General features: G+C 45.9%; 4 protein-coding genes across 6 annotated transcripts in view; 1 reads left to right on the top strand and 3 right to left on the bottom strand.

The window, feature by feature from the left end:
- LOC114893793 (putative protein ZNF815) overlaps positions 1-4993 on the bottom strand; it is a 6639-nt gene extending 1646 nt beyond the window's left edge. The window contains 4 exon segments of the mRNA XM_029219570.1: positions 1-997; positions 999-1279; positions 3371-3466; positions 3753-4993. The exon segment at positions 1-997 is cut by the window's left edge and continues 1646 nt beyond it. Coding sequence (XP_029075403.1) covers positions 923-997; positions 999-1279; positions 3371-3466; positions 3753-4032 — 732 coding nt within the window. The 5' untranslated portion in view covers positions 4033-4993 and the 3' untranslated portion in view covers positions 1-922.
- On the bottom strand, positions 183-919 carry LOC114894342 (gastrula zinc finger protein XlCGF49.1). The gene is made up of 2 exons (XM_029220870.1): positions 884-919; positions 183-809 (listed from the first exon to the last, which is right to left on the bottom strand). The coding sequence occupies exons 1-2, from the start codon at positions 917-919 to the stop codon at positions 183-185; spliced, it is 663 nt and encodes a 220-aa protein (XP_029076703.1).
- Positions 4994-54272: 49279 nt separating the features above from the next.
- Positions 54273-226370, top strand: RNF216 (ring finger protein 216). Of its 2 annotated transcripts, none has more exons than XM_029219533.1 (17): positions 54273-54402; positions 73911-74046; positions 85787-85920; positions 94695-95552; positions 96514-96590; positions 105608-105710; positions 107551-107715; positions 115367-115481; positions 118716-118855; positions 124354-124404; positions 125886-126023; positions 127933-128081; positions 128593-128671; positions 194670-194767; positions 206414-206636; positions 222527-222596; positions 223348-226370. In XM_029219533.1, the coding sequence occupies exons 2-17, from the start codon at positions 73980-73982 to the stop codon at positions 223665-223667; spliced, it is 2787 nt and encodes a 928-aa protein (XP_029075366.1). In that variant the 5' UTR covers positions 54273-54402; positions 73911-73979; the 3' UTR covers positions 223668-226370. The 2 variants fall into 2 exon arrangements, with proteins under 2 accessions (XP_029075366.1, XP_029075367.1); XM_029219534.1 differs by having other exon boundaries at positions 94866-95552; positions 223348-223854.
- A 16580-nt stretch (positions 226371-242950) lies between these two features.
- Positions 242951-252690, bottom strand: FSCN1 (fascin actin-bundling protein 1). 2 transcript variants are annotated; one of them, XM_029219553.1, is made up of 5 exons: positions 251736-252690; positions 245411-245567; positions 245194-245315; positions 244779-244946; positions 242951-244356 (listed from the first exon to the last, which is right to left on the bottom strand). In XM_029219553.1, exons 1-5 carry the CDS (start codon positions 252565-252567, stop codon positions 244154-244156), a joined length of 1482 nt encoding a protein of 493 aa, XP_029075386.1. In that variant the 5' UTR covers positions 252568-252690; the 3' UTR covers positions 242951-244153. The 2 variants fall into 2 exon arrangements, with proteins under 2 accessions (XP_029075386.1, XP_029075385.1); XM_029219552.1 differs by having other exon boundaries at positions 245411-245570; positions 251736-252663.
- Positions 252691-288358: the final 35668 nt, after the last annotated feature.

Raw genomic sequence — 288358 nt, forward strand, 5'->3', positions numbered from 1 at the left:
ACCCTTCTATCCCTATCCTTAGTTTTAAGAGAATAAGCATTTCCTAGTTCTCCAAGTTGGTAGGAAGGTCTGCCCACAGTGGCATTGGACTTCTTGCCGAAGGATTTTCCATGTTCACAAAATCCACAGGGTTTTCATTCCTAGATGTGTTGGGAATTCCTGATGAAAACTTCTCTCTCACTTTATCCGTACAGTTTCTCCCTGGTGTGAATTCTGTGGTGTCTGATGAGGTTCGCCTTCTGGGAGAACGTTTTCCCACAGTCAGAGCATTCATAGGGCTTCTTGCCCATATGGGTTCTCTTGTGTATGATGAGGCAGGAGTTTTGGGAGAAAGCCTTCCCGCATTCGCTGCACTCGTAGGGTTTCTCTCCGGTGTGAGTCCTCTGGTGAAGGATGAGGTGTGACTTCTGGAAGAAGGCTTTCCCACACTGGCTGCAGCCATAGGGCTTCTCTCCTGTGTGGACTCTGTAGTGGATAATGAGGCATGACTTCCGGGAGAAAGATTTCCCACATTCTTCGCAGCCATAGGGTTTCTCTCCCGTGTGGGATCTGTGGTGTTCGATGAGACGTGACTTGTGGGAGAAGATTTTCTCACAGTCTGAACACTTATAAGGCTTCTCTCCAGCCAGAACGGCCTCGGGTATGGAGAGGCTTGTTTCTGGGGAGAGCTTTTTACCGCATTTGCCGTTTCTGCCGGGTTTCTCGTCTGTGTGGTTTCCCGGACGTTTTTTGCTGAGGCAAACCTTCTCCTCTCTCAGGCCATCCCCCTGGTCATTGCATCCAGAGGACTTCTCATCCCTGTGGACTCTCTGATGGGTGATGATTTCTGATTTATGGGAGAAGCCTTTCCCACATTTGGTACATTTGTGGGGTTCCTCGTTACTGTCGGTTCTCTGATCAGCATTAAGGGCTTGGTCATGGCTTAAAGCATTTCTACATTGGTTACATTCACGTGGGTGTGCCCCAGAATGTGGAGTTTCCAGCTTAGAATAGAGAAATAAGTTCCCCTGTGCATCATATTCAAATCTCCTTCTTGCAAGGTACGCGTTAGGAGTAACGCCTGCATTACCCGGCAAGGCTGCTCCACACGACTCGCACTTAGGGACCTGTTGTCCTGAAGAAACGACGTTTGTGTTCTGACAGGTGTGTTTTTCGACTGTGTTACATGCGTTGTGCCCTTCTGTGGTCAATTTTTTCTTGTCTAGGAGTGCAACTTGCTTCAAAAGTTTGTTTTGGTGTTCCCGTTGTCTCTCTACTTGGGTATCAACTTGCAAAACTTCTAGGGAAAAAAATAAATAAGGACACAAACGTGTTATCTTTCCAGGAGCACATCACAGAACTAAACTATTTCAGAAATGTTTGGAAGGAGGATTAACTTCGTGGTTTCAAACCTGATTGCCCAGATTAAATAATCATAATAATCCTGCTACAAACACTTCCTACTCCCTTGGCTTCTGAAAAGAAAAAAAAAATGAGAACTGATAACAGATAAAACCCTGACGGTGAATATATGTAAGCTCTGCTATTATCAAGTCCGCACATTAAATTGGGAAGAAGGTGAAAACACACACAAGAGAAAAACTAGAGGATAGTGGACTCAAGGCATTGATGTGCTGATGAACCAGGTCACCAAGAGAAAAAGAAAACCCGATCTGTGTCAATTACCAATCTCCATGGTGAAAGCATTCCCCAATGTGACCAATTTGAGGATGACATCACAGAATTCAGAGCCAGAGGATTCTGCCACCATTGGCCATCACAGGCCGGTACTAGCTCTAGCATCCCTAGGTAAGGGGAAGACCTAATAAGGAGGCCCCATCAGGAGATAAGGGTATTTAGGAATTATGAACGAAGACTAAAGACAGACCAGAGTTTTCAGGGGACTCTAGGGAGAAGGGTGTTTAGGAAATAGGAGCAAAGGACTTGGGCTGAATGAAGTGTGAGTTCCCCTCACTTTATTCCTAGGTTGCAAATAGGCTTTTCTCTCACCTGCACTTCCTGTGCCCTTCCCACCTTAACTTCCCCTCCATTCTGTATATCAAGTTAATTTTCTCAAAGCATCAAGTTCTTTAACTGTTAGTTACAGGAATTCTCCTAGAATCAGAGGTCCATTCTGCAGCGATTTATTCTCACATGGATCCACGTGGTCTTTACGATGTCCAGTACATCGACACAAGAACCGTAGAACCGAATGCAAGCCATCCTTGCCCTGGGAAGATTCCCTGTTGTGTTCTGATTGCTCAGATGACCGTTTTCTTCATTTGGTTCCCTTAAAACCAAATCTGGCCGACAACCCAACCCTACGTGTTCCCTTCCCATATGCCTGCAGATCAGCCCCTCCACTAAACCCATACTGACATTCCTTGGGCAAGTTGGTTTCCACAGCACTGTGGAATCTACTTGGAGAATCTTAACTGTCGAATTCTTCATCCTATGCTTAGATATTTATCTGCTTTTCCTTTACTTACATTTTAAACCACAAATACCCCGCTATTTCACCTTGGGCACTAATACCCAGTGGAACCATGAAAATTCCTGTGTTTAGAAATATTTATGTTCCCTGAGCCCCACTGCTGAATTCCTAAGAGACAAAATCAATGCCTAGTGATCTTCCCCAGCAGGATTTTCTGGGTTGGGACCCAGCCAGGGGGCATTTTTAAAGCTCCCCCAGTGAGTCTGGGGTACCCCCCTGATTAATAACAACTGCCCTGAACAAATGCTTGATAAAGGATCCTTGTCCTAGACAGTAGAGGGGGTTAGTCAATATATACTATGTGTGTCGTGCAGAAATAAAGATGAATAAAACAAAGGCTCAGCTCCCTGTGGGATCACACTGAGATGGGGGAAAAGCTTCAGTTATAACGTATCAGACAAAATGGGGACATGTTACATGGTCTTGTTACATGGTCATGTTACATGGCATTGAAAGAAAAGACAACTAAAATAAAAATGAGTGACACAAAATAACACAGTTATTTTAAAATAGGACAAATCTATGAACCCCTGAAAGCATGAGAAAGCCTGTTTTATAACCATGGAGACAAGCGTAAGCCTGAAGATTCTAGAGAAAGACTGAGAAAGCAAGGTCTTAGAAGGGGGCAGTGGAATAGAATGAATGGATAAACTTTAAAAGAATATGTCTTTCTCTAAAATCCAGGGAAAGGAGAGTAATCATGCAGTGATGTGTGATATATGCAGGTAGCAGGAATCATTTGGGCATTTCAAGGTCTTGAGTCAGATGTCCATAGCTGCTTGCAAAGATCCAAGGCTTTTAACACAGATGTGTGAAACAAAAATAATCTGAGGTTCTGCTTTGTGACCTCCTGGAATCTCATGTCCATTGTCCCCCTCCAGGCTGGTTCTCTCTCACCTGGAAAGCTCCATCTGAGGATCTCTTCCTCCTTCATCCACGGTTCTTGCCCCTGCTCCAACCTGGAGATCACAGCTGGTTTGGTGACTTGACACCCTATTCATAAGAAATAGTTACAAGATTTATGCTGAGCCACCTGGGCCATCCAAGGAAGCAGAAAGCTCAGACTGCCTAATGAACATTTACATCTCAGCCAAAGAATAGCTATTTCACTTGGGAGGAAAATTCACAAATAATCCAGGTGAGATGAGAAAAAGACTTACTGATGGTTGAAACCCAAGGCCAAACATTTTTAGTACTTAACAGGGTCTTACGTAACAGAGAAAAGAAAGGAGCTCAGACATAAGCAGCGGGCAGGGGCGACACAGGAAGCCTTCCTCACCCACGGAGACCAGGTGGCTGTAGTTCTCCAGCATCACATCCCGGTACAGGGTCCTCTGCGTAGGATCCAGCTGCTGCCACTCCTTACGGGTGAAGCCCACAGCCACGTCTCTGAATGATAACGACCCCTGGAACAGCACACTCCTGATTAAACTGGAGTGCTCAGCACAGAGTATTATGGCAAAGGTGTAGAGGAGATGGATCTTACCACCTTCGGAGGTCAGGTTTCCCCATGTTAAGTTATATAGGAAGCTTAGCATGCCCCTAACTTTGTACGACATTTCGTGGGAGAGAAAAAAAAGATCATTAGAAAATATCTCACTTCTGGATCTCTATTCATCCATTCATCCATCCATCCATTTAGTGAGCAAGCATCTACGGAAGACCAGGTACATCACTGGTGTTCGCATGGTGCTTGAGGTTGAAAGCTCAATGCCACATTGCTTCTGTTCTAGGGCATTTGTAGTCTGGTGGAGTGAGATGAATGTAAGAGACTGCTGTATGGTAACAATACGCTGAAGGCTATGACGGAAGTACATTTAAGTACGGAACAGACACAAAGAAGACAGCAGTCAAATTCAACATCCTGATGTCAAGTTAAGCCTCATTGGAGGTTACATGTCAGCAGAATCATGAAAAATAAATTGTTCTGATGTTTGAAGGATATTCCTATCAAGAGGCATGGCCTGAGCAAAGGCAAGGAAAATCTGGTAGGAACTGCAAATATATGACAGTAGGGAATGATAGTATAGAGTATAAGGGGAATGTGTGTGTGTGTGTGAGAGAGAGAGAGAGAGAGAGAGAGAGAGGTCAGATCATAGGACAAACAAAGGGTTTTTCATACATGCAATGGGGACTCCATCACAATATTTAAGAAGGGGAGTTACCAAAGACAAACTGATGTGGAAGACCACTGCATCACTGAGGTGGGAATCACTGGGAGGGAGAGAATGAATAAAATTCGGGTATAATTATAGGGAATTTTCTGGCAGCCCAGTGGTTAGGACTCCGTGTTTCCACTGCAGGGGGCACGGGTTGGGGAACTAAGATCCTGCAAGTCACATGGTGCAGCCAAAAAAATAATAATAAAAATAAAGTTCGGGTACAATTATAATCATCAACATGTGATATGGTCAAAATTAAGGTGGCAACAAGAGGAAAGCAGAGAAAGGATTCCATGTACACAGAACAGGGCTTGGCTCCCCTTCCCTTTCACCCTCCTTTTCTCTCTCTCTCAATGAATTAAGGACCAAAGTTACAATTTTAATTTATACTATTTTATATATATATATATATATATATAATGTGTGTAAATCATTTTAAATATTGGTTTAGAAGTTAAAAGGCTAAAGTGTAAGAATAATTATCTCAGATTTGTTAATGGAAACAATGTAAAAGGAAGTAAAATCTGTCATAACAAAGTGGAGGGGGGAGTAAAGTGCAGAGTTTCTGTATGCGATTGAAGTTAAGTTGTTATCAGGTTAAAACAGACTGTTAACACTATTAAATATTCAATGCAAGCCTCATGGTAACCACAACAAAATCTACAGTAGGTACACAAAAATAAAGAGAAAAAAAAGTATATCACTACCAAAACTATCCTCAAACCACAACAAAGAGAGGAGGAGATGAACAAGAGAACTACAAAACAGAAAACAATTAGCAAAATGGCAATAGTAAGTCCTTACCTATCAATAATTACTTTAAATATAAGTGAACTAAACTCCTCAAATTAAAACACATACTGTGGCCAAATGGATAAAAAAGCAAGACCCAACAATTTTCTGTCCACAGGAGACTCACTTTAGATATAAGGGCACATATTGGGTGAAGGGATGGAGAAAGATATTCCATGCAGATGGTAATCAAAAGAGAGCAGGTCTGGCTATACTTATATCAGACAAAATAGACTTTAAGTCAAAAACTATCACAAGAGACAAAGTCATATAATTATAAAAGGGTCCATTCAACAGGAAGATGTAACAATTATGTATGCACAGACCATCAAAGCACCTAAATATGTGAAGCAACATGGACAAATCAGAAGAGAGAAATAGACAGCAACACAATAATAGTAGCAGACTTAAATACTCCATTCTCATCCAGACAGAAAACCAACAAGGAAAGAGCAGAACTGAACAACACTATAGACCAAATAGCCCTAAAAGATATATACAGAACATTCTACCTAACAGCAGCATAATACTCATTCTTCTCAAGAGCACACAGAACGTTCTCCAGGATGGATCATATGTTAGGACATAAAAGCAAATCTTAACAAATTTAAGAAGACTGAAATTATTCACAAAGCTAGAAATCAATAATAGTAATGAAAATGGGAAAAAAATTTAATACATGGAAATTAAATAACCACACTCTTAAACACCATTGGGTCAAAGAAGAAATCAAAAAGGAAATTAGAAAATATCTCAAGACAAATGAAAATGAAAACATAACAAACCAAAACTTAGGAGACGTAGCAAAAGCAGCACTAAGAGGCAAGTTTATAGCAATAAACACCTACTTTTAAAAATAAGATACCAAATAAACAACCTAACTTTGCACCTTTAGAAAAAGAACAAACTAAGCCCAAATTAGCAGGGTTTTTTGAAAAGATAAAATTGAGAAACCCTTAGCTAGACTAAGGGGAAAAAAAGAGAAGACTGGAATATATAAAATCAGAAATGAAAGAGGAGACATTACAACTCATGCCACAGAAATAAAAAGGATCATAAGGACTATGATGAACAATTATACACCAACAAATTGGACAACCTAGGAGAAATGGATACATTTCTAAAAAAAAATACAACCTACTAATACTGAATCAAGAAGAAATAGAAAGCCTGAGCAGACCAGTAACAAATAAAGAGAATGAAGAAGTAACCAAAAAACTGTCAAACTGTCAACAAAGAAAAGCCCAGGAACTTTGTGAGTGAATTCTACCAAAAATTCAAAGAAGAATTTGTACCAGTCTTTCTTAAACTCTTCCAAAAAACAGAAGAGGGAATCCTTCCAAACTCATTCTATGAGGCCAGCATCATCCTGATATCAAAACCAAAGATACCACAAGAAAACTCAGACCAATATCCCTGATAAACACAGATGCAGAAATCCTCAACAAAAGACTAACACAGCAAATTCAACAGCACGTTCAAAGAATCATAAACCATGACCAAGTAGGATTTATCCCTGGGATGCAAGGATGGTTCAACATATGAAAACCAATCATTGTGATTCACTACATTAACAGAATGAAGGATAAAAGTCACATAATCATCTCAACAGATGCATAAAAAGCATTTGACAAAATTCAACACCCTTTTATGATAAAAAACTCTCAACAAATTAGGTATAGAAGGAACTTACCTCAACACAATAAAGGCCATTTATGAAAAGCCCACAGCTAACACCATACTCAATGGTGAAAAGCTGAAAGCTTTCCCTCTAAGTTCTGGAACAGGGCAAGGATGCCCACTCTTGCCTCTCCTATTCAACAGAGTACTGGAAGTCCAGCCAGAGCAAGTAGGCAAGAAAAAGAAATAAAAGGCATCCACATCAGAAATGAGGAAATAAAGGTATCTGTTTGCACATGATGTTATCTTAGTGCAGGGTATCAAAGAGATGTCTATATTCCCATTTCATTGCAGCATTATTCACAATAACCCAAGAGATGAAAACAGCCCAAGTGTCCATCAGTGGGTGAATGGATAAAGAAAATGTGGTGTGTGTGTATATATATATATATATACAATGAAATATTATTCAGCCATGAGAAAGAAAATCCCACCATTTGTGACAACATAAATGGACCTGAAGGACATTATGCTAAGTGAAATAAGCCGGACAAATACCACAATGATCTCACTCTTATGAGGAATCCCAAATAGTGAAATTCATAGAATTTGAGAGTAGCATGGTGGTTACCAGGGGCTGGGAGGAGGGGGAAATTGGAAGGTTGGTCAAAGGATTCAAAGTTTCAGACGTGGAAGATGAGAAACTTCTGGAGATCTACTGTGCAGCATCATGCCTGTGTTTAACAATACTCTATTGTATACCTAAAAATTTGCTAAGAGGACAGATCTTATGTTAAATGCTCCTACCTCAAAAGAAAAAAAGTTATAAAGGTGGGGGGAGGGGAATTTTTGGAGGCAATGGGTAAGTTTATGGCCTTAACCGTGATGATGGTTTCATGGGTGTACACTTATCTGTAAACTCATCAAATTGTGTACATTAAAGATGTACAGATTGAATGTCAATCATACCTCAAAGTGGTTTAAAAAAATAAAAATTTCTAATAGTCACTTTTAAACAGTAAAAAAAGAATTTTAATCTCTCTTTAACCTAATCTATCCAAAATATAATTTCAACATATCATAATTATTTTAAAATCACTGATATAGTTTTCATTCTTTTTTAATCATATCACATCTTCAAAACCTGGTGTGTATTTTCCACTTAAGGTACATCTCAATTCAGACACTATTTTCAGTTTCACTTTGCTGAAATGTAGTCCTATCAAAACAAAGTTGTGTTTCCTGAAAAAATATTTACTGTGATTCAGTTTTTAAATTGAAATGTAATTTAAAATTTCAGAACCACAGTCACATTAACCACACTTTGGATGCTCAGTATCTACCTGTGGCTACTGGCTACCGTGATGGACAATGCATGTCTAGAACACATCAATACTACTGGATTCCTTTGCTGGGAATTTGCTATTGGTAGATAAAACTACAGTTTAATCATTAAGGGCCCAGTTCTATGTCTGTCTGTCTGCCTGCATTCAGATCCCAGCTCCATCGCCTAATGGATTTTAACATCTCTAGCCTCAGTTTGTTCATCTGTAAAATGAGGGAAGGAGTTAATGGTAATATCTATCTCACAGGTTTATTCATGCAACAATATACGAAAAACACAGAGACCGGCACATAAGTGCTCAACAGATAGTTTTATAAGTTTTATTGTCATTATCTTTATCACACATAGCCATAACAGGGAGAAGCTCCCAGTGAGACTTGGTTTCCTACAAAACAAAAGTTTCCCCCAGAAGACACCAAATGAAACCTCCAGCTTCACATACAGGTCTGACAGCCTCATGTTGTGGTCAGCTCTCTCCTCTGAGGAGGCTGTGGTGTCACCACCTGGTTTTCAACCTCTCAGATTGGTCCTGTCCCAGATGTTCCTGGTATCAGATATCCAGATAGTCCTAGCTTTATTAAGCACAGACACTCCCATCAAGACAGGTCCCTACACCTGAAACTAACACAACACTGTAAGTCAACTATACTTCAATTAAAAAAAAAAAAAAGCGCCTGTAGATAGAGCATTCTGCAGCAAAAAAGACAGGTCCCTGAGCTCAAAACCAACACCCTGTGAATGCTTACCTTCCTGGAGTGGACAGCTGCAACGTTTATCCACCAGGTCTCATCTTCCTCTGGGACTAACATCCTCCTTCCTCCCCACCCCAAGCACATGGTGCTCCTGGGAGCGCCCCTCTGCAGACCCAGCCCCTCAGCCCTCGAACTAAGCAGGACCAATCCCAATCTTTCCCAAAGATCTTTCAAACTGGCCCTATGAAAGGAGACTTCGTCCCATTCTGCGACAGAGCTTGTCGATGTGAGAGCTGATGGCCACCCTATTTCCGGCCATACGGATGAAGTCGGCATGAGAAAAGGAGTCACAGAAACAGGGACAAGAGAACAAGAGAGACACCTGGTGATATCTGGGTCCCTGGGCGGAACCCTCCCAGTCCCAGCTGCACGCCTGCTCTTCCCAGTTTGGGGTGCTGCCTAGATTTTTGTCTTTGTCCTCAACTAGCTCCAGCTGGGTTTCGCGCTCTTGTAACTTCCAGGATTCTGACCAGTGCACTTCAAGTTCGTGCAACCCTAGAGCCCGGGGTAAAGAGGGAGGCCCTTTAGGAACAGAGGCATGTGAGAATGACCGGCTGACAGAACACAACGATATCGTGATGTCTGAAGAAAGATAATGACGACCAGTGAGAAAGGACGCAAGGGAGGTCAAGGGCAATGGGTGAGGTCTAAGTCACGGAGAGAGAAGGAGGCAGGCGAGCTCGCACAATCTTCCCTCCTGCCCCTGCCGAAGACGGAAGCTTTGAGCTGTTTAAGCTCCATCTGTGTCAAAAATGATTATGAACAGCAGTTTGAAGCACATGCCACTCACTCGTTCCTCTAGATCATGCAGTGTTTTATCTAGGTCAGTGTGAACCGTAACACAGCTCTTTATGCAGACCTGAGTGTCTGGATTCCTCCAACAACTGTAACCACAGATTTCTGCACTGGCACAACATCCATTCTTTATACTGGAAAAAAAAAGTCACAGGAGATCTGCTGTTGTGTTTATTAGAATGTTGCTATCATTGAGGAACCTGCCTGCTACATCTCACGTATGAAGACCCATCACATAAATGTCTAAATATCCTAAAAAGCTTTATTCCCCCTGAGGTGATATGCTTGTCCCAGACAACACAAGTCATATATGGGATGGAATCTGTCTTTTTAAAGTGCCGGGCATGTCAGGCATAAATTTAGAGCGCAGCTAATAAACCGCAGCAGCCTCTGTACTGCCCCCACCCTGCCTTTCCCATGGCCTTGATCGTCCGCTCTCTTCCTATTTTCACGGATCCTGATTTCTGTTTGCATTGTTTGATTGGATTAATTCTTACAAGCATCCTGAAATCCATGGTAAAACAAGAAGCGCAGTTGAAAGAAATGCCACACTCACCTGGCACATGGTCCTTCCTTGCTGGTCTGGGAAAAGCAGACACCTGTGGAGGCAGAGATTGGGGTGGGGGGACATGAGAGGCCAAGCTTGCCTCCAGCCTCAGAATCAACTGCTCTAACACCCCAGGCACGGGGTGGCATGGGGGCTCCTCCCAAGAACCCCGTTTATCAGAGCAAAGCCCTCACCTTGGAATGTGATGGGGACCCAACTTTGAGGCTTGAACCTGAATTATTTTTCTACTTAATGAATACACATCCCTGAGTCGCAGTAATTAATGTGCAATTTACTACCCTCCCCTGCCACTACCCAGAAATTTAATTAATAGAAATTTATTCTGAAGAAACAGTCATGAGTTCGGGCAAAGATTTAGCAGCCAAGATATTTATTACAATCTGGTAAAACTCTGAGAAAACAGACATAACTAAATATCCAACTATAGAGGACGAGTTAAATGAATATACCACAACCAAAGAGAAATAAACGTCATGTAGTAATAAAAATAAAACCATAGAAGACAATTTATTGATCGTATACTGGCAACTGAAAAAGGTGGTTGAAAACTATTTGATCTCACACACACACACACACACTCACACAGAATAGTCTCTGAAATGATGTAAGACAAAATGCAAGTAGTAGTTAGCTTTGCAAACTTGGATGATGCCCAATTTTACATTTTTTTCTTTGTACTTAGATGAATCTTCTAAGCTCTTCTATGACAAATGGGCATTTCATATATGAACATGCCTTTAAAATTATCATTTTAAAAATATCTGTAGCCTACTAATCTAACCCAAAGCTTCTATCACCATTCCTGCCCCTGGTGTTGAGGAAATTCACAGGAAAATATAAAAATGGGTTCTAGAAGGTGGAGTCCATTCAATGGCACTTAGCTAAGGCAACTGGAGGTCTATTAACCTGGGGCGCTCAGTGCTATCCGTGGATCCTGCTAAGTTTTGTTTGCTTCTCCTCTCGTAGTTGTAGTTTCTCGACAGTAAATTTTATTATTAAGACCTGTTCTGGGCTGAACTGTGCTCATCTCTGCTCAGGAAGTGGTCCCGGTCTGGCTCTGCCACCTACCAAATATGGGACAAGATCTGATGACTTCTCCTGAGCCCTCCTCCTTTCCTCATTTTCCCAGGGAACCGGAACACAAAGGTTCAGGAGCAAATTTACTGTGGCTGGAAGCATCAACTGGACCCCACACCTATCTCTCCTGAATAGACACGAGGTTGGTCCTAGGTAAGTTCCTACTCAGGATAGAGACACACTGGAGTTTGATCCAAGAAGTCTGCAGAGACACTAAAACTCTAGAATTATAGAAACTCCATAAAGAATTCTGAGGGTGTCTTTTTTAAAAAAATTGGAGGCTACCTAAGTGCTTAAAAATAAGAGATTGGTTAATAAATTATGATACAATTAAAGCATGCCAAGCTATGAATCAACTTAAAGTGTTATAAATATTTGACATGGAATGATCTTCCAACAACACCAGCAAGTGAAAAAAGCAGGATACATAGCATATGATTCACAGATGTGTAACAGGAGAATGGATGGGATTTTTTCCCACGTGCCTGGAAATTTCAGCTAAATCCCAAACACCCCAAGTTCTAAGGAGGAGCTTCCAGACACACCCTAACAGATTCCTTCCTTTGGGGGAGGGAAATTATCGAAGGAGAGCTGTCTATTGAGCAAGTGTACCGCGGGGCTTGCCTCCCATCCTAGTTAGGGATTGCTCCCCTTGCAAGCCAAGAGGGGGTGTGCTCCAAGAAAACTGTTCATGGGTGCTGGAGGGAGCCTGGAAAAAGGGAGAACTACACCCCCAGGCTGGCGTATGTCCAGCTGCAGAAACTCCCCACGGGGGGGGGGGCTCCTTTGAATGTTTAGGGCATGCAGGAACCCAGAAACAGGAGCCAGCTTTCCAGCTGAAGAATTCAGAAGTCAGAGGCTCCCCACGGCAGCCAGGGGAGGGGAGGGCACAGGAGCGGAAGCCAGCTGCACGTTTGCTGGATCAAGGATGGGAGGGTTCCCGGGGGAGCCAAGTGGATGGTGGGGAAGCTAAGTGGGCTTAAAGCCCTACTGCAGGGGTGCTGATGAAGCCGGCTGCCGGCAGGGTGAAGAGAGCCGGTCCTGAGGGGCAGGACCACTGAGCCAAGAGCATGGAGGTCTGCAGAGAGCCACTGCTGGTGTCCCACGCTGGGCACCCCGACAAAGGGCCATCACGTGGCCTCCTGCAGAGTTGAGGGCAGCCAGCACTAGGCAGGTGAGAGCTACAAATAACACCAAGCAGGGGAAAATTTGAGCTATTTTTTCCTCTACTCTCCCCTCCTCATACCCTGACCCTGGAGGAGAAAGGAGGGAATCCAGTGAGAAGGAAGAATCAAGGAGCAGAGACAGAACAGATCACATTCCCTTCCCATGGTGAGGCCCCAGACCTCTGGCTCCACACGGGGGACGGAGAAGCTGGAGACTAGACATGAGAGTAAGATGTTCACAGACAGTTGGCAACGGAGGGGGGGCCTATTCTATTATAACCTGAAGTGACCCAACAGCTATGGGGTTCCCTGAGATAGCATCCTGGAGGGGAAGTACAATGGGTTGAATTGTGTTCCCCCAAAAGCTCTGTCGAAGTTTTAGCCCCCAGGACCTCAGAACATGACCTTACTTACTAAGAGGGTCTTTGCAGACGATCGAGTGAAAATGAGGTCACTGGGGTGGATCTTAACGCAATATGGCTGCGTCCTTATGAAACGGGGAAATTTAGACACAGAGACACAGCGAGAAGTCCATGCGAAGAGAAAGACAGAGGTCAGGGTGATGTAGCAGAAACCACGGATTGCCATCAGAGCTCCAGAAGCTCGGGGAGAGGCCTGGAGCAGGTCCTCCCTCATGGCCTCAGAGGAACCAACCCTGCCCACACCCTGATCTCAGACTTCCAGCCTCCTGAACTGTGTGAGACTCAATTTCTGTTGTGTAAGCCACTCAGTCTGTGGTACTTGTGATGGCGGCCCCAGGAAGCTAATGCAGGAAGGCGGGCCCAACAGCGTGGATCAAAAACAGTGGTCTGTGACCCTCTACTCCATTTCCTGCTTCATCGTCATGGAATGGGTTTTCATAAACATGTAAAGAAGAAAATTCTATAGAAAACACGCAAAATGTTAGCAATGGTTACCTTCACAAGGTAGGATTTGTTTTTCACATTTTCTAATTTTTTCAACAGTAAACGTGCTCATTGTTTAATACTTAAGTATGGCATAAAAATATACATATATCATCTTACTGGGTTCTCTCTCCATGACCTCCTATCAGAGTCCTGCCCCTGGAGGAGAGGAAATCCGTGAGAAGGTCTGAAGGGGTGGAGGGTGGGGAGGGGCGGGGCTTAGCGATGAGGGCCCCGCCCAGCCTCCTCCGGACAGGAGCCCTGGGGGCTAGTGCTGGCTCGGCCTCTAGTAAGCTGGGTGGCTCTGAACACCTCTCTCACGCCCATTTTCTTTCGTCTTTAACAGGAGAAGGAAAAACGAAATACTCTTAGGTTAAGAAAGCAACGTCTGGGCCTTGACTCAACTAGAAGGGGGGGTGGGGTTAGAGGTCACTAGAAGTCAGGTGCGGAGGTGACAGTGGGATGGGAGGAGCTACACATCTAGCTGGATGGACAGCAGAAAATGAGAGTAAACGTGAATGAGTGGAGAGAAATTGGTGGTTGAGGGGTTCACCCTCAGAGCCATGGGGGTCCCTTCCCTGCTAGTTCATGCTTCTCACGCCCTAAAGCAAGAGACCCCCCCTCCTCCTACCAAACCTTCCCCTAAATCAAGTCCTAGATGATCCCCGAAGGCAATGACATCACCCCAATTCTGCCTGCAAAGCGCGTCCCAGGCTGTTGTAGGGGCACTTTTCGGGGGGCTGCCCCAGATTGTGAGCCTCCAACTTCAGCCCTAAGCTACGGAGCGGGATGAGAGAGGGATCCCCCTTGCCAAGGAGATGGCTGCTCCCCAGGTCACCTTCCTTACGAGAATTTTTCTACACTGGGACGCCTGGGATTTGAGGACCGGAACCTATTCTGATCGACACAGCTCTGCTCTCCTGCTGAGGACTTACCGTCAGCTGGAGGCTCAGCTCCAGCCTCCGAGGCTCTGCAGGTAGAAGCGGGTAGAAAGACGCTTGAATATGCAGACAGGACAGAGCCGCCCTGGCTACAGTCCGATTCTAAGCCTTCGCAAAGACACTAAGAAAACCTGCAAATAAATAGACGACATGGTGAGACTCGGGTCAAAATATCAGCAGGACACTTTACCTCTGAGTTGGAAACGGATGGGGGTCAGAGGGGGAGTCTGGAAGAGCAAAAGCCCAAGAAGGAGCCGGTGCATCGTCTCTGGCTTTGAAGACAGATGTGAGTGTGAGAAGATGCTGAGACAGGCCCTCAGCCGACAGCGGGCAGGGACACAGGGGCCTCCGACCTAAACCGCCAGAAACTCACTTCCCCTGACCCCGAACTCCTGGAGTGTACTCTCCCCCGGAGCCCCGGAGAAGAGGCCGCCCCGTCCAGTGCCTTGATTTTGGCCTTGGAGACCCGAGCAGAGAGCGTGGCCATCCCACTGGGACGTCTGGCCTCCGAGCTGTGAGCTGCTTTAAACCACTAAATGTGTGGTGATTTGTTATACAGATAAGAGGAAGAACACAGACAGGGCGGAGCTGGAGACCACGTGGAGACTCCCTGGGTAGTGAAGGCCTACAGGAGGGGAGTGGCTGCCATTGCTGGAAACGCGGGAAGCCCCATTCTTCCCGAAATTTCTCTCCTGAGGAACAAAAGCCCTGTGTTGCTGGGGGAAGGTTAGCAAAACCCTGTTGCTCCCAGAGCACTGGTAAGACCCACCGCATGTGGCAGGAAAAAGAAACAAACACACACTATCCCCATGGGAGAGGGGCAGACATAGGTCCTGGGCTCAGACTTTTAGAGCCTCCAACCTCGCGGGGAGGGGCAGCATCCCCAAGACCCCAGGGCCCTCCTGAGACTGAGACACAAAGTGCACCCTGCCCCTCCTCCAGCAGGCCAGCCAACACCGAGGAGCAGGCGGGGGAGTGCCAGCAGGAGGAGAGTCAAGGGGCACGGGGGGGGGGGGGGGGGGGGGGGGGGGGGGCGGGGAGGGAATCCGGCCTCGAAGCGGGGACCAGCAACCAGCCGGCTCCAAGCACAGAGCCACGCCAGCCGAGGCTGACAGTAACCATAGCGACAACAAATGCCAGCCTTGCGCAACTGGTAACTGCTGACCAGTCTTGTCGCAACCAAACTCCTGCACTCCCAGCTCCGCACGCTGAAACGGCCCAGCAGAAGTCTCCCACACACAATGCGCGGCATTCATTTTAAAAATTCGGAGACAGACAAAAAACAAGAAAGAACGACCCACTGGAAGGAGACAAAGCAATGACCAGAAATCAACTCGATCTTAGGTCCGTGTCCCCAGCAAATGTACACGATACATATGCAGCTCAAATGCACTTGAACACTGACGCGACGCAGCAAGGAGAAACTGACAAATCGTCAATCACAGCAAAAAGAGTTTAGTATATACTTTTAGAAACGAAGATCTAAGATACAAAAAAACCCCAGTAAGAATATATAAGATGTGAATAACAATTTAAAAGCTTGACCTATTGGATCAGACAGAAGAATGAACTCAATAGTTAGAGAATATACATTTTTTAAAGTGCATCTGATACAGTTATAAAATTGACAAGCTAAAAAATAAACCTCAACCAATCTTTTAAAAATCAATACTGCATAGATGCCACTCTCTAAACCAAAAAGTAATAAAATCAGAAAATAAAAAGAATGCAAAAATATTTACAACGACTACAAAAATAGTACATACCAAAATTCGTAGATATTTACAAACACATACTTAAAGGAAAATTATAGCCCTAAGATAGGCATTAAATTAAAACTGGAAATTAATGACATTCAATGCAGGAGGCTAGCACAGAAAAAAAGAATAAACTCAAAAGACGTAAAAAAAAAAAAAAGACAAGTATGAGAAGAAATTTTAAAAGAATAAAAGAAATAATTAAGCAGATTTAAAAAAAAATTCTGCCACAAATGTATTACCTGAATCTAATCATGATGTAACACCAGACAAACCTAAATTGAGGAATGTTCTATAATAACTGGCCTGTATTCTTCAATAACGTCAATGTTATTAAAGACAATGAAAGATTGGGAAACTGTTCCAGAGTAAAGGAAACTAAAGAGATGTGGGGGGGAATGCAATGCATGATCCTGGATTTTCTTTAGCTAGAAAAATTATTATTGAGACAGCTAGTAAAATCTGACTAAGATCTGTGGGTTAGACAATGGTATTGCATCGATGTTAATCTCCTGATTTTGATCATTATACTGTGGTTGTGTGACAGAATGCCATTGTTTTTGGGAAATGCACATTGAAGTATTTACACACACACACACACACACACACATATGTATAGCGGGGGGAGGAAAAGCAGGATAAAGCTAACTGTATTAGCAATGAAACAAAGATGGCCCCTGGGTGGTTTACTTCTTCACGGCAGACTGAGACCAATAGCTCAAAAGACCAGCAGCCCCAAACTCAAATGTCAACACATGTGAATGTTTTAAACATAGTCCAACTATTGGCACATTTTTAGTCATTTAGAAGCTGCGTGCTTTACCCACCCTGTGAAACCACACCCAGTTTCTGATAGCTATAAACCATGTGGCTATAAAGACCCCAAGTGGCTTTGACCCAGAGATACCCCCCGGGGTTCCCTCATCCTCCTCTCTTCTGGGAAGTGGCCCCTGGGCCCCAGCCTCTGGGTGGACTCATGCTGCAAGAGGCCCCTTTCTCCCTCATGCACGCGTAAATAATCTTTGCATGTGTTCCTGCCACTTCATGTTTACATCTTTTTCCTTAACCGGCCCTGAAATCCGTCCAGTTCCTGAAACCCCCTATACAAATGTGGTAAAATGTTAGCATTTGGGGAATGTAGATGAAAGGTATTTAGGAATTCTTTGCATCATTCTACTATTATGAGTTTTCTGTAATTCTGAAATTGTGCCCAAAATGAAAAATTAAAAAAACTAAATTCAATTCTTGGAAAGGATTTATTGCAACTAATAAAATAGTTGTTTTGTATTTTAAACTAATGAAATAGACTAACTTCAGGCAGGACTGATCAAGAAAACAAGAAAAGGCAAAAAAGAAACAATTTTTGGACATGAAAAAGGAGACAATTACAGATATACTGGAGTTTTCTTTTAATTATGAGACTATTATAAATAATGCCATTACGTTGAAATTAAATTGGACAACTTTCCAGAAAAATATAAATTAATCAAATTAACAAAGCAACAGAAAACCAAATAAACTACAGAACATTAAGTGAAATGGATCCATACTCAAAAATATACCCATCAAAGAAACATTAGGTCCAATCAAATTCCATTCAAAATTTTTGCAATGTGCACAAGGCAAAATGAATTTGTATCTAGACAACACACTAAAAATAAATAAGAAAAAAATCCAAAAGAAATATAGGCAAAGGTGATGAATATACAACACAAGCGTATAGATTGTTTATGGCTACATTCATATTTGTAAGTAAAACAAAACATGAAAGGATACATAGCAATTTCAGAAGTTACCTCTGAGTGAGAAGAAGGAAAATCCAATAGGGAGGGTGCAAAAAGCCTTCAAGTATTTATGAGGTTTTAGTTCTTCAGAAAATCTGAAGCAAATAAACCTTTAACATTTGCTCAGTCTAGATGATAAGCACAAAGCTTTCTTTCTTTTTCTACTTTGCATGCTGCATTTGAGATACTTCCTAATATAACTTATTATAAATAGAAAAAAATAGAGAGAGAGAACTATGGATTGCAGTAGGGGAAACTCCTTCAATAAAACCCAAGTTCAAGGCATAATGGAAAAACCTGATACATTTGACCTTATCAAGATTTAAAACTACAGTACCAGTTTGTTTTTTCCCACAGCTCAAATCTGTCCCAACTTGAACAAAAAAGAATCAAAGACAGACAAATCCTCCATCATTTCTGCATCACTTCCCACCCTCACGTTGCTCTCTTTCTTCACCAACTGCCTTAAAAGAAAAGACTACACTGAACTTTCTCTGTCTGCAAACAGATGCGCTCACACTACCCCACCTTCACTCCCGAGACCCGGCGCCGCTATGGCTTCACAAATCTGAGATACGACGCCTCTACTCTTCTCTCACTACCTTATTCAGCTGCTCATACATTCCGACCAAAAAACAAGTATAACCGCGCCAATGCCTTGCTTAAAACACTTCAGGCACCAACAGGACCCAGTCCACACCCCCTAAGCTAGCTTGATCTGCTCCCTCACCACCTCAGGGCTACTCCAGAGCGCGGAATCCAGCCGTACCCCCTCGGTTTAAGCCTCTTACCTTTGCATATGCGGTTCCCTCCGCTTGGAATACCCTTTTGCCCCCTTCCACCTACGCAGACCCTATTTAAGTCTGATCTTTAGCCCCGCCTCCCCCAGTGGGAACCGACCTCCCTCCCAGGATGTCCATTCATCCAGTAGAGATAACTACCAGGGCACCCATACCCTGAGGGCCCTCATCTGTTCACAGGACTGACATCTCCATAGGACCCCAGCCACGGATGCGACCCGGTGCTTCCCTAGGGGCTGACCCAGACACTCTAAAGGCTTGTCAGATGAATACTGACACTGTAGACCCCTGAAATAACAATCGTTTCACAAACTTCCTTAATTGCCCTCATAGCTCAGAGCCTACCCTTGGCTGGATGTAGGGTCCGCAGGAGGGAGGGAGGGTTGGAGAGAAGGGGGGCCTTTCCTCAGCAGTTCCCTCTTCACCCACAGGAGGTCTGGACGCCTGAGTGGAGTTCAGGGACCTGCGTGAGCAGAGAAGCTCCAGGTCAAAGGTCAGAAACAAATCCACCGTCGGGAAAAAGGGGTGACCATTCGTGGGAGAGCTAGTCCCCCGCTCCTTGAGGCCAAGGCTATCACTGGGTACCCTGCGGTAGCCCCCTGTGGATGGTGGGCTCAGAAGAGGCTGAGCTGTGGGAGGTCAGAGAAGCAGTGAGACCCAGTCAGCCTGCGGCCCCCAACCCACACCAGACAGAAACCCTGACCCTCTGCAGAAGACGTCAGACGGAGCCGCCCACCCAGACCCCCCCCCCGGACCCCCCGCACAGAGCACACCCCCATCCTAGCGCCCGCCTGGCTATGCAGCCGTGGATTCCGCCACACGTGCCCTCCCTACAGCCGGGAGCCGAGGGAACCACCAGTCTGAGGTGCCGCGGAGACCTCAGAATCGGCCAGGTCCGAGGTGCTGGACGCCGTAATACCAGACTGGGGTCCGGAAGTGCGCAGATCACACTCGGACACCCCTGCACTGCGTAGGCGCCCCTGGATTGGGGTGGAACTACAACTTCCGGCAGCCTCTGCGGCAAGGCACTTCCGGTCAGCCAGAGGCGCTTCCGGCCACGGAGGGGCTGGCGTGGGCGGGCACGCGTGGCGACGTGGATTGGCAAGGAGGTGTCTCCTTTGGCAGCCCCGGTGGACCTGCAGGCTGGCCATGAACACACCATCTTCATGGTGTTGCCGGGCCGGCAGTGGCCCTGGTGGTTTCCCGCCGCATCTGATCCGATCTGTTCCCATCCCGGCGCCATTTTGAGTGGCAGGTTATGGGCTCCCCAGTCTTGAAAGTCCAACCTGGTCCTAGCTGTAGGCCTTGTCCCAGAAAGTCTGCTCTCTGAGGGGCTCCATGTCGGACGCGTTATTTTGTAAAAAATGCCTGGCCTTCAGCCCTCATGACAATCCCAGAAATAGGTATTGTTAGCCCCGTTTTGGGGTAGAGGAATCAGAAGCAGCCTTTCTCAATATTTTTACTCTGGAGGCACCCTTGAAATAATTATCAGGTGTCAGGGAACACTTGCCTAAGTATTATGTCTGCAGCCCATGATAGAATATGGCAATATATATATGCATACACACATATGAGATGCCGAATGTATGAACTGGACGGTGGCCAGACCACATATAAAAGCAGAACTGTGGGGACTTCACTGGCGGTCCAGTGGTTAAGACTCCAAGCTTCCGATGCAGGAGGCGGGGGTTCCATCCCTGGTGGGAGAACTAAGATCCCACATACCGTGAGGCAAAATAATAATAATAATAATTAACACCAGAACTCTGACCTACCACCTCTGTGAGCTACCCAAGAAACCAACCCCCTTACCTACACTAAAAAGCCCAGGAAGCCAGACTGCTATCTCTAGTCACATTCCAGGAAGCTAAACAGTAACTTTTATAGCAGTTGGTTCCAAATGACGAGGACTGGATCAATAACTGACAGCTTCCCTGGTTTTTGTGCCTGCTTCTAATTAGGACCAACCAATGAAAGTCAAACATGCTCCCCTCCAAAGAGGGCATACCAGATATCTTCCTTTTTCCACTGTAAAACTCTCGCATTCCTCTGCCTGTCTTTTGAGTCTCTACTGAAACAAGTGACAGTGACTGTCTCATTTGCTCTAACAAGCTCTGAATAAATAGCCTTGCCTGTTTTCATTTGGTTGGTCTTCATTTAGTTTCAAAGATACAGTTAATGGTAAATATTTTTCTGTAGATTCTGCTTATTTTGACTAGCTACTGTATTGTGTGGCTTTCCTCTCATTATTTGCTATTAAAATGTATTATTCAAACTTCACTAAGTGAAGGTAACAGGAATTTAAACTTAAAATGATGCTTTTCAGATTATCAGTGCCACACGAAGAAGAACTTTCTGATTCCTAGAGCTGCTGAAAAGTGTACTGGGTTTCAGGTGGAGGGTCAGAGGGTACTGGAAGAAAATTCTCCTTTGTGATTGTATAGATCTGTGCTGTTCAATACCGTAGCCACTAGCTACATGTGACTACTGAGTACTTGAAAGGTGGCTAGTCCAAATTAATATGTGCATTACAGGGAGATCAGCTCAGTGCTTTGTGATGACCTAGAGGGATGGGATAGGGAGGCTCAAGAGGAAGGGGATATGGGGATATATGTATACATATAGCTGATTCACTTTGTTGAACAGCAGAAACTAACACAACATTGTAAAGCATTTATACTCCAGTAAAGATGTGGAAAAAAAACCAACCCCGAATGAACTTTTTGGCCAACCCAATACATGTAACAGCAAAAATAAATAAATAAATAAGATGTGCTTTAATTGTAAAATACCCTGAATTTTGAAGATTTGGTATGAAAAAAGTGAATGTAAAATATGTCATTAATAACTTCATAATGATTATATGCTGAAGGAACAATGTTTTAGACACACTGAGTTAAATAAAACACTATTAAAATTAAAAAATAAAATGATGCTTTTCATATGCTTCTAACATTTATATTGCTAAAGTTACTAAAGCTTAAAACTTTAGGATATCCTATATTACATAATAGTGTTAATAAATTTGACTTCTTATTTTACAATGTTGCTAGAACTGCCTGCAGAGTTTAAACAACCAAATATGATATTAGTCTGAAATAGATATTCTCTGTGACATGTGTCTTGTGTGTGTGTGTGTGTGTGTGTGTGTGTGTGTGTGTGTGTGTGTGTGTTGGACGGGGATGTTAGGGGTAAGGAACGTCATTATGTGATTTTGAAAAACCTATAAAATGATCATTTAAGCTACTTACTAGTATGTTCAAATAGTAAGTTTCATATCAATTAAGGTTTTGCATTATTGGAAACAACCTATAAGAACTTTTAAAATACGCTGTTAGGTTCAGCTCATGCTCTTTTTGAAAAAAAGGAAAAAATAATCTTATTGTTTTGTAACATGGGATTGCTTTTCCTTTTGTTTCTAATTCCTGTATTAGGTTTGGACATCAGGGATTTGAGTCCTTTGCAGATTCAGCTACATAGTTTTCTACCTTTTGGTTTGTTCTAGAGAGAATTATAAATAGAAATCATCTCCTTAAGAAAGTTTGGAAAGATTCATTTGTGAACCTTTTGAGTACAGAACCTTTCACAGGATAATTGTTTGAGGGTTTTATGTCTTTTTATTGTTGCTGTTCTTTTCCTGTTTAATCAACTTTGGTAATATAATTTTTTTCTTCCAAATTGTCTTTTAATTCAGTACTTTCAAGTTTTTTACTATGTTATTTATCATGTCTGTTACTTTGAATTATTTAAAATTTCCAGATGTATTTTTAGAGAGTTTTCCAATAACTGGTATCTCTTTTGTACTGATTAGCACAACCAGAGATTTATCGCTTATTTTTTTCCCAAAGAGAAAGCTTTAGATTTATTCTTTCTCTTCTTCTCTGATGAGAGAGAAAATAAAACTCTTACAGGTATCATCTTCTAACATCAAGATTACATGGAAACTGGGCTTCTCTGGTGGCGCAGTGGTTAAGAACCTGCCTGCCAACGCAGGGGACACGGGTTCGAGCCCTGGTCTGGGAAGATCCCACATGCCGTGGAGCAACTAAGCCCATGCGCCACAACTACTGAGCCTGCGCTCTAGAGCCTGTGAGCCACGCAACTACTGAGCGCACGTGCCATAACTACTGAAGCCCATGCGCCTAGAGCCCATGCTCCGCAACAAGAGAAGCCACCGCAATGAGAAGCCCACACGCTGCAACCAAGAGTAGACCCCACTCGCCGCAACTAGAGAAAGCCCGTGCAGCAACAAAGACCCAATGCAGCCAAAAATAAATAAATAAAATAAATAAATTTATTTTAAAAAAAAAAGAACCAATGCTCAAAAAAAAAAAAAGATTACATGGAAACTACTTTAAAATAAATGGGGAAGGGGATCATTCCAATCCTAATTATAAAATGAGAACTAAAAATGGATGGAGCTATATTGCTTAGGAGATGGATGAAACTGCTGTAATAGAGACACTAAAACAATAGTGCCTTAAAAAAATCATAGACAATTATTTCTCATAAGCCCTTCTAAGAAACTTAGAAAACTAGGCTTCTTCTAAATGACTACCATCTCTAGGGCATTTTCCTCCTCTCCATGATTCAAGATGGCCATCAACCACATCTGTATGTCAAACAGCAGTAAGAAGGGAAAAGTGTATAAAATGTCCTTTCTTTTAAGGGCACAATCCAGAAGAGGCATGAGTCACTTCTGCTCATATCCCACTGGACAGGTCTTAGTCATATGACCACTGCTATCTACAGGAAGACTGGGAAAAAAACGTCTTTATGCTGGGAGGGCAATATTCCCAGCCCAAAATCAGGGATTCTGTTACTACAGAAGCAAAGAATAGATATAGGGAGGTAACTCCCAGTCTCTGCCATAGGAGATAAGAGAGGATTCGCAATGTCACGGAGAATGCCACCCAAACAGGTGAAGCAGATTGTGACATGAACAATGAACCTCCCCCCACCTCCTTGAGTTGGACTATAGACAGCAATGAATTTTATCCATTTACCCCATTTCACTACAGGACAAAATTTAATCTTGGGGGTGGAAATGATAAGCAGTAATAGCTTACCTGGATATGCTGGATAAAGCTGGAGACAAGGGAATCTAACTGCTCTGATTATAGGTTTTTATGTTTTCAATTTCTTTGAAGAACATAATAAACATACGGTATAACAAATCAAACAATACAAATATATAGAGAAAGCTAATTCCTCAGCCCCTACGTTCCAAAGTAACAAATATAAATAGGCTAGTATCTATTCTTCCATATAATTCCCCTGCCTCCGTGTAATCATATATAAAATCATACAAGGACCATTCACATTTAATATGATTATTAATATAGCTGGGTTTAAATCTCTCATCTTGCTATTTGTTTTCTGTTCATCCCATTTGTTCTTTCTTCTTTTCATCTTTTCCTGCCTTCTTGTGGATTAATTGAATATATACATATTTTTAATAATTTTATTTATTTATTTATGGCTGTGTTGGGTCTTTGTTGCTGCACGCGGGCTTTCTCTAGCTGCAGCCAGTGGGGGCTACTCTTCCTTGCGGTGCGTGGGCTTCTCATTGCAGTGGCTTCTCTAGTTGAGGAGCACAGGCTCTAGGCATGCAGGCTTCAGTAGTTGTGGCCCACAGGCTCAGTAGTTGTGGCTCAAGGGCTCTAGAGCACAGGCTCAGTAGTTGTGGCACCTGGGCTTAGTTGCTCTGCAGCATGTGGGATCTTCCCAGACCAGGCTCGAACCCGTGTCCCCTGCATTGGCAGGTGGATTCTTAACCACTGCGCCACCAGGGAAGCCCTATTTATTTTCTATCAATTTTATCTATTTTATCAATTTATCCTCCAAAGTTATCATTTTCTTTCTGTCCTTTTTCTTTCTATTAATTTCTTTGGGTTTAGTTTGATGTTCTTTTTCTAAAATTCCTAATATGGATGCATAAAAATAAACACAGTAAAATAGTAAAGGCAACTTCTATGTTGAAGAAGAAGAAATTCTGCAAGTCAGAAGAAAATGAAATGCTTCTTTTTAAGTGCTGAAAGAAATTAACAAAACAAAATAAAATCCTGTTGATGTAGAATTCTCCAGTGGACTCCCTGAGTTGAAGGACTGAACCTGAGAGTCCAGGGAGACCAAAGTAGTTAGAGTTCTCAGGACAGAGTGCCAGAGAGGGCTATAATAATAATGATGTCATATAATATCATTTGAAGATAGATTATGATAAATTAAAATGGATACTGTGAATCTAAAAGAACCACTAAAATAAGAAAACAATGAGTTATCGTTAATAAGCTGACGAAAGAGATAAAATGGAATTGCTATAGACTGAATATTTGTTTCCCCAAAATTCAAGTGTTGAAACCTAACCCCCAAAGTGATGGTATTAGGAGGTGGGGGCTTTGGGAGGTGACTAGCTCATGAGGGTAGAGTCCTCGTGAATGGGATTAGTGCCTTATAAAAGAGACCGGAGAGTCTGAGCCTGCATGCCACAACTACTGAAGCCTGTGTGCCACAACTACTGAAGCCCGTGCGCCTAGAGCCCACACTCTGCAACAAGTGAAGCCACTGCAATGAGAAGCCTGCGCACCGCAATGAAGAGTAGCCCCTGCTCACCACAACTAGAGAAAGCCCATGCGCAGCAATGAAGCCCCAACACAGCCAAAAGTAAATAAATAAATAATATGTTTATAAAAAAGAAAAAGAAAATAAAAGTAGAGAAGGTCAAAAATCCAAAAGACCTAGTTGAGAATGACAAAATTATATTACTTTTTGAAGATATAGGAGAATATCTTCATGATTTTAGAATGTGGAAGAGAATTTCCTAAGAAGAACAGAAAAACCATTAACTATAATGATTGATAAGACTGTATCAAAAGTAAGGACACGGTCAGAGGATGAATGAACTAGCCATAGAGTGGGAGAAGATATCAATAATATACATAGCTTCAAAGCACATCTGCAGAATTAAGAATGCCTACAAATCAGTAAGAAAGAAGATGACGCAACAGAAAAAAGAAGAGGCCAAAAACACTCGAGAAGGCACTTTCAGGAAGAGAAAACCCAGATGGACAATTAAGGACACAAAAAGGTGCTCGACTTCAGTAATGATCAAGGAAATGCAAATTATAAACACCAGACTGGCACTGGCAATTCCAAGGATGAGCAGGGCTGTAAAATCACTGGAACCCTAATTACCGGAGGAAATTAATACAACCGCATGGGGCAACATTTTGGTATTCTCTAGTGAAGTTGGACGTGCATATACCCCGTGCCCCAGCAATTCCACCTTCAGATGTATACCACTGAGCAGGAGTTTACAACCTCAGCACTACTGACTTTTGGGGCCAGATGATTTTTTGTTGGGGGCTGGGGGCTGTCCTGTGCATTGCAGAATGCTTAGGAGCATCCAGATGCACGTGCACCCTTCACAATTTTACTACCAAAAATTTCTCCAGACATTGTCAAATATCCTCAGGGGAGGGAGAAGAAGCAAAATTGCCTCCAGTTAAGAACCTCTGGTTTGGGCTTCCCTGGTAGCGCAGTGGTTAAGAGTCCGCCTGCTGATGCAGGGGACGCGGGTTCGTGCCCCGGTCTGGGAAGATCCCACATGCTGCGGAGCGGCTAGGGCCTGTGAGCCATGGCCGCTGAACCTGCGCGTCCGGAGCCTGTGCTCCGCAACGGGAGAGGCCACGACAGTGAGAAGCCCGCGTACCGCAAAAAAAAAAAAACAAAAAAAGAATCTCTGGTTTAATCCAGTCCGGTAGCTTATGTAAATTGGGCAAGGAATTACAGCCTCATCAGACTAGAGATTTAGATAATAGGCAACTTGAATCCTGAATACATGGCTTGCAAGGTAGCATTTGCTTTCCTTCACCCATAGCCAAAAACTGGGCCATCTTCCACGGGAACTGATGGGGTTCCTTCAGCATCTCCATTTGGAGAGCTGAACTTGGAATCCCTAAAACAACTATTAAACAGGGTTTCTCCAAACTAGTGGTTACCAGTGGGAAGAGAGAAGGGGGAGGGGCAAGATAGGGGTAGGGAGTTCAGAGGTATAAATTATTCAGTAAAAAATAAGCCACAAGGATATAACGTACAACATGAGGAAGATAGCAAATATTTAATAATAATGATAAATGAAGTGTAACCTTTAAAATTTTTGAATCACTGTATTGGACACCTGTAACTTGTATAATATTATACATCAACTATACTTCTATCAAATATAGTCATAATTATAATACAAAACAAGCAAATAAACCAACAGGGTTTCTCACTCATTTCTTTGAGAAATATTGCCCAGGAGAGCAGCTCCAAATCTCACATTCTGTCTCAAATCTCTTTGCAAACATGGAAACTCACCCACATGATAAGGTAGCCCCATACTTTCTTGAGACAATAACAATTTAACGATTAACCAATGCCAGCACAGTTAAAATAACGCAATGCCAATACTACTAAGCTCCAGATTTCAGGGCTCATGCCCCTGTTATCATTAAGCTTCAACTGAGAAATCAGTGTCCCATAATGAAATCTCCTCTTAGAAAAATTTAAATAACTAAATCTCTTATCCTTACCTTGAAAAAACTCTGCATAACCCCACTCATGTGGGTCTCAGGCACCTAGATAAAAATCTGCCTTCCTTCTTTCAAAACCTGCACTGTCTTCCATTAAAACTAATGTTTCCTTCAACATCTCCAGAGGTGGATTAATCCTCCCCCAAGGCTATTGTGTTCCCACTTTTCCAAAACCCCAACAAGTCAACTGTTTATCTGAAAAACACATGGCAGCTGTGAGGAGCTTAGAAGTCACCACTCTATCCACACAACAAGTAAAAAGCTGAACTGAAAAATCAACAATCTTCCCAGATTCATCAGAAAAGTGAGGTCACAGGGCAAACAGCTGCCCCCCAAAATTGGAAAGAGAGGTGAATACAGAGAGTCACAACTTACCAAAGCAGAAACCTCCACATGGCCCAATCCAGGGTAAGAAAACCTGAACTGTAATTGATGAATTGCTGGAGGCTCCATGTGGATGGGTCTGAGAGTCAAAAACTCCAGGGACACCCCACCATGGGGGGGGAGGGTCCCCACGCTTTTGTGAGTTTACCTCCAGGAGCCTGACCAGGTTCTCACAGTGAATACAGGAGAAAAATCGCCTCATACTTCCTGCAGGGGAAGGGGAGAGGTAACCATTTTTAAATACACCAGAGCATTCTGGTTTCCTTAACAAGGTCTTCCCTCAGGAGAAACTAGTTAACCACAGCTTAAGCTGCTTGGGTCTTATCAGAACCTAACTGACCCAAGGGAGGGAAATACCCAACTCCAGCCCCTCCAACTGTATTAACCCACTGAAGGAGGTGCAGCGGGTTAAAAACCACTTGTGAGGCTCACAGTCCAGAGGCACAGACTCATCAAAAGACTGACTCCTCATCATTGTACTATAAGCATTTCTCCTTCCTCCACACGTTACCACTACATTACTAAAGGCCAATTGACAGCAGGTCTTTGTTTGTTTGTTTGTTTTTTCATTTGGTTGGGGTTTTTTTTTTGGCCATGCTGTAGGGCTTGTGGGAATCTTAGCTCCCCAGGATCAAACGCAGGCCCTTCAAAGTGAAAGTGCAGAGTCCTAATGGCTGGACCACCAGGGAATTCCCTACAGCAGGTTTTTTAACCCAGTACATCATATCCACCTTTCAACAAAAAATTACAAGGCATACTAAAAGGCAAAAAAAAAAAAAAAAACCCAAAACAAAAAAAAACCCAAACCAAAAACTAACCAAACAAACAAAAAAGACAACAAACCACTTTGAGAAGACTGAGCAGGCATCAGAAGGAGAGTCAGATACGGCAGGAATGTTGGAATTATCAGACAAGGAATTTTTCTTTTAATATGGGGTGGTTAGTTGTGTTTTTTTAATTAATTAATTTTATTTATTATTTATTTTTGGCTGCGTTGGGTCTTCGTTGCTGCGGGCAGGCTTTCTCTAGTTGTGGCGAGCGGGGGCTACTCTTCATTGTGGTGCACGGGACTCTCACTGTGGTGGCTTCCCTTGTTGCCAAGCACGGGCTCTAGGACTGCGGGCTTCAGTAGTTGTGGCTCACGGGCTCCAGAGTACAGGCTCAGTAGTTGTGGCGCACACGGGCTTAGTTGCTCCGTGGCATGTGGGATCCTCCTGGACCAGGGTTCAAACCTGTGTCCCCTGCATTGGTGGGCAGATTCTTAACCACTGTGCCACCAGGGAAGTCCCGACAAGGAATTTTTTTAACCTACGACTGGACATGTATACACTACCAAACGTAAAATAGGTAGCTAGTGGGAAGCAGCTACATAGCACAGAGAGATAAGCTCTGTGCTTTGTGACCACCTAGAGGGATGGGATAGGGAGGGTGGGAGGAAGGGAGATGCAAGAGGGAAGAGATATGGGGATATATGTATATGTATAGCTGATTCACTTTGTTATAAAGCAGAAACTAACATACCATTGTAAAGCAATTATACTCCAATATAGATGTTAAAAAAAATTAAAAAAAATGACTAGATACTATATATATATATTCTAAAGGTTTTAATGGGAAAAGTAGTCAACATGTAAGAACAGATGAATAATGTAAGCAGAGGGATGGAAATTCTAAGAAAGAATCAAAAAAGGAATACTAGAGATCAAAACACTGTAACAGAAATAAAGAACGCCTTTGATGTACTCATTAATAGACTGGACATGGCTGAGGAAAGAATCTCTGAGCTTGAGGATATCTCAACAGAAACCTTAAAAACTGAAAAGCAAAGAGAAAAAAAAGAATTAAAAAGCAGAATAGAATAGCCAAGAACTGAGACAATTTCAAAGGGCATAACATATGAATAATGGAAATACCAGAAGGAGAAGAAAGAGAGAAAGAAGGAGAAATATTTGAAGGAATAATTACTGAGAGTTTCTCCCAAATTTATGTCAGACTCCAAACCACAGATCCAGGAAGCTGAGAGAACATCAATCAGGATAAATGACAAAAAACAAAGAAAATCCTGCACCTAGGCATATTATATTCAAACATCAGAAAATCAAAGATAAAAGAACAAAATCCTGAAAGAAACCAGAGGAAAAAAATCAGCTTACCTGTAGAGAAACAAAGCCAAGAATTACATTTGACTTCTCAGAAACCATGCAAGCAAGAGTAAGTATTTGAAGTGTCAAGAGAAAAAAACCCACCAACTTCGAATCCTGTACCCGGAAAAATTATATTTCAAAGGTGAAGGAGAAATAAAGACCTTCTCAGACAAAAATTGAGGGAATTTGTTGTGATTAGACCTGCCCTGCAACCATATGCCATTAGCAAATTGCAAATTGGGACTTCCCTGGTGGTGCAGTGGTTAAGAATCTGCCTGCCAACACAGGGGACACAGGTTCGATCCCTGGTCCGGGAAGAACCCACATGCCACAGAGCAACTAAGCCCATGTGCCACAACTACTGAGCCTGCACTCTAGAGCCCGCGAGCCACAGCTACTGAGCCCATGTGCCACAACTACTGAAAGCCTGCACGCCTAGAGCCCGTGCTCCACAACAAGAGGAGCCACCGCAATGAGAAGCACACGCACTGCAACGGAGAGTAGCCCCTGCTCGCAGCAACTAGAAAAAGCCCGCGCGCAGCAATGAAAACCCAACGGAGCCAAAAAAAAACAAAACAAAATTGCAAGTTAAAACAACAATGAGACACCACTACACATCTCAGGATGGTCAAAATCTTGACTACTGACAACCCCAAATGCTGGCAAAGATGTGGAGCAACAAGAACTCTCACTTATTGCTGGTGGGAATGCAAAGTGGTGCAGCCACTTTGGAAGACAGTCTGGCAGTTTCTTATAAAACTAAACATATTCTTACCATGTGATCCAGCAGTCACACTCCTTGGTATTTACCCAATGGAGTTGAAAACTTACGTCTGCACAAAAATGTGCACACAGATGTTTGTAGCAGCTTTATTCATAACTGCGAAAACCTGGAAGCAACCAAGATGTCCTTCAGTAGGTGAATGGATAACTAAACTGTGGTCGATCCAGACAACGGAATATTACTCAGCACTAAAAACAAATGAGCTATTAAGCCATGAAAAGACGTGGAGGAAACTTAAATGCATATTACTAAGAGAAAGAAGCCAATCTGGAAAGGCTATGGTATGATGTGATTGCAACTATATGACATTCTGGAAAAGGCAGAGACGGTAAAAGGATCACTGGTTTCCAGGGGTTAGGAAAGAGGGAGGGATGATTAGACTGAACACAACAGAATTTTAGGGCAGTGAAGTCATTCCATATGATGCTACAATGGTGGATACATGTCCTTACAGATACATAAAACCCAGCAGGATATACGATTGTCCACTAGTACAAAAGTTTCCCTCAGCCCGGTTTTACTCAATCTTCACCCGCCTTCGCACCACAAGTCTGACATCTTCTGGAGCACTCAAGCCTTCTGGGTCCCTACTTGCCGGTGGCTCTGAGCAAGGCATTTAACCACCATACCACCAGGCACCTGGGAAACGGCAGTCACTGTCTCCTACCCTGGAACTAGCTTTCTGAAGGCAGTAGTAACCATGCAATCCATGTTGCTGGTTGTCACCAAGAGGCCAGCCAAGTCAACCAGCGAATGGAATTTTCCACTTCCTCTAAAACCTTCCACAGAGCTGATTTTCACTTCTCGCTCGTGGCACCCGAGGCCGCAAGCTCATTTTATCCCATAGCTAATATCAGTGACAAAGCAGGCCCTGATAAAGAGGGTGAAGATGCCCATAATTACCTTAGCAACGGAACATGCTGTGCATTTGAGTCATATAATCCCATCCCCATAGCAACACAGAATCACAGAATCATGATCCTTTGGAGCCCGGTGGCAATAGCGCTCACTAATCTAACCCCTTAGATTAAAACAGAAATGAAAACAAAACCTTAAAAAATGTCATTTACTGCTCAGATAGCCTTCATATCCTTGTACCCATCATTTGTTTATATCGTTTAGAATTGAGTGTTGATACAAGTAGGATAAGCCTGGGAGTGTCCATTGTGGCTGCTGATTCTGAACCTGATTTCAAATATGAAGCTTTGTTCTACAGGATTAGGAACAAAGGGGGGTTGTTTGATTGATGGAAGCAGAGTCGGCCAGAGACGAGTGTAGACATGTTGATACAAGCACCCTTCATTCATTCATCACTTAGGTGTCTCCATAAGTGAGATTATATCATCCGCCTACCTCTGGGGTTGGCACACAAGGAATGAACTTCTCTTTTGTCCCCTGGAGCTGCAGAGTCTAACAGGAAAGTATTTTCTCTTCAGTCCAAACACCTTCAGCTCCTGGCCTCACAGTAGCTCTCCTGGTCAGAGGGTAATTTAATACGACATGCAAAGATGGGAGTGACACCTCTTTTTGGTATTTGCTCTACCTTTTTAAAAAAATTAATTTATTTACTTATTTATTATTTTTGGCTGCATTGGGTTTTGTCGCTGCGTGCGGGCTCTTCTCTAGTTGTGGCGAGCAGGGGCTACTCTTTGTTGCGGTGCTCGGGCTTCTCATCGCGGTGGCTTCCTTTGTTGTGGAACACCGGCTCTAGAGCGCAGGCTCAGTAGTTGTGGCTCGCGGGCTCTAGAGCGCTGGCTCAGTAGTTGTGGTGCACAGGCTTAGTTGCTCCACGGCATGTGGAATCTTCCTGGACCAGGGCTTGAACCCGTGTCTCCTGCATTGGCAGGCGGATTCTTAACCACTGCGCCACCAGGGAAGTCCTGCTCTACCTTCTGGATGCACCTTGGTATAATTCAGAACCAAGAACTCTGCAGCAGGGTGGTGTCTCCCCATCAAAGGATATGATCAGCTGGGATTTACAGAGCAAGCAAGGAACATTTGAGGTTGGCACTTAAAGAATGAATGGATTTCCTCCAGGTGGGCAGGCAAGTGCCAGGAGGGAGGGATAGGGTCTTTCTTATCTGCTGTTGCATCACCTGTGGCTAGCCCAATTCCTGGCATACATTAGACACTGAAATATATATATATTTTTAATGTGGTGGGAGCAGGGTGACAGGTTGGTTTTCAATCTTCCCACTTCTAAAGAACCAAACAAAGCCAACAAGGATAATGAGGAAACAATCCACCAACTATACTCCCCACAAACTTCCAGATTCACATAAAGGTGGACAAACTGCCTAAAACAACAGATGGACAGGACTTCTGGTTTCAGTCCAACATGTGAGGAGCCTGGGAGTTGCCACTCTGTCCTAACAAGCAAAAAACTGAACAAACTGAAAATTCAGCAACTCTTCTTAGATCTGTCAAAGAAGTGAGGTCACAGGGCAAGCCACTGCCCCCCATATTAGAAAGACAGTCGGGTGAATACAAAGAAACACAACTTACCAGAGCAGAAACCCACAAGCAGAAACCTCCAAGGGAGCCAGTTCCGGGGGCAGGAAAACCTGGACTGTAATTGATGAATTGCTGGAGGCTCCAGTGTGGATGAGTCTGAGAATCAAAAACTCCAGGGACACCCCATTGTGGGGGGGGGAGGGGTCCCCACGCTTTTGTGAGTTTCCCTCCAGGAGCCTGACCAGGTTCTCACAGTGAATATAGAAGAGACCCCCACCCCACCCCCATGCTTCCCGCCGGGGGAGAGGAAAAGTATCCCTTTTAAAGGACACCAGACAGTTCTGTTCTTAACAAGACCTGCTCTCAGGAGAAACTGCTTAACCAGAGCCTAAGCGGCTGGGGTTTTATCAGGGTCTCAGTGACCTGGGGAAGGAGAAATACCAGCTCCAGCTGGCTCTAGCCTTCTACATGGAGGAAGGGAGATACCCAATTCCCTCTGTGTTTTAATCTCCTCTTTAGTCATATTGGACTGTGGCCCACCTTGAATGACCTCATTTTAATTTAATTACTTCTTTAAAGACCCTATCTCCAAATACAGTCACATTCTGAGGTACTGAGGATTAAGATTTCAACATATGGATATTTGGGGAACACAACTCTGCCTATAACATCACCCTACGAAGAATCTGGCACTAAGTTTATTATTAGAGATGATGTACATTGTTCTGTGCCTCCTTTTTAAAGGCTAATCAAGAACATTAGACACCTGTGTTAAATTTTTTTTTTTTGCGGTACGTGGGCCTCTCACAGCTGCGGCCTCTCCCGTTGCGGAGCACAGGCTCCAGACACGCAGGCTCAGCGGCCATGGCTCACGGGCCCAGCCGCTCCGCGGCATGTAGGGATCCTCCCGGACCGGGGCACGAACCCGTGTCCCCTGCATCGGCAGGCGGACTCTCAACCACTGTGCCACCAGGGAAGCCCACCTGTGTTAAATTTAAGCAAAAGCATGAAGGAAACCATTTCAGCACCTCTGAGGTGACTTGTTGGCTCTAAAGGTGAATAAGGTGATGGCAACGGTTCTTCAGAGTTTCTCATGGGCAGGTAGATCATTGGGAATCACAGGAGTACAACTGTTCTCTTGAAAAGGCAGTTTGCTGTCCTGGTGGGCAAGCCCATCATGTGGGCTTCTTCCTGTCAAGGTACTTTGAGTGCCAGCAAGAAGGCTTTTGTCCTTCAAGGTTCTTTATCCACTACATCTTCTACAATACCAACAGCAAGATGAGGAGAAAAGTTCCCAGGACTGCTATCAGGATGCCAATCCCTGTGGCCTTTCTTTGATGAGACTGTCCCTCCAACTGCTGGTTAGCAGCAGTATGTGTAAAGATTGCTTCTTTTGTTCTTAATCTTTTTTCCCCCTCATCTTGAGTTCATGATACTCACAAGTTTAGATTTCTGATGGATCATCTGTGATGGTTGGATCTCAGGTATGTGTATGTATGTATATACATATATATATATATATATATATATATTTGGCCTTGCCATGCAGCAGCATGTGGGATCTTAGTTCCCCGACCAGGGATCAAACCCGCGCCCACAGCTTTGGAAGCACAGAGTCTTAACCACTGGACCGCCAGGGGAGTCCTCAGGTCAATATTGAAGCTCAGGTACCCTGGTGATGTTGGCTAATTACGTGTCCTTGAGGATGCCCTGGCATTCTTCCAAGGTGGAGACTGAAAGGCAGCTGGCAACAACTCCACCGGAGGGGCCTGCAGGACAAAACCCCACATAGTGGGGCCACTTCAACCAATCTGGGGACATGCTCTCCAGCTCTTTTGCTTTCTGGAGCCCAACCAGGAAGTCTGGATGAGATCTTATACAGGCACTTCTTTTAGTCTTTGAGTGGTTTACAGCTTCTTTATTGATGTTCTTTTTCACTCTATTTGTTCAACAAATATTTATGGAGTGCCTTCTACATTCTAGGCATTGAGTGCTAGAGGAAGAGTGGTGAGTGAAAAAAAAAAGAAAGAAAAGAAAGGACTTCCCTGGTGGTCCAGTGGTTAAGAATCCGCCTTCCAATGCAGGGGATGTGGGTTCGATCTCTGGTGGAGGAACTAAGATCCCACATGCCACGGGGCAGCTAAGCCCATGCCGCAACTACTGATCCCGCAACTACTGAACTCGTGCGCCTCAGCTAGAGAGCCTGCATGCCGCAACTAAGACCCAAGCAGCCAAAAATGAATAAATAAATAAAATATTTTTAAAATAATAATAAAATAAAAGTTTAAAAAAAGAAAAAGAGAAAACAAATAACAGACCTGGCCCCCCTGTCCTTATACAATGACCACAGTAGAGAAGAAAACATTAATCAAATAATCATACTAATACATACATAACTACAAATTGTAAATGAGCTATGAAGGAATGTTTCAAAGGGGAAACTGATCTAGCCTTAATTGTCAGAAAAAGTTTCCATGAGAAAAATAACATTTGATGTGATGACTAGGCAAAGAGTAGGTACTCAGTACATGTTTGTAGAATCTGATTCTTCTCCTAGAAGCTTTCTTTTCAAATCTGGATGTGGAAAGAGCTAGGGAAAGCAGAATAAAACACAATGGGGGTGGGATGTACAGTAGAAATTATCTAGAAACTGAAAAACCTCCTGAGTTTTTTGGTTTTAAAAAAAATATTATTATTTTTTTTTTTGGCTGCTTTGAGTCTTCGTTGCTGCACGCGGGCATTCTCTAGTTGCGGCGAGCGGGGGCTACTCTTCGTTGCAGTGCACGGGCTTCTCATTGTGGTGGCTTCTCTTGTTGCAGAGCATGGGCTCTAGGCGCGCGGGCTCAGTAGTTGTGGTTCACAAGCTCTAGAGCGCAGGCTCAGTAGTCGTGGTACATGGGCTTAGTTACTCCGTGGCATGTGGGATCTTCCAGGACCAGGGCTCGAACCCGTGTGCCCTGCATTGGCAGGCAGATTCTTAACCACTGTGCCACCAGGGAAGTCCCCCTCCTGAGTTTTAGACCAGAATCTGAAATTAACAGTCTGTGTGACATTGGGCATGACACTCATCCTCTGTTTTCCACCTATTATAACACTTTGAGATTAGACTGGCTCAGGGTTTTCCAAAGCAGGTACATATACCACTGGTGCTAAGCAAAATTATTTTAATTGACACATGTTTGCATGTTGATAGTTACTTATTTTTAAATGAATATAAATAATATAAGGACCATAAAAAATCCATGATTTCAAAAACAGTATCACTCAGGAGAAGATGCAAGTAAGTAGTGCTGAGCCTTCCACCTCCTATGTTGGTGAGTAACAAGAACCAGAGTCATCCTCCCACAGTAAAAAACTAGAAAACTGAACACACACACACACATATATATATATATATATATATATGTAACAGCAGTTTCCAGACATTGGACAGCATGAAGCACAGGACTGGATGCCTGAGAGACGGATAACAAAGGAAATGAGCCCTATAACTACCCCAGCTTCTGCCCAGAAGCAATTTCCGGACCATAGGCACAAGGAGGGGAGACCTAATCAGAGCCCAGGACCCTTATTGAGTGCAGGGGATAAAGATCAGAACTCAAGGAAACTCAGGCAGCCAGAAATTGTAGGGCATGATTTTGGAAAGCGTAGAATTGAGGTTCAAATTATATGTGGAAGTAAAAGCGTAAAAGACGGGGATGGGGGATGGAAGTATATGATTGTAAGGGTACAACATTATTAGAAGATGGGCTGTGATAAGGTAAGTATACATGTTATAAACTTTAATGAGATAATTAAAATATTAATACAGAGAGGAATAGCTGATAAGCCAACAGTAAAGATAAAATGGAAATCTCAAAATTACTCAGTTACATCCAAAAGAAGGCAGAAAAAGAGGGAGAGGGAACAAAGAATAAGAGGGTCAATTATTCTTGCAAGAATACAAGACAGTAGATTTAGACCCAATCATATAAATAATTATATTAAATCAAAATGGTTTAAACACTTGAATTAAAAGACAGAGATTGTGAGGTTGGATAAAAAGGCAAGACCCAGCGTATGCTGTCAACAAACCCAAAGTTTTAGTTGGAGATGTCAAGACTTCCCCTCTCCCTAACTGCAAGAACAAAGAGACAGAAACTCAGTAAGGATGCAGATTTTAATGCTGACCCTGTTGACATGACCAGAACACTCCACTGAAGAAGAAAAGAATACACATTCTTTCCAAATGTACATAAATTCACTGAAATAGACCCTATCATTGGCCATATAACAAGTCTTGATAAACTTTTTCAAGTTGACAGCATACAGTATATGTTCTCTAGCCACAAAATATTAAATTAGAAATCAGTTAGAGAAAGATATCTAGAAAAATCCCCCAAATAGTAAATTTAAAACACAATTCTAAATAATCCATGAGTCAACAAACAGATCACAAGAGAAGTAACAAAATATTTAAGTTGAATGGAAATTGTAAGAAATATATCAAAACTAAAAATTTCTGCTATTCAAAAGAGCACCAAGAGAACAAAAAGTTAAGAGAGAACAAAGAGATAAGAGATTTGAAAGAAAATATGCACATCAAGAGAACAAAAAGGTAAGAGATTTGAAAGAAAATATGCACAGTACTAAGTACTTACATCAAAAATGTAAAAAGAGGGTCTTCCCTGGTGGCGCAGTGGTTGAGAGTCCGCCTGCCGATGCAGGGGATGTGGGTTTGTGCCCCAGTCCAGGAGGATCTCACATGCCGTGGAACGGCCAGGCCCGTGAGCCGTGGCCACTGAGCCGGTGCGTCCGGTGCCTGTGCTCCGCAACGGGAGAGGCCACAAGAGTGAGAGGCCCGTGTACCCCAAAAAGAAAAGTAAAAAGAGGGCTTCGCTGGTGGCACAGTGGTTAAGAATCCACCTGCCAATGCAGGGGACATGGGTTCGAGTCCTGGTCCAGGATGATCCCACATGCCACAGAGCAACTAAGCCCATGTGCCACAACTCCTGAGCCCACGTGCTGCAACTACTGAAGCCCACATGCGTAGAGCTCGTGCTCCACAATAGAAACCACCACAATGAGAAGCCCACACACCGCAACAAAGAGTAGCCCTTGCTCACCGCAACTAGAGAAAGCCCGCACACAGCAAAGAAGACCCAATGCAGGCAAAAATAAATAAATAAATAATAAATAAATAAATTTTTTTTAAAAATGTAAAAAGAACTCTTACAATTCAATCGTAAGAAGATGAACCACTCAACTTAAATAATGGGCAAAAAAAATGAACAAAAATTGAACAAAAGAAGATATAAAAAGGCCACCAGGCACGAGAGTAGATGCTGAACATAATTCGCCATCAGGGAATCCATTACAATGGCTAAAATTCAAAAGGTTGTTGATGAGAAGGGGGAGCACCTGGTGAGACTCCCATTCATTGCCAGTGGGAAAGTAAAATGGTACAACTCCTTTGAAAAATAGTTTGACATTTAATACATGACATAGCAATTCCACCCCTAGAGAAATGAAGACACATATGCACCCAAAAACGTGTACTTTAATGTTCATAGCAGCTTTATTCATCATAGCCCCAAACTGGAAACAACTCAGTGTCCATCAACTGGTGAGTGAATAAACAAATTATGATATATCCATGAAATGGAATACTATGCAGCAATAAGAAGGAATAAACCGTTAACACACGTAAACAACATAGAGGAAACTGAAAAGCATATGCTGAGAAAGACTTGTACAATGAAAACTACAAAACGCTGCTGAAAGAAGATATAAATCAGTGGAAACACATTCCATGTTCATGGATTGGAAAAGGGTATTGTTAACCTGTCAATACTATCCAAAGCAATCTACAAATTCAATGCAATCCCTATCAAAACCCCAATGATTTTATACATTTATTTATTATTTATTTTGGCTGTGCTGGGTCTTAGTTGTGGCACATGGGATCTTCGTTGTGGCATGTGGGCTCTTAGTTGCAGCGTGCAAACTCTTAGTTGTGGCATGCATGTGGGATGTAGTTCCCTGACCAAGGATTGAACCCGGGTCCCCTGCATTGGGAGCGCAGGGTCTTACCCACTGGGCCACCAAGGAAGTCCCCCAATGATGTTTTTTACAGACAGAAAAAAGCCATCCTAAAATTCATATGGAATCTCAAAGGACCCTGAATAGCCAAAATAATCTTGAGAAACAAAAACAAAGCTAGAAGGGTCATACTTCCTAATTTCAAAACTTACTACAAAGTTACAGGACTCAAAATAGTATGGTACTGGCATAAAGACAGACATGGAATAGAAAAAGAGTCCAGAAATAAACCCTCAAATACTTGGTCCAGTGAATTTTGACAAGGATGCCAAAACCATTTAATGAGGGAAAGGACAGTCTTTTTGACAAATGGTGCTGGGAAAAGTGGATATCCACATGCCAAAAAATGAAGTTGGACCCTTATCTAACTCCATATACAAAAATGAACCAAAGACCTAAATGTAAGATATAAAACTCTTAGAAGAAAACACAGCAAAATCTTTATGACACTGGGGCTTCCCTGGTTGCCCAGTGGTTAAGAATCTGCCTGCCAATTCAGGGGACATGGGTTCGAGCCCTGGTCCGGGAAGCTTCCATATGCTGAGGAGCATGGAGAGCCCGCTCTAGGAGCTGTGCTCTAGAGCCCGCGAGCCACAACTACTGAGCCTGTGTGCCACAACTACTGAAGCCCACACGCCTAGAGCCTGTGCTCCACAACAAGAGAAGCCACCGAAATGAGAAGCCTGCACACTGCAGCAAAGAGTAGCCCCCCCTCGCCACAACCAGAGAAAAGCCTGCACACGGCAATGAAGACCCAACACAGCCAAAAATAAAGTAAATAAATTAATTTAAAAAAAGAAAACCTACAATGAGATACCACCTCACTCCCATTAGGATGGATAATGTTAAAAAAAACAAGTAAATAACAAGTATTGGCAAAGATGTAGAAAAACTGGAACACTTGTGCACAGTTGATGGGAATGTCAGACGGTGGAAAACAGTATGATGGTTCCTCAAAAATGAAAAATAGAATTGCCATATGATCCAGCAATTCCACTTCTGAGTAGTATGTACCCAAAAGAATTGAAAGCAGCATCCTGAAGAGATATTATATTTGTACACCCATGTTCATAGCAGCATTATTCACAATAGCTAAAACATGGAAGTAGCCCAAGTGTCCATCGACAGATGAATGGATAAAAGAAACGTGATAATACACACAATGGAATATTATTCAGCCTTTAAAAGGAAGACGATTCTGACACATGCTACAACATGGATAAAACTTGAGGACACCATGCTAAGTGAAATAAGTCAGTCCCAAACAGACAAATACTGCATGATCACACATACATGAGGTACTTCGAGTAGTGAAAATCCTAGAGACAGAAAGTAGAATGGTGGTTGCCGAGGGCTGGGGGGAATGGGGAATTGGGAGTTATTGTTTAATGGGTATAGAATTTTGGTTTTACAAAATGAAGAGCTGTAGAGATGGATGGTGATGGTGGTTGTACAACATTATGAATGTATTTAATACCACTGCACTGTATACTTAAAAATGGTTAAGATGGTAAATTTTATCTTATATGTATTTTACCATAATAAAAATAACCAAAAAAATGAACATATGTTGAACTAAAGGAACCAGACACAAGAGTACATGCTTTATGATCTCATTTATCTGAAACTACAGAAAAAGAAATTCTAATCTAAAGTGACAGAAAGCAGATGAGTGGCTGCCTGGCTCCAGGGATGGGGGTGGTGGATTGATGGGGAAGGAGCACGGGGAGTATTTTGGAGTGATGGAAATAATCTCTATCTTGATTATGGTGGTGGTTACATTGGGCATATAAATCTGTCAAAACTCATAGAAATATACCCCTATACTGGGTGCATTGTGTTGAATACAAATTATACTGCAATAACATTGATTTTTTTTTAAGCAATGGGCCAGAATGGCAGGAAATTACTACTTCTGAAAGCAGACAGAGTTCAAGAATAATTTCCTCCATGGCCAGACTAGTACAGCCTCATCTCGATAAAGCTGATGGCAATACTTACAGCTCTCGGGAACAAAGTGATGACGCACAAATTATGAAAACACAGTCCTCTGCTATCATAAATGATTTTATAGGTCGCAGGCACATTAAACTAATTGTAAACAGAAAATGAAATCAAGGGAACAGTGCTGTGATGACTCACAGAGGTGTATGTATTATACCACAGCTCTCTGGAAGGTTCAGAGTAAGCTGGTGTGTGTTTCACACCTTCTGCCCTATTGCATGGAAGTACAGCCAGTACAGTTGATAGGAATTTCCATAGAAGAAATTTCCATGCTTCTTCCCAGGAAAATAGCAAACCGTCACTTGACAATAATTTTGTCTGTAGTAGGTATCTTTTTCCCTTTCTGATTCTTGGTGCTGGTTAACATTGAAAGCAAAAAAAAAAAAAAAAAAGTGACTCCTCTTATTGATGTAGAACTTCATTTTTCCCTCAAACTAAAAATGTGGAGCAAATATCCCTTTTTTTCTGACTGGTCATTAACTATTCCATTCTTCTCCCTCTCCTTTTTAAGCAGGCAAGTTTTATTATCAAATGTAACCTTTCTACAAAAACTCAGTAGTACTGTAATAAGTATTACTGCCTATCAAAGTCTTTCAGAGCTTTGGGCAGACAGCATCTTAAGGCAGCAAGTATAAAGAACTGTTTTTCTGAACTTCAGTGCCAGTTATCACCAACTTTCACACAAAATGGATTTTGTTTCTTATTTTTATTTTTCCTACTGCAGTTAAAGGTCCGTTGCTGGTCAGTGAAGAGGGAATGTTTGACTCTCAATTCAAGGTGTTAATCCAAGTAATGCAAAGTCAACAAAAACAGCAGCCATGTAAATCTGCAGGGCATTGCGGCCAAGCTAAGGACATTATGAGTAACTCAGAGAAACACATGCATTCATACAGATGGCCAGTGGGCACATGAAAAGATGCTCAACATCGCTAATTATTACAGAAATGCAAATCAAAACTACAGTGAGATATCATCTCACACTGGTTAGAATGGCCAACATCACAAAATCTACAAACAATAAATGCTGGAGAGGGTGTGGAGAAAAGGGAATCCTCTTGAACTGTTGGTGGGAATGTAAATGGATACAGCCACTATGGAGAACAGTAAAAAACTAAAAATAGGACTACCATATGACCCAGCAATCCCACTCATGGGCATATACCCTGAGAAAACAATAATTCAAAAAGAGACACGTACCACAATGTTCATTGCAGCACTATTTACAATAGCCAGGACATGGAAGCAACCTAAATGTCTATCGACAGATGAATGGATAAAGAAGATGTGGTAGGGGACTTCCCTGGTGGTCCAGCAGTTAAGACTCTGTGCTTCCACTGCAGGGGGTTCAGGTTTGATCCCTGTTGGGGAACTAAGATCCTGCATGCCACACAGTGCAGCCAAAAAAAAAAGTTTAAAAAAAGAAGATGTGGTATATATATATACAATGGAATATTAGCCATAAAAAAAGAATAATGCCATTTGCAGCAACATGGATGGACCCAGAGATTATCATACTAAGTGAAGTAATTCAGACAAAGACAAATACCATATGATATCACTTATATGTGGAATCTAAAATATGACACAAATGAACTTATCTTTGGTACAGAAACAGACTCACAGGTATGGCAAACAGACTTGTGGTTGACAAGAGGGTGGGGTAGGGGTGAGAGGGAAGGATTGAGAATTTGGGATTAGCAGATGCAAACTATTATATATGGAATGGATAAATAACAAGGTCCTACTATATAACACAGGGAACGATATTCAATATCCTGTGATAAACCATAATGGAAAAGAGTATGAAAAAGAATAGATATATATGTATAATGGATCACTTTGCTGTACAGCAGAAATTAACACAACATTGTAAATCGACTACTTCAATAAAATTTTAAAATAATAAATAAATGCCCACTTGCAATCAGCAAGGAGTCAAGCCTGCTGCTTGCTGTAAGGATTTGGCTTCATTGGCTCAAATTTTTCACTCCACCAAAATATAGGGCACAGGCCCACTGTCCAATCATGTTTGCTGAAAATACTGTAGCCTGAGTATAGACAAAGGTTCCCTGAAGTTGCTAGAAACTGTCTTATTTCTGACGGTTTCAGGATCACCAGACATCTTTCAAACACTGGGCTAGTACGCTGTGTAGTTCACAAAGACCTGAATGCCCACTGGGTAGTATGCCGGGGATGGCTGCGGTGCTCGTGGGTTCAAAAGCACAGAGGGCTGATAAATGGCAGCTTCAGTAGGAGTAACTGCTGCAGGAACTGGAAATGTGTAGGAAGGGGGAGACAGGCGTGGGAACTTACATGGCGATGGGGATAAGTCACTTCGATTTAAAATGCCCCCCATTAACACAAAGCTCATCTCCTCAGCTGAACACTGAAAGGACTTCATATCTGTTCTTTACGTTTTTGTTTTTGTTTTGTTTTTTTTGCGGTACGTGGGCCTCTCACTGCTGCGGCCTCTCCCGTTGCGGAGCACAGGCTCCAGACGCGCAGGCTCAGCGGCCATGGCTCACGGGCCCAGCCGCTCCGCGGCATGTGGGATCCTCCCGGACTGGGGCACGAACCCGTGTCCCCTGCATCGGCAGGCGGACTCTCAACCACTGCGCTACCAGGGAAGCTCTTTATGGGTTTTTATGACACTTCTTTTTTTTAAATTTTACTGAAGTATAGTTGATTTACAATGTTGTGTTAGTTTCTGTTGTAGAACAAAGTGATTCAGTTACACATATACATATGATAATTCTTTTTAGATTCTTTTCTCATATAGGTTATCACAGAATATTGGGTAGAGTTCCCTGTGCTTTACAGGAGGTCCTTGTTGGTTATCTATCTTATATATAGTGGTGTGGGTATGTTCAGCTCAAGCTCCTGATTTATCTCTTCCCCCCACATTTCCCCTTTGGTAACCATAAGTTTGTTTTTGATATCAATAAGTCTGCTTTTGGGCTTCCCTGGTGGCGCAGGGCTTTTCAGCTGTGCTGCTTTGTGGTTCAATGAGAGGGCTGGTATGGGCTCATCTGTGGCATCTCAATAAGATGGAGCAGCATCATTAAATAAAAAATAACAACAATGACAATTAACTGAATCTTTGGAAGCATGTGCCATCAAATGATACCACCCTCTTTCCTGCTATCTGCTGGCCAGCTGGTCATACCTTCTTATTCATTGATGATTTTAGGACCTGTCTTATTCTATGCTCTTCCCCTGCCATTTCTGACATCCTTTTAAATAATCTATCCACACCCAGGCCTCTTAGTTTCCTGATTCTTCCCCTTCAATGATCGAGACTTTCTCTCTACCTCAGTCACCCACTCTCATAGTCACACCCTAGGCTTCATCATTATCAACAACTGCACCATTTCCAAGACCTCACCTTCAAGCATCCCTCTCTTTGATACCCTCCTATGTCTCTAGCTTCTTTCCTTCCCCTGCATCTAAGCAAGTGGCTGGAGAAAGACCCACATCCTTGCTACATGGCCTCATTTTTTTTAATGAATTTTGTTTATTCTTTTTTAAAAAAATAATAAAGTTATTTATTTATTTTTATTTTTGGCTGCGTTGGGTCTTTGTTGCTGCACGTGGGCTTTTCTCTAGTTGCGGTGAGCAGGGGCTACTCTTCGCTGCGGTGCACGGGCTTCTCATTGGGTGGCTTCTCCTGTTGCGGAGCACGGGCTCTAGGCACATGGGCTTCAGTAGTTTTGGCACTCGGGCTCAGTCGTTGTGGCTCGTGGGCTCTAGAGCGCAGGCTCAGTAGTTGTGGCGCACAGGCTTAGTTGCTCCGCGGCATGTGGGATCTTCCCGGACCAGGGCTTGAACCTGTGTCCCCTGCATTGGCAGGTGGATTCTTAACCACTGCGCCACCAGGGAAGCCCTACATGGCCTCATTTTAAATTTATGATCCCAGAACTGCAGACCAGCAAGCCTCTGCATTCTGCTCGTCATTTCACCCCCCACTCTTTTTCCTTCACCAACCTCCAAGATCCTCTCCCTGACCTGACTCTCGGCTAACGGTCTTCCTTCTGATTTCACTGAGACTCAGTTCCACTGTATTGAGTCTCTGAGCAGCACTTGGCACTACTGATAACTCCCTTCTCCTCAGGACATTTTATTTCCTTGACCTTGGGATACCACCCTCTTCTGGGTTTCCTCCTCTTTCACTGCCCTTTCCTTCTCAGCATCCTCCTCTAGATCCTAAATGCTCAAGTGACCCTGGCCTCCCTCAGCTGTCCTCTCTTCTCTATCTACAATCATTCCCTAGGTATAAGTATAGTCAGTCCTGAGGCTTTATATATTATATATCTTAGTGAATGCCAGTTTAAAGTCCCAGCCTCAGGGCTTCTCTGGTGGCCCAGGGTTAAGAATCGGCCTGCCAATGCAGGGGACATGGGGTTGAGCCCTGGTCCGGGAAGATCCCACATGCTACAGAGCATCTAAGCCCGTGTGCCACAACTACTGAGCCTGCGCTCTAGAGTCTGTGAGCCACAACTACTGAGCTTGCATGCCGCATCTACTGAAGTCAGCACACATAGAGCCCATGCTCCACAATAAGAGAAGCCACCCCAATGAGAAGCCCGCACACTACAACGAAGAGTAGCCCCCACTCGCTGCAACTAGAGAAAGCCTGCGTGCAGCAACAAAGACCCAACAGAGCCATAAATAAATAAATAAATAGATAGATAGATAAATAAATTTATTTTTTAAAAAATCCCCAGCCTCTGAGTTCTGTCTTTCTGAAGCTACACTCTAAATCTAAATTGCCTATTTTTTCATATATTAATTTTTATTGAATTTGTTAATGTTACAGTTTTTGCATTGCCAAACCATGCCTGAGAATTCAAAAAAAGAAATGGTACAACAGACAGCCTCGACTACAATCCTGCAGCCTGTAGAACAAAAACCACATTCACAGAAAGATAGACAAGATGAAAAGGCAAAGGGCTATGTACCAGATGAAGGAACAATATAAAACCCCAGAAAAACAACTAAAGTGGAGATAGGCAACTTTCCAGAAGAAGAATTCAGAATAATCATAGTGAAGATGATCCAGGACCTTGGAAAAAGAATGGAGGCAAAGATTGAGAAGATACAAGAAATGTTTAACAAAGACCTAGAAGAATTAAAGAACAAACCAACAGAGATGAACAATACAATAATTGAAATGAAAACTACACTAGAGGGAATCAATAGCAGAATAACTGAGGCAGAAGAATGATAAGTGACCTGGAAGACAGAATGGTGAAATTCACTGCTGTGGAAGAGAATAAGGAAAAAAGAATGAAAAGAAATGAAGACAGCCTAAGAGACCTCTGGGACAACATTAAATGCAACAACATTAGCATAATAGGGGTCCCAGAAGGAGAAGAGAGAGAGAAAGGACCAGAGAAAATATTTGAAGGATTATAGTCGAAAACTTCCCTAACATGGGAAAGGAAATAGCCACCCAAGTCCAGGAAGCACAGCGAGTCCCATACAGGATAAACCTAAGGAGAAACACGCTGAGACACATAGTAATCAAATTGGCAAAAGTTAAAGACAAAGAAAAATTATTGAAAGCAGCAAGGGAAAACCGAAAAATAACATACAAGGGAACTCCCATAAGGTTAACAGCTGATTTCTCAGCAGAAACTCTACAAGCCAGAAGGGAGTGGCATGATATACCTAAAGTGACGAAAGGGAAGAACCTACAACCAAGATTACTCTACCCAGCAAGGATCTCATTCAGATTCAGTGGAGAAATCAAAAGCTTTACACACAAGCAAAAGCTAAGAGAATTCAGCACCACTAAACCAGCTCTACAACAAATGCTAAAGGAACTTCTCTAAGTGGGAAACACAAGAGAAGAAAAGGACCTACAAAAACAAACCCAAAACAATTAAGAAAACGGTCATAGGAACATACATTTCAATAATTACCTTAAACATGAATGGATTAAGTGCTCCAACCAAAAGACACAGGTTTGCTGAATGGATACAAAAACAAGACCCATATATATGCTGTCTACAAGAGACCCACTTCAGACCTAGGGACACATATAAACTGAAAGTGAGGGGTTGGAAAAAGATATTCCATGCAAATGGAAATCAAAAGAAAGCTGGAGTAGCAATACTCATATCAGATAAAATGGACTTTAAAATAATGTTATAAGAGACAAGGAAGGACACTACATAATGATGAAAGGATCAATCCAAGAAGAAGATATAACAATTATAAATATATATGCACCCAACATAGGAGCACCTCAATACATAAGGCAACTGCTAACAGCTATAAAAGAGGAAATTGACAGTAACACAATAATAGTGGGGTACTTTAACACTTCACTTACACCAATGGACAGATCATCCAAAATGAAAATAAATAAGGAAACAGAAGCTTTAAATGACACAAGACCAGGTAGATCTAACTGATATTTATAGGACATTCCATCCAAAAACAGCAGATTACACTTTCTTCACAAGTGTGCATGGAACATTCTCCAGGATAGATCACATCTTGGGTCACAAATCAAGTCTTAGTAAATTTAAGAAAATTGAAATCATATCAAGCATCTTTTCTGACCACAACGCTATGAGATTAGAAATGAATTACAGGGAAAAAAGCGTAAAAAGCAAACACATGGAGGCTAAACAATACGTTACTAAATAACCAAGAGATCACTGAAGAAAACAAAGAGGAAATCAAAAAATACCTACAGACAAATGACAATGAAAACACGATGATCCAAAACCTATGGGATGCAGCAAAAGCAGTTCTAAGAGGGAAGTTTATAGCTATACAAGCCTACCTCAAGAAACAAGAAAAATCTCAAATAAACAATCTAACCTTACACCTGAAGAACTAGAGAAAGAACAAACAAAACCCAAAGTTAGCAGAAGGAAAGAAATCATAAAGATCAGAGCAGAAATAAATGAAATAGAAACAAAGAAAACATTAGCAAAGATCAATAAAACTAAAAGCTGGTTCTTTGAGAAGATAAACAAAATTGATAAACTATTAGCCAGACTCATCAAGAAAAAGAGGGAGAGGAATCAAATCAATAAAATGAAAAATGAAAAAGCAGAAGTTACAACAGACACCGCAGAAATACGAAGCATCCTAAGAGACTACTACAAGCAACTCTATGCCAAAAAAATGGACAACCTGGAAGAAATGGACAACTTCTTAGAAAGGTGTAACCTTCCAAGACTGAACCAGGAAGGAATAGAAAATATGAACAGACCAATCACAAGTAATGAAATTGAAACTGTGATTAAAAATCTTCCAACAAACAAAAGTCCAGGACCAGATGGCTTCACAGGTGAATTCTATCCAACATTTAGAGAAGAGCTAACACCCATCCTTCTCAGACTCTTCCAAAAAATTGCAGAGGAAGGAATACTCCCAAACTCATTCTATGAGGCCACCATCACTCCGATACCAAAACCAGACAAAGATACTACAAAAAAAGAAAATTACAGACCAATATCACTGATGAATATAGATGCAAAAATCCTCAACAAAATACTAGCAAACAGAATCCAACAGCACATTAAAAAGATCATACACCATTATCAAGTGGGATTTATCCCAGAGATGCAAGGATTCTTCAATATACGCAAATCAATCAATGTGATACACTGCATTAACAAATTGAAGAATAAAAACCATATGATCATCTCAATAGATGCAGAAAAAGCTTTTGACAAAACTCAACACCAATTTATGATAAAAACTCTCCAGAAAGTGGGCATAGAGGGAACCTACCTCAACATAAAAAAGGCCATATACGACAAACCCACAGCAAACATCATTCTCAATGGTGAAAAACTGAAAGCATTTCCTCTAAGATCAGGAACAAGACAAGGATGCCCACTCACCACTATTATGCAACATAGTTTTGGAAGTCCTAGCCATGGCAATCAGAGAAGAAAAAGAAATAAAAGGATTACAAACTGGAAAAGAAGAAGTAAAACTGTCACTGTTTGCAGATGACATGATACTATACATAAAGAATCCTAAAAATGTCACCAGAAAACTACTAGATCTAATCAATGAATTTAGTAAAGTTGCAGGATACAAAATTAATGAACAGAAATCTCTTGCATTCCTATACGCTAATGATGAAAAATCTGAAAGAGAAATTAAGGAAACACTCCCATTTACCATTGCAACAAAAAGGATAAAATACCTAGGAATAAACCTACCTAGGGACACAAAAGACCTGTATGCAGAAAACTATAAGACACTGATGAAAGAAATTAAAGATAATACCAACAGATGGAGGGATATACCATGTTCTTGGATTGGAAGAATCAATGTTGTGAAAATGACTATACTACTGAAAGCAATCTACAGGTTCAATCTACAGGTTCAATCTACAGGTTCAATGCAATCCCTATCAAATTACCAATGGCATTTTTTATGGAACTAGAACAAAAAATCTTAAAATTTGTGTGCAGACACAAAAGACCCTGAATAGCCAAAGCAGTCTTGAGAGGAAAAAATGGAGCAGGAGGAATCAGACTCCCTGACTTCAGACTATACTACAGTAATCAAGACAATATGGTACAAAAACAGAAACATAGATCAATGGAACAAGATAGAAAGCCCAGAGATAAACCCACGCACCTATGGTCAACTAATCTATGACAAAGGAGGCAAGGATATACAATGGAGAAAAGACAGTCTCTTCAATAAGTGGTGCTGGGAAAATTGGACAGCTACATGTAAAAGAATGAAATTAGAACACTCCCTAACACCATACACAAAAACAAACTCAAAATGGATTCAAGGGCTTCCCTGGTGATGCAGTGGTTGAGAGTCCGCCTGCCAATGCAGGGCACACGGGTTCGTGCCCCGGTCCGGGAGGATCCCACATACCGTGGAGCAGCTGGGCCACAGAGCCATGGCCGCTGAGCCTGCATGTCCGGAGCCTGTGCTCCGCAACGGGAGAGGCCACAACTGTGAGAGGCCCGCATACCGCAAAAAAAAAAAAAAAAAAAAAATGGATTCGAGACCTAAATGTAAGATCAGACACTATAAAACTCTTAGAGGAAAACATAGGAAGAACACTCTTTGACATAAATCACAGCAAGATCTTTTTTGATCCACCTCCTAGAGTAATGGAAATTAAAACAAAAATAAACAAATGGGACCTAATGAAACTTAAAAGCTTTTGCACAGCAAAGGAAACCATAAACAAGACGAAAAGACAACCCTCAGAATGGGAGAAAATATTTGCAAACAAATCAACAGACAAAGGATTAATCTCCAAAATATATAAACAGCTCATGCAGCTCAATATTAAGGAAACAAACAACCCAATCCAAAAATAGGCAGAAGACCTAAATAGACATTTCTCCAAAGAAGACATACAGATGGCCAAGAAGCACATGAAAAGCTGCTCAATATCACTAATTATTAGAGAAATGCAAATCAAAACTACCATGAGGTATCACCTCACACCAGTCAGAATGGGCATCATCAGAAAATCTACAAACAACAAATGCTGGAGAGGGTGTGGAGAAAAGGGAACCCTCTTGGACTCTTGGTGGGAATGTAAATTGATACAGCCACTATGGAGAACAGTATGGAGGTTTCTTAAAAAACTAAAAATAGAATTACCATATGATCCAGCAATCCCACTACTGGGCATATCCCAGAGAAAACCATAATTCAAAAAGACACATGCACCCCAATGTTCATTACAGCACTATTTACAATAGCCAGGTCATGGAAGCAACCTAAATGCCCACCAACAGACGAATGGATAAAGAAGAGGTGGTACATATATACAATGGAATATTACTCAGCCATAAAAAGGAACAAAATTGAGTCATTTGTTGAGACGTGGATGGATCTAGAGGCTGTCATACAGAGGGAAGTAAGTCAGAAAGAGAAAAACAAATATCATATATTAACGCATGTATGTGGAACCTAGAAAAATTGTGCAGATGAGCCAGTTTGCAGGGCAGAAGTTGAGACACAGATGTAGAGAACAAACGTATGGACACTAAGGGGGGAAAGCCGCGGGGGGGTGGGGATGGTGGTGTGCTGAATTGGGAGATTGAGATTGACATGTATACACTGATGTGTATACAACTGATGACTAATAAGAACCTGCTGTATAAAATAAATAAATAAAATAAAATTAAAAAAAAAAGAAAAACTAATACTAAACTTTCTTTGGGTTATTTGTATGGAAATATGTTAATATAAATGTTTCAGATATTACATGAAATTCCTAAAAATCTTATATGTTCTGGTATAATGTTATAAGTCATAATTCTAGTTATTACTTTAAAATGTATATCTCAGAAATAACTAAATTTCCTGTCAGTTGCATTATTATGAACTTTCATCAAATCTTTAACTGTGGTCATTTTTAAGTCTTTTGTCATTTACAGACAGTTCTGGGTATACTCTGATGCTTTTGCAAAAATGTTCCTATAAAAGGGTTTCATCTTCAAGGAATTCATGGAAAAGACTGACAAGTACAGGTTTCTGGTAACTGACTATACTGCTGAGCTGAATGAATAAGCATTTTCAGAACTCTAATGGAAAACTGATGAATTCATAAAAGTGCTAACAAAAGATCAAGAAGAAAAAATTAATTACATGGGACTGAGTGAACTGATAAGAATGATTATAATTTTTGTGACTTTCTGTTTGAATTTTAAAAAACTGATGTAAATTTATATAAAAAGAACTTAATGTAAAACAATGTCACTCTTCTCACATATTTTCTCTTGTTTTGGAAAATATAGATATTTTCTGTTAAAGACGTGATTTATGCTGACACGTGATAGGTTGAGTATTGTTATTATAAATGAATTAATAAATATTTTTAAGTTTCCAAAAAAAAATTTGCCTCATCCACCCATCATATAGCACATTAGAACTTGATTCACAGGGCTTCCCTGGTGGTGCAGTGGTTGAGAATCTGCCTGCCGATGCAGGGGACACGGGTTCGAGTCCTGGTCTGGGAAGATCCCACATGCCGCGGAGCAACTAAGCCTGTGAGCCACAACTACTGAGCCTGTGCGTCTAGAGCCTGTGCTCTGCAACAAGAGAGGCCGCCATAGTGAGAGGCCCACGCACCGCGATTAAGAGTGGCCCCCGCTTGCCACAACTAGAGAGAGCCCTCGCACAGAAACGAAGACCCAACACAGCCAAAAATAATAAATAAATTTAAAAAAAACACAAAACCTTGATTCAGAGACTTCCCTGGTGTTGCGGTGGTTGAGACTCCGTGCTCCCAATGCAGGGGGCCTGGATTCATTCCCTGGTCAGGGAACTAGATCCCACATGCATGCAGCAAATGAGAGTTCACATGTCACAACTAAGACCCAGCGCAGACAAATTAATTAATTAATTAAAAAAAAAACTTGATTCGTGTGTTTTGATAATTGCATAGAGCGGGTTGGAAGTTTTAAATCTCCTGCAGGTCTTCAGAGTTCTATGCCATTAAATTACAGTTCCACACATTCATCTCAGTTCATTCCTCAATAACATAACTCCCAACAAAATTATGCTGGGAAAAATGCATACTTTTCGGAGAAATGTGTGGCTCAAGGTCTGAGAGATTATTTGTTAAAAGATTTTTGGTTCCCAAATGAAGTCTTCAGATTAACCAAGAATCCTTTGTTTCTCAGTCATGAAGAAACAAAGGATCTAATTGCATATTGATATGTCTACTTGAAGGTCTAGTTCGCAATGTAACATGTGCAAAACATGTTCACTTCTCACTCCAACCAAAATCTATTCCTCTTGATTTTCCCCATATTTGTGAATGGCACCACCATTCACCCAGCTGCACAAGCCAAAAATCTTGTAGTTATCCTCAACTCCTTTCATTCTCTCTCACCCCACATCCAATCCATCTGCAAATCTCTGTTTTACCTTTAAAAGAAATCCCTACTCCGACCATTTCTCATCACCTCCTCCCTGACGGTACTGGTCCAATCCATGCTCTCTTGTCATTTAGAATCCTGCAATAACTTCCTAACTGGCTTTCCTGATTCTGGTCTCGGAAAACACAAGCAAATCAACTCACGTCCCTGTTCCCAATTCTCCAGTAGCTTCCCATCGCACTTAGAATAAAATGCAAATTCAATTTAAGACCTACGATTTGGCTCCCGACCAGTTTGCCAAGCCCATTCCCTACCACTGTCCGTCTCACTCACCTCACTGCCATGCAGCCACACAGCATAACGCTGTTTTTCTAACACGCCAGGCGTATTCCCATCTCAGGGCTTTCGGCCTTTGTATACCGTCTGCTTGAAGTGTTCTTCCTCCGGGTGGTAACCACAGCTCACTCCCTCACTTCATTTAGACCACACTATTATCCCCATCACTCTATCCCTTCCTCTGTTTTATTTTTCGTGTGTGTGTGTGTGTGTGTGTGTGTGTGTGTGTTTCCAGAACACTTCCTGTCTAGGCCAGTATTTTAGTTGGTTAGTTAATTAGTTCACCAGTTATTGACTTCCCAATAAAACATAAGCTTCATGAGAACAGGGACAGTCTATACCGTTTTGGCTCCAATTCCTAGACCAGTGCCTAGCATACAGGAAGCCCTCCGAAATGTGTTGCATGAATGACTTGCCAAAGGCAACGGATGCAAATAAATGCATATCCAGGAGATTTCCACGGCTGCCTGCTTCACGCTTCACGCCCTGGAGTTGAAAACTCCAGGGAGACAGCGACACCTCCTCACGGGGTTGAGGGGCTCTCAGTTCCTTTCGTCCTCCCGCCTAGTGGGGGAGTCAAGACTCAGCGGGCCGTGAGCCGGGATGGAGGAGCGGACAGGCGTCCCTCTCTATGGTGTTACTCCCCAGACCCCTCCTCCCTATCACCCGGCGTGCCTCTATGGTTCTTCCTGTCATTAGTCGGGAGGGGGCGCTGTGCGCAGGCGCGAGGTGACGCCGCGGCAGGGCCGGAAGGAGCGCAGCGGCGGCCTCGGCTGCGGCCACGAAGCTGTCGTGGTGCTCCTGCGGACTAGAAGCTGCGGCGACAGAAGCCGCCGAGCCTGCTTCGAGAGCTGGCGAGGTGAGTGGTGAGTAAGTGTCGGCCGCGGGGCGCGCCAGCTATTCGGGAGGCTCTGTGAGGCTAGTGGCGTCTCAGCCCGGCGCCTCCATTGAACCCGTGGGTGAGGGTGGGGGCGGGGGCTCGTTTGTGAGGGGCGGCGGGGGGCGCTGGCCGGGCTCAGCCGCAGCCCCGACTCGAGCGAACCCGGGGCCGCGCGGGGCGCCGCCTAGCGCCGAGCGTCCGGAGCAGCGGGGCTAGCGGCCGAGAGGGAGCGATAGAGGCGCGGGCGGCCGGCGGACCCTCCGCCGCTCCCGCCACTTCGGGAAGTTTCGCGGGCCGGTAAATCCGAAAGACCGAGTTTCCTCGGCGGCGCCTCACGGGAGGCGGTGGCCGTGGAGCCGAACGCGGCCGGGGGCGCGCGGGGGGGCAACATGCCGTGACTTTGATCTCCGACGCCCTGGTCCGGGCGAGGGGTGGCGGGGGGCTGACGGGCCGCGGTCCCAAACCCTCCCGACTCGGCTCTGGAGGGGCGTCTTCCCGAAAAGGCGGCCACTGCTGCCCAGCCCTCGTGAGGCCTCCCCGAGTGTGTCAGAACCCTGAGCAGCGCGGGGAACGCGAACCCGACAAATGTGCCCGGAGCGCCGAGCGGCGAATGAGGCCGATCTTCCCGCGTGAGATGTGGCCCGAATACCGTGTGGGACGATTGTCGAAAACTTCGGGCCGCTTCAGTCCCGTGACCAAGCTCACCGAGTGCCTGCAAGGTCCCGGTGATGTCCGCTGGGCAGGGTTCCGACATGAGCGAGCCGAGGGCTCTGTAAAGAACTCGGATGCGTCGTGATAAGCGTCTGGGTAGGGTTGTCCCAGGCTTTTTTATTTTTATTTATTTAGTTAGTTTTGACTGCGCAGGGGCTTTCTCTGGTCGCGGCGGGGGGGGGGGGCTACTCTTTGTTGCGGTGCGCGGGCTTCTCATTGCGGTGGCTTCTCTTGTTGCGGAGCACGGGCTCCAGGTGCGCGGGCTCAGTAGTTGTGGCTCGCAGGCTCCAGGGCACAGGCTCAGTAGCTGTGGCGCACGGGCTTAGTTGCTCCGCAGCACGTGGGATCTTCCCGGACCAGGGCTCGAACCCTTGTCCCCTGCATTGGCAGGTGGATTCTTAACCACTGCGCCACCAGGGAAGTCCCTGTCCTAGGCTTTTTGATGCAAAGAGAAGATGACTTACCCTGCTGAGAGAGGGCTGGGCAGACTTTAGTATGCTGGCCTACTGGAAGACCTTTAAGAAATGGCCTTGCTTCGTTGGTGTTTTGTAGAAGTAATTTATTGCGGCTGGGGGTAGGGAGTGGTTGAATTTAAGGAAATATTTGGAGAGCCTGGGGCCAGATTTTGGACCTCCCCGTAAACTTAAATAGAGGCTTTAGATTTTTCTCCTGAAGACAGGCAGCAGCTAATAAAAGAGAAGTCTTGCAGCCCCTTTGGAGAAGTCTAATAAAGGAAGTTGAGATGTGAGTCTGGGAGACTGAAAGTTTATGAAACAGGATAGATGAGAGAGCCTGTGTTTACTAATTCTGATAGTTCCTGTTTAATGAGGGTTCACTAAATTCTAGGCTGTAGTTAGATCTTTACAGACATCTGTCTTTAACCAGATGCTGTTCTAAGGATTTTCCATATATTAACTCTTTGACGCCTCAGTGCTGTGGGTTTTGTCATTATTCTTATTTTAAAGAGAAAGAAAGGGAGGTGCTGAAAAATAGCTTACCTGGTTGCAAAGCTTGTAAGGGTCAGTCAGAGCTGGTACTTGAACCCAGTTTGGCTCCAGAGTTCATGCTCCTAATTATCCTGCTATACCTGTGAACTTCTTGTTTGTTCAAAAAGTTATTCTGGAATATTTACTTTTGCCAGGCTGTGTCCTATGTCCTGAGGCTGTGGCCTCTCCCATTGCGGAGCACAGGCCCACGGGCCCAGCCGCTCCGCAGCATGTGGGATCCTCCTGGACCGGGGCACGAACCCACGTCCCCTGCGTCGGCAGGCAGACTCCCAACCGCTGCACCACCAGGGAAGCCCAGGAATGAATGTTTTTTAGCAGAGGAGATAGATATTAATCATAGCTTCCTAAATTGTAGATTATCATTGTGGTGAGTACTTTGAAGGAGTGAGAGGTGTGTGAACAAACAGTGGGGTTAGTCCAGAAAGGTTTTTCTCTGAGGAGGTGACATTTAAGATGAGGAACTGAAGGATGAATACAGTTAATTTGGTCAAAGAGAGGCAGTGAAGAGGAGTAACTCAGCCAGAGAGAAGAGCCTGAAGTGGAAGGCAGAAGCATGGAATGTTCTAGGACCTGAGCCTTGGTGCCTGCAGATTGGTGAATAGGGGGAAGAAGTATGAGGTGGGGCTAGCTAGTCAGCAAGGGCCATATGAGGCAGTGTTTCACAGGCCATGGTAAGGATTTTGGTTCTACCATGATGAGATCTGTGTTTTTTTTAAAAAAACAAAAACAAAAACTCAATGCTATGTGAAAATTTATCCTAGGGTGTAACCTGTAGACAGTATTGGGATAGAAGGGACAGGATATCACGAGTTCACAGAGGATTCAACTGTAAAAATATCATTGAAAACATTGATTTCTCCCCTTTGTGGATGAGTGTATGCTTGCCTATCCATCCCAGTTTCTTTTTCTTTTCTTTCTTTTTTTTTTTAACATCTTTATTGAAGTGTAATTGCTTTATAATGTTGTATTAGTTTCTGCTGTATAACAAAGTGAATCAGCTATATGTATACATATATCCCCATATCTCCTCCCTCTTGCGTCTCCCTCCCACCCTCCCTGTCCCACCCCCACCCCCCACCCCACCCCCGTCCCACCCCCTAGGTGGTCACAAAATGCTGAGCTGGATCTCCCCATGCGATGCAGCTGCTTCCCACTAGCTAGCTATTTTATGTTTGGTAGTGTATATATGTCCATGCCACTCTCTCACTTTGTCCCAGCTTACCCTTCCCCCTCCCCATGTCCTCAAGTCCATTGTCTATGTTTGTGTCTTTATTCCTGTCCTGTCACTAGGTTCATCAGAACCTTTTTTTTTTTTTTTTTTAGATTCCATATATATGTGTTAGCATATGGTATTTGTTCTATTTTCTGACTACTTCACTCTGTATGACAGACTCTAGATCCATCCACCTCACTACAAATAACTCAGTTTCGTTTCTTTTTATGGCTAAGTAATATTCCATTGTATATATGTGCCACATCTCCTTTATCCATTTATCTGTCGATGGACACTTAGGTTGTTTCCACATCCCAGTTTCTTTTTTTTTTTTTTTTTTTTTTTTTTTTTGCGGTACGCAGGCCTCTCACTGTTGTGGACTGTCCCATTGCGGAGCACAGGCTCCAGACGTGCAGGCTCAGCGGCCATGGCTCACGGGCCCAGCCGCTCCGCGGCATGTGGGATCTTCCCGGACTGGGGCACGAACCCGTGTGCCCTGCATCGGCAGGTGGACTCTCAACCACTGCGCCACCAGGGAAGCCCTCCACATCCCAGTTTCTGAACCAATTTTCAATTGACAGTTGATGAAAAATCTCAGTGTTATATATTAAACTCTGTAGCTTCCCCACCGAAAATTTTGAATAATTTTTGGTTTAAAACCTTTTGTATTGTAGAAAGATACTGATAACAGGATTTTTAGAGCTCTTTTAAACTGCTTAAACTCCAGACTAATTGTTTGCATATTATCTGTAATTATGGATGCTATTTTACTGTAGTTTTTTCATTTTATGTATTGAAATTAATATGCATTGCATTTTCTTATTCTGAACTCATCAGCTTCCTTGTTCTTTCTTAATAGTATCACCATCCTCCAGTCACCTGATCTCAACATCGAGGTCAACTTTGACTCCTTGTTTCCTCATGCCCTTCATGGCCAATTACATACAAAAATCCCATTGAATCTAACCTCTGTGGTCAGTATCTTGTATCTTTTCCTCCCTCTGCTTACTGTTACCTTTAGTTCAGACTTCACTGGCTCTTGCTTCCTGGGTTTCCTGCCACTAGATTACACACTGCAGCTAGGTTGATTTTTCCTAAAGCACAGCTCTCTGCATTGCTTCCCATTGATTAGAAAGTAAACTTAGAGCTCTGCTTCACTTACCTGTTAGCAAACCACCTCCAAGCCTGGTGACTTAGTATAATGGTTTTATTTGTTGGCAGTTTTTTGAGTCAAGAAATTGGGAAGGACTCACCTGAGCCTTTTTCCCCCCACACACATGCTGTCAGCCAAGGTGGCTGGGACTGGAGGATATACTTCCAAAATGGCTTCTTTATTCATACGCCTTGTCTGAGACTGCTGGAAGACTGGGTTCAGCTGCCCTTTCCCTCTTCATGTAGTGTCAGGGCTTTCCATGTGGTCTCTCCATCAGGGTAGTCAGACTTCTTACATGGTGACTATGGGTTTCAAGAGCCCTAGATGGAAGTGCTGTTCTCTTAAAACTAAGCCTGGAACTGGCAGAGCATTAAGTTTAGCTTAAATATTGCTGTCTCCACTAAGCCTACTCTGACTGCCTGCCCTCTTTCAACTGGAATAGTCTCTGTATTGCACTAATGGGTTTATACTTTGTAGTATACTTAATTGTGTGCATATTTTCTCTCACTGATGGAAGTTCTTTGAAGCAAGATCCATGTTGGATTTTCTTTGTGTTCCCCATGATGCATAACACAAATTCTTTATACCATGGGGTGAGCCTGCAATAAACATTTGCCAAACTCTTGTAATGTATTTTAATTTTAAATGTTAACGTAAATAATACCAATTTAGTATATAAAAATATAAGGAAGCAAAAAATGTAAACCTATTACTTAGAAATAACCGTTATTAACTTTTCTGTGTTAATTTAATATTGATTACATATTAGTACAGGATTACAAAGAATGGCTACCTAAATGTTAAGATGAGAAACTAGTATTGGAGTTAAAAGCGATAATCATTTATAGACACTTAAAAAAATATGCTAGGAAGAGGTTTTGTGGGTGCTGATATGACATGAGCATGTCAGCTTCTCTCAGCCTGTGCCTGGCTCTTCTTTGCCCACCTTTCTCTAGAACATTCAAAGAGTTATTAACCCACTAAATTTGAAACATCCTTTATTACCCCAAAATCAGTGTTGCAGAAGTGATGGGCATATTTTTGGAGATTACTCTGGAAAACAGGAACACCACAAAACCCCAGGACCATACAGTATTATATTAGGAGCATCTGGAAGGAAAAGTGGAGAAGTGACATGAATAGAAGAATTGAGAAGAAAATGATTTGTTAGAGACAGACCCAAAGACCCTGGTCACAAGGAAGCAAAGATGCAGTTTCGGAAATCATAAAATTGTGTGAGAGAACCATGGGTGATTCCCATCTTTTCCCGACTTCCTTTGTTCTCCAAATTTTCTATAATGGTGTAATACTTTATAACTGAAGAAAATCATGGTAAACTGATTGTTGTCGTGTAAGCCATGTTACTTGACTCTGATTGTATATGGCTATGATGAAGAGCTCCAGTCTCTGGCAGAAGAGTATGTTTTTGGAGCCACTCATTCATTCAACAACTGTGAGACTCTGGAAGTACAGCTATGAGTAAGACATAGTCAAGGGCATATGGAGAAAACAAAATGCGAACTCCTTCTCATCATGTGTTGATTCATTCATGCAACGAAGTGAAGGGGATTAAAAAAAAAGATCATTAGGACAGTTGTGGGAGGTGGAAGAGAAGATAGAAGAATTGTCATCCAATTTTCTTAAATTCTTATAATATTACTACATAAGATTCTCCACTGAGTAATGAAGTGATGAAATATATCCTAATTTTAAGTTCTAATTTGGAAGCATTAATTGGTATATTTGACTATAGAGTATAATCATAAATGTGTAAATGATTATTTGTATAATTAAAAGCAAGAGGTGACAACCGAATTATTCTTTTTTGGGTGGCATTTCCTATTTCTGAACTCCACTTTGGTGTCTGATCAATAAGCAAAAAGACATACATAGCTTCTTGCTACTTCCAAAGGGAAAATGAAGTTTCTTATAGAAGGAAGTAAAAGTTTTACTGTGAATAGTTGTAATACTAGTGAAAAGTAGCTTGGAAGAGGAGAATAAAGTTCTCTCTCCACCCCTCTCCCCCCGTTTGGTTGTATTATCAACATATTAGTAGTAGTAGTAAACACTGTGCATCTGCTGTTTCCATTTCACAGGTAATAATGTCATAATGTGACACTTGCTATTTGCCAGTCATTATGCTAAACACTTTATATATGTTTAACTCAATTAATTTTAAAACAACTGTATTGTCATTTTACAAATAAAGGAATTAGGCCCAAGAGATTAAGCAGTTTATGCATAGTCACTGATTCACTAATTGGTGAAACCATGGTTCATACTTAGGCCATCTGCTCTGAGCCCAGATGAGAGGACTGAATGTCAGGGAGTTAAATGACCTTTACAGAGAAGCTAGTCAGGAGTAGAAATTTCATCATCAGACTTCTTTTCTCACTGCAGCTTGGGGCCACTGTACTTGCCATTCATGAGGAATCTTGCTTTTAAAGCATCACTAGTAATCTGCTTAACTACAAGCTTGACAGTCTAACTAAATTAGATATAAAATAAATCACATTTTCCTTTGATTTCCAGTGTAAAATTGAAGGAACCTAGTTATGGTAAAAGAAGAAATAAGCTTGGTTATTGGAATTAAGTGTTAAAAATGCTTTTTTAAATTTAATTAAATTTTGGCTGCATTCGTTGGGTCTTTATTGCTGCGCGTGGGCTTTCTCTAGTTGCAGCGAGAAGGGGCTTCTCTTGTTGCAGAGCACAGGCTCTAGGCGCCCAGGCTTCAGTAGTTGGGGCACGTGGACTCAGTAGTTGTGGCTTGCGGCCTCTAGAGCACAGGCTCAGTAGTTGTGGTGCACGGGCTTGGTTGCTCCACGGCATGTGGAATCTTCCCGGACCAGGGCTTGAACCCGTGTCCCCTGCATTGGCAGGCGGGTTCTTAACCACTGTGCCACCAGGGAAGTCCCAAAATGCTTTTTAAAAATTGTATTTGATGGGACTTCCCTGGTGGTCCAGTGGCTAAGTCTCCGTGCTCCCATGGCAGGGGGCCCAGGTTCGATCCCCGGTCGGGGAACTAGATCCTGCGTGCCGCGACTAAGACCCGGCACAGCCAATTAAATAAATAAATATTTTTTAAAAAAATTGTATATGAAAGAAAAGTACTTGAATAGGTGCAGTTGAAATTTGATACCAGAGCTCTTTCCATTATACCATGCTATTTATAAAATCAATAACATCATTATTGTTATTTCAAGTGAGATACTTAAACTTATGCTTGGGTTTATAATTTTTAAACATTGAGATACCTATGTTCAGTTATAGATACCAGAAAGTTCTGTTGTAATACTTAAACATAGTCTTGATATAAAATTTTATAGTATCTTAAGTTGGGAAAATGATGACATTATTTGACTATCTATAGACATCGTATAATAAACCAGGGTCTGGGGCCCACCTCCTCTGAAGTACATGATTTCTCACAGGAAGGCAAAGAAAATTGAGATTTTCTTAGGAAGAAAAGCCTTGAGTGGATAGGTTACAGGTAGGATCTTGGAACTAAAAAGCCACTGTAGCAGTTATAATTGTCCCCCATTGGTTCTTACTTATTGATTTTCATTCTTGTGATGTCCGTCAGAGTAAAGCAAGAAAATGGTTCAAAAATCAAACTACAGAAAGAAATAAAAGCAATAATTCTCTTCTCTTGACCCCCAAATACTGTTTCACAGAGGCAACCACTCTCTTTTTCCCTTAGGGTGACCTTTTTCCCTCTAAGTTTTCCATTGTTAAATACAACACACACACAGAGAAATTTCACCCCAAACAGCTAAGTTTAGGCCTATGCCTAAACTTTATCTAAATGGAGGCATTCAGTATATTTTCTTTTATGTCTGAATTCCTTCACTCAACCATTATGTTTTAAGATCCATTCATATTGTGTGTGACTACAATGGCTTGATTCTTGATGCTGTGTATGTTTCAATTGTATGAGCATACCTCAGTGTATTTGTCCATTCCATCATTGATATGAGTCCTTTTCAGTGTTTGGCTGTTAGGAATAGTGCTGCTGTGAACATTCTTGTGCATAGACCTGGTGCATATAAGTGTACATTTCTGTAGTACAGATTTTACAGTGGATTGTTGAGTCTTCCAGGATTTATATTTTCCACTATAATTGATAAACTATCAAGGATTCTTTTTTTTTTTTTTTGCGGTATGTGGGCCTCCCACTGCCGCGGCCTCCCCCGTCGCGGAGCACAGGCTCCGGACGCACAGGCCCAGCGGCCACGGCTCACGGGCCCAGCCGCTCCGCGGCACGCGGGACCCTCCCGGACCGGGGCACAAACCCGCACCCCCCACATTGGCAGGCGGACTCCCAACCACTGTGCCACCAGGGAAGCCCTCAAGGATTCTTTTTTGCACAGTTGTGGTACCAGTTTCCTCTCCTACCAATAGTACATGAAAGTCCCCATTGCTCCAAATCCTCAGCAACACTTGGTCATCAATTTTCAGGCTTCTAGCAATCCCTATGGGTATGCAATATCTCATGGGAGTTTTTTGCCCTTTACAAATAAAACAATATATAAAACATGTATGGCTTAATGAATTATTATAAGGTGTTTGTATGTACTACTTAGGTCAAGAAGTAGATCATCCCGAAGCCTCCTCTATGCATGCTGTCTTGAGCATAATTCATTCCTTCCCCCTGAAATTAACCATTAGTCTGATCATTTTCTTGTATTTCTTTATGGGTTTCTCACCTGAGTGCATCCCTATATCTTTTAAATCTAGGGTTTCTCTTCCATTCCTTTAATTTTTCCTTATAATTTATCTGTTGTTGAACCTGAATCATTTGACCTGTTAGTTTCCCAGCACCTAGATAGGTGTTTGTCAGGCTTAAAAAAAAAAAAACCATTCCTCCCTGTAGAGCCATTTTAGACATTTTTTCCTGATTCTCCCCCATTAAATACTAAGGAATAAGATTTTGTTGGGTGGGATTGAATTTGGGAGGATGACAAACCATTGTAATAAGATATTTTTACCCCCTTGCAAAATTGCCCCCATTGAGAATACCTGATCTAGATGGCATACTTAACGGTGTAATTCAAAAATTTCGTTTTTCAGATAGCTTCTATTCTAAAAATTAGGCTGTGTCCAGATCTGATTGTTTCTGTCAAGATAGTAGATAGTGTTCTTTCCTCAGAAGGCAGTTATGTCTTATTGTCTCTATGATGTTAGAGTCAATGATATTCAATGTCTAGGTCCAGTAATTTTTTATTTTTTTATTTTTTTTTCCCGCTTGTGGGATCTTAGTTCCCTGACCAGGGATTGAACCTGGGCCACCAGAATGAAAGTGCTGACTCCTAACCACTGGAATGGCAGGGAATTCCAAGGCCCAGTAAATTACTGAGGATTGCAAAATGGTGATATTTTAATTGAATTTTTAAATTAATACTACAGTAATTTTATAAAGAAATGATTTCCTCATCTGCTGTTTGGTTATCCAGTGATATAGTTTATATAGAAAAGGCAAGAAAATGCCTGATTCTTTGCCTTTGTTTTACCAGGTTTAAAGATAATGTATTGGTTGACCGTCATCTTCTGAAAATGACTTTTAAAAAATTATGAACACTTTCATTTAACATTTTCCTAAGATGTTTGTACCATATCAATTATTATCTTTACTGAAGTTCAAAATGTTCCATCTTTGGCCAGTGGAAGCCTCTTCAGGAATTTATTCTGACAGGATTCAGTCTTTGATAAGTAGTCTTTGATAGCTTCCTTGATATGTGATATGACAAGATGTTCCATGTTCATTTTGTATGATTCCTGCCCCAGACTTGGAATTAGTAATTTGTCCCAAAAGCCTTCATCTCTTTCGATGAGAAATAGTATTTCAAATAATCTGGGCACTATGGATGTTCATTGCTACAAGCAGGTCTTGTTTGAAAACTTTTTTTTTTTTGGATGGAAGTAAAATATTTTACCAGTTTATACTAATATTTATAATTCAAATTTAGGACTATAGTGGTTTTACTTAACTTACTTTATTGCTTCTATATTATAATTCCTTTTTACCACACTAAGAATCGTGATTCTCAAGGACAGAGGGATTGATAGAATTAGAATATGCTATAACTTTGTTTTAACACAGCCAAAAGTGTCAAAATGAAAGTCTCAGAATGTCACCACTAGCATGATTACTGTAAACAACTTTAAAAATCTTTCATATGCTTCCCTTCCCCATAATTTTTTAAATTGTACTGTATCATTCAATCTCAGTTATAATTTAATCTTAGTACTGTAAGTAATTATGTATTTCATGTTTACCACTAGTCTTTGTGTCAGTGTCTCTCTGGTCATTTTGGTTGCCTGAAGCTTGCTTTTCTGTTGATTCCTCAGGAAAATCTTGTAGGAAGTTCTTGTACATTGTTAAGTTTGTGCACTTTTTTCTTAAAATTAGTTTTGCTGGATATAAAATCTATGGCTCACGTTTTTTTCTAAAGTATCTTAATCTGTTTACGAGTGTCTTAAAGCATCACTGTAAAAATCTGTTAATAATCTTAATTTTTTCTGTTATAATTCTCCAGCCCAGATGCTAAAGGATTTTTTTCTTTCTTTCTTTAAAGTCCAGTAATTTTACTAGAATGTGTCTTGATGGTTGTCATTCTGGGTTGCTTTCCTTAGGTATGTACTGTGCTCTTTTGAAATGTAGCTTTAATATTTTTACTTTAGGAAAGTTTTTTTTTTCAGTTACAGTTTTTTGTGTTTTCTTCCCTTTCAGTTTATTCAAGAGCTCCTTTATCTCCTTTTTTCTATTTAAAATTTTCCTTTCACCTTTCAGTTCTCCTAAAGCAGTATGTGTTGTGTTTATTAACACTTGTATTTCTTCTAATTTACTCTGCATTCCTAAAACACTTTATTTAATTTCTGTTTCTTTCCTGAGATATGTCACTTCATTTCTGAGTTTTTCTAGTTCTGATTTATGTTGTTATTTTATGTCTTATATTATTTTCTTAGTGACCCTTAGGTTGTTATATCTTTCTGGCATGTTATTGTTTATAGGGATGTTTTGCTTCTTGTTTTTCTTACACCTTTATATGAGATTTGACATCAGTTCTTTTCTTTGTTAATTTTTAGTGAAATTAGCTTTTTTGGATTTTTAAAAAAAATTTTATTGGAGTATAGTTGATTTACAATGTTGTGTTAGTTTCAGGTGTACAGCATAGTGATTCAGTTATACATATACATATATCCACTCTTTTAAATTCTTTTCCCGTATAGGCCATTACAGAGTATTGAGTAGAGTGCCCTGTGCTATACAGTAGGTCTTCATTAGTTACCTATTTTATATGTAGTAGTGTGTATATGTCAATCCCTGTCTTCCAATTTATCCCTCCTCACCCCCCTTACACCCTGGTAACCATAGGTCTGTTTTCTACCTCTGCAGCTCTGTTTCTGCTTTATAGATAAGTTCATTTGTACCCTTTTTTAGATTCCGCATATAAGCAATATCATATGGTATTTGTCTTTCTCTGTCTGACCTCCCTCAGTAAGACAGTCTCTGGGTCCATCCATGTTGCTGCAAATGGCATTATTTTGTTCTTTTTTATGGCTGAGTAATAGTCCGTTGTATGTATGTACCACGTCTTCTTTATCCATTCCTCTGTTAATGGATGCTTTCTTGGACTTTTAGAAGGAGATGTAGTTTAGGATAACTTTTTCTAACTTCAGAGCTCCTCTTCATACAGTGTTCAAAATATGGCAGCTTGCTTTTTGAGACTTTTTGATTCTGTTCTCTATTTTTATCTGGACCTAACTTCTCTTTCCTTTGTCTCTATCTTACTCAGTTTAACTGTTCCCAGCATTTTCTTCTCATAGGGCTGTGTCCTGTCAGGGAGCCCTGGTTGATGAGTTTCAAAACTTCATGGATCCTAGACTGCTATATCTTTTTCAGACCTTACAGGGTCAGGGCCTCCTTGCACTTACCCACTATTGAATTGAGCAAAACCACTTCATAGTATTAGCTCCTTTTTCACATTGGCCTGTGTGCTTTCCAGTGAATTCCTGTCGGTTATTTGGGGTTATATATTGATACTATTCTCAGGTCTGAATGGTACCCTGTGCTTTCTGAGGCACCAGTGATGCTTCAGAAATTGTGTGGCTCTTGGTGGTTTGTCCTCATGTGCTTGCAGTTTGGAGTCTGTGGAGACTCCTTTGTTTTGTCTTGTTTTTGTGTAAACTGGAATTTTTGTAACCAGGGAATTTTTTTCTGTTTTTATTTGAAAATTTGGGGAGATTTAAAAGCTATGGTGCCACCATTACTGCCATCTTCCCAGAATTTATTTATTTGTATTTGGCTGCTTTGGGTCTTCACTGCTGCGCACGGGCTTTCTCTAGTTGCAGCGAGTGGGAGCTACTCTTCATTGTGCGCAGGCTTCTCATTGCGGTGGCTTCTCTTGTTGCGGAGCACGGGCTCTAGGCGCACGGGCTTCAATAGTTGTGGCTCACAGGCTCTAGAGTGCAGGCTCAGTAGTTGTGGTGAACGAGACTAGTTGCTCCGCGGCATGTGGCATCCTCCCGGACCAGGGCTTGAACCCGTGTCTTTCGCACTGGCAGGCAGATTCCTAACCACTGCACCACCAGGGAAGCCCCCATTTTTCAAGTTGTCTGATTCTTCTTTTCCTTTTTTTTTTTTTTCTATTTTCAGCTAACATGTAGGAGTTCTTTATATTTTCTGGATAGGAACCTTTGTTATATGTATTGCAAATTTCTTTTCCCAGTGGCTTGCCTTTTCACTCTTAATAATTTCTTTGGTGAACAGAAGTATTTTATCTTAATGTACAATATTTCAGTCTTTTCTTTGGTGGACAGCCCTTTTTATTTCCTGTTTAAGATATATTTTCCAGCTCCGATTTGTGCAGGTATTTTCTTATGTTATCTTCCAGAAACTATTATTTTACCTTACCATTTAAATCAGGAGTTCACCTGAAATTGTTTTCATCTAAGGCATGAAGAAGAGGTCTAGTTCTTTGATCTTTCCTATGCTCCCAAAATATAGTTTTCCAGTACAGTGTCATATAGTTTTAAAAATCATGTTTATGCATTGCTCTGCAGTGCTGCTTTTGTCATAAATCAGTCATCCATATGTGAATGAATCTGTTTGTGGACTCTGTTCCATTGGTCTATTTTTCTCTTCTTTTGCCAATACCACATTGTCTTAATTATTGTAGCTTTATAATAATAAGACTAAATATCCAGTAGTATAAATTCTCCATGTTTTGTTTTTGTTTATGAATGCTTTACTTATTCTTGGTTCTTTACGTTTTCCTGTAAGTTTTAAAATCATCTAGTACATATCCATTTTTTAAATCTAAGGCTGTCTTAACCTTGTAGACCAATTTGGGGAGAATTGACATCTTTACAAACTTGAGTCTTCCAACCCACAAATGTGGTATGTCTCTCCATTTATCTACTCTTTAATTTCTCTCAGTGATGTTTTACAGTTTTCTGTGTAGAGGTCTTACACATTTTTCATGTGTTCATCCCTGTTGATTGTTTTTGATGCTACTCTTTTAAAATGTGTTTTTGTCTAATTGTTTCATACTAGTTCATTTTTTGTATGTTGGCCTTGTATCTAGAGATTTTGTTTTTCATTCATTCACTTATTCCAGTGGTATCTCTGTGTACAGTTACACATACAGATATACATAATTTTGTTCTCTTGTAATCTTCTAGTATCTTTATTGTTTTCTCTTTCATGTAATCTATCTGGAATTGATGTTGATGGGTGGTATAAGGAATGTATCAAGGCTCATTTTCTTCCCATATAGATATCCACTTGGCCCAGCAATGTTTATTGAAAAGGCCATTCTTCCCACTGCATTTCAGTAACACCTTTGTTTTTATGTGGGTGACCAGGTGTATGTGGCTGTGTTTCTGAGCCCTCTGTTCTATTTTTCTATCTTTGCATCAGTACCACAATCTTATCTGCAAATAATGCCATTTTTATTTCTTCCTTTCAACCTGATACTTTATTTTTTATTGCCTGACTCTGCTTGCTACAACCTCCAATACAGTGTTGACAAAAAAATGGTGAAAACTCTTCTGAGTTTCAGAGAGAAAGCTTTTCAGTGTTTCACTCTTCGGTGTGAGGATTGCTCTAGTGTTTTTGAAATGGCTTTAATTAGATGAAGGAAATTCACTCCAATACCAATTTGCTGAGAGATTTTAGTCGTGAATAGGTGTTAATTTTGAACACTTTTTTTTTCAACTGCAGTGACTATGTAGTTTTCTTTTACTCTAGTAATGAACGTTGCATTGCTTTGGTTAGGATTTTTCATTTGTGTTCATGAGAGATTCTAGTCTTTCTAGTCATGTTCTCATCACCGTTCAGTATCAAAATTGTGCTAGCCTCGTAAAATGATTTCAGAAATAATGTTTGCTCTTTTTCTGTTCTCTGAGTTTTTGTAATACTAGTTACATTTCTTCCTCAAATGTTTAGGAAACTTTACTGGGCTTGCTGTATACTTTGTGGGTAGGTTATTAATTATTCAGTTTCTTTATTTGACAGAGATCTGTTGAAATTTAGTTTTTTTGTTCAATTGTGGTAAATTGTGTCTCAAGGAGTTTATTTCAGTTAAAATTTCAAATTAAGTGGTATAAAGTTATTCATGGTATTTTTTTATATTGTAGAATCTGTAGTGATGTCTTCTTTAACATTCCAGGTGGTGGTAATTTGTGTTTTCTCCCTTTTTTTCTTAATCATTCTTAATAAAGTTTTATCAATCTTATTTAATCTTTTTAGATTTTTTTGTATGTTATTAATCTTTTTAGAGAAACCTTTTTGCTTTGATTTTTCTCAGTTTTATGTTTATAATCTGTTTCAGTTTCTGCTCTTACAAGTTTTTTCTGTGTACTTTTTCTGGGTTTAATTTACTGCTCTTTTTCTAACTTCTTGAGATCAAAGCTTAAATCAATGATTTTTGGGTTGTTTTTTCTTCTCTAAAGTATGCATTTGGACCTGTAAATTATCCTTTCAGCACTGCTTTAATTCTATCCCACAAATTTTGATGTGTTTTGTTTTCATTACCTTTCAGTTCAGTCAAAATAGTTTCTAATTTTCAATGTAATTTTTTTAACCCATGGGTTGTTTAGGTTACTTAATTTCTAATACTTAGTAATTTCCAATTTTTCTTTTACTGACTGTTGTCATACAACACATGCTGTATGATTTCAAGCCCAGCACATTTGTTGAGGCTAGCTTTATGGCTCAGCATGTAGTCTGTTCTGTAAATGTTCCTGGTGCATTTGAAAAGAATGTGTATTCTGCAGTAGTTAGGTGGAGTGATCTATAAATGTCAGTAAAGTCAGCTGTTTGATAGTGCTGTTCAAGTCTTCTGTCCAGCTGTAGGTGTGGATTTGTCTTATTTCTTTAAGGTCTGTCAGTTTAAGCCATATATATTTTGAAACTGTGTTATTAAGTTCATACAGGTTTAACGTTGTTATATCTTCTGTGAGTTGACCTTATCTGGATTAAATCTCCCTACTCGTTTGTAATAATACTTGTAATATCCATTTTGTCAGATACTAGTGCACTCATGCAGTTTTTTATGAGTTTTGTAAAGAGCAGGGGGATAAAATAGTTAAAAAGAGAATTTCAACAGAGAACTAGAATTTATTTTTAAAAATCAGATGGACTTTTTATTGACATATAGTTGCTGTACAATATTATATAAGTTATAGGTGTACAATACAGTGATTTACAATTTTAAAAGGTTATATTCTATTTATAGTTATTATAAAATATTGGCTGTATTCCCCGTGTTGTACAATCAGTATATCCTTGTAGCTTATTTTATACCTAATATTTTGTACCTTTATTTCCCCCTACCCCTATATTATTGCCCCTTCCCCCTTTCCTCTCTCCACTGGTAACCACTGCTTTGTTCTCTATATGTGTGAGTCTCCTACTTTTTTGTTACATTCAATAGTTTGATGTATTTTTTAGATTCCACATATAAGTAATACTTTACAGTATTTGTCTTTCTCTGTCTTATTTCACTTAGCATAATGCCCTCCAAGTCCATTCGTGTGGCTGCAAATGGCAAAACTTTGTTCTTTTTTTTATGGCTGAGTAGTATTTCACTGCATAAATATACCACATCTTCTTTATCCATTCATCTTTTGATGGACACTTAAGTTGCTTCAATATCTTGGCAGTTGTAAATAATGCTGCGATGAACATTGGGTTGCAGGTATCTTTTCGAATTAGTGTTTTTGTTTTTTTCAGATAAATAGCCAAGAGTGGAATTCCTAGGTCATATGGTAGTTCTATTTTTAGTTTTTTGAGAAACCTCCATGTTGTTTTCCATAGTGGTTGCTTCAGTTTATATTCCCACCAACAGTGTACGAGGGTTCCCTTTTCTCCCCATCCTCTCCAACATTTGTTGTGTTCTTTTTAATGATGGCCATTCTGACAGATGTGGGTTGATATCTCTTTGTGGTTTTGATTTGTATTTCCCTGATTAGTGATGTTGAACATCTTTTCATGTGCCTGTTGGCCATCTGCATTTCCTCAGATGGACATTTTATAATTAAGAACTACGGTATCTGAAATTAAGGACTTATTAGATGAGTTGTTAACGTTTGATGTTTGCTTTCTATCCTTTTACTTTAAATATTTCAGTTTTCTTGTACTTACACTGTTTATCTTGTAAAACACACTTAGTTGGGTTTCATTTATCCATTCTGATAATCTGTTTTTTAATTGTAATAGTCTGTTTATGTAATATAATTTCTGATACAGTTGAATTTTTTAAAGTTGTACAGCATAATGACTTGACTTACATACATTGAAATGATTACCACGATAAGTTTAGTTAACATCCATCCATATAGATACCAAAAGAAAAAAGTTTTTTCTCCCTATGATGAGAACTTTTAGGGTTTACCTTCTTAGCAACTTTCAGATGCACCAGACAACAGTGTTAACCTTAGTCCCCATGCTGTACATTACATCCCCAGTACTTGTTTATCTTATACCTGGAAGTTTTACCTTTTGACCACCTTCATCCAATTCTCCCACCTCTTGTAAACACAAATCTGATCTCTTTTTCTGTGAGTCTTTTTTTATAGTTTTGTTTTTTTTGTTTGCTTGTTTGTTTTTAGATTCCACATGTAAGTGAGATCATACAGAATTTGTCTTTCTCTATCTGACTTATTTCACCTAGTATAATGCTCTCAGGGTCCATCCATGTTGTCTCAGATGTCAGGATTTCCTTCTTTTTTGTAGTTGAATAGTATTCCATTTTCTTTACCCATTCATCTGTCAGTGGACACTTAGGTTGCTTCCATGTCTTGGCTATTATAAATAGTGCTGTAGTGAACATGGCAGTGCAGATATCTTCAAAGTATCGAGATATTTCGTTTCCTTCAGATATATACCCAGTAGTGGAATTACTGGATCATGTGGTAGTTCTATTTTAAAATTTTTGAGGAACCTCCATACTGTTTTCCTTAGTGGCTGTTCCAATTTATAATCCCACCAACAGTGTACAAAGGTTCCCCTTTTTCCATATCCTGCTAGCATTGTTATCGCTCATAACAATGAGTTTTTGAATGAATGATAACCATTCTGACAGGCACAGGTGATTTTGATTTGCATTTCCCTGGTGTTTAGTGCTGTTGAGCACCTTTTAACATACCTGTTGGCCAATTTGAATATCTTACTTGGGAAAATGTCTATTTAGGTACTTTGCCCATTTTTAAAAATTGGATTATTTTGGGTTTTTTGCCATTGATCTCTGTGAGTTCTTTATGTATTCTGGATTTTAGCACCTTATTAGGGGTTATGATTTGCAGATACTTTCACCCATTCCATAGGTTGCTGTAATTGAGTTTTTAATTTACTTTTTGAAAAATGTTTTTTAGTTCCTTTTTTTGTTTATTTTATTTTAATTTTTCCAGTTTAATTTTACTTTTTTAAAATATACGTTCCATCTGTTCTTTGATCCTTTGCTGATCTTTTGTATGTTCTTTTGCAGTAATGGTTTGTTTGTTTTTTTGCTGTACGCGGGCCTCTTACTGCTGTAGCCTCTCCCGTTGCGGAGCACAGGCTCCGGAGGCGCAGGCTCAGTGGCCATGGTTCATGGGCCGAGCCGCTCTGCGGCATGTGGGATCTTCCCAGACCGGGCCACAAACCCGTGTGCCCTGCATTGGCAGGCGGACTCTCAACCACTGCACCACCAGGGAAGCCCCAGTAATGTTTTTTTTAATTTCTATTTTTCCTCTTCTGTTACCTTTTTTATTATTTATTTATTTTATATAAGTTGCTATAGATACACATTTTTATTTTATTTTTTTGACTGCATGGGGTCTTCATTGCTGTGCGTGGGCTTTCTCTAGTTGCAGCGAGCAGGGGCTACTCTTTGTTGCAGTGCGCGTGCTTCTCACTGTGGTGGCTTCTCTTGTTGAGAAGCACAGGCTCTAGGTGCGTGGGTTTCAGTGGTTGCAGCACGCAGGCTCAGTAGCTGTGACTCGCGGGCTCTAGAGCACAGGCTCAGTAGTTGTGGTGCACGGGCTTAGTTGCTCCACGGCATGTGGGATCCTCCCAGACCAGGGCTCGAACCCATGTCCCCTGCATTGGCAGGCGGATTCTTAATAACCACTGCGCCACCAGGGAAGTCCCGTTCTGTTAGCTTTTTAGTTATTCTTTTTTCTTTTTATTTATTTATTTATTATTATTTTGTTGTTGTTGTGCTGGGTCTTGGTTGCAGCAGGTGGGCTTCTTAGTTGCAGCTCGCCGGCTCCTTAGTTGCCACTTGCCTGCTCTTTAGTTGTGGCACATGGGCTCCTTATTTGTGGCACACAAACTCAGTCACAGCATGCATGTGGGATCTAGTTCCCTGGCCAGGGATCGAACCTGGGCCCCCTGCATTGGGAGTGCGGAGTCTTAACCAGTGTGCCACCAGGGATGTCCCCTTCTTTTTCTTTTTCTTTCTTTTTTTTTTTTTAATTTATTTTATTTACTTATTTATTGGCTGCATTGGGTCTTCATTGCTGCGCATGGGTTTTCTCTAGTTGTGGCAAACGGGGGGCTACTCTTTGTTGTGGGACATGGGCTTCTCATCGCAGTGGCTTCTCTTGTTGCAGAGCACGGCCTCTAGGCACACGGGCTTCAGTAGTTGTGGCACGCGGGCCCTAGAGTGTAGGCTCAGTTGTTGTGGCGCATGGGCTTAGTTGCACCACGGCATGTGGGATCTTCCCAGACCAGGACTTGAAGCTGTGTCCCCTGCATTGGCAGGCGGATTCTTTAACCACTGTGCCACCAGGGAAGCCCCTATTTTTCTTTTTAGTGGTGTTTTCACGATAAGCTTGGAATGCTACCTTGACCAGGTATGTGGGAAGAGTTTTGATATTCCCTCATTCTTAATGTTCTTTTTCTTTTCTTTTTCAGACTCTTTGGAACAGGTAGTCACCATGTTCAGATATTAGCAAGCACATAGCTGTATGTCTGCATTGGAAAATGGCAGAGGGAAACAACAATGAAGAGGTAATTCACTTGAACAACTTCCACTGCCACCGGGGACGAGGTAAGTGTTCGCACTTTCTCTCTTTCATCGTTGCTTTTTCCCTTAATGTTACGGTTATATTGTCTTTGAAGTGAATCTGTTCTGCACCATGTAAAACCCAGAGACGTTTCATTTTTATATCTCAGGACATCAGGTTTCAATGGACTCATCAGACTAGAATTTTGTGTTAAATGGTGATTCCTGCTGGCATGAATGGGGTTTAAGAACCTTCTATCACAAGTAGATTAGATCTTAAGAGGTAGGAGTACGGGAACTGTGGTAGTTCTCAGTTTTTGAAGGAATAGTGACTGCAGAGGAGTGCACCTCCAGGCCTGTGCATTCTGAAAGTACTGAATCTGCTGCTAAAGCACTTCTGGTCCCTCATACAATACTTAATTTAGTTTTTGCCAGAAGATTCTGGTTTAGCCTTACAAGGAATTTTAGGACGTGTATTCTTTGACTTTACAGTTTAAAATTAGGGGAAATTCATTCATTCATAAAGGAAAAGAGAGCCTACATTTCTCTAAGATTCCTAAACGCATATGAAATTTCCTATCAGATCGTCATTCACAGTTACATCTGGACTAAAAGGAAAAACGTTATGCTGATGAGTAGGAAAAGATCAGAAGTATAAATTCCATGGAAAAAGTTATACCATTTTTTGTGTGTTTTCCCATTGATAATATTTTGTGCTTATGAAGACTTTTTTTTTTTCAGCAGAAGGTAAATTATATATATAGGGCTTTCAGATAATTTAAAATTGAGCAAATTTTATTAAGCAAATAAATTGAGAAAAACAAGTTTCTTTAAGCTATGCAAATTATGAAAACAAAAGAAATACTGAATTTTTTAGGATTTTATTAATGTGTATTCTAACTTGGTAGTGATTGTAGCCATAATTTATTGTGATTTAGGAAGTTTTAAATCCTAGTTGTAATTTGTATGTATGATCATTTCCAAATTTTCTGAACATGTATATCAAATAAATGTTGTGATTGTTTTTTTAACTGTGTCTTAAATATACTTCAACAAAGTCTCTTTAAGAACAACTAATTTATTTTGGGAAATTATTGGCTTTAGAGGTATATTTTTCTGTTGGACACGTTTTGTGTATTTTGCACCCGTTGTGAAGAATTTTGTCGTGAGGAACTATACACATTTTAAGTGTATAGTTCAGTGAGTTTTGAAAAATGAATATACCCATATAACCACCACCTCAGTCATGATGTAGAACATATCCAGAAAGATTCCTATATGCCCCTTTGCAGGTAGTCCTCACCCCACTCCTGAACTAAGGAAACCACTGATGTGCTTTTTGTCACTATACAGGTTCATATAAATAGAATCATACAGTGTTTACTCTTTGTCCTGAATTCTTCCGCACAGCATAATTTTTTTGATTCATCCATGTTGTTGCATGTATCAGTAATTCAATCCCTTTTAATTGCTGAATAGTATTCACCTAAAATTCTATATCCAGTGAAGATAGCCTTAAAAATAAAGGTAAAATAAAGAAAAGTTAAAAGTACAAGAATAAAAAAAAAAGGTATATTATGCAAACAGTAGCCCTCAAGACAGAGCTGTTAAGTCTATATATTATTAGATAAAGTAGACAATCCAGCCAGAAGTGTTAATGCAGATAAAGAGTTCTGGGAAAGATAGAGTCTGGGAAGATAGAACAATTCTAATCTCTATAGAGTAGTAATATGGTATCAAAATATACAAAGAAAACATTGACAGAACTAAAAGGAGAGTTGGACAAATCTACAATCAAAATGGGAGATTTTAACATGTTTCTTTCAATAACAGAGAGAGATCAAGCACACAGAAACATTTGTATAAATATGGAACACTGGAAGAACACGATCAACAAACTGGACATAATAAACATATATGGGACTGCCACTGTACTTGGGACAGACCCGGGCGGCTGAAACCCTGTCTGCCCTCCAGGCCACGCACCAGGTGTTGCTGTCTCTAAGCTGAACCTGGTCACCTTCTTTGAGCAAAGGGCCCTGGAATGTGAAGAAAAGGAGACAACAGCCATACACCCAGATTGTGAGTACAGAGAGACCTTCAAGATGGCAGAGGAGTGAGACGTGGAGATCATCTTCCTCCCCACAAATACATCAAAACTACATCTACATGTAGAACAACTCCTACAGAACACCTACTGAATGCTGGCAGAAGACCTCAGACTTCCCAAAAGGCAAGAAACTCCCCACGTACCTGGGTAGGACAAAAGAAAAAAGGAAAAACAGACAAAAGAATAGGGACGGGACCTGCACCACTGGGAAGGAGCTGTGAAGGAGGAGAAGTTTCCATACACTAGGAAGCCCCTTCACTGGCAGAGACGGGTTGTGGGGGGTGCGGTGGAAGCTTCAGAGCCACAGAGGAGAGCACTGCAACAGGGGTGCAGAGGGCAAAGTGGAGAGATTCCCGCACAGAGGATCAGTGCCGACCAGCACTCACCAGCCTGAGAGGCTTGTCTGCTCACCCGCTGCGGCGGGCGGGGGCTGGGAGCTGAGGCTTGGGCTTCGGAGGTCAGATCCCAGGGAGAGGACTGGGGTTGGCTGCATGAACACAGCCTGAGGGGGGCTAGTGTGCCACAGCTAGCCGGGAGGGAGTCCGGGAAAAAGTCTGGACCTGCCTAAGAGGCAAGAGACCATTGTTTCAGGGTGCGCAAGGAGAGGGGATGCAGATCACCGCCTAAACGAGCTCCAGAGACAGGCGCAAGCCGTGGCTATCAGTATGGACCCCAGAGACAGGCATGAGACGCTAAGGCAGTCGCTACAGACACCAAGAAGCCTGTGTACAAGCACAAGTCACTGTCCACATCTCCCCTCCTGGGAGCCTGTGCAGCTCGCCACTGCCAGGGTCCCGTGATCCAGGGACAGCTTCCCCGGGAGAACACATGGCGCACCTCAGGCTGTTGCTACGTCACACCAGCCTCTGCCACCGCAGGCTCGCCCCGCATGCTGTACCCCTCCCTCCCCCTGGCCTGAGTGAGCCAGAGCCCCCAATCAGCTGCTACTTTAACCCCGTCCTGTCTGAGCGAAGGAACAGATGCCCTCAGCTGACCTACACGCAGAGGTGGGCCCACATCCAAAGCTGAACCCCCCCGGGAGCTGTGCAAAGAAAGAAGAGAAAGGGAAATCTCTCCTAGCAGCCTCAGGAGCAGTGGACTATATTGCCACACTCAACTTGATGTACCCTGCATCTGTGGAATGCCTGAATAGACAACCTCATTCCAAAATTGAGGCAGTGGACTTTGGGAGCAACGATATATATATTTTATTCCTTTTTCTCTTTTTGTGAGTTTGTATGTGTATGCTTCTTTGTATGATTTTGTCTGTATAGCTTTGCTTTTACCATTTGTCCTAGGGTTCTGTCTGTCCGTTTTTTTAAATTACTTTTTAATTTTTTTATTTTTAATAATTATTTATTTTAATAACTATTTTATTTTATTTATTTATTTGTTTCTTTCTTTTTTTCTCCCTTTTCTTCTGAGCCATGTGGCCCACAGGGTCTTGGTGCTCTGGCTGGGTGTCAGGCCTGTGTCTCTGAGGTGGGAGAGCCAAGTTCAGGACATTGGTCCACCGGAGACCTCCTGGCTCCATGTAATATTAAACAGCAAAAGCTCTTCCAGAGATCTCCATCTCAATGCCAAGACCCAGCTCCACTCAACGACCAGCAAGCTACAGTGCTGGACACCCTATGCCAAACAACTAGCAAGACAGTAACACAACCCCACCCATTAACAGAGAGGCTATCTAAAATCATAATAAGGTCACAGATGCCCCAAAACACACCATCGGATGCGGTCCTGCCCACCAGAAAGACAAGATCTAGCCTCTTCCTCCAGAACACAGGCACCAGTCCCCTCCACCAGGATGCCTACACAACCCACTGAACCAACCTTAGCCACTGGGGGCAGACACCAAAAACAATGGGAACTACAAACCTGCAGCCTGTGTAAAGGAGACCCCAAACACAGTAAGTTAAGCAAAATGAGATGAGAGAGAAACACACAGCAGATGAAGGAGCAAGGTAAAAACCCACCAGACCAAACAAATGAAGAGGAAATAGTCTACCTGAAAAAGAATTCAGAGTAATGAGAGTAAAGATGATCCAAAATCTTGGAAATAGAATGGAGAAAATACAAGAAACATTTAACAAGAACCTAGAAGAACTAAAGAGCAAACAAACAATGATGAACAACACAATAAGTGAAATTAAAAATTCTCTAGAAGGAATCAGTAGCAAAATAACTGAGGCAGAAGAACAGGTAAGTGACCTGGAGGATAAAATAGTGGAAGTAACTACTGCAGAGCAAAATAAAGAAAAAAGAATGAAAAGAATTGAGGACAGTCTCAGAGACCTCTGGGACAACATTAAACACACCAGCATTTGAATTATAGGGGTACCAGAAGAAGAAGAGAAAAAGAAAGGGACTGAGAAAATATTTGTAGAGATTATAGTTGAAAACTTCCCTAATATGGGAAAGGAAAGAGTTAATCACATCCAGGAAGCACAGAGAGTCCTGTACAGGATAAATCCAAGGAGAAACACGCCAAGACACATATTAATCAAACTATCAAAAATTAAATACAAAGTATTAAAAGCAGCAAGGGAAAAACAACAAATAACATACGAGGGAGTCTCCATAAGGTTAACAGCTGATCTTTCAGCAGAAACTCTGCAAGCCATAAGGGAGTGGCAGGACATATTTAAAGTGATGAAAGGGAAAAACCTACAACCAAGATTACTCAGCAAGGACCTCATTCAGATTTGATGGAGAAATTAAAACCTTTACAGACAAGCAAAAGCTAAGAGAATTCAGCACCACCAAACCAGCTATACAATAAATGCTAAAGGAACTTCTCTAGGAAGGAAACACAAGAGAAAGAAAAGACCTACAGTAACAAACCCAGAACAATCAAGGAAATGGTAATAAGAACATACATATCGATAATTACCTTAAATGTAAATGGATTAAATGCTCCAACCAAAAGACATAGACTGGCTGAATGGATACAAAAACAAGACCCATATATATGCTGTCTACAAGAGACCCACTTCAGACCTAGGGACACATACAGACTGAAAGTGAGGGGATGGAAATGGAAGTCAAAAGAAAGCTGGAGTAGGAGTTCTCATATCAGACAAAATAGACTTTAAACTAAAGACTATTACAAGAGACAAAGAAGGACACTACATAATGTTCAAGGGATCAATCCAAGAAGGAAGATATAACAATTGTAAATATTTATGCACCCAACATAGGAGCACCTCAGTACATAAGGCAAATGCTAACAGCCATAAAAGGGGAAATCGACAGTAACACAATCATAGTAGGGGACTTTAACACCCCACTTTCACCAATGGACAGATCATCCAAAATGAAAGTAAATAAGGAAACACAAGCTTTAAATCACACATTAAACAAGATGGACTTAATTGATATTTATAGGACATTCCATCCAAAAACAACAGAATACAATTTCTTCTCAAGTGCTCATGGAACATTCTCCAGGATAGATCATATCTTGGGTCACAAATCAAGCCTTGGTAAATTTAAGAAAATTGATTTCGTATCAAGTATCTTTTCCGATCACAATGCTATGAGACTAGATATCAATTAAAGGAAAAAATTTGCAAAAAATACAAATACATGGAGGCTAAACAATACACTACTTGATAACCAAGAGATCACTGAAGAAATCAAAGAGGAAATCAAAATATAGCTAGAAACAAATGACAATGAAAACACGGCGACCCAAACCCTATGGGATGCAGCAAAAGCAGTTCTAAGAGGGAAGCTTAAAGCAATACAGTCCTACCTCAAGAAACTAGAAACATCTCAAATAAACAACCTAACCTTACACCTAAAGCAATTAGAGAAAGAAGAACAAAAAAACCCCAAAGTTAGCAGAAGGAAAGAAATCATAAAGACCAGATCAGAAATAAATGAAAAAGAAATGAAGGAAACAGTAGCAAAGATCAATAAAACTAAAAGCTGGTTCTTTGAGAAGATAAACAAATTTGATAAACCATTAGCCAGACTCATCAAGAAAAAAAGGGAGAAGACTCAAATCAATAGCATTAGAAATGAAAAAGGAGAAGTAACAACTGACGCTGCAGAAATACAAAGGATCATGAGAGATTACTACAAGCAGCTATATGCCAATAAAATGGACAACCTGGAAGAACTGGACAAATTCTTAGAAAAGCACAACCTTCTGAGATTGAACCAGGAAGAAATAGAAAATATAAACAGACTAATCACAAGCACTGAAATTGAGACTGTGATTAAAAATCTTCCAAAAAACAAAAGCCCAGGACCAGATGGCTTCACAGGCGAATTCTATCAAACATTTAGAGGAGAGCTAACACCTATCCTTCTCAAACTCTTCCAAAATATAGCAGAGGGAGGAACACTCCCAAACTCATTCTATGAGGCCACCATCACCCTGATACCAAAACCAGACAAGGATGTCACAAAGAAAGAAAACTACAGGCCAAGATCACTGATGAACATAGATGAAAAAATCCTCAACAAAATACTAGGAAACAGAATCCAACAGTACATTAAAAGGATCATACACCATGGTCAAGTGGGGTTTATCCCAGGAATGCAAGGATTGTTCAATATTTACAAATCAATCAATGTGATACACCATATTAGCAAATTGAAGGAGAAAAACCATATGATCATCTCAATAGATGCAGAGAAAGCTTTCGACAAAATTCAACGCCCTTTTATGATAAAAACCCTCCTGAAAGTAAGCATAGAGGGAACTTACCTCAACATAATAAAGGCCATATATGTCAATCCCACAGCCAACATTGTTCTCAACGGTGAAAAACTGAAACCGTTTCCACTAAGATCAGGAACAAAACAAGGTTGCCCACTCTCACCACTGTTATTCAACATAGTTTTGGAAGTTGTAGCCACAGCAATCAGAAAAGAAAAAGAAATAAAAGGAATACAAATTGGAAATGAAGAAGTAAAGCTGTCACTGTTTGCAGATGACATGATACTATACATAGAGAATCCAAAAGACGCTACCAGAAAACTACTAGAGCTAATCAATGAATTTGGTAAAGTAGCAGGATACAAAATTAATGCACAGAAATCTCTTGCATTCCTATACACTAATGATGAAAAATCTGAAAGAGAAATTAAGGAAACACGCCCATTTACCATTGCAACCAAAAGAATAAAATACTTAGGAATAAACCTACCTAAGGAGACAAAAGACCTGTATGCAGAAAACTATAAGACACTGATGAAAGAAATTAAAGATGCTACAAACAGATGGAGAGAAATAGCATGTCCTTGGATTGGAAGAATCAACATTGTGAAAATGACTATACTACCCAAAGCAATGTACAGATTCAATGCAATTTCTGTCAAACTACCAGTGGCATTTTTCAGAGAACTAGAACAAAAAATCTTAAAATTTGTATGGATACACAAAAGACCCCGAATAGCCAAAGCAATCTTGAGAAAGAAAAACGGAGCTGGAGGAATCAGGCTCCCTAACTTCAGACTATACTACAAAACTGCAGTAATCAAGACAGTATGGTACTGGCACAAAAACAGACATACAGATCAATGGAACAGGATAGAAAGCCCAGAGATAAACCCGCACACATATGGTCACCTTATTTTTGATTAAGGAGGCAAGAATATACAGTGGAACAAAGATAGCCTCTTCAATAAGTGGTGCTGGGAAAACTGGACAGCTACATGTAAAAGAATGAAATGAGAACACTCCCTAACACCATACACAAAAATAAACTCAAAATGGATTAAAGACCTAAATGTAAGGCCAGATACTATAAAGCTCTTAGAGGAAAACATAAGCAGAACACTCCATGACATAAATCACAGCAAGATTCTTTTTGATCCACCTCTTAGAGAAATGGAAATAAAAACAAAAATAAACAAATGGGACCTAATGAAACTTAACAGCTTTTGCACAGCAAAGGAAACCATAAACAATATGAAAAGACAACCCTCAGAATGGGAGAAAATATTTGCAAATGAGGCAACTGACAAAGGATTAATCTCCAGAATTTACAAGCAGCTTGTGCAGCTCAATATCAAAAAAACAAACAACCCAATCCAAAAATAGGCAGAAGACCTAAATAGACATTTCTCCAAAGAAGATATACAGATTGCCAACAAACACGTGAAAGAATGTTCAACATCACTAATCATTAGAGAAAAGCAAATCAAAACTACAATGAGGTGTCACTTCACACCAGTCAGAATGGCCATCCTCAAAAAATCTACAAACAATAAATGCTGGAGAGGGTGTGGAGAAAAGGGAACCCTCTTGGACTGTTGGTGGGAATGTAAATTGATACAGCCACTATGGAGAACAGTATGGAGGTTCCTTAAAAAACTAAAAATAGAACTACTATACGACCCAGCAATCCCACTACTGGGCATATACCCTGAGAAAACCATAATTCAAAAAGTCATGTACCACAGTATTCATTGCAGCTCTATTTACAATAGCCAGGACATGGAAGCAACTTAAGTGTCCATCGACAGATGAATAGATAAAGAAGATGTGGCACATATATACAATGTAATATTACTCAGCCATAAAAAGAAATGAAATTGAGTTATTTGTAGTGAGGTGGATGGACCTAAAATCTGTCATACAGAGTGAAGCAAGTCAGAAAGAGAAAAACAAATACCGTATGCTAACACATATATATGCAATCTAAAAAAAAAAATGGTTATGAAGAACCTAGGGGCAGGACAGGAATAAAGACGAAGATGTAGAGAATGGATTTGAGGACATGGGCAGCGGGAAGGGTAAGCTGGGACGAAGTGAGAGAGTGGCATGGACTAATATATACTACCAAATAGATAGCTAGTGGGAAGCAGCCGCATAGCACAGGGAGATCAGCTTGGTGCTTTGTGGGATGGGGAGGATGGGAGGGAGGAGGAGGAGAGATGGGGACATATGTATATGTATAGCTGATTCATTTTGTTATAAAGCAGTAACTAACACACCATTGTAAAGCAGTTATACTCCAGTAAAGATGTTTTAAATAAATAAATAAGCAAACAAACATATATTGAATGTTGCACCCAATGTGTTTACCAAAATTGACATTTTGAGCCACAAAACAAGTTTCCAGTTCCTGCACTGCTGGTGGGAGTGTAAATTGGCACAGACAATTTGGAAAATTGGTTGGCATTGTCCACTAAAATTGAACATATGCTTTCCCTGTGGCTCAGCACTTCTAGAATGTACCCAACTGAAATGAGTCTATCAAGTTACATATACAAGAATGTTCATAACAGCATTATCCAAAACAGGCAAGACTGGAACAAACCCAAATGTCTGTCAACAGAAGAATAAGTAACTTATGATATATTCATATAGTAAATTACATACAGCAAAGAAAACTACATACTGTAACATGCAACAACATGGATATATCTCAGACATGTTGTTTGCAAGGAAGCCAGAATCAAAAGAATGTATTTTCAGGAACTAATGTGAGTAGTTTAGGCTACTAATGTGCAAGAAATGTATTTACGAACCTTTGTGATGGTCACTCGGGTATGGACCTTTTGTGTTAATTCATAGCCTTTGCTGTGTTATACTTTAAAATTTTAAAGTATATTTTTAAAAGCTAATATGTTTATATGTGGTACGTTGGGGAGTATCTTGTAAACCATTGGGCTTCACTGTAAGATGATAGGTTTAAAACCAACTTTTTCGCTGGGTGCCCCACGGTTGTTGTCTGTGTGTTTTTCTTGGGCCAATTCTTCCAGAGAGGAATCTACAGTGTCTTGAATGTGGAATCCAAGACTGTTTGCCAGCATTCAGGGAGCCAAGCAGCAGAAGGCAGCCAGGGTCTTACTCATTATGGCTGTTCCAGTGACACCCCTTTCCTCTCTTGGCGTGGTGTCTAGTGACTCGCTGCCTCAGTGGCTCTTCAGAGTGGACCTCCACAGTGTGGGTCTTCTGGAATGGCTGAGTGGGAAGGTTGGCAAATCTTCTCCCCAAAATCAACGGTAAAATTGGACAGAATTGTCTAAAATAACCTTTGCTTTTTTTTTTTTTTGCGGTACGCGGGCCTCTCACTGTTGTGGCCTCTCCCGTTGCGGAGCACAGGCTCCGGACGCGCAGGCTCAGCGGCCATGGCTCACGGGCCCAGCCGCTCCGTGGCATGTGGGATCTTCCCAGACCGGAGCACGAACCCGCGTCCCCTGCATCGGCAGGCGGACTCTCAATCACTGCGCCACCAGGGAAGCCCTAAAATAACCATTTAAAGACTGGAAATGACCAAAGGCATACAGTAATTGAGAACAGTTATTCAGGAAATCTACGATTCTGCAACATGAATTAGGCCACCTCTGATTGGCCGCCCCCGCTGCAGGCTGTGGATTTGAGCCTTATCCACTCTTCTAGAGCTCTTGTCATGTGTAAATCTGCTGTTTTCCAGAATTTTGTTTAGATCTCTTGCTGGCTGTTATCTCCTTTTCTCTTCTTTGTGTACTTAAGAGGTTATACTTTTTTAAAGTTCCTTTATTATCATTTTAGTAGGGTTTCAGCAGGTGATGGTGATAATCACTTGGATTCATTATGCAGGTTTAAGAGAAATCCTCTATAATGTACTTCCGCAGGCCCTCAGTTCAGTTGGTTGTTTCTGTGTAGGTAGCATTGGACTTAAAATAAGGCAACTTCACTGTGTGTCAAGTACTATAATAAACAAGCATTTTAGGTAATACAGCTATTTGAAGTAGGCAGTGTTGTTAGCCTTTCTTTAATGTTGAGGAAATGGATGCCTAAAGAAGTAAATAATGGCATCATATAGCTAGTATGTGGTAGAGCTGAGGCTGGAATCCAGGCAGTCTGACCTTAGATCCCGTGGACGTACCTGTTTTAAACTACTATCTTGGCATTACCACAGTCCTGTTACAGGAATGAAATGAGATAATTGGTTTTATATTGCTTTTCAAGTTGTTGGGTAACATAAAAATACATGAGGCATTAACCTTGAGAAAAATATTAGAGCTTTAATGGAGGAATTATTAATCTGTGTTATCCAGTAATTCATATCAAACGTGCTTTGTCTTCAAACAAATAAAAGGACTTTGAGACCTTTAACAGAATTATTACATCTATCAATAGATGGTTAGTTTAACTCTAGTTATATTTAAAAGGAAACAGGAAGGTTAAAGTGCTTACTGTCATAGATGATAAATGGGTGTTTGACTAAGACACTGAAATATGTTTGTGTAAGTGATACTTAAGGTTTGTGTCTAAGGTGAGCAAATTTTAATATTTTAAATATTAAGTGAAAATTTTACTGTTTCTGAAAGTTTTTTCAGACCTATCAGTTTGAATAAAGCAGTGTTTTATATTCCTTTGGAAGAATAGAGGTGAGATGGGAGGCCATGATTTCACTTTTAAGAAATGAGCAGTCGAGATTTTATCAACAGATTCCTCCAGTCTAGTATAAGAAAAAGTTGATAATCTTGAGCATAGTAATTGTCAGATTTTCTCTGGTGATTCCCAAAATGAATTATTGGCAAAGATCAGCATGGAAAAATGGCTCATTTTAATGCTTGGTTGCATGTGCTGCTTGAGGAGATAAGTTAACATTCCAATAGCTGTAAACTTGGCTTTAAGCTTGACCCTTTTCATGCCAAAGTAGAATTAAAGGACAATGTGATTATGCCCACCTCCTCCTAACAGTGTTCTCTGCCTACTTTTAGACTGGATCAATCTCAGAGATGGACCCATCACCATATCTGACTCCTCTGATGAGGAAGGGGTTCCAATGCTGGTCACCCCAGCTCCTCAGCAGCATGATGAAGAGGACCTGGATGATGATGTCATCCTGGCGGAAGTGAGTTTTCTAAAACTTAACGTGATGAGGCATATTGCAAGTTAATAATCTGATTCTTCAGCCACTCAGTAGTGGGTAGGGGCCTTAGAGCAGCTGAGAGCACCTCTTGTGCTACACTTGCAGCACTATTTGTTGGCACTTGTTCTACATTTCTGGGAACAGCCTCTTTTATACCCTACCTGATGTCCCCTTAGCTTAGAAGTCAGAAGCTGTATGTTTTGGTCTATTTCTGGAGTTAACTTCTGCACTATTGCTCTGACTCTTCATGTACTAGTCCACAGTGTTGTAATTACTATGTCCTTATAATGTATCTTAATATCAGATAGTGCCCATCTCCCCTTATTACTCTATATTTTTCAGACTCATCCAGGATATTTTGTGGTTATATTTTAATGCAAATTTTAAGATCAGCTTTTCTAATTCCAAAAGATAGGTAGATAGTTTGTTTAATTTAAAAAATACTTTATTGTTACAGAAGGTTTTTATAATATTGACCCTTTCTAACTAAGAACAAGTTCTTTCAGTCTAACCTTTTATATTCCTCAGCCAGAGCATTTTGAATTTTTCTTACAATAGATCTTAAACATTTTTAAGTTTGTTCCTGGTTATTTTATGTTTTCTCTTGCTTTTGTAAATGGCATCTTTTCTTCTGTGTACCTTTTAAACATATTTTTTAATTTAAAAGTCTGTTGGTTTTTATATTAATTTCATAATCAGCTTGTTTTTATTGTCTGTAGTCATTTTTCATTTGACCCAAGGAATGGTATCTGGTCCATCTGTAAATAATGATACAGTTTCTTCCTTTCCAGTTTTTATACTTGTCTAACTATATTAAGTGATAAGTCTTCAAAATTTTTAAGTAATAGCGGTAATAGAAATAAGAAAAATAGCCACTGACATAAATGGGAATACTTTTAATATTTCTTCTTAAGTGTGATGGTGACTTTTTGCTTGAGATACCGTTTTTAAATTATGTTAAGGAAGTAGCTATCTACTTTATTTCAAGTTTTTATTAATGAGTAAATGTAGAATTCTGTCAAATTCAATCTCAGCATCTGTGGAGATTATTATATGATTTTTAAAAAATCTGTTAATGTGGTAAATTACTTTGTCTCTGGGCAGACTTTGCTTGGTAATGGTATTACAGTATGATGGTAATGTGCTATTAGATTCTATTTGCTAAGATTTATTTAGGGTTTTCTCCATAGATCTCAGGAGTGAGATTGGCCCATAGGGGTGTGTGTGTGCCTGGGCTGTCCTTGACAAATTTTTTATAAACATTATTCTGACTTCATGAAGAGTCTAGAAGTTTTCTTTCTTTTTCTGTGCTCTGATAAAATATTTTAAATAATGTTGGAGTTACCTGTTATTTAAAGATTTGGTAGAACTTACCCTAAAGGCATCTGGGCTATTTCTTTTCATGGAGGACGGTTCTCTGAAACTGTTTCAGCTTCTTCTGTGGTGATTGACATGTCTAGATTTTCTGTTGCTTTCAGTATCTGTTTTGGTCCCTGATATTTTTCTAGAAAATCATTTATTTCTTCAGCATTTTTTAATGTATTTAATAGAGTTAAACAAAATAGCCTGTTCTTTCTACTTACTCTGAACCTATGGTTCCTCCATTTTCCTTTTCTATTTTAGTGTAGCTGGGTTTTTTAGCCTTTTTTCTTGATTTGATGAGCTAACCATTATCTTCCCTCCTCCCTTCTTCTCTTCCACCCAGTCCTAAGAACTACTAACCACTTGTGTCTCTATAGATTTGCCTATTCTAGACATTTTATATGAACGGAATCATATACTATTTGGTCCTTTGTGACCAGCTTCTTTCTTTAGCATAACGTTTTCAAGGTCATCTGTGATGTAGGATGAATTGGTACTTCACTCCTTTCTATTGCTGAATAATATTCCATTGTGTGGATATACCACATCTTGTTTAGCCTTTCATCAATTGATGGACATTTGAGTTGCTTCCACTTTTTTGTGATTATGAATAATGAATAATGCTACTATGAACATTCATGTAGAAGGTTTTCTGTGGACATATGTTTTCATTTCTCTTGAGTTATTGTCTTAGTCTATTTGGGCTGCTCTAACAAGATACCACAGACGGGGTAGCTTATAACAGAAATTCATTGCTCACACTTCTGCAGGCTGGGAAGTTCAAGATCAAGACTCCAGCATGATCGTGTAAAGGTCCTCTTCCTGGTTCGTAGCTGGCACTTTCTCACTGTGTCCTCACATGGTGGAAGGAGCTAGGAATCTCCCTGGAGCCTCTTCTATAAAGGCACTAATCCCATTCATGAGGGTTCTACCCTCATGACTTCGCACCTCCCAAAGACTCCCCCTACTGCTGCCATTACCTTTGGTGATTAGGATTTCAACATATGAATTTGGAGGCAGAGGGAGTGGGCACATTCAGACCGTAGCAGGTATATACCTAGGAATAGAATTGCTGGATCACAAGGTAAATCTGTATTTTACTCTCCCAGACTGTTTTCCATAGTAGTAGCACCATTTTACATTCCTACCAGCAGTGTGAGTGTTCCAGCTTCTCCATATTCTCACCAATAATTGCTGTCTATCTTTCTTATTACAGCCATCTTCATGGTTGTGAAGCAGTATCTCATTATGATTTTGATTTGCATTTCCCAATGGCTAATGATGTTGGCCTCTTTTCATGTGCTTATTGGCCATTTGTATATCTTTGGAGAAATGTCTATGCAGATCCTTTGCTCGTTGTTTTTTTTTAATTTTTTTTAATTTTATTTTTGGTTGCATTGGGTCTTCGTTGCTGCACGCGGGCTTTCTCCAGTTGCATCGTGCGGGGGCTACTCTTCGTTGCCATGCGCGGGATTCTCATTGTGGTAGCTTCTCTTGTTGTGGAGCGTGGGCTCTAGGCGTGCAGACTTCAGTAGTTGTGGCACGTGGGCTCAGTAGTTGTGGCTCGCAGGCTCTAGAGCCTAGGCTCAGTAGTTGTGACACATGGGCTTAGTATTCTGCGGCATATGGGATCTTCCTGGACCAGAGCTCAAACCCCTGTCCCCTGCATTGGCAGGTGGATTCTTAAACACTGCGCCACCAGGGAAGTCCCCCTTTGCTCATTTTTAAAGTGTGTTGTCTTCTTCTTATTGAATCTTTAGATATTCTGAATACTATACCTTATCAGATGTCTTAATTTGTGGATATTTTTTCTAGCTTTCTGAATTGTCTTTTTACTTTTTTGATAGTATCCTTTAAGCACAAAAGTTTTAAACTTTGAAGTTCAGTTTATCTCTTTTTTCCTTTGTCACTTGTTTTGGTATCATGTCTAATACTACATATGACCTATTTTAACCTTTTTTTTTTGGCCACACCATGTGGCATGCGGGATCTTAGTTCCCCGACTAGGGATCGAACCCGCGACTCCTACAGTGGAAGTGTGAAGTCCTAACCACTAGACCACCAGGGAAGTCCCCCCATATGGTCTATTTTAAAGGCTAGTTCAGGCTTCCTCACATCATAGAAGCCTCAGCACTAATGCTTATTAGTGTTTTAAACTCTGGGGATTGTAAAGACTTTAAAACACTTTATTTGTTCACCTCCCAACTTAAATACTGGGTTTTTTTTAATATATTTTAATTCTGTATACATTTTTTAAAATTTATTTATTTTATTTATTTATTTTTGGCTGCATTGGGACTTCGTTGCTGTGTGCTGGCTTTCTCTAGTTGTGGAGAGCGGGGGCTCCTCTTCATTGTGGTGCATGGGCTTCTCATTGCGGTGGCTCCTCTTGTTGCGGAGCATGGGCTCTAGAGCGCGGGCTCAGTAGTTGTGGCACACGGGCTCAGTAGTTGTAGCTCACGGGCTCTAGAGTGCAGGCTCAGTAGTTGTGGCGCATGGGCTTAGTTGCTCTGTGGCATGTGGGATCTTCCCGGACCAGAGCTCGAACCCATGTCCCCTGCATTGGCAGGCGGATTCTTAACCACTGTGCCACTAGGGAAGCCCCTGTATACATTGTTTTAAACCCTGTGTTTTATACAATCAGTATTCACTTTACCTTCTCCAGATATTTATCTTTTTATGTTGGTCTTCATTCCTTTCTGCATCTCTGGCCTTAAAACAGAGATTATTTTTACTCTACCTAAAGAACACTCTTTAGGATTTTCTTTATAGTAAATCTGATATTTTCATTGAGTATAGAATTCAGTGTGTCAGTTATTTTCTTTTAACACAAGGAAGATACTATTCCAGTATTTTTTGCTTCCATTTTTCTTTTATTTATTTAATTGAAATATAGTTGATTTATAATGTTGTGTTAATTACTGCTATACAACAAAGTGATTCAGTTATACATACATATATTTTTTATATTCTTTTCCATTATAGTTTATCATAGGATATTGATATAGTTCTCTGTGCTATTTAGTGGGAACTTGGTGTTTATCCATCTGGCTTCCATTTTTCTATTGAAAAGTCAGTCTTATTTTTTCCTTTTGAAAGTAGCGTGTGCTGCTGCTTTAAATTTTTATCTTTGTATATGATTTCTACAGTCTTCCTATTGCTGTATCTAGGTCTGTTTGGATTTTTTTTTAATTATCGGGTTTAGATCTTCAGAAATGAAATCAAGCTGCTGTTCTGCTTGAATATTTGTATTTTATCTTCAGATATTGCTTCTTATCTCTCTCCTCTTTTTCTAGAACTTTAGTTACATAGTTGGGTAAAACCTTTTCACTGTATTATTCTTTATGTCTCCTATTCTCTTATCTAATTTTCAATCATTTTGTGTCTCTATGCATTATTCTGGCTATTTTCTTCTGATCTGTCTTTCCATTCACTAATTTTTCTTTTCAACTGTGTTTATTTAAAATGCTGTGCACTGATCCATTGATTCCTGATCTCAGTTATTGTATTTTTACATTCTGGAATTTCCATTTGATAGTTTATTTTTCTTTCTTTGTAACAGTTTCCAGTTCTCTGGTGAAACTTTCAATCTAGTCTTTTATTTCCTTAAACATGCTAAGCATGTTATTTTAGAATCCATGTCTGATAACTTCACTATTTGAAATCACTGTAGATTTGTTTCTGTTGTCTGTTACTTCTCTTGGTTTTCTATTATGTTGCATCAACTTCTTATATGCCTGGTTATTTTTTGTTGAATAGTAGTATCACTATATATGAAAATTTTGAGGTTCTAGGTGATATTATCTTTCTTCAAAGAGGACCTATATTTGTTTCTCAAAGAAGGTTTGGGAGACCAGGAAACTCAGATCCAGGGATTTAAACTATTGAAACTAGGATTCAGCTTCTGGGAGGTCCAGCATATTTCCAGTTTACCGTTACTTCAGTGGTGTACCCTTCAAGGAATGACCCTAGAGCTTGAGATTTACCAGAACTCCTCCCCATGGTGAGTTCTGAATTCTGATTTTGTGCACTTAGCTCCTCAAAAAAGATACCAAAGGTTTCATTCAATCTTCTCATTCTTCATCCAGGTCTGGGATTGGCAAATGCATCTGTAGAAGAAAAGTAGCTTATTTTGTTGGATTTCTTCTTCCTGGATCCTGAGGCCTTCAAGTAGATGTTTTGGTTTTGCTTTGATATTTTGACCAGGGTTTCTGCTTTTACTCAGTAGAAGGGTTGATCTGAATGGTCTAGCATGCCATTGCTAGAATCAGAAATCCGCTTTGGTGTCTTTGTCCATGTGCTTTCTGAATCCCAGTGGTGTAGTAACTCTTGATTGTATACAGGCATGTCTCATTTTACTGTGCTTTGCAGATATTGCTCTTTTTTTTTTTTTTAAACAAATTGCAGGTGTGTAGCAACCCCGCATTGAGCAAGTCTTTTGGCACCTTTTTTCCAATAGCATTTTAAAAAATTAAAGATTTACATTGTTTTTTTAACCATAATGCCATTGCACACTTAATAGACTACAGTATAGTGTAAACATAACTTTTCTATGCACTGGGAGACCAGAAAGTTCATGAGACTTGCTTTATTGGGATACTTGCTTTATTGCGGTGGTCTGGAACCAAACCTGCAGTATCTCTGGGGTATGCCTGTAGTTGATTATAGAGTTGGGTTTTGCCTAGTGGTTCTATTTAAAGAGACTTTTTTTTTTTTTTTTTTTTCTGTATGCGGGCCTCTCACTGTTGTGGCCTCTCCCATTGCGGAGCACAGGCTCTGTGGCCATGGCTCATGGGCCCAGCTGCTCCACGGCATGTGGGATCTTCCCGGACTGGGGCACGAACCCATGTCCCCTGCATCAGCAGGCGGACTCTCAACCACTGCGCCACCAGGGAAGCCCCTAAAGAGACTCTTAAATTAAATAGGTAAATTGATCTAATTTATATTTATTAATGTGACCATTATACTTTGTTTTTAGTTCTCTCATAGTGTTTAATATGCTTTATATTTTTATTGCTTTTAAAAATGATCTTTCACTATACTCCCTGCATTTTTGAGGTTTTATTTTATTTATATTGTGGGCATGTGTCCTTGCTGATAATTTGAAAGGTTTTTATCCTTAGGTTTTCTTGTTTGTTTTTAGTTCTTCTAGTACTTGCTTTTATACTTTCAATTGCTATCCTTACATATGTCCTTATATGTTGATTTATTAGCTTTAAGTGTATGTTTTGACCCTCAGCTTCTCCATTTCCCCTCCCAACTTTTGATGGTTACCTTATTTCTACAAAACCATGATTTAGAACATTTATATTAAATACCTAATTACTTCATTACTACTTTGTGTTCCTGCTTCTCTCTTCTCATTTCATTCACTGTGTAGTACTGATTTTATCATCTTTGTTGTTCATCTACCACTTCTTTTTTCAATAGTTAGGTATCTTAATATAGTTTCTGTACTGGTTATTTTTTATCACTACTCAATGTTGAATGCATTTGAAGTTTTCCTGGACCAGCTCTTTGCAGGCATTTATGTTGGGGAAAGGCTCAGGCACTATTCTTGGCTAGCAGGAATTCTTCCTATGACAGAGGACATTGGGGTGGCAGCGGGTGGGGGAGGTGTGCTTACATGCACGTATGCTTCTTTCTTTCTTACTGCCTGGCAGATACTGCCAGTTTCAGAGCAGCCCAGTTCAAAGTTCTCTCCCTCCTGCCTCACTGACAGCCTACCTCCAGCAGAGAAGTGTGTCTTCATTCAGTCTAACCTCCTCAGAACATCCTTGCTGCCAAATGGAGTGGAGGTTCCCATTGTTCCAAGCAAGGAGTTGGTTTTGCCCGCCAGGCCACACCACCTACTTTGGAAAACTCAGCCTTTCTGAAGCTTTCTCTGCCTTGCCTAAAATCTGGTTAGACTTCCCTCACTAGATTTATCAGCTCCTTCTCGTATATATTGTGATTTGGGATCGCAGATGTCTGCTGATTTTATCAAGGATTTTCAGTTTTTTGTCTCATTCTCCTCTCTGGATTGGGGTAATTTCAGAGAAGAGAAGGATCAGAGGCATCTTTATTCTGCTACCTTAAAATTGGGCATTCTACTTTTTTTTTTTTTTGCGGTACACGGGCCTCTCACTGTTGTGACCTCTCCCGTTGTGGAGCACAGGCTCCGGACACACAGCCTCCGCGGCCATGGCTCACGGGCCCAGCCGCTCCGTGGCATGTGGGATCTTCCAGGACCGGGGCACAAACCTGTGTCCCCTGCATTGGCAGGCGGACTCTCAACCACTGCACCACCAGGGAAGCCCAGGGCATTCCACTTTTTACATTTATAAATAACATATGATTGTGTTCTCTATAGAAATTGAAACAATACAGATAAAACTGAAGTCTGTCTTCACTAGCCCCTTCTGCCCGAGAGGTTTCCCAGAGGAACTGTTGTCACTAGTCTGGCATGTATCCTTCCATATCTTTTTCTTTGAATTCATATGTATTCGCGTGTGCGTGTGTGTGTGTGTGTGTGTATGCTTTTAGAAATGGTATGTTTATGTCTGTGTTTTGATTTTTTTAAAGAATAGAATCGGTCTGTTTATGTATTGTTTTGTAACTTTTCTTCACGTAGTAACGTTTATTGGTGATGTTTCCATTTCATTACATATAGAGATACCTCTTGGAGGGGTGGAGAGTTGGAGAGTATTTTGTAGAGCAGATAAATAATAGTTTACTTAACTATTCGCTTAGGAACAAACTTCAGAATGTCTCCAGTGTTTTTCTTTTTATGTTGCAAGCAGTGTGGCAGTGAATATGCTTCCTTTGGATACATAAGGGTTTATAGAATAGATATTGAAAAACGATAGTGACAAATCACAAGGATATACATTTTTTAAAAAATAAGTAATACCAAATTGCTTTCCTAAATTCACAAGCAATGAATGATAGTATGAGAGTTTTCCCACATCTGTACCAATGCTAACTAAAAAGTTGTCTAACTAAAAATTGTTTGCCAGTCTTGGGGGGGGGTACCTTGTTTTAATTTGCATTTTGCTGAATTACTAATGAGATTTAGCTGCTTTTCGTGTGTCTGTTGAACGTTTCTCATTCCTCTACTGTGTGGTCATTCTTTCATTATTTTCTGTACTATGCAGTTATTTTTGTTTTACTGGTCTCAGGTGAAATTATAATTTAAACTATAAGTCATGCTTCAATCAATGAATGGCTGCTTTGATTCTTACAGTTACTATAGTGTGACCAAATTTCAATGTTAAGATAAATGTGAAGAATAGGTCTCATGGGGGAGGGTGTTTTTGTTTCTTTCCTGTCCAACCTCAGAAGCTCAATATAAGTACATAGGTATAGACACAGGAAAAAAATTGAATTATTATTAAAATTTCATTTCTTCTTAGACAAATAAACCTCAGACATCACGACCCAATCTCATCAAACCAGCTGCCCAGTGGCAAGATCTCAAAAGATTGGGAGAAGAAAGGCCTAAAAAGTCTAGAGCAGCCTTTGAATCAGATAAGAACCGCTTTTTTTCTGTGTGTAACAGCTCGTTGTTTGGTTCTGGGGCACAGGATGATTCTGAGGATAACTACGGTGAATTTCTAGATCTTGGGCCTCCTGGAGTTTCTGAATTCATTAAGCCAAGTGGACAAACAGAAAGAGAACCCAAGCCTGGACCAAGTCATAACCAAGCAACAAATGACATTGTCAACCATAGAGCAGAGCAGAAAATCATTATCTTGAAAGAAGGTAGCCTTCTTTTTCCAGAAGGTGATCCTTTGGACACTCAGAACCAGTCATCTGAAGACTCAGAGACAGAGCTTTTATCAAACGTCGGAGAATCAACTGATATCCTAGATGACCAGGCCATCGAAGAAGACTGCTGGTTAGACCATCCTTACTTCCAGTCTCTGAACCAACAGCCCCGTGAGATAACAAACCAGGTTGTGCCTCAGGAGCGGCAGCCTGAAGTAGAACTGGGCCCACTGTTGTATCAGCATGAAGCCTCAGGGTCAGCTTTTCCAAGACCAGCTTTTCCAAGATCAGAACCCCAGCAGGATGGGATTCCAGGCCCTTCTTCTCCTCAGCCTGCCCATCCTCTGGAAGAGCTTGAAGAGCAACAATTAGCAATAGATGATGAAGAGCCAGGTCCAGCCTTTCCACTGCAAGGATCTCAGGAGCCCAATTTGGAAAACCTTTGGGGGCAAGAAGCTCCTGACGTAGACCAAGAACTCATTGCACTATTAGTGAAAGAAACAGTAAGTTTTATTTTGATATGTAAATAATTATACACACTAAGTATACTGAGTTTCCTTTTATTGCAAAAGTATTATTTGTGCGTGTGGACTTCATTTTCTGAATTTCCTAGATTTGTAGACTAGAAGGAGAGAAACTGAAGATTTGAAAATTGAATCAGGATTCCTGAATGTATGCTTAAACCCTCAGCAAGCCCTCTGGGATTCTAGCTGCAGATCATGGTTGCCCTCATGCTGTCATATGAGCAGTCCCTGCAGTTTTTAAAAAGGAATTGAGTTAACTCAAAATTCAAACCCTTAAAGCAGGTTTATAAGATTACCTAGAGCTACACTGTCCAATACAGTAGCTTCATTTGGCTGTTTAAATTTAAATGTCTTACAATTAAATAAAATTTAAATTTCATTTCTGGTGGCACCAGTCATATTTTAAGTGCTCAATAGCCACATGGGGCTGAACAGCTACCGTGTTGGAAAGCACAGAATAGAACATTTCCACCTTTGTACCAAGTTCTGTTAGATAGCACTGACCTAGAAAGTCATGCAGGGCTCTGTGGGCTGCTGTTTGCCTTGGAACAGTCTTTTAACCCTTCTTCTCCCAGGTTTTTTCATCTGGTCTACTAGATTGTGTGCTTCTTGAGGGTATACACTGGAAAGTGTTTTATTCATCTTTAGACTTCCTTTGCTTGGGCAGAGATGTTCAATATTTATTGAAAGACTATGGAATAGACATGCAGAATGGGGGCAGAGGACCAGGTGATGTCTGCGTACCTTTCTAAATTCCATATTCTCTGTAGACAGATAAATCTGGGCACCTTGTGTGAAGGTTTAAGCCAGACACAAAATTGCTTTACAGTCCTTTTCTAGTCTTTAGTCATTTTATGTACTTTTTGCCATCTGGTTTTTATTGCAATTTGAAACCATACCAGGGGATGAAATATAAATAATGTTTTTTATTCCCTTCTAGGAAGTAAGATTTCCAGATGTAGCACATGGGTATATTGAGGAAATAATTCATTTGAAAAATTACTATGATTTGAATGTGTAAGTATACCACCACGCTTTTTTTCTTTCTTCTTTTTTATTGTGGTAAATTATACATAACACAAAACATTTTAACCATTTGTAAGTGTACAGTTCAGTGGCATTAAGTATATTTACATTTTTGCACAACCATCACCACCATCCATCTCCAGAACTTTTTCATCTTCTCGAACTGAACCTGTCCCCACTCCCTCTCCCAAGCACGTGCCAACCACTGTTTTACTTTCTGTCTCTATGAATTTGGCTTCTCTAGAGACCTCATGTAAGTGGAGTCACACAATATTTGTCCTTTTGTGGCTGCCTTACTTCAGTTAGCGTTATGTCTTTTTGAATCATCCTATTAGAAGAGTTTTAATTTTAGTCGTATACAGGCTGTTTTCTGGATCTTGTATAGAATCATGCATGGTTATAGAATTAAGATGTTTAGTTAATTCTTAGCATTGATACTACCCATGTTTTGGTCAGGATGTTAAAGATATATTCTTCCCTATATTTGTAACAAAGTATTCTGTAGCCACTCTGCCTATATAGAGAAAGGTATGGAAGTGTCTTCTTTAGTTTTCATTATAAAGATGATAAATATGTTTTTTGGGGTTTTTTTGTTTTGCGTTACGTGGGCCTCTCACTGCTGTGGCCCCTCCCGTAGCGGAGCACAGGCTCCGGACGCGCAGGCCCAGCGGCCATGGCTCACGGGGCCCGGCCGCTCCGTGGCATGTGGGATCCTCCCGGACCGGGGCACGAACCCGTGTCCCCTGCATCGGCAGGCAGACTCCCAACCACCAGGGAAGCCCAATAAATATGTTTTTTAAAAAATAAAAGTGGGGCTTCCCTGGTGGCGCAGTGGTTGAGAGTCCACCTGCAGGAGACACGGGTTTGTGCCCCGGTCCGGGAGGATCCCACATGCCACGGAGCGGCCGGGCCCCGTGAGCCATGGCCGCTGGGCCTGCGCGTCCGGAGCCTGTGCTCCGCTACGGGAGGGGCCACAGCAGTGAGAGGCCCACGTAACGCAAAACAAAAAAAATAATAATAAATAAAAGTGTCCCAAAGAATACAAAATGAAAAATAAGTCTCTTTCCTCTTATACTCTTTCACCTCCTTCTAGTATGCAGAGGTGGAACAGTTGTAAATTTGTAAAGAGCAGTAGGTATTGAACTTGATCAGATTTTCGGTTAATTAATACAGATTATTTTAATTAAAGGTGGATACTAAACCTCTGTCCTCAAAGATTATATTCTGTACCGTAGAACTCAGCAAGGGTGCGAGTGGGAGCTGGCTGCCTTAACCAAGAGGGAAGGGCCCTCTTTCTGAGGTTAGCAGCCCAGAGGAGGTACTTTTTTCTAATTCATACAAAGGCACTGTGGTGCCATTGGCAGCCCTATCTCTCCCCCTCTGTCCAGAGGCAGGCACTGTTACCAGTTTTTTAAACCAAGATGGAATCAAGGTTTCAAATGTATTTGTTTATCTTTTTAGCTTTTTAATTTAGAACAGTCCCCCACTTACTTTTTTTTAATGTTACTGATTTTTTTCCCCCTGTAATTTTTGAACATAAAAAGTTGAAAGAACACCCTGTATCCACCACCTAGGTTATTATCTGGCATTCTGCTGTAAGGAAGATTTTGCCTTTTATTTCTTGCGCGCTTTTTTTTTTTTTTTTTTTTTTTTTTTTAAATTTTTGGCTGAGTTGGGTCTTCGTTGCTGCACGCAGGCTTTTTCTGGTTGATGTGAGCAAAGACTGCTCTTAGTTGCGGTGCGTGGGCTTCTCATTGCGGTGGCTTCTCTTATTGCAGAGCACGGGCTCTAGGTGTGCGGGCTTCAGTAGTTGAGGCTCTCGGGCTCTAGAGAGCAGGCTCAGTAGTTGTGGCGCACGGGTTTAGTTGCTCCACAGCATGTGGGATCTTCCCGGACCAGGGCTTGAACCCGTGTCCCCTGCATTGACAGGCGGATTCTTAACCACTGCGCCACCAGGGAAACCCTGTGCTCTTTTTTAAACCTCTGTAGACATAAAGGTTTGTATAAGTGGTGCTTTATAATTTTTTTCTTTTTGAAACTGAATTATCCTAAATTTGACCAGTAGGAGCTTCTTAAGATGCACTTGTGTCTTTTTAGCATGACTCCATTAGTCTTTGAGCACATCCTGGCTTTCTAATAGGCCAAGTTACCCCAGGCTTACCTTGAACTTCTCTGCCCAAAACCTGGAATCTGTCATTTCCCCCAAGACACCCAGGTTTCTTAGAATGAGGATTGTTATTTATAAACTAACATCTTGGGGCTAAACTTGCTCATCATACCTACTAGCCTGTCATTACTTCTAGGACCTTTTTAAGGGACAAACCAAGAAAATAAGTTTTTTTTTAAATCATGAATTTATATTCAAAATTTCCCATTCAAATTTAACATTAAAATTTTTTTCTCAATCTTTCTGAATTTTACATTTATGTGTTTTTTTCTTCCACTAAAAACGTAATTTCTAATAACATTAATACATTTATTTTCTTTATCCTAAAATATACATAAAATAATTTTAACATTATAGTACCGATGTTACTAGTACTAATACCTCTACTGAGTGAAGTAAACAATGTTTTTTAGTTATTTTTGCACTTACGTATATTTCACTAAGGCAATACAGTTAGAATATAGACTGTGCTGGGCTGTAGATTGATGATGTTGGTCAGGTCTGGAAATTTTGTAGCCATTATCTCATTAAATAATTCTTTTGCCCTGTTCTCTTTTTCCCCTCTTCTGTAACACTTTTCTTGTAACCCTTGTCCATGATGGCTCTTAACATCATCTCTTTGTTTCTGAGATGCATTCCAGATGATTTTTCAGATCTAACCTCCAGCTCACCAATTGTCTTTTCAGTGGGGTATAATCTGCTAGTAAGTCCATCTGTTATGTTTTTAATTTCAGTTTCTATATGTTTTTCATTTCTAGTATTTTTATTCTTTAATTCTTCAGGCCATTCTAACAGTGTTTTATTTTTTGTTTGTATTTTTAATCACTTTAGGTCTTTAAAAACAAACATAACTTCTTTGTGTTCTGGGTGTGATCATTCTGACACATGAAGTTCTTGTGAATCTCATTCTGTTGTTTCTCCTGGCCTCATGGTGTCCTGTTTCCTTGCGTTATTTTGTAGATTTTGACTGTGAGCGCATTACTTGAGGTCTTGATAGAAACGGTTCCTTCAAGGAGGACTTGCTTTAACTTCTGTCATGTGCCTCAGGGCAATGTCAGTCTAATACTATTTTAGGTTTTGTCTGGAAGTTTTATCTTACCTGGGTAGTAAGACTTTAGTCCTGGATGAGGACTGGGTAATCACAAATTCTCAGGGGGAGTTTTGTTTTCCCATCCATCCACTCAGCATCAGTGTTAAGGCATGCTTTTCCATGTGGTCTATGAGCTTTGTCTCTTATCCTGTGTGCCCTGTGAAAACTAAGGGCTCACATTTATTAGGATCAACAAATGCCCTCAGGAAAACTAGCTTCTGTGTTTAGCTTATTTCTCAGGGGTGTCAGTTTCACTTAGATTTGGACTCCTGAAAACGCCTTACTAACTTAAACATTTTGGTGTACTTTAAAAGTTTTATTTTAATATTTCATTCAGCAGTTTTCAATTGGAGACTGCCTGGGTACTTAATTGGTACTTAATCTTCCATACTGCTGGAAGGGGAAGCCATTTTGTTATTTTACACGCCATTCATTCTTCTCAAGCCTTTCCTCCATATTCTGGATTGTGTATAACTTAATTTTTTTTATTTTTGAACTATAATACACATACAGAAAAATGCACAAAATAAAGATGCACAGCTTAATAATTTATTACAAATAAAAACATTCATGTAACCACCACCCAGAAATCTTCAAAAAATAGAGCATTGCTGCCATCTTTGAATGCTGTATGAAGATTTCATGTAGTCTGTATTCTCTCGTGACTGGCTTCTTTCAACATTATGTTTGTGAGATTCTTTCATGCTGTGTATAACTATAGTTCACGCATTTTCGTTGCTAAGTAGTATTCCACTTGTATGAAAATGCTGTAATTAAATTTTTCCCTCTACTTTTTTTTTTTTTTTTTTTTTTGCGGTACGCGGGCCTCTCACTGTTGTGGCCTCTCCCATTGCAGAGCACAGGCTCCGGAGGCGCAGGCTCAGCGGCCATGGCTCACGGGGCCAGCCGCTCCACGGCATGTGAGATCTTCCCGGACCGGGGCACGAACCCGTGTCCCCTGCATCGGCAGGCGGACTCTCAACCACTGCACCACTAGGGAAGCCCCTCCCTCTACTTTTAATGGACATTTGGGTTGTTGTCACTTTTTAGCTATCGCAAATAATGCAGCTATGAGCATACTTGTACATGCCTCCCAAGCCCCTAGTCTTAACCAGACTTGGCCTTTTTTTTTTTTTTCTGGCGGTACACGGACCTCTCACTGTTGTGGCCTCTCCCGTTGCAGAGCACAGGCTTCGGATGCGCAGGCTCAGCGGCCATGGCTCACGGGCCCAGCCGCTCCACTACATGCGGGATCTTCCTGGACCGGGGCACGAACCCGTGTCCCCTGCATCAGCAGGCGGACTCTCAACCACTGCGCCACCAGGGAAGCCCAGACTTGGCCTTCTTTACCACCCTGTTGGCTAGTGATACCTTCAAGTAGAAATTTTTTAATTTTGTTTTTTAATTTTGGTCTTGTTTCTCATCTTTGGGAGTATTGGCCTGCCATTACTAGAAGTGAAGGTGCTGTTTTATTCTAAGGTTTTAAAATATTTTCTTTTTAGTATGTAAACAACATGATGGCAACTGCATTATTTTTAATTAATAAACTTTAATTTTGGAATAGTTTTAAATTCATAGCAAAATTGAGCAGAAATATCTACATTTTTACAATGAGAAATATCTCCTAGACTTCCACTCAACTAAAAAACAACTGATTGATTGATTGATTGATTTTTGGCTGCGTTGGGTCTTCGTTGCCACACGCGGGCTTTCCCTAGTTGTGGTGAGTGGGGCTGCTCTTCCTTGCGGTGTGCGGGCTTCTCATTGTGGTGGCTTCTCTTGTTGTGGAGCATGGGCTCTAGGTGTGCGGGCTTCAGTAGTTGTGGCACACAGTCTCAGTAGTTGTGGCTCGAGGACTCTAGAGCGCAGACTCAGTAGTTGTGGCGCACGGGCTTAGTTGCTCTGCGGCATGTGACATCTTCCCAGACCAGGTCTCAAACTCGTGTCCCCTGCATTGGCAGGTGGATTCTTAACCACTGCGCCACCAGGGAAGTCCAAACTGATTTTTTTTAATGTACCTTTTTAGTTCTTGGAATGAAAACCTAATTTTTTTTGGAGGGTAAATACAATTTTGGATATTTTTTCATGAAATAGTGTTATGTAAAAAAATATTTTCCATTTTTTATGGTGTTATTAGTGATTACCTTTAATAAAAATTATTGTATTGAATTTTCCTTTTTGTTAAATATTTTTCCTGTACATAGTGTCACTAGTGTTCTGATAAACATTCTGCGTTATTCCATGTAGTATTTTTCCTTATTTTTGTTATACACGGTATGCTGAAACCCTAAAAGTTAAGATTTGGGATCAGGGATTATAAACAGATTCATGATCCTTGAAACATATTTCCAAAGAGCTTTCCAGGGAATTCCCTGGTAGTCCAGTGGTTGGGCCTCTGCGCTTTCACTGCGGAGGGCCTGGGTTCAATCCTTGGTTGGGGAACTAAGATCCCACAAGCCAGGTAGTGCAGCAAAAACAAACTAACAAATAGCTTTCCTGTGGAGTTGTGCCAGTTTATGTTGCTGTTAGAGATGTATATGAATTAGTTTAATCATTCCTCAACAGTATTGAGTAGTCTTATTTTAACTAGGCATAAAGTAAATAATATTTTAGTTGTGTTTCTTTGATAATTAGCTATGTACCATTTTTCATATATTTGTTTACTAATTGTATTTCCCTCCTATGTAAATTGTTTACTCCTTCTCTTGTCTCATTGAATTCCTTTTTTTGTTAATATTTTCCTGATTATGAAGCATAATGTTCGTTCATTTTAGAAACTATAAATGTATATACCTAGCACATTTAGTTACAGAATACTGATTTAATAGGAAATACCAAGTAGTATTTTGAATAACTTATAGTAAATATTAAAGTAATCCTTTAGAAATTTAGTATACTGTAATGTTTCCCTCTCATTCTGTGGATGAATATATTATTTTTTAAATGTCTGCAGAATTAGTCTTCAGTGTAATATCAGTAAAGTGTGACCAAATTGACAGATCCTGTGACAGTTCTGTTCTCCTACCTCCTGAGTCTCATACATGTCATTTTTTCTAGGGGCTTACTGACTCTGTGCCTTTTGCATCACTGAAAAGCAAATATTCATCCTTAAACATAAATTCTTGTGAATTCCAAAGGAAAGGGAATGTTCAATAATGGTATTGAATCTTTTGAAACTTACAGTATGATTTTCCTGACACTGCTTTCCTTTCGTCCCTGGGCTGTTGAGACTAAGTTGTTAATTCTCAAAACTAAGTTGAATGTTGTTAATGTAGGGCCGAAAGGAGGCCCAAAGCAGAGTTGAGCAAGCTGGTATTTTGTGGGGCTGACTCTCAGTCACTTTGTGTGCAGTCTTTAAGTCACCTTTAGATGTAACCAGCTGGTCATTTTAGCAGGAGGGGCCTGTTCACCAGAGAACCTGCTGTGATGGTTACCTACTCTTTGACGCTTTAACTGAGACTTTTCACTCACATGTGATGCAACTTAAGTTGGATCGAGGCAGCAAACAACTATTAAAGAATAAAAGCTTGGAATATTAGCTTGGCTTATTTAGTGGGAGTGCTTTCTCGAAACCCTGTAGCTTGTCAGGTCAGATCAAGCATGAAATAATATCAGTAGGTTGGCAGATTTGAGTTCTGACAAGCATTTCGATATGTGAAGTTTTTAATAGTGTTGAAAATATAAAATGAATTGCTAAGAGAAGAACCTCTAAAATGCGGCCAGGGGTGGGGGGGGGTGATTCAGAAATTATACCTACTGTTCTATAGGATGTACTTTAGGAAGTGCATAAAAATAGAACATTTTAAAGGATGAGATTTTAAAAACTAGAAACAAGTTTTACTACTTTCTTCCAACACCCTAGCAGATCATCTTCCATGCATCCCACTTAGGAGACCTCTGGCTTCACTCATGCATGGCTATTCTATTAAAGAAGATTCTTTATATTTGACCTTTTTATCTTTCCCCAAATTCCTGGTTTTGGGGCAGTTTGTTGGCCTGTGGTAGCCACACTTATCAGAACGTTACAAACAGGTAAGATTGGAATGGAGGAGCTATTCCACATCTGGTTTGTAGTATGTCCAGTTGTGCATGTTAAAGGGGTTGTTTGGAACTTCGTGCCTTTCTCCACAAATACTGGGTTCTTAACAGTGAATGATTCTCAGGTTAGCCTTCAGGGATCTGTATAACCTGTGGTGCTCATCAGTTTGTACTGGAACAAAGAGTCACCATCAGTGACAATGCTTTAAATGGGAAATGTGCTCAGAATTCTTGACTAGGGGTGTCTCCCCTTGCTGCTACTGTAATATGGGAAAGGGGTTTTTCCCTCTCCGGGCCTCTGGCATTATGTTCCAGAGACTGGGCGTGGTGATAGGAAGAGGAGAGCTTAACAATAAGAAGCATGGGACTCCTGGTAGTGATGATGAAGAAAAAGGTGTTGAGATGTGCTGACCGGTCCTGGAGTAGGAGGAAGAGGGGGCTTTGCAGTTGGGCTTTGTATTCTGGCCAGTGCTGAGGGCCCTGAGGGGGATTGCAAAAGAAGCATGCCTCCCTAGTTTTTAGTCCCCACACATTGGCCCTTGGTGAGAAGAGGAGCTGGAGGTGAGCACCTTTTCTCTGTCTTCTTCCTGCTAGACCTGTCTTAATTAGAGGCTGCGCTCCTGACACTGGACAGGAGAGACCTGGGGAGAAGGGAGTTGAGTGAGAATCATGGTGGGGCACCTTCGAGGCAGTGGAGTCATCTTCAGAATCTGCAGGAGCAAGGGAAGGAAGGTAGAGGAGACGGGAAGCCCCAGTTGCCCTGTAACTGGGAAGCTTTCTTGCTACTGAAGTGGCTTGTGCTGCATACCGCCAGGCTGTACTTGTCTGTGTGGAATCATCCCAGGAGTACAGTTCGTTGCTTCTTTGGTTGTTAGGGTGAAGGGCCTTGTTAGTTAACATTTGTAAATCTGGGTGGTGATACATCTCTCATGTTATCTTACTCTCTATATCCTTAATTTTGAAGTGTTTCATAGTAGTGATAAAAAGACAAGGTTGTTAGTTTGGTATGAAGAGAGTCTGTTCTTAAGCAAACATGGTCTGTTCCTTCAGCCTTACAGTAAACTGAGCATCCCTCAGATTGTCATGGGGATTTATTACCGTAGGGTTAAAAGAAGTATTAATGAATTAGTAGAAGGTCTTTTATGTTCCATTTATTAACTCTTAGAAAACTTTTTTTCTTTTTTTTGCTGCACGCGGGCCTCTCACTGTTGTGGCCTCTCCCGTTGCGGAGCACAGGCTCTGGACACGCAGGCTCAGCGGCCATGGCTCACGGGCCCAGCTGCTCCGCGGCATGTGGGATCTTCCCGTACCGGGGCACAAACCCGTGTCCCCTGCATCAGCCACTGCGCCACCAGGGGAGCCCAGAAAGCTATTTTTAATTGTGAATGTAAATACAAACTTTTCCCCATACAGTTCAACCAGTAAGAATTTCAATGATTTCATTATATTGATATGCAACTAATAGAAAAACTTCAGAGTTTATATTTCAGTATGTATATTACTTTTTAAATTAGCAAGTAAAAATAGAGATTCAGTGTAACTGTCTTTTGTCTATTTATTTGTTTTGTTTTTCTGATCTGCAAACATTTTAATTCCCTGATAGGTCAATTATAATGTGTGTCTAGAAACTTTATTTTCACACATTACATTTGAATCAATGGGCAGGTGTGGGATTTGGAAGCACTATGAAAGTAACATCATTTATTTTTGCAGACTTTGTAATTTTCTTCTGGAAAATCCAGATTATCCAAAGAGAGAAGATAGAGTCCTTATCAATCCCAATAGCAGCCTGCTTGCCAGCCAAGATGAGATAAAGGCAAGTTGTGCTCTTGTTTTGCAGTGTCTACTTGGAAATGCTCTGCTCTTTTCATCATTTTTAAGGGAATAAACTGCTGTGTCAAGACACATTTTTTAAGACAATCCAGGAAAAGAGGATTTAAGAATATATATTTTAGTGGGATTTCTCCATCTGAGTCACTTTGAATTTTGTATTTGACTTCTTTCATTGTAACTCTATCTTCCCTTCCCCACAAAGAATTAAACAAATCCTCCATATCTTTAATCCTACAAAGGAAGTTCCTAAGATAAACAAGAATTGGACCGGATTATTTGTATCATTTTAGGTTTTTTTTTAACATTTTATTATGAAATTTTCAAACATACAGTAAAGTCAGAAGGCTTTTCCATTGATTACCTATATATCCACCAGCAGGACTATTAAAAGTTAACATTTTACTATGTCCATTTTGTCACATGTCCATCCCTGTGTCCATCAGCACATTCCTCTCATATTTTATTTCATTATAATGCACTTCAAAGTAAATTGCAAAAACATCAATACACTGCCCCGTAAATACTTTAGCATGCAGATTATTGCCTAGAGTTTAATGTCTGTTTACAGTTTTTCTTTTTGTATAAGATTTATATACAGTACATACACCTGTGTAACCAAATCCTTCATCAAGATATAAAGTTTGGTTTTTAGAAATCTTAATCATTGCTTCATTTGTGATCCAGACTAGCATTTAGTGTGTTAAGCTGTTGAAGGAAAGTATAGTTCAGAACTGCTTCACTGGGATCTGTTGTACCATCCTTCTACTTACCACAAATTCTTTTTGACTCTTTCTTTTATGTATGGGTATTACTCATTTTATTGCTCTTTACTTTTGTGCTTTTCAGATGTTACAATTTTTTTTACAAATTGAAGGTTTGTGGCAATCCTGCCTTGAGCACATCTGTTGGTGCCATTTTTCCAACAGCATTTGTTCACCTCGTGTCTCTATGTCATATTTTGGTAATTCTCACAAGATTTCTGACTTTATTACTGCATTTGTCATGGTGATCTGTGATCAGTGACCTTTGGTGTTACTGTTGCAAAAAGATTGACTTGCTGAAAGCTCAGATGATGGTTAACATTTTTTAGCAGTAAATTATTTTTTATTTTTTATTTTTTTTTGCGGTACGCGGGCCTCTCACTGTTGTGGCCTCTCCCGTTGCGGAGCGCAGGCTCAGCGGCCATGGCTCACGGGCCCAGCCGCTCCGCGGCATGTGGGATCTTCCCGGACCGGGGCACAGAACCCACGTCCCCTGCATCGGCAGGCAGACTCTCAGCCACTGCGCCACCAGGGAAGCCCAGCAATAAATTATTAATTGCAGCATGTACTTTTTTTTTTGTACATATGCTGTTGCACGCTTACTAGACTACGGTATGGTATAAACATAACTTTAACTTTTCTTTGCATTGGGAAACCAAAATATTTGTGTGACTCGTTTTATTGTGATACTAACTTTATTGCAGTGGTCTTGAACCAAACCCGCAGTTTCCCTGAAGTATGCCTGTATTTTGTAGCTGGAAAAAAATTCATTTTTCTAAACATTTTGTGAAAAGAAAATGGCTAAAAAATTGGGTTCAAATCCCCAGCTATACTTTTTCATAGTTCCAACTAGTAAAACTAGTCTTCAGACTCCAGACAGACTGTTTAACCTCTCTGAACTGTCATTTCTTCATCTCTATTCAGGGTTGGTATCCTCCTTTAGAGTAATTATGAGTACAAGTCAGATTATTCTCTTCTGTAGTAAATAATTCTTCAAATGATTTCCCCCTCGTAGGAAATGCACTGTCTGGCCTCTAATGTTGTGCCTCTCTCTCATTTCAGTTGCCTAAAATAGACTTTTTTGACTATTCTAAATTGGCTCCTCTTGACCAGCGCTGCTTCATCCAAGCTGCTGACCTCCTGATGGCCGACTTCAAAATGCTCAGCAGTCAGGACATCAAGTGGGCCCTGCATGAGCTCAAAGGACACTATGCAATCACCCGAAAGGTGCTCTACTTGGTCTTCCTGCTGGGGTCACACCTCTTGACTAACTACTCCTTCCCATGATAACAGAATGAAGAGTTCAGCTTGTGGAAATTGGCATGGTTTATGATGGTAAAGAGCTAAGGAGTTTGTCAGGGCGAAGGTAAATAGACAAAGGTATTTGCTGATCAGGAAGAACTGAATGAAAAGAAATACATATTAGAAGCAGGGAGGTTCTGGTTTGACCATAAAGACATGGAAGGTAATGAATTTTCCCATGGAATGCGGATGACTAGAGTGTAAAAGATGCATTTCAGTGCTATTCCTCCCTCATTTGCTTTCTGACTTGGAGCTGGCCACCACAGTCCTCCCCCAGATGGCTCAGTTAGCAGTTACATGTAGAGTCTGTAAAGGGCCCAGGAACCCAGCTCTGCCCAGGGAGTGGTGGTTTGCCTCAGAAGCGAGTAGGCAGCTAACTGAAAGCTCTCGAGGTTTTGTTTTTTTCTTCTGGGCCCTAAATAAGGTTCCATGTAAGGGCCTCTGTTCCAGGGCTTGGAAGGGTGCTGGTCACTAGTGGGTAGCAGACGTGCTTCATTTAGTGAAGTCCATTGTACAGTGCCCGTTTCATGGCAGTCAGCCGGGATGGAAGAGTGAGCACCAGCAGGTCCTTGACTTGCTCCTCTTTCTCCTGCCTTTAAATCCATTTCTCCTGCTGAAGTTCTGGTGATTCTCAGCAGACAGTGTGCTTTTCTTTCCAGAAGACAAGCAAATGTGGAGTTACTTTAACGGTTAAAACACCCACTGGGTCATAACCTGAAAGAAGGTGAACATTGGTGAATTTGCTGCGTGTAGGCCCCTTCCACCTTTAGATTGATAACATCTAGGCAGCTGGCAACAAATTCCTAATTGTAGGTTCATTTTAGGTAAAATTACTCTGAAGGGAACACAGAGATAGTGCCTTCTGTTTCTGAGTCTCATTCCCCATGCTAAAGAGGGAATGTTCGTACTGTCATTGAAAAATGAATGAGCTTCCCCCCCAAAATAACGACCTTGAGAAAGAAGGGGCTCTTTCATCTTTAGGCCCTGCCTGGCGTCTTTACTGACGCTTTGGTGCCTCACACCTTTTCTGAGCTCCCAGGGAGCCTAGATGAGAAGTAAGAGGGCAGCAGCAGGAGACAGCCCCTGTGGTCTGGGTGTGGGCTGGTCCTCATTGGTAACGTCCCTGCCGCCATCCTGAGATCAGTAAGAGTAACTGTGCTCGCACATGCTTCTCCCCACTGAAGGCCTACTAGTTATATGGGTGGGAGGTTGTAGGGCTTTGTGGCTCAGTTCTTGTTCATACCTTCCTTATCCTTTTCCTTGTTTTTCTGGCCCTTTATATTTTTATGGTGTCTGCTTGTTTCAGTGGGTAATTTAAAAATTTGCAGGATTTTGGAAAGAGGTGGGTTGGACTATTTGAATGTAAGGTGTTTAAGGAGAAATAATGTTTGACAGAAGCTAAAATCTGATGTGCTCAATCAGAAAGTCTCCCTGCTCTATGGACATGGTGCACAAGACTTCTGCCTTGTAGGAAGTTACACTCACGTGGACAGGGATGTAGGAAACACACCCGGAGATGCTTCCTAGTTTCAACAATAGCATGTCTTCCCTGCGCCACTCCCCAAATATGATGATTGCTTTGGGAGGGTATGCTGACTGAAGACAAAGTCAATTCTCCGTGGATTTCTCTTTTTTTTACTTTTTACTATAAACATCAAACACATGTAGAAGTAAAGATGGTATTGTAAAAAACCCCTGCTTACTGTCACTCAGCTTCAGCAATTATCAGCTCCTGCCCAGTCTTGTTGTATTGTATTTCCACCCCTACACACTTCTCCCTCCCAGACTGTTGTGAAGTAAATTCCAAGCTTCATTTCATTTTTTTCATCCATAGGTATTTCAGTATTTATCTTTAAAAGATAAATACAAAGACAAAATAATTTTTAAAACACAATCAAAATACCATTATTGCAGCTTAAAAATTAACATCATCAGATATCCAGTCAGCATTCAGATTTCTCTGAATATGTCAAAAATCTTTAGCTTGTTTGGTCATAGAGTTCCAAGTAAAATCTGTTTATTGCAGTTGATTGATAACTTCTTAAATCTCTTTTTAAAAATCTGTAAGCTATCTCTCTTTCTTCCCCCTTTATTTTTCCTTACTGCCTATTTGTTGGGGAAAACTGGGTTGTTTTATCTTACAGGTTTTCACAGTCTAGATTTTGCTAACTGCACCCCTGCATTGTAATTAAATGATTCCTCTGTCCCCTCAATTTTGTGTAAATTGATGGTTACATCTAGAATCTTGATCAAACTTAGGTTTGATTTATTTTTCTCTCTCATGAACTTTAATTCTACTTCTGCCACTTGGTGTGTGACTTTGAGCAAGTGTCTTAAACTTGCAGAGCTTCAGTTTTCTGTTAGTAAATAGTGGATGTCTTAGATGGGTAATGTGAGAATTAGATGAGATAATATATAGCAGGCCTATAACACAGTGCCTCACATATATCAAGTTTCAGTAACAAGTTCCCATCCCTTCACACTTCTCTCTGTGTGCTACAGACTAATTTTCAAACCATTTTACTTAACGGTTACTCAGTGCTATCTTCAGAGTTGGTCCTTAGTGTAGTACAAGAGCACAAGAGCCTTGCGTGGTTCGGCCTCCTTAGGTTTGCAGCGCTGAATTCATGCTAGAGAGGCCTGTGACCAGCAGGGCCCACTCTGGTTTGTTCCAAGCCTGTGGTATGGAGGCCCAGAGTGCGGGAAGACTCTACCCGCATGTGTGTGCACTTGTGGGTATTTTAGCTCCACTCTTTTATGGGTGTATCCTGTGGGTGAGCTTCTTGGAGACCCCAGTGCAGCTGCAGTAATGTTTCTTCTGGTTGTAAAGTTCTGCAGGGACAGAAATGCTATCAGCACTAAGTGTTTTCAATGAATAACTTCTAAACTGGAGAGAACTGGTCATCCTTAAAATTCACAACAGGAACTACTTCTTAAAATGAATGTTTATTTTTATCAAACTAATTAATTTCCATAGTTTAAAAAATCAGGGACTTCCCTGGCTGTCCAGTGATTAAAACTCTCTGCACTTCCACTGTAGTGGGTGCGGGTTCAATCCCTGGTCAGGGAACTAAGATCCTGCATGCTGTGCAGCGCGGCCAAAAATTTTTTTAAAATAAATAAAATACAATAGTGGCAAAACGCTCATTTATAATTTTGTAAATGGCAGGCTGAAGCCCCCTTCTTCATCCTCTTTTATATGTTTTTTTTTTCTGGTATTTACCTCCACATTTATGAACATATTATTATGCTTGATTCATTTGTTATAGTTTACTCTTTATGGTAGATGGAGGTTCTAGATCTAACACGCACTCATCTTTTAAATGCATACAGCTTTTTTTAAATCTGTTTTTAGAATTGTCATTGTTAATGACTATGGAAATGTTCACTGCTAGGGCAAGTAATGTACTATGATAACGTTTCCTTTTTTTGAATTTTGTATTTTTCATAGAGTTAAAAATCAATTGCCTTGGTTTTTTCATTTGCTTTTTTTTGTTGTTTTGTTTTTTGACTCTGGGTAAATCTTTCCACACCCAACAACTTGAAAGTTGTTCGTATTCTAGTTTTGCTTATTGTCAAACCTGTCAATTCCCATTTCTTTTTTTTTCTTTTTTTCAATTAAAGTGTACTTGCTGTACAATATTACATAAGTTACAGGTGTACAGTATAGTGATTCACAATTTCTAAAGGTTATACTCCATTTATAGTTATTATAAAATACTGGCTATATTCCCTGTGTTGTACAATATGTCCTTTTTAGTTTACTTTATACCTAATAGTTTGTACCTCTTAATTCCCCATCCCTATATTTCCCTTCTCCCCTTCTCTCTCCCCACTGGTAACCACTAGTTCTCTGTATATGTGAGTCTGTTTCTTTTTTGTTATATTCACTAGTTTGTTGTATTTTTTAGATTCTACATGTAAGTGATATCATGCAGTATTTGTCTTTCTCTGTCTGACTTATCGCACTTAGCATAATGCCCTCTAAGGCCATCCATGTTGTTGCATATGGCAACATTTCATTCTTTTTTATGGCTGAGTAGTATTCCATTGTATGTATATTCCACACCTTCTTTATCCATTCATCTGCTGGTAGACTCCAGTCTGTTCGGATTGTTCTTCATGCCTGCTGCATAGCTGTTATCTTGGGAATTCCCTTTGCCTTTTGACAAAGATTAATTTTCTGTATTCTAGATCCTGACAACTTTCTGTGTCTTCCTTTACACACTCATGTCATGCTTGACTGATGGTTCCACTGGGTTGAAAATTATTTCCCCTCCTAATTCTTCTCAATAATTCTGCCCCAGATGTGACTACCTCCTTCTTTCAGGCAGTTTGTTGAATGCCTGCCATAGGTCACACATTGGGAATGTCACAGTAAATATAGAGGTTCCCTTCCTTCATGGAGCTTAATGCTAGTGGACAGGGCCATCTTTTTTAACCCACCCCTTGACTTCTCTTCTCTGAGGTGGTCGTTCTCAGGGTATTGACTACCCAGGCTTCCTAGATTTCTCCCTCTGTGTACTTGAATGGTCATCTCTGTCTCCATGCAGGTAACATATCCCTGTCTCTGGACCTGACCTTTCTACCAGGCTCCACAGAGGAGTCTCTGTCTACTTCTCAGCTTTTGCATCATCACATGACCATTGTCGTGTTTTTAGGTCATCCCTTAAAAGAAGTTTGGCTGTTGTCAGAGATGGCCCAAAAATCTTACCAGACTGTATCCTTGATTCTCAAAACGAATACTTTGAGTGGGTATTTGATTTGTGAGTGTGAGCAGGCTGGAGGGAAAAGTGCCAGAAACAACAAAAGGAAAATTTTTAAGATTTTTTCTTCATTATCTGTTCTGTGTTCTTCCTGCTAGGTGTTTGGGGTACTTACTTTGTGGTAGTTACTGACTAGACCCTGAGGACACTGACATGCGTAGAATACAAATTAGCTTCTTTCCAAAGAGTTTTCAGTCTGTTTGAGGAGATTAAAGTTTAAAAAAAAGGCTAAAGCAATGTGATGAGTATTATAAAATAGAGTGAATAAAGATGCATGAGGGCACTAGGAAAGAAATGAAGATGTCATTTGAACAAGGTCTTAAAGATGCTTTCACTAGAGGAATAATATGTGAAAGGCTAAAAGGTAAGAAAAAGTAACTGTGATGCCTTTTGGTTGTGTAGGTATGAATTATAACTAGCAGGTCTCGAAAGGAAGGAATTCTGATTCTCTAATTTTATTTGTCTACTGGACCGTTAGTCAGTAGGATAAGTAGGGAGTTACCTGGTGGTCTAGTGGCTAGGACTCGGCGCTTTCACTGCCGTGGCCCAGGTTCAGTCCCTGAGGGGAACTGAGATCCCGCAAGCTGAGAGGCACGACCAGAAAAAAACAAAAAAAGATAAGTAATGAATGTTAATATAACTATTAAGGTAAGATTTTGGAGGTGCCTTTAATTTTTAGGCAACATTTTGTTTTAAGGTACAGCTTCCTGACAAGTATGAGTTTGTGTTCATATATATGGATTTTTTTTCCTGCTAACTAGAAACAGTATTAAATGGGACCAAGGTAATGACCTCAGTTCTTGCAGTCAGGAGCCTCTATGTTTTTTTGTTTAATATTTATTTATTTGGCTGCACCACGTCTTAGCTGTGGCATGTGGGATCTTTTAGTTGCAGCATGCAGGATCTAGTTCCCTGACCAGGGATTGAACCCGGGCCCCCTGCATTGGAAGCGTGGAGTCTTAACCACTGGACTGCCAGGGAAGTCCCAGAAGCCTGTGTGTTTGATGACAGTGTAGTGTGGTTGAAAACCCAGTAGACTACCTACCAGTTATGAGCTCTGAGTTCCCATTCCAGTAATCAGTTGCTGATAAATGACATCTACCGTTTAATTACCTCATTTTTAAAATGCAGATAATAATAACTTATCCTGCTTCCTTTCCTGGGTTTTTGCACATAGCCCTGGTTCAAGGGTGGGGTTTCACCTGTAGATAAAACTTGGTATAGGTTAGTAGTTTTGCAGCTGAGTACAAACATGTGACTTGAAGATTGGTGCCTAAGGGTTTGTGGGGATCACCTTGGGTAGTGGGACAGAAAGAAGAAACAGAAAGCAAGGGAGGAGGCACTGCAGCTGTGGAGGACGTTGATCCGGGATATAGAGAGGTGGCAAGATGAATCTTGCTGTTGGCCAGCTCTTGATGGGCTTTCACTGAAATCTGAGGGCAAGGTGATGTCAAAGAGAGGAGCTTTAGTTCCGAGACTGGCCTGACTTCCTATACTAGCTTTAATTAAGGTTTGACTGGGGGCAAGTTCCTTTCTCTAAGCCTTGCTTCCCTCTACTATAAAATAAATAATACCTCCCTCAGAGGATTGTTGTGAGAATTAAATAAGTAAGGACTTGAAAGGGCCACATGTAGTGCTTAGCTTATAGGAGGCGCGCACAACGAATGGTGATTCCCAAACTTAGGAGCTTTGAAAAGGAAGGGAGATAGGAGGTAGATTAAGATGCAAGGGTGATCCTTAGAAATCATGAATTCTGTCTGGGAAACGCTGAACTGCCAGCATGCTGGGTGGGGCCTGTGACACATCCAAGTAAAAGCAATTCATTGGTTGGCTGAATGGACAAAAAAGGTGGGAAATACGAACTGGAGAAGGGATTTTGAGAGTCGTCAGCATATGGAAGGGGACCTTACCAGCCTGGATGAAGTGTACCTAGAGAGACTGTCGGGTAAGAAGAGAGCCAAGGCTGCCTTGAGGACTCCCAACATGGAAAAACTAGGTAGAGCAGCAGGCAGCGAGGAAGGAGGAAGTCAGGAGAGTGGAGGGGGCAGCATTGTTCGTGCTGCTGAGAGATCCAGTGAGGTGAGGAGTTAGCCCCGTGTTAGGAAGATTAGCAAGTGGAAAGGTGGGGTAGAGGCCAGGTTAGAGGGAGTTGGCCGCTTGTGGGAGGCGAGGTGATGGAATGATGTACAGATTGCTCTTTTGATAAGTTTGGCTACAAAGAAGAGGAAGAAGAAAAGGGCTGGTAGCTGGAAGAGGAAGGAGGTCAGGGAATGAAAGGTTTTCTTTTTTTTTAAGATGGCAGAGACTTGAGCACCTTTAAATGCCTATTGGAAAGATGTAAAAAGGGGGAGAAGGTAAAGGAATGGAAGAAAAGGGATTATCACTGGCATAAGAATTTTGCACTCCCGTGTTCAGTACAAAGTGGGGATGTGGGTGAAAGCAACGAGAATGTGGGGGAAGTGGAGGAGGGAGTGTTGACTAGGGAAACACCATGTAAGATGCTGCCTGTAAAATATAACTTGTAGCCATTTGTTACGTGATTTAACCTGTGCTTATTTAAGGACAGCTTCAGTAGTTTCTATTTTCTTGTGTACCTTTATCAGTAAGCATTTGGTTCTACCATTATAGCAGTTGTTGAAAGAGAAAATGAAAATAACAAAATGCTACCTGTTTATTTTGCTGCTGCCTTTTCTGGTAAGCCATGTAGGGAAGATAGCTGTGAGTCACAACGAGATTTAGGGATTGCCGATGTTTCATGTACTTTTTTTGTCCCATTTACAGCGGTAACCTTTCCCTTTCTCAATTTTTAGGCCTTTTCTGATGCCATTAAAAAATGGCAGGAGCTATCGCCAGAAACCAGTGGAAAAAGAAAAAAGAGAAAAGAAATGAATCAGTATTCTTACATAGATTTCAAATTTGAACAAGGTAATGGCCAAATGTGAGTGTTGCTGATGGTGTTTGCAGAGCCATCTGCTCCCACACAGCCTGTAAGGGGAGTCGTGGTGTGGCTGCTTAGAAGTGCCCTGTTACAGCAGTCTGAGGAGTGTCACTGACATGACTGCTCTGATGGCACATTGGTGTTTTTAGAAAGTGGCTACGTTTGTCATCTTTCTGTTTAGGATACACCATGACAGGAAAATTGTGTGTAGTGTTAGATTCACATGTGGAAAAGTGCTTGGGGACATTGTTCAGCTTGGGGGGAAAAGAGGTCTTGAAGGTTTGACAAGAATTAACCTTTCACTACATAGTAAAAGCTAGACCAGTGATTGATTGCTTACTGCAGAGGAGTCACTTACACACCTGAGAGAGTAGCTTCTACACAGAAAAAAACCAAACAGCTCTTAAACTGCCACTTAAGCTGTTTATTTAAAATTCTGTTATTCATATTGATGAAGTAACTGCTGAAAGCTCTTTCAAAGAGGTTACTTCAGGTCTAACTCCCCACCCCCCGCCAAGGTAAACTTGCTGAATTTTGCAACAAATTTGATCTTAGTTGCTTATGTCTAAGAAAAGAGTCCACTTCAACTTTTCCTGTAGATTATGTCATAAATAATATTTCCCTTTTCTTTTCTCCTATGTGTCTTTCTGTTACATCTGTAATTAATTTCATGACTTCAGGTGTGACTAAATGAAAAATCCATGAGATAGTTATAGAGTTGGAAAGTATTTGAATTTTTGAACTCTTCAGGATCTAAAAGAAAACGTCCTAGGCTCTGACTTCTAAGTTCGCCAAGCTACTCTGTGAAGCAGTGCTCTCCTGACATGACATTCTCACGGATCTGTGGCAGAATGAAAGTGGGGACAGTGTATAGGTGGTTTTTCATTCAGCTGAATTTATCCACAGTTAACTAGGCATCCCTAATACATAGTCATTCAGTATTTGTTTCTGACTGTCAGTGGTAGAGAAAAGAAAGTACCACTTCACAAGATGATCTACTCCCTTGTTGGTCAGCTATGTCTTTTAGAAAGTTATTCCTTTATATCAAGCCAAAAATGTACCTTCCTGGACTTCCCTGGTGGCGCAGTGGTTAAGAATCGTCTGCCAATGCAGGGGACACGGGTTTGATCCCTGGTCCGGGAAGATCCTGCATGCCACAGAGCTACTAAACCGGTGCGTCACAACTGCTGAGCCTGCGCTCTAGAGCCCATGAGCCACAACTGCTGAGCCCACGTGCCACAACTACTGAAGCCCACATACCTAGAGTCCATGCTCCGCAACAAGAGAAGCCACCTCAATGAGAAGTCCATGCACCACAACAAAGAGTAGCCCTCACTCACTGCAGCTAGAGAAAGCCTGCGCGCAGCGACGAAGACCCAACACAGCCATAAATAAATAAATAATTTGAAAAGTAAAGTCGCTCTGAAAAAAATTAAATACTTAGATGTGAATCTAACAATACATGTACAGGACTTATGATGAAAACTACAAAACAATGAAGAAAGAAATCAAAGAAAATATAAATAAATGGAGAAACGTACTGTGTTCATGGATTGGAAGACTCAGTGAAGATGTAAATCCTCCCCAAATTGGTACCATGCTTAATGTAATTTCTGTCAAAATCCCAGCAAGATTTTTTTGTAGATACAGGCAAGGTATCCTAAAATTATCCTAAAATTTATATGGAAAGGCAGGGTACTAGAATAGCTAAAATGATTTCTTTTTTTAAATTTATTTATTTATCAGTAGTTTTGGCTCGAGGGCTCTAGAGCATAGGTCCAGTAGTGTGGCACACGGGCTTAGTTGCTCTGCAGCATGTGGGATCTTTCCAGACCAGGGCTCGAACCCATGTCCCCTGCATTGGCAGGCAGATTCTTAACCACTCCGCCACCAGAGAAGTCCCAGTGATTTTTAAAAAGAAAAGTAAAGTGGGAGAAATCAGTCTACTGGATTTCAAGACTTACTACATAGCTACAGTGATTAAGACCAGGTGGTCTTGGGACTTCCCTGGTGGTCCAGTGGTTAAAAATCCACCTTCCAATGCAGGGGACCATGGGTTCAATCCCTGCTCGGGGAACTAAGATCCCACATGCCGCAGGGCAACTAAGTACGAGCGCTGTAACGAAAGATCCTGCATGCCGCAACAAAGATCCCGTGTGCTGCAGCTAAGACCCAATGCAATGCAGCCAAAAAAATTAAATAAATAAATACTCTTTAAAAAGAAAACCAGGTGGGCTTGGCAGAAATATAGACAGATAGATGGAACAGAATAGAGAACCAAAAACTGGTTTTCTAAATAATGAAAAAAAATGTTTTAATTTTTAAAAACTAGTGAGAGTAAAAAAAAAACAAACTAGAGTGAACAAGAGAAAAGAGAGGAAAAATAAAGTGTATCAATGTATAGTAAATATTGATAAAATCAATAGAGATTATCAAAAAGGTTTTTTGAGTAAATAGAAAATCTGGATGGAATAGACAGTTTTCTAGAAAATGTACATTACCAAATTAACCAAAGAAATACAAAAACTAAATCAGACCAACTGCAAGATTTGACGCTTGTCATTTTGTTAGCTTTTATTCTAAGTGTTATTTATTGTAAATCTAGGTACTGCTCTTTTCTGTCTTTGAAATTTTCAAAATAAAAAAATTTTTTAAACATGCATGAAACACATGTGCATCTACCAGAATGGCTCGAATTAAAAACTGATGTCATCAGGTCCTGAGGACAACGTGGAGTGATTGAAACTCACATACATCGCTGGTGGGGAGAGAGTGTAAATTGGAACAGACACTTTGGAAAACTAGCACTGTTTTCTAAGCTGATCCAGCAATTTTACTCCTTCACGTATTCTCAGCTGAGTTGCAGGCATATGTATAGCAGCCCTGGTCATAATAACCCAAAACTGTAAACCTACCTGTCCTCAGTAGTGAATGCACAATAAATTGTGGTATATTCACACAGTGCAGTACTGACAGGCTAGGAGAGACCTTCCAGTTGGATTATAATAAGCAGGAGCGAGGGAGGGGTGGAGAGGAAGAAAGTCGGGAAGTGTGTGGAATGTTAGGGAATGGTAAGGAGCCCAGTTTTCCCAAAGAGAATATGTTATGGGAAAGTCACTAAACGTCCTCTGTAGGACCAGGCCACAGAGGACTGGGATGGCTGCCTGGATTCCTAGCAGAACAGTTGTCTGCATGACTTTGCATTGTCATTTATCTTCTAGGTGACAAAAAAATAGAAAAGAGGATGTTCTTTCTGGAAAATAAGCGGCGACATTGTAGGTCTTATGACCGGCGTGCTCTCCTTCCAGCTGTGCAGCAAGAGCAGGAGTTCTATGAGCAGAAAATCAAAGAGATGGCAGAGGTAGGAAGATGTGCTTGGAATGTGTTTCTGGGATTCTGGTTTGCTGTTACGGCATAGTATAAAACTGTCTTGTAAGATTTGCCTTTTCTTTCAAGTGGTTCATTTGAATAAACTATAAAACTTTTAAAAGGAAAACAAAACTAGGTTTTGTAATGATACTGACTGAAGTTCACAGTTTCATAAATCAGATTTATGTTAGAGAATTTTAATTGGAGCTTAGTAAACACATCTGTTTCACCTCCTTCACCCTCTAATGGTGGAAATTAGAGGAAATGGAGGAAAGAACAGAGAGATTCCATTTAGCTCTTTAATTCTTCCAAATATACTATCAAATGTGCAAGTCAACTGGAATATACATATGTTGGTTATTTAATACAAACAAACCTCGGAGATATTGCGGGTTCAGTTCCAGACCACCGCAGTAAAGTGAATATTGCAATAAAGCTAGTCATATGAATTTTTTGGTTTCCCAATGCATAGAAAAGTTATGTTTACACTACACTGTAGTCTAGTAAGTATGCAATAGCATTATGTCTAAAAAAAATGTCCATGCCTTAATTAAGATATACTTTTATTGCTAAAAAATGCTAACCATCATCTGTGCTTTCAGCAAGTCATAATCGTTTTGCTGGTGAGGGGTCTTGCTTCAGTGTTGGTGGCTGCTGACTGATCAGAGTGGTGCTTGCTGAAGGCTGGGGTGGCTGTCCAGATTTCTTAAATGTGACAATAATGAAGTTTGCTGAATCGATCGATTCTTGCTTTCATGAATGATTTCTCTGTAGCATGCAGTGCTGTTTGATAGCATTTTACCCACAGTAGAACTTCTTTCAAAATTGGAGTCAGTCCCCTCAAATCCTGCTGCTGCTGCCTTATCAACTAAGTTTATGTGATTTTCTGAATCCTTTGTTGTCATTTCAACAATCTTCATAGTATCTTCACCAGTAGTTTCCATCTCAAGAAACCGCTTTCTTTGCTTATCAATGAAAAGCAACTCCTTGCCCGTTAAGGCTTTATTATGAGATTGCAGCAATTCAGTTCTAATTCTAGGTCTCTTGCTGTTTCTGCCACATCTGCAATTTCTCCATTGAAGTCATCCACACGTATTGGGATCAGCTTCTTCCAAACTCCTGTTAGTGTTGATATTTTGACATCTTCCCATAAATTATGAATATTCCTCTTTGCATGTAGAATGGTGAATCCTTTCCGGAAGTTTTCAGTTGACTTTGCCCCAGATCCATCAGAGGAATCACTATGGCAGCTATAAGCCTTACAAAATGTATTTCTTAAATAATAAGTCTTGCAAGTCAAAAATTACTCCTTGACCCATGGGCTGCAGAATGAATGTTTTGTTAGCAGGCATGGAAACATTAATCTCGTTCATCTCTGTTAGAGCTCTTAGGTGACCAGGAGCATTTTAGTGAGCAGTAAAGGAATATTTTGAAAGGAATCTTTTTCTGAGCAGTAGTTCTCAACAACGAGCTTAAAATATTCAGTAAACCATGTTATAAACAGATATGCTGTCATCCAGGCTTTGTTTCCATTTATAGAGCACAGACAGAGTAGATTTAGCCTAATTCTTAAGGGCCCTAGGATTTTTGGAATGGTAAGGGCCCTAGGATTTTTGGACTTGAAACTGGCTTCAGCTTCAAGTCATCAGGTGCATTAACCCCTAACAAGAGAGTCAGCCTGTCCTTTGAAGCCAGGCATTGACTTCTCCTCTCTAGCAGTGAAAGTCCTAGATGACATCTTTCAATATAAGGCTGTTTTGTCTACATTTGAAAATCTGTTGTTTAGTGTGGCCACCTTTGGTTAATTATCTTAGCTGGATCTTCTGGATAACTTGCTGCAGCTTCTACGTCAGCACCTGCTGCTTCACCTTGCACTTTTATGTTATGGAGATGGCTTCTTTCCTTAAACCTCAGGAATCAACCTCAGCCTGCTTCAGACTTCTGCAGTTTCCTCACATTTCTCAGCCTTCATAGAATTGAAGAGAGTTAGGGCCTTGCTTTGGATTAGGCTTTGGCTTAAGGAAATATTGTGGCTGGTTTGATCTTCTGTTCAGACCACTGAATCTTTCTCCATATCAGCAGTAAGGCTGTTTCACTTTCTTATCATTGTGTGTTCATTGGGGTAGCACTTTTAATCTCCTTCAAAAATTTTTCCTTTGCATTCACAACTTGGTCAACTCTTTGGTGCCTAGCTTTTGGCCTGTCTCGACTTTTGACATGTCTTCCTCACTAAGCTTAAATTGTTTCTAGCTTTTGATTTAAAGTGAGATGGGCCACTCTTCCTTTCATTTGAATGCTTAGAGGCCATTGTAGGGTTATTAATTAGCCTAATTTCAGCACTGTTGTGTCTCAAGGAATAGGGAGGCAGGAGAAGAAGGAGAAGGATGGGGAATGGCCAGTCAGTGGAACAGTCCGAACACACATGACATTTATCGATTAAGTTCACTCTCTTATATGGGTGCAGTTCATGGCACCCCAAAACAGTTGCAATGGTATGATCACCATAACAAATACAGTAATTATAATAACGAAAAAGTTTGAAATATTGCGAGAATTGCCAAAATGTGACCAGAGACATGAAGTAAGCAAATGCTGTTGGAAAAATGGCACTGATAGACTTGCTTGATGCAGGGTTACCACAAACCTTCAGTTTGTTTAAAAAAAAAAAAAGGTACTATCTGCAAAGTGCAGTAAAATGAAGTGTGCCTATATGTGTTTTCTAGACCAGCAACTCTCAAGTTTGCCCCATGGACCCCTGGGTTTCCCAAGACTCTTTAGGATGTCTGCGACGTCAGATCTCTTATCATGATAAGACGATATTTACCTTTTTCACATTGTTGAATTTGTACTGAGGAACAAAAGTAATGGTGCCTTAGCATGAATCAAGCCAGTGGCACCAAACTCTACTGGAAATCATTACTTTCTTCACCACCATGCACTCACATTTTAAAAAACAACAGAAAAAGCCCATGTCATCTAAAAATGTATTTGATGCTTTGATGAAGCAGTTGAAATTATTACTTCATGAAATTTTAACCCTTGAAAACATCTTTTCAATACTCTGTATGACAAAATGGGAAGTACAGTTGTCCCTCCATATCCACAGGGGGTTGGTTCCAGGACCCCCACCACAGATACCAAAATCTATAGATGCTCAAGTCCTTTGTATAAAATGACTTAGTATTTGCATATAACCTACACACATCCTCCCGGATACTGTAAATCATCTCCAGATTACTTACAACACTTAATACAATGTAAATGCTCTGTAAATAATTGGCAGCACACTGTAAATTCAAGTTTTTCTTTTTGGAACTTTCTAGAATTTTTTTTCCCAAAATAATTTTGATTCGAGGTTGTTGAATCTGTGGATGCAGAACCTGCATATATGGAGAGCCGAATGTATGCATAAAATGCTTTTGCTGCATACTGACTGACTATGATGGTTTTCTCAAGGAGAAACATTTGTAACATCGAATTGCAAGCTGCTGAATTAGGCCCTTCTCCCTACCCCCCCCAAAAAAACCACCATATTTACTTGAAAAAATGACTGACAGAAAAACTATGATTATTCAAAATTAGGTATTTAGCAGGAATTTTCTCAAAAATGAATGAAGTGATTATTTATGTCCAATGATAAAATTCTGGATCTCAAACAGAAATTGGACTTTTGGGGAATTGTCATCTTGATCCATCCGTCATAGAGTTACCTGTGACTGTATCTGTTACATTAAAATCTGTTAGTGTAGCTTGCAGTTCGAATAGATATTTCACCCATGCATGATTTTATCATAAACACCGGTTCACTGAGTTATGTAGACCTTCCAGATGTTGGCACATTTCACAGTATAGTATCAAACACCACATTTGCTAATATCACTGCCAGCCTCATCAGAGAAGTGTTGAAGTATTGGCAAGATGGTTGTGGTCATCTTTTTGATGTCCAAATTGTCCCTTCTTTGGCCAGTGGCGTCACCTTCAAGTTAGTTCCTCTGTCCTGGACCTAGTCATCTTTCTTTGACAGTATCCTTGCTTTCTGGCACATCTGGTGACCCAGGTTCAACTTCTGCTTTTCCTAACCTGGACCTGGAATCACCAACTTTTCCAAAGTGTCATATTTTCTTTTAGTGGAAGTTCATACTAAGATTTTTATTTCAACGTTGGTTTATAGGGTTTTTTTTACTTCTTTCATTTTATGTAAGCATTTCTTTTCTCTTATGCTGAAAATCTTGGCTCTTAATTACATTACCATAATGGCTTATTTCCTTTATCCTATGTTGTATACTTAGTAGATCCCAAATAACAACCCAGTATTATAACCAATAATATTGCTAAATACGGTCTAGGATTTATTTATAACTTAGATTAGGAATTTGAAATTAAAATATTATAAAGTTACTTGAAATAAGTGTGTGGTTATGCCATTAACTTGGTAAGCAAAGAAGTTTATTTGTTTCTGTTTATTTTTAAGTTTTAAGGAATTGGTTTTTAATTTCTTTTTCATTTAATTCTGTTGTTCAGTTATGTAAAGTATTTTTAAAGTCAAAACTATAAAACAAGGAACATTCAGAGAGATCTAGCCTCTGTCCTGTCTGTCCTCCCCATGTCCTCTAACTCCCTCTATACATAAACCATTATTAATAGTTTTTGGGTTGTCTTTTCTTATTTTATGTAAAAGCATATATGTGTGTATATATATTTTTTTTAAACCTTTCTTTCTTATTAAAAGGTACACACTGTTCTACTCTTGCCTTTTTCACTTAACTGTGCTTCTTGGCAATGACTCCACAGCAATCCATGGAGATTTTTCTCTTTCCTTTTTAAAACTGCCTAGTGTCCCATTGTCTGCAGTACCAAAGTTGATTCAGTTATTCGCCTACTGAGGGACATTCAGGGTTGTTTCCAGTTTTTTGCTATTATAAATAGTGCCATGATAAATAACTTTGTGCATACATCATTTCGTATTTCTGCCCCAGGGTAACTTTGGAATAGATTCCTACAAGTGCGATTGATGAATTGGAGTGTAAATACTTACGTAACTGTTATATGGTGCCAAATTCCCCTCCATGGTGGTTGTACTGTTTTGCATTCCCGCCAGTAATGTACAAGAGCGCCTGTTTCCCACTAACCTCACCAACAGAGTATGTTGTCAAGCTTGGTTTTTACCCACTCAGTTTTTTTTGTTTGCTTATGCTATTCTGTACTCTTCATAAATGTTTTATGTCAGTCTTTTATTCCTTCTATATTTTGAGTCAGATTTAAGGAAGTTTTCCCCATATATTCTAGTACTTACATGGTTTCCTTTTTCATGTGTAGTGTTCTGATGCATTTTAAATTTACTCTCAGGTAACTTTTTAAACTACTAAACTATGTAACTGAAGAGATGACTATTAATAATAGGGTTTTTTTATGTTTATGAAAGTAAATGCTAAATGGTTTGTGGCATCTTGACTAAATTTGCATCTGCGTGTATGGTTTTTTGTTCCTCAGCATGAAGACTTTTTGCTTGCCCTGCAGATGAATGAAGAACAGTATCAAAAGGTAGTTAAAATCTCACCTAATCAATTTATTCTGGGTATTTTCATTAGCTGTTTTCTCTTCTCACATTTCCTGAGCATTTTGATGACAAATTGGTTCCCGTATAACCTTTGCTGTTGATCTGCTGAGTTTGAGCTTCAGCTAAGTTACAGTCAGGTACTTAAACCATTATAGTCACTCTTGCTTCCAAATTGGATCAGATTTGGAGGGAAGATAATATTGTTAGAGTCGTGCCTCTTAAAAAACATTGCCTGGAATCCATAGGATAGACTCTTAGAGCAAAATTTAGAATTCACGTATCACTTATAGGGTTAGAAGGAAGAGATGTGTCTAACCTCAGGACCAGATGGCTTTTGTATGATGTCAGCCATCCTCATGTAGTGGCCTTTTCTAACATGGTAGAAATGGACTAGTGACTGGATCAGTCACTGCCCTTAATAAAAAGTGTAAGTTTTCTGGTACTCGCAGTACTTGAGATGCTGCTTTATATAGCTTCAGTAGTCACTTAAGATAAAGCTTGTGCTGAGTCGTGACCCCATCGCACTCTTGTCTTAAAATAAGGAGCAAAATCCAACTTTTTTTTTTTTAATTTATTTAATTTATTTATTTTTGGCTGCGTTGGGTCTTTGTTGCTGTGTGCAGGCTTTCTCTACTTGTAGCGAGCGGGGGCTGCTCTTCGTTGCAGTGCATGAGCTTCTCATCGTGGTGGCTTCTCTTGTTGCAAAGCACAGGCTCTAGGCGTGCGGGCTTCAGTAGTTGTGGTGCACGGGCTCAGTAATTGTGGCTCACGGGCTCAGAGCACAGGCGCAGTAGTTGTGGTGCACGGGCTTAGTTGCTCCGCGGCATGTGGGATCTTCCCGGACCAGAGCTCGAACCCGTGTCCCCTGCGTTAGCAGGCGGATTCTTAACCACTGCGCCACCAGGGAAGCCCAAAACTTTTTAAATAATATCCCTCATGCCACTTGTCCCTGACTGTTATGTTAACATCTGATTATAGATGTTACAGTTCTGCTGGTACCATGAAATTCATGAATATGATAACTTTATACAAAGGATGATACCAAAGAATACCCCCAAAAAACATGAAAATCTCACTGTCTTTAGCTACGTATTAATATTTGTACCAGCATCTTAAGCTAGATTTATATAGCAAAAACAGCTCGGGCTTCCCTGGTGGCGCAGTGGTTGAGAGTCTGCCTGCCGATGTGGGGGACACGGGTTCCTGCCCCGGTGTGGGAAGATCCGCGGCTGGGCCCGTGAGCCATGGCCGCTGAGCCTACGTGTCCGGAGCCACGGGAGAGGCTACAGCAGTGAGAGGCCCACGTACCGCAAAAAAAAAAAAAGAAAACAGCTCATCCTTGTTTTATGGCTTCTAGGGATTGCTTTTCACCTCAGAATGTACTTGGAGGTGGGGGAATATGAAACATGGCTGCCCCCTCTACTTGAGTGTAGGGAATTTCATGTGTGTTTCTGGTGGCTTGCAGGATGGCCAGTTGATTGAGTGCCGCTGCTGCTATGGAGAATTTCCATTTGAGGAACTGACGCAGTGTGCAGATGCTCACTTGTTCTGCAAAGAATGTCTCATCAGATATGCCCAAGAGGCAGTCTTTGGATCTGGAAAGGTAAGAACCGTACAGTGTGTCCATACATAGGAAATATTCACAGAGTTTGAGGACACCACATTTATAGACAAGTGTAAATGCCTCATGGAAGTGCCTTTTCTGAGGTGATGTGGAACTCTGCTAAGACATGCTAATGTGTGTGATTCCTAGACAGCCTTTGATTTGTGTGATTATGTTGGTTTGAAGCACAGCAGATTTTTTTTCAGGGAATGGTTTAATTCTTCCATGCTCTCATGCCCAGCTCACTGGAGCACCAACTTATTCAGTTATCTTCTGTTTGAAATTAAAATGAAGGATGAACTCAAAAAGAGAATCTTGCAGGCTGTTTGAACATATGAGGCTGCAAATTAGTATTTTTTTAACAAAATTTTTAAAACATTTTATATAGTTGTATTAAAATGAATAATACTTTTAATTAATTTATTTATTATTTTTGGTTGTGTTGGGTCTTCATTTCTGTGTGGGGGCTTTCTCCAGTTGCGGTGAGCGGGGGCCACTCCTCATCACAGTACGCGGTCCTCTCACTGTCGTGGCCTCTCATTGCGGAGCACGGGCTCCAGACGTGCAGGCTCAGTAGTTGTGGCTCACAGGCCCAGTTGCTCCGTGGCATATGGGATCCTCCCAGACCAGGGCTCGAACCCATGTCCCCTGCATTGGCAGGCGGACTCTCAACCATTGTGCCACCAGGGAAGACCCATAAAATGAATAATATTTCATACAAGATTATATTTCTCTGTCCAAAGTCAGTTTCTCTTGACACCAACATACAATATGGAAAGGAGTTTTTTGTCTTAATGAACACTTAAAAACCAAAATTGCTTTTCATAAATGCCCCACCAATAATCAAACCATTTGACATCAATTATTCTAAAATCAGTTGTAATTCAGTCAAGGACTGAGTAGCAGGGGTTTTGTTTTTTGTTTATAAATGTATTTATTTATTTTTGGCTGCATTGGGTCTTTGTTGCTGCGGCGGGCTTTCTCTAGTCGCAGCGAGTGGGAGCTACTCTTAGTTGCAGTGTGCGGGCTTCTCATTGTGGTGGCTTCTCTTGTTGCAGAGAACGGGCTGTAGGCGTGCGGGCTTCAGTAGTTGTGGCACGCGGGCTCAGTAGTTGTGGCTCACAGGCTCTAGTGCACTGGCTCAGTAGTTGTGGCACACGGGCTTAGTTGTTCCGCGGCATGGGGGATCTTCCCAGACCAGGGCTCAAACCCGTGTTCCCTGCATTGGCAGGCGGATTCTTAACCACTGTGCCACCAGGGAAGTCCCCTGAGTAGCAGTTATTGAGCAGAGTAGTTGTGATTAGGAGAATATAGGCATAGTTTAAAGATATTGTAAGTTCGGTTCCAGGCCACTGCAGTAAAACAAATATCACAATAAAAAGAGTCACACAACTCTTTGATTTCCCAGTGCATGGAAGAGTTATGTTTACACTATACTGTAGCCTATTAAGTGTGCAATAGCATTTTGACAATCCCCTTCCCTCCTACCACTCATCTCTGCCTTCCAAGAGGTTCGGAACTCCAGCTTTTCCACAGAGTGTAGAGGGAATCAACTTGCTTATCATGAGTATCTGCTTTTCAGACACTGAGCTGTGACTTTCCTCCTCTAACCTGCTAAGTGATTTATCTTTCCTCATCTGCTTCCCATCTACATATATTGTGGTTTAGGCTGATAGACGTCCTCTGGTAGAATCAAAGATGGACTTTGTGTTTTTGTTTCATGGTTTTCTTGTTTTGAGTGTGGTTTCTCAGAGAAGAGGGGACCTTTACCATCCCAGAGTCTGTGTTCCAAACCACGATTTATTTGCTTCCCATTGAAAGATGCATTTAACCACTGAGGTTTTTTTGTTTCTCTGAAAACTTGGTTAACTTTTTTTTTCCCCTTTGCCTCCTGACCGTATCATTCTAGTCAGAGCTCAGCTGCATGGAAGGCAGCTGCACATGTTCATTCCCAACCAGTGAACTGGAGAAGGTGCTTCCCCAGACCATCCTGTATAAATACTATGAGCGAAAAGCAGAAGAAGAAGTTGCTGCAGCCTACGCTGATGAGCTCGTCAGGTGAGTCCTCAGAGTCAGAGTGTCACTTGTCAACTCATTCCCTGTTAGGAAGACTGCCTGGGCCCTTTCATTGGTGATGAAAATTCTGTAACAGAGCTCTATCTCCAGGTTTTCTGGCATTGCTTGCTTTTAAAAAAAGAGAATAATTGTATTCATAGAAAAATTTGCAGTTCGTATTTTTACCTACATTCCTTGGCACCTCTTAATCATTTGGCTTATAGGTACAGTCCTTGTGCATTGGTTAGAGGAAAGATAACATGTGTAAGGAGTTCTCAGAGACGTATGTTAAATATTGAGTGGTTTGCACTGAGGCAGAACCCAGAATGGCACCTGCATTTCCTGGTGAGAGCCAGCACAAAGCAGAGCCTCAGCCCATGTTTTAATGAAAAGTTAAGGAGCGAAAGGAGGTGTGGCTGTCCAGCTGAAAACTCCATCTCAGTATGAATAATCACATGGAACAAATCAGGCTTTAATATTCTGAATAATATTCCTTCTGCTGTTTTGATTCTAGGTGCCCCTCCTGCAGCTTTCCTGCTCTGTTGGACAGTGATGTGAAGAGGTTCAGTTGTCCCAATCCTCGCTGCCGAAAGGTAGGGAGGCAGATATTTTTTCTAGATTCATATTTGTATTATGGACTGCCTTTGTGGCACAGCTATGTGCTGGGTGTCTGCATGCTGATCCATGAGGAGGATTTGAGTGCTCTCCTTTTCATGAAAGCAAGTGAAGATTGGTTCTTTGTGAATGGCGGTTGACTTTGTTGCAGAGATGGGGGCCACTTACAGAATTTTAATCACATAGTTCTGTATCCCTGTTTCATGCCATCTGCCTAAAGGGCAGATACTGCAGTGTAAAATGTGAAGGGTTCTGTGTTTATTCCACTGTGCCAGTATTTTTCTTGCTTGCTCTTTCACCACCCTCTTGTGCTCAAATACTTCTTTTCTGTGTGTGCACATGAGCGTGCACACACTTCCTGCCACTTGAAAAGTCCAAGTGATATTTCTTTGATTAAAGAATTGGGTGTCATGGTGGCATCTCTGTCACATGCGGTAGATGATTCACTCAGCTGTTCACATAAGGACTGACTGTGTCAGGTGAGACCAAAGCTGTCTAGTCGCCTTGCTGCTGAAAATCTTTCTTCCCTTCAGACTCCTATGCCATGAACTAAGAATGTCTTGAAATTTGTCAACCATTTATAAGCCACTTAAGAGTTTTTAAGGAATATAATATTGGCATCCACATAGACAAGTATGTTTTAAGCCACTTTCCTAAAATAGAATGATCAGAGTTGAATATTATAATATCTCCACCTTTTGGGGAGTGAAGAAATGAAAGTAGATATTGGAAAAGGAAGAAGAAACTACACTGATAGACTAAAACCTTACCTATTTTGTTTTCAACATTAACATTTCTGTGTAAAATCTGGATATTTTCTTACAATTGATGTATCCATTAGTAATTTGTCCCCACCCCAGGCTGTTGCTATAACAGATGTTTCAGTAGTCTCTGGAATCTTGGAACTAAGAAAGCAGACTCACTGACTGTCCTGTGTGCTTCCAGTGTGTTCAGCTCTAGAATGCCTGGGAAGGTAGTGCCTGAACTAAGATACAGAGAGCAATGGAGGTAGCCAAGGGAAGAAAAGGGTGTGGGAGTAAAGTGAAAGTGAAGATGTGGAATGTTGTAGGTCCAAGGAGCAGTAGTATCCTGGACACTGACGTACTGGGAGTGTGAAGAGAAAGGCTTACGAGCTGGGAGGGGCCAGAGCCGTGCAGGCCTTCAGCACCATTCTGAGGCAGGAGGATGGGGGAGTGAAAAAGCAGGGAGATCTGTTTGGCTGTTGAGTAATCAAGGTGAGGGATGCACATCACTGTCACCCCCCTCTGGAGTCTCCAGGAATTGCTAGTTTGAGCTAGGAATTATATTTCCTGGTATGATTCCAAATTAGACCTTGCCAATGAAAGTGCTCATATATGATTTGGAATGCCAGAGACAGTTACAGGAATGTATCAGGGTACTTATGAGTCTAAAACAGCATCCCGTGAGTATTTTGAGGATATCCAGCCTGGGATATCAGTAAAAGCCTCCTAGAGGCTCTTAAGATGCTAGGCAGAAAACCCAGATATTCTGCTTCCTCTCTGTGGGAGGAATATACTTGCCCTGCTGAACTTGGAGGGGGCCGTGTAGCTTCTTTTGGCCAATGAAATGGGTGAGAGGTCACTTGCAAAAACAGTGGTAAAATAAATGCTTAGGGGTGATGTCAGCAAGGTGGTGGAATAAATAGCCCCAAATTCTCCTTCCCCCACAGAAACACTGATTCAACAATACATGGACCAGTTTCCTTTGTGAGAAATCTAGAAACCAGTTACAAGGCTCCTGCACTCCATACAGGGCAGTTAGCTGCATTGAGGCCTGTAGGAAAATTAGTGGAGCTCACTCCCCAGAGCCTGTCCCCCAGCACACATAGCACACATGGGAGGAAACACCTAACTCCTTGCTTCTCCTTGGGGAGGCAAAGAGCAGACTAGAACACACATCTAACATTCAGACTTCTCAGAGGGCTTACCCAAGGGGCTGGCTTATGTCTTTCCTGAATCTAAGCACCGACAGGAGGGAGCACCAGGTTTCAGATCCTCAAAAACAAAGGCAGTGGTTTGGACTAGCATACGCTCACTCACCTTTGCCCCTTTCCTTGGCTTAGTGTAGAAAGAGCAGGAGAAAACCCCCAATTCCCAGCTTCTGGTTAGGGAGGGGAAGAGTTGGAGTGTGTGTCCAGTGTCCCAGCTTTTTGGGGTACTGCCCAAGGGGCTGGTTTCTGTCTCACTTGACTCAGCACTGACAGGACCCTGCATACTCTAGATGCCTGGAAGCTTCTGAGGAAAAAAGAGCTGAGAGGCTTGCTGCTGCTACAAAGGACCCACAGTATAGCAGACAGAGGCCATTATGTCTCTGTGGCTTTTCCCTCCAGGAGAAAGGAAGAGTGGGACATACACCCAATGTTCTAGCTTTTGAGGGGGAGGGGGGAGCTCTTCAAGGGACTGGTTTCTCTCTTGCCCAACTCAGAGCACTGATGAGACCCACCATACTCTAGATGCCTGAGATCTACTGAGAACAAAAAAGAGCTGGGCATCTTACAGCCCCTCCAGAGAACCTGCAGTACTGTAGATGGACACCAGAGCGAGCAAGAGATTACAAGCTCCTGAAAAAAAAAAAGCCAGCAAAACCTCTCTGAATTGGGAATTTACACACATAGGTCCAGAGAAGGTGCATCCACAGAAGAGGTTTGAGAGTCCTCCATAATTTATAGCCCGACTGATTGGTAAAGGTTTTTCCCCGTACAGGGCCAGTCTGAAGACTGGGAGAGATGGCTGTTTTTCAAATGTATAGATCCTGACAAAGTAACAAGGCTCAAGAAGAACCATGGTCTAACCAAAGGAACAAAATAAATATTCAGAAACTGTCCCTAAAGAAATGGAGGTATGTGCATTACCTGACAAAGAATCCAAATAATCATCATGAGATGCTCAATGAGGATGGACCCAGACATTTGATAATCAAGTGGTCAAAAGTCAGAGACAAAGAGAATTTTTTAAACAGCAAGGGAAAAGCAACTTGTCATGTACAGTGAGTCTCCCATAAGATTCTCAGAGGAGGGCTTCCCTGGTGGCGCAATGGTTAAGAACCTGCCTGCCAACGCAGGGGACATGGGTTCGAGCCCTGATCCGGGAAGATCCCACATGCCGCGGAGCAACTAAGCCCATGCGCCACAGCTACTAAGCCTGCGCTCTAGAACCTGCAAGCCACAACTACTGAAGCCCGCGTGCCTAGAGCCTGTGCTCCACAACAAGAGAAGCCCACGTACTGCAACAAAGAGTAGCCCCCGCTCGCTGCAACTAGAGAAAGCCCGCGCGCAGACCCAATGCAGCCAAAAATAAATAAATTAAATAAATTTATTTTTAAAAAAAGATTCTCAGAGCATATCTCAGCAGAAACCTTACAGGACAGAAGAGAGTAAGATGATATATTCATAGTGGTAAAAAAGTAAAAGAAGAAACCCTGCCCATCAAGACTACTGTATCTGGCATAACTAAGTGAGGGAGGAATTAAGACCTTCCCAGATAAACAAAAGCTTAGGGGGTTCATCACCACTAGGCCTGCCCTACAAGAAATGCTAAAGGAAGTCATTTGAGTTGAAATGAAAGGATGCTAGATAGAAACACAAAAGCACATGAAAGTATAAGCTCACTGGTAAAGGTGGATATGTAGACAAACAGAATACTGTAACATCTGTGTATATAATCACTTTTAACTCTGGTATAGAACTTAAAAGACAAAAGTATGGAAAATATATAAAATATGTTTATGGATACACAATATAAAAAGATAATTTGTAACATTAACAGCATGAAATGGAAGGGAGGTAAGAGTAGAGTTTTTGTATGTGATCACAGTTGTTATCAGCTGAAAATAGATTATTATAAATATACACAGAAGAAAGAATCAAAGCATGTCACTACGAGAAATTCAATGAAACACAAAGGAAGACAGCAAAAGAGGAAAAGAGACCAAAAAGCAACAAGACATAGAACAACAAAATTACAGTAGTAAGTTCTTCCCTGTCATTAATTACTTTAAATGTAAATGGATTAAAATTTCCAACCAAAAGACACAGAGTGACTGAGTGGATTTTTTTTTTTTTTTTTTTTTTTTTTTTTTGGCTGCGTTGGGTCTTCATTGCTGCGTGCTGGCTTTCTCTAGTTGCAGCGAGCGGGGGCTGCTCTTCATTGTGGTGCGCTGGCTTCTCATTGTGGTGGCTTCTCGTTACGGAGCACGGGCTCTAGGCACACGGGCTTCAGTAGTCGTGGCACATGGACTTAGTTGCTCCATGGCGTGTGAGATCTTCCTGGACCAGAGCTCAAACCTGTGTCGCCTGCACTGGCAGGCAGATTCCTAACCACTGCGCCACCAGGGAAGCCCTGGATTTTTTATTTTTTAATCCAACTATATACTGTCTACCAAAGACTCACTTGAAATTTAATGGCGGACTTCCCTGGTGGCACAGTGGTTGAGGGTCCGCCAGCCAATGCAGGTGACGTGGGTTCAATCCCTCGTCCAGGAAGACCCCACATGCCGCAGAGCAGCTGGACCTGTGCGCCATGGCTGCTGAGCTTGCGCTGTGGAACCTGCAAGCCACGGCTACTGAGCCCACGTGCCACGGCTGCTGGGGCCCACTCGCCTGGACCCCATGCTCCGCAGCAGAGAGCCCACTGCAGTGAGAGGCATATGCACCGTGATGGGGAGAGGCCCCCGCTTACGCAGCTGGGGAGGGCCCACCCGCGAGCAAGGACCCAACACAGCCAAAAATTAATTAATTAATTAATTAAATTGTATTTTAAAAAAGAAATTTAATGGCACACATTGGAAACAAAAGCATGGAAAAAGATATTTCATGCAAATGATAACCGAAAGAGAGCCAGGGTGGCCATTCTTATGTCATACAAAATAGTCTGTAAGGCAGAACTGTCATAAGAGAGAAGGACATTATATAATGGTGAAAGGATCAATTAACCAGGAAGATATAACAGGGATAAATATATATGCATCCGTCGTCAGAGCACCCAAACATAAGAAACAAACATTGACATATCTGAAGGGAGAAATAGGCAATTCACTAATAGTGAATCTACACTAATCTACAACTAATAGTTGTAGATTTCACTACTCCATTTTTCAATCATAGATAGAACAAGCAGACAAAGAATCAGTAAGGGGGCTTCCCTGGTGGCGCAGTGGTTGAGAATCTGCCTGCTAATGCAGGGGACACGGGTTCGAGCCCTGATCTGGGAGGATCCCACATGGCGTGGAGCATCCAGGCCCATGAGGCACAACTACTGAGCCTGCACATCTGGAGCCTGTGCTCTGCAACAACAGAGGCCGCCATAGTGAGAGGCCCACGCACCATGATGAAGAGTGGACCCCGCTTGCCACAACTAGAGAAAGCCCTCGTGCAGAAACGAAGACACAATACCGCAAAAATAAATTAATTAATAAACTCCTACCCCCAACATCTTCTTTTAAAAAAAAAAAAAAAAATCAGTAAGGAAACAAAGGACTTGAGCAACACTATAAACCAAATGGACCTAACAGATACACAAAATATTCCACCCAACAGGAGCAGAATATACGTTTCTCTCAAGTATACATTTTATAAGGCCAGCATCACCCTACTACCAATGCCAGACAGAGATACCACTGGAGAACTACAGGCCAATGTTCCTGACAAATGTAGATGCAAAACTCCTAAATAAAATAGTAGCAAACCAAATTCAACAGCACATTAAAAGGATTATACACCATGACCAAATGGGATTTATCCCTGGAATGAAGGATGGTTCTACAAAAATCAATCAGTGTGATAGACCACATTAATGGAAGGATAATTATATCATCTCAGTTGATGCAGAAAAATCATTTGACAAAATTCAACACCCTTTCATAATAAAAAACACTCAACAAACTAGGAGTAGAAGGAAATTACCTCAGCATAGTAAAGGCCATGTATGAAAAGCCTACAGCCATTGGTGAAAAACTAAAACTTCTCCACTAAGATCAGGAAAAAGGCAAGGATCACTTTTGCCACTTCTGTTCAACATTAGTACTGGAAGTCCTAGCTGGAGCAATAAGCGAGTAAAAGAAATAAAAGGCATTCAAATCGGAAAAGGGACTTCCCTGGTGGCACGGTGGTTAAGAATCCTCCTGCCAGTGTAGGGGTCACGGGTTCGATCTCTGGTCCAGGAAGATCCCACATAATCGTGGAGCAACTAAGCCCATGCGCCACAACTGCTGAGCCTGTGCTCTAGAGCCCACGAGCCAGAACTACTGAAGCCCGCACTCTTAGAGCCCGTGCTCCGCAACAGGAGAAGCCACTGCAATGAGAAGCCCACGCACTGCAACGAAGAGTAGCCTCTGCTCACCGCAACTAGAAAAAGCCCTGCGCAACAATGAAGACCCAACGCAGCCAAAAATAAATAAATTAAATAAGTTATTTTTTTAAAAAAAAACCTGTTAGAACTAACAAATTCAGCAAGGTTGCTGTATACAAAATCAACATACAGAAATCAGTTGAGTTTTTATATGTTAACAACAAACAATCCAAAAAGGAAATTAAGAAAAGAGTTCCATTTATAATAGAATCAAAAAGAATAAAGTACTTCGGAATAAACTTAACCAAGGAGGTGAAAGACTTACGCACTGAAAACCACAAAACACTGTTGAAGGAAATTAAAGGAGATACAAGTATGTGGAAAGACATCCATGTGCATGGATTGGTTATTAAAATGTCATACTATCCAAAGCCATCTACAGATTCAGTACATTCACTATGAAAATCCCAATGGCATTTTTTACAGAAACAGAAAAAACAATCCTAAAATTCATATGGAACCCCAGTAGCCAGAACAACCTTGAGGAAGAACAAAGCTGGAGGCCTCACACTTCCACATTTCAAAGCATGTTGCAAAGCCACAGTGATCCAAACAGTATGTTACTGGCATAAAGACAGGCATGGAGACCAGTGAAACAGAATAGAGAGCCCGGAAATAAATCCATGCATATATAGCCAAGGGTGCCAGGACTACACAGTAGGATAGTCTCTTCAACAAGTGTTGCTGGGAAAACTGGATAACCACATGTAAAAAAAATGAAATTAGACATTATCTTATATCATGTACAAAAATCAACTCAAAATGGATTAAAGACTTAAACAAATGACCTGAAACTTATAAAATTCCTAAAAGAAAACATAGGGGGAAATTTTCCTAACATTAGTCTTGGCAGTAATTTCCTGAATCTGACACTAAAAGCACAGACAACAAAAACAAAAATAGACAAATAGGAATGCATCAAACTAAAAAGCTTCTGGGCAGCAAAGGAAACAATCAACAGAGTGAAAAGGCAGCCCTTTGGAATGGGAGAAAGTATTTGCAACCTATTTATCTCATAAGGCATTAATATCCATAATGTATACGGAATTTCTACAACTCAGTAACAAACAGCAACAACACAAAAAACAAATATGGGCAAAGGTCCTCACTAGGCATTTCTGTGAAGAAGACGTACAAATGGCTAACAAGTATATGAAAAGGTGCTCTATATAACTAATCGTCAGGGAAATGCAAATCAAAACCACAGTGAGGTATCACCTCATGTCTATTAGGGTGGCCACTACCAAAAAAAAAAAAAGCAAAAAATAACAAGTGTCAGCAAGGATATGGAGAAATTGAAACCATTACAGGATGTTGGTGGGAACGTAAAATGGTACAGCTGCTATTGAAAATGGTATGAAGTGTCCTCAAAAAATTTAAAATAAAACTACTATACAATCTAGCAATCCCACTTCTGGATTTTTATCCAAAGGAATTGAAGATAGGATCTTGAAGAAGTATTTGTGCTACCATGTTCATTGCATTATTATTTATAATCAAGATATGGAAGCAGCCTAAATATCCAGTAGATAAAGAAAATATGGTCCATCCATATAATGGAATATTATTCAGTATTTAAAAAGGAGATTCTACGACATGGATGAACCTTGAGGACATTATACTAAGTGAGATAAGCCAGTCGCAAAAAGGCAAATGCAGTATGATTCCACTGACAAGGCATATCTGAAGTAGTCAGTCATAGAAGCGGAAAGTAGGATTGTGGTTGCCAGGGGAGCAGAACTGGGGAGTTGCTGTGCAATGGGTATAGAATTTCAGTCACACAGGATGCAGAAGTTCTAGAGCTCTGCTGCACAGCAGTGCACACACAGGTAACAGTACTGAACTGTACACTTAAAATGCATTAATAGGGTAGATTTCGTGTTATGTGTTTCTTAACCACAATTTAAAAAAGAGAGAGAGCATATGGTTCACTGTCTCTTTTCCTTCTGCCAAGATAGACATGTAGAAGTAAGTTTGTTTTGAGCTACTGAAATTTGAGTTTGTTCCAACAGCATAACCGAGCACATTCTGACTGGTACAGATCATGAGAACCACAAGTGACAATAGGGGTGGAGAAAAGGAAAGATAGTAGGGAGATAGGATTAGAAAGAGATTTTTGACTGTGGGGGTGGGGAGAAGCCCAGATGACTCACTTTTCTGGTTTGAGCCACTAAGTGGGTGATGATGCTATTCACACAAAATTGGAAATAGAATAGAAAAAGGTTCCAGGAGAGAAGATCAACTCTGTTTTGCACATGTTGAGTTTTGAGGGTGGAGGTGTTCGTATTCAGTAAGCGTACTTTTCCCCAGTGCCTGGCACATATCAGGTGCTCAGTGATTATTTGGGACATGACTAGGGTCAGGAACACAGGAGAGAGATGGGTTGCAGAAAGATTTTGGAGTCAGGAATAAGAAGCATTGAAAGGCGGGAGTCCTGGGGGAAGGCAGAGGGCAGAATGCAGGGAACTCAGGGGGGTTGGGGGTTGGGGTGAGGCCCTCTAGGAGTTAGGTCACAGGAGTTAGAGAATGCTGGCACCTAAGGATGCTGGCAGCATTTGCATTAGAGTCTCATCAGATTTATAGGTGAGTTTATAAGGAAAGTATTACCTTTAAAATGTTGAGTCCTGCTATCAAAGTTCAAAATAAGTCTTTCCAGTGATTCACATTTTTTTATGTCCCTTAGTAGTGTTTTACAGTGAAGAGAATGCATCATAAAGTGTTACAGATCAGAACCTGACCCTCACTTGCGGATAGCATTCATGTTCTAGACTTGCTTTCTACCATTAGGGTAAGATCTGCAGTGTTTGGCCCACTGTGAGAAATAAAGGGAAAACTGTCTCGTGGGACCTGAGGCAGTGACAGCCAGTTAACGGTTACTGAGAAGTTCCCAGCTGTCCTTTGAAAAGAAGGGAGAACTTAAAAGTAAAACGTTTGATCCTTATTAGGAGCTATGGAAAGATTCGCCACAAGGTGGCACTAACACTCCATGAAGAAAGGTTTTCTCTTGGGCATTTCAAAAGCATGTGTGTCTGCAAAACACTGTCCTGTAAGCAGAATTGACAGAATTCTTTTAGGTTTAGTACCAAAGCAAACCACTCTTTGCATTCAGAGTTTAACATCAAAGAGTCATTGTTTTTAGGACATATGCTTTTACCTTTTTCACTTGTACACATTCTCCTTATGACATTCTTTCTCTTCAGCTACATGGCTAAACCAACTGTTAATCCTTGAGGATTCCTCATCTTCAAGAAATGAGCCACAAGCTAATTTGGGCCCTTGTGAGACTAAGGGCTTCTGCTTCCTTATTGCAGTGTCACTGCTAGTAATCTAAACTGAAGTTACATTTCCAGGAACTTGTCACTCTGAGATGAGGCATTTATATTAATGGATTATCTGGAGACGGGCTTGAATGCCTGGAATCATTCCCCTGGAATCCCTGAAGAGTTAGTAAGACACTGTATCTTTGATGAAATGGGGGGAGAGTCTTTGTTACACTGATATGATGAAATGCCTTTGTCAAGGCCCTCGGCGTCCTGTGTGCTCTCTGATAAAGGATTCATCAGTTTGCTTTCAATGTGCTGCTTTTAGGAGTGGATTGGATGGGTTTGGTGTGGGACTGCAGGGTGTTAGATTAAAAAGAGATTTGTAAGTGATACTTCTGGAATACCTTTTAGTGTCAGAAGCTTCCCTGTTGGGTCTCTTTCTAACTGTCTAGAACCATAACTTTGCTCCATAAACTCAGAGATATGTAAGTAGAGCTTTCCCGAAGGGTAACCAGGACCACAAGGCGGAGCTTTAAGAATACTCACGAAGCAAGTGCTATTAGGGAGACCATCGGGTGGTAAGACTGTAATCAGAGTAGCTGTGAAGAATGCCTAGTTTGGTGTCTTTTAGTGGAGAATGTGAAGTGACTGTGTAACCGCTCATCTTTTCCCAGTGTCACTTATATTTGTTTTTATGTATCTTTCCCACCTGCCAGCTTTCTTCTCTACTCATCCTTTTTATGCTTCCCAGGCACCATCCTATCCTTGGTAGCATTCAGTGTTACTGACTCTGCAGCAGTAAAATATAACCAAAATTCACATCTGCAGTGAACCAGTTTGTTGCTAAAAACAGGCATCTGCAGCCGCCTAAAGTAGCTCAGTGGCTGCGTGAAGAGAATGTAAATGAGCCTAGACCAGCTGTCAGTGCCAGGGCAGCTCCAGCTGTGACAGTGGACGGTTGGCACTTATTAGCAGCACTATAATTTGAGGCCCAGCCAGTCAGCTGACTCGTGTGCTGAGCACAGGCCTTTACATTTATCTAGATATGAATGAAGCTTGAGCCTCTTGTTCTCATTATCAGGAAGGACCTTTATTCAGGAAGTAACATTGAGAAGAACAAAATGTCTGGGTAACAAAAGGATTTTTAAGTCCCCAAATGAGGGCTCCTTTACTGGCGTGGAAGTCCATGCTGCATAATGCAAGTCCAGAAAAGAAGTGGGGTGGTGTGGGAATTCCTTCTCAGGCATTTCAGCTGCCCCTGTTTCTCTCAAGGTGAGTCACTCCCTTCTGAGCCCGAGGGCTCTGGCTGAACAGCTTAAGACCTCAGGCTGCAGTGGTGTGCAGGTGTGTCAGGAAGGGTGCCTTTCAGGACCTTAGGCTCCTGTAGGTCCCCATGGCCACCCTATGAAGTGGACACTGAGGTAAAATGGTGGAGCTGAGAACCCAAAGGGGGGCCTCCCTGCCGCCCCCGAACAGTCCAGAGTGGATCCGAAAGGCCGTCCTCCCAACAAGCACTGAGTAGAGCTGGCACTGTAGCAGCGAGGTTTCAGGATTTAACTCTGTTTTTGTCTTAATATTTTTTTCCACTTTTTAAAATTCTCCATAGTAAACAGCGTAGTGAGTCTGTTCGTCATAGGCTTCTCAATCCTTGAAAGATTTTGGTTGATGACTACACACACTTCCTTACTTGACATCTTAACACATCAAACATTGTGTTTGAGAAGCTAGGTCTTCCAGTTAGGGGTGTGTGTTTGTGTGTTTCCAAGAAGAATAAAAGCAAAGAAAGGCAAAAAAAAGTTGTAATTAAGGTATATGCATTTTGTAGACATAATGCCATTGTACACTTAATAGTACATGGTACAGTATAGTGTCAGCATAACTTTTTGTGTGTGTGTGTGTGTGTGTGTGGTACGTGAGCCTCTCACTGTTGTGGCCTCTCCCGTTGAGGAGCACAGGCTCCGGATGCGCAGGCTCAGCGGCCATGGCTCACGGGCCCAGCTGCTCCGCGGCATGTGGGATCTTCCCGGACCGGGGCACGAACCCGTGTCCCCTGCATCGGCAGGCGGACTTTCAACCACTGCGCCACCAGGGAAGCCCTGTCAGCGTAACTTTTATATGCACTGAGAAATCAAAAAATTCATGTGACTCCCTTTACAGCATATTTGCTTTTTGCCACGGTCTGGAACTGAACCCATGATATCTCCTAGCTTAGGGGACTGGTAAGCGGGCACAAGCAGTGCCGCTATGCCTGCTTGCTCTTGGAGGCTGGCACAGCCCCTCAGATTTCTCCCCTTGAAGCTCTCAGAGGTTGACTGCTGACTTTTCAGCAGATGGTGGAGTGCATTTCAGAGCCAAGGTGGTCCAGACACAGCTGTCAGTATGGACTTGGGGCCTGAGGGCAGAGCAGCAGCCTGGGCCTCGGGTTTTTGCCGACTTCCCTCACCCTCAGGAAATGAGCATTGCTCTGTCTTGCCCCCAGGGAACATTCTGGTGCTTCTTAATGAAGCTGCTTTAAAGGGTTAAAATGTTGCCACCTTCTAGGAGACAAATCACAGAACTTCCTGTTCTCTGTAGAATGAAGAGGCTTTGCCTTTCTCCAGCAGCATTGCTTGGGACAAGTACTTTTTTTGCTGGGCTTTATTAGTACTTTATTAGTAAGTTCTCTGTTCTGAGAGTTCTTTTTGAATACAGTTACATGAGAAATATTCATGGATGCACTGCTCTGGGCCCAGCCCTGTGCTGGGTGCCATGAGGCTGTAGGTATCAAAGAAGTCCATGCTGTTGCTTATGATGCAGCTGAGGAGACAGTCTGGCATAGTGGGTAAGGCAGGGATTTTGTTGTCAAACCTGCTCATGCTTTAATTCCAGCTCTTCCCCTTCTTGGCTTTGTGACCTAGGGTAAAAACGTCATCTCCCTGAGCCACGTTTTCTTTATCTATAAAAGGAGAACAATTACACCTATGTCGTGGAGCCTTTGTGAAAAGTAAATGGCTTGTCAGTTTTATCTCAGTAAATCTACACCAGGGGGGTTGGGCGGGGGGGGGCGTTAAATGCCGTGATGTAGCTGAAGTGCTTACCCCACTGCCCAGCACTTCCTCAGTAAACAGCTGCTGTCCGTACAAGGAAGGCAGAGACTGATGCCGACAGTGTGTACAGGTGCAGTGCAGGCTCAGGTGAGGACAGGAATTCCTAGAAAGGAGGAACCTCTCCCAGGTTTGTAAAATCTTTTACCACAAGAGCACAGAGTTCCCCTAAAGTGGGCAGATGTGAAGTCCCATCAGGGGACCAAAAGAGGACTCCTCACTTACCTTAATTTTTCAAATCATGTACTCAAAAAATGTCATTTCTTACTAGCATGCCACAATGGAAAGGGGATAGATTTTTGAAGCTAAATTTTTTGCTGACCAATATGTTCTGTCAGAAATAACCACTCACTTCAGCCCACAGTGTTCGAGTTGAGAGAGAACCCTGTTCTGCCCTGGGGAGAGCTGTGTCTTGAAGCAGGCTGCTCGCGGGTTTGCTCTCCATGTCTCAGTTGCTTGGTCTGCACCACTGCTGTGTCCCCTCCTTTCAGGTTTCTCCTTGAATTTTTTTTAACCCCTATCTAGAAGGATTGGCATCTCAGGGAATGATATTCAAAGAGATGAGTGTAGGAAGGACCTAGAAACAAAACTGATAGTACATTTTGCTGGAGAACTCAGAATTAGTCACAAAGGGAATATTTTTAAAAGCGTTGGTTCGTCTCCATGATTCGTTGGTACTTGTCTTCCTAGCAGGGTGCTGACCTTGGAGTCTTGACCGTCACCCGCACGTGCAGTGCAGCAGGCAGCCCTGGGGGTTGGGGCTGCTCGTCTTTTGCTGTCCTCTTAGCAAATGGACACACCTCCTTGTCTGTCTTCTGTTGTTTTGGTCTCTACTAAGATATACTGTCTGTGGTGCTTAAAGAAAAAGATTCTGTGGATTAATAGGTTTGTATGGGCACTTTATTAAAATAAGAACTCTGACCCTTTTTCATGGTTTTTATGGCCACCGTTAGCCATTGCTTATCAGACTCATAGCGGCCTAACCCTGTTCACAAACCATACGGGGATCAGAAGCTTTGAGTGCCTCTCTTTCTGGAAACCACATATTACTTGTTGAGTGCCTTTAGACGTTTTGCTAAAATAATGCATTTTCCTGTGCCTGTGGCCTCATCAAAGGAGAGATGCATTTTGATTCAAAATCTTTAGAAATCTCACATTAAAAATCCCTCAAGAATTGATAATCTACAGAATAGATTTTTATAGAGTCATTTGCCTCCTTTTTGTCTTTCACTAATTGTGTTACTAGGTGTCAGCATCTTAATTTGTTTTAGCGATCCTCATCGTGATGTCCTTGAGGAAGGAGCGTGTGTTGTGTGTGCGTGCATGTGTGTGTGTCTGTGTGTGGTGCATGTATGTTGGAGAGCAAAGCAATAGTGTTCCCTCTTTGCATTCTCAGCACAGAGCACTGCAGGGCTTCCAGCCTTCCAGGTAGAAGAAAAATTGTTGCTATGGTAATAACACAAGCTCAAAAACACCCTGTATCCCCCTGGGTGTCTGTGTCAGGGAGGAGGAATGCAGGCAAGGGAAGCGGTAGCAGAGAGGAATGTTCAGGTAAAATCAGACTGAAGCCTAGGCTAAAGCTGCCACTGGATGGAATTTCTTGTGTTTACTGTTGAATTTGAGGTCATTTTGTGATTGCTGTGTGGTAGCTGAGAAAGGTAAATGGTTTTTTACTCCCCAGTGTCCTCCCTGACTTGGAGACAAACAGAGAATGAGAAGGGCCTCTGTCATCTCTGTGGTTCCCAAAGGCCACATGACCTTCTCCCAGGCCACAGTTAGAAACGAGTGTGTGTATCTGTGGACAGTGTACCGCTCCAAGTGGGACCGACCACCCAGACCTACAGCACCCACTGCCCTTCATCTCCAGTATAACAGGTTAAGGAGTCAGCCTTGCTGTCTCACTTAAAGCCAAATGGCAGCTTTTGTGCTCTGCGTCTGCATTACATGCTAATGTCTCTTGAGAAGATGGACTCAGAATCACCTTGGTAAACTCAGAGCAGTGCTGAGAAGCCAAGTGCAGTCCGCTGAGGTTGGCTTGAGGAGCATGACCAAAAGCCAGTGTGCTGCTCTGCCAGAAAGTCAGAGCCAATCTAGTCAGAGTTCCTTGAGGTGGGAGTTTAGCATCATAGTTACACCCGGCGGAAGTCACAGTACCTGCCAGCAGCGCTCTTGCCGGCTTTTAGGGGCTTTCTACTCCTTGTCCACTCAAAGTCACGCAGCTAGCAGGTGACAACATCAGGGTGACAACCCTGAATCAAATCCAAGGTTTTCTTACTTATCATTGTTTGTGTGTTTTTAGGTGTGATTTTGGTATGATCGTTGGTTTTTTAAGAGTCCTTGTCTTTTGGAGATACAAACTGAAATGCTTACAAATGAAATGATGTGTAGTCTGGGATTTGCTTCGAAATTATACTGGAAGAGGGAGGACGGGAGAGCAGGTAGGGTTTAGAGAAGCCAGGATTGGCTCTGATCTGATAATTATTAAACATGAGTGACAGGTACATGGGGTTTATTATATTACCTACTTTTGCATATATTTAAATTTTTTCATAATAAGTTAATTTAAAAAACAGAAATCTAGATGTGTTTGACTTTTCTATGTCTATGCTCTGACATATGTCTACGTCTATGCTACTTTGCTTTACTACTTTGAGGGCACCTCACTCTTGGAAACTGGCAAGACCCTTCACTCAAATATTCTATTTCATGGTGTAGTCACTTTTTTAAGAGATGAAGAAAATCTGTAACATAACAGGAAAATGTCAGCAGCTATTTGTGAGAAGATTAAAGGGCTAGTCATCCTGGAGAAGGGAAGGCTGCATGTGTGTAGTTTCTCTATTGGTACAAGATTCTTCCGTACAAGTGGTGGTGACCTGATGTTTTCCAACTTCCCTGAGAAAACAGACTTCAGCTGCCCATCAGGAATCCAAGATGGATCGCTAGACTATAATGTAACCAGTGAAACAGGTTCCAGGAGCCTGGGGCCCTGCGCAGAGGCTCACGTACAGCCCTCGACAGATTCTTCTTCCTCTAGGACGACTGGCAACATGCGGTCTAGCCTCGAGGCCGGGAGGGAGACCAGATGACCTTTCGAGTGTCCTTCCAGTCCAGAGTCTCTGATTTCTAGAATACTGAGGGCTTTCAAACTGGCATTGGCATTTGGTTTTCAAAGAGAAGTAGGCTAAGAGAATTTCTCAGATCAAATCCCTAAAGCCTCATAAAAGCACTTTTCAGTTTTATTTCCCATCAGAAGCATATATATGGAAAGCATTTTAAGTTTCAAAAGCTCCCTAGAAGCTGATCCAGATTCTAGCCCAAAGAGAGTGAAACAGATCGCAATTTTTTTCTTCTCTTGTCTTTGACAGCGGCTTGTCCTTTTGCCTTCCTCTCCCCTCTTCTGTCACATTTTGCTGCTAAAAATCTCTGTAGCTCCCTGTCCTGTGACCACAGCCCTCTTTCTTCCAAGGCCCTCTTGCCTCCCTTAAAACCCTTCTTTTCTCCCCCAAGGCCAGCGCCCACTCTGACCTAACTTTATCTCTCCTGGCTTGGATCTTTTCTCCAGGTGGCACCCTTGCCCCTAAACCCTTCATTCTATGGCTCTGCCTGCTGTGCAAGTCCTTCCCTCTCTAGAGCTCTGGACTCAGTCCTTCCTAAAAAGCTTTGTCCAGCCATCATGCAGAAGCAGCCGACGAGGGTCTTGCCCCTTATCCTCCCCGATGTTACTTCCTTCTTCTCTGAACATGTTTGTGAGCCGCTTCCTCAGCTTAGACTTGTGCCAAGACAGGCGGGAATCTGTCTTGGTTGGAATCTGGTCATTCAGATATTTATTGAGCGCTGCCGTGCCTGAAGAAATGCAAAAGGGGCAGCCACAGCCCTAACCTAAGTTCTCGGCAGGGGAGGCCAACTCCTGTGAAGACAGTTAAATAGTGAGATGGTGATGGTGACTGCTCTAGGGTGTCAGAAGAGCGGTCAGGAAATACTCCCTGAAAGAGCAGGGTCTTGGCCTGACTGGGACTTAACGGGTGGAGATGGGGGACTGGTACTCTGACACGAGCAAAACTGCATGAGTGGTCAGCCAGTAGACAAGTGTGACAGAGCAGGAGAAAATGGCACTAGGAAGATAAATAGAGCCCAGATTGAAGAGGGCTTTGCAAAGCAGAGTAGAGACAGTGGATCTAATTCTGGACACTCCAGGGAGCTATTTGCAGGCCTGATGTTGGGACAATGTGATCAAAGTGCAAGGAGGGTGGACCTTGTAGAGCCATGAAAGAGGAGTGGGAGTTGGGGAGAAATGAGATACAGAATGTTAGGGGAGCTGGGAAGTCTTGTCAGTTTAGTTATCGTAACGGGTCTGGTGCCGCAAGACCTAGGATCACACAGTGCTCCCGTGGTCCTCGGTTAACAAACCCTCCGGTCCCAAAGCCCGTTTATGTAGTGCCTCAGGTACTTGCTGTGATTTTTTTCCTTCTCCAGAAGGCCTTGATGGGGTTGGATTGTCCTGAAGAAACACAGTCTTCTGAGGGCTGATTGGGGGCTGCAGCGGAGGGGCAGCAGCCATCAGGAGCGATGGTGGAGGCGCCAGCCCAGGGCCAGTGGTGGACACAGCCTGGGCACGGGTGTCCAGGAGGCTCCTTCCTCCTGCGGGGCTGTCCCGGAGCACAGCCCCTGTGGGTGTAGGGAGTGTAGTGTGGAGGGAGCCCAAAAATGAGACACTGGGCACATCCTTTAATTGCTGCTTGGGTACAGTTCCGTACCAGTATGTTCGGCTTTTTTAGTCCTTGGGTGCTTTTTAAACATGGAAGAAACCACGTAACCATCAAAGTTTTTTCCCCACACATTTTAAAAGGCTTGTTTTCCAGCTGAAAGCATGTTGGATTAAGCTTAATTTCTCACTCAGATGGCTTAATTTCCCTAACTCCGATGTGCATACAGAGATTTGCTAAATTTTCCTTTTAACAGCACGCTTTCCCAGCTGCTGGGAGGCCTGCTTTTTTTCTGTGGGCCTCCTGACAGAAGTGCAGACCGTTTAAGGCCTTGTACCAACTGCTGTTTATTACCACAGGGACTTGGATATTGGTGTGTTTTCCCAGGAGTTGCATTTATCTGGGGTTTGTGGCTACTCTCCTGTCCCTCTGAGCCATATGGGAGGCAGGGACCAAGGTTGCGCTGGGCTGCAGTAAAAGCCACAGCCCCTCCTTCAGAGTGAGGTCACCTCCCTGCCCAGCTCCAGTCCTACATCCTCATTACGCAAGGAAGTGAAGTCTGTTCCTTGGATGCGATCTGATTGGAACCATGTTTTCTGGGACACCTCTGCTTAAATCTTGCAGAGAACAAACAGCCTTTTTATGGCTTGTTTTTGTAAAAGGTACATTTTCACAAGAATGAGTCTTGATACCGTTCATAAATAAACACATCCCTTTGCCGCCCAGGCAAAGGAAGAATGCATCGGGGAACAGTTTGGCTGGGCTTTTGCTTTTCCCTCTCTGAATGCCTGGCGTGCACTGTCCATCCAAGGGTGGCTGAGGGGAGAACACTCTCTTGCTGCCAAAACCACAACAAATGACAACTTTCCGTTCTGTCATCTCTCTCCGCTCCACTGCTGGGCAGGCAATTCATTTTTCTACCATAAAAGGGCAACAAAGCTTGTGTAGAGCCGTGGTGCCTTCTGCACTGCAGTAAGAAAGCAGAAGACAAGCTGGGGAGAGGGACGCATCGCAGTAGGTACAGCAGCAGGTTCGCCGAGCCCACATCGCTGCTTCGGCCAGGCTGCCGAGCAGCAGCCTCAGTTGGAGAAAGCAGGGCAAGGAAGGCCTCCCATCTACCTGGGTACCATCGACAGCTCACGCTCGTCTAGTGGGACACAAGTGTGTAGTTCAAACCTTGTTAGGGGGAACTGCACTGAGCCTGCCCAGGTGGTTCTACGTTACTGGCATTTGGTTCTCTCCATTTGTAATTGTAGGTGCTGGATTTATAAAGGGAGTAGAGGGGACTCATATAGCCCATACATCTTCACTGTGCAGATGAAGAAAGGGGTTAAGTGCCAGGTTCACGCAGCTTGAGGAAACTATCACACTTTCGTCTTTTGGTTATATATGAACTTCGGGTCCAGGGATAGCTCTCTAACCTGTGTATGTCCTCAGTGGTCCATTAGTGTACAGTTTGACTCAGTTAAAGGTGAGTCACAGAAGTCTTGACTAATAGAAATACAGTTCTTAATTGATGGGTTCAACCAGGGTTTAAAAAAATAGCTGTTCTTTATAGTGTTACCTGTAAAATCCATGGGTCCTTTAGGTGATTGTAAATAAATGTGCAAAGTCAATAAAGGAATAGGTAGAAAGCAAACACTTAGCAATTTTGACAACATATAGAGCACTTTGGAGAGAAGGGCTGCGAATTTCCTGCCTCATGCAGCCTGGCAAAGGAACCAGGATACCAACTCAACACAAATTGAGCTACAGCACAGAAAACGCTGTTTCAACAGGAGCCCCACGCCAGTCCATGGCCACCCGTGCAGATTGCTGCTCTGGGCCTCTGCCTTCTCTGTGGGGAGCAGCTGCTGCGCTGGAGAGAGCAGGTTCTCAGATTGAGCCAAGAGCAGTGCCCACATCTTTTTGCCTGGCTCCCTTGAAGATTTTCCTATAAAGAACTGCGGGCTTCCCTGGTGGCGCAGTGGTTGAGTCCGCCTGCCGATGCAGGGGACACGGGTTCGTGCCCCGGTCTGGGAAGATCCCACATGCCACGGAGCGGCTGGGCCCATGAGCCATGGCTGCTGAGCCTGCACATCTGGAGCCTGTGCTCCGCAATGGGAGAGGCCACAACAGTGAGAGGCTCGCGTACTGCAAAAAAAAAAAAAGAAGAACTGAGATTTGCTTTGTCATTTAAACTTACCTTAACTCTAACTGCATGTCTGATTTCAAAGCGAATACTGGAACTGAACTGAGCACATTCCTAAGGGAATAAAAATCATGTCCAAGAATCTTGCTGATCTGGAAATTTGGGAGGAAAGCAAGGATTTTCAAGGTTAAATTTTATTACCCAGATAGTGCTGGTGGTCGGAGTAGATTCTGAGCTCATTGGCTGAGAATCAAAAGTTAACTCAGAAGTCATTCCTGAAAAAGAATATCACTGAGTAGAGATGGCAGAAACAAGCTCAGTGTGAATGATTGATTCAGTATCGCATACCTCAACCTTGTTGGAAAGTGTAAGACTAGTTTAAAACGTTATCCTTCCAGCAGATAAAGCAGTTGAGTAGTCAGTCTTCAAATAGAAATTTATACAATTCTTTTTTAGTATGACCTTTCTAAGTTCTTTATTTCTCAGTAGTGTAAAACTGAATATCTTATTAATCTATCAGAGAGCTAATTGGTATGTTTTTCCTTGGTACTTCGCAAGATCTTCACTGCCCTTGGAGTAAACAGAAAAATGCCCCGAAGAATTCATCTCCACTGTGCACCTCACACACTCTTCCCTTGTAGAAACCTTGGAAGCCCTGGTTTTTTTGTCAGAAGCAGGAAGTGAATTTCATCTTCAAGAACAATTACTAATTCTTATTAAGTGTAATTTTCATAAGGCTAATTTCTCAAGCAAATAGCATTTCTTTCTTGGGCTGAGTCTCTCCTTCCCCATCCATCACTGTGTATGCATGCCTGGGCGTCCTGGCCATGTGGTGACCAGCTTAGAGACATCAGCCTGCTTGCTTCCTAATTTGGTCAGAGTATGCTTCAGGCAGCCTTGCCTAACTTAGAAAAACACAAACACAGGGAGTAGCTTTGATACAGCAAAGGGGAATTTCCTTTTATCAAAAGACCTACAGTTTGCCTCTTACTTCCTCTAAAAAAAGGAAGTAACACTTTGGGAGGCTGTAGCTTGCCCTGCAGTTCCCTCTTTACGCCTGCTTCTTCATGCCAGCTTCTTCCAGCTAGTTCCTGTCCTTTCCTCCTCATCCTTAGTGCCTCTCAATGTTTACAGTTTAATTTTATTCTTAAGGATACCCATTTTACACTTGAATGTTCATCAACAGGGAACAGATTACATATGGACATTCATACAATGGCATACACCAGGGGTTGGCAAACTTTTTTTGTAAAGGGCAAGATAGTAAATATTTTAGTCTTTTTGGACCATATAAATCTGTCAGAGCTGCTCAACTTTGCCTTTGTAGCTTGCAAGCAACCGTAGACAATATGTGAACAAATGAATGTGGCTGTGATCCAGTTAAGATTATATTTACAAAGAGAGGCAACAGAACAGATTTGACTTGTGAACCGGTACACCATAGCATTAAAGAGAATGACATGGGTCCAGTTGTGCCAGTCTGGAGCTATCACCAAGATGTATTAAGTAAAAAAATTAAATAAAACAAGGTGTAGAACAGTGGGTATTGTATGCTTATATCTGGGTCTCACATGGGAGGAGGAGGAGATGGGTGCCAACATGTGAATAAAATCTGTGTGGAAAGATAAGTAAGAAATTGGTTACAGGAAATTGCTTTGGGGGAGGCTTACTCTGAGGGTAAGGCAGGAGAGGGGGAGTACTGTGTGCGTGTACTACTTTTCCAATTAAAAAATAACTGTACCCATTTTCATCAACCCAGTCATCTCTGAACTTTTAAAACAAAAGGATTTTATTTTATTTGTTTTTAGGGAACTTGAAAAGAATGATAGACATGTGATTTTAAAAACATGCTTGTATATTTTCAAACCCATAAACCTTTCTCCTGGATCCCTGTGAGGGCTGACTTCACCACCCTCAAAAGGAGTGCTTTGCCTCAGGTTGTAGGTGACATGATGCAATTTTGTGGCCAGTGGAAAGAGCTGGAACTCTGGCAGCTCTGCCTTTCTTCTCGCTGGCCTTTCTGCAGGAGCCCCATCTCTAGCGCACAGAACGTATGCTGCCAGTGAGAAAACCTTGGCACAGAAGTCAGAGCCCGTGGGAATAGATACAGCTTTCAGTAACTATGATTCAAGGCTGCTTCCAGCTGCTTCCTTTTCCCACAGAGACTATTTCTGACTAACAAGTAAGGATGGGTTCTGATTCACCCAAGCATTGCTATCACCGGCTTTTAAAATGTCTGGTTTTGGTTGTGAAACCAGCAGAGAAAGTTGTTACTTTCCTAGTATGTAAAGCAGTTCACTTTTGGTACGTGAGGGACAAGTGAAAGGTTGTGTCTGCTTAGAAGGTAATGTAGCTGTAAACAGCTCAGGAGTCACAGATGGCTGTCCACCTTGCTTCAGGGCCCCCTCCCCCATCTCCTAAGCAAATGTTTTTCAGATAGCCATGCTCATCCTCTCCCACTCCTAATTTGCAGGCTTGTTTGCTGTCATTCGGTTCTAATACAAAGATCTGTTTAGGAATGTTGGATATCGTACCTTTTGAAATCCCCCCTTGGAAACACGGTGGGATGGAGATTTGCAGAGATGGGGAAGCAGTTGCAACAACATCGTCTTCTGTCTCTTGCACTGAAGGAGTACCTGGCTGCCAGACCGCGACCTGTTCTGCATCACTTGTCTTGACTTTCCTGTAAAAGCTTAAGGGGGAAGGTACCAGTTTTGCTGAACAAGCAGGCATTGCCTTTTATAAGAGCAGTCATTTAAAACACCAGAAAGGTGATTGAAAGATACTGGCATAGTTTCCTCTGACCTCAATTTCATATACTCTTCAGTGCCTGAGACTTAGCACTGATGCCCTCCCCACCAGGTGGCCAGAGGCATGTGTCCACTCCAGAGGAGAGGAGAAACTATACTGAGCTTGATGAAGGACACTGAGAAGTGCTTCGCCGTACATACTGCCCCTAAAGGGAAGCTGGACGTTTTAAAAAATAAATTCAAAACTCCCCATCACCTCTCTCCCCCACACCCTCCCTGCTTCTCTCTCTCTCTCTCTCTCTCTCTCTTACACACACCATACACACACACCACACACACACACGCTTTCCTCTTCTGCCAACACCGCCTGCCTCCCCCCAGCTCTCCCCATTACTGCTTTTAACCTTGAAACCTCTGTTGCACATTTATGCATTCATCCTGTTCCTGCTCTTGCATTATTAATGGGCCTGGAGCAATCCAGCCAGAACACTGACATTACTAATTACTGCTTATAACCGAGAAGTAAGGAGCAGGGAGTAAAGTGGGTCACAAGACGGTGTCATAACAATAAAATACTGCTGTCAGGCAAAATTGCTCAGTGTCGGTGCTGTTTGTTGAGGGTAGAGGTGGATCTTCACCATAAGCCGACCCAGCAGAGACCCTGTTGGTGGGAGGGGAGGTGCTCTTAACATCACATCGGTCACCCCAGTCTCACTGTCTGTGCACAGGGTTAGAGAAGAGGGTGTGTTTCTGTCGGAACTTTGAAACATCCAAAACTCTTATCATGGCAGAACAACCCCTTTGAAAGCGAGCTCTTTGTGCACTGGCGGTATGAGCCGGACAGGACTGTGTTAATGTGGCAGGAGAGGCGTTGCAGGGAGACTGCGGGGAACCGGCTTCCGCCCTCGCTTGGCCATGTGCCGTGTGCTGGCATCAGCCCTTCACCTCCAGGTCTGAGTCTGCCTACGTGAGTTAAGTCTCCCTCCAGCCCCCAGATCCCAGCTTCACGCGAATGTGACACGTCGGTGTTGTTGGGAGATGTAAGCTTGGCAGAACGAGCACGTGCACTTACCTAAGGTACAAAAGACTGGGTGGCAGAGTGTTACCAAAGGGCAGGGGCCAGCCGCCCCCCTTCTTCCCTGTGGAACGGAGCCCTGCTTATGCGAGGGCGTGTTTGGTTGACGGCCCCTGTGAGCTGGTGTAGTGGTTTCTGTGAGAGGTGAGGACAGCACCTCCTCCCGTTGTTGCTTCAGGGAGAGGAGAATTTCATGCCGCTGGAGCCGCCTTTAATGTCACCTGGGGAACCTTAGCAAACTGATCTCTAATCAAAAGCCTGCCCAGCTTCTGAGGAACACTGACCATGTCTTCTAGAGTAAGAGGAAGTAGAAAGGGACTTCAAAGGTAAGAGTAAACCGTAAGACAGTTGAGCTCTGCAAACGTGGGTTACCTGCCCCCTCACGTATCATTTTCTTGAACGCTTCATTTCTAAATTATTTTACTCAAGTGTGCTATCATGGAATTACAACCCTGAGTCCAGGAGAAAAGGAAAATTACTTTGAAATAATGTTTTTTAATTGTTGAAAAGCAGGAAAAACCATTTTGAGAGGACACAAAGCTTATATTTTTCTTGGAAAGAAAACAGCTTCACGAAAGTGAGCAGTTATTAATCCTTTGATGGTAGAACTGAAAGGATGTGGGCTTCTGTGTTCCCTGCTTCGTGATCTGCCTCTCTCTTCTTTTTCTTTCTTTTTTAATACTAAAAATGCGGCTAGAATTGAGAGAATGTAGGGAGAATGAATCATGGTTCTCAAAACTGAAAGTAAATCCTCTCGCTTTTCCCACATCTCACACACCAGCACGATGCTGAAGCAGGCCGCATGGGAGGGCAGGCACTCCTTCCAGTTCCACGCCCCCAGCTCTCCCAGTGGGCATGAGTGGTCCTGGTGGTGGTGCTACATCCCAGGAACTTATTTTGTCTTAAGGTCTTGACATGAGGGATGGAGCCACGGCAGATCCACTTAAGGAAGAAAGGTTGTTTCCTTAATCCAGTTCTTCGAATGTTTTCATTTGTTTGTTTTTCTGGTCTCTCAATCAACATTTGAATTCAGAATCTCTTAAATTTTTACTTTAAAAAGCAGTGATCTGGGAATTCCCTGGCCGTCCAGTGGTTAGGACTCAGCACTTTCACTGCCGGGGCCTGGGTTCAATTCCTGGTCAGGGAACTAAGATTCTGCAACCTGCACAGCCCAGCAAAAAAAAAAAGATGATTAAAAAACAGCGATCTGAAAAAAACAGCGATCTGCATAGTAATGTTGACTGTTGTCTTCATTTAGGAGCCTGAGTCATACTTTATCAAAAGCAATGCTTTTTGGCTTCCCTGGTGGTGCAGTGGTTAAGAATCCGCCTGCCAATGCAGGGGATACGGATTCAAGCCCTGGTGTGGAAAGATCCCACATGCCGTGGAGCAACTAAGCCCGTGCACCACAACTATTGAGCCTGCGCTCTAGAGCCTCTGAGCCACAACTACTGAAACCCATGCACCTCAACTACTGAAGCCCGCATGCCTAGAGCCTGTGCCCCGCAGCAAGAGAAATCACTGCAATGAGAAGCCCGCGCACCACAGCGAAGAGTAGCCCCTGCTCGCCGCAACTGGAGAAAGCCTGTGTGCAGCAACAAAGACCCAAGGCAACCAAAAATAGAATAAAAATAAATAAATTTTTTTTAAAACTCTTTTGTTGATAAGAAAGTAAGATGGATAAATTGAGAATTGGCCCACTGCTAGAGTAACCAGCAAAATTTTTCATAACCCATTCCAAAAAAAAAAAAAATATATATATATATATATAGGAAAGATCTATAAGTACTGATCAGGAAATCTCTCCAAGAAGTGCACTGTCGAGTGCAAAAAGCAAGGTAAAATGGGTGCAGTGTGAGCTTTTTTTCTGGAATGAAACACAGGCTTTCACTCATTAGGCCTTTTTGTATTTCTCAGCATGTACATGTATTTTTTTTTCTTTGACCGGTGTCCACAGAAATTTAAAAAACAAAAACTACCCCAGCATAGAATTCCGAGCTTCAGCTGACCACTTTTTCCCCTGACATTCAGTCTGTTTGGAATGAACGGATCGGTAGCTCCTCCTTCTCTTTCTTCATAGTTTCTGAATAATGTGAATGTGTCATATTAAGTAGTTTTCACCCTACTTCATTTACTGTCTGCTTATACTTTTCATAGCTTTTTACTCTACTTTTTCTCTCAATATAAAAATAATTGAAAGAAGGTAATCATTGCCAGAATTATCTCGGTTTTACACAATTCTGTGCTTTTAACAGCAAAATGAAAGCCTGGTGCCCTCGCTGGCCAGCTGTAGGAATCCAGGACTGGAAGCAGGAATGTCTTCTGTTAAGAATAGTCTCGTGACTCTTCCAGGAAAGCTTGGCAGAGCTTCAGACAATGTAGACAGTAAAGTTCCATTTTCTTCACTTGAACTGAAGTGCTCCCTCCGTCTGTTAGACCTGGAGCTGTGTCAGAAGTAAATGAAATTCACTAGGCAAAAACTTTTGACATTAAAATAAATGTTTTGGGGACTTCCCTGCGGTCCGGTGATTAAGAGTCCATGCTCCCAATGCAGGGGGCACAGGTTCGATCCCTGGTCGGGGAACTAAGATATCCCGCATGCCACCGGTGCGGCCAAAAATAAAATAAATAAAATAAAATAAATGTTTTAAGTTTTCTCAGGGAACAGAACACAAAGACTTTGTTCATTGAACAAAGATCTGTTCTCTGATATTTATTTACTGCTCCAGTCATCTCTTTAGTTTCATTTCCAAAAGCCAGGACCTTTTATCAGACATAAGTAAAATTGTCAGAACAGCTGTTTTTTCCTGCTAGAAAACAGGGGAAAGAGTATGATAGGAAGTTAATTGTAGTGTAACTTTGAGAATCCTGGGCATAACCTATGTAAACTAGGCAAGTCCTTCAATTTCTATGTAACATGGTTTCCTCATATGTGAAATGGATATGATGACATTCTCTCCGAGCTATCTGAGGATTGAAGGAAGGGATATTAGTAAAATTCTGAGACAGCACCTTTAATCTTTAAGTCCTTGAAAATGTGGGTAGGTCCATTTATTTTCTCCCTCCCCTCGGACTTGGGAAATAAACAAAAGATGAGGTTTTTACTGTTCTTGATTCCTCCTCATTTGAGGCATTTGGTTTCTCTACTTCAGTCTTCTCTGAAATGATATTGCTGGATCACTTGGCTTCCTCCTCTGGAATGAGATCTACTTACCTTAGAATCTTTCAAGGGGCAGAGGAGCTTCACACAGACTTTTGGACCTAGAAGAAACTTTAAAATGTCATTTAGATCCACTGGTGTCAGTGTGACAATCCTTCCACAGTATCTTTGTCCAAAAATTAGATACGAGTATACTCTTTCTTTGGTTTCTGAAAACTCTGCCTCTTCCCTTAATTTCGAGGTTTTGATTTGAAACCTGGTATTCCTGACATATATTCAGTTGACCATGGTAATGAATCCAGTTGGAATAATCAGGGCTTCTGCTTTTGTTTTTTAAGATCTTCTATAGGTAAAATTCCTTTACCACAGATATCCCTGTCTTTGAAAACTTTGTTAAGTTTTGCAAACTCAGCCATCTTAGCTCAGGCTGCTATAACAAATTACCATAGACCGGGTGGCGTAAACAACCAGCATTACTTCTCACAGTTCTAGAGGCTGGGAAGTCTAAGATCAAGGTGCTGGCAGATTGAGTTCTGGTGAGGGCCCTCTTCCTGGTTTGCAGATGGACATCTTCTCTGTATATCCTTACATGACAAAGAGCAGAAGGAACAGGTTCTCCTGTCTCTCCTTATAATGAATCCCATTCATGAGCACTCCACCCTCATGGCCTTCAAAGGCCCTACCTCCTAATACCATCACATTGGGGGTTAGGATTTCAATGTATGAGTTATCCAAGGACACAGACATTCAGTCCATAACTCCAACTCACAATGTTTTTTAAGAAAGAATTGATAACTACAGTTGCAACAGAACCAAGCAATTTAGACAAATCATGGGAGCCTTTTGTAGATGATTTGGTCTACATTGTGACAGCCTTTCCTGGAGGCACCAGCGGTTCTGACCAGCAGCACTTAATCAGAGAACTGATAACATTCAGACTGTAATCTGCTTACTGTGTGACTGTCAGCAAGTCTTTTACTCTGACTCTCCTCATCAGAAAGATGGACGTGCAATTCCTATTCCACCTTCTCTCAGGGTGGCTGTGAGAAGCAAATGAGGCTCTGTGAGGTGAGAGCACTTTGACAAAGGAGTCAAGAGCTGTTCAGAGACCACGTGGCAGCAGTAGTGTTCTTGAGATTTTTGACAAGTACACGCTTTTTTAGAAATGGAAGATTGGATACCTTCCCTTCAAGACACACAGTATGTTGGGGTGACCAGTCTCTTTCATGGTTGATTATCAAAGAGAAGAGAAGGTTAACCCACGAACAAGGAAATAAAGTAGAAGATCCCAGGAGAGCAGAAGCAAAGAACTTTTCCAAGATGCATGTGAGGGCTGCCGCCTCAGGATCCAGAGGGGCAAGGATCAGGGAGAGTTAAAAAACTAAGTGGAGATTATCACTGGATAACTTATGTGGAGCCTTAAAAGTGAAGATGTTTATCAAGGCACATTTTTCTAAAGCTCAGTATGGACTGAGATTGTATCTGCGTTCTTTCTGCCATGTTTTTACAGTGTGCTTCACTAAATTTTTTACATAGTTTTCTACAAGATCAGTACTTAGAATGCATTATAATGCTGTGAATGTAAAGAATTCACATTTGAAAATGTTTTGCTTTTGTCCAAGCCTTCTTAACATACGTATTTAATTACAAGGCATGAGCATTAATGGGGCTTTGAACATTTAAAGCTCTTTTCCTGAGATTAATTTGATTTAATTACTCCTGAGATAGATGTTTGCAGCCTTGGTGACTTGCCATTTGGATGCAACTGTGAGAGAAGAGTGGCTAAACCATGACTTCTGTCAGGTTCAGCTTTTGGCTGTTTATTTCCCTCCCACTGCATACCCTTCCCTCTCATTTTCAGCTCCTCACTTTGTCCTTTTGGTTTTGGGTGGAAAGAGGAAAGGTAATAGAATTCGCCCCTGTGGAGTTCATCTTGTAGCTGGCTGTATTTTCAAAGTAGTAATGTTTAGTGTACATTCCTTAGTGTCCAGTAACAGAACAGTCTCTGTGGCCCTGCTCTCCCAGACTTAAAAAAGTCCTTCCTTGCACCCTGGGTCCTTCAACCTTGGTGGCCTATGGGGAGGGGAGGAGTAGGCCCAGGCCCACAAAAGAGCCCAGACCCCAGACGGGGGCCAGTGGGAGTCCCCCTCTCCTAACATTAGTCGCATCTAGTTCTGAAGGCGGAGGAGGTCAGGGAGCCTGTGGGGCACAGAGGAGGAGTGGCTGTTGAAGGTCACTGTACTCCTTTTCATCTCAGGCCACCTCCACCAGGGGAGCCACCCCGTGTCCACACATCTGCAGTGGGTGACAATCAGGGTGTTTCCTTGGTTCCTACAGCCCGAGTCCAGTGAATGAAGGCTCACCCCTCTTTCTGCTGTGGTCTGGCTCCCTGTAGGAAGCAGAGTGTGGCATGAGCAGCCAGTGGCACGGGTGGAAGGGAGACAGAGGTCTGGCCAGCAGAAGCTGGCTTCGCCCGGCGTGGGACTCACCTCAGCAGTCCCCAGCAGCCTCGTCCACATGCGCCTCGACAGGAACGGGTGTGGGGCCTGTGGGTGGGGAGCAGTGCAGATGGCCCCATCAGGAGCCCACTTTTCCTTCTTGGGGGAGCTAAGCAAGGTGTTTCATTGACTTCTTTAGCCACCTCAAAAAAAAAAAAAATAAGGCACACCATTTGACTTGCTAAAGGAAGGAACCATGCAAAAGTAAAAGCTTCGTTTTTCCTTCCTATTTGTGAGGTGCCTTTTGGACAGATGTTGCTTGGGAGCCCATTGGAATAGCTGTTAAGAAATCAATAGTGCCCCCTTTCTCCCCCTCTGCTCCATAGGCGGGGCACAGGCACCCAGGCCTGAGGGCAACTGGAGATGCTACTCGACCACTCGGGGTGATCTTCGCTGTAAGCCAAGCTGGAATTTCCAGAAACCCCAGGGAGCGTTGTACAACAAGAGTGGTGGCTGGTGCTTCCTGCACAAGCAGGTCAGGGATAACAAAGTCTGGCAGTAGTTTCAACCTCAGGATTTTTTTTTTTTTTTTAGTTTATTTGGTTGTGCTGGGACTTGGTTGTGGCAGGTGGTCCCCTTAGTTGCAGCTCAAGGGTTCCTTTGTTGCTCCACGTGATCTCCTTAGTTGCTTCATGCAAACTCGCAGCTGTAGCATGCACATGCTATCCAGTTCCCCGACCAGGAATCGAACCCGGGCGCCCCCGCATTGGGAGCGCAGAGTCTTAACCACTGTGCCACCAGGGAAGTCCCTCAGGATTTTTTTTTTTAATGCAGACTCCCACTTAGAAAGCCCAGCTAATGGAAACACATGTTCGGCCATCACAAATCAGAGCCAAACACTGGCCAGGCTGAACTGCTTCTCTGCCCACTTGCTCTTCACACATCACTGTCTACTTTTATCTAGGCCTTAACTCAGCCATGGCGGCCTTCTCGCCATATGTCACTTGTCATATCATAGTGTTGCAATTTTTCTTTTTTTTTTAATTTATTTATCTTTGGCTGCATTGGGCCTTCGTTGCTGCACGTGGGCTTACTCTAGTTGCGGCAAGCGGGGGGCTGCCCTTCCTTGTGGTGTGTGGGCTTCTCGTTGCAGTGGCTTCTCTTGTTGCGGAGCCCAGGCTCTAGGCGTGCGGGCTTCAGTAGTTGTGGCATGCAGACTCAGTAGTTGTGGTTCGCGGGCTCTAGAGCGCAGGCTCAGTAGTAGTGGCACATGGGTTTAGTTGCCCCGCGGCGTGTGGGATCTTTCCGGACCAGGGCTCGAACCCATGTCCCCTGCATTGTCAGGCAGATTCTTAACCGCTGTGCCACCAGGGAAGCCCTGCAATTTTTCTTTAAACAAAAACTACCCCTGTCCCCATCCGGAATTAAGTTAGAAAATCCTGTCTCTCACTTGTCTCTGTGGTAATGGCCAGAGTAATTAGGCTATAAACTCTGCTCGGCTAGTCATGAGCTTTGTACAGATTCTATCCCAAGACACTAATATGATTGCCACCCACTTCCCCCAATAATAACTGTATCACTCATTGATTATCTACTGCTGTGCTCAGCACTCTGAAAACTCTTACCAGCCCTCAGAGTAACCCTGAAAGGCATCATCATCTTTCCCGGTTTACCAAATGGGGACACTGAGGCTCAGGGGTTAAGTGCACACCTGTAAATGGCAGAGCCAGGACTGAGGCTCAAGTGTCTGTTTAGAAAGTTCTAGTGAAGCAGTTAAGATCACAGTGCCTGAGTGCCTGTGACCCTGGAGTCTTAACAGGGAGAGTGGGGATAATGTGGTACCTGCTCAGGGTGTGATGAGGAGTGAGGCAGCACCACCAGGCTCTCTTGTTGCTACGTAAGAACAGCAGCTGTTGGTTATTGAGCACACACATTTCTCATTTATGTTTACAGAAATCCTGCCAGGTACTTGTTTTCTCTGTTTTTGTTTTGTTTTTGTTTCCCCGTTTTCTGCGGAAGCAGAGAGGCCAGGACTTCTCAGGGTCACACAGGTTCCTCTGATCCTCTGCTCTGCCGTGTGGTGCTGCACCTTTAGCTTGCAGGCTGGCGTTTGCTTTTTGCCATATGATTGTAGTCATTCCGTATGTACACTGCCGTGCCTTGCTTTTTTACTCAACGTAACGTAAGCACTTTTTGCATTCTCTAACCATGTGTAAACATGTGTCATGGGTGGCTGTCATTCCGTCAGTCAGATGTGCTTCAGCTTATTCCCATGCACCCCTGAGCTGGAAATGCAGGAGGCTTTCCGCTTTTTGCTGCTGCAAACAGTGCAGTGCACGGCCTTGTATGTAAAGCCTTCTCTTTTTTAGAATTATTCATGAGGATAGATCTCTAGAGTAGGACTCCTGGGCCCAAGAGAATCAATTTTCTTAAGACTCTTAAGGCATAGTTCCAGATTTCTTTCCAGGGTTGTATATGGTTATCTTTCCTCCAGTACATGCTGCTTATTTTAAAAGGAAAAATGTCATCTGTTCTTCAGCACAGAGACTGGCTGCCCCAGGCTGAACAATGACACATGCTGCCTGGCTGCCCTTCAGAGAGGCACTGACACCTTTGAAGGCCTGCTTTGTGAAGTAGCCTTTGAGGTGATTCCGGAGGATTTCAAGGCAAAACAGGCATTTTCGGAGTCCAGATTTGAGCAAAAGCAAGTATAGGCCAGCACATCGGTACAGAGTTTGTCCTGGCAGCGTGACACCCACTCTGGTCTTAGTCGTCCTCCTCTGAGTGGACAGTTGTGCTTGCATTTTAGTGCAGGCGTTTCTTGATTGTCCCTGCCGTGAGGAGAGAAGCTGCTGGGGTAAAGAAACAGCATGAGAAGAACCAAAACAAACCGATGGGGGCTTCCCTGGTGGCACAGTGGTTAAGAATCCACCTGCCAATGCAGGGGACACAGGTTCAAGCCCTGGTCCGGGAAGATCCCACATGCCATGGAGCAGCTAAGCCTGCGAGCCACTACTGAGCCCGCGTGCCACATCTGCTGAAGCCTAGAGCCCCTGCTCCGCAACAAGAGAAGCCACTGCAATGAGAAGCCCGCGCACTGTGATAAAGAGTAGACCCCGCTTGCCACAACTAGAGAAAGCCCGTGCACAGCAGCAAAGACCCAACGCAGCCATAAATAAATAAATACATACATCGGATGTGCCTGTGAAGCCGTCATTGTGAGAGTGGGCGCACGTGTTCCATCCTGGTTGCTGTTGGCTCAGGGAGTTTGTCACCTTTGGTCACCTTTGTAGCATCCTTTTTTTAAAATTTATTTATTTTTGGTTTAGATTCTGGTTCTTCCAGCACTACAGGGTCCAGGCTAGCAGTGATTCTGGATTTAGGCTTCGGGAAACATGAGAGTGGGTGGGTTTGAGGTAGAGCTGAGAGGACTGGCTGGTGGGATAAGTGAGGGGGGGGGGTGAAGAAAAAGGAAGAATCCAGGGTTTTTGCTTGCGCAGCTAGTGGGTGGTGGTGTCCCTTAGTGTTACAGAGGAGACTAAGAACAGCTTTGTGGGGAGGTGAGGGGATCAAACTTTGTGTTTCAGACGTGTCTGTGATGCCTTTTAGACCTCCAGGCGGAAATGTTGAAGAGCCAGTCGGATATGCAGGCCTACCACTTAGGGAAGCTGTCAGAGCCAGAGTAGAGCCAGGCACCACCGATCCTGCCTGCGTGGGAGAGCCTCAGAGCCTGGCGTGTCAGCTGGGGAGGGAGTGGATGAGAGGGGACTGCTGGTTTTGCCTGGGATAGTTGAGGAAACATTATAGAAGTGACTTTAGGATTGGACCTGGAAGGCTGCTGGGTAGCTAGGGCAGAGGAGTGGGGAGAGGCCTCCCAGAAGAAGACACAGCATATTTAAGGTGTGTTTCTGAGGGAGGGGTGGGGCAGTGGCCGGTGGTGAGCCATTTGGTGAAGGGGACAGTCCTTGTGGGAAGAGTGTGGGCGTCTTCTAGTTAACAATAGCAGGTCCATCCAGGGTGGGAAAGGGGATGGTATGATCAAATAAAGGTTTTCAGAAGATTATTCTGGCAGCAGTTTGAAAAAAGGACTGAAAGTGAGAAGAGATTGAAGGCAGGGAGGGAAGTAAGAAGACAGCATAAGGATGCAGCTCAGCCACACACAGGCAATGCAGTGCAGTTAGCGCTGCTGCTTTCATCCTTAGAGTGATGGCGGAGCCACCATGCTCCCTGCCCTGGGGCTCTGGCAGCTCAGCAGAAAGGTGGGTATGAGTGGGCCAACGTGCTGTGTGGACAGTGGAGGTTCTGGCTTTATCGATCCAAGTGTGTTGGGAGGGCTAGCTCTTTATCAGTGTGATGATCTAGCTGCTCAGGTTCTATCTCACCAAGGGCAATTCTAAAGACACGCCTGTTCCTGTTTCTGTAAGACCAGTTGTTTAAAATGCACACACTCACACTAATACTCTCATTCTCCTGGTGGCTTTTTTTCTTTTCTTTTTTTTTTAATTGTATCCTGCAACAGCACATTCCACTGGCAGATTCCACAACAGGAATGTTCTTTCACTTGCTTGATTTCAGTGGTTTGATTTTGTGGTCTGTTGCCATAGCGCCTGGAGCTAAGGCCTTATCAAATAACTGCGCATCTGGTGAAGACTTCAACTCCCAGGAACTGGAGGCAAGGAGAACTGTCAAGGGGCTCTCCGGTCAGCTCTCCCAATACTGGGAGGCCTCGCCCAAGTTCTGGCTTCCTAACAGTCTGTTCCACCAAATACATCTCTTTAGTGTATCAATAAATACACCATTTGTTTATATAGTATTTTCTCTGTGCTGCACCATTCTGGGGCGAAAGAATTTGCCCAGAGTCACTAGACAGTGGCAAAGCAGGTTGTTAGTCCAGCACTCTTCACTGGGGCTGGCTGGAACAGCACTGCCACTGCCTGCGTTCAAATCCCAGCCCCTCCACCAGCTAGTCGTGTGGCCTTACACAGCCCCCTTCACCCTCTGTCTCAGTTTCCCCTACTGTGAAAATAGGGAGGAGAATAGCCCCCTCCTGAGAGATTGGCTATAAGGATTGAATGACTTAATATAAGTAAGATGTTTAGTCCATGGGCACTCAGTGAATGTTAGCTGTTATTATTATTCATCCCACTGTGTATCTCATTTCTCCTACTCTTAGATTTGGCAACTTTACTAAGTCTTTTCAATATTCTATACTTGTGGCTCCCATAAATTTCCCTGTTGCTCTTCCCAGGGTTGTTCCAATCCCTGTGTGGTCAGGGTTATTGGAAAGTAACTGGAAGCCAGCCATACTGCCCATGTTGTTTCCAGGTGCTCATCCTCCGCTCACCTGCGGCATCCTCAGTTTCCTCAGCAGTGTCTACGGACCTGGGTTTCGGTTCTTTAATGCGCTCATTGCTCTGTCAGTTCTCTCGATTTCCCTTTGCCTTTTAAGTGAGAGAAACCAGCTCTCACTTGGTAAGCTGCTGTCCAAAAATAGGCTCTGCCACCTTCTGTATGAGGGGGCCTCTCCGACTCAAGTTATTGCTCTAGACCCGCCCCCCTCCCCCCATGGGGCAGGGTTTTCCTGCAGCTGTGTTTGGCAGGCATGAGGCCTGGAGGCCCAGGCTGTGATGATAGCGATGGCAGAGCAGCAGCTAAAACGTCTGTTAGTCTACTGCTGGGTGCCGCCACCCTGTGGGTACTAGAAGTGCAGCGTCTCACTCAGTCCTGTAACTCCATTATCTCTCCTTCATAGACGAGGAAACTAAAGCTGGGAGATGAGCTGCTAGCCCACGGTCACCATTCAGTGAGTGGCCGAGGAAGACCACCCACATCTGCCCAGAGCCAGTCTCCTGACCACCAGGTTGTGTGGGGAGCCCAAGTTGCCTTAATCTCACTGTGCTCATCTGTAGAATGAGATTAACTGTACGTACTTGGTGAGGCTGCGATGCTGGTCAGAGGATATCTCGGGCAGATCTTGACCATGGTAGTTCCCGTCCTGAGACTGGGCACAAGCCTTAATGTTCTGTAGATGCTGTTTATTAAATGTGGATAAAAATATTTACGTTGCATGAGCTCAGATGACGTAAAGCTGTATTGCGTATTTCTCTGCATGTGGGTGTTTTCAGTAAATTGAAAGCCTTGTAGATGGCAGTGAGATGGGAAGGTTTCTGAGGACCATTTTCTTACTGGTCTAGTGAGGAACTGACAGTTACAGCAGGCAGTCAGCAGAGGGCCTCAGAGCCTCACAAATAAGCACAGATTCTGGTCCTCTCAGGGAGGCCAAGGCCAGCCTTCTTTGGCTTCAGTGGGCGTGCAGTCAGGCAAGCCCAAACTGGAGTGCCCATCTCTGAACTTGGGAGGAAACTCCACCCCCTTCGATATCAAGATAGGGGCTAGGTGGAAGATAGAAATCACAGTTAGTTACAGAAGTACAGTTGCAAAATCTGGTGGCCTGCTAGTTGGGAATATGTGTAGTCTTGCTTTGAGGGTGGGGCAGAGGATTGTGTGGTATGTCATTGTATGTAAAAAAGGAACGCATCGGCTCTGCAGGAACCGGGAGGTGAACAAGAAACTATTTATCTAACTCCTTCACACCCCAGTATCCCCTTGCTCTGGTTTTTATTGGGTTCTGCTTCAGTAACCTGCATGGCCTCTGCATGTATAACCCCCTCCCTGGGCAGACTCTTTCCTGGGAAGTCCTGCGTAACGCTTCCAGGATTGTGGACAGCAAATGCAGAGTGAAGTAATGACAGACACACCTGGAAGAGGATTAAGCTGTTTCGCTCTTAACCCTCAGTATTAGCAATTGAATGGCCAGATTCCAGACTGGTTATTAGTAATTTCTTTCTAATCTGAGGATCCTGATTATAGGTGTAGTGACAAGCTCTTGGAACAATGCCTTTATAAGTGCTTGTTGTTATAGTCTACCAAAAACTGTATATCGACCTTTATTTTTATTTTTATTTTTTTATGGTTTATTTTGGCCAAGCCACACGGCATGCAAGATCTTAGTTCCCCGACCAGGGATCGAACCCTGGCCTTTGGCAGTGAGAGTGAGGAGTCCCAACCACTGGACCACCAGGGAACTCCCTGTATATGGGCCTTTAAATCGTGGCCTGGATCTTACATTCATTCCCTTTTTTCCCCATGGATGTCCCTTTTTTTCTCCTTTATAGTGGAAAGCTTAGAAAAATGGCAAGAAAGCCAAAAGAATGCAGTTATATCACTAGCAATAAAATTTATCTCATGCTCACCTTTAGTGAATGTAGGAGGCATTCATTGCCTGTGCTGCACGTACAGTAAGAGCACATAGTGTTCAGAGGGCAGGGGAATCCTTGGGGACTCCTTGATTGATGCGTGGAAGTGCATGTTCAGCAGTCTCTAAGTAATATGTGTTTGCCCTGAAGTGAACACCTTGACAGTTTAGAAATAATGCTAATACAAAATAAAATCATTTTCAGCTTTCCACACCTTTTAATTACATCAGAGTACCCTGAAACTGTTGGGTGGGCAGGCCCCACTTGTGTGTGTGTGTTATACCAATATTTTACTTAAACTGGGCCGCTAGTTAGGTTTTCTTAGGAAGGTCATAGAACAGAACAGGATCTGGTTTGTTTTGGTTTGCTTTTGTTTGGCTTTGTCTTTAAGAAACAGTAACCCCTACCCACTGGAAACATAGACCTTGGATGAGAGTATTTCCGGCATTCACTGGTCCCATTTTGGAGCACCCCAGCTGGGTGCACACCTGGTCATAGGCCCAAGGTCAGCCTTGAAATAATAGCAGGGGACAATGGCTGGAGGGGAAGTACTTTGAACCTGAGGCCCAAGGAAGGCCAGTGGCCTTTCTGTCTGTCATGGTTCTCATATTGTACTGTTTGTGAGTCCTTTATTTCTTTACCACTTGTTAGGCCTGAAGTGCCATTCTTCTGCAAGAATAAGGGCTTAGATTAGACTGGCTTTTTCCAGCACAAGCCTACTCTTTCTAATTGTGCACCTGTCCCCCTTTTGTGCCCTCTCAGGGTGTCTGGGGTGCTGTTTGTGTTCCAAGAGTGCCATCGAAGCTGTGGTAGCCCTGCAGACAGGCAGACAGGACCGAAGCAGTAGGTCTGGAGCAGACTGCGCCACTTTGTTCCGCACAGAAATGCCATGTGGACAGAGGCTGCAGGGAAGCAGCTCACTGGCTCTGCTGCAAGTGCTGCTGGGAGATTTCCCCAGCAGCGGTTCTGACAGGGCTTACCTTGTTTCAGAGTCGTACTCATTTTTTGCACCTGCTGTCAACACTTTCACTGTCAGCTTCGTTTTGTGTTAAAATTTGCATAAATTTTTAAGGTATGAAGCTGGGGAAAAAAGCATTTCTTTCAGATAGAGGTGGTGCTATGAGCTTCATGATCTGTGTGGTCCTGCCTCTCTCCTCCATCCACGGAGATACAGCCCAGAAAAGTCACTTCCCTTGCAGGAGCCTTAGATTCTTGTCTGTGACTCACTTGCCTCTGTGCAGGGGGTTAGGGATTGACAAGATGATGGGTGTGAAGCACCCAGTAGAGTAAGCAGTATATAGCAGGTATTTAATAAACGATGCCATATCTGAGTCTTTGAGAGTTGATACTTCTTCTTTCCACGCTATTATTTTAAAATCAAATTTTAACCTTTCAATTAAATTGCGGGAGTTCTGCTCTGTTACATATGAAGCTAACATATACAAACATTAACCGTTTTACCTCCACATTGCTTTAAAGGCTCCCTTCTTTGCGCTCCTACAAGTGGGTGTCAGCATTTCTTTGAACAATCTTCCCAAGGATTCCTTGACTGGCAGATTTTTCTCATAGCCTGTGATGACTTAGGGTTGTTTGGGTTTTTTCGTCTAAATCTAGCCATATGGAAGAATTTCTTCAGAGTCTCTTATCTCCCCACTTCACCTGGTCGGACTTTCACTCTGGACTGTAGCTGTGGCCTCCTGCACTCAGTCTCCTGACTGTCTTTTCCTCCCTCCAGTATGCCCTATAATGTTGTCAGCCTTGCTGTTCCTTCACATCACCCAGTTAGAACCTGCAGTGGCTTCTAGAGCCCAGGCCTTTGACACTCTTTCAAAAGAAAGAAATCTGGCCTCTGCCTCCTGATTTCTCACAGACCAGACCAGGTTGTCCACGTGCCTGCCTCTGCTCATGCACGTGCCTTCACCTGGACCATTCTCTTCACCTCTTGTCCTGCTGCCTCCACAAAGCCCTCTCCAGTCCACACTGCTCTGTGGATCCACATTAATTAAATAGATAAATTGGCAGGTAAATAGATAGGTAGGTAGGTAGGTAGGCAGGCAGAGGCCCTGTTTTATACTTTGGAGCTCCACAGAAGAATCTCAGTAACCACTGACTATTTAACCTGCTTCCCCCTCTCAGGTAGGGCTGGTGCCAGATGTAGCACTGCCCACAGGTGGGGTTTGGTGTTGGAGAGAATACATCTGTCCCAGCATCAGATTGTTCAGTAAACTGGTCTCAGGCAGTCCAGTTGGTGCAGAGCGGATACCCACACTGTGCGTGCGTGTCCCCGTCCCACCATGAGAGTGGGTAGAGAGGCTAATAGATACCACCCCATGTCTCTTGTAAAGACAGAACAAACCTATAAATTGCAGCTTCTTAGGCCAAGGCTTAGGAAATCTCAGCACTCCTGTAGATTTTCTGACCAGCGGATCCCCGGAGGTCAAGCGATAGGATCCAGAGAGAGAACCTCAAGCACAAAGCGCCTCAGCTTCTCACCTTTCATCCTAGACCCCCTACTCCCCGCAGCTCCCTTCTCCTCCACTCTCCCACCTCTCCTTGCAACCTGCCACCAAGTTCTCTCCAAATCTCTCCTCTGCCCTGCGCTGCTCGCCCGGATCACAGCAGCCTCCTCACAAGGCTTCCACTTCCAGTTTCATGCTCCATACCTGCACTGGAGTGATCTCCTACAGAACAAACTTGGCCACGTTGTCTCCTGTTTAACACCCTCCATAGCCCCCATGGCTCTTAGGATGCACCTTAGGAGGCCTTACACATCTGGCCGGGATCTAGTTGGCCTCACCAGACTCCTCTCCTGCACATCTTCCTTCTCCCAGCATCATGTTCCAGCCCCACACGACTTGAGTTTCCTCACTAGACCAGCTCTCTCACATCTCTGCTCTTTGTACTTGTTACACGCTCCACCCTCTCCTGGATGACTCTTCCTGAACCTTTGAACCTCAGCCAGACCCTCTCCTTTGTGCAGCCTTCCCAGGCCCCACCCCTCCCCTGAACAGCTAGAACACCATGTGACCCTTCTCTCTTGTCCCACTCTACGTGACCCTTCTCTCTTGTCCCACTCTACAGTAGCCGATACCTGAACAGAAACACTGTAGGATCCACCTCTTAGCCGGCACCTATTCAGGACCTGGCATAAGCATTTGTTTGGAGGAACAAGTTAGTCAGTCATGAGGAGTAGACACCACCACTCCCTGATGATCTCTGCTTTATGAGAAGACAGCTCTTTTCACAGAGGCCTTTTCCGAGCAGCAGTAACCATGAACTCTTGTACTTGGGAGGGTGTGGGGGCCTAGGGAGAAAGGTGGAGAGGGAGCAGTGTCTTGATGGTTAAGGAAAACCACATATACCTTTGTAAAAAGGGTGGGGGCAGGGTGGAGACAGCCGGACCAGCTGGTGAGTGGCAGCAGTTCAGTAGCTGGATGAACAAACAAGCCTAAACCTAGAGCCAAGGTTGTGAACGTTTCCTTGGTGCCAGTGCTCATCCCTCAGCTGTGCCCGGTCCTAAATCTGGTCTGTAAAGTGCAGAAAACCCTACCCCCAGCGCACGCGTGTGTGTGTACACACACACACACCCCTGATTGCAGCTCATAGCCATTTTCATTTAGTCCTCACCAACATTATAAACTATTTTTTTAGTTAGCTACCAATATATGAAATCAGATTTTATGTAAAATTTCAGATTTCTGGCTTCTCTTAAATTTAAAGCTTAGGCAAACTGAATCTCGCTTTTGATTGGCAGCTATTGGTCACCACGATTGGTTATTTTCTAGCAGCTTGCATTACCTGCCACCCATATGGGCGTTTTGAGATTGCAGTTCCTGGTCTGCTGTAATCTCCTCCTGAAAGTCAGAGACAGAGTCTTGTTCATGGTTTTATTTCCACTTGCTAATACAGTGTCTAGCTTGCTTGATAAATATTTGTTGAAATCGATTTAATCACACTTTAGTATCATAACTATTTGTTGTTGTGTACTGGCAAGAGAATGCAGGGAGACGGATGCAGATTTAATTCAACATGTATTTTGTGAATTCTGGAAACTTCTTTTTATTCCCAGAAGATATATTGAGTCCAATTCCTGTTGAAATTGGTCAGTAGCATAAACTATCTCTTCATACTCTAAGCACCACATTGCGTTGAGGGGGGTGGTATATTCTGAGGATTACCATTAGTAAAGGTAGAAGTAACTGGTATAACTACAGGATTATTGGGAATTCCCTGGTCCAGTGGTTGGGACTTGGCACTTTCACTGCAGGGGCCTGGGTTCAGTCCCTGGTCGGGGAACTGAGAGTCCCACAAGCCACGCGGCACGGCCAAAGAAAAAAATTATTATTCCCCCAAAGTCGACATGTACTTAGAGGCCCCACTTCCAGGAAGCCACGTGTTCATCTGAATGGAAAATAGATCAGTGGCACTCTCGGTTTTCGGGGACTTAGTCACAGTCTCCACAGCCTGTTCCCATCTGTCCCCCAAAAATCATGACTTAGAGTTTCAGCATGAATGAAGAAGGTCAAAGGGCAGCAGTGTGTGCACAGAGGGTCAGGACCTCTCTAGATCCACCACCATCTAGTGTTTGATCACCGTTGAAGGCCACCCTGTTAATTTGCTAGGGCCGCCATAACAGAATACCACAGATTGGCAGCTTAAACAACAGACATTTACTTTCTCACAGTTCTGGAGGCTGGAAGTCCAAGATCAAGGTGTTGGCAAGTTTGATTTCTTCTTAGGCCTCTCTCCTTGGCTTGCAGATGGCCACCTCCTCACTGTGTCCTCACAGGGCCTTTCCACTGTGAACGCAAATCTCTGGTGTCTCTCTATATGTCCAGATACCCGTCTTCTATAAGGACACCAGTCAGGTTGGCTTAGGGTCTACCCTGAGAGCCTCATTTCAACCTAATCACCCCTTTAAAGGCCCTATCTCTAAACAGATTCACATTCTGAGCTACTGGGGGTTAGGACTTCAACATCTGAATTTAGGAGGGAGCACAATTCAGTCCATAATGGCCGCCAAAAAAAAACAGTGTCTTTTGTAGCCTGACTCAGGTGAGAAAACCACAGAAATCAGGAGTGGTTATAATTGAGCTTACAACTGAGCCAGAGACAAATCTATTAGAGCTTTAGCAGATGTGTCCCCGTGTATTTCCAGGTTGTCCAGCCTTCGTCCAGGCACCTAGGGCAATTGCTGCTGAGCCCGAGGGGAGCAGAGCTTGGGGAGCCTGACAAAAGGCAAATGGCTTCTGGTGAAGTTTTGTCCTATTGTCCATCTGTTGTTTTGAGTAGTTGCTGTAAGGAAGGAATTAAGAATGAAAAACAAAGATACTGGCAGCACCAGAGCAGGCTACCACTCTGGCAGCTCTCTGCAGGGTCAGGTGTTCACAAAATCACTAGGCCCTTCTAGGGGAGGGGACATGGAAGGGGGGCGTGAGTGACATGGTTCCTATTGAGTAGACCTTCAGCTCTACCTTCCTGGGCTGGGCTTATCTTGCCTTCAAGGAAGGCTGTGGACAGGCTTCTTATATGGCCAAACACTACAAGTTCCCCCTCGGTACACCATATAACTGGAACAGAGAATTGGGGCCACAGATAAAGGCTGAAAGACAGCTTAAAAGAGATGAGAGGGAAGTCACATTTGCAACATATTGTGTTATGAGACCCATTTACAACACCTTAGTTGCACTTTTGCTTCCAAAGGTCACCTTTGGGTGTTTGAACAAGAAGAAAACTAATGAAAAAGTGGTTAAGCATTAGTGGGTGGTGGTTAAGCATGCTTTAGGGTCAAATGGTGAGGATGCACCATTGATTAGTTTCTCTCTGATCAAATAGTGTTTGAGATAGTGGTATACTAAGGTTTGTTTTATACTTGAGTGACTAACTGTACTGAAAATTTAAGTCCAAGAATAAGCAAACAAGAAAATAAAAGACCATTTGTCTTCATCAGCAGTCAGCTCAGCACTCTCGCCTGGTTCTGAATGTCTCTTTTTGGCAGCTTCCTCGACGTGGCATCAGGCAAGCCCTGCTTCCCCGCATAGCTGGGTCCTTCCCTGCATCAGCAAGCAGCCTTTATGGGCAGGCGAGTATGTGCTCAGTGCAGATGGTTTATATACAGTCTTGAAGACCCTGCGCCGGCATTGTTTGTTTGCAAGGTGCTTTCCAAAATGCATTGTTCACCATCTCGTTTTCAACAACAATATTTGGCAAATTTGATAATAAATTTTAGACCTTGATTTACAAGCATAAAGAATTGTAGATTTCACTATTGCTCCCTCCTGTCACCTCACTCTCTCATACCTCTTTGTCCCCTACTGTTAAATATGTTGATGGCCTTTCCCTTGAAGCAGGATGGAGTGATGATTTCACGAGCATTGAGTAAACTCTGCCAGTCCCCTTAGCCATGCTGAAAAGAATGGAGAATGAATATAGTCAACTTCCCTAAAAATTGCCAGTAGTGAAAACTGATCTACTAAAGAACCCATATTACCTGATTTTTTTTCTTGTCTGAATAGAGGTATCAGAAAGATCAGCAAAACCAAGACCTGTGTAAGAAGAGGCCAGGGCTTCTCAAACTTCACTGTGTATTAGAATCACTCAGTGATCTTGTCAAAATGCAAATCTGCTTAGTAAGTCTAGAGCGGAGCCTGATGTTCTGCATTTCTAACAAGCTCCCAGGGAAAGACAGTGTTGCTCATCCTCTGAGGAGCAGTAACTAGGTAACCATCCCCTGAATGTTCTCTGATGTTCTTTATACTATTATGTCCCACAGAACTAAAAATCATTGATTAAACTGCTCGTATTCGTAAGGGAAAGGACTAGTTTTCAGTTGGATAAAGAGTGACTTCCCTGGTGGTCCAGTGGGTAAGTCTCCGCACTCGCAATGCAGGGGGCCCAGGTTTGATCCCTGGTTGGAGAACTAGATCCTGCATGTGTGCCACAACTAAGAGTCTGCATGCCACAACTAAAAGATCCCATGTGCCGCAACTAAGACCCAGCACAACCTGCATAAAGAAAGAAAGGGAGGGAGGGAGGGAAGGAAAAAAGGAAGGAAAAAAAATTGGATAAAGAGCCATGTGGGCATGTGAGTTCAGTAGGGGTGTAAGGACGATAGTATCTGAAGACATCAGATGGATAGCGTACTAACCAAATACATAGTGTTTTACTGTTTCCTATAACAAAAATATATGAAAACTTACAGCATAACTGGAGTTGCCAAAGCATGTGAAGTGGGAGCATGGAGGGAGTGAGGCATTAGGAGGGTGACAGCACGAAGCGTTTCTGTATCGAGACAGGTCTCTATGTTCCTGTTTCTGTGCCTTTCGAGTTGGGATTCTTCCACTTGCATTTTTTATCATGCCCCTGTGTCAAGTTGACAGTTTTTCCTCCCTTTTCTGACCCTTCTATTCAGTCACATTGCTTGAGCCCAAGAGAGGCTTTTCTTTTTGTCACACTTAAGGAGCAAGGAGGGAAAGATTGAAAGCTCACCATTGCTGTTTACTCTGAGGAGGGGGTTTGTTTGTTTGTTTGTTAATGAGGATATGAAAAACTACTAGCTAGGCAGCCGCTCCCTCCCTGCAAGGCTGCTGTATAAACGGCACTTGTGAAGCGGGTATAACTCTACCTCCAGATAAGTTCGAGGAGAGAACGTTCCTTCCAACACCAAAGGAAAGGGACTGTCATTGGCAACACATCAGCAATCCATGTCACTCTTGGTTTTCTTAACCTGCTTCATAAGAATTAAACAGCCCTTATTGTACCTCCCATTGATAGCAGAACAGAAGAAGGGAACGTGAAAGTACCAGTAAAGATCAGAAATGACTGCACCCTTTCAATTTTTTACCATTGTTTGCTCTTTCCTTTCTGGGAAGACAGTGAGGATTCTATCTCCTTAAGATGTACAGAATTTGGGGGCTTCCCTGGTGGCACAGTGGTTGAGAGTTCGCCTGCCGATGCAGGGGACACGGGTTCGTGCCCCAGTCCGGGAAGATCCGACATGCCGCGGAGCGGCTGGGCCCATGAGCCATGGCCGCTGAGCCTGCGCGTCCGGAGCCTGTGCTCTGCAACGGGAGAGGCCACAACAGTGAGAGGCCTGCGTACCGCAAAAAAAAACACAAAAAACATGTACAGAATTTGGGAGAATTCTGGGTTCTTTGCAGGAAAATCATTCTGAAAACCTTTGCGAGTATGTAGTCCCCTTGATTGCCATCCCTTTTCCAGGAGCTGACCGTGTGCCTGTGGGCAAATTAGATGTTTATAAATGGCCGTTCGCTCCCTGGACAGTGAGGAAGGAAGGCCCTGAACTCTGAAGAAAAGAGCTTTGTGGTCAGGCGTAACCCAGGCAGAGTATTGCCAGGGTCGACGGTGGAAGGATTAGGCCCTCTGTTCAAAACATTGCCAGTATGTGAAGCATAAAGAGAGCACACAGTTTGATAATTTCAAGCACTGCTGACTATACCCGGCAGTCCGCTTGGCCCCCGGTGGGCACTTAGTTGATATTTTAAGTGGATGATATCAGCATAGAATCTGCCCTGCAAACCTTATGAGCAAAAGAAAAAGAAAAGACAGACATACCCACGTGCACTGTGTGCAAATGTAGAAAACAAGCCCTGAGGAACATCAGGCTGTTGCTGGTGCTCTAATTGCTGGGGAGTTAGAAACACAAATGGCAGGGGGTGAGAGGAGCAGCAGAGAAGCTGAGTCCCTGCTAGTGAGGTCAGCATTCAAAGGGAGAGCCTCTCAAGAATATACAATGGAGAAAAGACAGCCTCTTCAATAAGTGGCGCTGGGAAAAATGGATAGATACATGTAAAAGAATGAAATTAGAGCACACCCTAACACCATACACAAAAATAAACTCAAAATGGATTAAAGACCTAAATGCAAGGCCAGACACTATAAAACTGTTAGAGGAAAACGTAGGCAGAACACTCTATGACGTAAACCACAGCAAGATTCTTTTTGACGCACCTCCTAGAGTAAGGAAATAAAAACAAAAATAAACAAATGGGACCTAATGAAACTTAAAAGCTTTTGCACAGCAGAGGAAAACCATAAACAGCACTAAAAGACAGCCCTCAGAATGGGAGAAAATATTTGTAAATGAAGCAACTGACAAAGGATTAATCTGCAAAACATACAAGCAGCTCATGCAGCACAGTATCACAAAAGCAAACAACCCAATCCAGAAATGGGCAGAAGACCTAAATAGACATTTCTCCAAAGAAGACATACTGATGGCCAACAAATACATGAAAAGATGCTCAGCATCACTAATCATTAGAGAAATGCAAATCAAAACCACAATGAGGGGCTTCCCTGGGCAGTGGTTGAGAGTCCACCTGCCGATGCAGGGGACACGGGTTCGTGCCCCAGTCCGGGAAGATCCCACATGTTGCAGAGCGGCTGGGCCCGTGAGCCATGGCCACTGAGCCTGCGCGTCCGGAGCCTGTGCTCCTCAACGGGAGAGGCCAGAACAGTGAGAGGCCCACGTACAGCAAAAAAAAACAAAAAAACCCACAATGAGGTATCACCTCACACTGGTCAGAATGGCCATCATCAAAAAATCCAGAAACAGTAAATGCTGGAGAGGGCATGGAGAAAAGGGAACCCTCCTGCACTGTTGGTGGGAATGTACATTGATAAATCCACTATGGAGAGCAGTATGGAGGTTCTTTAAAAAACTAAAAATAGAACTGCCATATGACCTAGCAGTCCCACTACTGGGCATATACCCTGAGAAAACCATAATTCAAAAAGAGTCATGTACCACAATGTTCATTGCAGCTCTATTTACAGTAGCCAGGACATGGAAGCAACGTACTGTCCATCGACAGATGAATGGTTAAAGAAGATGTGGCACATACATACAATGGACCATTACTCAGCATAAAAAGGAACGAAATTGAGTTACTTGTAGTGAGGTGGATGTCATGCAGGGTGAAGTAAGTCAGAAAGAGAAAAACAAATACCATATATATGGAATTTTAAAAAGCGGTACTGATGAACCTAGTGGCACGGCAGGAATAAGGATGCAGACCTACAGAATGGACTTGAGGACACGGGGTGGCGGCGGGGGAGGAAGCTGGGATGAAGTGAGTAACACTGACATATATACACTACCAAATGTAAAGTGGATGGCTAGTGGGAAGGGAAGCTGCTGAATAGCACAGGGAGATCAGCTCGATGCTTTGTGATGACCTAGAGGGGTGGGATGGGGAGGGTGGGAGAGAGACTAAAGAGGGAGGGGATATGGGGATATATATATATACATACAGCTGATTCACTTTGTTGTACAGCAGAAATTAACACAACATTGTAAAGCATTTATACTCCAATAAAGATGTGGAAAAAAAAAAAAAAGCCTCTCAGTGCCAGGCACCCTACCAGAGGTGACACCTTTTCTCATTTAATGCTTATACTACTACAGGGAGATCTGAAAGTGGTAACTCTTTGAGAAGAGACTGCCCATAGCAGTAAATAGCAGCAAATACTTCCTCTTTTTCTCCAAGCCTTCTGCTACATTGTGTTGTCTTTATTCCTTTCATTGGGTTGGGTCAGCAGGTGGGGAGGGCGTGTGAGCTTTAAAAATAAAAGTGGAAGGAAATCCAATGGGATTTACCAGTTACCAGCACAGAAGTGTACCTGGCACCACATCCCAGAAACCAGTACTTTTTTTTTTAAGGGAGTTTCTGAAAACGAACTTCCTATATGTCATTTTTTTCTCCAATCTGTCCACCCAGCATGGTGAGCCATAAAATCCTTCTAACAGAGCAAGTCTGTGTGTCTGTCTCAGGGAAGAGGAAGAAAAAGGAAACTAGAGAGATTGTGTTGTCCTGAGGGGTCCAAAAAAGAGTGAGTGCAGGCCACATTCAAGGGAACAGGACAACAGACTCCACAAGGGAAAGGCTCACATGTGACCTCTACTTCCTTATGAAAGTCCATTTCTGAAGGGGAAAATGAACGTCATTGGAGAAAGAGTGGGATAGAGGGGTCAACAGGGAGGCGAACCAGAAGATGAAAAAATGCAGACAAGTAGGGCCTGTCACAGGAGTGCAGGGAAAAGGCAGCCACTGAAGGGAAGTAATGAGAAGAATTGTTTTCCTCCCTGTGCTGCTTTAATGCTCTCATTGGCTATTTCCTACCACAACCCCTACCGCTCCTTCAGGAACCTGTTCTCCTCCCAAGTTTTCCAGAAATCATTACCAGTTTCAGTATCAAAAATGGTCATATGAACTGTAACTACCAGTTTTAACAACTCTACGGAGGATCTTTCTTCCTGTATGTATACTCTAAGGCCTGAATACCTTGCCTTAAGCCTAGCTAAAGATAGTATTGGTACTAGTATTGGAAAGATAGTATTGGTACACTCCAATTGGATATCCACCTAGGAGTTCCTTTTTCTGTAAATTAAAACTGAAGTTTTTAGTTCCAGGAAGTTGCTACCAACTTGTGATCTTATGTTTCATGAATGATGCAATTCTAAGCCATCAATAATTAACAAAATTTGAGCCAAGAATTATATGAGTGTTATCTAGTGGCTGAGTGGGCTCAAACTTGAGCCAGTTCTTGGTTCCAGGCAGCCTGACACTAGCAGGGCTTTGGATTCCTATCACTGTAGGACTACAAAATGCCAGAAATTCTGTAGTGAACTGTGAAAGACATCAGCAGAGAGAAATGCAAGTAGGATGTGCCTCGGTACTCAGGCAGAGAGAGATGGGTGTGATGTTATTAAGTAGCCCAAAAGAGAGATTGCCAGTCCCTAAGGCATAGCAGTTTTACCCACTCTCTTTCATTTGTCATCTTTCCATTTTAGAAACCTAATCTAGTGCCTTAATGACCCCCACGACTCAGAAGCTTCCTATCTCTTCCTCTCTGCCGTGCATGCCACCCCTGGAGCACCCTGGGGCACTGATCTGTGCCCCTTTGCGTTTGTCCCCACTCGCCTTGGGTGACCTCATCCAAGCTGTCTTAAATGCCTTCTGCGTGCCAGAGCCTCATACATCTGGACTCCAGCCCCACCCCTCCCTGAGCTCTTAGCCTAACAAGTTCAAACCACACCGCCAAACAGTTCCCCAAATCCACCACATAAAATCTAAATCTGTCATGTTTTCTTCAAAAATAACTCCCTTCTCCTTGAGTCCTGGGGAGAAAACAAACATGATTACAATAATGTCCCCATTTTCTAGTTCATCAAATGAGGGAATACAGAGAAATCCAGGCTTCACTTGATTAATCCCATTATTAAACATGGCATTTGCTGTTACAGTTCCAGATACTATGTCTCTGTGATGTCTTCCTTTTTAAGTCTTGTTTTCTTGACAAGGGTTTCATAAAAGTACACTGACAACATCTCATAAACCGTGAATCCTAAAAATTTAAGATGAGTCTGATGAGACCTAGGCACCAGATCGAAAAAGGCAGTAACATACCACATACCTGGTCTCCAACTGCACTAACCTCATGGGTTGGATTTCGTGAGAAAGCCCGTTAATGAGAACTGACTATGTCCTCGTCAGAGAGGCTTGTCGTCTAGTAAAATGAGAAGACATGGCACCTGTCTCCTCCACCCTAGTATCTAAAGACTGTTGTTGGGTCTGCATGGCGCTCTGCATAGGCTGGAAGCTCCACCCTCAGGGAAACTGAACACAGAGTCAGGGGATTGACCTAGTACCTCCACAGCCCCCTCGCACTTGTCTTCTGAGGCAGAGAGTACCACTCCCCGTACAGTGTTGGCCCAGCAGGCGAAGATAATCTGGCTGGGAAAGGGCTGTAAGGTCAAGCCAGGGCAGATTTTGTAGTCATTGCCATTTTTGAGAAGAATTTTCCACAGCTGCCTTTTTTCATCTTCCACACTGAAATAGTGGCAGGAGCTAATCAGAAAAGCCTTTGAAGCATCCAGAATCGTTACCATCACAGTCTGTGATGCTTTGTCCTCCAAGGTGAGCCTAGAGATTAGCCCTCAGATCAGTCTATTTTTATTTGAGATCCAGTTCTAAAACACTTAGTTATCTAGTTTTCAACTCCTTAACAATAGATGGGGAGAAAGAAGGAGCATGCTGGGCAGTCATAGAAACAGCAGCAAAAAAGGGCGCCTCCTGAAAGCAAGGAAAAAACTGTCTATCCGAAACAAACATGAGGACTCCAAAGGCCCAGCAGCCTGGGGACATTCTGGGTAGGGACAGACTTGGTAGACTCCTTATGGCTCAGAGTGGCTGGCATACACTGAGACCATAACTGTGAGTCACCAAGAAAAGATTGAATTGTGTCCTCTCCACTCTAAGAATTTCATCCCAAGTGGAAAGTCCTGGTGTCTGTAAAGCTGTCCAAGAAATACAGAACCACATGTACCCTAGGATCACAGATTCTACAGGGTCCTCTTACACTTATCAGGACCCATCTTTCTGAGTATGTGCTATTCTTATTATTTTGATTTTTTATTATTCAAGGTTTTTTCTAAAGTATTCTAAAACTCAGTCATATTTAGACCAAGTCAATGAAATAAATCCCCAGACCTAACCAAAATAAAAGTATTAGTGAAAGATACACCCCAGAATACACCCACACTCTGTGCTTACACCCTGATCATCGTGCTTTGCTTTTTGATTTGCAAATATGGAGGTTAATCCAGTCCTTCTACAGCTGCTTTTAAATCCTAGGGAGGGTGGGGGCAGTAATAGCAGTTTGAGCCCAGGGTGTATGAATGGTGTGTTTTAGTCTTGGGGTGAGGACTGGAACCCCAAGTCCACGAATCTAAATCAGTCACACTCTCCACCTACGAGCACACCATCAGAACCAGCTGCAGAAGACCCCTCTTGTTTTACTGGGTTTTCTCCATCTCCAATCCCTACTCCTATCTCCTCCCCCTTAGACACCCATTTTAAATATTCAGTATGTGTCCTTGGATATGTGTGTATCTTGAGAAAATAGAGTTCTATGCCTGTATGATTTTCATTTACATAAATGATATGTGCTGTAGATCTCACTCTGTTCTTTTTTTCATACTGTTTTTGAGGTCTTTTCTGCACTGCTTTTTGTGAATGTTTCTCCTTGCCTGCATAGCATCTTGTTATCCATTCTCCTGTGTACCGTAGCACCTCTCTACCATCCTAGACCTCTGAATGCATCCTTATGGGCCTGGGGAAGCAACCCTAGGTGGAGGTGGCCAGGCAGTTGACACTCTCCAGCTGTACTCAGTGGTTCCCTTTGACACACAGCCTCACCAGCACCTCACGTGGATTGACTTTCTGATTGTTGCCAGTCTGCTTAGTATAAAGTGTTTTCATATACATTTTTCTGGTAACTATTTTTTTTTATGGAAGTATAGTTGATTCATAATGTTTCAGGTGTATAGCAAAGTGATTCAGTTGTGTGTGTGTGTATTCTTCTTCAGATTCTTTTCCATTATATGTTGTTATAAGATATTTAATATAGTTTCCTGTGCTATACAGTAGGTCCTTATTGTTTATCTGTTTTATGTGTAGTAGTGTGTGTCTGTTAATCCCAAATTCCAAATTTATCCCTCCTACCTCCTTCCGCCTTTGGTAACCATAAGTTCGTTTTCTGTGTCTGTGAGTCTATTTGTGTTTGGTAAATAAGTTCATTTGTATCATTTTTTTCGATTCCACATAAAAGCAACATCATATAATATTTGTCTTTCTCTGTCTGACTTCACTTAGTATGGAAGTCTCTAGGTCCATCCATGTTGCTGCAAATGGCATTATTTCATTCTTTTTTATGGCTGAGTAGTATTTCATTGTATATACACCACATCTTCTTTATCCATTCATCTGTCAGTGAACATTTAGGTTGCTTCTATGTCTTGGCTGTTGTAAATAGTGCTGCTGTGAACATTGGGGTGCGGGTATCCTCTCAAATTAGAGTTTTTGTTTTTTCTGGGTATATGCCCAGGAGTAGTAGCATTGCTAGATCATATGGAAACTCTATTTTTAGTTTTTTAAGAAACCTCCATCCTGTTCTCCTTAGTAACTGCACCAATTTACCATCCCACCAACAGTGTAGGAGGGTTTCCTTTTCTCTACACCCTCTCCAAAGTTTATTTATAGACTTTTTGATGATGGTCATTCTGACTGGTGTTTTAGTCTTTGTGTTTTAGTCTTGGTGGTACCTCATGGTAGTTTTGATCTGCATTTCTCTAATAATTGGCGATGTTGAGCATCTTTTCATGTGTCTGTTGGCCATTTGTCTTTGGTAACTTTTAAAGTTGCACATCTCCCCTCTCATATCTTTAACCCATTTTTCTATCATATTTCTCTTTTCTTTTTTACTTCCCAATTTTTGCCACTTCCCTGTACATTCTAGACATTAATCTTGTTTCAGTTTTAAGTGCTCCAGATATCTTCTAGTCAGTCACACATCTGTTAACCCTGGTCTATGGTGTCCTCCTTAGGATAAAACTACTCAGTTCAGTTGCTTCACCTTTGTAGTGGGTGCTTTGGGGAATTGTTTAAGAAATCCTTTCCTAACCAAAGAACACACAGATATTTGCCTACATTTTCTTCTATTAGCTTTAACATTTGAGAAAGTTTCTACGCCTTCCCTGTCCCAGAGAGCCTTACTGACCTGTGCAGCACAACTGTTAGTCCAGACCTCTTTGGGGATGTTTTCTCATTTTATTATAACTATATTCACCTCTTGGGCTCTTCTGGTAGGGCATAAACCATCTGTGGGGGCGGGAAGGAGGTGGAGGTACAGGCTCGGGGAGCAGCCAGGCTGCCTTCTGCGGAAACAGGCCACCGTGAGTGGCCTACAGGGGTCTCCCTCTTCGGAAACCTTTGCTCATAAGGTGGAAAGCCTAGGTCAGAGACCTCTGTGAGCTGTCCTATCCAACGTCCACCAAGGGGTATTTTGAACCCTAAGTCCTGACCCTGGGTGCTGGTACCACTGCCAGCTGTACAGAATGCCCCCTGAAACTGCACTCCACCTTAGAATCAGCACTTCCACTGAACTACCTGTGATTGAGGTCTCTGCTACCTCCTTCCTCCTGTGCTCAGACCTCATGGCTCCTCCTCTACCTGGGCAGCCTATTGGAACCCCAGCTGCATAAATCTCCCAGCCTGTTGCCGGACCTGCCACTGGGGAGGGCTGCTGACTAAGGTGGTCTCCACTCCTTCTCACAGGCCTGGTGGCGGGGCCTGGTTTCTCTCCTTTTCTGGCTTACAGTGCGTCATCACACCAGGCTAAAATACAAGTGAACAGTATGTTCAAAAGACCTTTTTTTCTAACTTTGTCAAAGAAGAAAACAACAAAAGTGTGCATGCTGTCTACTCAGGAATGCCCAGGAAACTGGGCAGCCTGTTAGGTGAGGGACATTAATTACCATTTATTTACCCTTGAAGAGTAGTCATGACTGTCCTAGAGGAAAGCCATCAAGGCCAGACCTCGTAAGGAGGCAGTGTGGGGATCTGGGCAAGGTTTCTCAAAGCATAATCTGTAAGCCAGCTGTAGCAGTGTCCCAAGAGGCTGCTCTATGTGCAGGTTCCTGGGCCCGCCCAGCACCACAGCGTTAGAATCTGCATCTTTTATTAGCAACCCCAGTGATTTTTGTGCACACAGAAAGTGAGTGCCAGGGTCAAGGGTTTTGTCTGACACTACTGATCCAGAAGCTGAATTTTACACTGACGCAAGCCAAATCCACACAAGATTAAAAGAGAAAACAGAATGCAGCTAGAGTCCCAGATGTAACTGCCACACAGACACTTAGGTTGGCCTTCCAGCACATGCTGTCTGTCCCCAAAAGCACATCTAAGAGGGAGCGCAAGGCGCAGGGGACAGGTCCGGTCATCTCATGGCTATTTGTCACGGCTGCAGGATGGTAGCTGTGACAAGGCCAGAGATACTTGAGCTGGCTGGTGCAGTTACCTCTTCTTTAGAGCATGTGGAGTCAGGCTGACAAATCCTTCGTTTCTTCTTTTTCTAACCTCAGGTAGCTCAGGTAATATCCTTCTGTTTCTCAGGTTGTGAGGCTGTTCATTAGGCTGTAGCACTCTTCTCCTTGGCCATGCCTCTCCTGTTTGATTTGTAGACTTGCTCCCTGAGCCCTTCTGCCACTTGACTGTCTCCCGCAAGAAATACGTAGCATTTCCCGGTTTAACACTGAGGCAGAGGGTCACCCCTCTCCAAGTTCTGGATTGTGAGTGGCCTTTATTGTCTGTCTGCCCCTCAACACCCCTGCCCAGCTAGCTAACACCATGAAAATATAGATGAGGTCTCGAAGCGTATTGTGGGAGGTACATCTTTTGGTTTTCCTGAAATCTGGAGCTTCCCTTCCAGGGCATGTTGACAGTGGAGTGAGAGCAGGGAAGAGCTGGCTTTGCTGGCTCTTCCAGGCCAGGATTCCCAGAAGTTCCAGGAAGCCCAGGAGTAGCCCTTTTTTTTTTTTTTTTTTTTTTTAATTTATTTATTTATTTTTGGCTGTGTTGGGTCTTCGTTGTTGCACATGGGCTTTCTATAGTTGCAGCTAGCGGGGGCTACTCTTCATTGCAGTGCACAGGCTTCTCATTGCAATGGCTTCTCGTTGCGGAGCACAGGCTGTAGGTGCACAGGCTTCAGTAGTTGTGGCGCACGGGCTTAGTTGCTCCACGGCATGTGGGATCTTCCTGGACCAGGGCTCAAACCTTTGCCCCCTGCATTGGCAGGCGGACTCTCAACCACTGCGCCACCAGGGAAGTCCCCCAGGAGTAGCCCTTGGAGTGAGCACTGGGCTTGTTTCTGTCCAAGTTCTAACAATGTTTATTTTTGACAGTCGAAGTGACCTTTTATTAGATCCCCCACTTCATAATACATTGCTTTGCTCCTGAGCTCTCCTGAAGACTGTTGTTCTACCTGATTCTCATGCATTGTTCCTCACTAAAAGCATTACCTCTAGGGTAAACTGGAGATGGGTCCATTTTTCAATTCCTCACAGCTGGTCCCTGGAAGAAAGAGCCTCTCTGATCCTTTAGAGAAACTTTTTGGTTCTTGAATAAATGAATGAATCCTAAGTTGATGGTTTTCAGACTGTTTTAACTGTGACCTATAGTAGGAATATATTTTACCATAGAACCAACACATGCATAAACACATATATGTATAACCAAAACAATAGTTTTACAAAAAACAAATGCCTGACATGTGGATGCACTCTAGTATCTTCTTTCCCGTTCTAGTTTTTTTTTTATCATAATCTACTGAAATGATTTCATAACCCACCAATGGTTTGTAGTCCATAGTCTAAAAATCATAGCTGTAAGTAGCTGGTTCCACAGACTTGCACTGTGTTGAGCGTCCGCCATGAGCAAACTCCTTTGGACAGGGCTTAGTCACAACCTCTGCCCTCCCGCCCTTTCAGGTGAGCGCAGCACAAGGGAGGAGAGGCCCAGGGCCCAGGTGGAGGTGTGGCTCAGAGACCTGAGAACTCGCCAGGAAAGGGGAGCCAGCAGATGGGGGTTCTTTGGGACTTACTCACTCAAGTGCTTGTAGAGGGAATCCTCTTTAACCTGTTTTACTCTGGGTACAGGCCAAAGTCCTTATCATTACTTCCCAGGCCCCAGACACCCTGCCCTCCTTACAGCTTACTGGCCTTTCCACCTCCCTTCTTGCTGTTTCCATGGCCTGGAATTCTTTCCCCCAGACATCACAAAGCTTACTTGCTTTCCTAAGTCTTTGCTTAAATACACCTTCTCAGAGAGGCCTTCCCCAACCACCCACTTTAAAATTATGAATAATTTCCCTTTCTGCAACCCAGTGCTAACATTCTTCCTCCCTGTGTTTTTCTCCTAAGCACCTATAATCTTATCTCACTGTGTATTTTACTTATTTGACATATGGTGTGACCTTCCCTCCATCCCCAGTAAATTCTCTGAAGGTAGGGGATTTGTATTTGTCCGTTTTATTCCCCAATGCCCAGAGCAGTAATCAGATTATATTAATGTCCACCTCCTGGCATTGCCCCGGGTGTTACTTATATTGTCCCATTGGTTCTGTTAAGTGGACATTCTAGAGAACGTTATCAGTATTTGAACTTACATTTATTTCAGGAAACATTTACCTCCCACTTTTTATCTTAGAAGTCCTGGTCCCTATAGTATAGTAAAAAGCAGGCAGCTGTGGCCCTGCTGTAATGGGCTTTTCCCAGTCAGTATTTCTCAAGCATTACCCTTTTCCCAGGCAGCGTAAATCTCTTTAAGTCTCCGTACCTTTATAGCTTTCTATCCCTAGAGGGCAGCATTAGCACAGAAACCAAGTTTATAAACCACCTATTCTGATTTGTCACCTAATCCTGGTGGATCCAAAGGAAGGGAGTGCTTGACTTCTTTCTAATCTGCAGGAGTAAGATTTGGAGATTTCTTTTTTCAAAATCTGCTTCTGTGCATAGAAATGGTAGGGTGCGCATCCAGTGCACACATTTTTTTAAATCTCCATAGTTTGTGTGTGTGACCATCAAAAAATAAGAACAGTATGGAATCTTCCCCAAAGAAGCCCATTCCACAGTAATGTTGCCCAGAGCTGTTGCCGGGTCACACCCAGATTTGAATTTCTACATTCAGAAATCAAAAGGTTCTTCTGCCTCAGAGTGATTATTTACTTTGAGGAAAGAGAGAAATCCCCTGCAAGGAGAGCTTGGCTTCTTGTAGAGGCATGATGTAATCCAATAATTACAAGACATCATTTAAAGAATTAATGTTCAAATTTTGTTTGTCCTTTAAGAAAAGTGGGCCCAGGCATCATATACCCAGAGAAAACCATAATTCAAAAAGACACATGCACCCCAGTGTTCATTGCAGCACTATTTACAATAGCCAGGTCATGGAAGCAACCTAAATGCCCATCGACAGACGAATGGATAAAGAAGACATGGTACATATATACAATGGAATATTACTCAGCAATAAAAAGGAACGAAATTGGGTCATTTGTAGAGATGTGGATGGACCTAGAGACTGTCATACAGAGTGAAGTAAGTCAGAAAGAGAAAAACAAATATCGTATATTAACACATATATGTGGAACCTAGAAAAATGGTACAGATGAAGCAGTTTGCAGGGCAGAAACTGAGACACAGATGTAGAGAACAAACATATGGACACCACGGGGGGAAAGTGATGGGGGTAGGGGTGTGATGAATTGGGAGATTGGGATTGACATACATACACTAATATGTATAAAAGGGATTGACTAATAAGAACCTGCTGTGTTAAAAATAAATAAAATAAAAATTTTTTTAAAATAGTGATTAAGAGGGCTTCCCTGGTGGCGCAGTGGTTGAGAGTCCGCCTGCCGATGCAGGGGACACGGGTTCGTGTCCCGGTCTGGGACGATCCCACATGCCGCAGAGCGGCTGGGCCTGTGAGCCATGGCCGCTGAGCCTGCGCGTCCAGAGCCTGTGCTCTGCAACGGGAGAGGCCACAATAGTGAGAGGCCTGCGTACCGCAAAAAAAAAAAAAAAAAAAAAAGTGATTAAGAAAAAAAGAAAAGTGGGCCCAGGCAGAGTGGACTGGTCTTGTTGGGGTGAGGGGTGGGCAGGAGGAACCTGTGATCTGACCTCAGGTGGTAACTGACCTTCCAGAGCCCCTGGGTGGGAGAAGGAAAGAGCCAGGCTGACGGTGATCTTTTTTAATTTATAAATTTATTTATTTATTTTTGGCTGTGTTGGGTCTTCGTTGCTGCGCAGGCTTTCTCTAGTTGCAGCGAGCGGTGGCTACTCTTCGTTGTGGTGCGTGGGCTTCTCACTGCGGTGGCTTCTCTTGTTGTGGAGCACGGGCTCCAGGTGCGTGGGCTTCAGTAGTTTTGGCACACAGGCTCAGCAGTTGTGGCTCGTGGGCTCTAGAGTGCGGGCTCAGTAATTGTGGCGCATGGGCTTAGTTGCTCCGCCGCATGGGGGATCTTCCCGGACCAGGGCTCGAGCCCGTGTCCCCTGCATTGGCAGGCGGATTCTTAACCACTGCACCACCAGGGAAGTCTTGACCGTGATTTTTGAGTCTTAATCTCTCTAAAGTAGAGGCTCGCACAAGCAGTATAGTTGGTGAAGCTCCTTTCATTGGAAATGAAGAGAGATCAGTTTCCACATATTGGAGCTACAGGAGAAAATCAACAAAGAATGTCTTATTTGAAATATATGCAGTGCTTTCTCAAGCACCATCTGCAGGCATTTGGCCATTAGCTTCTTGGTAATAACTGATCTGTAAGTTTTATGCATTAGGTTGGGGAAGGTGATTAGGGAGCAAAGAAAGGAACCACAGTGGAAAAGGCGTAGCCCGTATCCTTAAGGCATAAACTCTAACGAATTAACTTGAAATTGTCTTACATATAGCTTGATTTTCTCATAAAATCATCATTATATTTTGTATAAGTATAAAGAAAAAGATATGATAGGAAGGAACTAATGTTCTTTTGGGAAGGGGTTCAGTTTACTAAGACGTTTCATATGCCTTTTTCCCACGTAAAATGCATACATCCCAGGAGTAGGGGTGGGGTTGTATTTGTAACTCTGTACGGAGAGGAATGTGCTTTGTCTTGCCAGCCTTCATCTCTCTGTAATTTTTCATACCTTCAGCCCCTTGCTTGTCTCAGACCTAGTGTAAGGCCCTAGAAACCCAAAGATAGCTGAGACACAGTGTAGAACATTGTAAGCTCCTTTCAGTCAGGAATTTTGCTGGCTTACTCGCCGGTGTATCCCCATGTGGCACATAACAGGCACTCAAAGGATAACATTTTTTGAATAGATGAATCGAACCCTCCATTCCAAGCCTGTCTGTAGTGATCAGCAGGGCATAGTCTGTGCCTGCAAGGAGTGCTTGGCTCCTTGGAGATGTGATGTAACCAGATAATTACAAGACACTATTAAAAGTGCTACTGTGATAGAGTTGGAGCCAAGGGCTCCAAGGGTCCAGAGAAAGAGTGCCACCTTTTGCCCGTGTCATTTGGGTTTTCCAGAGCCCCCGGTACTTGAAATGAGAGCTGATGAGTAGTTGTCGCCAGCAGAGAAAGGACACCTAGGCAGAGCTTTGCGAGGTTGAGGGTGTTGAGCGTGTGGCACTGGCAGGAGGCCAACAGTGCTGGCCTTGGGTGCTGGCTCAGGACGGACGTGAGACCTGGGACGGCTGTTTCTCTGAGCTTCTCTCCTTCTTCTCTCCTGGCTCACTTGACCATCCTCCATCCTGCTCCCACTCCTCTACCAGATACCCTTCAGGTTTGAGCTGACACGCCACCTCTGCGCAGGGCTGTCCTTCACACCTCTTTGCCCCTCCCTCACCTTGCTTTAGTTCCCCTGGGTGCTCCTTGTCTTCCTACAGACTAGACGTTTATCTGTTTGGCGATCCACCCACTCCAGCACTCCCAGACTGTAGACTCGGGGAGGGCAGGGACTTCATTTGTTCAGTGATCGTTTGCTGAGAACAGTGCCTGGTCCTCGTGGCAGCGCTCAGGAGGTATTTGTTGAAGGGAACGAGGGAGGGAAAGTGAAGGTGTCCTTACTCCTTTCAGTGCAGAAATGGTCTGCACTGAATCACAGGGTTGGTGATGGTAAATCACCTCAAGCATTCTCACTGGCAGGTCTTCATGTATCCTAATCCTGGCCACTTTTGGGGAAGTGAGCGGCCAGTATTTACAAGTAAAGTTCCAGGGGCTGGTTGAGGGAAGGACCAGGTAACTGATATTTGGTTCTGGTGTGGAATACTCACGTTTGTACATCTAATGGGAATCTAAAAACACACTTCCGTCAGTGCCCCGCCAGACATGCAACTGGCTGAAAGAGACAGGAACAGCTACTTCCTCACGTGTGTCCAGTCCAGGATTACTTTGTGATTAGCAGGTTCCTATCATTATCATTAATAAAAGGTGTCCTCGTGTTTAATCCTAGTCCATCCTGCCTCTTAATGGGTCATTCCCAGCTCTCCAGGAAACGCAGGGAAGCAGGCATCCTGCACAGCTGCAGCTCGGTGTCCACACCTTTGCTACCCTGACGCTTGGTTCTACGTGACCTCACTGACCTTTCGTCTGTGGTCTCCTTACAAGATGCCCATTGTAACCTCAGGGCTTCCAGTAACCAATGACCTGTTCTTGCTCACAGACACCGTGCTGGAGTCAGTGAGAATAGAGTGGGGAGTGTAAATGGATTTGAGCAGACTTGAGTCCATAGCTCTGTGACCTTAAACAAGTTAATTTGCCTCTCTGAGCCTTCCTTTCCCATTTACTTAAAAAAAAAAGGGGGGGGTGGATAATGGCCAGTACTTCCCTTGTAGAATTGCTGTGAAGACTAAGTGAAATGTGTGTGTAAACAGCCTGTACCAGAAGGTGTATATGTCTGAAACCTTGAACCAGGGTCTCGGGTGAGATGTCTGAGTTCAAGACTCTTGTTAAAGATGTTCCATACCATATAGATGACATTTCAATGAGAAACTCATCTAAAGAGCCAAAACTGAAAAAAAACAATCTCCTTTTTAAAATAATAATGAAGTCCCTTTCTGAAATTGTGTAGGAAAAGTGGTCCTCTTATTCCTAACAAGAAAAGATAGGTATGTTGCCGTTTGCTGGTCACAGGTCAGCCTCACCTCTGCCAGGCTCAGCATTGGCACAGCTTGGTTCAGGAGGGAGGTTGTGGCCTTATTTGTGGAGGGCTGTGGAGGAAGTCTGCCCAAGAACTGAATCCAGACCCTAGGGCTTGTTCCCCTAAAAGTTACTTACCAGACCCTAGTTCAGTGAGGGGGTCACTGCAAGGTCCTACAACCTAGCAAGCCATCAGCCCGCCAGAGTGATCTTTTGAAAATGTGAATTAGATCATTGCACTTCCCACCTATTTAGCCTGGCTTTCCAAACACCTCCCTCCAGCCTCAGCGGCTGTACCAGAATTCACCACTGTCTACTCTCAGCTCTCCCCCTTGGGCTCCAGCCAATACCAACTCCCTCTGTGCTCCTTGAATGAGACAGGCCCTCACCTGTGCCAAAGCCTTCACACATCCTCTCCCCTCTGCCTGGAACACCCTTCCCCCGTATCTGGCTAACTCTGCTCATCCCTCAGGGCTCAGCTTCAACATCACGTCCTCACAAAGCCTTTCCTGATCGCTGGGCTAATTTAACTCCGCTCTTCTACAGCACCCAGTGCTTTTCCTCTGAATGTTCCTGTCACAGTTGTAGCTGTATATCCAGTTTGTCTAATGTCTCTTTTCTTCAGCAGAACATAAGCTGCAAGAAGTTAGACACTGAGTCTAACTTGCTTAATGCTGTATCCCCAGCATCTCATACAGCCCTCAACCAATGATAAAAATTCAGCAAATATTGAGAGTGAATAAATAAGCTCGTTTAAAATTAAACTTCTATTCTCACCTCTGCCTCCCACCCTCACTCAGATCTGCTCCTCCTCCTTCATCACTTGATCCAAGTCCATGTTTTCCCCAACCCAGTCCCATAGACTCTTCAGTTGCTGCTTAACTGTCCTCTTGCCTCTAGTCTCAGCCTCTTCAGTCCATCAAAGCATTTGGAAACGCAAGCCCAGGCAGGTTGCTGCCATGTCTGGATCCCTTCCGTGACTTTCTGATATCTAGGGTAGTAGATGGCACAACTTTGCGATTGCTCTCTGTATTGGAAAAAAATGCGTACAGAATTCCCCCCAAAGTATGTATTTATTTATTTATAAATTATGTGTCTGTACTACTGTTGTAACATACATTGCAAAATATACATAAATACAGAAAATTGTAAAGGGTAGGATGAAATAAATACTTTTAAATAATTTTATTTAAAAAACAATTTTTTTTTTTTTTTGCGGTACACGGGCCTCTCACTGTTGTGGCCTCTCCCGTTGCGGAGCACAGGCTCCGGACACGCAGGCTCAGCGGCCATGGCTCAAGGGCCTAGCCGCTCCGCGGCATGTGGGATCTTCCCAGACCAGGGCACGAACCCGTGTCCCCTGCATCGGCAGGCGGACTCCCAACCACTGCGCCACCAGGGAAGCCCAAAACAAAACAATTCTATTTAATAATATGAAAACCTTTTGTGTTCATTAAAATATTAACACTTTGAATATGTTTCATTGTTGAAATGTTTGATTGAGAGTCTGGTTCTACTTCTTTTTTGGACATGCCGTGTGGCTTGTGGGAACTTAGTTCCCGGACCAGGGATTAAACCCACGCCCTCAGCAGTGAAAGCACAGAGTCCTGACCACTGGACCTCCAGAGAATTCCCTGGTTCTACATTTTACGTACTTTAATGGCTGTTGTAGCTGGGAAAGGCACTTCCCTAAGAGATGTCAGTCCAGATGTGAGGAGTACTTTATTGGTTGCCTGGATGTTCTCATCACTCATGATACTGTTGTATTTTAATTTTTGTTTGTTTTGGCTGCATCGGGTCTTCGCTGCAGCACGAGGGACCTTCTTTGCGGCGTGCAGGCTTCTCTCTAGTTGAGGCGCACAAGCTCAGTAGTTGTGTCGCGCAGGCTTAGTTGCCCCGCAGCATCTGGGATCTCAGGTTACTGACCAGGGATCGAACCTGCATCCCCTGCATTGTAAGGTGGATTCTCTACCACTGGATCACCAGGGAAGTCCTCACGATACTGGTTTTATTCAGTCCCATGAAGACACCAACTCCTCAAAGAATCCTTGTCTGACTTAGCCCCACCCCCTTTGCTGTCTCTTGTGTGCTCGTGTGTGCGCATGCACACATACATGTGTACACTATTATACTTACCTCCACTGTGCTGTACTTGGTTTGCTCACATATCTGACTTCCTTGGCATCCTTGCTGTAGAGAAAATAGAGATCCTCAAATTCCCTTAGTGAAAGGAAGAAAAGCCCACTGATTCTGCCTGAGCTTTGACTTTGCCAAGCTTTATTGATTCCCAAGGGTTCCAGCATCCATCTCATTGTCTGTTTTCCTGTCTTAAAATCGAACTCTTTCTGGCTTTGGCTAGCATCCGTATGTCATTTGGGTCTTGAGGTGGGGAGAACCAGTGACTTTGACAGCTGGAAGACACGTGTGGCCTGAATGCCCATAGCCCTGTGGCTTCTGGAGTATGCTAAGCACTTGTGAATGGTCAGGTGCCCGGGCCTCATCTTTTACTTAAGAGGTGTGAGGATTTACAGCCCCACCAGTTTTTGAGTACCTGAGATGGCAAAGCAGAGAGCTGGAATTTCAGAGATTTGATATGAATTGGCCACAGCCGCATACCCCATATCTTAGGCCAGCAGACTTCTCTCCCCTGGATAGTGAGTCTGGAAGTTTCACTGGAGGAACCATTCAGAAATAAGTGAGCAGTTTCTACTGTGTTGCGCTTCTGAGACAAGGCTGGAAGTCAAGCAGGAAAGATGCAGGATGCACAGGGAACCAAGAAACTTCAGAGCAGGCCTGGAGGGACGGCGAGCAAGAAGTGCAGAGTCTGGCGACTTGGACCCTTGGTCTCATTTCTCAGGTTCTTTGCCAGCAGCAGGAAGCCCTGCTATGCGTAGATGATGACCTGGACACTGTCTGCTAGTCTTTTAGGAAGCTGGTTCTTTGAAGAAATGTCAGCTCCCTGACAGGGTCATCTGAAACCAAACTTGATCTTCTGCCTTACCCAGTAAACATTATTTAAGCAGCAGAAAATGGATGAAGAGAAGCTGTCGAGTACTTTCTTTAGAGTACAAAGTTAAGACCTTAATGAATAGTCAAAACACCTTGATGCATCTTGCGCACTAAAGGGCAACGTAAAACTTAACCGGAAATCTCTCTGATGTCACGAGGAACATGGACTGGTAGCTGCTGAGTCAACCAGTGTGTGCACGCCTTCCTCATCAAGAAGGAAGGAGCTGCCTTCTCTGTTGTGTTCGGGCCGATGATGAATTCATGTTTCCTCCTGATCTGAAAACGCACACAGGCGATGGGAAGCCTCTCCAATTAGATTTGACAGCCAAGATATGCATGTCCTTCATGTTTTGAAGTTACTTGTCAGCGTTGTACTCCACCTTCCAAAATGGTCCTTGGGACTTTCATTAACCTTACTTTGAAGAACTGATTATCTTCACGTTAGAAACATTGAAGAACATTTCTTCTGCCTAATATTGTTTAAGCATTTGTTGCATTTAGGAACAAAGCCTAGCTGTACTTGAGAGGAGAGAATCACAGCTTAGTGAAGTATACGCTGTGTTTAGAAGAGAGGGTACGTTGTAAAGAAACAACACACAGAAAGGTCCAAATGTAAAATTCACCCAGCCTGCTATTTGCTTGCCTTCTTTTAATTGTGGGCTTCAATGTCCAACTAGCTAGTCTCTTCAAAAGACATTTCATTTTTATTCTCTGGGACCCCTCAGCCCTTCAATGAGAAGTACATGCCTGAAAAACCACACATGGACCTACAGGAGAGCCGCTGTGACATTGGAAGTAAGCAGTGGCTTCGTGGTGACCCCTCACAGCTGACTCAGCTTGGCCAGGTCATCTTGCTGTCATGGACCTGTGCCTCACCTAGAAAATGGGTTCTTCCCTTATGAAGAAGGTCCCATGAATTAATAACTGGATCACCAGGAATGCTGGAAAGCACTCTCTAAATGCCATGCATTGTTTCCAAGATGTTATTCCTGGTGGGTGGCTAGGTTAGCATTGTTTTGAAGGTTAAGATATAGATACTAGCTCATTTATTCTCCAGCTGTTGTTTATCCTCCAGTTTCCCAGAATAGTCAGGCACAAGGTCTTTTAAAAATGGGTATTTTAAAAAAAATGGGTTTTACGCTGCTTTACGTTTGGGTGTGTAGTAATGAAGTCAGTACTGATTTAGCTTCTGTTTACTGACAGAGATGTAGGTAGTGGACCAGAGAGCAGCAGACCAGGACCTTGGAAGCAACAGCATTTAATAGAGAATCTCTGATCAGCTCATCTCTAACTCCACCCCACCCCATGCCATTGATTGAAGCCTTTTTATGAGAGTTATTCAGGTTCTCAGTTCCTCAAGCAGTCCATTTTATTTCTCTTTCTCTTTTAAAATTTTATATTTTAATTAGGTTTAGTACAAGATACAAAAGATACAAAGAGCTTACAGTAAGAAGTCTCACCCCACTTTCCAGCCACTCGGGACAATCAGTACTACCAATTACTTGGCTATCCTTTCAGGTTGATTTTATATATCACTATATTCTCCCACCACCACCTTTTTTGATGTAGAAGTGGTAGTATCTTTACTATGTATACCGCTCTGCACCTTGTTAGAGTCATCTCAGCAGTATATATTACAGAAAGTTCAGTAGTAAGTGGAGAATACAGAGGTAGGAGATGTTTCTAGAATTGATGTGAAGATATAATCTAGCACATCTCCTGGCGAGCTCTACCCCAGGTACTTCCAGATGCTAAACATGTACCCCCAACTCCCTGCCTGACATCTCCACTGGGTGTCCCACAGGTCCCCCTGTGTCATTACTGCCAAGATCAAACTCGGGATCTTAACACCTGCCCTCCCTCCTCCCAAGCCAGGCCTTTTCCACTGTTCCCAAGCTCCATCCATGTCGCTATTATCTTGGGTTGCACAAACCAGAAACCAAGGCATCAGGGTGATACCTCCCTCTCCTCATTCCCAGAGCCAGGCCGTCACCAAGCCAGCAAGTTTTACTTCCTAAATTTCTCTTAAATCAGTCAACTTTCCTTCATGTCCTCACCTACCTGACCGGGGCCTCCATAGTCTCTCTCCTGAATGACTTTAATAGCTTCCTAGTGTCTTACACTTCCACTCTTTTCTCCCTCTGCTCTGTTCTCCACACAGAATCATCTTTTAAAATCACAAACCTGCTCATGTTACTTCCATGCTTGACACCTTTCGATGCTTCCCTACCACTCTTAGGATAAAGGTCAAACTGATAATCACATCCTACAAAGCCTCACATGGACGGGCTCCAGCGGGCCTCACCAGGCCTATTTTCACTGCCTGCAGTCCAGCTACAGGAACCAAACTCGGCCAGTTTCATCTACTAGAGTCTTTCTCTTACTGTTCCTCTGTCTGGAATGCTATTCTCCTTCTGCTTTCTTTGACTCATCTTCCTGATCTCAGACTCCACGTCCTCAAGCCTTCACTGTCGCACCAGGCCAAACAAAGCTGACACCACCATTTCTTCCTTCATTGTACTTATTAGGGTTGTGGTTTCTATTTATGGAAATTAAACTGCATTAATGTTTCTTTAAATTCCTGTTACTGATGTGAGATGGTTTCTGGCACATGTGAAAATATTTTATAAACTGTGAGGAGTCCTAGAATAAAAATTAGTAATTATTTTGAATTTATGTTTATAAATGAAGTTAAGCTATGGAGGATGATATCCATGTTTATGAGTGAGGGATGACTGAGGGAATGTCTCCCCTAAGGACCCCTAGTGATCCTAATCTAGACTGTTCTTCACTTCAATTCAACACAAGTGGTCTGTGCCAGACCAACACTGGAACGCTGGGCAGAACCAGACCTCAAGCAGCTCACGGTATTTTGTTTTTAAAAAACCAAGATCATATAAATTTATCTTCTGTAGTTTTTCAGGTGACTCCTGGCATTTTAGAAAACCTTATAAACCTTGGGTGATGGGAGCGACACTTTCTTTTGATCCAAGGAGAGAAAAATTTCCCCATGCTTTCTTATAATGATTCTTACACCTTCTATTGAGATGTCTTTAGAAATATCCCTGCTGAAAAGGAGAGAGATCCTCTGGAAGAATCAAGCCAAGTGAAGCTTGTTTCGCATTCCCGATTGTTAAACAGAGACGTATATGGTGTCTACTCACCAAGAGCTGTCTTTGTGTCTCTCCTTTTTCCCCAGGAAACCTGTAGGAAGTGTCAGGGACTCTGGAAAGAGCACAACGGTCTCACTTGTGAAGAACTGGCTGAAAAAGATGACATCAAGTACCGAACATCTATGTGAGTAACATGATTCAGGGGGGCTTATTGACTGATTTGCAACTCCCCCATTAACCTGCCTTTTGGGCAGAGGGGGCAGTGAATATTGTGGGAAAAATAAGCTCTGAAGCTACCCCAGGCTAGAATGATCTCAAGGAAGGGACCTAACCCCTGAGCCTCTGTTTCCTCATCTCTGCAGCCTCTTAGAACTATTTCTCGGTCAAATGTAACATAGTAAATGCCTGGCACGTATGAATTCAATAACTTTTGGTTCCTCTTCTCTTTACTATTTAAATAAAATGTGTTATTACACATTTTAATTAACTTATTTTTGGCCGCGTTGAGTCTTCATTGCTGTGCCCAGGCTTTTCTCTAGTTGCAGCGAGCAGGGGCTACTCTTCGTTGCGGTATGCAGGCTTCTCATTGCAGTGGCTTCTGTTACCGAGCACGGGCTCTAGGCGCGCGGGCTTCAGTAGTTGTGGCTTGTGGGCTTCAGTAGTTGTGGTTCACGGGCTCTAGAGCACAGGCTCAGTAGTTGTGGCACACGGGCTTAGTTGCTCCGCGGCATGTAATATCCTCCTGGGCCAGGGATTGAGCATGTGTCCCCTGCATTGGCAGGCAGATTCTCATCCACTGCACCACCAGGGGAGTCCCTTATTACACATTTTAATTAAGTCACATTGCACTACTGTTGCTTATCTGTTTTCTGTAGGAGACTGGTGGCCTGAGACATTAAGTAGAATTACAACCTCCAGAATTCAAAATAATGCAGTCAGTAAGAAGAACATCACTGTATAGCACTCCTTATGTGTCTGGGCACTTTACAGCTATTAAATACATTGATTTATATAATACAGAAGTCTATTTCTCTCTCATATGGTAGCCCAGCCCTGCCTGGCAGGTGGGGCAAATCTGTCCCATGAGGTCATTCAAAGACCTAGGTTTCTTGATCTCATGGCTTCACTAAGGTGGTGTTCTTATCTGCATAATTGTGACTAGGTTGCAGCCACATTTGCACTCCAGCCCGTAGAAAAGGAGAGAGACAGAGACAAGTTGCCAGGCAGGCAGCTTCTAAGTTTTAAGTGAAGCAGAAATTATATATATTATTTCTGCTCATACCCTATCGGTCTAAACTGAGTCATATGGCCACAACCTGGCTCCAAGGCAGATAGCATATATAGTTCCTAGCTGGCCGAATTTTTCTCCAGCTTAAATTTGAAGGGTAAGGAGTGGGTTTTGTGACCAAGAAAATAAAGTGGGAAATGGCTATTTGGGGCAGTTAACAGTCTCCAGGTCTCCACCACAGATAGGTACTATTATCCTCATTTTACAGATGACACAACTGACACACAGAGAGCCCAAGTAAACATGGTCACACAGGTAGTAATTGGCGTAGCAGGAATTTGAACCTAGGCAAATGGCTCCATGACTTTGCTGTTTGCCACAGGTTTGGTAGGCAGAATAATGTTCCCCAAAGATGTCCCATGTCCTAATCTCTGGAACCTATAAATCTTTGGATATATTTCCTTACATGGCAGTAGGGACTTTCCAAATGTGATTCAGGTTATGGAACTTGAAATAGGGAAGATTATCGTGAATTATCCAGGTAAATCCAGTCTAATCACATGACTTCTTAAAAGCAGAGTGAGCTTTTCTCTGATCAGACAAAGATGGAATGATGGACAAAGAGTCAGAGAGACACAAGAAGAATTTTACCTCCTGTTGCTCTCTGTGAAGGTAGAGGAAGAAGGCCATGAGCCAAGGAACGTGAGAGCTGCCAGAAGCAGAGAATAACCTGTTTATAGCTGCCAAGAAAATGGGGACTTCAAGTCCTACAACCTCAAAGAACTGAATCCTCTGACATTCCAGATGAGCAGCAAACAGATTGTCTCCTAGAACCTCCAGTAGATAACATAGCCCACCAGCACCTTGATTTTAGTCTGATGAGATCCATGCTGGACTTCTGACCTATAAAACTATAAAATAATAAATTTGTGTTATATTTAGCTAATAAGTTTGTGGTAATTTGTTATAGCAGCAATAGAAAATAAATTTTGGAACCAGAAGTAGAATGCTGCTGTAACAGATACCTTAAAATGTAGAAATGGGTTTGGAATTGGGCAATGGGTAGAAACTGGAAGAATTTTGAGAAGCATGATAGAAAAATACATAGATTGCCTTGAACAGACCATTAGTAGAAATACAGACATTAGAAACCACCGTTGAGGGCTCAGAAGTAAGTGAGGACCATTATGGGCAAAGCCTAAATTACCTTAGAGAACACTTAAATCACCATGAACAGACTGTTAGTAGAAATATGGACACGAAAGGCAGTGCTGGTGAGGACTCAGAAGGAAATGGAGAACATGTTATTGAAAACTGGAGGATTGTTATATAATGGCAGAAAGCTTAGCTGACTTGTGTCCAGCAATTATGAAGAAAGTAGAACTTGTAAATGGTGAAACGACATTTAACTGAAGTTTCCAAGCACAGTATTTTTTTTTTTTTTTTTTTGTCTCTGCTGGGTCTTAGTTTTGGCATGTAGGATCTTTATTTGTGGCATGCGGACTCTTAGTTGAGGCATGCATGCGGGATCTAGTTCTCCAACCAGGCATTGAACCCAGGCCCCCTGCATTGGGAGCACAGAGTCTTACCCACTGGACCACCAGGGAAGTCCCCCAAGCACAGTATTGAAGAGTAGAAAATGCAAGTGGAAAGAGATAGACTGAGAGGAGAGCTGTTAACAAAAAGGAACAGGTGGGACTTCTCTGGTGGCGCAGTGGTCAAGAATCTACCTGCTGGTGCAGGGGGCAAGCGTTCGAGCCCTGGTCCAGAAAGATCCCACATGCCATGGAGCAACTAAGCCCGTGCACCACAACTACTGAGCCTGCACTCTAGAGCCCACGAGCCACAACTGTTGAGCCCGCATGCCACAGCTACTGAAGCCCGCATGCCTGGAGCCTCTGCTCTGCAACAAGAGAAGCCACCTCAATGGGAAGCCCGCGCATTGCAACAAAGAGTATCCCCTGCTCACCGCAACTAGAGAAGGCCTGCACACAGCAACGAAGACCCAACACAGCCAAAAATAATAAATAAATAGATTTTTTTTTTTTTAAGGAACAGGCTTGATTGTTTCTGAAAATCTCATACTCTCCAGATGATAAAAGACCCTAAAATTAAGAGATTGACTGTCAGGAAAAGCATGCTCTAGAGAAAAAAACCAAGGCTGCCTTGAGAATGTCAGAGTGTTCAGTTACACAAAGGCTCTTTGAAGAGCCTGAGAGAGTGACTCACAGATCCCCTCAGTGTAACCAGGGAGCCTCTAGGAAACTCGGGCATTATCCCTCAGCCATCTAAGCAGAAGCCAAAAGTAGAGATGGGATTATCAAGGAAATATCTGTGAATGAGCTTCATGTCTTTTTTTTTTTTTTTTTTAATAAATTTATTTATTTATATTTTATTGGCTGTGTTGGGTCTTCGTTGCTGTGCACGGGCTTTCTCTAGTTGCGGGGAGCAGGGGCTACTCTTCGTTGCAGTGCGTGGGCTTCTTACTGCATTGGCTTCTCTTGTTGTGGAGCACAGGCTCTAGACACGCGGGCCTCGGTAGTTGTGGCTTGTGGGCTCTAGAGTGCGGGCTCAGTAGTTGTGGTGCATGGGCTTAGTTGCGCCAAAGCATGTGGGATCTTCCCGGACCAGGGATCGAACCTGTGTCGCCTGCATTGGCAGGTGGATTCTTAACCACTGTGCCACCAGGGAAGCCCCTGAGCTTCATGTCTTAATGGAATGAATCCCTGTGACATACATGGGAGACCCACAAGGTTCTTGAGAATTTTATATCAGTAGAAACACTGCCAGGTTGGACTGAAAGAGACAGTACAAAATGAAAGAAGTCTGTCAGACCCCCAAAATTCTATAAGCAGCAAACAGGCTGATTAAAAACTACTCAGCTGCAAACATATGCTACCTTTCTTGAAAAAGGAAGGATTATTCCTCTTCAAGCCATGAACAGAGCTGTGAGCCACAGAGGATTGTGCTTAGAGCTGAAATATAAGGGAGTTTGCCCAGCTGGATTTCTAAATTTATTAGGAATGGTGACTCCTTTTTTCCTTCCATTTTCTCCCCCTTTGAACCAGAATATCTATAAATGCTGTCCTAGGCCTGTCCCATCATTGTATTTTAGGAGCAGATAATTTGTTTCTTTAGTTTCCCAGGCCCACAAATGGAGAGGAAGTGTGTCCCATAGTGGATCGTACCCAGAGTCTCATCTATACCTAATTTAGGTGATGCAATTTGAGTTGATGTTATACTGGATGAGATCTTTGGGGTCCTTGAGATGAGGTCACTGTAGTTTGCATGTGGGATGGATATCAGTCTTTGGAAGCCAGAGGGCAGACTGTGTTAGAGAAGAGAAAATGGCCTCCAAAGATAATCCATGCCCTAATCCCCAGAACCTGTGGTTTGTTTTGTTTTGTTTTTAATCTCACATGGCAAAGGGCTTTGCAGATGTGATTAAGGTTACAGTAAACAAAAGAAAACTAATTCAGCCACATACATAGTAATCACAAATACCACGCCAACTAGAAAAATCTGGTATTGCTTCGTCACATCCAGGCTTATCCCTGTCAACCAGCCTTTATATTTTAGAGTGACCACCACCCTGACCAGTGGCATGGCCTTGAGTGATGAACATGTCAAAAAATGTTCTTTTTTCAAAGTCATCATCGTGTCTGGCAGTATTCTAGCAGTTGTGCTGTTGCCTAAAACACTTTAAACTTCTCATTTGGAATTGTCTTTCAGCCGGTTTACGAGCCAGCTCCCCCCAGATCTGTTCTTGTTATTGTGGACATGTCATATCTAGTTTGAGTTGGGAGGAACGGATGATTTCTGTTGTTGCTGTTTGAGCCTTTGTTTTGCCTTGAAGAAGGATGTCTTATTCATGAAGTCAGTACAGATTTATTGAGTGCTCACCCTGGATAGCTGTAGTTAAGAACCTTAGGCAAATTTTTAAATCTTTCTGTGCCTAAATTTCCTTATCTGTAAAGTATAGAGCATAATCGTATCTACTTGTAGGGTTGTTATGAAGATTAAAATACCCAGAATGGTTCTTGCCACGTGATAAGTCTATATATATAATAAGTATTAGCTCTTTGTTGTTGTTGTTTTCTTTTTTAAGCAGGAAGCCCTGATTTATAAATGTGACAAAGCGCATAAACAGACAACTTCTTGTATTCAGGGCCTGCTCAAGCCTGGTCATATGTACTCTACTTGCAGTTGGTAATGGAGTATTGCCCAGCTCTATAAACTGGTTCTTTTTTTTTTTTTCTTTTTTTTTTTTTTGCAGTATGTGGGCCTCTCCCGTTGCGGAGCACAGGCTCCGGACGCGCAGGCTCAACGGCCATGGCTCACGGCCCAGCCGCTCCGCGGCATGTGGGATCTTCCCAGACCAGGGCACGAACCCGTGTCCCCTGCATCGGCAGGCAGACTCTCAACCACTGCGCCACCAGGGAAGCCCTATAAACTGGTTCTTGATCAGGCATTTAGACTACTCCAAGACTCGGTCACAGACCCAGAGATGTTTCTCAGAAGGAGAAGACTTGGTTACTTTTTTTTTTTTTTTTTTTTTTGGCCACACTGTACAGATTTCAGGATCTTAGTTCCCCAACCAGGGATTGAACCCGGGCCTCCACAGTGAAAGTGCCACGTCCTAACCTTTGGACCACCAGGGATTCCCAGAGTTGGTTACTTTTTGAAGCACAGCCCCCTTTCTGACTCTCCTGTCAGTTCCTGCTACGAGCTCTGTTCAGCATGTTGGTCTGCCGTAGACACTTGGAACACCACTGGGTCCAATAGCAGCTGGAAGACTTCTCTTGGTTTAGACCCTACTTAAACCTGGCCTTTTGTATCAGCAGTAAATGGATCAGAACCATGTATCCAGATGTGATATATGTTAATTCCAAAATCCAGAAAGGCCTCCCAAATGTCTGACTTCTTTCTTTGTGGTAGGGGATACAACATAACAGCAATGTGTGCGTAGCTTTGGAAGGAATAGCCTGATATATATGCACATGACCTCCAGGCCACCAGAGATTCATAGAGATTAGAGATCTCTGTATTTTCAAGAGATCTATCTCCCACCTTCTGGCATACATACACCATATTAATGTATCGTAAAGTACCTGCTACTTCCTGTTAACTGGGTTCTATTTGCGTGTCATTAGAATAGTGGTCCAGTGGATTGTCTGTTGGTTGACAGATGATCAAGGTCCTTGCCAACTGCTTCTGGTGTTCTCGGCTTATTGGTCAGAAAATAAAAGCATTTTCCAGATCATTGGCTGCATACCAGTTGCCAGAGGTTATGTTTATTTGCTCTGGTAAGAAATGACACCTGGAACAGCAGCTGCAGTTAGAGTCAGCACCTGCTTAGGCTTATAGTAATGCAGTGTTCTGCGAGACCCATTCCTCTACACAGTCCAGACAGAGAAGCAAAGGAGACTTATTGAGAATCAGCACCCCTCGATGGCGGTGCCACTCGCAGAGATGCTCACAGGAATCTGGTATCACTTTTTGTAGGCACAGGGTACACACAGGGAACCATAAGCAGTTTATTGCTAAATCATAAGATACAGCATAATAAGTGGTATAAGATGGGGCAGGTATTCCAGCAAAACTTGTACAAGAATGTTCGTTAGAAGCACTGTTTGCAATAGCCAAATGGAAGAAACAACCCAGATGTCCACCAACTGATGAATGGTAAACAGAGTGTAGTATATCCATAGAGTGGAATATTATTCAGCCGTGGAAAGGGAATGAAGATATTTGGCTACACTGTGGATGAGCCTTCAAAACATGCTAAGTGAAAGAAACCAGTTTCAAAAGGCCACATCTTGTATGATTCCTTTTATATAAAGTATTCATAGGCTTATGGATATTTGCCTATGTACAGAATAGACAAAACCGTTAGAGACAGAAAGCAGATGAGCAGTTGCAGGGGAAATGGGATTGGGGAGAGTGAGTGCTTAATAGGTACAGTTTCCTTTGGGGGTGATGAAGATGTTCTGGAACTAGGTAATGGTGATGGATGCACAACATTGGGAATATACTAAATGTCCCTGAATTGTACACTTTAAAATAGATAAAATGGTAAATTTTATGTGCACATTATCACCAGAAAAATGCATACACATGCTCACAGAGGAAAGCCATTTACGATTTTGAATAGTGTATGCTACAAGAAATAAGGACAGCTCCCAAAAGGAGTTTCCAACATAATTAAATAGTGGTGAGAACAAATAATCATGGAATTGTAGGATCTTGATTGGTTATATAGAGGAGGGCAGTGAGCCTTCCTGTTTGAACACAAGGTCAGTCCACACAGCTGCAGCCCAGGCTTCTCTTCCTTTCCTGTGAATGATCACATCCTGTAGGGCTGTTTGCTTCCTGCCTAGTTTAGAATCTTCTTGCCAAATCACCCTCCTCCCAAAAAAATCATCTATGATTTCTCCCCAGTCCCATTTTGCACTTTCACATTACTGCATAGGTGGTCACCACATCCCATAATAGCAGTCCTTTTATGGTACAGGGCCATTCTGGCCCTATCTAGTTCTGTTCTTTTGCAAAAACAAAGGACTTGAATAGATATCCTTGCAGTGTTGAGTAGCTATTTGAACATTATAACCATGCTGAGTTCTATGTGTTTTTCATATTCCTCCATCTTTTTTTTTTTTTTTTTTTTTGCGGCACGCGGGCCTCTCACTGCCGTGGCCTCTCCCGCTGCGGAGCACAGGCTCCGGACGCGCAGACTCAGCGGGCATGGCTCACGGGCCTAGACGCTCCGCGGCACATGGGATCCTCCCGGACCGGGGCACAAACCCGCGTCCCCCGCATCGGCAGACGGACTCTCAACCACTGCGCCACCAGGGAAGCCCCCTCCTCCATCCATTTCTCCCCCACCACACCCAGTATTATTTCACATTGGCGACTGACAGCTTGGTGGAACAGAGCAAGCAAATGCACCCTCTTCCTGGAAAGGGCTATATAACCTTGGTTCTCTTTAGCCACTCCTCTCCCACACTACGGTCTAAGCAGCTGCCCAGGGAAGACGTGAGCCAGCCCCAGGCAGAGTGCAATGGCTTAAAGCCACATCTCAGTCTCCAGGGTGCGTGTACACAGAAAGTTTGTGCCATAGAAAATTGTAATTGTGTTTTGGTCACAGCTTTTCAGATTGGAAACTTTTTCATCAGAACCTTGTGAGTCTTGTTTGTTTTTTTAATAGTAAATTTGGGGACTTCCCTGGTGGTCCAGGGGTAAAGAATCAGCCTTCCAATGCAGGGGACACAAGTTCAATCCCTGGTCAGGGAACTAAGATCCCACATGCTGCAGGGCAACTAAGCCTGCATGCCACAACTATTGAACTCACACGCCTCAATGAGAGACCCCGCGTGCCATAAACTGCAGAGCCCACACGCCCTGCAACCCACACGCCACAACTAGAGAGGAGCCTGAGCACTGCAACGAAGAGACCACGTGCCGTAATGAAAGATCCCGCATGCCTCAACAAAGATCCCATATGCCTCAACTAAGACCTGGTGCAGCTGAAAAAGCGGGGGGGGGGGATAAATAAATAAAATAATAAAAAATAAAAGACAAGGACTTTATTTTAAAATAATAATAATTTTGAATATTTATTTATTTTGGCTGCACCAGGTCTCAGTTGTGGCACATGGGATCTTCGTTGTGGCACGTTTAGTTGCGGCATACAGGATCTTCAGTTGTGGCATGTGGGCTTCTTAGTTGCAGCATGAGGACTCTTAGTTGTGGCATGCAGACTCTTAGTTGGGGCATGCGAACTCTTAGTTGTGGCATGCATGGGGGAATCTAGTTCCCTGACCAGGGATTGAACCTGGGCCCCCTGCATTGGGAGCATGGAGTCTCACCCACTGGACCACCAGGGAAGTCCCAGAACCTTGTGAGTCTTAACATGGAACATTGAGAACTGTCTTCACAGTTGCTGAGCTAACTGAAATCATGAACATGTGTACAGTGTTGACAATAATAAATTTACTTTTTTAAAACTTTGTCTCCTTGACCTTGTTTCCTGTTCAGCAAAACTTAGAACTCATTTGTTCTTCTGTAACTTGAACTGGGTTTAAATTCTTTTCAGGCCAAAGTTCTGCCTGCCTTCATTTTGGGCCGTTCAAAGCTTAGACCTAAATGAAATGAATAGCAGCCAATTTCCTAATGTATTTTTCTATTTTTAAACACATATGATCTGGCTTCTGAGGAGCATTCTACAACAGTCTTCTAAATATCAGTAATTAAAACCACTTGCCTGGACTTCCCTGGTGTCGCAGTGGTTAAGAATCCGCCTGCCAATGCAGGGGATATGGGTTCGAGCCCTGGTTCGGGAAGATCCCACATGCCATGGAGCAGCTAAACCTGTGCGCCACAACTACTAAGTCTGCACTCTAAAGCCTGTGAGCCACAACTACTGAGCCTGCATGCCACAACTACTGAAGCCCACATGCCTAGAGCCCATGCTCCACAACAAGAGAAGCCACTGCAATGAGAAGCCTGCACACAGCAGCTGGAGAAAGCCTGTGCGCAGCAACAAAGACCCGACGCAGCCAAAAATAAATAAATAAATGTATTTTTTAATATATATAATTTTTTTTAATATCTTTTATTTTATTATTTATTTATGTTGGCTGTGTTGGGTTTTCGTTGCTGTGGGCGGGCTTCCTCTAGTTGCAGCAAGCAGGGGTTGCTCTTCATTGCGGTGCACGGGCTTCTCATTGCGGTGGCTTCTCATTGCAGAGCACGGGCTCTAGGCGCACGGCCTTCAGTAGTTGTGGCTCACAGGCTCAGTAGTTGTGGCTCGCAGGCTCTAGAACACAGGCTCAGTAGTTGTGGCGCACGGGCTTAGTTGCTCTGTGGCATGTGGGATCTTCCCAGACCAGGGCTCAAACCCTTGTCCCCTGCGGTGGCAGGCGGATTCTTAACCACTGTGCCACCAGGGAAGTCCTAAATGTATATTTAAAAAAGAAAAAAAAAAAAACACTTGCCTGACCACAGGCTCATCTGGCTACTTTTACTTATTAGCAGAAAAACTGGGAGCAGTGGAAGGAAGAAGGCTGCATTCCCTCAGCTTTAGGAGGGAGAGTGCAGATCAGAACTCATCCCCACATTATTACATTCTTTACAATGAAGCAATTACCTGGTTACACACTGTGTTTGTACTCGGAGAGGAGAGAAGTTCTCGAGCAATGGGATGAGTCCTTCAAGGCTATCCATGCTTGGGGTCATTCATGCTCTTCTTGGTCTCAGCAGGAATACCTTTTGACTCCTTCCCATCAAGATGATACTTCTTCATGCCAGCTGGGTACAAGCATCATAGCCTCTGCCTTATACTTTAAGGAATTCAACACAGCAGAGGAAGACACACATAAGCAATTATAGGCAAAGGTGGCAAGTGTTATTTCAGAGTTATGAACAGCACCATTAGAAGTAACTAATTCAGAAGTGCCAGCTCTTGAAAACAAGCCAAGACCTGTCATTTTGACTCTAGATATCAGTTAAAAGTGCTTCTGGAAACAAGTCGCCTCCCTACAAGCTTCCCATTGGCCAGGATTGAGTCATATGTGTGCCCATCCCCTAGCTGCAAGGGAGTCTGAGAAGGTAGTATTCCAACATGCCAGTTTGTCATAGGAGTGAGCTCTCCCAACAGGAAGAAGTCATAGGTGGCTATTGGATCGCCCCCAGCTGTGTCTACCCCAGCCCTATGTCAAGTATGTATTTAAAAACCTAAGATGTGTATGTAACTAAGGTTTACTGGCTCTCCATTATCCAGCTTTGTGTATATAAAAAACATTAGGAAGACACTGAGTTTTTTCTCTCCATTTTAAGCCTATAGGGACTCCTATAACAAATAGAGTAATCATTTTCTAAATACTAGATGCCAGGCACTTGCCCCAGGGTACCCTGTATCTTATCTGTAATCTTCAAAACACTATGAGATGTTAAAATTAATTAATTAATTAATTTTGAAAAACACTATGAGAAAGTTTGGTTCTCCCAATTTAAAAATGAGGAAACTGGGTCTCAAGGCAGTTAAATAATTTACCCAAGGTCATACAACTGAAAAACTGAAGCCAGTTCTGAGACTCCAAAATATAGGCTCCTTTTTTTGTTTGTTTGTTTGTTTGACTGAGTTGGGTCTTCGTTGCTGCGCAAGGGCTCTCTCTAGTTGCGGCGATTGGGGGCCACCCTGCATTGCAGTGCGTAGGCCTCTCACCGCAGTGGCCTTTCTTGTTACAGAGCATGGGCTGCAGGCACACAAGCTTCAGTAGTTGCAGCATGCAGGCTCAGTAGTTGTGGCTCGTGGGCTGTAGAGTACAGGCACAGTTGTTGCACACAGGCCTAGCTACTCCACAGCATGTGGGATCTTCCCGGACCAGGGCTCAAACTCGTGTCCCCTGCATTGGCAGGCGGATTCCCAACCACTGCACCACCAGGGAAGCCCAAAACATAGGCTCTTTTCACCCTTCGAATGTCACCAAAAGAGCCAAGCAATCATTATCTGTGGAAAGAAAGAAAGACTTTAAGGGCCATAATGTTTTTCTTTCTTTTTCATCTTCCGTGCTATCTCCAATCCTGTTTTCTTTTTTTTAGTGAAGAAAAGATGACTGCAGCCCGCATTAGGAAATGCCATAAGTGTGGGACCGGCCTCATCAAATCAGAAGGCTGCAACCGCATGTCTTGCCGCTGCGGTGCCCAAATGTGCTACCTCTGTCGAGTATCTATCAATGGATATGACCACTTCTGCCAGCATCCTCGCTCCCCAGGAGCCCCTTGCCAGGAGTGTTCAAGATGCTCCCTCTGGACCGACCCCACTGTAAGTAAATGCATGGCTACATGTTGCTTTGTAGGGAAAAAGTATCTATAACGTAATATGACAAAAAGATTTTATACATACATAACACATTTTGAATCCTGAAAAGATAGGGAACTGCATAGATAACTACACACAAAAATTGAGAAAGTAGCTAAAAAGTTACTCCTCAGAAAGCAGCATTCTGCAACAGTTTATGAGCAAATTCTTTTAATCCTTTAGGGAATAAAATTTTTCTATGCTATTTGAAATACTTCCGAGGATAGAAAAGTAAACGAATGTTTTACATATATTTGTATAAAGCCAGCATAATGCTGATACCAAAACCTCTCAGAGGTAACCCTGAAAAAGAAATCTACAGATTTATCTCACTTATGAATATAGGTTTAAAATTCTTTAAATAAAATATCAGCAAATAGAAACCATGACCGAGTGAGGTTGTTCCAGATGTGCAGGGATGGCTCAGTATTAAGAACTCTGTTAATATAACTTACCATATGATATCTTTAGGTGATAAAGACAAATACACTGATGAGGGTGACTATAATTTTTGTGACTTTCTGTTGGAATAAAAAAAAAAAATCCCACAAGGACTCAGGGGCAAAAAATATACAAATCAATTTTCATTGCAGAGTAAAGGAGCTGTTACAGTGGAGGATTCCTGGACTGAATGTCAATATTATGACATAGTGTGGGTGTGTTTCGTGTTTGGTAATTGCAATCATTGTTGCTTTTGTTGTGGTCATCCATTTACAATGCTTGGTGTCAGTCTATTCATCTCTTATAAAATTAAATACAGTGTGTGTGAAACAAAAATAAATACAAAACAATAAAATGCAAAAAGAAAAAAAGACAAATACAGTCAGCCCTCTGTATCTACAGGTTCTACATCTGGGGATTCAACCAACCATGTATTGAAAATATTCAGGGAAAAAAATTTCCAGAAAGTTCCAAAAAGCAAAACTTGAATTTGCCACACACCAGCAACTATTTACATAGCATTTACATTGTATTGGGTATTATAAGTAATCTAGAGATTATTTAAAGTATACGGGAGGATATGCATAGGTTATGTGCAAATACTACACCATTTTATATAAGGGACTTGAGCAACACTGGTTTTGGTGTCCGTGGGGGTCCTGGAACCAACCCCCTGTGGATATCTAGGGATGACTGTATCCGTTCTTGATTTAAGCTTTAACAGTAGTATTAGAAGGATACTTAATATATTTTATAAGCCCCATGTTTCAGAACAGTCATTAGCATGTATTTAATAATGAAATACATAGAAACATTCCCCAAAAGTCATATATAAGACTATCGCCATTATTTGTGCTATTCAATGCAGTTAGCTGAGAGAATAAGATGAAAAATATAGATATTGGAGAAGATGATCACTAATGCTTATTGGACACCCACTGTGTATCCAATAAAAAGTTCCAAGCACTTTTTTTTTTTTTTTTTTTGCGGTACGCGGGCCTCTCACTGTTGTGGCCTCTCCCGGCTCCGGATGCGCAGGCTCAGCGGCCATGGCCCACGGGCTCAGCCGCTCCGCGGCACGTGGGACCCTCCCGGGCCGGGGCACGAACCCGCGTCCCCTGCATCGGCAGGCGGACTCCCAACCACTGCGCCACCAGGGAAGCCCCTAAGCACTTTTATATGTAAAGAAGAAAAGCAGGACTTCCCTGGTGGCGCAGTGGTTAAGAATCCGCCTGCCAGTGCAGGAGACACAGGTTCTATCCCTGGTCTGGGAAGATGCCACGGAGCAACTAAGCCCATGTGCCACAACTACTGAGCCTGCACTCTAGAGCCCATGAGCTGCAGCTGCTGAGCCCACATGCTGCAACTGCTGAAGCCCACGTGCCTAGAGCCCTGCTCCACAACAAAAAAAGCCACTGCAATGAGAAGCCCGCACACTGCAACGAAGAGTAGCCCCCGCTCACCACAGCTAGAGAAAGCCCGCGCGCAGCAACGAAGACCTAGCACAGCCCCCCCAAAAAAAGAGAAAAAAAAAAAGGCAAACCTACTGTTTTAAACCTGAGAAAAGACAAAATAATCAACTGAAAAGGCATCAGAAGCAGTGAAAGATAGCTAGATACAAAATAGATATACAGAATGCCATTCACAGTAGCTATATAAATCGTGAAATACCCAGGAAATGAACTTTAACAAGAAGTATGAAGAAAACTATAAAAACCGTATTGAAGGACGTGAAGAGACTTGAACATGTGGAGAAATATGCTTTGTTTTTTTTTTTATGTATATAATAACAATAAATTTCATTTATTTGTTTGTTTATTTATTGGCTGTGCTGGGTCTTCGTTGCTGCGCTCAAGCTATCTCTAGATGCAGCAAGCAGGGGCTACTCTTTGTTGCAGTGCACGGGCTTCTCACTGCGGTGGCTTCTCTTGTTGCGGAGCACGGGCTCTTGGCACGCGGGCTCAGTAGTTTTGGGTTGCAGGCTCTAGAGCACAGGCTCAGTAGTTGTGGCACGTGGGCTTAGTTGTTCCGTGGCATGTGGGATCTTCCGGACCAGGGCCCAAACCCGTGTCCCCTGCATTGGCAGACAGATTCTTAACCACTGTGCCACCAGGGAAGTCCCAATAATTTTTAAGTTTGATAGTATTACTATTAGTCAGTTGTAAGTTGCTCTGTAAGGATGGCAATGTAGTATGTGAGAAGACTTGTTCTACCAAAAAACAATTGAGCATAACAGTGGATAGATACCCCGCCAACTTGGAGCTAGCAAGGAAGCTGCACCGTAGCCTGCGGAGGCCTGGGGACAACCACTGATGAGTCAGCTTTCACTGGGGCAAGTGAGGATGACCTGGATAGTGGAGAAGCGCCTTGTCCCTCACAGGGGGGACTTGGTATTACAGAGAGATTACTTATGTCCAAAGTAATCTACAAGTTTACTGCAATTCCCATTTAAATTCAGTCAGATTTTTTTTTTCTTGAAAAATTACCTGTAATTTTGAAAGTGAGACTAATTTTTACTGTGAAGCTGCACAAATCAAAATCACGTAGACTTGGGCTTCCCTGGTGGTGCAGTAGTTGAGAGTCTGCCTGCCGATGCAGGGGACACGGGTTCGTGCCCCGGTCTGGGAAGATCCCACGTGCCGCGGAGCGGCTGGGCCCGTGAGCCATGGCCGCTGAGCCTGCACGTCCGGAGCCTGTGCTCCGCAACGGGAGAGCCCACAACAGTGAGAGGCCCGCGAACCGCAAAAAAAAAAAGCAAAAAAAAAATCACGCAGACTAATGCAAGAATAGACAGATCAAGGGGACAAGGTAGAGACCAGGAACAGTCCCATAAGAATTTAATGTGTGACAAAAATATCATTCAAATCACTGGAGAAATTATAGATTCATCCATTCTTTGTTTGTAACTATTCAGTGTTGCCAGGACTAGTTTTCTTGGAGTTTACAGTCTATTAAGTTTAAAACAGAGATACTTCATGTGGTTGGTACTGTGTAGGAGCAGTAAGAATGATGCGGTGGAGAATGACAGGAGCCGGAGGGGGGAGTCATCTCTGCAGGCCTCTCTGAGAGGCAGCATTTACAGCGAAACCTGCATGCAAAGGAGGAGCAAGGCCGGCCAAAGAAATAAAACAGATTCGGCCTATTCGTGGAACAGAAAGAAGGCTGGTGTGGCTTGCAGGTGGTGAACGAGGGGAGGGAGGTGAGAGAGGTGGGCACAGAAGCAGGCCGTGGGTCTCACTGAGTGTGCTGGGAGCTGTTGCAGGCCCTGAGTACACGAATGACTTGGCCTAAGCCCCCATAGTTTGTTGCTAGATGGGACTGTGCTCAGAGTTAACCACGGCTTCAGATTTTCCAGAGAGGTTGGAAATCTGTATTTTAATGTGAAATCTCCCAATTTTTAAAGATTGATCATTAATCCAAATCTAAAACACTGTTCTAGCTAGAACTTTATAAGTCAAAGATAAAAGTCTTGTTAGCCACCAATCTTTATCCCTCATATAGAACACCTCCAATATGCCTGATAAGAAAAGGTGTCAGGGTCACAGGCTGGCCCCTGTTGAAAGCCACAGCAGGCCAAGCTGGTGGCCTAACCCTAATCCTCAGAACCCCCCACAGTTTTGTTAAGCACTGAGTCCTCTGTGAAAACCCGGCATCTGCATGTCAGGAACGGAAAACTGGGCTGAGGGACCCAGAAATTGCTCTTATCCCACAGCTCCGTGACCCAGTAAAACCCTTAGCAAGCCTGCCCTCCTACCACTGAGGAAATAATTGAAAGAAAGGGGCGACTTTGGGATAAACAGTCATCCTTCTGTTGCTGGTTGAGTGGAGGGAGGTGTGGCCCACAGTGGGAAGTGCTCTCCAAGGTAACCCACACTGCATTTTGTGACACAACTTCCCAGGCCCTGGCAGTTCCACAGACTCGGTTCCTCAGCCCCATCCAGCGAGCATACTGGGGGCCTGAGCATCTCTAGGAACTTGGTGAAGAAATAGGGTCCATTTCTTCAGCGGCGCTCCTAAGAAGCATTCCTCAGCCTGCTTTCCCCTCTAGAAGCAGAGAGCAGCGTGGGAGTTACCACGTGTGGCAGGGTGTGCGGCAGGCAGTCTGGTTTCTTCGCAGCCCCATTTTCCTTTCTGCTCTCTCTTGTTCTTCTCCTGCCACCTCCCTTTTCTTCCCACACATGGAATTGATTATAAACGTTTCTCTTGTTCTGTTACCTTGTTTCGGTGCCATAGCATGCAACTGCCCCTCGTTTTCATGTTGCATTGTCGTCTTCTACCCTGAGAAGGGTTCTGTACTTGCTCAAAATAAAGTTCGAAAGGAAGGTCAGGCAAATACAAATCCCTCCGATTTCCTCTGGTAGCCACAGCCAGAGATTTTGTTCCATTTGTCCCGTTCCCATCAAAACCGGGATCAGCCCCGTTTCCTTGATTCTCACCAGGAGACCGATTGAATTCCAACCCAGCATCTGTTGGGGCTTCTGGGAACACAAAGCCATTCAGAAGTTCAGGGAAACAAAGCATGCCCTGTCATCCAGCCTTTTCTCTGGCTTAATTAACCGGCAAGGCCAGGAAGAATCTCTCATTTGTCCATGAGGGAGTTATCCCTTCGTGGTTTGGAGAGAAGTTGAGTTTTCATCCTTAATGACTGGAGATTGCTTGGGAACTGAACTAACTGCATATTAGAAAGCTGTCAGTTATCTGTTAGTTGTCAGAAATAACCTCAAAACATTCAACCAGGAGTCTTGTAAAAACAAGATGTCTTTTTAAGAAGGAAAAAAGAAAAACAGAAGCAAACCAGTCACAACAAACCACAGTTTTCTAGCTTAGGGGTCAGAATGCACAGCCAAATCACAACACATAAATGAACAAACATTATTTTGCAGTGGGGGAATGGTTACCCCGGGACTTTACTGGACCCATATGTGCTGACTTTTTTCTTGTCCGTGAGTGGTAACTTAAGGGGGTTAAGAAGTTACATCTTAACTGTTAGAAGACATGTTCAGAGCAGTCATCTGGCAGTCCGGATTCTAGAAGTGGGGCAAAATTCGTAAGAGCATTTTCTCTTTAATACAAAACAAAGTCGGTATTTATCTTGGGTTTTGGCTACCAGAAACTGCACAGAATTGTTTTCTACAACTTCTTTGTTTTTTAAATATAAGAATTTGAAGCATGTTCAGTTCAAATAAAACCCTAGGGCTTTAACAGCCAGTTTACAATTTGGCACCATTATCGTCTAGCCGTTTGGTTAAGAGGATTATTTATTTTTCTGAAGCCTGCAGTGGATTGAACCTGACATTGATATGTGTTAATATATTTAATTCTTTGACAGTCCTCTAAGGCCAATGTATCATCCCAGTTTTACAAATGAAGAAACTTGCAGAAGATTGTGGTCAGTAAAAGGTGGCATGGGGAATTCCGTGGCGGTCCAGTGGTTAGAGCTCTGCGCTTTCACTGCTGAGGGCACAGGTTCAGTCCCTGGTCTGGGAACTAAGATCCTGCATGCCAAGTTAAAAAAAAAAAAAAAAAACGTGGCATGTGTTGATCTCAGGTCTTCTGTTCTCTCAGGATCTTAAACAAAGCTGCTTTCTGCTTTCTCCCCTTAGTTGGCTCCAGCACCACCCAGCCTGGACCAGTGTCTGTCTTCCTGATGGGTCAGGGGCACGGAGGGCACTGGGCACCTTTGAGACCCTTGTTTGAGTGGCCTGGGAAAGGAAGAGGAAATAAAAGTATTTCAGACACAGGGTTGAGGAGGGAAAGGTGGAGATCATTTTAGGGAGTATCTTCAGAAAGATATTCCAGAGTTTAGCTCGGGAACTAATTTTCAGTTTCAGGGTTTTTTCCTTAACTTTTAAAATTTACCTTCTGTGAAGAAGGTGGTAAAGTGAACACCCATGTTGCCCCATCACTTAACTTCCACAGTTGGCCTTAGCATTTTATTTCAAGTCACTGTTTTAAACACCATTGTTTCTGTTACAACATGGAGGCGGGACCACTTTCGCATTCTGCAGATGAAGAAAACAAGATTCAGGTCACTTGGTAAAACCAGGGTGCAAATCCAGGTCTTCAGCCAGCCGTTAGCTCCTTCCACTCCCCAAGTCTCCACTCTCTGTCTGGAGCAAGAGGTCACAAGTACGGGAGCTTGCCGATAGCTGCCCGCAGGACCCCTGCACCCAGTGAGTCACGCAGGCCTCCGTAAAGGGATAGGCCCTCGCTGGACCCTTCCCCATTGAGCAAGCTGCAGATGGTAGAAAGGGGCCTTGACAGTGTCCCCAGTCAGGTTTAGATGTCACTAGAGGATTGTACCAAGGAGGGCCACAGTATGGCTCAGTCCAGTAAACATGGCATGTTGGCATGTGTCATGTTCAGCAGATGCCAGCAGGCCCCAGGCTGAGTGCTTGACCCTGACAGGAGTCCCAACATGGCCACACCCCATGCTGCCTCCAGGTCCCTGGGGGGAGCTCTAGACAGAAAGGTGTTTGCGTTCCAGGCCTCTGTGACCCGAGGAGATAGTTGCAGAAGCCAGCAGAGAGCTGTCCAGTCTTTGCTCCTCCCCAACACATTATCCAGACCACCTCCGCACCCCCTCCCCGGCCATTCCAGACCCCAGCTGCACAGCATGTGCCACTCCGGGCCGTGCTGCACCCTCCTCCCCCCAATTTCCTGTTGCAGGGGGACAGCTGGCGCTGGGGGGGTTAGGGTCTGGTGTTGCTCGGCGATCTGCAGCCAATCTGGGAATAATTTGAAACTAAATCCTCAGCTCTTTGGAAGCCTTTTATGAAATCATTGCAAGTTTATTAACAACAGCTGTGGCCATACATGACCTGGATCCCAGCCCCAGCCCCACCCCCAAAATTGCAGGAGGGAAGCAGCAGTTGACTTGCAATTCTCAGTCACCTTTTTACAGGGAGGAAAAGTTAAATGGAGAAGAAAAGTCACCACCCTCCCTTCATGGTCACCGGAGGCTGGCAGCAGGCAAGCAGGCTGGCAGCTCTGGTGTCCAGAAATGTTGAAGAAAATGGGCTCAAAAGGATGTTTAAAAGCCTCGCAAGAACAAGCTGTGTGCTAAGTACTCAGACATTTATTTTAGGAACCTTCAGCCTGTGGCTGGTGATTGTTGTCAATATCTGATTGGTGGAAACCTTCTCTTTTTCCCTTTAACCACTTGCAGTTTCTCTTCCTTCTTTTTCTCCCATCCAGACCCTGCTCCATGGGCAGAGCTGTGGGGCTTCATTGTTGAGGGACACGTTTTAAGGAGTTGGGGTTTGGGGTTGTTTTTCTCCATTAAAACCTCTCTGGTGAATTCTCCCTCACTTCCTGCCGGCAGCTGGCGTGCTGAGTCGGTGTTTCGGAGAAGCCGGGCCCCTGCCATCCCCCTCGTGCTCTTGCCGTGCCTCACTCCCTACCCACCTCCATGTGAAGCAAGCGTGTCAGAGTCTTGTGTGTTAGGCCAGCATTTCTGTATCTTGCTGAGCTCAGAGGAATTCAGGGAAAGGAAATAAAATCCTCTCACTGTTAAGATGCAACCCCTCATTTCTTTATATAAAGCATTCTTCCAGATCTGCTGGGCTGCGAGACTCCATGTCACTGTCTGCTGTGATCCTTTGTCCTCAGCACTGCATTTGGGGTGCACTGGCCCACTGTGGGTGCTACACATGTTCCTATCCCAGTTCTCATTACATTCAGTGGTGGTCTGTGGGGTTCACTTCTACTCTAGCCTGGCGTTTCCTTATGCTCAGTCTGAGACTTGCTTATATGCATATTTTGTGGATCTGTTTAAAGGTTTTCACCAAGATGAGGAGGGGCCAGAAAGAGGGCAGAAAAGGCCTACTGGGTCCATCTTAAACCCCGAGCCAAAGGCCAAGGAGAGGAATGCTGGGGTGGGCATGTTGCCCTTGGTGGACATTCACTAGGGCCTGTCGAGTTGTCCAGTGCAGTGAGTCCAGACAGAGTTGTCTTCCTCCCACAGTTACCCACTGACCAAGGCAGGCAGGGTATGAAGGGGAGCTCAGGTCTCAAATGGGCTCGGTTTAGCCTCCAACTTTGTTGGGGTCAGAGCAGTCAGAGGGGCCCCTAATAGCTTGCTCCCAAGGCCTTTGGCCTCTGATTGCCTGCAGAGTCCAGAGCTGCCCAGGCTCCCCTGGGGGCTGTAAGCCCAGAAGAAGCAGCCTGGCCCTGCCCTGGTTCTGATTTCACTCTTCATCATCTACTTGGTGACCTTCAACACATAACTGCCTTGTCAGAGCCTGTTTCCTCGTGGGTAGAATGCTGCCAGTCCCTTGTGGCTGGGAGAGACACTTGGAGAGCAGGCATGTGTGAACGAGCACATTACACACAGGGAAGTGGGGACCTGAGTGTGCAGAGTGTGGCCTTCTAGAAGGGAACCTCACGGATTTTGAAAGTGAGATGTGGATACAAAAACAACCAGTGGAAATTAGGCCAAAATCTTCCTAGGAGTCATCTCTGGTGAGGAATTACCTTTCTTTTTTTAATTTTTTTAAATTTATTTATTTTTGGCTGCGTTGGGTCTTCATTGCTGCCCGTGGGCTTTCTCTAGTTGCGGCGAACGGGGGCTACTCTTCGTTGCAATGTGCGGGCTTCTCATTGAGGTGGCTTCTCTTGTTGTGGAGCACGGGTTCTAGGCGTGCAGGCTTCAGTAGTTGTGGCTCGCGGGCTCTAGAGCGCAGGCTCAGTAGTTGTGGCACACGGGCTTAGTTGCTCCGCGGCATGTGGGATCTTCCAGGGCCAGGGCTCGAACCCGTGTCCCCTGCATTGGCAGGCGGATTCTTAACCACTGCACCACCAGGGAAGTCCCAGGAATTACTTTTTTTTTTTTTTTTTTTAAAGATGTTGGGCTTCCCCGGTGGCGCAGTGGTTAAGAATCCGCCTGCCAATGCGGGGGACACGGGTTCGAGCCCTGGTCTGGGAGGATCCCACATGCCGCGGAGCAACTAGGCCCGCGAGCCACAACTACTGAGCCCATGTGCCACAACTACTGAAGCCCGTGCTCCGCAACAAGAAAAGCCACCGCAATGAGAAGCCCGCGCACCGCAACAAAGAGTAGCCCCTGCTTGACACAACTAGAGAAAGCCCGCGCACAGCAGTGAAGACCCAACACAGCCAAAAATAAATAAATAAAATAAATTTATAAATAATAAATTAAAAAAAAAAGATGTTGGGGGTAGGAGTTCATTAATTATTTATTTTTGCTGTGGTGGGTCTTCATTTCTGTTCAAGGGCTTTCTCTAGTTGTGGCAAGCAGGGGCCACTCTTCATCGCGGTGTGCGGGCCTCTCCTTATCGTGGCCTCTCTTGTTGCGGAGCACAGGCTCCAGACGCGCAGGCTCAGTAGTTGTGGCTCACGGGCCTAGTTGCTCCGCGGCATGTGGGATCCTCCCAGACCAGGGCTCGAACCCGTGTCCCCTGCATTAGCAGGCAGATTCTCAACCACTGTGCCACCAGGGAAGCCCGGAATTACCTTTTTATTTGTGTTTTGTTTAACTCTTTTTCCCAAGATTGCTTTAATGTGTGTGAGAATCAAAACTCTGGCTTTTTGTGGAAGGAGAAAATTCCATGGGACTCCAAGGTATACAGGTAACTTGGTAACCTCATGAGAAAACATGTCAACAAGGCAAGGACGTCTGGAGATGGCCTGGAACAGCGCCCAGGTCAGGAGCGATAGGCGACTCAGTTACCATGAGCCAGTTAAGTCCTGTGGCCTCAGTGATAGAGCCTGGCCTGCACCTTAGGCTTCTGGTTTCTCCCCGAGCTCCCGGCTCCCACTCTGGGTGAGAAGGTTCTGCTGGCTTTGTCTCAAAGGCCAAGTGCTAGGGAGGCCAGTCAGAGACCTGACGTTCCAAGTGATGGCACATGTACTTCTGGGTGAGCTGACCCCAGGAAAATGGGAATTTTCCAGGGAAGTGTCCCCTTCTCTGCTGTACTGCTGGCTGTTCATCTCCTTGAGTAGAGGTGTGTTTTATTTTGCCCTATTCCCTTCTTTTATTCAGTGGAGAAAGGAGATTTCAGAGTTCTGCCCATCCCAAAGAGAAGGAACTCTTATATTTCAAAGAGAGCAAGATACACTCTTTCTAGAACAAAGCAGGGCCTAAAAATAGTCACCTCTGACAGTTCTCAGGGCAGGCAGAGTACTCTGGGCCCCTCCAGTCATACTGTTCCAGAAGCTTCTATTCAGAAACTAGTGGTTTAAGTGCTTGAGAGCTCAGGCTTTGAGAAGGCCTGGATTCAAACCTTACTATGTGTGGGACTTCCCTGGCGGTCCAGTGGTTAAGACTCCGTGCTTCCAATGCAGGGGGCGTGGGTTCGATCCCTGATCAGAAAAAATATTTTTAAAAAACCTCAGTTTCCTCATTTGTAATATGGGGATTAATTAATAGTACCTAACTCCTGGAGTTGTTATGAAATCTATGTGAGGTGCTTAGAACAGGAGCTGGCACACAGTAAGCCATCATTACTATCACTGTACTTGGCACTTTATAAAAAGTGAGATCATTTGCTTCTCACAGTAAACCTGCTATGGAAATGATTAGGCTCCAGGTTAAGTCGTGTTGGGTAGAGGGGTCCCCAGGCCAAAGTCTGTGGAACCCCAAAGCTGGAGTCCCATCACACCAGCTGCCTGCCTGTTAGGAAGCCAGTGCTGCTTTAAGATAAAATTCACTACGGTGGGGGCTGCTCCAGCATGCCAGGATTTCCTGTAAGTGACTCGGGCCCTGCAGGGGGGCTGGAGGACAGTTAATTCTGTGATCCAGCCCACACACCCCTGGCCCTCTCGTCATCTTTTTTCCTCCTATTGTTTCCTGTTTCCAGCAGGTTAGGTGTGTCCTAGATTTGCAGAATGGCAAGACTTTTTCACAGGTGTTCTTATTCACCGTGAATGATGACACTTGGGATGCCTAGAATGTTTCCCAAGGGAACTCACCTCTAGAAAAGCCTTAATATCCCCATGTATCACTTATCCAGCCCAAGAAGTGTTCTGATGAGGGACCAGTCCTCACGTGTTATCTCAAAATCAACCCTAAACCTACCTTCACTCTTTTTTTTTTTAACATTATTAACTTTTTAAATTGTGGTAAAGTAAAATTTGCCATTTTTAAAGTGTACAATTCAGTCTGCCTTTGCTTTTTTTTTTTTTTTTTGCGGTACATGGGCCTCTCACTGTTGTGGCCTCTCCCGTTGCGGAGCACAGGCTCCGGACGCGCAGGCTCAGCGGCCATGGTTCACGGGCCCAGCCACTCCGCAGCATGTGGGATCTTCCCAGACCGGGGCACGAACCCACGTCCCCTGCATCGGCAGGCGGACTCTCAACCACTGCGCCACCAGGGAAGCCCTTCTGCCTTCACTTTCTTTTAATTTTTTTAAAAATTTTATTTAATTTTTTCTTTATTTATTTTTGGCTGCATTGGGTCTTTGTTGCTGCGCTCAGGCTTTCTCTAGTTGCAGTGAGCGGGAGCTACTCTTCGTTATGGTGTGCAGGCTTCTCATTGCGGTGGCTTCTCTTGTTGCAGAGCACGGGCTCTAGGTGCTCAGGCTTCAGTAGTTGTAGCACGCGGGCTCAGTAGTTGCGGCACACAGGCTCAGTAGTTGTGGCACGTGGGCTTAGTTGCTCCGCGGCATGTGGGATCTTCCCAGACCAGGGCTCGAACTTGTGTCCCCTGCATTGGCAGGCGGATTCTTAACCACTGCGCCACTAGGGAAGCCCATGCCTTCACTCTTGACTTGAGGAATTTTAAATACTCAAGGGAAACTGCTTATGGAAGGAAATTCTACCCCAGATGAAGAAAAAGTCTTCCCCCTTAGAGTCTAACATATTTGGCTGAAAATGTAATTTTTATCTTTAAAAAAATATATTGAAAAACGTTTTAGTTCTTAGTTTCGAAATATAGTGTCCTGTGACTCCAACCAGTTGGAGAAAGTTGAAATCTGAAACACTTAACCCATATTCTAGGTGTAACTAACAATTCGCTCATTCTTTATGGTAACAATCACTGCTCAAAATAGTTGAGTGCTGACATTTTCTTGTGAAATACAGACTGTATTTAGACCGTAAGAGCACTGCCTAACCAGGGAAAGCCAGAGCTTAAGGACAAATAGTCCTGAGTCCACTTAACAAATCAGGAGAGTGATCAGAGCAAAGGAAGGAAGGGAAGAGGCTCCAGGTGGCTCTCTTCAAAAGGTGAAGAACTCAAGGCTCTAAGGCTTCTCCCGCCCCCCAACCCCGGAAGAGCTCTCAGTGGCGGCCTGGGAGTTTCTGCCAGCTCGTGGACCTGGCTGCTCTGTCCTCCAGAGAGCCGGCAGATCCGTATCAGGACTCTCAACTCACACTTGCCTGTGCAAGTGCCTCAGACCCGCCTAAGGGAATTCTTACATTGCATTTATTCAGGGGCGAACTTTACCAGGAGCGTTTGGATTTATCACAGGAAACTTAGTATTGATAAAAATCGGTCAGATGCCCTGTTCATCCATACCCTTAACAGTGCTATAAGAGACCTGGAATCTTTTACTCAGAAAGTATCCCTCATTCTTCATTTATTCTGACAGAAATGTCACAAGACAGTCAGAAGGGAAAGAGGGGGTGGGGGTCAGGGGTTAGTCTTTAATGCTGTGAAATTACTCTTTAGGCCCATGTAGGATCCCAAAGTGGAATGCCAGCTGGAATTGTGATCACAGCACAAAAATAGAAGCTCCATGAGGGAAGGGACCAGGTCTGCCTTATTCTTAGCTGTACATCCAGTTCAGTGCCTGATGCATACTGGACACACGATACATATTCTTGAATGAAAGCATACATATACCCCCCACATTTTCAAATCAAACGACAGGGACAGGGAACCTTCAAAGTAGTTTTCTGTGGATTTTCTCCAGGAAAGGTATTTGAGTGACACTGCCTAGTCCACCGCCAACTAACCATAACTTTGAACAACTTACCTGCTCTGGGACCTTACTTTCTGTGGTAGAAGGAAGTTAGAATGGCTGGTTTCTAAGGTGCCTTCCTGTGCCATCAGAGGCCTTAGGTGTCCCTCTGGGTACTGATGGGCATGACCACATTTAAGTGATATGATAGAAAAGGGATGAGATAGTGGGGGTGAGGGTGATGGTGATGTAGCACTAATAGTTATAATTAATAAATGACCAGAGGCAGGAAACCTCACTCATACCATAAAGAAGCCACTGAGAGAAATGTTAGGGCATCTCCCAATCTTTACCACTTTCTCTTGAAACTTTTCATCTTTCTGAAATCTTTATTCCTGCCATTTTCACAACTTTCCTGTCTTTAATGAGGAGTACTTGCTTTGTGCTGGGTCCTTTACACAACTGAGCTCATACGGTCCTTACAACAGCCCATTTTACAGATGAGATGCCCAGACTCAGATGTTCAGGAATTTGCCCAGGTCACTCAGTGAGCAGTGCAGAGTAACAACTCTCCTACTTTCCATTTTTCTAGATTACTCTTTTTTTTTTTTTTTTTACATCTTTTTTCCTAGGCTTGCCACTGGCACCAAAATGAAGATGTTTGCCAGCTCCTAATCTCGATAGTGGTAGAATTTATCTTGACATTCACATGGAGAGCTTCAGACTGCCTCCACCAAAGCCTGCTGCATTACTGGAGCCCTTAGTGTTGATTGGCTTAGTGATTACTCTGTAGAGTAGCAAGTTTCCTCATTTGGAGTGTTCACAAAGAGGCTGCATGAGCATGTCTTAGGGTTTTTATAGAGTAGGTGTCCAATACACAATGAGTGAACGACACTCATGACTCCAGAATCAGGGAGGGGCCATAACTGTCTGAAATCACAAGTTACCATCTTGGTTATGACATTAGTAACTGCCCATTGCATGCAGACTGCCCATTGCCCAGCTCCACGCTGAGGCTGCTGTGCTCTCCCCTGGTCCAAGGTTTTCCAGGGGTTCTTTCCAGCTCATGCACTCCCTTCTGTGGCCCTCCATTCACCTCCCAGAAGTGCCACGGGTGACGTCAGCCAGTCCAGAGCATCCAATCAGCATGAAAACTCCAGAGTTATCACTGGCAGTGTTCCAGCCCAGACCACACGGGCCATGTGGAGAGGCCTCGCCTGATGCGTCGTCTGGGGCAACACACATTTCTAGCAGGCTTCTGGAAGTCCTGAAACTTGGCTTATGCTTCCCCACCCCACACTGGGCACCACTGCCCTTCTCCTTACTTCTTCCCAGTTTGACTGCCCTTAACTCCTGGAGAAGCTACTGCAAGACCCCAGGAAACAGGACACGCCTGCCTGTCTCTCGGTTTGATCAGTGCACTTGCCACGCTCAGGTTGTGGCTGCAGTGTCAACTCTGCTCTTTGTCGAGCCCCAGCTCGTGGCGGGTAGACGTTAAGTCCCATGCCCTCCGTGGCCATGCTGGTTCAGCAGCAGCCCTGCGGCTGGCAGCAAAGACATGCACCGTATTGGTGGTGTTTTCAATCCAGCGAGTGTCCTTTCAGTCCCCAGCCGTTTTGCAGGGCCGCTGAGGAGTGGGTTGAACCCCCAGGACATTACACAGAACAGGCATGGTTCAGGTTGTCTGTCCCGGGCCAGCAGCCCAGTTCACGGTGCCTGGGGCAGGTGGAGATGGGGGAACTGTATGTGGCGCAGACCCCTGAGTTTCCGTGGTGAAGCCCACACATCTGCCTGAACCCAGAGCGCCTACTTGGCTCTGTCCCCAGGCTGGGATAATCCAAGTCTGAATTGCCTATTAGCGAAGCAGGCCTACCAAGCCTGAGTTTGAGAAGGGGAGATGAAGAGGTCTACAGGGGAGTTGTTCTTAGACTGCTGTGCCCTTCCCTGTGGCCCAGGCCACTGTTCTGCTGGCGGGATGCTGCTCCTTCTGCAGCCCACCACTGTCTAGGAGCTAAAGGCCAGCTTCAGGGCTCAGCAGGCCTGCATAGTCTTTTGTCCAGCTCAGTTCGGGGAGCCAGCAAGACTTCCGGGCTCTACAGAGAGCGCTTCTTGCTCAGAGTTTGTAGACTCAAGATCTGAAACTCCTCAGGCCCTGCCCACTCCAGACTCACCCCCATACCAAACCCTTGGGTTATCAGTCTGCCCTCTTCGAGCTGTGGGAAGTTCTTACCTTACAGCTGAGTGAACAGAGCAGGCTCTCTTAGCCCAGCCCCCAGACAGCCACCTGCAGTGCACAGACCCGCTCCTTGGTCCCAGCCTTTCAGATGGGCTTCCTCATGGGAACACCGTCTAATGATGAAGGAAGAAGATTCTCGGGGAACTGGGAATGGGTGGTATGCAAGCCCACGACCTCGCTGGTCAGCAGCAGGTTTCTGGCTTAGCCCCATTGCTGATCGGCAGCAGGCCGGCCTCCCGCGCATTCCGGGAGGGCCTCAGCGCTGCATGGAGCTGGCTGAGAGCAAGCTTGTCATCTTCTTTCCTTTCTCCTAGGAAGATGATGAGAAGCTAATTGAGGAAATCCAGAAGGAGGCCGAAGAGGAACAGAAAAGAAAGAATGGAGGCAAGTGCTCCCCAAGACAGGCCCTGTGCTCACTCACTCCATGTGCACAGGGGAGGAGGGGACCCCGCTGCCGGCCTGCATCGGGATCCTGGCACTCCACCCAGCCAGGGACCACCGGGGAGTGCTGTCCCTCAGGTGGCCACTTATATACCTCACCCACATATCCACCTCCCTCTGGGAAAGGCCCTGAAAGCATAGACACAGTTTCAGCAGCTCCTTGATGGCCAGGAGGTCCCAAGGGGTGAGTTGGAGCTTAGGAAGCAAATAGAAGCGAAAGCAGACTTAAAACGACAGTAGGCCCCTCTGAGGTTACAGAGGAATGAAATGGAGTTTCTGTAAGTGGCCATCCACGCCCTGGCTCTAAAGGAAATTCTCTCACAGAAGCTCCACCTGTTCTGAGCTGGATCAGTCTGTCTCCTTCCAAGGTGATCCTTGTGGAGTGTGACACTCGTTGGGAAGTATGGTTTTGTCCTTGGTGATGGCTGGTTAGGGGGCTATGCACCCATGCTTGCATGCTACGTTTTGGGCTTTAATCAGCCTTATTCTGGCCTGGCCACCCCTCCTGTGTCCACAGGAGGGAAGAATGATGCTGAAAGTTGGAGGTTCCCGGTCTGCCCTCATGCTCCAGGCTGTCAGCCTACAGCTCAGGGCCCCTGGGACCAGGATCAGGATATGCAGCTCTGGTCCCAAGCCAGATCCGAGCACAGTGGGATTTAACTGTTTTCTCTACTAAATCCCATCTTCTTTTCAGAGAATACCTTCAAACGCATTGGGCCCCCCTTGGAGAAGCCTCCAGAGAAAGTCCAGAGGATCGAAGCCCTGCCGAGGCCCGTCCCACAGAACCTGCACCAGCCACAGATCCCCCCCTACGCCTTTGTGCACCCAGCCTTCCCCCTGCCTCCTGTCCGGCCCATGTTCAACAACTTCCCCCTCAACATGGGCCCCATCCCAGCACCCTATGTGCCCCCTCTGCCCAATGTACGAGTCAATTACGACTTCGCCCCCGTCCACATGCCGCTGGAGCACAACCTGCCTATGCACTTTGGCCCCCAGCCACGGCATCGCTTCTGACACCCAGGCCCCACCCCTCCCGGGAGCCCCGCCAAGCATCCTGTGCAGGCTGGAGGCTGGATAGATGCTCCTTTGCCCCCAAGGCTGATGGCTGTGCCCAGGCCTGCTAAGTAGGGCTGACGGACTTGCCTGTCGAATGGATAGGCTGGATTTCTTCCTGGGAAGGGCCACTGCTCCTTGAGGGGTGATCAGCAGGCTAGTACCCTCTGGGTGCCCGTAACAGGATTGGGCCAGAGATAAGGGCAGCAAAACCCTCTTCCTGAAGAGTTCTGCCGTCCTAGCAGCCAACGTGGTGGCCCTGGGCCACAAGGTAGCCCGTCTCTATCACTCACGTCCCTGCAGAAATAGATGAAGGGAAATGTTTGCCTCCATCCCCTCCCCCTGGCAGACAACAGAAGTCTCTCAGTTAAAAACCACGTAAGCCTTCCTTACCGTAGCAGTGTGATCCATAATAAAGTGAAGTAACAAGTAGTGCGGTTTCGAGAAAGCTGAGAGCTTGGGACCGTGTCGTGGAGGCCTGGTTCTTCTACCCCCCTCGCTCTGAAGCCCACCTAGAGTGAGGTGCACCCCACTGCCCTGAGCCGGTTGGTCTAAGTGGCAGAGCGATGTCCACAGACCTGGGAGCGCTGCTCAGGTTGGGGTGGCTGTGGACCGTGTCCAAGTGCAGTACCCCAGGCCGCCACCACAGTGATTGTTCCAGGGTCTCGCCTCCCCTCTTGATCCTCTCGGATGAGACCACAGAGAGCCATTTCATGCAATGGGATGTTTGTAGTTTACCTAAAGAAACATTTGCCGTTTACTCACTTTGAACCTTCCCAGTTTTCTGTGGCCTCTACTAGAGTTTCTCTCCCTCGGTCTCTGCAAAGTCAAACCTGTTGCCCCACGCCTGGCAGTTGAGGAGGGTGGGATGGTCCTGAAATTTTTGCCAACCACAAGATCCTTTTGAAGTAGCTGTGACAGAGGCCTGGTGGCTCTCCCAGGGAGCCGTGTTTGCCACCACCCAGGTAATGAACAGATTCTCCCCTAAGGTATGGTGGCGCTGGCTTTCCCCAGCAGGTACATGACCCAGGTTGCGCTTGGCAGCTACCTTTTCCTGAGGTCAGGTGAGTCCGGCTATGGGTTTGCTTGGGAGTCCCCGCCATGTTCCCAGTTGCCTTTTGCTGTCCAGCCCCAGCCAGGTGTTTGAGCCTCACCCCGGCCACCCGCTCTGCAGTACTTCATGCTCCAGCCCACGTGCAGAGCAGAGGCCTCAGTGGGGAATGAACCTGCCTGGCTCCCTGTGTTGGCCTCCGTTACTCTTGCTGAAGCTCTGATGGCTATGGGGTTCCCCGAAGTTCACACACACAGACCTCAGAGAGGACCCCTCTGTGTGGTCAGAGAGGACCAGGCATCACTGTCTGGTCACCCGTTGCCATCAGCCTCTCAGATGTTTTTCAGAGATTAAAATGGAGAGGTGATGTGCCAGGTTGCCTGTTATTGCTGTCTTTCCTCTGGGTTTGGGGTTTGCGGATAGGTGGCCCCCTGGGCTTGGGGTGGGGGGCGCATGAAGAGAGGCTACACTGAGTCTCTGCTGCCAGGAGCCTTTCCCTGCCGGGCTTCCTGCCCCTGCCCTCGGGGCACAGCAACAGTATTTCTTCAAGTACCTTTAAAGCATGTTCCCCGTGCTTCCCCAAGGGAGGGTCCCTGAGGGCTGTGAACTGCCAACAGATGTCCCACCGGATGGGGAAGGTGACCCCAGGTGCTGTCAACCTGCCCCACTGGTGACAGTGCTCACCCCAGCCCACCAGAACCTTCTGGGTCTCTGACCCGATTCATCATCTAACGAAGGAACCAGCTTCCATCTTTGCCCAGCAGCCCAGGGTACATGGCTCCACGGAGGTCCTGGGGCAGCAGCAAGGACAGACCTTGGGCTGGTGTTGCATGCCCTTGACACTGCAGTCCAGCAACTGCCCTAGGACCTGGCATGTGAAGGTCCAAAGGTTGCCGCACAGGAGGGAGACCAGAATAATTCCCCCAAGGCCAAACTGAAGACTTGTCTTTTGAGATGAGTTCTGGCTGTTTTTAGCCACACAAGGCAGCTAGGGAACCACTCCTGCCTTTCTGAGCCGAGGGCGCCTGATGGCTAACGTTCCTCCCTGAGCCAGGCTGTGGAGCGGCTCGCGGGTCTGCAGATGTAGCACAGTCACTTTTGCCTCAAGTTCTGACCCAAGTGTGAGCCCCGTCATGTCTGCAAAATGACCCTGTAGGTGCCTCGTGTCTTGGAGAAGCAGCCTGTACTAGTGATGGGGTTGGGGAGAGAGGGCGCCATAACCATCAGACAAACCAGTCAGTGGCTGCAAGATGCAAACGACAGGACACCCCCAGAGATCAGCCCCTGTCTGGGGGACAGAGCAGTCCCGGAGGCAGCCTGGCACCTTCCCCTCTGGGCTGCCTTGCTTGCTCCCAGGAGCGAGAGACTGCCCAGCAACAGTCCCATTCTTGCCTTAAAACTGGAGAGAAGAATCTAGTATTTGCACTTAGCAAAAGATTTTAAAACTTAAAAAAAATGTGCATGACCTGTCACTTTGTATAAAAATAGCAAAAACGATTAGTTTACTAAATACCTTCTGGTAGTAAAAATACATAAAATAATTGTTTAAACTACTGTGTTATGTAAAAAGCCTGTACCATATGTAACTTGGTTTTTTGTAAATAAATGTTTGTGCAGACTGCTCTCTGGTTTAGTTTCTCCACACGGCCTGACCAGGTAGGCCCCACGACCCCACAGAGTTACAGGGGCTGCTCAGACTGAAAGCCAGCGGATTCCAGGGGAGTGATAACACTTCATGTAACACTGCTCACCCAGAGCGGAGGTCGGGATGCTGCTGGAGAGCTGCAGGATCTGATCCCAGAGGAGCCCCGAGGGGCTGGGCCTGCTCAGGAGGAAGATCAGGTGATCCATTATGCTAACCCTGCTTGGGTGGCTGCCCAGCTCGGGTTGGGCACAAAGGGGGTTTTTTATTTGTTTTTCGGTACAGACTCCCCTTCAAGAAAGTATGGTCAGCTCCTCTTCCAGGCCCCTGCAGCAAGCCACTGACTCGGCCCTGGAGGTGGATGCAAAAGGGAGAAACCTCACTCAGGAGGCCAGTCCTGAGAACAGGGAGCCCCTAGGCAGTGAAGCTGCAGGTACACCCCCTTCCACACACTTCCTGCCATCTGCCAGGCCTGGAGGGTACCCTGGGCACGGGTGGATCACAGCACACTCGGGCTCAGATGTTGAGAAAGCATGCTATCCTCTTCTCCACTTGCAACTTTTTACTGAGTGACTTTTTTTTTTTTTTAATTGCACATCTGAAAAAGGTGTACCTGCATTACCAGCTTCTAAATCGGTGTATTTTTAAATTTACCCATGCCATCTAGTTCTTGTTCCTGTACATGTTCCATATTTACATATTTGCAGCAATATCATAGACTATTCTACAGTTTCCATCAGTAGATAAGTAATGTTTTTGCCCCGCAATCTACTACCATCTTTTTTTCCCATCCTCCATTCAAGTAACCAGAGTCACATTCCTCCCTCTTTACCCCACTCGCCCTCCAGCACATTTCAACATGCACCTGCTTATCAGGGCTCTGGGCCTTTGTTGTTACAAAAGTGGTTTCATACTTTTGGCTGAAACTCACTTTTCTCTCTTTGCAGTCATGGAGTACCCTCCAGGTCTGTGGGTCAATATAGCTCTAATTTGTGCCTTTTATGCCTTCCATGATATTTCTTTGTATATATTTGCCAACCATTGCCCCATTAAAGAAAATTTGGATGCTTGCAAAGTCTTGCCACCACACACAACACCTCAGTGAACATTCCCTTTGATGTTGCAATAGATAAATTTCCAGCAGTGGAGTTGTGAATCAAAGCATGGGGTGTGTGTGTATTTTTTTTTTTTGAAGTATAGTTGATTTACAATATTGTGTTAGTTTCAGGTGTACAGCAAAGTGATCTGGTTATACGTATATATATCTAGATTTTTAAAAATTTTTTCCGTTATACTTTTTTTACAAGCTATTGAACATAGTTACCTGTGCTATACAGTAAATCCTTCTTGTTTATCTATTTTATACATGGTAGCATGCATCTGTTAATCCCATACTCCCAGTTTATCCCCCACCGCCTTCCCCTTTGGTAACCATAAGTTTGTTTTCTGTGTCTGTGAGTCTGTTTCTGTTTCATAAATAAGTTCATTTGTACTATTTTTTAGATTCCACATATAAGTGATGTCATATGATTGTCCTTCTGTCTGACTTACTTCACTTAGTATGATAATCTCTAGGTCCATCCATGTTGCTGCAAGTGGCATTATTTCATTCTTTTTTATGGCTGAGTAGTATCCATTGTACATATGTACCACATCTTCCTTATCCATTCATCTGTCGATGGACACTCAGGTTGCTTCCATGTCTTGGCTATTGTAAATGATGCTGCTAAGAATGTTGGGGTGCATGTATCTTTTCGAATTAGAGTTTTTGCCTTTTCTAGATATAACCCCAGGACTGGAATTGCTGGATCATATGGTAACTCTATTTTAAGTTTTTTAAGGAACCTCCATACTGTTTTCCATAGTAGCTGCACCAATTTACATTCCTGCTGACAATGTAGGAGGGCTCCCTTTTCTCCAGGTATATTTCAGTAGCTTTGCCAGATTCCTCTCCTGCAAAGCTGTGTCAGCCCACCACAGGTGAGAGCTTTTGGCTGTGCTCTCGCCCCTCATTGGCACATCTTTGTGACCATGGTCCACCCTGCTGTCCTAAGTCATGCCCTCTGTAATCTGACCTCATGGAGACATCACTTCTATTTTCACCTCTTTCTTTAGGTAAAACTGCTTTTAGGCCAGGAGCATTTGTCATTGTAATGTCCAAACTTTTATTTTTTCCATCCTTAAAAAAGTGTCTTTTTTTAATATATTTGCCAATTGTAAATGTTTTTAAATGGAAAAAAAAAATTGAAAACACAGGAAAGTATAAAGAAGAAGTGCTTTGTTACCCAAAGGTAACTACTACTAATATTTTGATGTGTTTCCTTCCAGTGTATTTTTTTTCTGTGATATATATGGTGTATTTCACAAAACCAGTAAGCCAGATGTGCAGATTTTCAGTCTATCTTGAGCAGTAACAAGGTACGTATGAGCAAGTGCTTCTGAAACATGATTTTTAATTAGCTCCTTGTTTTATAACCTCTTGCTGCAGGCTCTGTTAGCATTCTCTTTGGGCTTATTAAAATCTCTTTCCTGAAGGCTGGTGCACAGCCAACCCTCCCCAGCCTGCTGGCCCTTTGTTCCCATGACCCCTGGTGGGAAATGGTCACATCTAAATCCCCATCTGTGTCATCCCTCTTAGTCAGGATTATGTTGGAGAACCAGTTCCTCTCCCTTCATCAGCACATTTTTGGCAAGGACTGATCACTGGCTTGGCTTGGCTTTGCCTTAGAAGGTGCCAGTTAAAACCCTCGTGGCATTTGTTGAGACGTGGATGGATCTAGAGACTGTCATACAGAGTGAAGTAAATCAGAAAGAGAAAAACAAATATCGTATATTAACGCATATATGTGGAACCTAGAAAATGGTACAGATGAACCGGTTTGCAGGGCAGAAATTAAGACACAGATGTAGAGAACAAACATATGGTCACCAAGGGGGTAAAGCCGGGCCGGGGGGGGGCGGTGTGTGTGTGTGTGTGGAGGTGGTGGTGTGATGAATTGGGCGATTGGGATTGACATGTGTACACTGATGTGTATAAAATTGATGACTAGGGGCTTCCCTGGTGGCGCAGTGGTTGAGAGTCCGCCTGCCGATGCAGGGGACAGGGGTTCGTGCCCTGGTCCAGGAGATTCCCACATGCCGCGGAGCGACTGGGCCCTTGAGCCATGGCCGCTGAGCCTGCGTGTCCGGAGCCTGTGTTCCGCAACGGGAGAGGCCACAACAGTGAGAGGCCCGCGTACCGCAAAAAAAAAAAAAAAAATTGATGACTAATAACCTGCTGTATAAAAAATAAAATCCTTGCGGCACTGAGAACATGCCCCACGCCCTGCACACAGTGGGCACCTGTGCACGCGCCACTAAATGGTACAGGCTTAGGCTGGGCCTCAGGAAGGCACCACTCAACTGGGTGGGCTTGGGCTGTCAGGCTCCGCAGCAGTGGTGACAAAAAACATGCCACTAAAACACCAGACCGCGGGAACAGAAGACGCAGCAGGAGGCTCCCATGGGCTGGGGAGGTGGCCTAGAGGGGGTGCCTCCAGCCAAGAGGGTGGGGAAAGACCCCAACCTGGCTCCTCTTCATCGCCTAGGGCTTGTCAGTAGGTTGGGTGCGGCGACAGGGGGAGTAGCCGCCTGCCCCGCCGAGCCCTCTCTCCGGCCCTCTGGTTACTGGGCGTCGGGTAGCAGACCCGGTGCTGTCCCTCCTCCCCTCCCCTCCAAGCCCCCACCAGGGCCCAACCGAGCTTCTCCCGCCCCGGAGCCAGCGGCCCCCTTCGCCCCGCCGCTGCTCCACCCGCTCCTCCACGGCCTCGGCAGCAGGAAACCACCCCGAGCAAGAGAGCGCAATGGCTAGAAACCGCCGCGGGCAGCTTTGAGCCCTGATGCGGTTTGTCTGAGACTGCAGCCCCGTAGATGGCCTCCCAGGGCCCCTCGCCCCTAGCGGCCCGAGCTTCCCCCCAGCACGACGGGCGGGGGCTGTCAAGGGCTCCCCGGGGCCAGCGCACACAAACCACCTCGCGCAGCGCCCAGCGTGCCCCAAACCAAGCCCTGTGACCCCCTGTGCGCGGCTCGCCTCTCACGGCTGGAAGAGGCGCCTGGGGGGGACTGTGGCCGCAGCCTTCTTAAATGGCTCTGTCCCTCCTTTCTCTGTTGGCCCCAAGTCTGGTCCTCTCTGTCTCTCTCTCTTTCCCCCTCCCCCTCTTTACTCATTTCTATCGCGTTTAAGGCCACTTACCAAAAATACATATGATATAAAAACAAACAGAGAAACCAAATTGGAACAAAAGCGAAGCTATGATTATAAAATGAGCACAGCCCAGAGTTAGGGCTCTAAATCACCTCCACCAGGCGTCCTTGCCCAGTCTTCAAAGGCAGCTTCACCTCGCATGCTGAAACGCATGAGTTGTAAGGGTCAATGTCTCTATAAGACAGAGACATGCCCATAGCTCAAGGGAAGGGCACTGTGCAGGCAGAGGCACATCTCGGCGACCTGCTGGAGGCCCGGCTGCCCCTGTCCCAGGCACCCTGGGGGCCAAGCCTGCTCACAGCCTCAGACCTCGGGGAAGCTGACACCTCCCCCACAGACATATCCTTTCTCTCCCTTCTGATGGGGAGTAAGGCCAAAAAGGAAGCCTAGAGCGACCTTAAAGCTGGGCGTTCCTACCCAGCTCTGCCATTTCCTGCCTCTGAGACACAGCCCAGTCCCCTGACCTCTATCCTCATGAGGCACTAACCATCTTTGATTGATTCCCTACCTTTGGAATATTTTCCACAGTGCCTGCCTCCCTGAAATCCCAGGAGCACCATTCTGCCCAGCTCAACATCTCCAGCACCAGTTCAGGGTCTGGGGTGCTCAGGCAATAACTGTTGGAAGAAGAAATCTGTGAAATGAGGATAAAAAGACCCACCTCAGAAGGGGGATGTAGGGCATCAAATGAGATAGTGTATGTGAAGATGCAACCCGACCCACAGGAGCCACACAAATGTTACCTTCATTGTTTTTAGGATCAGAAAATGTGGGTGAGTGTTCCTTCCACTACTGGTATGGTGGGCAAGTCACCTGCCAGCTGGAGCATCAATTCCCCCATCTGTGAAGTGGAGGGGTTGGCTGGGTAGCCTGAAAAGCCCTCCCTGCTCTAATGGGCTGGGATTTTACAGGTGTCCTGATGGTGCAGATATCAAGAGCTGGGGTTATAAATCTACAGAGATCTTTCCCTAGAATGTGTTTAATACAATGATAATTTAGCATTATTCATAAATAGCCAAAAAGTGGAAACAATCCAAATGTCCATCATCTGATGAATGGATAAACAAAATGGGGTCTCTCCATACAATGGGATATCATTTGGCCATACAAGAAAGAAGTCCTGACACCTCCGACAATGTGGATGAATCTTGACAACATGCTAAGTGAAAGAAGCCAAACACAAAAGGCTGCAGGTTGTGTGGTTTTATGTGAATCAGCAAACCTATATAGACAAAAAGTAGATTAGTGGTTGCTTAGCGTCGGAGGGGGCCATGGAGGGATAGGGGGTGACAGCTAAAGAGTGCGTGCCCTCTGCATTTGGAGCGAAGAGTCTTAACCACTGGACTGCCAGGGAAGTCCCTACAGTCTTTCATTTTGAGGTGATGAATTTATGGTATGTGAATTATCACACAATAAAGCTGTTATTTTAAAAAAGAGAAGGAGAAGAAAGAGGAAGGAGGGGGAGGGAGGGAGGGGAGAAATACCACTTCTGGCCATGTGGAGTAACAAGGATGACTGGATTTACCCTTCCCCCTTAAATAACTAAAAAATCAGACAAAATATATGAAACAATAGTCTTCAGACAGTGGACAACAGGAGCAAAGTCAGTGACCCCTGAGACAAGAGAAACAAATGAGGTGACCTCTACAATTTCCCAGCCTCCTTTCTGGAGAGTTGTCCACGCTGCAGCACAGGAACAGGAAGCCCTGGCGGAGACCAGTGGACTCCCAGAGTTGAGGAGAGTTGAGAATTTGGTGAGACCGAGAATCCGCAGAGCAAAAGCAGAAAAGAGGGGAGAGCTGCTCTAGGGGTCTGCAGAGGGGCCTCCTCTGTCTTCAGCTGACAACTGACGAGTTAATGCATGTGAGGACCCGGTGCCAGGCCAGGAAGTAACCAGCAGAAAGAAGCAGACTAAACGACCCACAAAGGCCACACAGCACTGGGAATAGTTCATGTTCCCCACAGCAGAGCAAAGAATCTAAGTGCACGGATCAGGGCTAGAATTCTCAGAAAGGTGTCGCCGCCATAGTGGGCATGAAAGGCTGAAGGGCTGCTTTGGCCCCAAACTTAAAAGCAAGCCTCCAAACGATCAAGCTGTTCCAAGTACTTTAACTTCAACCCAGAGCAAAAACATATGAAGCTAACAGACATTAAAAGAAACACAAAGAAAAGAAATTCGGACCTCCCTGGTGGTCCAGCGGTTAAGAATCCACCTTCCAACGCAGGGGACGCGGGTTCGACCCCTGGTCAGGGAACTAAGATCCCACATGCCACAGGGCCACTAAGCCCATGTCACAACTAGAGAGCCTGCATGCCACAACTAGGTAGCCCACATGCCACAACTAGAGAGAAGCCTGACTGCCACAACTAAGACCCAACACAGCCAAAAATTAATTAATTGATTAAGATATTTTTTAAAAGAGAGAAAAGAAATCCAGCATACAACAACATGAAAATCTAAATATCTGTCATCCGATCAAAAATTACAAGGCAGGCAATGAAGCAGGAAAATACAACCCGTATTAAGGTTGGAAGAAAATCAATCACTAGAAACAAGGAGATACAGTTAGTAGACAAGGACATTAAAACAGCTATTATAGATAGATGTAAATCGAGTCCCTCAAGAAGGCAAAAGAAGACGTGAGCATGATAAAAAAAAAAAGGGGTGGGGGGAAACCCACCCAAATTAAACTTCTAAAGATGAAACTATACAATGTTTTATATTAAAAAAAAAAAATACCCTGTGTGGAATTAATAACAGATTAGATACTACAGGGGAAAAAAGAAAAAAAAAAAAGTTACTGAACTTGAAGACAGCAATAGAAACTATCCAAAACAAAGAAACACAAAAAAAAAGAGTGAAAAAAATAAACAGAAGGGGAAGGGTGTGCCAGACAGGGCACAGCCTACACCCTCAAAGAGGACAGCCTCTGTGGGGAGGACCTTGGCCCAGGTGAGTGAGGGGGCTGGCTGACCATCAGCCACCTTGGAGCCCCTTTGAGCACATCTGGAGCTGCAGGGACCCAGGGCCTCCTTGATTACCAGCTCTTTTTCTTTTTTTCTTTTTTTTTAAATAAATTTATTTATTTTATTTTTATTTTTGGCTGTATTGGGTCTTTGTCGCTGCACACAGGCTTTCTCTAGTTGCAGCGAACAGGGGCTACTCTTAGTTGTGGTGCACTGGCTTCTTATTCAGTGACTACTCTTTTTGCAGGGCACTGGCTCTAGGCTTGCAGGCTTCAGTAGTTTTGGCACATGGGCTCAGTAGTTGTGGCTTGCAGGCTCTAGAGTGCAGGCTCAGTAGTTGTGGCACATGGGCTTAGTTGCTCGGAGGCATGTAGGATCTTCCCAGACCAGGGCTCGAACCCATGTCCCCTGCACTGGCAGGTGGATTCTTAACCACTGCACCACCAGGGAAGTCCCGGTTACCAGCTCTTTGATGAGACTTTATCTGGAGCCCTGGGAGATGTACGAGGTTTTTATTTACACCCCTCAAATCTGCCAGTGGTGCTTTGGGAAAGGAGGAAGCCCAGCAGGCAGGAGCCCCCTGGGCCAGACACCCTGTGTTCCCAGTTAGCAGACTAACCCGAGCACAGTGCTGATGGCACACACCAACACACGTAGGACCCGGGTTCTCACCTCTCAGCTTGGCAAGAAGCTTCAAGAGTGATTCCATCCACGTTGGGAAAAGTGTAAAGAAACACCCACAGCTGGGCAGGGGCCGGGGGGAGCGTCTTTTGGGGCGGCCATCAGACTACATCTATCAAAATGTCAAGTGACCCAAGAATTTTAATCCTTCTGGGAATTTACCCCAGAGACGTGTAAAAAGGCTCCTACCCACCGTTGTTCCATTCAGCCATGTTTGTGCCAGTCATGACAGATGAGAAAGGATGTGAACGTCCATGAGCAGGGGACGAGGTAGATAAGACAGGATGTCACAGGGCTGAGCGTGAGAAGACAGAGTGAGGTCTGTCTGGGCAGATAAGGAAAACCGGCATGTGTTAGGTGACAAGTGAACGGATGGAGCAGTGGACGCATACGATGCTGCGTGTGTCAAAAAATAAAACCCTCGTGCACCATTGCTGGGAATGTAAAATGGTGCAGCTGCTATGGAAAACATTATGGCAGTTCCTCAAAACATTAAAATTAGAATGGCCACATGAACCAGCAATTCCACTTCTGCCCAAAAGAATTGAAAGCAGGGCTTCCCTGGTGGCGCAGTGGTTAGGAGTCCGCCTGCCAATGCAGGGGACACGGGTTTGATCCCTGGTCTGGGAGGATCCCACATGCCGCGGAGCAACTAAGCCCGTGGGCCACAACTACTAGAGCCCACGCAACTAGAGCCCATGCTCCGCAACAAGAGAAGCCACCGCAATGAGAAGCCTGCGTACCACAACGAGGAGTAGCCCCCGCTCTCTGCAACTAGAGAAAGACCGCAAGCAGCAACGAAGACCCAATGCAGCCAAAAATAAATAAATAAATAAATTTAAAATTAAAAAAAAAAAAAAAAGCAGGGGGACTTCCCTGGTAGTCCAGTGGTTAAGAATCCACACTTTCTCTGCAGGGGGCATGGGTTCAATCCCTGGTCAGGGAACTAAGATCTCACATGCCATGCCGTGCAGCCAAAGAGAAAAAAAAGAATTGAAAGCAGGGTCTTGTACACCTATGTTCATAGCAGCATTATTCACAATAGCCAATAGATGGAAGCAACCAAAATGTCCACTGACAGATGGGGCATACCAATACGATGGAATAGTATTCAGCCTTAAAAAGGAAGGAGATGCTGGCACCTGCTACAGCATGGATGAACTTTGAGGCCATTATGTTGAGTGAAATAAGCCACTCACAAAAGGACAAATACTGTATGATTCCACTTGGATGAGGTCCCTACAGTATCACATTCATAGAGTCAGACAGTATAAGGGTGGGTGCCAGGGCCTGGGGGAGGGGACAGAGTGTCAGTTTTACAAGATGAGAGTTCTGGAGATTACGGTGGCGATTAGATGATGGCACAACAATGTGGATATTCCTAACATCGCTGAACCATTAGAAATGGTTAAGATGGCAGCTTTTGTGCTAGTGTATTTTACCACAATTAAAAGTTATTTAATTAGTTAATTGGAATAAAATAAATACAACGGGGGTCATGATAATAAGTGCATGACAACATAGGCCGTAGCAGCCCTGTCGGTGCCCCTCACATATCCCCTCGGCTCCCCCTCTGCAGCAGAGGTGCTGCCTTCGAACCCCCGCGCCACCCTCTGCCCCCCGCCCAGCAGTCCCCCAGCTGCAGGCACGCATCCGTCCTGTCCACACTGGGGAAGTCCAGAGTACAGCTTGGCGCTCTGGAAAGCAGCCCACCACGATGGAGAGGTTTGGTGGTGACAGGCCTGCGTCCCTGCTCCTCAGGGAAGGCTCTGCAGTGTGTTGTCCTGATCTCCTGAACCACCCAGAGGGGCTCAGGGCCCGGTACCCACGGTGCTGCCCTGCCATTGCCTTCCTTCTCCTCTCCTCTCCCTGTCCCCAGGTCACCCCCAAAGTAGTCACTTGGCCTGAACGCTTATATCCATCTGTTTCTGGGAGAACTGATGACTTTGAGTGCCTGTGTGCCGGTACATACTTGTCATGTTTGTTGATTTTTTTTTGGCCATGCTGTGCGGCATGTGGGATCTTCCCCAACCAGGGATCAAACCCGCGTCCCCTGACGTGGAAGTGCGGAGTCTTAACCACTGGATCTCCAGGGAAGTCCTATTATGTTTGTTGATTTTTTTATTGAAGCATAATTGACTTACAACGTTGTGTTGGTTTCAGGTGTACAACATAGTGTACATTAGATTATACATATACATAGTATACATTACACTAATGTACTATATACGTTACAAAATGATCACCACAAGTCTGGTTACCATCTGTCACCATACAAAGTTATTACAATATTATTGACTATATTCCCTATGCTGTACATTTCATTCTGGTGATATTTATTTTGTAACTGGAAGCTTGTACCTCTAAATCCCCTTCACCTATTTCACTCATCCCCCCAATCCCTCCCTTCTGGCAACCACCTGTTTGTTCCCTGTGTCTGAGTCTGTTTGTTTTGTTATGTTTGCTCATTTGTTTTGTTTTTTAGATTCCACATATAAGTGAAATCGTATGGTATTCGTCTTTGACTTATTTCACTTAGCATAATACCTCTAGGCCCAGCCTCATTGTCGCAAATGGCAAGATTTCATTCTTTTTTATGGCTGAGCAGTATTCCATTGTGTGTGTATGTGTATGTGTATGTGTGTGTGTGTGTGTGTGTGTGTGTGTAGCACCTCTTCTTTAGCCATTTTTATCCATTCATCTATTGATGGGCACTTCGGTTGTCTTTATATCTTTTTTTTTTTTTTTTTTTTTTGTGGTACGCGGGCCTCTCACTGTTGTGGCCTCTCCCGTTGCGGAGCACAGGCTCCGGACGCGCAGGCTCAGCGGCCATGGCTCGCGGGCCCAGCCGCTCCGCGGCATGTGGGATCTTCCCGGACCGGGGCACGAACCCGTGTCCCCTGCATTGGCAGGCAGACTCTCGACCACTGCGCCACCAGGGAAGCCCTATCTTTATATCTTGACTATTATACATAATGCTGCTATGAACACTGAGGTAGATGTATCTTTTCGAATTAGTGGGTTTTTTAAAAATAAATTTATTTATTTTTGGCTGCGTTGGGTCTTTGTTGCTGCACGCGGGCTTTCTCTAGTTGTGACGAGCGGGGACTACTCTTCGGTGTGGTGTGCTGGCCTCTCATTGCAGTGTCCTCTCAGTGCGGAGCACAGGCTCTAGGCATGCGGGCTTCAGTAGTTGTGGCACGTGGGCTCAGTAGCTGTGGCTCACGGGCCCAGTTGTTCCACGGCATGTGGGAATCTTCCCGGACCAGGGCTCGAACCCGTGACCCCTGCACTGGCAGGCTGATTCCCAACCACTGCACCATCAGGGAAGCTCCTTGATTTAGTGATCTTCGGGTAAATACCCAGGAGTGGGATTGCTGGATCATATGGTAGTTCTATTTTTAGTTTTTTGAGGACCCTCCATACTGTTTTCCATAGTGGCTGCACCAATTTACATTCTCACCAACAGTGCATGAGGCTTCCCTTTTCCCTAAAATTCCTCTCCAACACTTGTTATTTTTTGTCATTTGGAGAATAGCCATTCTGATAGGTGTGAGGTGGTATCTCATTTTGACTTTGATTTGCATTTCCACCTGTTAGGTTTTTATATAAAAATTCCAGTTGCACCACGAACTGGGTGTGTGACCTTGAGCAAGTTACTTAACCTCTCTGTGCCTCAATTTCTGCACCAGTAAGTGGAACAACAACAGTACCTACCATGCGGGGCTGTTATAAGGTCTGTATTAATTTCCTGGGGCCACCGTTACAAAGTACCACAGGCTGGGCGGCTTAAACAAAAACATATATTAGCTCACAGTTCTGGAAGCCAGAAGTCTGAGATCAAGGTATCAGCAGAGTTGATGTCTCCTGGGCCTCTCTCCTTGGCTTGCAGACAGCTGTTTTCTCCCCCTGTCCTCACATGGTCATCCCTCGGTGCCTGTCTGTGTTCTAATCCCCTCCTCTTTTTTTTTTTTGGCTGCGTTGGGTCTTTGTTGCTGCACGCAGACTTTTCTCTCGTTGCGGCCAGTGGGTGCTACTCTTCCTTGCGGTGCGCAGCCTTCTCATTGCAGTGGCTTCTCTTGTTGTGGAGCATGGGCACAGGCTCAGTAGTTGTGGTACACTGGCTCTAGAGTTCAGGCTCAGTTGTTGCGGCGCACAGGCTTAGATGCTCCGCGGCATGTAGGATCTTCCCAGACCAGGGCTCGAACCGGTGTCCCCTGCATTGGCAGGCGGATTCTTAACCCCTGCGCCACCAGGGAAGTCCCTAATCCCCTCCTCTTATAAGGATACCAGTCATCTTGGAGTAGGGCCCACCCCAATGACCTCATTTAATTTTAATCACCTCTTTAAATACCCGATCTCCACAAACAGTCACATTCTGAGGTACTGGGAGTTAGGACCTCATCATATGAATTTGGTGGGGACACAATTCAGCCCATCATAAGGACTAAGTGAGGTAATAAAGGGCTTTGTACCTGGCACATAGTAAGGGCTATATTCCTTAAATAAAAAATAAGATTTTCTGGGGGCTGCAGTGGTTGAGAGTCCGCCTGCCGATGCAGGGGACACAGGTTCGTGCCCCGGTCTGGGAAGATCCCACGTGCCGCAGAGCAGCTGGGCCCGTGAGCCATGGCCGCTGAGCCTGCGCGTCCGGAGCCTGTGCTCTGCAGCGGGAGAGGCCACAACAGTGAGAGGCCCGCGTACCGCAAAAAAAAAGAAAAACAAAACATTTTCTGGAAGAGTATAAGTAACTTCAGTGTTACCTCTGGGGGGAGGACTGGGGCTGGGGCACCCTTTGACTTTATACTCTAGGTATTTATTCTCTTAATTCTTTTTTTTTAATATTTATTTATTTATTTGGCTGCGCCGGGTCTTATTTGTCGCACACGGGATCTTTAGTTGTGGCATGCAGGATCTAGTTCCCTGACCAGGGATCCACCCCGGCCCCTGCATTGGGAGTAAGGAGTCTTAACTGCTGGACCACCAGGGAAATCCCTATTCTCTTAATTCTTTTTTTTTTTTTAATAAATTTATTTATTTATTTATTTTTTTGCGGTACGTGGGCCTCTCACTGTTGTGGCCTCTCCCGTTGCAGAGCACAGGCTCCGGACGCGCAGGCTCAGCGGCCATGGCTCACGGGCCAAGCAGCTCCGCGGCATGTGGGATCTTCTCGGACCGGGGCATGAACCCGTGTCCCCTGCATCGGCAGGCGGACTCTCAACCACTGCGCCACCAGGGAAGCCCTTATTTATTTTTTTTGACTGCATTGGGTTTTCTTTGCTGTGCGCGGGCTTTCTCTAGTTGCGGTGAGTGTGGACTACTCTTCGTTGCGGTGCGCGGGCTTCCCATTGTGGTGGCTTCTCTTGTTGCAGAGCACAGGCTCTAGGCGCGAGGGCTTCAGTAGTTGTGGCTCGTGGGCTCTAGAGTGCAGTCTCAGTAGTTGTGGCACACTGGCTTAGTTGCTCTACGGCATGTGGGATCTTCCCGGACTAGGGCTTGAACCCGTGTCCCCTGCATTGGCAGGCAGATTCTTAAGCACTGTGCCACCAGGGAAGTCCCTCTCTTAATTCTTAAAGTAACAATAATGATAGTAATAGTAAACCTTTCAGAGCAGCTTGCCCAGTTCCAGGTTCCTGGAAGGTGGGTTTCCCTTCCCCTTCTGGGGGTCAGGCCTGGACTGGGGGGAGGGGGCGGGGAGAGGAGAGCAATTTCTCTTCCCCCCATCTCCTCATGGAGAATCAGCCTCCTCCTGGTTAAGTTCAGGGGCCCCACTAAAGGGCTGGGGCTTCAGGCCAGATGCTCAGCTCCAGCCCACCCTTCCCAGGCCTGAGCCCCTTCTCCAGGCCTCCTTCTGCCTGGGGAGACCCCATCTGTTCCCTTCTCCTTTCGCTGCCCCAGAGGTCTCAGAGCCCCTCCCCCATCTGACAGTCTTGAGGCCCAGGGAACCAGCTGTCCGTCGCTCAAATGAGGGAAACTGAGGCCAGAGGGTCCCCAGGAAGTCCAGAGTGGCGGGGGTCCCTTTGTAGCCTCACCTACCTTACACTTCAGTGTGAGATATGAGCCCCAAGGTCACTGGAGGTCACCTCTCATACTTCTCAATTCTGGCAGAGGCCCTGGAGGAAGCAGGGCCCAGCCAGGTCTGGGATATCCTCCACTGAGGTCTCCCCAGAAATGAACAGGGGAGGAGCCTGAGCTGGGGAGGGCAGGGGGCTTGAAGTGTCCTGTGGAGATGCACCTGGGAAGTTCAGAGGCTTCCCCCCACCAGGGGGGACCACCTGTGTCCTGCTGGGGCTGGAGCCCCCAGCAGGGCTTGGGGTCCCACCCCAAGACAGACCTAAAGGACCAACCTGTGGAGATCCCAGTTTACTCTGGCCAGGCTACATCCTGGGGACCGCAGCTGCCCCCATCTGCCCAGCCTCCGGCAGTCCTGCCCCTAACAGGGAAAAGAGCCACGGAAGAGAAGAAGGGCTGCCTCTCCTTCCTTTTTTCTTCCTTACAAGTTTAATTGAATGTTTTTCCTTCTGACATGATCTTTTAGGCTCACAATTAACCCCAACGAGTAGCTTGGAGCACTGGCTGCAGCTGCCCAGACTCATTGGGCATTTCTCTAGGCCTTGATGTCCCCATCTGAGCAATGGGAGCCTGGACTCTTGCTGGCCCTCCATGGCAGGCTTGGGGGGAACCCAGCCTCAGAACTGTGGGGCCCACTGGCCCCTGACCCAGCTGGAGGTGAGAGGAGCTGCAGTCAGGGTCTGGGAAAGCTGAGGGGAACGGAGTCCCCAGGCACAGTGGTTGGAAGCCTGTGGGCTGAGTCAATGCAGGCTGGTGAGCAAACCGTAAGCTCTTTGTTCCTGTGGGCTGGTCCGTGTGCCTGTGCCTGCGTCCACGTATGTCTCTATGTGCATGCGTGTTGTGTGTGCACTGGGCTCCTGTACATGCCTGCATGTGTTCCTGTGTGCACTCACCCGTGCATGTACACAAGCCCGTGTGCGTGTGTGCAGGATCACAGTGACCCTTGTGAACTGGGAATCGCTGAGGAAGAACCGCATCCTTTGCTCTGGAATCTGCGCCCTGGGGGCCCCAGAGCCAATTCTGACGGGGGGCACCTTTCGACCAGGACATGGGGAGTCCCGGTGCGTGCGCAGGAGTGAATCTGGTGGTCCCCACGGTGCTCCATTTGCGCCCCCGGGAGTGTCTGCCGCCTTCCGGTAACGCCTGTCGCCTCCACGTGGGCCTAGAGACAATGGCCTCACTCTAATCCACTCTTCATCCGGGACCCAACCAGGCCCCGCCCCAAGGTTCCTCCCACCTGACCTTTGCTTGTGCGGTTCCCTTGCCCTGGTTGCCTTTCCTGTCCCTAGTATTGGGTTAGGGCTCCCACCAGCCTTTGCGCCTCATTCGCGGGGTGTGTGTGGGGCGGGGGAATAAGCCCCTGTAACGCGCAGCCACTTGCTCTGCGCCCATTTTTGCAGAACGCGTGGAATTCAGAATCAGTGCCTGGGCCTGGCTGGGAGGATGCGTGGAGGGGTGCCTGCATCATTCCAGGACAGGTCATTCCTGCTCCTGGGCAGGCGCCCACCCCGGGCACCGCAGGGAACCACCTCGCTCAACCTCGCTCAACTGCCCAACTGGGGACCCCTCCCTGAGCCCCTTCCAGTGCATCCCCATCCCTACAGTCTGGAGGAGCTTGGCTCCGGAGGACTCATCTGTTCCCTTCCACGTCACTGAGACTTTTCTGGCTTCCAGCCTGGCTTTAACAGTGGTGGAGGGTTGGCCGCCAGGACCCCGCTGAGAGCCCGACGTCCCTTTGTAGCCGCCATCTGTGCTTGTCAATCTCGAGGCTCCCGCCCCCAGGGACCACCAATCACAGCGCAGGCATCCCAGTTTCGTCATCAGCAGCCAATCAGCGCCCGCAAGACGGCCACACGCCCAAGTCCATCCTCAATCACCGCCTACTTACTGGACACCCACGGGGCACCCCGTTCCACCCTCAAAGCTCTGCCTCGCTACTCTGAACCTCAGTCTCCTCCTCTGTAAGATGGGAACAGGTATGCTCTGGGTAACATGATACTGCATAGAAGGGCCCAACCCAGCGTCTGCCTCTCTGGAGTCCCTGCAGGGCTGACCACCTGGAGGTCTGCCAGGGGCCACGACCACAGGGTGGGCTCAGGACCCAGGTCCCCCCTCGAGGTTGGAAACTTCCTCAGCTTCTCATCTGCCAAATAAGAGAAGTGCCTCCCCTCCTCCCCAAGCTGGGCTTAGGGGTCCTGTTCTCATGAAGGCATCCTCCCTGGACTCCAAGCTTAGCTCATCCAGCTGACTTCTCCCAGGGCCTGTGCCCACCTCTACCCGGGCCTGTCCTCCAAGGGCGCCCAGACAGCACACCCAGGTCCCAAGGGGCCCAAGCCTGCTGTGTTGGCATGTGGATGGATGCACACAAGGCCCCTTGCAGTATGGAAAGGGGGCACCCAGGCACCGTACCTCCAAGCTCGTCAAGGCACACGTGCCAAGGCAAGACGAAGTCCGCTCTGCTGGTTTGTGTGGGCCTGACCTCTAACTCGGAAACCTGCAGCAGGAGGGTTCCCAGGCCCACCCCTGCCACCTGCCTTCACCCCCAACACACACACACACAAAACCTCAGGGGTGCAGACTTACGTTAACTTTATTTTGCTCTTTCCAGTCTGAAGCTACTATCATGGGCGTTTAGAGTTATACAAATGACACTTACAAAAAATAAAAGACCAAGACACCCAGAGTGAGATGCATGGTGGACACTAACCAGAGGGGAAGGGAACTGGCAGGGGCGGGGCTAGGAGCCAGGGACCAGGGGGCTTCCATGGGGCTCCCGGCTGAGGGCGACGCCCAGCTTCATCCTGCCGAGACCTGGGAGTCCAGTCAGAAGAGGAGCACCGATCACACCAGGGGCCCTGGCTGAGGCGGTGAAGGGCCCAGCACCACCAGGTGGGGACACAGGCCTGGGGCCCAGGCACATGGGAGGGAGGGGGCCGGTGAGAGCCCCCTGGGAAGGTGGAGGCAGGTTCTGGATTCGGGGAGGCACCCCACCTACCCCACCACTAGTGGGCGGAGGGCACTGAGGCCCGGAGATGCTGTCTCAAGACTACCCCCCCCACCAAGACCCCTTGAAGACCACCCATGGCTACAACCAGGCTTGCCTGGGGCTCCTCCAGCAATAACATTTCACTGAAAAAAAAAAGTTACTGATTTGGTCATTTTCTGCTTCCAGTCAGGCCAGAGTGAAAGAAAAGAGACAGGAGCAGGACCCCCGGACCACAGCAGGATGTGTGTGCAGTGGCCAGGCCCAGGCGGCCACCAAACCAAGCCTGCTCCACTCACAGGGGCCTGGAGCCAGCCCCGTCCTGTCCACCAGCTGTCCTCCTGACAACACAGGGATGGCGCCCCAGGGGGGCCACCAACAGGCCTGGGGCAAGAGCTTGGCTCCCGGGAAATGGGGGAGGGGGAGGTTCAGGAGGGGACAGGAGATTCCAGTTACACACCCCGCCACTCCCAGGAGCTGAGATCGGGAAGGCCTCCCAGCCCCCCTCCTCCTCGGCCTCTTCGGGGAAATAAGGCTCAGAGTTGTCTGAGGTCAGAAGAAAGAAGTTCCAGCCTCGCCCAGGGCAGAGAAGAGAGAGCAGAGGGATGTGAAATCCCTCCAAGGACCAGGTCACAGCCTCTGACCTGCCCAGGGGAGGCCACGTGGGACAACAGGTGAGGGCACCATTTGCTCTGGGTTTCCAGTTTGAAAGGCAAGGGGCTCGCCACCCACAGCAGAGCCCACCTGGAGAAGAGAGTTAGCAGGGCGGGTTGGGCAGGGTGGGGAGGGGGATGCCGGCGGCGGGGCCCTAGTACTCCCACAGCGTGGTGGGGTCGATAGTGTCAGCGCAGGCCTTTAGGACCCCCGCGTGGTCCCCCTTCAGGTAGTGCCCGCCCACCTTGATGGCCACCTTGTTGTAGTCACAGAACTCGAAGAAGAAGTCCACAGGGCTGTCGCTGCTGCTGGTGACGGAGGAGTCGTTGCCCACCATCCAGTACTTGCCTGTGGAGTCTGCAGCAGGAGCAAGGGGAGGCCCCGTCAGGCCCTGCCTGGGCTCTGCTCCCCACCCTCCAGTCATGGCTTCCAGAATGGGGGTGGGGTCTGTTACATCCACCCAAGCCTCGGGCCCATGCTGGACTGGAGTCCCTTCCCCCGCCTCCCACCAGAATTTTGGTCCCATAACTCGTGTGTGACCCCTTCCCCGCCCAGCCTTTCCAGAATCCCGTCTCCCTCTCTAGCTCTATCTGGGGTGGGCCGGACATCTCCCTCCTGTACAGACAAGAGGGGAAGGGGCTACCCCCCCCCCAGCCACAGGGTGGCCAAGCCGAGCCCCAAAGCCAGGCTCAAGTGGGGCAGGGGTTTGCTCTCTGTGTCCAACATTGGCCCCCTGAGCCCAGGGGGCCCCACCCGGCACTGCCCACAGGAGAACCTGCCTTTGATGTTGTAGGCACCGTCTCTGAACTCCAGCTGGAAGACGTCGTAGTTGGAGCGGTTGGCGTCCAGGGTGCCTGTGACCTTGCGGCAGCCAATGAAGCCGTGCTCCCCACGGAACACGATGATGGGGCGGTTGATCAGCTTCATGAGGAAGAGCTCCGAGTCCCCTGTCCCAGGAGGTGGAAAAGAAGTGAGCCTCATGGGGTTGGGCGTGGACACCCAGGGTGTGGCTCAGAGAGGGAGAGCGGGAGTCTGGGGTCACACAGCATGCCAGCCCTCGGGTGAGGCAGGGTGGTGCCAGTTTGGGAGGATGCCCAGCACAGGGCAGGCTTCGGGTGGGGTTCGTAAGTGACCATGGCATACAGTTAGACCCTCCAGGGAACAAGGGCTTGAGGTACGCCCCCAGGTGGCTACCTGCTGTCTCCACCGAGGCAGCCAGCTGGCCGTTCTTCTTGGCCGTCACAAACTTGCCATTGGACGCGCGCAGTATGATCCTCCGATCACGCCACTCAATGTCAAAGTAGCAGCTGGCATCCCTGGGGGTGGCGGGACAGGGTCAGGCAAGGCCGCCCCACAGGAAGGCCAGCCTGGGCGAGCGCGGGCAGTGGCAGGCGGGCAGCGGGGCACTCACTTGGTGGAGGCAGTGGACTGCACACCCCCGGTGGCCGTCAGCGTCCAGTACTTGCCCGAGTGGGTGCGGAAGGCGCACTTTTTGGTGTCGCGGTCGATCTCCAGCTGGAAAGTCTCTTGGTCGGTCTCTTCATCCTGATTGGCCGACAGGTCCATACCTGCTGGGAGAGCCTCCAGCTAGTACAGGGACCCCCACGCCCCCCCCCCCAGTGCTGGCTGACCCTCAGCCCTGCCCGCACACACCAACACAGCAGGGGGCTGCTGAGACCCCACAGTGCGGCTCAGACCCCTCGGCCTTCACGTCAGAGGGCGGAACCCAGGATCCCAGGCAGGACAAGTCAAGGGCCAAGGCCAGCTAGGTCCATTTACACATCACGTTCTCTGATTACAGAAGTAATACCTTCCAACAAACCAAATGCAAAAAGATATTGTTAAAAAAAAAAAAAGATATTGTAGAACCAACTGGGAGACTCTCAACATGGTCCAGGATTAGAGAGCATGGATTAATTATTGTTAATCATGCTGTCACCAAGTAAGAAGATGGCCTTGCTTTTTAGAGGTACACACAAACACTTTGAGATGAAATGCCCTGATGTCAGGGATTTGCATTAAGTGCAACCAGAAGCAATGAATAAAGGGACAGGGAGCTAGTGTGGCAGAATATTGCAGCTGGGGGAGTCGGAATATGGTAGCAGTTCACGATATCCCTCCTGCTTCTGTATACGTGTCAAGAGAGTCATAGCACACGTTCCCTTCAGGGAATTTAGAAAACTCTTAAAAGCAAATTCACACACACCCCCATGCCCACCACACCCCCAGAATGCCACCGTGAACGGCGGGCGACCACACACTCCTAGCCTTTTCCCCGTGGGCTCACATATGCATTTTCTTGACCTTCAAGTGCTTGCACGCTACAGACCTCGATTTGCAAATGATCTGCCTAACACCTTTACACGTTTCCATGTCCCTAAGTCGTCTGTGAAGGGGGTGGCTTCCGGGGTCTTGCTCCCACAAGCTGCAGCCATGTCGTTTTGCACATCCGTATGGACTCCTCCAGATAAAACCTGAAGTGGGATCTTTCGTCCCAACAAGTTCACATCCCCAAGCGCCATGGATCCTAAGGGCCTCAGCAGCAGGGTGAGTTGGGCCTTGAGGCCTTTATGAAGCCGGGATCAGTGGCGGGTGGCAGGTGTCCTTTTAGATGAGATGAGGCTGGCGAGTGGCAGAGGCTGGCGGGTGGCAGAGCCTGGGGTCTGAGCACCCCCAGGCCCTCCCCCAGGGCCCATTCTTAGTTCTCCAGCCACCACCCAGAGGGCCTGAAAGGTGTCAGCCCCATGCTAACCGGGTCTCGTGTCCCATGTCAGCGCCACCCCATCACAAAGGAGAATGAGGCAGAGAGGTGGTGCCCTTGCCCAAGGTCACCCAGAGAGAAAGCTAGGGGTCCAGGGCTCTCGGGAGGAGAGATGGGCAAACTCAGGCCTCCTGCCACGCCCTCTCCCCCAATCCTCCCTCCCCTCTGTGGACTGGTGGATGTGGCCTCCACGGGTCACTCTGAAGCAGACCCTCACAACGCTTGGGCTTGACCCTCCAGGCCCCCTGGGTCCCCTTAGCCACAGTGTCAGGGATCTGCTGACTACTGAGGCCCCGGGGGTAGAGGTGAGCTCGATCCCCCATCACGCCCCAGTGAAGCACGGGGCGAGGATCAGCAGGGGCCGGGCCTTCTGGGTGCCCGAGCCACCCAGAGGACGACCATCCTCAAGGCCACACCCAGGAGCACAATGTGGGGCTGGGCTCCATCCCCGCTCAGACCTCGCCCAGCCGGCCTGCTGCACCCGCTGCTGCAGAGCTGCCACCCCCAGCCTGCCCAGCCACATGGCACCACCTGCCCAACACGTGGCAGGCCGGCTGACGGGAAGGAAAGAACAGACGAGGAGGAGCCCCGCCGGGCACACCTCAGCAGCAGGAAAGACAGACAGGGCTCCCCAGAAAGAGGGGCAAAGGGGCAGGGAAGGGCCCCGAGTGGCAGTCAGATCTCTAGCACTGACCAGCCTACCTGACGTAACAGAGGCTTGCCAGCGAACAAGGCGCTCGCCAGCCTGCCCGAGGACAAACACAGCAAGTGCAGGGGCTCCTTTTCAATGAGGCTTTGGTTCCTGAGAGCTTAGCCAGCCCTGCGCTCCTGCGGACAGCCCTGGGCTTGACTCCTCCCAGCAATTCCACAGAGTTATTTCCAGGAACAAAGGGAGGCTCTGCAGCGCTGGGTACCTCCTCAGGGCCACCCGACCACCACCACCTGCTCAGCCACTCAGACCCTGTCCCGCCTGGGTGTGTCCAGTCCTGGAGCTGGTTTCATAAACAGGCCTAGGCCAGCCCACAAGGTATGCAAAGCCGGGGCCAGGCGCCCTCGAGTGCCTCCCCCCACGCAGCCTCAGTTTCCCTCTCTGCCTGTCAAAAGGGCCCGGTCTGAGATGGAAAGGATTTAGCAGCCCAGTGCCAAGTAGACACCAGGTCTTCCGCCCGCGATAGGAAGGGGTGGGAAGAGTATCCCCTCCCCATTCCAGTGGGGTAACTCCTGGCTCCAAGGCCCTGCCCAGATGGGAAAGGCCCCACTTGGAGTGGGGCCTTGGAGTCTCTAATTAGAGCTCGGTTACTATGGGAACAGGGTTTTCTTCGGGATTTTTCTTTTCATCAACAGCAGCACAAAAAACCTGAGTCACAGGCCCACAGGAGCCCTGAGGAGGCAGGAGATGCGGGAGCTCAACAGAGCCCATGGGCACATCCCCCCGACCCGCTCCAGAGAGCACAATTGAGACACCGGGCCCCGGCATGTCCCCCCACATCGTGGCTTTCCCCATCTCGAGCCTCTGAGCCATCCTGTACAGTGGCTTGGAGGGGGCATCCCCTCCCTGCCAACACACTTCCTGATCCCCATCCCCCTCAGCCTTAGCAGTCCACATATTCCCCTGGCTTGTTCAAATCAGACACTCTCCACCACCCCCATTCAGTTTAAGGGAGGGGGCCCAGAAGCATCTGTGGCCTCACCTCACCTCCCCTCTTCCCAGTCAGCTCTTGCCACTACCTGACCACTTTAAATCCCTACTCCGTCCTTACACAAGCTGTTCCCTGGGCCTGAAATGCCCTGCCTCATCAGGAGAACTCTTACACATCCTGCAAAGCCCAGCTTGACCAGCCCTTTCTCAGCCAGCCAGCCTCACCTTTGAGCGGCTGGGACTGGGCACTTCCTGAGCATGGAGTCCCCAGGGCACAGCTGGCCAGATGCAAAGAGGCTGTGAGACCAGGTGGGAAATGTGGTGAGGCTCTGCCCAGGGTCTGGCTGGAGCCCAGGGCAGGTGAGGCTCCAAAGTAGCATGAGTACTGCTCACTCAGTGGCCCTGCCATCCTCCATCCCTGCCCAAGCCATGTCCTCACCTGTGTGGTCACAGCTACAGCACTTCCCAGGACCTGGGATAGACATATGCCATCTGCCTTGTCACATCAGCTCTTGGGACCCCCACTCCCTGTGGCCGATCCTGCCTCTAATGTAGGCTGTGATGGCCTCCTCCCAGAAATACACTCTGGCCGAAAAGAATGTGCCCAGGGCAGCCCTGGGCGAGCCCTTTACAAATGGGGAAACTGAGGCCAGAGAGCAGGCTGCAGCTTCAGCAGGGAGCACCCCACCCCCACCAGGCCTGGCCTGTGCAGGCCTACGGGGATGATGATTCACTTCCCCCAGCCAGCTAAACCCAGGATGCTCCTCCTTCCTGGCTGGCGTTTCCCAACATGTGTCGGAAGCACAGCTGAAGCCTCCTTGCCACGCAGGCCTGTCCAAAATGGCCTCTGCAGACACACCCCCCAAGCCCATGCCGGCTCCAGGTCCTCTGGTCATCCTCCACACCACAAAGAAGACCCGAGGTCAGCCAACATCAGAACGAGATGAGGACCCCAAAATCTGAGGCCAATGTAGCTCCAATCTTTGCTCCCGAATCTCCCTTCCCTTTAAACGCACAGATGAGCCAGCAGCTCTCCTGGTGCAATTTCCGTCTCCTCCTGCCCCATCAGCTTGAATCACACCATGACACCACCAACGAGCTTTACTAGAAAGGAGAGGGCACCTGCCCAGGCTCACCAGTGCCTGCCAGGAACACCCCCAGGATCTCTCTGCTCCTTTCTGGTGCCAAGGGCTAGGGCCAGGGCCACGCGTTCCTGCCGCACCTTCCCCAGGGCAGGTGCTAGATGCAGCCCAGCAAGCATGGAGCATGCCTGCATTGATGAGCACCCAACCTAGGTCCTGTGGCCCTGCCGGCTGTTCCAGCCCCATCTACCAACCCCACAAGCTTCTCTTCAGCCACCCTGGGCTTTCTGCTCCTTCCTGCCTTGGGGCCTTTGCACAAGCTGTTCCCTGTACCTGCAACACTGTTCCACACATTTGATACATGCTACCTTCTATTCATCCTCAGGTCAGGTCAAGTGTCCTCCTCAGAAAGGGACCTCCCCCAACTAATCTGGGACCTTCATGTACTTCCTGGACCCCCAGACCTTTGCTTGACACCTCTGGGATGTTCCTCATGTCCCAAAGAGAACATTGGGCCCAGCAGGGAAGGATCCAGGAGATGCCCACGTGCTCACCACTCAGGCCTCAGCATGTCTCACTTGGTAGGGGCTCAGTGTTTGCTGAATAGGTGGGGAGTCCTGCCCCACCTCGTACTGTGTGAGACTGGAAAGGGGAGGACCTGTGCCCCAGAGGCTGGGAGGCATCAGGGGGTCCAGATAAGAGCTCGTTCTGGAGTCAAACCCAGTTCTTCTTGCTGCTTACTTGCTGTGTGATCTTGGGCACATGGCTGCTCCTCTCTGGGCCTAAACCTGCCCATCTGCAGGATGGAGGAAATACCACCCACTTCAATCAGCACACTCGGGTAGGAAACTGCCACCCGGCTGCAACCTCCTTGGCAGAGCCGGGTCAGGAGGGTGGCCGTCAGAAGGAAGGGGGCGGGGGGACTGGGCTCCCATCCAGCCATCTCCAGAGGCTGGGGCCCAACTTCCCGGCTGGGAGAGCCAGACACCCACAGGTTCCCCCAAAGGAGGGGCGAGGGCGCCAGAAGGAAGAGAAGCCGCCTACGGGGAGAATCTAAGAAGGGAAAGAGGAGGGTTCACTTCTGGCGCGCAGGCCAGTAGGAAATGGCCAGGCCAGCGGGAGGCCCCGGGAGAGGACGCATCGAGTTGCAGCCAGTTGTTCCAGGCGGGAGTCTTGGGGGTGGGTTCAACCGAGGGTAGGGGGGGCTTCCCGAGGGTGCCGGGCTGGGGTCTCCGGGCTCAGGCTGAGACCGCTCTCTGGCTCCCGCAGAGCAGAGGGTACAGGCCAGGAGACACGCGGTGGGCGCGGGGCGGGGTGCCTGGCGGGGCGCCATCCACGCCACGCCGTCCCGGGGCTGGGGCGCGAGCAGGGAGGCCGCCTTCTGGGGCGGCTTCGGACGGGGCACTGGGCCTAGGGGCGGCGCGGGGGGGCCTCAGCAGGGGGTACCCGCAGAAAGTCGATTCCCTCCCCCGCCCGGCCGCATCTGGTTTTCCCATCTGCAGAGACGGAGCAGGACAAAGGGGGCGAGGGAGGGCCTTGTCGACGAGCCCGCCCCCCTGCTCACAAAGGCCGCGGCCTCGAGCGCGGGGCGGACGCGGGAGGAGGGGCTGGGGGGGAAGGGCAGACACTCTGGGCACCCCCCTCCAGCAGAGGCCAACCCCTCCCAGCAGCCAGCGGAGGTGGAGAAAGGCCCGGAGGGAGGGGAGGTGGAAGCGCACCCTGCGGAGATCAAAGGCTACCCCCATCCCGCCCGCGAAAGGCGGCCTTCATGGAGCGGGGGCGCGCCCCGCGCCTGTTGCGACCCCTAGTCTCCGCCCTGGAGCCAAAGGCCCACTGCCGGGGGGAGGGGCACGAGGAAACAGGCGAGGGGCGTCCCCTCCCCACGGGCTAGGCCCACGGATGCGAGGGACGGATCTGCGCGCGTAGGGAGGACCCAGATCAGGCCGAGGGTTCGGAGGGTGGCACAAGGGGCGGCGTCTAATCGCGGCCTAGGAGCCCCAACCTCAAGGCGGAGTGGGGGTTATGCAGCGGCACCCAAGGATGGGCAAAGCCCCACCCCTCGCCCCTTCCTGGGGATCGGAGCGCAGGTCCCCGCGGCGGGGTGGGGTGGTCCGCGCGCCCAGCGGGGGCGCACCGGGCGTCGCTCAGGATTGCAGCGGCGCCGCGGGCGAGAAAGGGCGGGAGGCTGCGGGGACTGGGGTGGGGTTCGCTTTGTGCATGGCCCAGAGAGGCGGGGGACGGCGTCCCCACTCACCCTGGCGCGTGGACACGTTCCTCTCGTTGGCCGCCTGCAGCACGACCTGGGCGCAGCTCTGTTCCAGGGCGAAGAGCTCGTCCTTGCCCACCTTGGTGGCCTTGCCCGCCTTGAGCGTGCCGCTGGGCCCCGACGGCGCCAGGTAGCGGCCTTCGCAGTCGCGGAAGGCCACCTTGCCGGAGCGGAACTCGAGCGTGTAGCCGGTGGCGGGCTCGGGGTGCGCCACTAGGCGCCCGTCGTGGCGCAGGAAGCGGTGGTCGGCCGTCTGCAAGCTGTAGCGCTGGTCCTGGAAGGCCAGCGTGATGAGCGAGTCGACGCCCCAGGGCACGTCGCGGTCCACTGCGATCTCGTCGGCCGGCCGCGCGCTCAGGTGCGCGTAGCGCTTGCGGGCCAGGCTGTAGATGGTGACCTGGGGGTGCATGGCGATGTGCACGCTCCACTTCTCGGCCGGCGACACGGTCTGAGCGAAGCACGACAGGCGGTCCTCGGTGCCGCCAAAGTAGCGCCGGTGCGCCTCAGACTGCAACGACCAGCGGCCGTCGTCGTGCGCCACGATGAGAAAGCGGCAGTCGGCACTGGGCACCTCGTGTTCGCAGGTCACGTTGCCATCCTTGTCCGCCGCCAGGTAGCGGCCCAGGTGGCTGCGCAGGCACACGGCTGCGCTGCCCGCCTCGTCGGGCGGCTGTTCCAGCGTCCAGATCTGCTTCTTCTTCAGGCTGCTGGCCGACGCATTCACCTTGAACCCGAACGTCTCGGCCGTCAGGTACTTGTTGCTGCAGTTAATGAGACCGAACTGGATCTGCAGGGCCTCGGCCGTGCCGTTGGCGGTCATGGTGGCGGCGGGCAGGAGGCCGGCGCGGCCCGGGAGGTCGGTGGCGGGTCCCAGCGGCGGCGCCCTGCTCCTTTGTTCAGCTGCCGCGGCCGTGCGCTCACCCTCAGCAGCGCTTTACAAAGCCGGCCCGTGGCGCCCGAGCTTCTTTATAGGCGGGGTGACGTCAGCGTCGCGAGGTCCCGCCCCCGCCCCGCCCCGGGGCTCGCCGAGGAGGGGGCACCGGGGCCCAGGGAGCGAGCTGAGTCGCGCAGGGTCCCGGAGGGGCGCAGGTGGGGGCTGGGCTCGCCGTGTTCCCTGCTCGGCCGGCCTCTGCAGTCCCACCTCTTCGGGCAGCCAGCCCCCTCCCCGCCAATGCCAAGGCCTCGCCCTTGCAGCACCGCAGCCTGAGGACTCACCCAGAGCACGGGACCCCTCGGAGGCCCCGCACCCCAAGCTCAGCCAGGAGGAAGGCCGAGCCAGGTTTGAGGTTGTGATAGAGACCGCAAGACCACAGAGCACATCAGTACTAGGGCGGAGCGGCCTGGAGGCTCCTCAGAGGAGGTGGCTTTAGAGCAGAGCCTTGAAGGAGCTGAGAGGGGACCCTCCAAGGGCCTGTGGGCGGAAGAGTGGGGGGCAGGCCAGGAGCTGGGGAGGGGCCTGCAGACCCCAACTCACCCAACCCAGGCCTTGCAGCCTCCAGAGCGGGGCCTGGGGTTCCCCGAGGCTTCCCTCCCAGGACACTGCCCTGAAAGCCACCCAGACCCTTCCCTGTGGCCCAGGCACCCAGCCGGGCTGGCCCAAATAGGTCTCCGTGGTAGTGGCTGAGACAAGTGGCAGTGTGTCCACTCTGAGGGTGCAGAAGCCACAGGGTTCTGGTGAGGTTCTCCAAGCATAGAGTGAGCAGCGTGCCCTTTTACTGAGCAGGTCAGAGGCGTGCTCCGGCTCAGGCAGTACAGCCCCGAGGGGCGGAACCCAGGTCTCCAGCCCCAGGGGCCAGCGTGCCTCCCACTTGATACCCACCCCCAGGTCCCCACTGCATTGGACGCAGAGCCTGGCACACAGGAAGGGGCGACGCTGGCTGCAGCCCTCATTTAGGACCTCAGCTCTCCATCCTCCTCCGTCAACGTGGATATTCCCTACAGATGCCCACCTCCGCCCCTGTAGAGGAACACTTCCCTTTTCTGAGCATCTCCAAAGCCCAAGACTTTTGCTGGGACATTCCCCACATGCCAAGCAGGCCCCTGGAATGCCAGCATGACCACAGGCTGCCCACAAGGTCTCGAGGCCAAAGGCAGAGGGCACTGAACTAGCTCCTGGGCTGGTTGGTCTGTGCCTGTGGCTCCCCCCAGGCAACCTCCTCCAGAGATTTTTATCTTTCAGGGTAATTTTGTGTTACTTTCCCATCATTTGGGTCAAATGGGTTTACTGGCAGGTCCTTGAGTCCCAGGCAGGCACTGCCCACAGCATCCCCTCCCACAAAGCTCACCTCTGGAGAGATGAGAAATCAAGTGTCTCTTTTTGAGGTCATCTAATAGACTTGAAACCCAGGGTCTCGCTGGCTGTGTGACTGTAGGCAAGTCACTTAACCTCTCTGAGCCTGTTTCACCTTTTGTAGAAGAGATTCAAATCCCCCATCTCAGGGTTGTCTGAGAGTCCCTGAGGACATGGAGCTCAGCAGACACGGTCCCTGGCCACCCTCAGAACCCATTCCAGTCCCCAGAAAGCCCTAGTAAGGGAGACCCCAACCCTCTGGCCAACTACCAAGGCTCAGAGGAGAGGGAGCTGAATAACTGAAGGTTGGGGGCGGGGTCCATGCTGGCAGCAGGACTGGAGTCTGCTGAGACGTGCCTGCTGGGATGGGGGCTGGATGGCACCTCCCTCCTGGCTCTGCAGCTCCCCATTCTGACCCGAGTCCCCCTCCTACAACTTAGCAGCATGGAGGCCAGGAAGGAGGCTGGGGTTGGGGGCTCCTGCCTCTCAGTCAGGCCAGGAGTGGGAGCGGTTCCAGGCCTTCCCAGGTGATGCTTTTGACAGAAAGACTGGTGAGCCCGGCTGGGTATGGTGGCAGCCAGGGTTCCTGCATCGGGCTTCCTGAGCTCAAATGCACATCCCTGGTTCGTGGTTTTCCCATCTCTAAAAAGGGCATAATGATAGCACCTGCCCCAGGAGAGAAGCTGAGAGGACAGAAGGAGCTGTGAACGGGACTGAGGGGGCTCCCGGGACATGGCATTCGGTTTTCAAACCAGGAAGGTCTTGGGCAAACGGAGACAAGTTGGTGACTCCACACATCAGGCACCTAAAAAACAGTGCCTGGCACGTGGTCAGTGCTCATAAATGCCAGCTGGTCCTGGGAACTGTCCTGGGGACGGGCCAGACTCCCTCCAGCCCCCAGGGTCACCAGGAATTCCCAGGACCCTAGTCCCGTAGTCAGAGCGATGGTGAAGTACAAAGCTTTAGGATCAGTCGGCCAGGAGCATGAGCCTTGTGCCGATTTGCTGAATAAATTAAAATCAAATGGAGCAGTGTGGGGGAGGGCACATAGAAAGGGGACCTTGGATTTCCCTACAGATGAGGGCAGTCCAGGTCGAGTGAACAACGTAGAGCCTGAAGTGTTGGGGAAAATCAGGTTAGTCCTGAGACTGGGGGCAAGGGGCGGTGTAGGGGTGAGTATATGAAGAGCTGAAGTTCGTTTCAATAGGCGTGAAGCTAAATTAGTATATTTATTTTTTTCTGAACAGACAATATATTCACATGGTTCAACTCTCCCAAACCCTAAAAAGGCTTTTGTCCTCCCCCTCCCCCGATTCCCACCCACTACCTCCATAACTGCTGTTAGATTGTCTCCCTTTCCGTGAACTTCAAAGACAAGCAAACCTGCATCTGTATTCGTGTAAATCTCTACATCTTTAAACAGTATTTTCAATCCTGCTTTCTTACTTGCATCTGAACCCAGTCTCTGCTTCAGTACCTGAGTGCCTTCCTTGTTCTCTTTCACAGCTCTGTAATGTTCCACTGCATGAATGTGCCATTTATTTAACTACTGCCATGTGGATGGACACTTGGGTTGTTGCTATTGATGCCCTGCTTTGGCCAGAACCTCCTCCCAAGAGTGATGCCCTCAACCACAAACCAACATGTGTTCATGTTTCTCTTTACCCAGCAGGCACCATGTAAAAAATTAAGGCTGTCCAGTCTTGGCTTGAATGCCTCTGGTGATGGGGAGCTCACTCTGTCCTCTGTCCAAAGCCGATATGGGTGATACGTATTTGCCTTGTTCTAGCTTGGGAGGAGACTGGGGGGTGAGGGAGCCCTGGCCCATAGCAGCTGCTGGGAAAGAGGGGTCTCCTGTGTACAGGGAAAACTACCAGATGGCTGAGTCTCATGACCATAGATCTTTGGATGAGGGCAGAGGGAAGCATCTCAGTTTTTTTAAAAATTATTATTATGATTAATTATTGCTGAAAAGCCAATATAGGAACAAAATCTTAGGTCAGTTTGGCAAAAGAGCATTTTCAAAACTCCTTCCCTGCTCTGCACCCATGTTCCCGCCTCTTCCCTTCCCCGAGTCTCAGTTACACTGGGCACTTCTGTGTCCAGTGCAGTCACATGGTCCTGTCTGCAGGCTCCACCTTGGGTCCCTCTGGGGAAGGACAGGAACACGGACGCTGTGTCCCTGGGCCCCACGGGAACCCAGGCGCCACCTGAGCTGCCTGGAACAAGGGCATGGCACGGGGAGAACGGAGGTGCTTGGCTGGGGCCAGGCCTGAGCCGCTCCCAGGCTGGCCGCCGGGCGCCCTCCTGCCTGGTCTGGGCAGGAAAATGAGGCCACCAGGAAGGGCTGCTCAGCTAGCCCTGAACCCAGTTCCCCGAATGAGGATTCTGAGCCACAAAGACTCAGACTCCTCCCCCGTCCAGCAGGCTTGGAGAATTCCCTTTGCCCACCCACCACTGATGGGCAGGGGCTTCCTGAAATGACATCCTGGGGTGCATCCCAGCACAAAAGCCAAGGAGCAGAAGCTGGAGTCAGGAGGCCTTGACTTGGCTCCCAGCTCTGACACACACTTGCCATGGGACCTTTCACAGGTTACTTCACCCTCAGTTTCCTCACCTGTCAAATGGAAATAATAATACATGCAGAGTTCCTCATGGACAACACAGAGGTAGGTATAAAAATGGCACAGTGTTTGTAAAAGCAACAAACAAATGTCTTTACCTGTCAGAAACACTCCCTAAAGGAACCTCCCTGGCGGGCCAGTGGTCAGGACTTGGCACTTTCACTGCTGAGGGCCCGGGTTTGATCCCTGGTCAGGGAACTAAGATCCCTCAAGCCATGAAAAAGAACTCCCTATGAAATGACATGATGCCTGGGTTTTGCCTTAAACCATTCCAGACAGGGTGGTGGGCACATGGGGTTGCATTCCGTGAGTCTCTCTATTTTTATTTTTTGGCCATGCCTCGTGGCCCTGACCAGGGATCACACCCGGGACCTTGGCAGTGAAAGTGTGGAGTCCTAACGACGGGACCGCCAGGGAATTCCCGAGTCTCTCTACTTTAATAAATGTTTGGACATTTCCATGATAAAAAGTTTTGGACAAGGACACTAAAAATAAAAAATAAAATACCCCAGTCCTCCCTTCCCCCCCAAAAAAGATAGTGGTGGTGGGGAATAGATAGGATGTAATGATTGTGCCAGCAGTGGTGGTGTGGAATAGATAGGATGTAATGATTGTGCCGGCACGAGATTGTGCCAGCAGTGACAGCACTGTGTTTTTTATGTCTGCCTGAACATGTTCATAACAGTAATGGACCCTGACATTCTGACCCTGCATCTTCGCCTGTGCCTTAGTCCTGTCTCCTGTGTGTGCTGTTTCGTTGTGTTTGGACCTCATCCTGCCAGCCCTCTCTGTACCTTTATTCAGGAATGTATTATGTAGGTAGAGGTGGAGAGGTGATAGGTAGATGATAGATGATAGATAGGTAGGAGATATTGATAGATATTTAGATAGAGAAGTGCATAGCTTTTTTTCTGAGGGTTTTGTTAATTTGGCTTTTTTTTAATTTTATTTTTTGCTCTGCATCTTACTTACATCCCATGACGACTTGGCCCAGTGAACGCCCCCCACCCCCTCCATCCCCAGGGCTGTTTCCACCCCATTCTCTCTGGCATGTGGAAGGTCATCAGATTCCTACTAGGCTGTCACATTGACCTGACGTTCCAGGCTTGATCCCAGGGGCAGATGCCTGCCTGGACTAGCTGGGCCCTGACCTGTGCCTGTCCCGGAGCTGAGCCCTCTCACCTGGGCTGGGGCAAAGCTGCGCTGCCCAGGGTCTCCGGCACCTCGGGCTCCCCATGGCTTCTCCTCGAGGAAATCTTCCCAAGCCCCACATCTCCCAGCCGCCGAGACCCCGGCCCCAGCTCCCACCACTCCTGGGGTCACTGGTGCTGGGCTCCGGTCGGGAGGCGGGCATTAAACCACTCACAATCACAGGCGCTGCAGGCACTGTGCCGAGGGCTTTATATGCTTTAACTTTCCGACAACCGGGTGTCATGCCCACTTCACGAATGAGGAGAAGGAGCCTGAGCGGCGGAAGAAACACAACCAAACAGAAAGGAGATTGGTGCCTGCGGGGCCCGGGGGACGGGGAGCGGCTGCTTCATGGGGATGGAGTGGGGGGACGACAGTGTTTCGGAACTGAGTAGAGGGACTTCCCCAGCGGTCCAGTGGCTAAGACTCCACGCTTCCACTGCACGGGGCGAGGGTTCGATCCCTCGTCGGGGAACTAAGATCCGACATGCTGCACAGCACAGCCAAAAATTTTTAAAAATTAAAAAAAACAGAACTAAGTAGAGGTGGTGATTGCATAACATTGTGAACGCATATACTGAATGCCACAGAATTGTGTGCTTTAAATTTTTATGTTGTGTGAACTTTACCTCAACTTAAAAAACATCAATCAATCTTGGGGAAAAAAAGAACATAAGGAAGTCACGCAGCTAGGAGTGACAAAATCAAGCCTTAGACTGTCTCCCATTGTCCCCCGCCCCGCCCCCAGCACCTCCCACTCCTTGCTGGGGCTCCCCCTTCATACCAGCTTTGCAGTCTCACACCCTGTCTTTTGCCTGCCAGGATCTCAACGCTAGAAACCTCCTGTCACACCTGACCAGGGCTGCCGGCTTTCAGGGCATGGGCCCTGCACTTGGTCTTGACTGTTGTCCAGGGACCAGCGTTTGAGGCCCCTCGAAGCTTCAGTTCCTCGTCTGCAAAAGGACAGGATGTGACATCCTGGGAGTTTCCCACCAGCATCACTTAGAGCCGTGAACAGGGGGCTCCCCGTCTTCTCTGAGCCTCACTTTCCCTTCTCTCAAAAGGAGGTAAGTGTGTCCCAGGCATGTGTAAGAGGCCAGAAGGGCCATCCACGTTGCAGATGCACAGATGTCAATGGCCCAGCCCCCATAGATGACCGGCCTCGGGGCCCAGAGCCTGTGAATGGTGTCTTTGTTGTTCTGCCCCTGTGGCCCCTCGAGGCAGCCTGGTACGGCCTGCATCCCTGCATCCCTCGCATCCCTCACATCCCTCACGAGTGCCCTAAGTGGGAGTAACCAATGGACAGCTGTGCCTTCCAGGGCCACGGGCCACACCCCAGCACTGTCGGGTCAGAGCCAAGGAGGGCAGGACCAGCTGTCACCCCATCTCCAGAAACATCTCTGCCAATATGGGTTCAGGGCCGCCAGGTTACACGTAGGGAAACTGTGGCTTGGACAGAACAGCGAGGCTCTGGTCCAGCTTTTAGGAGGGACATGCAGCTCTCAGGGGCCCAGTCTGTGGCTCTTCTCAGATTTGCCAAGAGATCTGTGACACCCCCTCCTGCCCCTAAATTGTAACCCTTCTAAGTCAGGAAACAAACCTCTGGGTGCCCACGGCGTGGCCCACGTAGTGAGCTGTCCTGGGCGGTGGGGGAGACCCCAGAGTTAACCGTGAGGTCCAGGAGGGCCCCCAGGAGGAAGTGGTGGCCACACTGGGTGAATAGGAATTCAGCAGGGCAGAGCCAGGCTGGCTGGAGCAAAGGTACAGAGGCTGACCTGCCCCGTGTCTGTTACCAAAAACGTGTCCCTACAAAGCATTTCTATTTCTGTCGTCCTGGACCAGGAAGCCCCAAGGGGAAGGCCTGGATTGGCCTCAGCGGGCAGCTCAGAGGCCGCACCTGGCCATCCACCTGACAGTATGGCAGGTGCTGGACCAGCTCTGAGCCCCGAGTGTGTTCTGTAAAGTGAGGCTGTGGTGGCAGTTGCTTGGCAAGTGCCTGGCTAATTAAGAGGGCATTAGCACCCTGGGCAGAAGCCCTCTCCTGCCAAGGCATCCTTGCCAGGAGCAGGGCCGATTCCCTGGCCATGCCAGGCCTCTGCTAAGCCCCACCTGGCCGCCACCCCACTCCTGCTCCTCAGGGCCTGCGGCCGACCTTCGGGGTCCCCCCGCCCCTCCACCGGTGCCCATGAACCTCCACAGCACAGGCCGGCCTCTGGCCTCAGGCCTCAGGCCCCGTGTGTCAAATGGTGTGTTCATCCATCCTCCCCGAGCCTGCACGGAACCCTTGCTACGTAACGCCCGTAAGTCCAGGGGCATCACGGTCACCTGCGAGGAGCACGGTGCCCCCTCTTCCCCCACCCAGCGGGCTCTAAGCACTATTCTGATTGACTTCTGACGCCTGGGGGGGGAGAAAGAGTGACGAGCACCTCCACAGGGACGGCAGCCTCGCCCGCCTCCTCCATTACCCCCAACTCATCCACTGGGGCATACCGGCAGCTTCCTCCACGGCACAGCTGGCCCCGCCTGCCCCGCAGCTTAAAGCTCTCTCACGGCTCCCCAGTGCCCAGAGCCCTTGGTGGTCCAGCCTCTGTCCATCTCTCCTGCCTCGCTCTCCTCCTCTCCCTGTTCTCCACCTGCAAACCCCTGCTCGTGCAAAAGACCCACCTCAAACATCCCCCATCTCCTCTGGGGAGGCCCCCAGTGTGTGTGTGGGAAACTCTGGTCCTGTTCCCGCAGGTCCAAGCGTCCCAGGGGTCAAGGCAGGCATCTTTGTGCAGTGATGGAAGTGTTCTGGAACCTGCTCTGTCCGATACGGGAGCCTCAGGTCACACATGTGGCTGCGGAGCATTTGAAACGTGGCTTGTGTGACCGAGGAACCTTTCATTTTGCTTCACTGTGCTTCGCTTACATGTAAGAAGCGCAGGTCCGGGCACTTCTGCTGCGGCCTGGGCAGCCCGCGCCGCCCCGCCCCACCCCGCGCCGCCCCACCCTGGGAGGCTAGAGCAGAGTTTGGAGCTCGGAGGGATATCCCACGAGTTGACAGATGTGACAACAAGCGTCCAGTGCCTCGGCCAGTTGTTGGTGACTTGCCTCTTTTGCCCTCCCCCCTCACCGGCGGCCAGGGCTGTGTCTCCCCACCCCCGACTCCAGTGCCACAGCTGCAGCACCCATGTCAGGCCCTGCAACATGCAACAAACCCCTGACACATGCATCCCTGAGGTCCACCCAGCAGCCAGGCAGCCCCAAGCAAGACAGAGGGACCCAGAGGCAGGAGGGGTGGTGCGGCCCGGACACCAGACCCTCCCTCACCTTCTCTGCTGCCCAGGCCTTTCTTGGCTCAATCCTCCGCGGCCCGGGGACCCTCCCCGACTCCAGACCCTGACAGTTCCACAAGTGGGCACATGGCCTCCGACCAGCACTCTGGCTGCTTCCCCGAAAGAGCCTGGGGCGGAATCTGCATAGCATTTCGGGAGCGCCAGCTGTCTGGGGAATTCCAAATGCTCATACGGGGAAGGGGAACCTTTCACTACGTGCCTGACTCAGGGGTCCTGCCGGCCCCTCTCTACCCCACCCTATGCATGTCCAGCCCCTTCACGAAGCCCACCTGCTCTCCTCAACCTGGGGTGTCCTCCCAGGGCCTCCGTGTACAGCTGGGGTCGGGGGAGAGCCAACTCAAGCCCCCTTAGACAAGCCCTGTGCCCCCACTTGGGGGCTGTGTCATCCTGGAGGAAAAGAGGCTTTTATTCTTGCCCAAAGCCACAGCCCCCAGCCAGGGCACTTTTTAGCCACCCAGAGGAGCACCTCTTTCTAATTCACACAAAGGCTCTATGCAGGCCAGCAGGATTCTGTCCTCACCCATCGTTCCCTAGGCCATTCATGGATCCCTTTGGAAACACTGTCTTTCAGTCATGAAATCTTCACGGCAAAAAAACACACAACCAACCAAAAAATTTGGGAGTTCCCTGGTGGCCTAGTGGTTAGGTTCCGGGCTTTCACTACCGTGGCCCAGGTTCAGTCCCTGGTCGAGGAACTGAGATCCTGCAAGCCTTGCAGGGTGGCCAAAAAAAAGAAAGAAGGAAAGAAACTTGACTCAACTGGATAAAGATCAATAACAAGTCCAGTAATTATGGCAAGAAATAAGAAGCCCTGAAGAGGGGAGTTTCCTGGGTTGGGTAATTCTGATAATAGCTGGGAAAGGACCCTGGAACTTCCCCTACTCCTCTCTCTACCATCCTTACTGAGTCAGCTTTACTCTCAGGCTGAGCCCCTCAGAGTCACAAAATGGCTACCAGGGTTCCAGACATCACATCTCCCCAGCATCATCTAAACTAGGCTTTTGACAAACCCCTTCTCAGTATCATGTTTTTAAATGCATAAGACAGAATACGTAGCATTACAAAGGAAGCCAATTACAATCAAATTGTCAACCTATTGTTTACTTGTGATGTGCTAATATGGACTTTCTTTTAATACATTAAATAATACCTAGTGGTGGATTTAAGAACTACCACTACTTGAGTCCAAACGACATTCTGAAATTTCTGCAATAGAGGTACTATGTTCTGAAACCCTCGGTGACAGTGTTGGTGGCAAAGCCACAGGCCCTTCTGGGGTTTGCTGTTCACAATCCTAAAGGAGGGAAATGCTGAACTCAGTCAGTGACGATCAGGATGTGATTGTTTTCTCATCCGAGTTCAGAGACTCCAGACTCCCTAACTCCAGCAGCTCTCTGTGGAAGGCTGTTTTTATAAATAGAAGAGACCTTTCCCAGAGCCCTCCTGCAGACCTTCCCTCACTTCTCTTAGCCAAGCTGACAACGTGCTTCTCCCCAAATCCACGCCCCATAGAATGACTATATGGTCCAGCAATTCGACTTCTGGGTATAAGCCCCGAAGAACTGAACGCAGGGACCTGAACAGGTAGCTGCACACCCATGTTCACAGCACCGTTTATTCACAGTAGCCAAAAAGTGGAAGGAACCCAAGTGACCATTGACAGCTTTTTTTTTTTTTTTTTTTTTTGGCCACGCTGAGCGGCTTGTGGGATCTTAGTTCCCTGACCAGGGATCGAACCCGTGCCCCCAGCAGTGGAAGCGTGGAGTCTTAACCAGTGGACCACCAGGGAAGTCCCACTGACAGCTGAGTAGATAAACGAAATGTGGTCCATCATACAATGAAATGTCATTTAGCCTTAAAAAGGAATGAAATTCTGAGACCTGCTACAACGGGGATGGACCTTGAGGACAGTATGCTCAGTGAACACGAAAGGACAAATACTGTAGGATTCTGCTTATATGAGGTCCCTGGAGGAGCCACGCGCAGAGAGACAGAAGGTGGAATGGTGGTGGCCGGGGGGTGAGTGAGGGGGAAAAAATAAAACAAAGAGAACTTACTGCTGTGTAACCTTGTGACTTTCTCTGACGCCACAGTAAGGAAGATGGCAAAGTTCTGGAACAGGACCGACACGCAGGTGGATGGAATAGAAGATTGAGCCCAATTGACTTATCCAGTCATTTGATTTACACCAAAGGTGCCAAAGAAATAGAGGTCGGCACACGGATGGGGCAACAGTCTCCGAGCAGGGCTGTGGGCAGCTGCAGCCACCGGGGTGCAGGCCCTTGCTCATCCTCTAGCTTCCTTTCTCTCTCGAGCCTCAGCGTTGTCCTCTGTGAAATGGGTACCATACTGCCCACCTCAGAGAGCTGTGGGGAAATGTCCTGAAAAAGATATGTGTCCACGGGAGCCTGCAGGGCAGGAGGAGTTCAGGGACCACCTGGGGTTTGGTCTGGGGTGCACGGGGGCGGGGTGGGGGGAGACAGGGTGGTGGAGAGGCCGGAGCCTGCAGGTCTGTGCTCAGGGTTTATCCTGGGAGTGCTGGGGAGCCATGGAAGGTTTCAGTGGGAGTGTGGCGTGCTCTTGTTGACGCCTGGGGAAGACAGATGGGAGGAGCAGGCCCCGGGGCTGAGATGGGCAGGAGGTGCCGTGTACAAGAGGGTGAGTCAGCATGCTGGGGCGCGGGGGCCTCGGAGCCCCACATCCCGAGGGTCACGAGGACCAAGCAGGGCCCAGAGGATGTGCTCAGAAAGCAGTTTCTGTTTTGGGGGGAAGAACTTTGACACCGTCTGAGGGGCTGGAAGGGGGCAGCATGAGTAGGACCAGACAGGCACCTGGGGGAGGGTCACAAGCCTGCTCAGATCAAGGCCTCTCCACACTGGCTGGGACCCCACAGTTCCTTCCGCCTCCCCCCTGCCGTCCCCAGACTCCCACCGCCCTCTAGCCCTCACCCCACGAGGCGGTGACCAGCAGGAAGGCAGCGGAGGGGAAGACGGGGTGCGGAGGCTGGGAAGTGCCCGCAGGGGGCACTTCCCTCCCAGCAGCTCTGGCTGGGCCCTGGCAGGCATCATGCAGTGGCCAGCGGGCTGCAGTGTCCCTTGCCTTGTCTCTGGCCTAGTTATGGATTTTTTAATAAAACCTGTGCAAGGCAAAACGCTAACAGGAATGCCTTAGAAGCCAGTGTCTCCGGGCACCCCAGGGTCTGCGCACAGTGATGGTGGAGGCGATGTTGAGCTGATTCCTGCAGCATCAGTGTCACTGAGGAGCCAGGCTCAGAGCACCTCTGGGGGCAGAGGGACGGAGGCCCCTCCCTACCATCTGCGGTGCCCCCCAGCCCTGGGTAGGAGGGTCTCCGCCCACTCTGAGCAGCGCCTCTTCAAGGAGGACAGTGGGGCTCAGAGAGGTGCAGTGACTTGCTCAGGGATGCCCAGCTAGTCCGGGAGGGGTCCCAAACCTGTGCTCTGTGAGGAGACCTCACTCGCGTGCCCCCAGTGCCTCAGTTTCCCCTCTGTTCCCAGATGAGTGCTCCAAGTCTCCGTAGATGGGTTTCCTGGGGCTGCCATAACAAATTACCACAAACTAGTTGGCTTAAAACAACAGGAATTTATTTTCTCACAGTTCTGGAGTCCAGAGGCGGAAGTCAAGGTGTCGGCAGGGCCGTGCTCCCTCCAGAGGCTCCAGGGAAGGCTCCTTCCTGCCTCTTTCGGGCTCTGGTGGCCCCAGGTGTTCCTTGGCTTGTGGCGGGATCACCCCATCTCTTCCTCTGCCTTCACAAGACCTCCTTCCTGGTGTCTCTCTGGGTCCCAATCTCCCTCTCCTTTCTCTTATAAAGACACCAGCCAATGGATGGAGGGGCCGCCCCCAACCCAGGCTCTCATCCGAGATCCCTAAATAATGACACCTGCCAAGATCCTATTTCCTATCCTAAGGTCACATTCTGAGGTTCCAACGGGAAATGAATTTGGGGCGGGGGTCACAGTTCAACCCAGTCCAGTTCAGATGTGGGCCTCGCTCAGGTGCCCCTTTCCCTCTGCAGCCCCTGGGAGCCCCGGCATCATTCCCACCGCTTGAGGGCTGCTCCAAGGCAAGGACCCGGCTGTCGTGGTGGCCGCAGCATCTTTGTGCTCCGCCCAGAGTCTGGCTTATTAAATTCCCCATGAGGGTGCAGCAACTCCACCACCACGACGACCCCACAGATGGGAAGGAGCGCTTGCTGGGTGACTCCTTTTAGGAAGTTCAAGAACAGTCAAAGCTAGTCGGGGAGGTGCTGGCCAGGTGGGGCTCCAGGGGGCTTCTAGGAGCTGGAAATGTTCGGTATCAGCCACAGATGTAACTTTAAATGTTCCAGCAGCCTCATTAACATGGTAAAAATAAACCAGTGAAATCAATTTTAATATCTTATTTAACCCATGAGTATGCCCCAAATATGATCATTTCAATATGTAATCAATATAAAAGTTACTGAGAAATTTTTAGGTTCTCCTTTCCCTCCAAACTAAGCCATCTGGCCCACCTACACTCTGTCAAGCCGCACCTGGCCCGCTCCCACCACAGGCCCATCCTGGGCTCCACAGGCTGACATCCCGGCTGGACACATCTCAACAGACACATACTTGTACTCAAGGTAGGTGCACTTTGCGTTTGAAGAAAGAGAAAAAGAGAAATAGATGCGGGGCGGGGGGCGAGGGAGGGAGGAAGGAAGATGTTGTCCTTGAGTGACTGAGTCCCTGAGTCAGGAGGGGGGCTCTGGTGACCGACCAGGCACAGCCTTCGGGCCTCCCTTCCACAAAGGTGCAGAGTAATGGGGACCAGAGGCCCTGGAGGCTGTGGGGGGGCCATCCTCGGGGAAGCCCCCCCTCCTCCAGGCAGCTGCCAGAGGCTGTGATTCCACCGGGCCCCCATCCAGCCCCTTATCTCCCTCAGCTGGTAGCCCATTGTCTTGGAAGGAAGGGAAGGTCAGAGGAGAGTCCCGGAGGCCCCTGCCCTGCCCCACCCTCCCCCAGACTCCCCCACTCCACCCCACCACCACCCCACCCCACCCCCGCCATTCCAGCTTCCCCACCTGTCTCTGCCCTGGACTGGCCCCTGGAAGCCCCAGACCTCCTCCCAGGACAGCATGAAGATGAGTGGGGAGGACCCTGCATCACGTTAAACTGAAAGGAATTGCGTTCTTTAAAAACTGCACGCTTGGCGTGAGTTTTCAAGATAAAGCGAGAAACAGAGATCTCTTCCTTCCTCTCCCCTTTGCCCCTTCTTTCATTTCCCTTCTGGAACAGCTGAGTCCTAAAGCCACTGGCTGGGGCAGAGCAAGGTGGGTTTCCATGCACAGGGTGGAGAGGGCTCCCATGGGGGGTGTGCAGGAGTTGGGTGGCCGGCTTGGGGACATGAAGCCAGGTGGCAGAGGGTGGTGGCTGTACCCTGCATTGACCCTGGGGGTGGCAGGAGGGGTTGGATTCTCATGTTCAGGAGAAAGAATCGAGAGGCCCCAGCAACGAGCCCGGGAAGTGGAGAGAGCAGGAGGAGGCTTCCTCCAGGAGGGCAGGGCCACTGACTGGCTGAGGACAAGGGGACAGCCCTGACCCCTCACCTGGAGATGTACCATACGCCTCAAGTTTGAATCCAGGGGTCCTGGCCAGTGTTCCCACCACTCGCCCACCCTCTCCCAAAACTTCAGAAGGGCCATCAGCTTTGAAACAGTTTACGGTGTTTCTGGGAAGCGTGAGGTCCTCAAACCCACCCACACCCCTTGCTGGTCCTTGCTGGGCACTGGGAGGCTCCATCCCCGTCCCCCGCTTCACACCACCCCTGCCCGGGCATGGCCCGAATGTCCCCTCATACCCACGCTTCCCGGGGCAGCCTGGACCCTCACCCCAGCTTGCCCTCGTGGCTCTTCACAGTGCTGCATGTCCACCCCTACTGTGTGCCTGGCACTGGCAGGGTCTCATCTAATCCTCACAGCTGTTACCAACCCATTTTTCAGATAAGGAAATTTTCAAGGAGGCAAAACTTGCCTGGGAGGTGGAGGTGGGAACAAAGCCTATAAACGCTCTCTAGACACCACTGCCAGGTTTTCTTGCTAAAATCTCCTCCTCCAGACAAGAAACCTTAAAACTAAATATGTGATTTGCATTTATGGCTTCATTATGTATCTGTTGGATCGTGCTGTTGTTTGGGATCGAGCACATCACTGATAAAGAAAATAAAATTCTGAACAAAGACTCTTGACTCCATTAAAATGACTCACGTTCTGACCATAAACAGTAAATAAATCAAATCAAATCAAATCCCCTCCCTCAGCCTGCAGGCGACCCTCCCCTGACTTAGCTGCCGAGTCTCAGGTGTGCAGGGAGGAAGGGGGGGAGGAGGCACCGTCCACAGCCCTCTCCCCCCTCTTCCCACACCTCATTATTTTTTTTTCGGCTACTCCTGACTGCTGTGTGACTTGGCCCAGGCTACCTACCCTCTGTGAGCCTCAGTTTTCTCATCTGTAACAGCTTCACAATCAAGTAACTCGAAATCGGTAAGTCCACCCACCCCCACCTCAGCACGAAGGGCAGGGAGGGGAAACAGCGGAGTGACAGAGTGGCGGGGCCTAGAGGGTAAGTTCCTAGGTGGGAATGGAGCCGGGGCGGGGGGGCGGGGCGCGAGGTCTGGGTAGGGAGACCCGCGTTTTCCCAAAGCGGAACCCCCCAAGGCCTGAGTCAGCGCATCTGGGGCTCACAACAACCTCGACCGCAGTTACTATTACAACCCCCAGGCTGTGACTCAACCGGGCCGCCTCGGTCGGGGCAAGAGCGGGGCTTGCAACCTTGGGGCCCAGCACCCCCCCCCAAATTCCTTGCAGTCTGCGGTGGGGGTGGGCTGAGCGGGCCCCTTTCTTTGTGCGGGTGGGAGGGCGCGGTCTAGCGGAGATGGACCAATCCGGGGAGGCCCCAGCTCTGGGAAGCCAATGGCGGGGCTGTGGCCGGGGCGTGGGCGGGGCCTGTGGGAGAGTGGGCGGGGCTCCTGCTACCTGCTGTAGTTGAGGTTCCTTTGGGGTCCTGCAGAGGCCGTCGGGTGCCCCAGGGGAGAAGGAGGGGCTGGGGAGAGGGGTGCCACGGGGGGAAGGGGCCTGGGATCCAGCTGTGGGATCAGGGCGAGCAGTGGCCCCGCCCGCGATGGGGAAGCAAGCCCCTGACTCTGGACGCGGCTAGGAAGGGGGCGCCCCGGGGTCCGCGAGGCCCTGCAGAGCCACGCCCGGACCGCCCCAGCGGATCCCGCGCCCCCCGGGTCCCTCCTCCCTTTGCAACTCCTGCTACCCGATTACTTCCCGAACCGGCTGAGTCCCGAGACGGCCCTTCCCGTCCCCTTCCGCGAGCAGCCTCCCCTCCCCCCTGGTTTCCTGCTGGCGGAGGCGGCAGTTAGAGCAGTAGGAGGTTTGGGGAGCTTGGAGGCTTCTGGTAGGGCCTGAGTGGCTTCGTTCTGGGTGTGGTTTCCGGAGTCCTGGGGTTGGAGGCCCCTCACCAAGGTCCTCCAGCTGCATCCTCACCCAGAGCCCCTTCCGCCCTCCACACCTGAGCTACTGCACCCGCTGCCGCCAGACAGTCCCCAAGCCTGGATGATGACACCAGCCGCAACCCGCCTACGGGATTTCCTTGTCAATCTCCTCTTTTCCCTCCATTGTTCTTCCCTGGGCTCCTTCCCCACATCCATCCCTCCCCTTCTTTTTAGGGACAGTCCAGGTTTTCATTCCACTCTCTGCTCGTTCTCTCAACTCCTGAGCCTTGGGCCAACCCCTACTCTCACCTCCCCATCCAGGTCACCTCCTCATCCAAGTCATCATTGCTCCAGGGATGGGCCTGTGACCTAAACTGCCCAATCTGGAGAGCCCCCGGGGCATGCTTGGCACCCTGGCCCAGAGCACTGCTGTTCTACTCCAAGTCACTATGGCCTATGGATGTGCCACCTGGACCTGCAGCAAGCATTTGGCCACCCTGTACACAGAGCTGACCCATGGAGAAGACAATGCTTAGAGAGACAGAAATGGAGCCAGAGCCCTGATCATACCATACCTCACATCCCATTACCTCTAGACAGCTACAGAAGCCAGTATTTGTTGTTCTAGACTTTCCATTTCTTGCAACATGAAGGCCTAGAAATGAAGCCCACAGAAGGACTGCATTATGTGTACGGGGCCCACCTAAGGATTATCTAATTCTCTAGGAAACTTCTGTTTGCCTTGCTATTTACTTTTTGTTTTTTTAAGATTTATTTATTATTCATTTATTTATTTTTGGCTGCGTCGGGTCTTAGTTGTGGCACGCGGGCTTCTCTCTAGTTGTAGCCTGCGGGTTTTCTCTTCTCTAGTTGTGGTGCACAAGCTCCAAGGTGCGTGGGCTCTGTAGTTGTGGCGCGCGGGTTCCAGAGCGCTTGGGCTCTGTAGTTTGCGGCAGGCAGGCTCTAGTTGAGATGCGTGAGCTCAGTAGTTGTGGTGCACGGGCTGAGTCAGTTCCCTGACCAGGGATCGAACCTGGCGTCCCCTGCATTGTAAGGCGGATTCTTTGCCACTGGACCACCAGGGAAGTCCCCCTTGCTATTTACTTTTTTTTTTTTAATATATAAATTTATTTATTTTTGGCTGCATTGAGTCTGTTGCTGCGCGCGGGCTTTCTCTAGTCGCGCGCGGGCTTTCTCTAGTTGTGGTGAGTGGGAGCTACTCTTCTTTGCGGCATGTGGGCTTCTCACGGCGGTGGCTTCTCTTGTTGCAGAGCATGGGCTCTAGGTACACGGGCTTCAGTAGTTGCAGCACGCAGGCTCAGTAGTTGTGGCTTGCGGGCTCTAGAGCACAGGTTCGGTAGTTGTAGCATGAGAACTTCAGTAGTTGTGGCATGCAGACTCAGTAGTTGTGGCTTGTGGGCTCTAGAGAGCAGGCTCAGTAGTTGTGGCACACGGGCTTAGCTGCTCCACAGCATGTGGGATCTTCCAGGACCAGGGATCGAACCGGTGTCACCGGCATTGGCAGGCGGATTCTTAACCACTGCACCACCAGGGAAGTCCGTACTTTTTTATTTATATATAAATTTTATTTCTTTCTTTCTTTTTGGCTGTGTTGGGTCTTCATTGCGCACGGGCTTTCTCTAGTTGCGGCGAGCAGGGGCTACTCTTCGTTGCGGTGTGCGGGCCTCTCATCGTGGTGGCTTCTCTTGTTTCGGAGCGTGAGCTCTAGGTGCGCGGGAAGCCCTGAGCCTTTATTTAAAGGTAAACAGCAAGGGCTTCCTTGGTGGCGCAGTGGTTAAGAATCTGCCTGCCAACGCAAGGGGCACAGCTTCAAGCCCTGGTCCGGGAAGATCCCACATGCCGCAGAGCAACTAAGCCCAGGAGCCACAACTACTGAGCCCATGTGCCACAACTACTGCAGCCTGCGCGCCTACAGCCCGCAGTCTGCAACAAGAGAAGCCACCGCAATGAGAAGCCCGCGCACTGCAACGAAGAGTAGCCCCCACTCGCCGCAACTAGAGAAAGCCCGGGTGCAGCAAGAAAGACCCAATGCAGCCAAAAATAAAAATAAATTTATATTAAAAAATAAATAAATAAGGGCTCAAACTTGAAGTTACAGGTTAACTTGTGGATTTGTGTCTGAGATGAAAGATAACGCCAAAGGTTAACTCTTAGTTGCCCAAAAGGACATGAGTCAGGTTTGGGCAGCTTTTGAAATCAAATTTAGGAATCTTATCCTAGCACTTTTAATGGACTATATAAACCCCAGTTCCACAAATGCTCTTTGCGTGAATTTTACCACCTTACTGTTTCCTCATTAATTAATGAGTTGAACTAAATCTCTCACAAATGTTCATGTTCTAATTATGTGAGAGTCATGGTCTTAGCTTTTCAAAAATCATGCTTTGACATGATTCTATCTCCCGACCTTGATCAAGTCTGGGCGGGGTGGGAGGTCAAGGCCTGGTTCTCCCCAAGTGCTCACCCCCCACCACTGCTGCCAGGCCAGAGTCACTGCCCGGCCCACCTTAGCACCTGTGCCGAGACCTCCTTATTTATGCCTTTCTGACCTAAGAAGCTTGGAAGGTGCTACTCGTCCAGCGCCCCACATACGCCGTTCCTGATCTCCATCTGCCAGGGAATGTCCAGCTGCTACTGGCATGCAGGTTCAAGCTGAGGCCCCAGATTTTGTCTCAAGGGCCCTGGGGAGCTTGGATAATGTTAGGTTGGAAGCAGACAGGCAGGCCTACTGCGTCCCCAGGCTAGGCACAGCCCACAGTGACCTCTCAGTATCTGTCAATGCCAGAGTGAAATGCCAGTGGAGCAAGGACACCATGCTGAGACAAAATGTGGCCAGTCCCAAGCTGGACGAGGCTAGGACATCACCCACCCCATCTACTCCACTTGCCAAATTCCACCCTCTTACCCAAGAAATGAACTTGTTTTGTTCTGTACTTGTTGGAACCAGTCCCACCTTCCAGCCTAGAATTCCCTCTCCCCTCCGCTCCACATTCTACTCACTTTTCAAGGCCCTATTTAAATCTCCCTGCTCTGATAAGCACCCCAGGCACTTCTCACCTGTCACCCCGCCAGGACAGAGACCTCTGGCCCTGCTCTGGACCCCCAACTCAGAAAGATGAGGCGAGTTCAGTCATAACTTGACATATATATACATATATGTCACATAAATACATATATGTATTGACTCTTAATTTTGCATTTTTTGAATGCAGTACTTTTGGCTGGGGGCGGGGGTGTCCAAACGGCTTCTCAGTGGATCTGGGGTGGCTTCCCGAGCAGCCCCTTCTCAAGGACAAGTCCAGCCCCGCCCAGCTTGGCTTGGCAGGCGCGTCTCCAGTGCCACCTGGAGGCCGCCAGGCGCCCCGCAGCCCGATCGGGCGGTGGAAAGGGCAGTGGGGTCCCTGTGGGCGGTCAGATCCTGGGCGGGGTCCTCCCTTCTCCGGCCCCGAGGAGGGAACAGGCCGTGTGTTTTCTCTTGGTAGTGGGGGACGTCTTCCCTAAGGAGGGCAAGTTGGAGCTGGGCCATGCAGTACACTTATTAATTCGCCTTCTCAGTCCAGCCACCCCGGGGTGCAAGGCCAGAGCAAAGGTGGACCGCGCGCAGCTTACTCCAGCAAGCCTCATTCTTGGGGTTGTTGCACCCGTTTTATGCACTGGAAAACTGAGGCTCATTCTTAGAATATTTGCGCCACAGCCCCAGTCCAGTGCTCAGACCTTCTTAACTCAAGCCTGCCCTGGCTCCCCCTCGGAAATGCCCAGTCGGCCACGAGCGACTTTAAGCTCGAATGCCTGCTGACTGAACGATTCCCTTTATTTAGAGGAAGAAGTTAGTCCCAGAGAGGCCCTGATCCGGCTGACTCACTCAGGAGTCCGAACTGGGCCAACTCTGCTCCCCAGCCCCCGGCCAAAGGCCTGGGCTCCCCCCGGGGGCTGAAAAAAGAGCCAGCCTCCACCGCACCCCAGTTCCTTCCAGTCTGCCCCACCCCCACCCAAATCCGGGCTCAAGGATGGAGGTTCCAGGAGGATGGGAGAAGTCCCCGCCCCGCGCCAGGTTTCCCGCTCCCTCCCTCTCTCCCTGAATCCTCCAGCTGTACGCCCACCGCCGCCCCGCTTTCCTCCGCTCCCGCTGGCGCTTGCGCGAGCCAACAGGGACAGGGTGGAGAACTCCAGGGTGGGTGTGCGCCGCCGTCAGCCAGAGCTTGGGGGTGGGGCCTCTGCTCGGGCACCGCCCCCTCCCCAGACTATTTGGAGCATCCCTCCCGCCCACACCGAGCTCCCAGGAATTCCGCTGAGTCACTTCCGAGGCTGCAGCTGCAATCACGGTGACAACAATAAGCGTCATTCAATTCACTAGGCAGCGGCCCAGCGCTCACCTGGGAGGCTCGGCCACTAGCCTGTTTAAACGCCTCTACGTGGCCAACGAGGCCTACCCCCACCTCATCCCCTGCCGTTCTCCCCTAGTGCAAGTGGCCACGCAGCCTCCCGCCTCAGGGCCTTTGCACTCTCTGTGCCCTCAGCCTGGCACACACTTCCCCGGGGCATCTGTAGCCTGTGCATCCTCCCCATGGTCACTGCCAAGGCCTCTGCTCCCGTGGGGATGTGTCAGGGAAGAGCGAGGGAGCATCTACGTGCCTGACCCGCAGATGTTCGTGTGGGCATTTGTATTGGAAAAAATGTGCAGGTGCAAACTGCAAACCGGGAGCGCCACGCGCTGCGTGGTGCAAGTGGACAGGTGTATGTGTTCGTCTGACCGCGTAAGAGGCTGCCCTGGGCAACGTGGGGACGGGTGCGCCGAGCTTGCATTCCGCGAATCCCCCGCCATCCCGGATGTCGGTCTCGGAGCTATTGTCTCCCAGCTCCAAGCCCACCCTTCTCAGCGAGGCTCCGGCTGAGGTCTGTAAACTACGATTCCCAGAATCCCTGGCCGACCCGGAATTCCTGCTGGGTTCGGCCAATAGGAGGCGCCGGGGCTCTTAACAGTTCGGGTGTTATGGGTGGACTCACGTGGCTGCGTTTAGCATCTGAGGATACTTAGGGCGACTCTTCTCAGAATCATGCTTTTTTTTTTTAATTTTAAAAAATATTTATTTGGCTGCATGGGGTCTTCTTTGCGGCATGCGGGATGGAACCTGGGCCCCCTGCATTGGTAGCGTGGAGTCTTAACCACTGGACCACCGGGGAAGTCCCAGAATCATGCTTTTTTAAGAAAAGAAGATTTAAGACTTTCAGTTGTGTGTATTGTATTCTGTATTTTTTTAAGTTGTGGTAAAATACACATAAAATTTGCCTTCTTAGCCCATTTTAACTGTACAGTTTAGTTAAGACAGCCACACTATTGTGAGACAGCTCGAGAACTTCTTCATTTTGCAAACTTGAAACTCTACACCCAACAAATTCCCCTTCTCGCCCTGCCCCCAGACCCTGGTAAAACACCCTTCTACTTTCTCTTTCTGTTTGACTACGTTAGCTGTTTCATGTCAGTGGAATCATACAGTGTTTGTCCTGTTGTGGCTGTCTTAGCATAATGCCCTCAAGGTTCATCCACCGTGTACCATGTGTCAGAATTTCCTTCCCTCTAAAAGGCAAAATCATATTCCATTGTATATATGTTCCCATTTTGTTTATGCATTCATCCATCCACAAACAATGAGAATCATGCCTTTAAGTGCATAAAATAAAATGCATAGAATTACAAAGGAATGAACTATCAATCGCAGTTGTCAACAATTTGAAAGCACAAATGTGTGATACAGTAACTGATAAAAGTACTTCTCTATTAATGCATTAAATAACATATCTCAAGCCTAGAAACTCGAGACTGTGGGGACTCCAGTGGGATTTCTGGTCCACCAGACCTGGAGTTTTCCAATTTTATAGCTCAAGTGATACGTTAGTATGTGGCCCATCTACTTCATTCCTAAGAACACCACGATCCATTAGCCTCCATCAGAAATTCCTGCAAGAAAAAAAAAAAAATTCCTGCAGGCCAGAACTTTCTGGAAATAGCTCCATCTCTGTGTAATTTGCTCACCTTGTCTCTAGAGCTTAAGGGTCACCGCTCAGCCTCTGCCGTTCGGGGTGCCATCAGCCCCCTGAGATCAGGAGCCCATGGCAGTGCAGCACCACCCCCTCATGCCAGCCCACAGAGCATGGCCGCTGGTGCCTGGGGATGCTGGCACTGCCTCGCCACTACATTTCTCAGAGACATGCAGGTCACACGTGACAAATCACTCTCTTCTGATTCTCCCTTCAATTATGCCTGGGAAGTTCTGGCACATCTGCCTCACTGAATGTAGACCACTGATGGGATGCAACTTCAGACAACAGACCAAGCAAATTGTTGGAGGCCCTTTCAGTTGCACCAGCTGACACATTACATTCTGACTCTCTGGGATGCACATTCATGCCTGTAAATCCAGCCCAATCCAGTGTCACAGTGCCCCAGCGTCACTCCCACGGGCCTAATACCTGTAGAGTCCATCTCCACAGAGCCCCAGGTTTCTGTTGATGGAAATTAGCAACATTTGTCTCCCTTGGAGTATAAGCTGTTTCCTCCGGGTCAACTTTGACCTCTGAGCCCCTGGGGCATGCTGAAATCTGACCCTAGTTCCGGGGCTGAAGGCCACAGGGATGGTGGAGCTAAAGCCTGTAAGAGGTTCCCTTCAGGTGAGGGTGTTAAAGCACCTTCCAGCCAGGGAAGGTTGGATTCCTCAGATACTGCAGGAGGGGCTGCTTTTGCCAGCCAGGGAGGCTGAGAAACCCAGATTCTCAGCTTCATCTGTATCCACCCAGGTGTGCAGCCTCAGGGTGCCCAGTTCCATCGTGCACTCGTGTGCATGAGAGGCGGGCATGCCTGGTACCCTCTAGACCTCAGTTTCCTCATCTGGAAAAGGGGGAGAGAAATGTCCGCCCCAACAGTGTGGCTGGGAGGCTGCAGCTGGAGCGTTTGGTGGGTGGATGACGGCTGGGCCGTGGGGCAGCTAAGGACACTCCTCTTGCCTGATAATTTGCCATGGCCACTTCTTGTCCAGCAAGGCCTGGGGGAGGCAGGGCCTGCGGAGGTGAGGGAGGGTTGGGAAAGGGGTTTCATGAATGGGGGTGCCTATGGAGGTCTGGGCCGTACAGGGAGAATCCAGCCAGTCCCTAATTCATCGTGTGGGGACATCACAGGTCCACCTGGCCAGGGAAGAAAATGTCCCCACTAGAGGGCACCCGAGAGCAGTGTCTTCCCGCTGGTCCTGCCCTCCGGCCTCCCCGAGCTGGCTGTCATTCACTTACTCCTCTCTGCTCCCCCAACCGCCCCCAACCCCCCCTTCCTTGGGCCCCCACCTCTCCTTCCTACTCCCAGGGCCTCCCCTTCACTTGGGCTGCTTCATGCCCGCTACCTACTCTGTTGTCCCCTGGCCACGCTTCTGTCAATTCTCTCTTGTTCATACCTGCCCTTCTCAGCTGGGTCACCTTGACCCAGTCACTTTACCTCAGTGCATTTGGGGGTCTTCCTTCCCCGTCAGGGTCATGATGGCTTTCATCAGAGCACCCGGATGCAGTGCCCACCGGTGGGTGCCCCTAAGTCATGGGAGGAAAGGCAGACTCTCCTTCTGCTTTCTCTTCCCTGTTCCTTCCCGAATGCCCTTTCTAAACCCCCACGCCCTCCCCGCTTCCTCCCTGCTGGCTAGGCTTGCCCACAGCCCTCTGGAGCCCTCTGCGCCATGCTCCCAGGGCAGGGCTCCAGGACTCACCGTCTGGCACCCACCATCCAGTGTGTCCTCACCGCCACGGAGGCTGCCTGCGGCCCCGGCCACCTGGAATCTGAGGCCAGGGGACCTGCAGGCCCGTGTCCTGCTGAGTATGCTGGCCCTGAGCCTCACCTGGAGTGACCCTCGCCCCAGGGACAGGACAGTCAGGACAGGACAGGACAGCAGGGCATGGGGTTGGCTGGCCCCATTTGTCAGAAACACAAGCCTTTCCAGCCAGGCCAGGCCAGGCCAGGCCATTAGCCTAAGGGAGCTATGGCCTAAAGACCTTCCCACCCTAGGCCCACACCCCAGCAAGTCCTTCCTTCTCCCAGGGGTGCTGAGGAAAGGGGGAGCCCCACACCTGCCCCCTTTGTCGAGCACCTACTGTGTGCCTGGGGCTCACGTTCAACACTTTGCATGCCCCACATCGTATAGTTCTAATATACTTGCCCCAGAGGGATTACCCACTGTACAGAAGAAGAAACTCAGGGTCAGACAGGTTGACCACCATGTCCAACTACCGGCTCTGCGCTTTTCCCCCTCCTTTCCCCCCCCCCCTCCTTTTTGAAAAGCGTGAAATATTTCGAATGTACAGAAAGGTATAGAGAGGAATATAATGCACCCCCAGATCCGGTAATTATTTCACTATATTTTCTTCAGTTCTGTTTTCTCAAAGAAATAGAGGATATCAGAAGCAGTGGATGCCCACCCTTCTGCCCCCTCCCACCTCCACCCTGAAGCTGTGGTGGCCCCTTCCCATCTGTTTCCATGGCCTTTGTTCCTACCTACATGTCCCTAAACGATAAATGGGAGTGTCCTGTGTGCGCATTCCTTTTTACAGTCTGTATTGGGGTGTAATTTACCTACAGTAGAGGTCACCAGCCTTGGGTGTACAGCTGGGTCCTGAGTGTACTGCAGTGGGGTCACCACAAATTAGCACACAGGACTTTTCCATCCCAGGATGGCTCCCCACACACCGCCCCCCATAGCCTCCCCCCCACCATCCTGACTGCTGTCACCCTCAGTTAGCTTTGGCTGTAAGGGGCCTGAACCAGACAGCCTGAGGCTGCTCCATCTGGGTGCTTCTGGCTAGTTACTCCTGACTTTGCACGTTTCATCCCATACCCTTCTTATCTATCCCTGCTCCTGAGGGCCGGTATTTTGGTGGTTTCACAAAGTGTTTTTACATTTTACAAACTCGACCTGACTGCCTTGCACTTTTCTCCCCGGGGCTTCGCTTAGATTGATCTGGGCAGTGACCTCGGCCTCCCTCGCAGGCATCTTCTGGAGGTCACCCTGCGGGGCCCAGGCGCCCGCCCGCCCCAGCGCCAGACTGTCCAGCAGCTCCGGGGTTAAAACGCCGCAGACCGACTTGGCTGGGGGCGGGGCGGTGGCGTCCGCGGCGGGTCCCCAGCCCGGGACCCCCCAAGCCAAGCCTCCCAGCCTCCCCGAGGGCGCCCCCAGCCCGGGACCCCCCAGGCCAAGCCTCCCAGCCTCCCCGAGGGCGTCCCACCCCAGGGCCCAGCCGCTGCCGGCCCTTTTGAGAAGCGCGTACGTTTCGAAAGGCACAGCCGCACCTCGGACCCCTCCCGGGCCCCTCGGCACACGGGAAGTTCAGGGAGGAAGCTGAGCGCGGCGCGCGCCGGGCGGCCCGCGGGCCGGATGACTAAGTTTGGCCGCGCGCCCCGCCGCCGGTTGCCTTTTATGGCGGACTCGCCGGCAGCGGACGTGGCCTCTCGGGCCCCCCCCCCCCCCCCCCGCCCCCCCCCCCCGACCGAGGGGCTGAGGGCACGACTGCGAGGGGCCGGGCGGCGGCGGGGGGTTGCGGGCGCTTTCCCGAGGGCCGCCCATCCTCTCCCCCCACTTCCCCCACCCCACCCCTACCCCCAGCTGGCCAGGCCCAGCCTCCCAGATTTACCGAGAGGGAAACTGAGGTGCGGGGAGGGGCGGAGCCCTGCCAAGGTCACATCGCACCACGGCGGGGTGGCACCCGATGACACCCAAAGGCCCTGCTTCCCAGCCCAGGGCCGGGACAAAGATGACACACTCCCAAGGGCGCGCAGCTGCATTTATTGAGCACCCACTGTTTGTCTCCCGGCCTCCAGTTTTCTCGGCTTCACAGCAGTCCTTTGAGAGCGGGTTTGGGTCCGCGAACCACAGCTCGACGCGGGCTCTCCCCGGAGGGGAGAAGCAGCTCCCCCTTGGTCCTCCCCCTCACCTGCCCCTGGCTGGCTGTTGTACTTTACGTTTGCGGGGAGATGAAAATCATCTCCCCATTTAACAGATGGTAGACTGAAGCTGTGAGCCCCAGGTCAGGGAGCTAAGTGGCAATGCGAGGGGCCTAACGTAAGTATGTCTGGGAGCAGGTACCCCAATCCTAGGGGCGTCAGAACTCACATACGCCCCACACGGAATAGAATTCCTGTGCGTCTGTGCGGAGCTGAGTCGCACCGCGACCCCCGGGGCGCGTGTATGGTTTCCTGCTGGTCTTCAGTCCCCGCCCCCGGCCCTGCCACGCTGTGGGCCTCCGTTTGTTCAAACGCAAAATGCGGGGAGTACAGGGGGTCCGGTTTGGAGTGGGGAGCGCGCTCGGGGTGATGGTCTGGGAGGAGAGAGGCAGGGATTTAGAACACCCGGGCGCTGGGCTGTGCCCCCCTCCCAACCCGGGGCGCTCAGGCCCGCGACAGCTCCCTGGGGGGAGGGGCATGGGGGGGCGGCCCAGGCAAACCTCGGCGGCGGCCGGGCCTGTGAGGCCAGCGCCCCCTCCCCGGGCGCTCCCAAACCTCGCCTTTTATGGAGAGGAAGTTGGGCCAAGTGGGCCGGGCCGGCCCGAGGGTAGGGGTGGGGACCTGGAGCTCCGGCCCGGCCCGCGCTGGACACGCACTGGGAGCACCAGGCTTATCTCCGAGCGGCCCTGGGACGCGGGAGGCCCCGAGCCACGGCCATGTGAGCCGCGCGGGCCTGGGAACGCCAGATAATAAACACCCCACCCCGGCCCCCAGCGGCCGAGCCCAGGGGAGGCGGAGCCTCCACCTCTGCCGGCCAAGCCTGGCCCTGGCCTTGGGCTCCTACGACCTGCCTGGGGATGGGTCTGAGCACGCTCACCTTGGGACCCCAGACAGTTACCTACCTGAAGTGTCCAGATGGGCTCCCACCCTCTGATTTGACTTAGACACACCCCCTCCCCGCTCCCCTGACCTGGGAGAGTCAGGGGCTCTGTCCTGCAGCTCAGTGTCTCTCGGTCCAGACTCCCAACAAAGTTCTCCTCCACCTTCAACAGCCACCAGCTCCAGCCCTGGCCACTGTACGGGAGGAGGGCCGGGATGGGCTGTGGGATTCTGGGAACCCAGTATTCCACCACATCCGTGTGGTCCAGAGTCCAGCTGGGACCCTGCAAGGCTGGTTTGAGGCCACTGGGCTCCATTTTGCAGGTGGGCACACTGAGGCCCAGAGACAGCAGGGTGTGATTCAGGGTGCTGCAAAGGTTCTGCTCTTCTGTCGTGGGGCCTCGTGAACCCCGACCAGAGGGTCTGGACACGGGGAATGCTGTCCCAGCTATGCCCGAAGAGATTCTCCTGAGTCCCTCCCAGAAATCGCCAGGCCTTGGAGGGAGTTCACAGGCCCGAGGAGCTGAGCGGCAGAAGATGGGAATGCCGCAGGGCCTGAAGACCCTGGTCCAGCCCTGCTGCAAATGCTCCGTGACACCCGCACAGTCCCCTCCCTCCTCCGGGGTCAGCAAGACCTGGCCAGGAGTCCTGGCGCTGCCCTTCCTAAGGGTGGGGGCCCCTAAGGTCTCTAGGCCCATAGTGGATACTGCCCCTGCCCCCAGGCCTGGGGTGACATTTCAGTGGAGGATAGGGACAGGTGGGCGGAGGTGTGCATGTATATTTTCAGATTCCTGAGCTGGAAGGCTGGCACCACACCCTGTACACCCTCCGGGAAAGGTGACTGTCATGATTAAGTCTAGATATGCCTACAAGTGCCCCTGGATGACAGGGAGAGGCCAGATTCCAGCCCCTGCACTTTGTCCTTTGCTCTCCGCTCATAAGGACCCTGGGAGTGGGCTAGGGCAGAACCAGGAAGCTTAGCTTATCAGCTGATACATGAACACCTTTCTCCTCCTCCCTACACCCCCCCACCCCCTCCCCCAAAACCAACCATGAGCAGGTACCACAGAGAGGCCACTGGCCCCCGGTTCTTCCCTGGAAACAAGAACAGTTGTAACCACAGCCCAGCAACTCCGTGTTTTTTTTGTTTTTTTTGGCTGCGCTTACATGGCATGCAGGATCTTCCCAGACCAGTGATCGAACCCATGCCCCCTGCCTTGGGAGAGCGGAGTCTTAACCACTAGACCACCAAGGAAGTCCAGCTCCGTGGTTGTTTTCGTTTTTTGTTTATTTAAATTAATTAATTAATTAATTTTTGGCTGCATTGGGTCTTCGTTGCTGCGCGTGGGCTTTCTCTAGCTGTGGCGAGCAGGGGCTGCTCTTCGTTGCGGTGTACGGACTTCTCATTGCGGTGGCTTCTCTTGCTGCAGAGCACGGGCTCTAGGCGCACAGGCTTCAGTAGCTGTGGCACGTGGGCTCAGTAGTTGTGGCTCGCGGGCTCCAGAGCGCAGGCTCAGTAGTTGTGGCGCACGGGCCTAGTTGCTCCACAGCATGTGGGATCTTCCCGGACCGGGGCTGGAACCCATGTCGCCTGCATCAGCAGGCAGATACTTTTTTATTTTTTAATAATTTTAAAAAAAATTTATTTTCTTTATTTATTTTTGACTGGGTTGGGTCTTCGTTGCTGCACGGTCTTTCTCTAGTTGCAGCGAGCAGGGGCTACTCTTCGTTGTGGTGCGCGGGCTTCTCATTGCGGTGGCTTCTCTTGTTGCGGAGCACGGGCTCTAGTCGCGCAGGCTCAGTAGTTGTGGCTCGTGGGCTCTAGAGCGCAGGCTCAGTAGTTGTGGCGCACAAGCTTAGTTGCTCTGCAGCATGTGGGATCTTCCCAGACCAGGGCTCAAACCCGTGTCCCCTGCATTGGCAGGCGGATTCTTAACCACTGAGCCACCAGGGCAGCCCCAGCTGCATGTTTTTTGACCCCTCGACTTACACTCTGGTTTCGTCCTTCCAGCAGCCCCACACAGTTTTTACCCCCTTTTTTAAAAAGTTAATTAATTTATTTTTTGGCTGTGTTGGGTCTTCTTTGCTGCGCGCGGGCTTTGTCTAGTTGCGGCGAGCAGGGGCTACTCTTTGTTGCGGTGCGCGGGCTTCTCACTCGGTGGCTTCTCTTGTTACAGAGCACAGACTTTAGGAGCGTGGGCTTCAGTAGTTGTGGCATAAGGGCTCAGTAGATGTGGGTGGCTCACAGGCTCTAGAGCACAGGCTCTGGAGTTGTGGTGCATTGGCTTAGCTGCTCCACAGCATGTGGGATCTTCCCAGACCAGGGCTCCAACCCATGTCCCCTGCATTGGCAGGCGGATTCTTAACCACTGTGACACCAGGGAAGTCCTCACCCCCATTTTACAGGTGAGAAAACTGAGGCCCTTTGCAAGTAAAGTGACTTGCCCAGAGTCACAGAGATGGCAGATATGCCCCCTCTTGCCATCTTTCCCTGGCTGTGTGTGACCTTGGGCATGTCCCCTCACTCCTCTGGGCTTCACCTGGGTTTGGGGAAACATCAAGGCCCCTGCCTCATGGGGCAGTTAATGGGGAGTGAGCAGGACAGGGCCTGCCTCCTAGAGGCTCATGAAGGGCATCTGGGCATGTAGCGACAGTCGGTCCCAGCTGGGGGCTCACCACCTCACCTCATGCAGGTAAGCGTGGCCCTGCATGAACGTGAGTGAGCTGCATGCTCCCCATACCCCAGGCAGGTCCCCAACCTCGACTGTCAGCTTTGCTACCCACAACTTAAAACATCATGATGAAAGCTGCCCTTCCTGCCTCTTGGGGTTGCCATGGGATAAAATCAAATTATAGAACATCAGAAAAATGAAAGAGTATCACAGACACATAGGTTATTATTCTCGTTACTATTATTATAATTATTTGTATAGCGCTAGTATTTCTAATACAAACTTCTACTTGGCCAGAGACAGACAGAAATCTGAAATCTGAGGCTACAGAGTTTGTTTTGGAGCCTCCTGGGCCCTTTCATAATGTAGAGCCATCTGCTGAAACATCAGACATGGCCCTCCCCTCTCCTGCTCCCCCACCCTCTATAGCTCCCCATTACCATTGCGGACAAAGTCCCAGCTCCTGAGTTCATGCCAGTCCTCTGAGAACACACCCACCCCAGGCATCCTGGGCGCCAGCAAATCTCCAGACCTGGGAAGCACTTTCCCACCTCCTGGCTGAGTTCCAAGGCTACATTCTTGCTGTGTGGCCCTGCATCTTGCTTTCCTTCTCTGGGCCAAGGTTGAGGCTGACTAGGAGAGGAAGGGGTACCTGACAGCTTTGGGGGAGGGCAGCACAGAGGCCCTGCAGCTGTCACCTGTTGCAGAGTTCTAGTTCCTTGTTTCCAGCCAGTTCTTTGGTGAGTGTCATGGTACCCCCAGCGCTGGACCCCGGAGGCTGGCCCCGTAAACTTGCGTCTGCAGGGTGTCCAACTTCCAGGAGGGCCTGTTTCTTGCCCTTATGGGCTCCAGAACCCAAGCTTAACCCAGCTATTCGAGCCTAGCTCTGACCCTGCCTACCTTAGTCTCCCCACCTGTACAATGGGACCTGAATTCAAGGCCCAGTACATTCCTTCCAAGGGGTAAGGACTCACAGCCCCCACTGAGCTGTGCTAAGAGGGCTCCACGAACTCCATGCCCACCCCAGTCCTGCTCACCCAGTTGGGGTCTTTCTCAGATGGGGCCTCCATGTACTCTACCGAGTGTTGGCCAGAACAAAAATGGTGTTGAGCCCAGATCTCCCCATTAAGGTTTCTATAGACTCAAGTTCCAAAGTTCCCAGCCACATCAGATATTTGCAGTTCTCCCAAAATACCTTCTGTCAAGCACCCTCTAAATTGTCTCCTTTGTGAACTCCTATTCATACTTCAAAGCCCAGCCAAAAAGACCCCTCCTGTGGAAAGCCTTGCTTGATCCTTGGGCTGCGTTGCTCTTCCTCTAGTTCAGCTCCTCACACGTTCAGGATATCAAACAGTTGTTTTCCCTGGAGACTTCCGGAGAACAAGGCTCAAGTCTGATCTGTGAGTGATATCAGACACTGGGTGAGTCAGCTGCAGCCCAGAGACCTGAGGACTTCTTGTGACACCCAGCCTCCCATACACCCCTCCCGTCAACATCCGCTGGAAGGTGTGAGCCCTGAGCTGGCCAAACCCCTTCCTCCCCAGGCCTGTTCCTCATCAGCTTTGGCAGTCCTGGGACATCATTCCTGCCAGGGCTGTGCCCACACCCTCCTGGCACAGGGTGTTCACACCCTTGAGAGCCAGTACATCCATTCCTGCGACCTCTGTCCCTTCTGTAGAGAACTGGATCCATCCATCTTCCCTTCCTCCCTTCCTTTCTTCCATCTGAAGATAGACGCCCAAAGCTGGGGTTTCCCTGGTAGAGCAGTGGTTAAGAATCCAGCTGCCAATGCAGGGGACATGGGCTTGAGCCCTGGTCCAGGAAGATCCCACATGCCGCGGAGCAACTATGCCCTTGCGCCACAACTACTGAGCCTGCGCTCTAGAGCCTGCGAACCACAACTACTGAGCCTGTGTGCCGCAACTACTGAAGCCCACGCACCTAGAGCCCATGCGCCACAACAAGAGAAGCCCCCACAGTGAGAAGCCCGTGCACTGCAACGAAGAGCAGCCCCTGCTCACCGCAACTAGAGAATGCCCGCATGCAGCAATGGAGACCCAAAAAAAGAAAAAAAAAAGAAGCCCAAAACTGTACTGACTATACACCCCAAGATGGGGATCCCACAGTGATCAAAACAAATGTGGTCCCTGCCTTTGCAGCATGGAGGGAGAGAATAAACCTATGATCACACAGATACACCCAATAATCGGCTGTGACGAGCATGACAGAGAAGTACAGGAGCCACGAGAACCCTGCCCTTGTCTAGGGATCCCCCTGGACCAGGTGATGTTTACACCGAGCCCTGAAGGATAAGCAGAACTTAAAGAAGCAGAAAGGATGTGTGTGGGAAGAAGGGTCCATTATAGACAGACAGAACAGCAAGTGCAAAGGCCCTGAGGCAGGCGGGAATTTGGTGCTCTAAGGGCTAGAGGCCAGCATGTCTGGAGTGTAGAGTGAGGCTGGCGGGAGCGGGGGTGGGGGTGGGGATGGGCAGCCACACTCCCAAACTAGCTGCCATCCAGGCAAGTGCGCACATTATCATTGTGCAGCTACTTGAACTGCCACAAACTGAGCACTCACACGTACCCAGCACCCCGATCAAGAGACATGTGCAGGTCCCTCCATCACATCCTTTCCAGTCGGTCCTCCCCAAAGGGCACCGTTGGCCTGACTTCTGCACACAGATGAACGCAGGATCATAGAGAATCTGTCCTTGCGTGTGAAGTGGGATCTCACTGTGGTTTGCATTTGCAACTCCCGGATGACCTGTGATGTCAACACTCTTTTTATCTTTCCTGGCGATGTGGAGATTTGGTTGGCCTCTTGTTTAAAATACCCCTTCATGGGAATTCCCTGGTGGTCTAGCGGTTAGGACCCCGCACTTTCACTGCCGTGGCCTGGGTTCAATCCCTAGTCGGGGAACTGAGGTCCCACAAGCCTTGTGGCATGGCTAAAAGAATAAAAATAAATAAAATGCCCCTTCAGGTCTTTTTCTCATTCCCCTCCCTGCCTTTCCCCTCTCTTTCTTGCCCAAAGGCTATACCGGTATTCTCTGGTGGAAGAACAATCCAGAAGGAGATGAAGGCTCCCTCCTCCCCACAACCCACCCCTCTTGGGCCCTGCTCTGTGTGTGACAGGCCCGGAGACCAGGGAGAGGCACAGCACTGCACATGCGCACACATGTCCCCTGTTGGAGCCCCCGCCCTTCCTGCAGCCCCCCAGTAAGCCTGGGACGGACCAGATGCGGTACATGGCCTTCGTGTCACAGAGACACGGTACGCCTGGCCCAAGTCGCCAGCAATGGCCACCCTGTACTGGCTCCGAGCAGGCCCAGCTCCAATGTGTCTGTTGGCTCACCTGTCCCCTCCCTACAGCTCTGCGATGTAGATGAGTGAGTTTGCCGAGGCCGCCAACACACAACCTGCTCAGCTGTGTCCCCAGAGCGGAGATTTCAGAGCTGGACACAGAACTTTCCACCCACTTCTGCAGTCCCCTGCCTACGTGTTTGGGAACCAGGATGACCCAGCCTGGGCCCTGCCCTCCAGGGTCCCCCCACCCACAGAGAGGGAGCAACTAGGGGTAGACAGGAAGCCCCTGAGCCAGGGCCTTTGAGGGACCTGGAGTCCTTCTGACTCAGGGAGGGATGAGGGACCAGGCCCTCATCCTCGTCAGATGCACGTCAGCAGGGCTGCGTTTGGCCAGACCTGGACCACCAGGACGGTGTGTGCTTCCTGCCAGAAGGAGTAGGTCTTGCACGGCTTCTGGGCTGTCTCAGCAGGTCGGCTTTAGAGCCATCTTGGCCGAGGGGAGCGGGGTCCTGTACCCATCCTGGACAGACCAGCCTGGTACTCCCGGCAGAAAACTTAGCATCCTCCTCGCCATCCTGGCAGCACACAAAATGCGAAGCCCCAGCCCTCCAGGCCTGGGCTCTGGCTTGCCCCATGTGCTGTGTGATGCTGGGTGAGACTCTGCCCATCTCTGGGCCTTGGTTTCCCCTTTGGTAAGTAGGCCGGTGATGGTCACCTTCCAGGCTGTCTGTGACAAGCCCCTGAAAGGTCAGGAAGGCCCACTCAGATGGCACGATCCACACTCGGTCCTGCTGCCCCTGGTGGGCTCAGGGGTGCCGAGTCCCTTTCCGAGGACATCCAGGGGTGAGGCATAGAACTGAGTCCTACTTAACACAGAGCCTGAAAGTGGATCAGAAAAGGAAGGACCAGGGTCCCCAAAAGACGGGACGCTGAGCTGACCGTTCTGTGGGGCCTCGCGGCGGGAAGAGGGTGCTATGTTCTTTCCTGGGGTCCCCAGCTGCTCTGGGGCTCCCTTCGCTCTGGCTTAGCTAAGAGGGCAGAGAATGCAGCCCCCTGGCCCTGTGCACAGTGGGTTTATCGCTGAGTCCTACCTGGGTCTGGACCAACCCCCCAGCCTGGCCACTACGTGTTCTGGGTCATAGGTGTGGGCACACGTGTCCTCAGGTGCACCTGTGTGCCCCCAGTGCTAGGGGTCTCAGCAGCCCGGATGACTCAGACAGGCCAAATTACTCACTGGGGACCTGGGAAGTGGAGGGAACAGGGTTCAGGACTGTGTCCCAGTGGACAGTGCAGGCCAAGGGGAGGGGCTGGTCCCCTGTCTCCCCAGCAGCTGGCACCGGGCTGGGCGTAGGGGAGACATCAGGAAGCTCAGGCCACCGGGCCGGCTCAGGTTCCTGGCCAGCCCAGCCGGCGGCTGAGATTTCTGGCCGAGGAGGGCCTGGTTACACGGCTGCGCGGCCCAGCCGATTGGGTTTCCACTTGGATGGGCCCCAGGCCCCAGGCTGGAGGAGCCAGCGCTAGCTGAGGAGGGCCCCACGGGGGGCCCCAGGTGCGCCCCACGGCCAAGCAGGGAGCCCGCTCTGCGCTGCCCACTGACCACCCTGAGCCTCGGTTTGCCCACCTGAGAACAGCAGCCCCCTGGAGGCTCAGGGACTCAGGGGGCCCCCTCGAGACTGGCTGTGGGCCTTTGCGCTGCTCCAGCCTAGACTCCTGGGTTCCGGTAATCAGTAATTGATTCTCGCTCTCACTGATCTCAGCTGGCTCCTCTGAGAAATGGGGAGATTCCTGCTTGGCCGGCAGGGGCGCGGTGAGCTTTCTGTGTGCGCAGGCGGGTCTGGCTCTGCTTCCGCGGGCCCTTGGGGACTCTGCCTTCCCTGTCCTGTCGTGGATGCCGCTGCGGATGCGGGCTTCGCCCTGAGGTAGGTGAGCCTGAGGCTCCTGAGTCACCTCGGGCCCCACCCACCCGCCTGCACTTTCCCAACACCTCCCTTCCCCCTTCCTGTTCCCCTTTCACTTCCTCCGGCCCCTTCAGCTGGGGAGCTGTACCTCCGCTCCCCCAGCTCCCCCAGCTCCTAGGGCATTTCGGAGCCCCTGGCCCAGCCAGGAAGGGAGGCGGAACAAGGCCACCCAGCCAGGAAGGGGCTGAGCCCCCACCAGTGGTCCCAGGCGCCTGGGATGGGAGAGCCCACGTCACTGACTGCTTCTGGTCCCCCTGGGGCCAGACGCCCCCCTGCCCCTTTTCATAGCCCGGGGACAGAGGCCTGAGGCGCAGGGTCCCCGTGGCCTCCTGTCTGTGCCATTCCCGTGGACATGTTTGCCAACACTCTGGGGCGTCAGGCCCAGGAGCTCCAGAACCCTGCTTGGCCTGAACTTGAAATTGCTGCTGACCCCACCCCACGTGGTCCAACCTGTCCCCCAGCTTCTCAGGCCTCTGTCTGGGGAACCAGAGGAACCTGGCATCTGAGGGATGTCTTGGTTGCCAGATGACTCGGAGCAGGTCACCACCCACTCCCGGTGGGCTGAGGTGGGCCCAGGTGAGAAGTGGACCTCAAAGGCCTCCTGGGACCACAACTGGGGCGGGGGGGGCATGAGGCCAGATGCCCCCAGTCTGTCTGGACGGCTGTCACCCCAAGGGGCCTCTGCGTCTCAGCACTCAGGGTCTGCCTGGGTCACCTCGGTTCTCATCTGGAGAACGAGACAACTAGCCCTCCCAGCAGAAGGCTCCAGGGACCAGCAGAAGGGGCTCAGCTGGGTGTGTGTACTGGGGGAAGCCCAGGGAAACTTACGTCTATTTCTGAAAAATTCAATCAAATAAGCAAGGCTGGGAACTCCCCAGGAGGGTGGCGTTTCTCTG

The sequence above is a fragment of the Monodon monoceros genome, unplaced genomic scaffold (assembly GCF_005190385.1).
Source record: "Monodon monoceros isolate NGI ecotype Baffin Bay Population unplaced genomic scaffold, NGI_Narwhal_1 Super_Scaffold_13, whole genome shotgun sequence".
Classification (NCBI taxonomy): domain Eukaryota; kingdom Metazoa; phylum Chordata; class Mammalia; order Artiodactyla; family Monodontidae; genus Monodon; species Monodon monoceros.

Bases quoted from the DNA above. Each gene is read 5' to 3' on its own strand.
- FSCN1 (XM_029219552.1), bottom strand. From the start codon at position 252,567: ATGACCGCCAACGGCACGGCCGAGGCCCTGCAGATCCAGTTCGGTCTC. The intron at 245,316-245,410 runs GTGAGTGCCCCG...CGCCACCCCCAG, and splicing joins CAGTCCACTGCCTCCACCAA to GGATGCCAGCTGCTACTTTG. The intron at 244,357-244,778 runs GCAGGTTCTCCT...CTCCTGCTGCAG, and splicing joins CGGTGCCTACAACATCAAAG to ACTCCACAGGCAAGTACTGG.
- LOC114894342 (XM_029220870.1), bottom strand. From the start codon at position 919: ATGACCAAGCCCTTAATGCTGATCAGAGAACCGACA. The intron at 810-883 runs GTAACGAGGAAC...ATCACCCATCAG, and splicing joins TGCTGATCAGAGAACCGACA to AGAGTCCACAGGGATGAGAA.
- RNF216 (XM_029219533.1), top strand. From the start codon at position 73,980: ATGGCAGAGGGAAACAACAATGAAGAGGTAATTCACTTGAACAACTTC. The intron at 85,921-94,694 runs GTGAGTTTTCTA...ATTTCTTCTTAG, and splicing joins ATGATGTCATCCTGGCGGAA to ACAAATAAACCTCAGACATC. The intron at 126,024-127,932 runs GTAAGAACCGTA...GTATCATTCTAG, and splicing joins CAGTCTTTGGATCTGGAAAG to TCAGAGCTCAGCTGCATGGA.